Source organism: Mesoplodon bidens (assembly GCF_964165515.1).
Source record: "Mesoplodon bidens genome assembly, chromosome: 6".
NCBI lineage: Eukaryota > Metazoa > Chordata > Mammalia > Artiodactyla > Ziphiidae > Mesoplodon > Mesoplodon bidens.
The window spans coordinates 35600438-35830992 of NC_138162.1; the positions used below are offsets into that span (position 1 = coordinate 35600438).

The 230555-nt window shown below is 38.7% G+C and overlaps 1 protein-coding gene across 1 annotated transcript; it reads right to left on the minus strand.

Moving 5' to 3' along the window:
- Positions 1-1679: 1679 nt before the first annotated feature.
- SVEP1 (sushi, von Willebrand factor type A, EGF and pentraxin domain containing 1) lies at positions 1680-187668 on the minus strand (the record flags this gene model as incomplete). The annotated part of the gene is made up of 48 exons (XM_081236611.1): positions 1680-2057; positions 7270-7363; positions 11883-11978; positions 14106-14201; positions 17559-17729; positions 21412-21588; positions 24744-24917; positions 26289-26352; positions 30830-30985; positions 32697-32922; positions 34977-37768; positions 39432-40104; positions 50545-50712; positions 52666-52857; positions 53696-53780; positions 54005-54181; positions 55767-55886; positions 56351-56524; positions 57870-58040; positions 58814-58937; positions 59893-60017; positions 63018-63193; positions 65038-65239; positions 66547-66704; positions 69756-69957; positions 70771-70884; positions 72708-72821; positions 74632-74728; positions 75779-75870; positions 76566-76727; positions 82028-82189; positions 83506-83667; positions 86377-86610; positions 87134-87298; positions 90800-90908; positions 93316-93437; positions 94687-94881; positions 95510-95641; positions 96408-96515; positions 100632-100761; positions 103663-103781; positions 106609-106806; positions 111980-112159; positions 120777-120956; positions 121786-121944; positions 152954-153130; positions 156559-156814; positions 187132-187668. The coding sequence occupies 48 exons, from the start codon at positions 187666-187668 to the stop codon at positions 2036-2038; spliced, it is 10719 nt and encodes a 3572-aa protein (XP_081092737.1). The 3' UTR covers positions 1680-2035.
- Between the last annotated feature and the right edge of the window lie 42887 nt (positions 187669-230555).

Sequence of the window (230555 nt, forward strand, 5' to 3'; positions counted from 1 at the left end):
GGGAACTATATTCAATATCCTGTAATAACCCATAATGGAAAAGAATATGAAAAAGAATATATACATATATATGTATATATATATATAAAACTGAATCACTTTGTTGTGCAGCAGAAATTTGCACAAGATTTTAAATCAACTATACTTCAATAAAATTTAAAAAAATTCTTCAACTACTTTTAGTATTATTTCCCTGTGAATCACATTTCTAGATATGTAGAACCTCATATCATTTGCAAACCTCACTCGTATGGTGCTTTACTTCCTTATTTTGTCTGCATAATGCAACTAATTTGACTTACTGTGCAGTATAGATCGTTTCATCTATTCAAAGTAACCCAATAATTCTACATAGTAGGTACACTTTCAGAACTGTGTTTTGTTTTCAATTGCAGTAGCTTTTCCTAGCTAAAAATTTCTGGTACCATCTTTCTTTTTATTATTTAGATTTTGAGCTTTATTTTATAGTTTTATGATTATAAATGACAAAAATCAACATAATTTGGAAGTTGGTGGGGTATAAATTAAATAAAAGGAATACTCATAAGCATGGAAGACTGGTCAAAAGAGTGAATGTCAGAAGAAAGAAGGAAGAGGAGTCAATGGCTGAGGGAAGTGAAGGCGGTGAAGAGAACCACTCGGACAATCAAGATCTTTTTCATTGTTCCTGTGTTTCTTCAGAGTGCTACAGTGTGCCCCCATGCCCCATGTGGAAGCAGTTCTCCAAGAGGATGGAGGTGAGTTGATTGGGATTTTCCTACTTGAAACAAAATCTAGTGTTCTGGCTTTTTCTTCCCCCCAGAAGCCTGAGGAAGTCTTTATCCTGGTAGAAGGATCGTGATGGAGTTAGGGGAAGCAGCGGAGTCTGAGAAGCAGCTCAGCTCTGCCTTGGGCAAACTCAATTCTTTCTTTGCAGGTGGGGCCAGGAGTACAGGTCTGGGAATTTTCCTCATTTGCCTTTTTCCTTCCCTTTCCCTGTTCTTTTATTCCAATCTCCTTTCTCCCAAAGCAGTGAGTTGCAGGATTATGACCCAGAAGTGGGCTGTCTGTTAATCTTCCAGTACTTGCATTTCTTTTTTTTTTTTTTTTTTTTTTTTTGCGGTACGCAGGCCTCTCACTGTTGTGGCCTCTCCCGTTGTGGAGCACAGGCTCCGGATGCACAGGCTCAGCGGCTATGGCTCGTGGGCCTAGCCGCTCTGCGGCATGTGGGATCCTCCCAGTCCGGGGCACGAACCCGTGTCCCCTGCATCGGCAGGCAGACTCTCAACCACTGCACCACCAGGGAAGCCCTAGTACTTGCATTTCTTATTCCAGCTGTGAGAAGGAAGGGGAGCACTTTATTTTGTGAACCATGGTCATTATGCTTTTTCCCCCCATCCACTAAGTTGATGCCTATAGCTTTCCAAATGTTGGTGAAGGAATTAGCCAGGCTGCCCTCAGCACCAGGACAGCATTTTGTGTGGAGGGTAGTAGGTCCAATAGTTACTTTCCGATTAAATAAAAGGAAACCTTTACTGTTACACATATGGTAGAGAAGATGGAAATAGCATGAAGGGGTCTCCTTTATTGTAATTTCTCAGTACACTGCGTGGAATCCCATAATATGCTAGTGGCACAGATCATGAATCCTCTTCATTATTCCCGGGCCACCTCACAAAATGGCATTATCCAGCAAAACATTATTTAGTAGCAAAATATATTTTAATTGAAAAATCATTTTAAGTAACTGAATAAAAATGTGTATCAGGAACTTTCTCCATAGACAGGAGAATATATACATTTTGTGAGAGTGGAGCAGCATCTATTTAATATATTTTTATATAGAAAATACAGGCATATTTAAAAAAAGAAAGTATGTCACAAGAAATAACAAAATATAACACAAAATAAAAAGGTAAACCAAAAGTAACAAGTTGACTAAAACAAGACAAGACCCAGCACCGTGTTGAATGTCTTTGTGTAAATTCTGGGATGTCCAGGACTGCCAGGAAGAGATGATCCTGCATTTTAGGAGAGCTGGTTGGTTGTGCAGTGGTTAAAAGCCAGTCCTCCTTTTCCTGGAACAACAACAAAAAAAGAGATTCAACAGAAAAGACTGAATTGAAGGGGGAACAGCTATTTGGGGGCTGATTAAAACACAATTGAAAGTTTCAGATACCTGGGCATCATCTGTGATGTTGTTTGGATGGATGGGGGCCATTCCTTGAGAAAACAAAGGGACATGGAGGAAAAGCACTAACATATGAAAAGATGTGAGAATCAGCACACTGGAGTTTTAGTCCTGGCTCTGTCACTGGTTTCCTGTTTGATAATCCTCTCATCTGTACAACGAGGGGTTTGGACTTGGTGAACCTGAAGGTCTCTTATAGCGTGAAACCGTCTGTGGGTATTTTTTTTAAAATAAATTTTAAAATTTATTTTTGGTTGCATTGGGTCTTCATTGCCGTGTGTGGGCTTTCTCTAGTTGTGGCGAGCGGGGTCTACTCTTTGTTGTGGTGCGCGGGCTTCTCATTGCGGTGGCTTCTCTTGTTGCAGAGCATGGCCTCTAGCTGCGCGGGCTTCAGTAGTTGTGGTGTGCGGGCTTCAGTAATTGTGGCACACGGGCTCAGCAGTTGTGGCTCGTGGGCTCTAAAGCACAGGCTCAGTATTTGCGGCGCACGGGCTTAGTTGCTCCGCGGAATGTGGGATCTTCCCGGACCAGGGCTCGAACCCGTGTCCCCTGAATTGGCAGGTGGATTCTTAACCACTGCACCACCAGGGAAGCCCCCATCTATGGTTTTTATTTATGACATTTGTTTAGGATTCATTTTCTGCACACAGAGATCAGAGGAAACAGTCTCTTCCTTAAGGATTGAGCTATCTGGGAAGAATACTGGGTCAGTCTTATTCATCATCAGAGAGGAATGCAGGTTGAGGGATTTAATGAAGGCCACAGGGTGTTTCTCCACCAGCTGTCACAGATGCCCAGAAACTGCTCTGTCAACCAGCATTGATTGACCATCAATTTTTGTGCCTATACTAAGTATGAGGGAGACAATCTTTAAGGCACTCAAGCTCGTGGGAGAGAAGGAAATAAATATTATTTGTAAACATTTATTATTTTGATTTCTCAGAAAAGCTTTCTCCCCGCCCCATTTCAGGGAATTATACTCCACTTTTCTTTCTTCAGTGAATTGCCAGTCTCTTCTGCCCTTTACCCAAAGGTATGGTAAATGTTTTAGTAAAATGACTTTTCACATTAGTATAACATGACCTAACCTAGGATCACCATTGACTGATCGATCCATGGTGGGCCCTTGAATCAATCTGGACTCGTGAGTTCTTCTCCTGGATTTTTAAACTGGGTCAGCACACTATTTCTGTAGATGCTGGAGTGTGACAGGTAAAATGTGGGCTCTGTAAGCAGTTCTGTCCTTCCATGCGAACTGAACAGCAGAGGAAAGCACTCTGCAGCAAGAGAGCATGGAGAAGATGCTGGAGAGAGGAGGTGAGACGGGAGGTGAGAGACTTCAGATGACTTTCAAGAACTCAGTCTGGTCGTCCTGATGCTGAGCCAACCCACATCTTTGGGTTCCATACACGATCCCATTATTGTGATAACAGATTCCTTTCTTTGCTTAAGCCAGTTAGAGTTGCAGTAAGAGAGTCCTAGCTAATTCAGGTCTCCTAGAAAAATCCATCACAGCATAAGGAGGGGTAGGGGGGCTACTGAGGCCTCTGGGTTGACCTTTCCTTGAATGTGGGAAATGCCTCTACAGTGAATTTGCCATCATTTTTTTTAATATGTATTTATTTATTTATTTGGCTGCACTGGATCTTTAGTTGAGGCACACGGGATCTTCATTGTGGCATGCGGGATCTAGTTCCCTGACCAGGGATCGAACCAGGGCCCCATGCATTGGGAGCATGGGGTCTTAACCGCTGAACCACCAGGGAAGTCCCTGCCATTATTTTTTTGGATTCCTTTATCAACCTTTTGCGTAAAAAAATCTAGAAGATTGTGTTATCATTATTAATAGACAGTATTTTAACATAAGCTGATAACTATCCTTCCCCTGGTCAAGAAAAAGCTCCTTTGACCCTTGAACTATGTCGGGGTTAGGGGCGTTGACCCTCTCAGCAGTCAAAAATTGGTGTACAACTTTACATTTGGTCAGTCCTCTGCTGTTGTGGCTCTGTATCCACCGAGTCAACCACATCGTGTGCACTGTACTGTGGATTTATTGCAAAAAATCTGCATACAGGTAAACAAATCCATGTTGTTCAAGGGTCAACTGTATTTTGATATTAGGGAATCACACAAACTCTGAGTTTCCTTTTCTTATCTGTAAAATGAAGTAGTTGAGACATAAAGTCTAAAATTATAAGAATGTTACAAATACTTCCTGTTCCTTTTTGAGTCACTGTCATTCTTACTCCTTTTATTTTCTCTCTCTCTCTCTTCTATTCTTTGCTCTCTTTTTTCCCAGCAATTCTCTCCAGTTTGACTCTCAAGTTCTTTCGACTCTGTTCTCAGGTAAAATGATCATCTTTATCTTGGAAACTTCTAAATATACTTGTACAATCCAAATTTGTTCTTTGGAGTTCAGTTTTTTTTTTCTCTCTGCAGAGATGGCATAAGTTTGAGGTGATATGAAGAAATTCATGGGCACGAGACAGATTTTTTTGTTAATTAAGTTTGTATTTAGATAGGTTTTTGTCTTTGCAAGTTGACTTTGATATTCCAATCGAAATGAAATAGAAGAAAATGGAAAAATAAAAGCTCTTTTCAGTTAACATTTAAAAATCAATATGGAAATATCCATTTGTTTTTAATGATTCCTATAAGATGGAAGTAAATATACAAAATACAAATCTAAGTGATGTAATACAATGATGTATATTAAAAGTTTTAAAATAGAGCTGGTGATGTTCCAACATTGCAATATTTGTGAGGACAATGTTTTAATATTGAAAATATTTTGTCAATGGTATGATGCAATCTGTAATCAGAATGGTATGTTACTGGCATAAAAACAGATGCATAGATCAATGAAACAGAATAGAGAACCCAGAAATAAATCCACACATATATGGTCAGTTAACTTACAACAAAAGAGGCAAGAATATACAATAGGGAAAGGACAGTCTCTTCGATAAATGGTACTGGGAAAACTGGACAGCCACGTGCAAAAGGATGAAAGTAGACCATTATCTTATACCATACACAAAAATCAACTCAAAATGAATTAAAGATCTGAATGTAAGACTTCAAACCTTAAAACTCCTAGAAGAAAACATAGGTGGTAGGCCCCTTGACGTCAGCCTTGGCATGATTTTTTTTGGATTTGACACCAAAAATAAAGGCAACAGAAGCAAAAATAAATAAGGGACTACATCCAACTAAAAAGGTTTTGCACAGCACAGAAAAGCATCAGCAAAATGAAAAGTCAATCTACTGAATGGGAGAAAATATTTGCCAACCATATATCTTGTAAGGGGTTAACATCCATAAAATATATAGAACTCATACAACTCAAGAGCAAAAAAAACTCCATCTGATTAAAGAATGGGCAGAGGATCCAAAGAGACATTTTTCCATAGAAGACACACAGAAGGCCAACAGGTAGGTACATGAAAAGATGCTCAACATCACTAATCATTGGGAAACACAAATTAAAACTACAATTAGACATCATCTTACACCTATTAGAATGGCTATTATCAAAAAGACAAGAAATAACAAGCATTGCTGAGGATGTAGAGAAAAGGAAACCCTTGTGCACTATTGGTGGGAATGTAAATTGGTACAGCCACTGTAGAAAACAGTATGGAGGTTCCTCAAAAAATTTAAAATAAAACTACCATATGATCCTGCAATTCCACTTCTGGGTATTTAACTGAAGAAAACAAAAACACTAACTCTAAAAGATATCTGCACCCCCATGTTCATTTCAGCATTATTTACAATAGTCAAGACATGGAAACAACCTAAGTGTCTATCAATGGATAAATGGATAAAGAAAATATGTGTGTGTGTACACACACACACACCTACACACCACAATGGAATATTATTAAGCCATAAAAAGAATGAAATCTTGCCAACTCTGACAACATGGATGGACCTTGAGGGCATTATGCTAAGTGAAATGAGTCAAAGAAAGACAAATACCGTATGATCTCGCTTGTATGTAGAATTTAAAACCGAAACCCAAACCAAACTTACAGATACACAGAACAGGTGGGTGGTCGCCAGAGGTAGCGGTGGGGGTAGCGGGTGAGCAAAATGGGTGAAAGGTATCAAAAGGTACAAACTTCCAGTTATAAAATAAATATCATGGGGATGTAATGTATAACATGGCAATTATAATTAATAATGCTGTATAGCACATTTGATGTTGCTAAGACAGTAGATCTTAAAGGTTCTCATCACAAGAAAAAAATTTTATAACTATGTACATGAACTTACATAGTTAACTAGACTTATTATGGTGATCACTGTGCAATATATACATACAAATATTGAATCACTATGTTGTACTAATATAATGTTGTATGTCCATTACACCTCAATAAAATGTTTAAATTGTTATTTTTTAAAAAAATTATTTCAAACTATTTCTCCTTTGATTTATTTTTGTGATAATCTTTTCTCAACTATGATATTTATCTGGTTAGAAATGAGAAACCAATTGCTAGAACATATTTTTACATAAATTTTCTTGTAGTCCATTAAATACTGACTATATATACCATAAAAATATGAAACAAAAATTTTGACTTTAAAAATAAACATTCCTTATCATCAATTTCAATTCTATTTTTATTATAAACAGGAATAGAAATGAACATCAATAAAACATATTGAGTTTGTTATTTATTTGCATCCTTGCATATGAAGGGTGCAATCTGTTCAAGAAGGCAGTTAATTTATTTGTTTAATTAACGCTTTTTTCTTTTTTTGGGGGGGAAAATATGGAACACTTCACAAATTTGCAAGTCCTCCTTATGCAGGGGCTATGCTAATCTTCTCTGTGTTGTTACAATTTTAGTATATGTGCTGTGACACATATGTGTTTTTGAGAAATCATTGTTTTGTCAATCCTTAACTAATACTTCTTCGTTTGGCTTTAGTTCAAATTTAGGGAATATCTCAAAATGGATAGTTTTGGATACAAAATGCTTACATTCAAACTAGAGGTACCTTCTGGCTCTTGAGACAGCTTAACTAACTTGAATTTCAGTCTCCTTATGTTATAGATAAATAGTAGTTTTCGGTCGTCTTACCTGGAACAGTCATGTCCTGTCCAAGCCGAGAGACAATGGCATCGGTTTGGTCTTACACATTTTCCACCATTTAAGCAGGGAGACTGGCAAACAGCTGGGATGAAAAATTCATGTATTTATTTAACGAATACTGAGCAATTCTGAAGATGCCCATGAAGGCAGGCAGAATAAGATTTGACTCTGCTTTCTGCTCTAGCCGCCACCATTCCTCATGGACTGCATCCTGCTACTTTGCTCAACCTCATGTGATTATGTGGTACCACCTCCCTTTTTCCTTCCAACCGAGTCAGTTTTCATATTTAGGCCCCAGGTTAAGTTTTACCTACATACTGAAACCTTTGCTGATAACTCAGAGTCGACTGATTTTTCTTTTTAATCTTTTTATTTGTTCAACCAATTTGACACATACTGTTTTGAACTGTAAATTATTCAAATACTCGATGAGACTGTAAGTCTCTGGAGGGAGCCAGCACTGAACTCTATGACTGATGAAGTCATTACATCAGACATCAACTCTTACGACAACAGATCAGTCACGCAGATTGTCTAACATGACAGATGATTCAAAAGCCCTTTGTGTTTGCTAGGAAACGTATTTCATGGCTTTTACCATTGGAATTACAGAACCTGGGGTAGAGTTAAAAATTAGCCACAGGTGAAGCTCTGAGTGAACACCCAGAGATTTACTACGCAGACATCTTTCTCACAAGTCCTTAGTCTCAGAGTCAAATACTTCATCTGCATGAATCTATCTGTTAAAAAACCTAAGGACACTAAAAACTGATGAAGACCAGTCAGTTTAACGTATCAAAGAAAAAATAAAATGTCTGTTGGGAGAAAGCTGGAAGCGAGAAACATTTAAGTCTCATGATTTCAGCCTCATTATAGCTTGGAAAGGGCAGGCTTCCCCAGAGGAAACACTCATCTTTGGTGAGAGATAAAGAAATGTCACTTCTCTAATCACTCATTCATAAAATATGGGGAAAACGTCAGCAATCCAGGCACTGGATAAGCACTGAGAGAGGACAAGAAGGAAAACACGTCTTTGCCCTTAGCTTTCTTGATGAGCAAGCTAACAGAATGAGCGTATTTGCAATATAACAAAAAGGAAATTATGAAATAAAGCAGGATTAAAAATAGCAAAAATAAACCCCAATAATCCACAACTAATTCTCCATATCTGCTTGCTAATATATATTTTAAAAATTACTCTTTTTCAAGAGCATGATGATTTAGTGGTACCTGACTGTACTAACAATTTTTAAAATTATTTTCACTTCTCTGTCTAAAAGCCTAACACTTTCCTCCTTCCCTATAACATGGGTGCCCCCAACGTTCTATTCTGGGCAACCTTCTCATGCTACGTGTCTTCCGCAAAGACTTATTTTTTCTCCCCCATGAATGTTTTCCAATGATGACTGACATATTTCTATCTTCAGTGTAGATGAGTCTTCTGGGAACCTAAACCATCATCCAATTGCCTGTCAGACCTCCCCCTTTTATGTTCCACTGGCCCCTCAAACTCAGCATGTCCTTACTTACTTAACTCCTTATCTGTACCTTCAAACCTGTTCCTCTTGGGTTCTCTATCTCAAGGGTAGAAGTGGCACCACCTTCCATTCAGGGGCCCAAACTGGAAATATCAGTCTTGACTCTCTTCAGACCTTTACTCCTACAATACATCTATAACCAAGTAGTGTTGATTCATCTCCCTAACTTCTCTCCAATCCATCCTTTTTGGTCGTCCTCATTCTCTAGACTTCATAACCTCTTGCCAATTCTGCTTTGATAGCTCCCTAACAAGTCTTCCTAATTTTAGTCTTGCTTTCTGCCCTTCTCCGTACTGCTGCTAAAATCATTTTTCAAAAAGAAAATCTGATAACATGGTTTTCCTGCTTAAGACCCTTTAGTGGCTTCTGTGGCTCAGAAGACATAATCCAGCATCTTGAACTTGGCATGCAACGCGCTTCCTAATCTGGCTCTGCCCATCTTTACAGCTTCATTCCCAGCCACACCCCTCCACTGCCTCTGTGGCTTCAACTCTGTTTTGCTGACCACATTTGTGCTGCTCTTCTATGCCTTTGGCTAGAACGAGCTCCTCCTGGTGACTCCTCTTCCTTTGATTCTGTGCTTGGAAAGCCTTTTCTGAACGTCTGCACTTGGGTAGTTTACCCATCTTCACTGTTGTCCTTTTAGAGAATTCAGTTAGCCTCTAGTCACCTACTTATAGGCCACTCTGTATCCCTTCTTATTTTCTACATTGGATTCTGGAGGGCAGGAGCTCCTGTTTTATACACTTTTGTATATTTAATATCAATACTTAGTGGGTATAAGTGGGATATGGGCTGAGGTAGCTGCAGCAAGATTGAAAAAAAATAAAGACTATACGGCTCATGTCATGAAGGTGCTTAATGTCAGTTAGGGAGCTAAGGAGCTAAAAGAAATACAAATAAATCAGATCAACTGAGCTTTAAATGGTGTGGCTCTAGCTAATTGTGTAATATCTATAGACATGGAATGTTAGAAGATAGATTATCGTGGTAGAGAGCAAGTTTAGGGACAAGAGGAAACTTAGGCAGGGTTTTGGAGGTTGGGTCAAGTTCCGATAGGTAGAGGAAACCACCACGTCTGCAGGGGACAGGATGTGACTGGCAGAATGGGAAGTAAGGTGTATCAGGGGTGCTGACGCCAGTCTGAGAGTCAGAAGAATTTGGGTTGGATGTGAAGACAATAGGCAACCATCTTAGGTTCTTAAAATGGGCAATTCATGCCCAAGGTAGTGTGTAATGGTGTTGTTTTGGAAAAGGAGAAGGGAAGGTCAAGTAGTAGACTCTGGCGGTGATCCAAAGGAGAGGTCTTTTACTAGCTGGTGATAGTGGGGATAGAGTAAGATGCAAGAGATACTGTGCAGGAAGGAACAGAAGGAGTGCTGATACTGGTAATCTCTGATGAAGGGGAGGGAGAGTGGAGGATGTCTCCATCTGGAAGCATGATGCCACCACCTGCAAAGATAAGATGCCTGGGAAAGGGCAAGGCTGGTTTGCAGGTAGGTTCAATTTTGTATGCATGAGAAATACAGACAAATACCAAGGTTGATTTGTAATAAAGAAATACGAAATAGATTGCTGTAAGAGTTTCAAATAAAAGCTTCAAATTTAGCCTCCAGTATTACATTTTTCCTTTCCTACACTCATGGATGCCTCACTTTTGGCTTTATGTGGGGTGGCTGCACATCTGATTTTGCCTTTTTACCTTTCACTACCATTTCCCTGGCTTACTTATTAATAGTGCCCCTTTCATTCTCAAAAACATCCCAGTCTGGAGGCTAAACTACATAGTCACCCCAGCCTCAGAGCTCATGACAAGCTCTGGTGTCAGCTAGCCTGTTCTACTTTACAATTAACCTCACTAGGAGGTGGTATACATATTATTTACAGGAGGAATAGTGGAGTGTTAAATAAATATAGCAAGTTCTTTGTTTTTAATAGTTGCCTGAAAATTAGGACATTAAAAAGGTAAAAAAATCTATCATTTTAAACTGATTGATTTATTAGACAATTACTGAAAATCCTATCATATGCAGGCACTATGCTAGGTACTGAAGATATAAAGATCACAAAGGAATGTCCCTGCCCTCAGGTGGCATATAATCTAGTGAGGGCAGGGAAAGATCAATAACCAAGCAATTAAACAGATATCAAAGTACAGTGGGATAAATGCCCGTATTTGAGATAGACAAGGGTTATTAAGGGGACATGTTTGTCACCAACAAATCAACAACAGTTTGTTACTGTCTTCCACGATAAGGAACCATCTCTTGTTGAGTTTTTTCACTTTAACTTAAATTGTATTTATTTAGAGCCTTGTTCTTTCTAGATAGGTACTGCGAATTTAGTGATTTAGCTTCATAGAGATTAAAATAAATATTCTTCCAAACTTCTGCATTATGTTTCCTCTAGATTCTGCAAAATAGAGCAAATGACATGAAGAAGGCTGACAACTGAGTCGAATCAGATGCTCTTTTTTTTTTTTTTTTTTTTTTTTGCGTTATGCGGGCCTCTCACTGCTGTGGCCTCTCCCCCTGCGGAGCGCAGGCTCCGGACGCACAGGCTCAGCGGCCATGGCTCACGGGCCCAGCCGCTCCGCGGCATGTGGGATCTTCCCAGACCGGGGCACGAACCCGTGTCCCCTGCATCGGCAGGCGGACTCCCAACCACTGCGCCACCAGGGAAGCCCCAGATGCTCTTTTTTGTCACACGACCTCAAGAGGTGTCTCTGAGGCAGCCATAGGTTCAGCATTGAGACTGCCATTCAAGGAACCACCTTGAGGAATGATTTAAAAAAAAAATTTTTTTTTTGATCTTTTCAACCAAGATCCCATGCGGCATGCAGGATCTTAGTTCCCTGACCAGGGATTGAACCCATGCCCCCTGCATTGGAAGCGTGGAATCTTAACCACTGGATTACCACGGAAGTCCCTTGAGGAATTCTTGAGAAATTCTGATACCCTTTTGTTTCGCTTCCACCTCTGAATCTAAGTCACACTCATCAGTGTCCTCTAGGGCTTCACGGAGTCAAGTCACCAAGAAAACAAACCATGAGAGGAGGCCTACCTGTGTGACAGCGGGACCCTGTCCAGCCAGATGGACAGTCACACTGATAAGGTGCCACACAGCGACCGCCGTTCAGACAGGGAAGAATGCAGATTGCTAGAAAGGAGATCAAAAAGGATTTGATCAAAACACACACACTCAGATATGTTCAAGTGTTCAAAAAACATTTTCCAGGAGAAGTAAAACCTTGGATGACCCACTAGATAATCTTCCATATGTTCTCTGTTTATTAATCAGTATCATTGGGAAAACACAATCCAGAAAGTCAGTCTGGACCCTCAACCTGATGTAATGACTCTAATGCCAAATGCACTCTTTCCGAGAGGACACACCGTAATCGATGCCTGCTAAGTGCTTTGCTTTCTCTTCACAAACTCAGCAGAATGTTCTCCATTTGTCACCATTTCAAATTTCCATTATAAATTACATAAAATGTTCTAAGAGGGTTTGGCTACCTCAAGATTCTCTTCTTGCCTTTAATTAAATGTGAGAATGGGAGTCAGATAAGCTCTTCCATGGGCTGGTGCTGGCAACACATTAGTAGTGATGGGACAGCTCAGCCTTTATTTTCTTGGAGCTGAGGCCCCATGGTGACTGAATGAGGCCTCCCCTACACCCTCCATGGCAATCACTTCTCCTACTAGAAATTACTGAACTCTGTAAAGAGGTGTAGTCTGTTTAAAAGGAGTGAGATTGTCTACTGGCTTGGCAATCAAAGCACGGTTCTCAAACCCAAAACATTGGTATTATGTAGGACTTGGCTAGAAATGCAGAATCTCAGGTCCCAACCCAGATCTACCAAATCAGAATCTGCATTTAACTTCTCCCAGGTGTTTTGTATGCACAGTAAAGCTTGGGAAGGCCTGCTCTAATGCATTACCAGCACATGTTCAGTGAACTAAGCCAAGCCTGTTGTTACCCCAGGGTAAATGTTTCCCGAGTCTTTGGATCCTTAGCATTATAGCAGGCCATGTGTGGGAGCCCTAAGTGGGAAGGCAGGATTGGAGAGAAGAAGAAGGAAAAATGCAATTCTCTTCTTCCTGAATCACTGTGAGAACACTTGTTTTGGCGAGTTGTTAGCAGCCTAAATTGATTTCCATCCTATATTTTCCTTTCTAGATTAGTTGAAATAGTTACACTTTAGAATCTCTTATAAAATATCTGGCCTTAAAAAGAACTGATATAGACCAATGGCCATCATGTTAGTGACTCAATGTGATTTACACATTCCCAGTGAAACATGAAATCATTTTATCCATACATATATATTTTTTAAGATATGGAAACAAAGTATAGTTTAGACATTAAAAAAAATTAAAACCATTCATTTACATTCTTTTGGAAATTCAAATTTAAATGCATTTCCATGAGGATCGAAATTCTATGTTAATTTATCAAGCACTGTATAGATATGAGAGTACCAACTTTCCTTACTTTCTTTATTTTTTTAAAGGAATTTTGCCTTTTTAAAAAATTTATTTATTATTTATTTATTTATTTATGGCTGTGTTGGCTCTTCGTTTCTGTGCGAGGGCTTTCTCTAGTTGTGGCAAGTGGGGGCCACTCCTCATCGCAGTGTGTGGGCCTCTCACTATCGCGGCCTTTCTTGTTGCGGAGCACAGGCTCCAGAAGCGCAGGCTCAGTAATTGTGGCTCACAAGCCCAGCCGCTCTGCGGCATATGGGATCTTCCCAGATGAGGGCTCGAACCCATGTCCCCTGCATTGGCAGGCAGATTCTCAACCACTGCGCCACCAGGGAAGCCCTCCTTACTTTCTTAATTGGGAAGAGCTACCCTTAATTAATGGTGGGCTCCAAATCTTACCTGAAAAGTACAATGTTATGCAATGCCATGAATTTATACCAACTGTAGCAATGAGTGGCACAGGACATAAACAGAAGTGAGATAAAGGAAGACCAAGGTTGTGGAACTCTCTATCATAAGCTCCTTCCCAAGAAGATTCTTGGAAATCTGTGCCAGGAGGCAGATGAAGACAGCTTTGGATGGATCTTGATAACTGTATTTTTCAAGATCACTGATATTCTAGATGTTCTGCAACTAAATGACATATGTAAATCAGCCCCTGGCCCTCTGTCTGGTCTGCTATGGGATTTAAGCAAGTGAATTTCTGCCACTAGTAAAGCCAGCACCTGGTAACTCCCCTGAGTTGGCAACTTCTAGGCTAACCACTGGGACTCAAAGTAAGATTCAAGGACAGACTCACGCTCTTCACAGAGACGCCCCATCCAGCCGTCTGGACAGGAACAAGCATTTGGGCGTTGGCAGATACCTCCATTCTGACATGGGAACCGACATACAGCTGGAAAACAAGCAGGATGAGTCATAAATCTAGGGAATTATGGAAGGGTGGTTGTCAGAAAATAGGACTGATTATTTACATTTCATGGTATTTCCTTGAATCGAGTTTTAAGGAAGAGAAACAAAACCCAGTCTCAAGATTCGGTTGGGGATGAGCATGAGGGGCTCAGGAGGGGCATAAACAAGCCTGGGTAGTTCTGAGACTGTAACTATCAACGTTTTCATAATTTGAGGATCAGGGCAGGAGGGAACAAGGCGGTTTATATAAAAAGATAGTCTATTTTGATCTGGACCAGGGGAAGTGCCCTTCTAGAAGATGCGAAAATTCTCTTCCAAAGGAGGCCTTTGATGGCCGGTAGCTCTTTGGTGATACCACTGTCCCACACTATCTTAAACAAGTGAAGAAACAAACAAACAAGTAAACAAACACACAACTTTCATTTGACTTCTGACTTTAAGTGACACCTGGGCTATTCCTTGAGGATACCACCTCCTCAGCATCCCTCTGAAGAGGAGTTTGCACATACTCTTACAACCCATGTGTTGGTGATCTCACTTCTCATTGCTGCTTCCAGACAATTAATCTCCTTTCTCTTGCAATAACCTTTGCCTCTTTTGAGGCTCATGCCTTTCATTCACTGATTTCCTCAATTCTCCCTGCCCCCAAAGTCACTGAAGACTTTGGCATTTTTGACTTAAGACATGACACCATAAAACTCCTAGAAGAGAACATTAGCAAAACGTTCTCTGACATAAATTGTAGCACTACTTTCTCAGGTCAGTTTCCCAAGGCAAAAGAAATAAAAGCAAAAATAAACAAATGGGACCTAATCAAACCTACAAGCTTTTGCATAGAAAAGGAAACCATAAACAAAATGAAAAGACAACCTACGGGCTGGGAGAAAATATTTGCAAATGATGCTACCGACAAGGGCTTAATTTCCAAAATATACAAACAGCCCATACAACTCAATATCAAAAAAGCCAACAACCTAATTTAAAAATGGGCAGAAGACCTAAATAGACATTTCTCCAAAGAAGACATACAGATGGCCAACAGGCACATGAAAAGATGCTCAACATCACTAGTTATTAGAGAAATGCAAACCAAAACTACAATGAGTTATCACCTCACACTGGTCAGAATGGCCATCATCAAAAAGTCTACAAATAATAAACGCTGGACAGGGTGTGGAGAAAACCCTCCTACACTGTTGGTGGGAACATAAATTGGTGCAGCCACTAAGGAGAACAGCATGGAGGTCCCTTAAAAAATTTTTTTAAATTTACCATATTAGTTACCGTATGATCCAGCAATCCTACTCCTGGGCATATATCCAGAAAAGACAAAAACTGTAATACGAAAAGATACACGCACCCCAGTGTTCTTAGCAGACAATAGCCAATAGCTATTAGCAGACAATAGCTGCTAATAGCCAATAGCTAATAGCAGACAACAGACAATAGCCAAGAAGCAACCTAAGTGTCCATCAACCTAAGTGTCCATATATATATGCACATACATACACACACATACACAATGGAATATTACTCAGCCATAAAGAAGAACGAAATATTGCCATTTGCAGCAACATGGATGGACCTAGAGATTATCATACTAAGTAAAGTATGTCAGAGAAAGACAAATATTATATGATATCACTTATATGTGGAAACTAAAAAATAATACAAATGAACTTATTTACAAAACAGAAACAGACTCACAGATAAAGAAAACAAAATTATGGTTACCAAAGGGGAAAGGAGGAGGAGTATGGGACTAACAGATAAACAATACTATATATAAAATAAATAAAAAGGATTTATTGTATAGCATAGGGAACTATATTCAATATCTTTTTTTTTTTTTTGGCAGGGGCTGCAGCATGCAGGCTTGCAGGATCTTAGTTTGCCAACCAGATATTGAACCTGGGCCCTCGGCAGTGAAAGTGCAGAGTCCTAACCACTGGATCGGCAGGGAATTCCCTCAATATCTTGTAATAACCTATAATGGAAAAGAATCTGGAAAAGAATATATATCCGAATCACTTTGCTGTATACCTGAAACTAACACAGTATTGTAAATCAACTATAAAATTGAAAAATCAACAATAAAATAATAAAAAAAAAGACTTTGGCCTTTTTTCACCCCAAATCCAAATCTGACCACTGTTCATGGCCATGTGGACAACCCATCTAACAACTTGATTATTCTTTTAGTTCCTTGGTGATGTCTGTCTTGTTCAGTAGCAGAATTCCTCACTTTCAGTATTTGTAGAAAGAATGGAATAATTATTATGATTTGTAAAAAAAGTAGCCTATCTTATTAGAGAAATGTAAGTTTTAGAAGGACATACTAGGATGTCTCATTATCTACCTCATTCCATTTTGCAGCATTTTCAACATAGAAACCTCCCCCACCCCGAGAAGATATTATTATTATTATTAGTTTTAGTTTTATTTATTTATTTATTTTTGGCTGCACTGGGTCTTCATTGCTGCGCACAGGCTTTCTCTAGTTGTGGTGAGCGGGGGCTACTATTCGTTGCGGTGTGTGGGCTTCTCATTGCGGTGGCTTCTCTTGTTGTGGAGCCTGGGCTCTAGGCACATGCGGGCTCAGTAGATGTGGCTTGCGGGCTCAGTAGTTGTGGCTCATGGGCTTAGTTGCTCCATGGCATGTCGGATCTTCCTGGACCAGGGCTCGAACCCATGTCCCCTGCATTGGCAGGCAGATTCTTAACCACTGCACCACCAGGGAAGTCCCCAAGAAGATATTATTGAATGCACTGACAAAATTCATCCTTAGGTTTTCAAATTCAATCCAGCAAGTAAAGAGACAGCTTGTGTAAACATGGAATGCTCGCCACCAGCCCCCGGCATGTACACAGAGACCAAGTGGTAGGCTCTGCTTCCTTGGGGCTGCCCAGTACCTCTTGTCTCATACTCTGCCCTCTGGGTGGGCTGCCTCATCCCTTATGGGACTCAGGGGTCTGCTCAGGATGGACGAGTAGAACTGGAATCTGTGTTGAAACACCTGAGTGTCCAGGAGGTGCCCTCATGGCCCAGACATGACACAGCTCCCCTTAGCAGCTGGAGAACACTTCCAAGATTTGGAGAAAAGACTTGTGTAAGAAGCCATGATTGACTCAGAAACGGGCCATGTGCTGGGCCAGAGGTTTGTGTGCAAGCCTTCAAAAATCAAACTCATAAAGTTAAGGAAAATGACACACATGTTAAAAGAAGACTGAAAGCCAAGGAAAGATAAAATAGCGTGCATACTAGTTGTTGGCCATATCAGACTGCCATATACATTTTCCTACAGCTTCAGTAAGAACTAACCATTCAAATATTTCCTTACCTCTGCAGACAGGAGGTGATGTCCAGGTTCCATTCTCTAGGCAAACACTCCTCAGGGAACCCTCCAACATGTATCCACTGTAACACGAGTAGGTGATCATGTCCCCATACTGATAATGTACACCTCGGGCAATTGCATTTTCTACGTGAGTTGGTGGACCACATGAGATTTCTATAGGAAAACCAAAAATATAATTAAGCTTGTGCTACTAACCCAGCCAGTGGTTGGGAGAGGACACAGTTTCACCTCTAAGACTTAAAGAGGAAAGACAAAATACACAAAGGTAACCTTTTCACCTACATGATATCTAAAAGACACCAGAAACTAAAAGCATCACCTGCTGCTCTCTAGAAAAATTCGATGTACAATCAAAGGTTTTGTCTTCTGATTCATATGTTGAAGCTGAGCTATTTTCTACTCAAGGCAGTAAGTCTTGCCTTCTTATACCTCGCCAAAGAGGTGTAAGAACTTCAATGCAGCATGCTTATCAAATAAGAAGAGAAGAAGCATGGGGATTATTTATAGTCTATCACTTTAGAGTAAAGATCATGAATTGTAGTACTACAGATTCCATCATGGCTGTTTTATTAGTGCTTAGAACAGTGCCTGGCATACAATGGGCTCTCGATACATGTTTGAATAATGAGTAAATGAATGAATACTGTCTCTAGCCTAAAGATACTCCATTTACACAGCTTGATGAGGTTTATGAAATTCAAGGTTTCACATCAGTTTCCCTCTTTCCAAGACTGTAAAGCAGTGACTCTCTTCTTTTGGAAAGTGTAAGATTGAAGGAGAATCCTCTCTTTTAAAAGCACATGTGCCGAATATTTAAATAAAAATGTTTATGACTAATTTTGCTTTGAGAATTTTACAAGAGAATAAACTAGATAACTAGAGTTTTTCCGTGGTGTCTCACAAGACAAGGACTGGATTGCAGTCAGGACTTCATTAGTATCCAGGTTGTATAAGGCTAACTTTTAGATGAGTCTTCATGAACTGGCTTCTAAAAGGTCACTTTGTGGTCATAATACTATTAAAATCTTGCCAGAGGGGAGGATCAATTTGTCTGATTCTTCTAAATTTTCTTTTCCTTCTAAGGTAGTTAAAAACATTAATTCAATCAGTCAGATATCCAATATGTATCAATGCATACTGTGTACCAGAAACTGGAAAGAAATAAATGGAGAAAATGCTGTACCTTTGCTCAGACAAATGGGTGAAGATAGACAAAGACATACTGTCGTACAACTTAAAAAGAGCTATATTAGAGGTCCGGATGCCATACTGTAGAAAAATTGAGGTGAATGTAACTAATTATGCTTAGGATTGTCAGGGTATGAATCACAACGACAGTGGCCTTTGGACCAGGCTATAAAGCTTGAGTGGATCAGAGGACTATTGCTTCCAGGTTGGGGGAACAGCATGTAAAAAGATACCAGTGAGCTTGATGGTTCACAGACGTGGTTGTCAAAGCACGGATTTCAGGCCACCTATGTGGGAATCAGCTTGGGTTCTTATTAAAAATGCAAACTTCTGGGCTTTCTAGCTTTTGAGTCTGCAGCTTACATACTCTCCCCAGAGGATTCTCATACACACTAAATTTTATTCACTGATTTGTAGTGATAAATAGCAGGATGAGGTGAAAAGGATGAGGAAGGTGGCTGCTTTGGTCCCTCAGGAAGGATATTTGTTCTAAGCCAAAGACTCCCTGTCTAACAGAAAATGCAAAAGGGGGATTGAGGACAACAACTGTGGAAACTGTCTCCTTTCCTAGGCAACCCTGCATCTTCTCAAGAATACTGAGGAAGAATTAAGCATGCACTGAAGGGACATTTGTAATAAATGCATGTCTCTCCTGGCTCTCGCTTCCAGTCCCCTGAGTGGTAAGTCTCCGGGAGCTAAGGCCAATGTGAGGATATGTGGGCAGAATCAGGCCACTTGGCCTGCTTTCGTTCAGGCTGATGGCTTTAAAGGAGCCTAGACAGTCAAGGCTTATACATACTTAGCTCTTCCCACTTCACTAGGGGTAGATTTCATAAGGAGTTGGGACCCAAATCCCAGGTAAAAGTATGATACCCACTTTTCTGGAGTAAAATCAAAATTCTAATGCTGCAGTAGGCTGCTAGCTGAAAATTCAAGGATTTGGGGCTATTTGACAGCTCTTCCTATCAGGACATATCACAAATATATACCAATTCATTTTTCAAAACAAACCTATAAGATAGGAATTATTGGTGCTATTTACAAATGAGAATTCCAAAGTTCAGAGAAGTTAGGGCACTAGCTTAAGTTTAGAATTAGAAAGTTTTGAGGACAGAACTCAAACCCAGGTTTTCTCTGATTTCAGAATCCCCATGGCCTTCATATGCACATTTTTAATCTCATTAATTAAAGTGCAAGTGTTCCGAAGACGAAGACCACTGTAGGCATAATATAGTTTTATACTATGTAGCCCATTACCTCACATCTGGTTAGACTCAATGAATATTTGTTAGTTGACTGCTGTAGAGGGAGTAGCCTGCACCACAAAGGAGGGCAGGATATTGGGCAGGAAAGATGCTTTATGTGTGTTAAGAAATGTCAAGAGTTCTATAAAAAAGAATGAAATAATGCCATTTGCAGCACTAGAGATTATCACCCTAAGTGAAGTTAAGTCAGACAGAGAAAGACAAATATCGTATGATATCACTTATATGTGGAATCTAAGAAATGATACAAGTGAACTTATTTATAAAACAGAAACAGACCCACAGACATATAAAACAATCTTATGGTTATTAAAGGGAAAGGAGGGGGAGGAATAACTTAGGAATTTGGAATTAACAGATACACACTACTATATATAAAACAGCACAGGGTACTATATTCAATATCTTGTAATAACCTATACTGGAAAAGAATCTGAAAAAGAATACATATATAGATATTTGTAACTGAATCACTTTGCTGTCCACCTGAAACTAACACAACATTGTATATCTACTATACTTCAATAAAAGAAAAAAATAGCAAATGCTTATGTAAATTAAAATATTTTAAAAAGCAGAATAATGTCAAGAGTTATCACAAGGCAGCAAGAGATGCTGCCAGACTGTGTGTTAGGTATCACCATGGTGCTAGCCCAGAGGTTTTCCAGTTGTGGTTCCAGGACCAGCAGTACTGCCATCAGCAACACCTGGGAAACTGTTAAAGAGGCAAATTCTCAGGCCTCACTCCAGACCTATTGAATCAGACACTCTAGGATGGGCCCAGCAATCTGCTTTAAAAATTTTTTTTTAAATATTTATTTATTTACATATGTACGCATGCATGCATGCTGCATCGGGTCTTAGTTGCAGCATGTGGGATCTAGTTCCCTGACCAAGGATTGAACCTGGGCTCCCTGCATTGGGAGTACGGAGTCTTAACCGGGAAGTCTCCCAGCAATCTGTTTTTTAACAAGCCCTCTAGGTGATTCTGATGTCCGCTCAAGCTGGAGAACCATGGTGAAATAATTTTTGTATTGCAAAGCATGCATAGCCCATTAAAGCAGAGTTTAAGGACTCTGACGGCGTGGAGAAAAAAAGGTATTTTAGATTTAATATCCTGCTCATGCTTAGAAGAGCACGTTTTGAAAACCTGTTCAGTAAATTCTGGTCAGGCAGGTTTTAGTCTAGTTCTGGATTGTGTTTTTATGTTTGGATTTTAAATTAAAAAAAAAAGTTTTAAAGTAGCAAGACAGAAGTTGATGACCATGATAAGACAGAGTTCTAAATATCTACATGTAAGTTGCCTGATTGAAAATAATCTCCCAAAGATGAGAAAACACTTCCCACTAATGAAATTCACTGGATCCCATGTGTTGACTTACTTTCACATCTGGCACTTGTCTGTGTCCACGTCTCATCAGGGTTGCAGGTGATGATGCTTTGGCCCTGGAGCAGGAAGCCTTCCCTACACTTGATAGACACATTCTGATCGACATAGAACTCCTTTTCAGAAAGCACAGCATTCTCAGGGATCACAAAAGGGACAGGGCATGGATTTGCTGTTAAAAATAAAAGAAAATATGTACTAGTATTTTCCCTCTTTTCTGAGTTTGCTTCTTTGAAGGCGGAGCATTAGCCCTGCTGGAGCTGGGTTCTCAGTGATGATAATATAAGGCTTAAAAATACAGAACTTCACACCATCACCCTGATACCAAAACCAGACAAAGATGTCACAAAAAAAGAAAACTACAGGCCAATATCACTGATGAACATAGATGCCAAAATCCTCAACAAAATACTAGCAAACAGCATCCAACAGCACGCTGAAAGGATCATACACCATGATCAAGTGGGGTTTATCCCAGGAATGCAAGGATTCTTAAAAATACATAAATCAACCAATGTGATACACCACGTTAACAAATTGAAGGAGGAAAACCATATGATCATCTCAATAGATACAGAAAAAGCTTTTAACAAAATTCAACACCCATTTATGATAAAAACTCTCAAGAAACTAGGCATACAGGGAACCTACCTCAACATAATAAAGGTCATATATGACACACCCACAGCCAACATCATTCTCAATGGTGAAAAATGGAAACCATTTCCTCTAAGATCAGGAACAACACAAGGTTGCCCACTCTCACCACTATTATTCAACATAGTTTTGGAAGTTTTAGCCACAGCAATCAGAGAAGAAAAAGAAATAAAAGGAATCCAAATCAGAAAAGAAGTAAAACTGTCACTGTTTGCAGATGACAAGATAATATACATAGAGAATCCTAAAGATGCTACCAGAAAACTACTAGAGCTATTAATGAATTTGGTAGAGTAGCAGGACACAAAATTAATGCACAGAAATCTCTTGTATTCCTATAAACTAACAATGAAAAATCTGAAAGAGAAATTAAGGAAACACTCCCATTTACCAATGCAACAAAAAGAATAAAATACCTAGGAATAAACCTAGCTAAGGAGACAAAAGAACTGTATGCAGAAAACTACAAGACACTGATGAAAGAAATTAAAGATGATACAAACAGATAGAGAGATATACCATGTTCTTGGATTGGAAGAATCAACATTGTGAAAATGAAAAATGACCCAAAGCAATATACAGATTCAATGCAATCCCTCTCAAACTACCAACGGCCATATTCAGAGAATTAGAACAAAAAATTTCACAATTTGGGGCTTCCCTGGTGGCGCAGTGGTTGAGAGTCCGCTTGCCGATGCAGGGGACACAGTTTTGTGCCCCGGTCCGGGAAGATACCACATGCTGCAGAGCGACTGAGCCCATGAGCCATGGCCGCTGAGCCTGCACGTCCGGAGCCTGTGCTCCGTAACGGGAGAGGCCACAACAGTGAGAGGCCCACATACCAAAAAAAAAAAAAAAAATTTCACAATTTGTATGGAAACACAAAAGACCCCGAATAGTCAAAGCAATCTTGAGAAAGAAAAATGGAGTTGGAGGAATCAGGCTCCTGGACTTCAGACTATACTACAAAACTACAGTATTCAAGACAGTATGGTACTGGCACAAAAACAGAAATATAGATCAATGGAACAGGATAGAAAGACCAGAGATAAACCCACACACATATGGTCACCTTATCTTTGATAAAGGAGGCAAGAGTATATAATGGAGGAAAGACAGGCTCTTCAATAAGTGGTGCTGGGAAAACTGGACAGCTACATGTAAAAGAATGAAATTAGAACATTTTCTAACACCATACACAAAAGTAAACTCAAAATGGATTGAAGACCTAAATGTAAGGCCAGACAGTATAAAAGTCTTAGAGGAAAACATAGGCAGAACATTCTATGACATAAATCACAGCAACAACCTTTTTGACCCACCTCCTAGAGAAATGGAAATAAAAACAAAAATAAACAAATGGGACCTAATGAAACTTAAAAGCTTTTGCACAGCAAAGGAAACTATAAAGAAGATGAAAAGACAACCCTCAGAATGGGAGAAAATATTTGCAAATGAAGCAGCTGACAAAGGATTAATTTCCAAAACATACAAGCAGTTCATGCAGCTCAACATCAAAAATCAAACAACCCCATCCAAAAATGGGCAGAAGACCTAAACAGATACTTCTCCAAAGAAGATACACAGATTGCCAACAAACACATGAAAGAATGCTCAACATCACTAATCATTAGAGAAATGCAAGTCAAAACTATCATGAGGTATCACCTCACACCAGTCAGAATGGCCATCATCAAAAAATCTACAAATGATTAATGCTGGAGCGGGTGTGGAGAAAGGGGAACCCTCTTTCACTCTTGGTGAGAGGTGAGAGTGTAAATTGATAGAGCCACTATGGAGAACAGTATGGAGGTTCCTTAAAAAACTAAAAATAGAACTACCATATGACCAAGCAATCCCATTACTGGGCATATACCCTGAGAAAACCATAATTCAAAAAGAGACATGTACCACAATGTTCATTGCAGCTCTATTTACAATAGCCAGGACATGGAAGCAACCTAAGTGTCCATCGACAGATGAATGGATAAAGAAGATGTGGCACATACATACAATGGAATATTACTCAGCCATAAAAAGAAACGAAATTGAGTTATTTGTACTGAGGTGGATGGACCTAGAGTTGGTCACACAGAATGAAGTAAGTCAGAAAGAGAAAAACAAACACCGTATTCTAACACAAATACATGGAATCTAAAAAAAAAAAAAAAAAGGTTCTGATGAACATAGGGGCAGGACAGAAATAAAGACAGATATAGAGAATGGACTTGAGGACATGGGGAGGGAGAAGGGTAAGCTGGGACAAAGTGAGAGAGTAATATTGACATATATACACTACCAAATGTAAAATAGATAGCTAGTGGGAAGCAGCTGCATAGCACAGGGAGATCAACTCGGTCTCAACCACCTAGAGGGGTGGGACAGGGAGGGTGGGAGGGAGACACAAGAGGGAGGGGATATGGGGATATATGTATGCATATAGCTGATTCACTTTGTTATACAGCAGAAACTAACACAACATTATAAAGCAATTATATTCCAATAAAGATGTTAAAAAAAATACCCCATAGTATTTGGTTTGGATATGCACAGATATCTTTCTCTGGGCCAATCTCACCTATAGGTGAGTTTTCCACCATGGTTTAGACATTTGGGAAACTAATTAGAACACCGAATCTGATTTAATCCCCTCCTAAGGTCAACACACACGTTTGCAGAGAGGAACTGGGTGGCTCCAAGTCCCATTTTCCGTGCAGGAGGCCTCGGGTGCCCCTTCAAGGCTGTAGCCTCTGTTGCAGGAATACACCACGCTGGGTCCAGCAGTACTGTTTTCAACTTCAGCTTTCCCGTTCAGAAACCCAAGTGGAGCTTCACACTTGGTCTCTAAAAAGAAAAAGAAAAGCTTCATCTTAAGTGATTTTCCCAATCCTCTTTCCTTCTGCAAAGAACTTGTAACACTTATTTAATAACTTAGGAAGAAAAAGAAAAGAAAACCACAGAGTAACAGGATCCATACAGAACATTTTCTTACTATCTTGCATTTCAGAGTTAGAAACTATTCAAACCATTATCATTGTAGTTTGAATTAAACCTGCAAAACGGAAACAATCCCCTCACCGACACCATAGCAATTTCCTATTCCAGACATAGGTGTTTCCTTTTCACTCTCCTCTCCTTTCACCCTGCACGTACATTCACACACTTTTTGATAATGAACAACTGAGATTAAAAAATGCTATTACTGGGAATGCCCAATGATGCCTTTCTGTGACTTGAGATGTAACTCAATGTTTATGTATGTGTTTATGTATACACACACACGCACACACGGTTCTTTTTTAGAACTAAAAAGTCATATTCTCCATTGAATTTCAGCCATATAATACTGCTTAAAAGACTTAAGATTCCTATTGCATACAAAATCAACTGATTAATCTGTACTAGACAGTATGGTTGAAACAACAGTGAACAAAGATTTAGGTACCCCAAGTCCTAGTGTTAGCTCTGCCGCTAACGTCATTTCTGATACTGGGCAGGTCACTTTCCCTCTCCCAGCCCGTTTTCACTCATTGGTCAACTCAAGGGTCTGGGCTAGATTATTCAAGAGGCCCCTTCTAGTTTGAAAATTTGATGACTCCTCCAGAATTATTAAGAGAAAAACATTTTTAAGCCTGCCGTTTTGACTGGTTTGTAACTATTGTATTTACATACATTGTGTTTCGGCAGAGTAGTAATATGAGCCATATCCTAGGAACAGAGTCACCTGTATTCACCCACATCCTGCTAAATACACTTGACTGTTCTCATACAATGAGTTAATGAAAGTTCCAGAAACAGCGTGAATATTCAGTTATTGGACAGTGGTACCAACATCATTTTAAGAAGATGTCAGTATTGCCCAGGACTGTTACCAAGGCAACAGCTCTAAGCCTTCTAATTTATCATTATTTTGGGGAAAAACCCATAAAAAGGCAGGTAAACTCAATAATTAACTAGTTTCTAAACAAAATGTTTGCCATTCCAGTGTCAGCAATCTTGTGCTCTATTCCAGTTTAATCATTAATCTCTATCACAGTGTTTCGCCCTTCTATTTGTTTGGTGCCCTTGAGCAAAAGCCCGTAAAAGGTTTGCATGTAGTTCACGGAGTCAATTTTTTTTTTTTTAATTACAAAAATGACTGATAAAGAAAATGTGGCCACATTGTTATTTTGTGTCCTTAGTATCATTTGGGGGACTAAGTGTCATTTGACTTACTTTTGCACGTTGCCACCCCTCCACTCCACTGTCCGTTCTCCTGACAGACCCGTTCCCTGTTCCCCTGTGAAAAAATGAAAACAGGTCATTGACAAGATGGTACCTCTATAATGAAAAACTAAGGGAATGCAAAGTCACCTCAGATGTGAACTTGAAACTCTTGGCACTGGAATGCTAAATAAATTCATTAAATAAATATAGTTTAAGAGGTAGGTTTAAACTTTCAAAAATGTTTTCATCAAATTACCTCAAAATTCATATTCTGGCTGATGAGTGTAATTAAGGTACAGACTTTGTTTCACTTTTTGTTTAAATGATAACTAATTATAACCAATAGCAAAGACTGATGAAGAATGTGTCTGAAATGTCAGAGAGGTATATTTGCTTAGGATACTTAAAAATATTTTGACTTAAATTTATTTTCTAATATCTGAGAGGTACAGCAAAGAAGGTGAATTATTTTATTTATACCCTTGGACATGAAACATGTCAAGATATCTTATTGGTATCAGGATTGACTTTTTGACAATGTAATGTATCCATTAAAGATAAACTTACCCTATTAAGGTCCCGAGCAAGTAAAATTTTATATATTTTGAGTAAAAATCTTTCTAAAGTTTATTTCCCTGCCTTCAGAAATAGAGTAAAAATAATGTAATTTACTTAAAAAATATTTATAGTTGTTATTCTCAATGCACTTTTGGTGTATTTTCCAATATCCCATAGCCCTTGGGGGCTATACAGGCTGTTTGCCCCCCTAGAGTTATTATAGGCTGAGCTAAGCTAAGATTACTGGGTTTTTATTTCTGGATATAATTTTTATGCATCCTTGCTTCCTCTTTTTTTGTTGTTTATCTTTTACTGTAATCATCAGTGTTCCTAATGATAACCTTTTCCCATGTTTTAAATTCCTAATTTACTATGGAATAATAAGATAAATAAAATTCTCTAACATTATATGTTAAAAAAAAAAAAAGATTTGGTTCCAAGTAATGTATTAAGGGGCTTGACTCTAAGTCAAGTATATGAACCTTAGCACATGGATTTTGTCTCATGGCTTTTCAATCCTCAGAGCTCTTTGGATACATATCCTCTTGAAGCTGTGTTCTAAATTACCAGGATGTCTGAAAAGGAGCAATTGCCTCTACTTTGGTTTTTAGCTGATTGCCTGATGTCTTTTATCCTTAATCTTCTATTCAAAGGTATTTACTTTGAGCTATCAGTTTAATTACTGACAAATCTTTACGTATAAAAATTCCATTGACTTTGATAGAAGGATACTCTCCTGATTTTCCAAGAAAATAAGTGAACCAATCAAATTAAAATTTTTAAAAATATATATTCATTATTTTCTTCTTATTGAAAAAATAATATGTTTTGACTACAGAAAGGTTGGAAAACGTGAAAGAAAAGTACAAAGTTTTCTAGGGTTCTTCATTCAGAGATAAACCTTGTTAACATTTGCTGTACTTTTGTTGTGTTTATATACTTATGTATGCACAGGAAAATATACTATTCTAGTTTGCAAATTATTCTTTAATACTTTTGAGGAAGTATATGACAAGCCATCAAAGCCAGCTCCCTATTTGGGTACTTCCAGAGTGGACTACACTCAAGTAGCTAATTTTAGTCAATAGGTTAGCATTTTTCCCCACTAAGATATTTTCCTTTTTCTTCCAATAATTCACATAATATTCTGTTTCAATTATGTCAATTTTTGTTCCAATAAAAACTGAACTCTATTTTCTGTAACTATTGCTTTAAAAAAAAAAAATCAAACACCGTCTGTTGGTTCCCTCCTTAGTAAATTGCAAATTTTATCATGCTTTTCCTTCTTTCTTTTTCTCTCTCTATCCCTTTACTTATCTTGTTTTTGTTTTTGTTTTGTTTTTTACCTGGAGTTTTAGATCCAGATTAGCATCAAGTTACTATTTTTGACATAATGTATCTGTTTAATCAACAATTAAGTTAGTTATAGTAAGTTTTAGAATCATAGATACCACTTTATTGCTCACTACCAGTGATTTTAGAACATGACTATCTCATTTTTGAGTTATTTTGATTTATTCCTCAGTTGCCTGTAGTGATTTTTCTTTTCTAAGTTTTTTTTTTTTTTTTTTGCGGTACGCAGGCCTCTCACTGTTGTGGCCTCTCCCGTTGTGGAGCACAGGTTCCGGATGCGCAGGCTCAGCGGCCATGGCTCACAGGCCCAGCCGCTCCGCGGCATGTGGGATCTTCCCGGACTGGGGCACAAACCCGTGTTCCCTGCCTCGGCAGGCGGACTCTCAACCACTGTGCCACCAGGGAAGCCCACCTGTAGTGATTTTTATTTCGAGAAGACTGCATGTGTAGTAAAAGTTTTGAGAGTTAGATGGCTCAAAGAAGTTGTTTACCTTACATAAAAATGATAATTTATTTACATATTAGAAAAATTTAACATGATTTACATTAGCTGTCTTAATTGCTTTGTCTGATTTTGGTAATAATATACATACGAGGAGTACTGATAATAACTACCCTCTACTGAACTCAGACAATGCATAAAGGGTGGTGCTTGCCACTTTCTTTTATCTCCAGTCCTTACAGTAACTGTGCAAAGGTGGTTATGGCATTTCTACTACAGATGGGATGAAACAGAGGCTCAGAGTGATTCAGTCAGTTCCCCAACATCTTTCATCCAGCAAAAGCAGAGAGCCTGTAACAGAGGTCTGCTGGGACCAAGTCCCTATTCTTAACCACTTTTCCAGCCATTGACCTTTGGTATCTGGGGCACTTGTTAAAAATGCAAAATTTCAAATTCAACAGTTCTTTTTTTGGTAAGACTTTTCCCTAATGGTGTGTTTTTCCATCCAGAGGCATTATAATGTCTGGGTGCCTCTATTTTTTTTTCTGACATCAGTAGCCATGATGATGATAACCTAAATCCATTAATTCATAAGAGTTGCAAATTCTGAGATTAAAATTCTATCATTATTGACTGATTTCATCTACTATTTGGTTACTTAGTCATCCAGTTCGCATTGAAAAGATACTTTTCCCCCTTTCGTTGTGTTTTCAAACTAATGAATTTGCTCATGGGCATCCCCTAAAAGTTACCAACTAATTTTCTTCTAGTATCATTGTGAGTCTACTGTCATTCATGACGTATTTGATGTGTTTCAGTCCATTAAAGTTATTACTCTTATTGATGCTAAAATGGTCTCATCTTGGCCTGTGGAAGCCTCATCCAATTGGCTCCTGAGGTTTTTTTTTAACATGTAACCTTTGATAGGTTCCCTCCTAACTCATATGATAAGCTTTTCTAGGCTAATCTTTTACATCTCATGTTCCAGATCTGGACTTGGTTATTTCTGTAAGTAACTGGACATTAATATTTAGAAAAACTTTCTCAGGTGATTCAGACATTCTTGGAATAAGAACAATTGTTATAGCATCTCTCTCAATTTTGTGGTTAACACTGGGATATTTCCAAAACTTTTAAGGTAAATTATCTACTTCCTCAAATTTAATGACCCCTCAGTTTGCTATATATTTGTTTAGATTTTATACCACTTTTCTTCTCAACAAATTGCAAGATTAGCACTCCCACATGAAGAGCAACTGAGTTTCAAAAACAGAAAAACTCTTCAACTGCAATAACCATTACATTACCATCCTTCTTTCCCCCCACCTTTTTTTAAAAAAAAAAAAATCTTTTGAGGAAATAAAACAAGATCCACCTAAGCCTAGTTCCAGCTTTCATGGACCTATCTTATGAAAGTTCTCTGGTTCTATGGTCAGTAGAAAAAAAATGGAACATGCTATACACAGTTAACAAATCACTGGCAATGCATACTTCTGCAAAACCTACATTTAATACCATTATAACAGCAAAACAGGAAAGAAGTTTCCTGAAAAACCAAAGGACAACATTATGTAATATAAAATAGGCCTCTTAAAGTTCAAGTTTGATGATGTGTGATCATGCTTTTAGCAAAATTGACTGCAGCATTCACACCAAAGTAAATAGGTGCTGCTGATGGGATTTTAATATTACAAACCAGGCAAGCGTAGTCTTGAGACCTATCATAGTATTTGGTTAGAACTGCTCTGGGGATTTTTTCAGGCCATACCTGCCTTGTGGGAACCTGGAATCTCAATCAAAAACCCTCCAAGGTATTTGCGCCCATTGCTTGAGGAAACCCTAGCTTTGTATAACTAAATTCTTATGGTTGCCTCCCCATAGTGACAGATGGACTGTGTAGAATACAATTAACAGGAGGCGAAAACACAGGTTTAAATGACCAACTAAAGTCTTGTGGCTGGTATACAAAGTTTCTCTTTTTTTCATGGCTTTGATTCTTTAATTTGAGACTTACTTTGCTTTTTAAAATTGTAAGTCACTTTAAATATTTCTTAGAGAGTGCTAAGATATAAGGCAACAAAGTATAGAAAAGTCTTTTAGGACCCAAATCAGTGAAACAAAATGGTGTAACACTAAAAATATTCCTAAGTATATTGGAAAAACAAATTAATGCTAGTTAAACAATTTGTTCGCTTACCTCTAATTCATAACCAGTTTCACAGTGATAAATAATCATGCTTTCAAAGCTGTATTCACTGCCAAACACAAACCCATGTTCTGGACTTTCAGGTTTCCCACAAGAAACTGGACTGCAGGATTCATCAGAAAATGGTGGCTCCCAGGTGCCATCAATCTAAATAACAAGTTATAAGTTACATTTAGAAATTAGTACACATGAATGAAGAAGTCTGCAAATATTGGTTGTATAACAGAATAATCCGCAAATGATAGTCAGAGGACCTAGAACTTGGTCCTACTTCTGCCACTTATTTTCTTTGGCCTTAAAAAACGCACATTAATTATCAGATGGCTTTAACAGTAATCACTAAACAATTTTAGACATTTCTGAAACTCACAAAACAAGCATTTTCTTCCTAATAGAATCCTTTAAAAAATCAAGAACACCAAGAAGTATGTTTTCATTATGATGCATGTGGACTGGATGGTAGATACAAATATTCCATGACTTATAGTAATACACCCTTATATTTTACATAATTCTGCATTTTAATCTAAAGTTGATGAGAAACAGCAACTTTCAGGCATATGATCTAAAGTTTAAAAAGACGGCTTCCTTTTCTCCCTTCCCAACATGAATACTTGAAAACATTCCATCATATATTGTGAGCAAGTCACATAGTTAAAGAAAAAAAAAAGACACACATACATTTACTTTATTTCCTCACCACCACAGTTAGAGTTAACATTTTCCAGCCTTCTTTTCAGGTATAGTGAGGCGTACACACCATGTTTCCCTTGAAGACTGTTATTCTCTTGCTAATGTTGTTTTGTTTTCTTTGAGGAAATAGCATGTGAGTTGAATAGCAGTCTAAAACAAGACTTGAGGCTAAGCCCTTTATTCTACAGATGAGCCAGAAATAATTATATATATATATATATATATACACATATATATGCCTGCCTCATAATTAACCATTCCCCTTATGTCAGAAATATACATTGTATCTAATTTTTCAATACTGTAAATAATGCTTCAATAAATATATTTTTTGCACAAATGATTCTGGGTATTACTATTAACTTTTAAAAGCTACATAGTATTGTTTTCTTTTGATATATCTGGAGTTTATTTTGGTATATATTAATTTTTTTCCCTAGTGGTTACTTCATTGTATCAGAATGATTTGTTTATTAATGATTCCTTTCTTCACTGACTTGTGATGATTCCTTTATCAGAATCTACTTTTGACCTATTTCTTCCATTCCATTCATTTCCCCTTCTACCGAATTTTACACTAATACCACACTGATAGGAGCTTGGCAATTCTAAGTAGCTTTATTAAAGTGACACAAGTAGTAAGCAGAGGCAGAATTTGACTCCAATTTTTGTTTCTGCTACCTTTGCTCTTCTACTAAAGCTGGAAACATATTTGGTAACAATTAGGTCTCATTTCTACACAGAGAGTCTATGTGTAGACCATACACATAGTTAATCTGTCATGAATCTCTTGTTATAGATATTTTAGCATTTTATTTACCTTTGGGACTTTTCACCTGCCCTTGGCACTTTCTTATTTTTAAAAATGGGACCATTGGAAAGAAAGATATATTTTATTATATTTCTACCAAAAAACTTCTCAAACTCTTTGACATGGTTGGAAATGAGACATTTTCTCTTTTCAGGACAGCAAGATACTGCCTGTGTGGATATATGTATATGTATATCTATATCCACACACTTACATATACATATATCTATATACACACACACATATAGTATAATATACACTTACATATATATCCACACACACACACACACACATAGTATAATATATATAAATGAGTTATACCCTACATGTTCTAATTAAGACACAGAACCTTACCTGACATGTTGATATATTAACTCCCTCATAGGTATACCCTTTTGCACATGACACAGAAACTTGCTTATTCACACTGAAATCATCCCCATGAACAAGTATGTGTGTTATGCTTGCTGGCAAAGGACATTTCTTAGGACTGCAAGAGATTCTCTCAGGGAACCAACGACCATCTTTCTGACAGGTGAATGTGTCTATCTCTGTATCCATCGTATAACCTTCTAGACACCTGCAATGGAAAAGTAAAAATGAGTGCCTTAAAGGGAATGCAATATAGTTGGTGACTTATTCTTGGATTCAAGAAGCTGTTATAAAGCTTAGTAGACATTTTATGTGATGTATTAAAAATGACTCAAATGTCAGGGGGATGGAGTTGCCTTGCAAAAACACCAAGAAAACAATGACAACCAGATGAATCCTTAGTTATCCACATTAAGGATTAGCAAAGTCTAAAGTTGCTTTAAATGTTGTTGACATGATTTACCTTTGTTCTGGATAATATCATTATTAAATTTATTTTTATTATGAAATATCGAACAGTTCAAGAAACTCTAGATGAAGTCCAAAATAGACTCAGATACTAGTAAGAATATAACACAATTAACATTTTTGGGCAATCTACTTTGTACCAAATGAAGTCCTCTACATAGGGTGTGTCTTCTTTTTTTTTTGCGGTACGCGGGGGCCCCCCACTGCCGTGGCCCCTCCCGTTGTGGAGCACAGGCTCCGGACGCGTGCAGGCCCAGCGGCCATGGCCCACGGGCCCAGCCGCTCCGCGTAGGGTGTGTCTTTTAATCCTGTTTAGTAGGTAGGTATCATGTAACAGTAGTATTGGTGTTCAAACTCAAGTCAAGCTGGCTCTAAAACCCTCTATGATTTTTAAAATTTGTATTTTTTCATTCAGCAAATGCTTACGGAGCATTTGTTAAATTCTAGTCACTGTTCTAATTGCTCTACAAATATGAACCCATTCTCATATCAACCCTATGAATAGGTGTGATTATTTTCTTTATGCCCATTTTTCAGATGATGAAACTGACACCAGAGAGATTAAATAACTTTCCCAGGAAGCGACAGAGCTGAGATTCTTACCTACGGAATCTGGCTCTAGAGTCCATGGTTTTACCAGTATACTATGCTGCTTTTTAAATTAAACCATTTAATTAACTAACATTTATTGGGTGGATATATTTTTTAAATTTCACAAATTACCAGGCTAGGTAGCAGTCACAGGTTTTGCAAACTTGGAACGATCTGTTTACTAATAAGTGAAGATCTGAAGACAATCAACACACAAGGAAAAACAAACAGGACAGTCTTAGGAAGCAGGTCTTATTGTGATTTCTCAAGCTATCTGAGACACCAACATCCAAATAGAAAATTGAAAATGCATGTCAAAAGTGAGGAATAATTTTTGTTTTTCTTCTTGGTGCACAAACCACTATTCTTTAGGTTTCATTACAGTGACAATCCTCCCTTGGGTCTATTTCTTACTGTAATTAAGAGAAAATGAAGGTAGGGCTAAAATGTCTACAACAGACAAACTTAAGAAGAGTTATTAAATTATTAATAAAATCTAAGAAGCCAATATGTGAAGGATAATCCATAAGGATAATCCATAAAGATATTAATAAAATCTAAATTGATTTAGAGGGTTGAGATATATTTACACATTACAGGCATTTATTCCAATAAAAGTCTAATTTATAAATTCATTCCATATTTTCTCATCTTTTTTTAATACATTTTAAATAGAGAACTTTTCAGCAAAAATCACTATCTGTGCATTAAATGCTTAGTTTGCTCAGATAGCATAGGTTGGATGTCCCCTCAAGACTATCTCCCTATTAATGCTGACCAATTAAAGTATGTGATTTTTGACCTGAATTCTTCAGCTTTTGCCTTACTTCCCCAACATTTGCATATATGAATATAATCATTAGGTGATACCAAAGAAATTTATCAGCATAATGCTTAAAAAAGAGCCTGTGATTTAAGGGATATTAAAGCTAGCTAGATGATCTTGCTGTTCCATGAAGCGCAACAGAACATGATAATTATATTAGGAACTACAGTCTGAAAGTGTAGAAATTTATTCTTATAAGTCAATGGATTTCTGCATAATTGTGGATAGAATAAAACCAAGTGTTAAAAGCTTCAGTTTTTGGACAGCAGTCCAGAGAGGGTGTTTTCTTCCCAGTTAGCTAAATTTTTGACCTATCACTTTTCATTTTACAACCTTCCTGCCTGTGCCCCTTGGAGACTCTAGAGCCACGGTCTTACCTAAGTTTCACTTTACTTCCATAGGTGTGTACCTCTCCAGTTGCCACTGCACTGGAGACAGGTGGTGGGGGTCCACAGGACAGGGGCTCGCAGACAGGATAAGGCTGGCTCCACGTCCCTTTCTCTGTACAAATCAGATCTGAACTGCCTCGGATGACATACCCAGATCTGCAGTTGTAAGTTATCACATTTTCCTCCAAAGAGCCACTCTCACTGGTGAATGCATTTGGTATCATTGGGGGAGAACCGCAAGAAGTGTGTTCACAGCGTGGGAAGCCAGAGCTCCATTGGCCATTGGCTTCGCAGGTGATTTCAGAAAGTCCCAGGAGCTGGAAGCCTTTGAAGCACCGAATCCGAGCTGCCTGTCCACAACCAAAATCTGTCCTGTTGACTGCTCCATTTGGAATGACTGGTGGGGAACACGTGCAAGGCAGGCAGGAAGGTGGGCTGCCACTCCAGGAACTATTGGAGAGACACTTTCTTGAAGGACTTCCATGGAGCTTATAACCAGGAAAGCACTGATACTGTATATGCCCCCCATGATAAAAGGAGAAGCCATTAGGGAAGCCATGGGCAAGATCTTCAGGAGGGCCACAGTTGACTGGTTTACAGAGAGGAACCTGGGCATCCCAGTTACCATCTGATTGACAGATGAGTTTGGGGGCACCGTGCAACACGTAGCCATCTTGACAATGGAACACCACTTTCTTCCCGAAGCCATAGTCCAGGCCATCCATCACCCCATTTGCCACCTGTATTGGGGGGGAACACCTGACAGGCACACAGATGGGAGTCGTCCCACTCCAGCTTCCATCAGCAAGACAAACACGACTGCTGGCCCCCTCCAGCAAGAACCCTTCATCGCAAGTGTACTCAACCTCTTTTTGGAATGTATACTCCTCTCCCTTTACCTGGCCATTTGCTGAGACTGGAGGTGAACCACAGTCCACAGGAATACAAATTGGCTCACTCCTATCCCAATTTTTATTTTCTTGACACATTCTCCTGTCAGTGCCATTCAACACATACCCAGGATTACACTCATAGTACAATATGCTCAGGTATGTGTAGTTGCTTCCTTTGATGGAGCCATTCATAACCTGATTTGGTTTGGGGCATGAGATGGCCTCACAGAGTGGGGAAGTACCACTCCATTCTCTATTCTGTAGACAAAGTCTTACGTCGGAGCCCACCAGAGTGTGCCCAGGTTTGCAGCTATACTGTATGGCACTGCCCATGGTAGTCTCTGTAAAATGCAAAAAGCCGTTTTCAGGAGCAACAGGCAGGTCACATTCAACTGAAATGCATGATGGCGCACTGCCATTCCAAGTTCCATCCTCCTGGCAGATCAGCACAGGGTTCCCCAAGAGTTCATATCCTGGATTACAGGTGTAGGAAACCAGGGTGTTGTATCGGAATTTTGCTGAATGTGTAGCAGGAGATCCCTTTGTGTTTCCCCAGGTTTTAGCCACTGTTCCCAGATGATGAGGCGGGTGAGGAGTCCGATATGGAACTTCCATCATGTCTTCTTCTAGGTTAAAATATTCCTGACCGTCTCTGACCTTAGTACAGTCTCCAAAATCAATGTGAGGGGGGAGACCGCAGTCTATGAGTACACATGTTGGGATGGAGCTTGACCATCCCGACTCTTCACAGGTCTGCATGGCGTGACCAGCTACCTGGAACCCAGGGAAGCAGCTGTAGATGATCATGGCACCATAGCTGTAATCTGCACCTTCTACGAAACCATTTTCAATGGGATGTGGGGGATCACAGTGGATGGCACTGCATGATGGGACATCCACATCCCAATCACCTGTCTCTAAACAAGTCAAGGCTTTGGGACCTTTGAGCCTGAAGCCCCGGTCACAAGAGTAGGTAATGGTCTGCCCATAGTGTAGGTTTGTGTAAGAGAATTTGCCATTCGAAATCTCCTTGGGCTTTGGGCACTCAATGGGTTTACAGGTTGGTTTTCTTCCAAGCCAGTGACCATTTTCCCCACAAAGAGTGGTAGAATTGCCCACCAACTCAAAGCCTGGCTTGCAGGTATAGAGAGCTGTGCTCAGATAGGCAAGACCTTGCACGTCAATGATGCCATTGAGGATTTCCTCAGGTTGGGGGCATTCTACTGGCACACATTCTGGCAGTGGAGAGCTCCAGGTACCATCAGCCTGGCAGAAGGTGGTAGGATCTCCTCTTAAGAAAAACCCATCCACACAAGAATACTTGACAGTACTTCCAAAATGAAGAGCAGAAGAAGGAGCAGGGACACCAAAGGAAATCAGCGGAGGTGGGAGGCAAAGAACCATCTTACAAACAGGAAAAGAATCATTCCACTGCTGGGATGGCAAGCATTTCAGGACAGAGGGGCCCTGGAGGGCATTCCCTTCTTTACAGGAAAATGTCACCACTCCCACCTCGGTGGTCAACTCCTTCAAAACCAGTTGGTTCTCCAAGAGGGGTGGCTCTGGGCACTTGGCGGGCACACACTTTTGGTTTGGCTTCTTATTCCATTTGCCAGATTTCAGGCATGTCCAAGAATGATCACCAATAAGCTCGTAACCCTCATTGCAGAAAAACTGAACCTTGGACCCTACTTCAAAATTGTCTCCTTTCCTGTAGCCATTCTGGATTGGGGGAGGTTTTCCACAGTTGAGAGGGATGCACGACAGAGGGGATTCACTGTGCCAGTGGCGATTGGCTTGGCAGACAAATACAGGACTTCCGACGGACTTATAGCCTGGGTTACACCGGTATCTCACTTCACTCTCAAAGGTCCTGCCAGCTGTATGCTGGATAACGGGAAAAAAACAATGAAGTACAATTTGTATAATGTGTAATATAATGGACAAAATACAGCAAATCACAGTAAAGAAGAACTAAACTAAAATGCCTATGTTAAAATGTATCAATTAAGACATAAGCCAATGAGAACTTGTATTTTTCCAATAGGTCCACTCTATTTTTTTTATTTAAATAAACAAAAAGGATGGCAGAAGGTCAAATTAGGTAATACCTACAGCAGAAATGTTGGCCCCAGTGGTAAGCCCATAATAAGTAAAGATCAATAGTCTCTAAATCGATTGATGAGTTGATGGAGCAATACGAAAAATTATAAATTACTTGGTAAATTTAAAAAATCTCACTGACCAAAGCAGTGCTATAGTGTGTTGTTTTACTCACAGAAAAGGAAACATACACAAACATACATTTGTTTATGCTGTTAGATAATAAGAAAAACAATTTTTTTTATGGATATGGACCTACTGTCAGAGTTTTGGGTTCATTCTTAATATAATTTTAAAAAATTGCTGCCATAACGTAAGGGTGGAAAATAAAGAGTAATATTTTACCTTTTAAACAAAAAAGTTAATATTCGTACTCTCAACATTCAAATATATAAGTGAATAACATAGCAAGAGGTCATTTTTAGGCAGTACAAAGATGAATTACTTATGAAAACTTTAAAAAGATTGCAATGGTTATTTTGTTAATGGTACGTCTAGCTTCTGTGGTGCAGTGAACTTCTTGGTATTTGGACATGATTATTTGTTTTGTTTATTTATCTATTTCTTGGGTACCCCACATGCATGTAAACACCATGCCATCACAGACCTAATCCGTGTTATTAAATACTAGATCTCCAGTGCTTACCTGGCACCTAGTAGGAGCTCCAGAAATATTTGTTAAATGAATAAATGAAGAAAGCCTCCTTACATATACTAGACACCTTCTTCCAATGGAAAGCTAATACATCTGAGCAAAAGTCTTAAATAAAAGGCATTCATTGTTGTTTTAGAATATAAAGGAGAAAAGGTACTATGTATGCGTGGGTTTTAAAAAATTGTTTAATTAGAATACTGTCTCTTTAAAATGACCCTTGATTTGGGGGAATAGATTGTTATTCCGGTTTTCTTGATAGATTTAATGACAAGACACATAGTAACGAGAAAGGAGGATATGTGTGGATCTGACAAAACCCTCTGTCCTGATGAAATTACCTTTAGGTTCCCTAAAAGAAAACTGCAAAAACCACCTTATGGTGAATGGATGGTTTACCCCCATCTTTTGTCTAAAAATAAGAAATGATAACAGATTTCCCTAGGTTCCATTTAGACCTTGATTTCTATAAAAATAAATAATACATCCATCTTGGAATAACTTTTTATAAATCAAAATAGTATCTCTTAAAACTATTTTATTCTAACGTCATAGCTGGGCTAAAATATTGCTATAAAGTGTTTCAAGTGCCTATATGCTAGTAGAAGGTAGAAAGCTATAGATTAAAAGGATTCATGACCTCAATCAAATTCTCTCCAATATTTACCACCAATAGATTTAGCGGCTTCTGTTATTCACCTATTAGTCTATTCATGTCCCTGCTTCTGAATAAGCCACAATGGGCTGGCCCTGTAAATGATGAAAGCCATGGACACTTGTGAATCAGTCTCTTACCTCCAGAAAGCCATTCTCAACCTTTGGTGGTTCATTGCAAGATACAGGGTGGCATGTGGGTATGGGGCTACTCCACTGTCCCGTGGCTTCACAGGCACTCTTCTTCTCCCCTTTGATGTAGAAGCCCCTGTTGCAGCTATAAGCCACCACGGCTCCAAAACTGTAGTTTGATCCAATCGCATAGCCGTTCATGATGCGGGGTGGCTCTCCGCAGCGCACGGGGATGCACTGGATGGACATGGGGGAAGGACTCCACTGCCCACCTCTCAGACATTCAATCTTTGCTGAGGTGTTCAGTACGAAACCCTCCGTGCATTTGAAGCTCACAACTGAGCCTGCGGCAAATTTTGCTTTGCTCACAGATTCCAAGATGCTGTAGGAAACAGCAGGGGGTTTTTCACAAAAATGAGCTATACAGCGGGGCACGGCCTGACCTTCTGGGGGAACCCACTTGCCCTGGGCATTGCAGAGGAGCTGGGAGTTGTCTGCCAGGCTGTAACCATCTGAACAATAGTAGAATGCAATGTCTCCAAATAACCGATGGGCAGTCTCTGGAGAGGCATGTTCCACACTGGGGGGCTCATCACAGGAGACAGCCAGACACTGCTGGTCACTTCTGCTCCACTTGCCACTGGCCAGGCACTCAATGGTGTCAGGACCGGCAAGGGTGTAGCTATGAGATTAGGGAGAAAGGAACAGTAACTAAGCACATTATTTGAGAAAAGGTGTTTGCATCTTCTTATTCTGCTTTTATTTTTTTAAATCTTTCCACCAACAACTTTACTTTTATCCTTTATCCTTTAAAACAATATTTACTATTTGAATTTGAGCTTATTGATCAAATGACCTTCATTTAAGATATACATCTTGTTATTATTATTAGGGCTTGTTCAGAAAGGGAAGTGGATTTTGCTATTTATAGTACCAAACGTAAAATAGATAGCTAGTGGGAAGCAGCCGCGTAGCACAGGGAGATCAGCTCGGTGCTTTGTGACCACCTAGAGGGGTGAGACGCAAGAGGGAGGGGATATGGGGATGTATGTATATGTATAGCTGATTCACTTTGTTATACAGCAGAAACTAGCACACCATTGTAAAGCAATTATACTCCAATAAAGATGTTAAAAAAAACAAGGAACTCTAAAAACTGTTACACATTTCTTTAAAAATAAAAATGAGGACTAAGCTATGGTCCTGTCTGACTCAATTCAAAGTTGGAACTTTATCTATCTATAGATGATTTCCGTTGCTTATTTTGATCACTAGTCTTTGAAACAAAAGCTCTGATGAACCACAGGTAGCATGCATATAACTCCTAGGTATCCACTTGCTTATAATCAATGAACTTTAAAGGAGGGATTATAATTTCAGCCTCCACTGTTTCCTAAACCCTTAACCGTGTGGTTAGCATTAAAAGCTGTGTCTGCATATGGCTCTGCTATTCAACCAGCACAAAGAAGTTTTGCTTTGTTTATGCACAGGTATTTCCCCATATATGATGATAGATTGATGACTTAGAAAAATCTTAAATTATGCTCAAGTGCTCTCTCAATGAAGCAGAACAAAATATTAGGATACGCAGTATTAGAATAATTACGTTTGAGTCATTCTGATTTTCATTCTCACTTTCGTACTGAAGAGAAAGAGGACAGGGAGTTTGAAAGGACTGTCTAACATCCTATCAGTCCATCGTCTTGATAATAATGAAGCGTAAGGGGACTAAAATAATTTGGCACCAATTGAACCCTGTTTAGAAATATTAATTTCTTCATTTTGCAGATGAGTGAATGCTTGTTCAGACAGGCTAGGAAATCTACTGAGTCACATGGGTGCAAGCAGCAGAGGTAGGATCTGAATTTGGTTTACTGGATTCCAACCCTTCTATCTTTCCCATGATGTTGCTCTCTCTCTTTTTGTTTTTTTAGGAGATGACTCTCCCTTTGTATGTATGTATGTATGTATGTATTTTTAACATCTTTATTGGAGTATAATTGCTTTACAATGGTGTGTTAGTTTCTGCTGTACAACAAAGTGAATCAGCCATATGCATACACATGTCCCCCTATCCCCTCCCTCTGGAGCCTCCCTCCCACCCTCCCTCTCCCACCCTCTAGGTGGTCGCAAAGCACCGAGTTGATCTCCCTGTGCCATGCAGCTGCTTCCCACTCTCTGTTTTACATTTGCTAGTGTATACATGTCAATGCTACTCTCACTTCATCCCAGCTTACCCTTCCCCCTCCCCATGTCCTCAAGTCCGTTCTCTACGTCTGCCTCTTTATTCCTGTCCTGCCCCTAGGTTCATCAGAACCATTTTTGTTTAGATTCCGTATATATGCGTTAGCATACAGCATTTGTTTTTCTTTTTCTGACTTACTTCACTCTGTATGACAGACTCTAGGTCCATCCACCTCACTACAAATAACTCAATTTCGTTCCTTTTTATGGCTGGGTAATATTCCATTGCATATATGTGCCACATCTTCTTTATCCATTCATCTATTGATGGGCATTTAGGATGCTTCCTATAGAGGCTCTTGGTGTTTTATATTTTCATAGCACAATTTACATCCTTTGCACACTTTGAACCATGCATCATTATTTTCATGGGGTCCTTTGATGTTGCTACCGTATTTCATTGGCTGAAGTTTATAGACATCACCTGAGACATCCCTGATTTATTAGGATCCATTGTGCCATCTATAGAGTGCTTCCTTTAGGTAATGGGACTGACTGCTTTGAGGCAGAAGCCTCTGCCTCCAGAATCTTCCTTATTCCTCAAAGCCTCTTGAGGACACAAGAACAGAGTTTTGTAATCTGGCAGCACTTTGTTAGGCCTCTGGCCCCTGATCTGCTGGAAAATCTCCACCAATGACTCTTCCCTAATGGAATATCACAGCAAAAAGCTCTTCTGTAATATAATGGAAGATTACTACTAAATATATGTATTTTGAATAAATGAATTTAAAGAATGCATTTTCAATACTATCCATACTTTCCTAGAACTGACACCATCCCTTTCTTTGACTTAAGAACTTGACTTTTCTTTATGATTCTCAATCAACATTTAGTTCTTCATTAGGCAATTAGGGCATGCTATGTGCTAGAGTCCCTTCCCTAGTGTACAGGGCAATGTCAGTGCATGTACTTTGTGTCCCAGATGAAATAGCTTTTGAGGGGAGTCGTGAAAGAAGCAGGAAAGGAAGAAAAGTAACAGGAGCAAAGAAATAGGAGTGTGATATAGCTGGGGACTTCTGGGGACTTACAAATAGTTAGGAATGGCCTATAAACATCTGGAAAAGGAAGCAGTGGTCACTAGGATCTTGTGTGTTTTTGACAGTTGTGATGGTTAATGGGTGAAGATGTGGCAGGCACAGATTAACTGGAAATGGTTTTTGACAGTTCCTTTGACAAGGATTCTCATAAGATTTTAGCAGAAGAAATGCTTCTAGAACAGAAAGATATTTAAGTGGTTTATTAACTGGATGACCCAAAGAATACTGGTTAATAGAAGTAAGCTAGTTGGGTGTTTCGTATCTTCTGATGTCACAAAACTCTGTCCTTAGCCCATCAGTTTGTAAGCAACACATAACTGTAGGGTGAAGGATAAGGGTTTTAACAGGGCAGTTCAATGTTTCTAATCTTACTAGGTAATATTTAACAAAGATAAAATGGGAGGTCCTGTATATAGAAGAAAAACTGCACAAAGGGAAACCTGGCAGCCAATGTGAAAGACTTTAGTTTCCTCGAATGAGCTGAATGAGTCAATGGTGACATCCTTAAAAGGGTTACTGCATCTTCAGAAACTCATTTATCCAGAAAGAGAAGAAGAGAAATGAAATAAATTGTTATGTTTTAAGCACCACGTGTCAGTCCCTAGACTTGGTGTCTTTATCTCTCTTGCAGTTACATTCTAATTCGCACCTTCAGCTCTGGGTATCACAATTCAAAAAGGGCTATAGACCTATTGGAATAGGCTCAGAGGAGAGTGACTCTGAGAGTGAACAGACTTGGAATCATGTCCATTGATGAGAAAGAGAAAGGCAGGTTTGAGGTTGAGCTGGCGGAAACGTCTGTCTCCCTACGCCTTCACTTCCAAAGCTGCAAGCTTGGCATCTTAACCAGAGTGTGGGATCATTTTTTAGTCATGGAAATGTTATGAAGGGGCTGGGATCCCTTACTGAAACCTCTCAATTAGCTCTAATGATCCATTTGTAGAACCTTGGGGCCAAGCTGTCAATATGTGAATGGCTGGCATTTCAGAGGAGCAGAGGAGTTTACACTGAGTGGCTTCAAAAATGAATAAATAAAGCCAGTGCTTTAGACTAGACGGCACGTTCAGTGAGGATGGGGACAGAGGCTTATCAAAAAGAACTGTCTGCTGAAACAGATATATCAGTTAGTCTTTTAAGATGCTAAAGAAGGATATATTCTCTGAATGCCAAAAAAAGAGGAAGTAATTTGTAGTTATCGCCTAGATAGAAAACTGTAACTGGTCTCTGATCAAACTGCCACACCATTTCATTATGCTAGAAATCTAAATGAGTGTTAAGATTTCTGGAAGACATTTCACCTGCTTATGAAAAAGAATCACTTAAAAATGATGAAGTTTTGTACAGATAAGATACATCCTATATACGTTGGCTACTAAAACAGGAAAAATTGGAATTGGTACAAATCTAAAACATTGAAATATTTAATTTTACTCTGTGTGACCTTTTGTATTCTCATTCAAGAGACATTGGGGACACCCTTGCAGTCTGTTATTAAAAATCAGGCCATATGTATTATAAAACAAGTTGTTTTCCTCCATAATTCCAAGGAAAGTTGTCCCATCGATATGACAGTGATGTCATAGAATGACACATTTTAGGATACACTGGCTGTAATACATTATCATACTTCTGGAATGATAACAAAAAATCCTTTGAAAACGGGCAGAGTAATCTCCAGATGCAATTTTCAGTGATTTGATTCATGGAGTGAACGCCTACTAAGAGGCATGGGCCTGGGAAGCTTTGTGAGAAGGCTCCGCAGTGGGTTATTAGCTCTTCTCTTCTGCGAAAAAGAACCTTAAAAGAGTCTTAAAAGAGCAGCATACTAGATACTTAAAGGGCTGCAATTTAATAAGTGCAATAGAGAGTATAAATCTGTATCAGTAATTAGTTCTGTTTTCAATTGAAAAGGATTACAAAAATGTTATTGTAGTATATTCAGTAATTGCATTTAAAAGTCTATATTTGAGAAGACTCAAAAGGGAAACATTCTATCAGGATGTTAGGATGTCAATGACCCTTCCTTCCTACTGAGTTCCTCACCAAGAGAGTATACATGAGGATGAAAAGGAAAATGGGAAACAAGTGACCATTTTATTAATTGAGGCAAAAAGCTGAAAACCACCAGTGTAATGTTTTGATAAAAGGTGAATTTGGAAGGCCAATTTCAGGGCAGGAGACAGAAATCAGACTTATCCTTTTCTTCTCTGGCATTCCTCTTACTACTCCAGTCCCCTAAAGTCTCTGCTCTTCTATCCGAATCTTGAGAGAGTGTCTTCTTTTCTTAACCCAAGGCAAGGCCCATGCAAAGCACAACACCAATAAGAGAAGATAAAAATACTGAGACCAAAACAAGAATGTGTCTATGTGCACCCAATAAACAGGAGTGGGTAGCTTAAACGGTGTGTAGGTCAGTGGTCTGTGTTAGGCAGCCCCAAGGGAGAAGAGGGAATTGAGAGGGCTAGAGAGGGAAATAGGCCCTAACGTTCTTATCAGGCCAACAGCATCTTAGGAAGTGGAAGGAGACAGCAGGATGCCAAAGCCATTACACAAAAGCCATGACATGAACACAGTGATTCCATCCTGAAATAGAACAGACATAATGCACATTGTTGACCTATGCTAATCAATCCCTTGGTGGGGAGAGAGAGAAAAGGAGTGAAGAGAGAGAAGACAAGCACTGACTTCTGGTTCTGGCTATAATATTGTCTGAACACCCTCCCTATAAAACACTTGATGAAATACAACAGAAATTATTTTAAATGCATAGCTTAGCTGACCAGAAAGGAAATCTCCATGTGCCAGAAATGAAGAGGAAATTAAAAACAGAAAAGTAAGCCTGTGAATGAATGCTATGGTTGCCCTTGGATTGGACAGGAAAGAGGAAATAGAGTAATAGCTGAGTCTCTGGCAAGAATCTATGTCCTAGAAGGATATACACTGAAAGGATATTCACAGGAAAAATTCCACCTAGAGGCCTAGTGAGATGACAAGTGAGATCTTTGTATTTGCTGGGAATCTGGCTGGAAAAACAAAGTCCCGGCTAAGGTAGCAGAACCCAGGACTGCACGTCATGTGGACTTGAGGGTAGGGTTTATACCACTCATTTTGTATGGAAAGCCTTTGAACTGATAAATAAATGTAAAATTAGGTTTTTGGATGGTGATACTCCTGGGGCACCTAGAAGAAAAAATAATCCTTATACTCAGACCATTAAAGGACTGTCACAGATCACACAAGTCCCAAACACTATAAGGACAGAATCTGAAATTACAAAACCCACATGCATGCTTTCCATCATGAATGGATCAGTAGACAGAACAAACAGCAAGATGAGGGCACCAATAAATTGAGATAATAGAAAAAGTGGTCTAAAATCTAAAAAAAAAAAAAAAGGAATAAATATGTTCAAATAATTAAGGACAAAAACCCTTAAAATCCTATTTAAAAAGAAGAGACTATGTAAAAAGAAATAGTTGAAAAATAAACAAAGAGAAATTCTAAAAATAAAACTATAGAAAATAAAAATTCAAAAAAAGGGGACACATTTCAAAAGCAGATTATAGACAGTAGAAAGGAAAATTAGTGAATTGGAAGATATATGTGAGGAAATTATCCAAATGCAACCCAAGTTTTTAAAGAGATGGAAAATGTGACAGGTTAATAACCATGTAAAGTAGAAATAAAAGCTCCAATATTTATCTAATAAAACTTACAGAAATAGAGAAAAGTGAAAGTTAAGAAGAAAGAATATTTAAAGTGAAAACAGCTTATTCCAAAATTGGTGAAAGATACAAATTCTCAGATGTAAGAAGTACAATGAGCCCTGAACAAGATGAATGGCAACTAGTACAACTTTAGTCATACCACAGAGAAACACCAAAACAACGAAGACAAATTAAAAAAATAAATAAAGGGAAAACACATTACTTATAAAGGAACAACAATTCAACCAGTTTCTCAACCTCAGCACTACTGACATTTTGGACCAGACAATTCTTTGTTGTGGGGGTCTGTCCTATGCATTGTAGGATGTTTTAGCAGCATCCCCAGACTCTATTCACTAGTTCCTATAGCACCTTCCCTCAACGGGGACAACCAAAAACGTCTCCAGACATTGTCAAATGTCCCTGGAGGGCAATATTGCCCCTGGTTGAGGGCTACTAACTTAGACTGATGGAATCCTCAATAGAAACACTAGAAGTCATAGGGCAATGGAAATATCTTTCAAAAATGTTTATGGAAGCAAACTATTAATGTAGACTTGTATACCCAGCTAAACTATAATTCAAGAGCATGGGTAAAATACTATTATTTTCAGACAAAGATTGTGTAACATACTGACTCTTGCCAAAAGAAAGATGTAAAGGATGTACTTTAGGACGTAGAAGCATTAAACCCAAAGGAAGGAGTGGGATGGAAAAAGCAATTCATAAAAATGAATGCTTTTTATGAAAGATTCATAAAAATGTTAGTAAATCTAAATAAGCATTGAGTATATTAAAAAAGTGACTAATTTGGAAAGTTGTAAAATAAGAGGGAAGTAAAATGTAGATAGTGATAAGACATTTAAGATGAGAGGGGTGACAGAAACAAATATTTTCTAAGATCTTTGAGTTGTTCAGCAGAAAGGCAAAGAAATTGAGTATGATATCAGAGTAGGAAAAATTTCTTAAATTTGACACATACAAAAAACAAACTCTAAAGGAAACAATTGATAAATATTAAGGACTATCTAGTATAAAGTTAAAAATATGCATGCCTCATGACCCAACAATTCTCAGTTTCGGTGTCTAGGCCAGAGGTATTCTTCCTTCTATGGACTGGGAGATGTGCAAGGATGTTTACTTCAGCACTGCTGTATCATCAAATAAAGTGGAAATAAATTAACCCTCTACCAGCAGGGAAATGGGTAACTTAGAGATTGCTCATTCTGACAAGGAAGCACTATACAGCAGTTAAAATGAATTCTGTTGATTTACACTTATCAACAAAGGCAAAAAACATGACGTTAAACGAAAATCAAGCTTCAAAAGGACACTCAGTATGAAACAACGTACATGAAAATTAAAACATTTAAATCAACAGAATAGTTGTTTATGAGTACATATGTAACACAGAAAAAAATGCACATTTACTTTGAGAAGAGTGAGAAAGTGATGATAATGGCTTCTAGTTATTTTTGTAATATTGTATTTCTTTTATAAAGAGAGATCTACAATAACTATGGCAAAAATTTAACATGTACTTTTATCTCAGCAGTGGATACACAGGTAATTTTAAATAGAGATTAATTTGGTTTTGTGCTCTTTTGTATACTTAAATGTTTCGTTAGGCATTTGTCCAGAGAAAAGGAATAAGACAGAGCTCTCCAGGCTGGCCACCCTCATAACACTCTAAGACTAAGTGTATGTAAAGGGGCAAAGTGTTCTTCCTCTCACCAAAATTTTTACTTTCAGAAAAATGAAACTATCTCCTAATACCTACTGATATTTTTCTTTTAGGAAAAAAACATGAATGGTAGTGCTTTGTGACCATGTGTACTTTCTATTAATTTGATTAACTACTTAAGATAGTTTCCCCTATATTATAAAAACGTCATCACTTTACATAACGATGACACAGAGAATATTAATAAAGCCATATTTATATAGTACCTTCAGGCACATATAAAGCACTTTTATAAAAATGGCCTCATACCCTTTAACAGCTATATGACTGAGACGACAGATTTGGTTTCCATCTTTTCAATGAGAAGAAAGCTCCCACAGAGTGTCTATTTGCTTAGAGCAGAAGGGATCTGTACGATAACGTGGCCCAACACCTTTATGTTTTAACTATAAGGTGGGAATAATATATCTTCTTCAAAATCCCCCTCTTTGTTGAAGGGAGCACATGAGATAATTCACAGGAATGTCCTTTGAAGAAGTAAAACCCTCTATGAATGCAGGGATTTGTTGTGATTTTCATTATTGTCTTTATTGCTTCTTTTAACAAACCCTTTTTGTATAATATGTAGACTTAACATTAGGCAGATATAGAACTCTTCTTATGATATAAGTGAATGATTTATAGAGAAAAAAAGAAAAATGGGAATTTTTATAAGAGCATGATCTTTAAAAGTATATGCAAAGACAAAATTCTAGTAGGAGATATAGTAAAGTATCATTTATCTTTGGGCAATTTTAAAAAATACATTTTTATTTTCTAGTTTTATATGGTGATAATACATTACTTCTTAATCAGAAAAAAACCCCAGAAGTTGTCAATATCTAGTTATTATTTGGAACATTTATATCGATAAGGTTTCACAAACATTTAAATGACTAATCTTAAATAGTACTATGTAGTTCATTACGAAGCAATTTTTAAATGAGTCAATCCACAGGGGAGAGATGGGGCCATCAAAAGCTAATTCCTACAAACTGATACAACATTGTAAAGCAACTATACTTCAACAAAATAAATTTTAAAAAGCTAATTCTTACACTGACATTTTTTTTTTTTTTCTTTTTGCAGTATGCGGGCCTCTCACTGTTGTGGCCTCTCCCGTTGCGGAGCACAGGCTCCGGACGCGCAGGCCCAGCGGCCATGGCTCACGGGCCCAGCTGCTCCGCCGCATGTGGGATCCTCCCAGACCGGGGCACGAACCCGTATCCCCTGCATCGGCAGGCGGACTCTCAACCACTGCGCCACCAGGGAGGCCCTACACTGACATTTTAATATTCAAGATTTCTTTTCTCACGTAAGAAGGTGTTAAGATCCGGGATTTCTGTCAGTTATTCACGTGAATATTTGACTCTCAAGAGCTTTTTGCAAGAAAATATTGTTGCCACCTGCTGGTGGCCTGTATTAGCGGAACGGTCTTCTATCTAGGTGAAAACAACTTCAACTTTCATGTTACTTTCATGAAACTGTGTCCTCTCTTCTGTCCTAACATCGTAATAGTGGCACAGCTTGTTGAGTTATTATTTTCTGGCTAGTCCATGCAGTATATCATTTTACTCCTCACAATATCCATAAGGAGTATCAACCTTTAATGACTCAGAGAGGCAGAGAGAGGTTATACCATTTTCCCCGGCCTGCACAGTGAGTGAATGATAGAGCTGAGACACAAATCCAGAAAATGGCAGCCCCTCGTTCCAACTGTATGAAAAGCATCTGTGGTAAATCTGGAGTGTGAAAGTTATAAACTATTACTGGTGAAAACATTTATTGAGGAAGCACGGGAAAAAATGAGCAATGAAATGCCAGTCAGATGATCTGGGATTTAATCACCCCTCTATTCTTCACTGCCTGCCTGAGACCCTAAGCAGATCACCATCCCAGAGGGAGCCTCTCCTTTCTCTGTGTCTTACACGGTTTTTGTGAGGATAAAATGACACAGTGAGTATGAAAGCACTTTGTAATCTGTTCCTGTTATTTTACATTTTATCTCTGAATTAAATGAGATCACTAAAAATTTAAAAATCTGAACTTTTTGATATTTTTTTCATGCAGATGTAGCATCTTTACGTTGTGACCTACGTCTTGCGTTTCGTTTGGCAGAGGATAAGTACACAAATGCCTATTTAAATATGCTGTTTTCATCTTTAATTATAGAGATATTTTCCAGTGCATTGCCCAATGTCCATTATGCAAGGCCTAATTTGATAAATTACTCTAATTCCAGGAAAACATTGTTTCCACAGGAGAATATGCTCCCTTTCTGTTTTAAGAAAAGAACATAAAGCTCTCTTTGGCTTTGGCTGCCAGGTAATTTCGTTTAGTATTCAGTGGAGCCCATGTGCGGTTGGGCCCATCCTCTCCCAAAATTTCTTTCCTTCATTGGGTTTACTCACCCTTCTTTGCAAGTGTAAGTGACAGTGTTCCCAAAAGTGAAGTTACTCCCGGTGGTGACAGCATCTTTGATGGCCGGTGGCTCTCCACAGAAGACGAGATGGCAGGTAGGTGGCGCTCTGTCCCAGCTGCCTGAGGCCGAACATTCGATGACCAAAGGGCCCTGCAAGCTACAGGAAAGAATGGTGCCACCTCTTTTGTTGACTATTTACTTATTGCTCTGGAGGTGAACTAGGAAGGACTTAGGAGAGAATAGGGGACACTTGAGGAATTTTAATACATAAAAATAGTTTCTTCCCATTTTATTGCTTTATATAAAAACAAGGGAAATCTGGGACTTCCCTGGCAGTCCAGTGGTTAAGACACTGCGCTTCCACTGCAGGGGGCACAGGTTCAATCCCTGGTTGGGGAACTAAGATCCCACATGGCGTGTGGCAATGAATCAGTCAATCAATCACTTTTTTTTTTTTTAAAAAAGGGAAATCTCAGCTGGCTATAGATTCATTTAAAACTATGAGTAGGCTAGGGCTTCCCTGATGGTGCAGTGGTTGAGAATCTGCCTGCCAGTGCAGGGGACACAGGTTCGAGCCCTGGTCTGGGAAGATCCCACATGCCGCGGAGCAACTAAGCCCGTGAGCCACAACTACTGAGCCTGCGCGTCTGGAGCCTGTGCTCCGCAACAAGAGAGGCCACGACAGTGAGAGGCCTGTGCACCGCGATGAGGAGTGGCCTCTGCTCTCCGCAACTAGAGAAAGCCCTCGCACAGAAACCAAGACCCACCACAGCCAAAAAAAAAAAAAAAAAAAACTATGAGTAGGCTAAAACAACATAACTGGGGTGCAAAATAAAATGGTTCAATGTGCTCATTGGTGGTGCTGTGATTAGCAGATTACTTGGATGAGAAGGGGTAACATGCTGGTTAGGATCCAATGATAAGGAAGACAGACACCCAGGAAGTCAGGGTAACTGAGGTCAGAGGGAACTGCCCTTGCCATTAGCCTGGGCATCTGGACAGTGTTGCTCATCACTCTGACCTCTGGTCTTCCTTTGAATTTAAAAACCTCGCAGGCCTACGGCATGGCTCGTCCACCTTCACTTGCCAACCAGCTTCTGATTGTACAACTCACTCCATTTTCTGTTCACTTGATCTGTTTCATGTCAGATCCTGTTGGCCAAGTTTTTGATCACAGCCCTACTCTTTATTGTCCCTTCTTTTTGTTTTGTTTTGTTTTTATTTATTTTACTTTTGGCTGTGTTGGGTCTTTGTTGCTGTGTGCGGGCTTTCTCTAGTTGCAGCGAGCGGGGGCTACTCTATGTTACAGTGCGTGGGCTTCTCATTGCGGTGGCTTCTCTTGTTGCAGAGCACGGGCTCTAGGTGCGTGGGCATCCATAGTTGTGGCTCACAGGCTCAGTAGTTGTGGTGCACAGGCTTAGTTGCCCTGCGGCATGTGGGATCTTCCCAGACCAGGGCTTGAACCTGTGTCCCCTGCATCGGCAGGCGGATTCTTAATCACTGCGCCACCAGGATAGCCCCCTTTTTTTTTTTAAAGATTTTTTTGATGTGGACCATTTTAAAAATCTTTATTGAATTTGTTACAATATTAACAAATTCCTTAGTTCCTTGACCAGGGATTGAACCCGCACCCGCGGCACTGGAAGGTGAAGTCTTAACTACAGGACCACCAGAGATATTGTCCCTTCTTTTTGAACACACACACACACACCCCATTAATCAAATTAACCTCTTAACAGTATTAAAGACCCTGGTCCTTATCTTGACATGATTTTTACGACATCCTATGCAATATCTCGTTTGCCAAAATATCCATCACTAAAGCATCTTATTAGGTGCTGTGTTATGCTTCATAAACATTTTTTGCTTTCCTGTTTAATGTCTGAATGTTTATAACATTGAATTAGAGGTCCCAGAGTCAAAATTAGATGGAATATTTCCCTGGGCATTTACTATAGGCTGAGCCTCAAGAAGCACACACATTTGAGAATACCTTTTACATTTAAAAACTTGTATTTCAAGCCAGCCAGTCACATGCAAGTGAAACCCACTGAGTAAATAATGAGGGACAGGGTATTGTAGGAAGCTTGGCTGGTGTCTAGGACTGTACCTGTATCCATTCTCACACGAATACGATGCAGTAGAAAGATAGGTAAGCCCACTCAAAATATATTTCCCATTATTTATGTCTTCGGGGCTGGAACACTTGACCAGTTCACACAAGGGAGGAGAATGACTCCAAGAACCGCTAGCAAGACAGGATGATTCTTTCTCACCCTCCAGAGTATATCCTTTATTACACCTAATGAAGATAAAAGAAAATAGACAGAATAGAATGCCTTATTTTGCATAAGCTTATCTGTGCCAAAACTTCCAAAAAGATCAAGAATTTACACATATTGTTGGAGCACTTTTTTTTTCCTACTGAAATAATGCTTTGAAAAAATTTTTTCAAAATTTTGAATACTATGAATCTTGCTCACAGGGATCCTGCTGGGTGATAAATAGAAGGACGGATTTAGGATTTGGCTTGTCTCCAGTTTGTGTCATGGATTAGTAGCTGCAAACAGAAAATTCTTTTTTTAGAATTTATTTTATTGTAGTTGATTTACAATGTTGTGTCAATTTCTGCTGCACAGCACCGTGATTCAGTTATACATATGTATATACATACCCTTTTTCATATTCTTTTCCATCATGGTTTATCATAGGATATTGAATATAGATCTCTGTGCTATACAGTAGGACCTTGTTGTTTATCCATTCTCTATATAATAGTTTGCATCTACTATCCCAAACTCCCAATCCTTCCCTCCCCCACCCGCCTTCCCCTTGGCAACCACAAGTCTGTTTTCTATGTCTGTGAGTCTGTTTCTGGCAAACAGAAAATTCTTGGTTTGAGAGTGGTCCTGTCTAGAATGAGTCCTTAGGATGCCATGGAAGAAGGCCCTGCAAGCTAATGAATATTTTTGGCTATAAGCTGGAGCTCTGGATCCAAACCCAAACATGTGATTCAATTAATTCCGTATTAATTTGAAAACATCCTCTGGGATTACTCTTTGTCTTTTCTTCCAGTATTCTATCACTACCAGCATGTCATCAACAAACTCTACAATGTAGTGTTAATCTTAGAAACTCACCTATATATTACTTTACTGCCATAGGTATATGCTGATCCATCAATGCCACCATTTTCTGGGATAGCTGGTGCACCACAGGAAACGGCTTAAGGGAGGAAAACCAAAAGGCATTGCTTTTCTTAGCCAGTATGTGTAAAAATCTCTAAAAGCTCAAGGGCAGCTCTAGGTTTTTGGTCACATTTAAATAAAAGCCCAATACTGGGCTTTAAATACAAAGAATACTGAGACAACATAACACTTGGCATTTCTCCACCTTGAATTTCTAGAATTGCCAAACACCATAAACATGGGGGAATTTACTCAACATACGTTCACAATATGGTATTAGATGACTCCATTCTCCAGACTCCAAACATGTTATTTTGGCTACTCCCATCAGCTGGTGTCCTTCATCACATGAAAATGTGACTTCAGCACCCACAGTATAAATCTCCCCGGAAGAGTGGCCATTTTCTGGATTTCCTGGAGCCTTGCATTTTATAGGTTCTTGAAAGAGAGAAACAGTTTTTGTGGGTCAATAGGCGGCTTTCACACAACCATGCAATGTCTCATAGTAAAAGAATTCCACTACAGTTAAGGTACCAGTTAAAACCTGAGGAGAAAAAAAAGCTTTTGAAGGGAAAGGCATGAAGTCCAGGGACACACTAGCTGATTAGACCAGAACATACATTTAATAGGCATTTTAAAAACAGTATTTTGAAACAGCAATGTATAAGAAAAAGAAACTAAATTTATCAGCCCCAAAAGGAAGCTGTTTATCGAGGAAGTAGTGGTGGTGCCTGGGCATGGCTCATAAGGGCTTCAGCTCTTCTTCCTTCTCCCAACCTCATACCCACTTTTTAAGAGCAAGGGACCTTCTCTCAAGCTGATGTGAAGGCTGTCCCAAAGCACATTTAGGAGAAGTTCCCAGCCGCCCCTTCCAAACAGCCTACAGATCCTAAGCCTCCTATGTGTAGATCTGGGGTCAGTCACTACTTCTAGGAAAGGAAAAAAGTTAAAGGGAGATTTAAGGCTAGAGCTGAACAACAGGATTGAATAAATACTTAAATTCTCAAAAAGGGAAGATACACTGATTTAATCTTTCTGAAGATCCTTTTGGCTTATAAGCCAAGGACCTTAACTGAAACCCTTGCAAAAAGTAAAAGCAATTATAAGATTGATTTTGAGAATTCCTCTTTAATTTCTGTCTAATTGTTTTCTGGTAGTTGCTTTCTCATAACTAATATAGAAAGATATATATGGGTTATCACAAAACATAGAGATGTGTAAGGCAGGATTGTCTATGTTTTTTCAATGATATAATTCTGTGTGCCTGAGGCAGAGGAAAGATCCTGAAGGTGAAGAGGTGATGAAGCATCCTATTTGCTCTGAGGCAGTAGAGGCCATAGCTTATATGTCTAAATCCACTCTATTATTCTTCTACTATGTAGGTATTGCTTCAACAGTCTGGTGATAAAGTTGGCTCTCAGTTTTGTTTTTCAGAAGTTGGGAAGTTAGCAAAAGCACAATGCTAGTTTAAAGCACCTTTAATTGTTATGTATCATTAAAAAAATTTTTTTATTGAAGTATAGTTGATTTACAATGCTGTGTTAGTTTTAGACATACAGCAAAGTGATTCACTTATATATATATATATATATATATATATATATATTCTTTTTCAGATTCTTTTCCATTATAGGTTATTACAAGATATTGAATATAGTTCCCTGTGCTGTACAGTAGGTCCTTGTTACTTATCTATTTTATATACAGCAGTGTGTATCTGTTAATCCCAAACTCCCAATTTATCCCTCCCCCTGCTTTCCCCTTTGGTAACCATAAGTTTGTTTTCTATGTCTGTGAGTCTATTTCTGTTTTGTAAATAAGCTCATTTGTAACATTTTTTTAGATTCCACATGTAAGTAATATCATATAATATTTGTCTTTCTCTGCTTATGTATCCTTTTAAAGGTGGTTTTACTTTTCCATCTCCCCTTTGAAGTTAAAAATTTGTCTTACTATACATTTACAATATATACTTGAATTAAAAAATTGAAATAGACTTCCCAATTACACATAGCCTAGTTACCTGCACAGTTTTTACCATCTCCTGTGTAGGGTGGGATACATGAGCAGATGTACGATCCATTTGTATTCAGGCAGGAAGCGTGCTCACTACAATCTGACCCAACTGCACATTCATCAACATCTAAAATGAAGACAGTTTACAGATAGTAAAGTTCATGGATTTGTCTTATGTAGCAAACATTTGTTTTCACTTTTAAATAATTACATATCATTTAATGCTTCACACTATACATTGATACATATTGTTATGAAATTTAGATACGATAGTCATAATCACACGGCAGATCTACAATAAAAGCTATTATTTCCCCAGTTTACAGGTGAATAAGTAGAAGAACAGAAATAAATATTCTTAATATTGAGCCTGGTAAAAATTTAAAACATGTTTGGCACGTCTATGGATAGCTGCTTTGTCACTATGGCTTGCCCAGAGCTCACAAGGATGAGATGAAATTAACAAAGGCATGCCATAAAAGCCTCAGGAATTTGGGATAATTGTCTCCCACAGAGTTAGAGTAAATGCACACAGTAATTAAATGCATGCAGTAATTAAATGCACACAGTAATTGCCAAGATTTATCTCACCAAGACACGATGGTGAAATGCCATTCCAGCTCCCATTATCCGTACAGAACATCCTTGAATCACCCAACAAATAGTAGCCATTGTTGCACTGGTAGGTCACTGTGCTGCCAGCATGGAAGTCCTCGGCTGAATAAAAGCCATTCTCCAAAGGGGGTGGCACACCACAGCTAATGCCTGTAATGTGACAACTACATTAGGAGCAACATACTCAGTGAACATTTTACTTATATTTATTTATTTATTTATTATAAAATTATTTATTTATTTTATTTTTGGCTGCACTGGGTCTTCATTGCTGCACGCGGGCTTTCTCTAGTTGAGGCGAGCGGGGGCTACTCTTCGTTGCGGCGAGCAGGCTTCTCGTTGCGGTGGCTTCTCTTGTTGCGGAGCACAGGCTCTAGGCGTGCAGGCTCAGTAGTTGTGGCATGTGGCCTCAGTAGTTGTGGCGCGAGGGCTTAGTTGTGCCGCGGCATGTGGGATCTTCCCGGACCAGGGCTCAAACCCGTGTCCCCTGCCCTGGCAGGCGGATTCTCAACCACTGCGCCACCAGGGAAGTCCCATTTTACTTATATTAAACTTGTAGTTAAGCATGAACTTTTCACTGCACACAAACATTAGACTGAGAACGCTTAGGAGTGGTGACAGGCTACAGCCATACCTGTGCCCAGAGCGTCTGGCTCACAGTAGGCATGCAATTCATTCATTTTAAAAAGTATTTATGGAGAGCCTGCTACCTGCTACACACTGTCCTGATGCTGAGGTTGCAGTAATGAACCAAACAGACAAAACCCCTGCCTTATAAAGTGTACTATCTAGTCAGAGAAGAGACACGAGAAACAGATACATATATGACACATCAGGTGGAAAAAGATGCACTGGAGGAACTTCTCTGATCACCCTATCTACTACAGCAGTGCTGCTTCCACTCAACCCTCTCACTTTATATCTCCCTACCCTGCTTTAGTTTTCTTCAGAGCCTTTACTTCTGGCCCTTGCTGTTCTTATTTACTATAAATAAATAATATTATATTTACTTGTTACTTTCTGCCTCTCCTACTACAATGTAAACTCCGAAAGAAGAGAGACTTTTTTCCCCAACTGCTGCATCTCCAGAACTTAGCTCAGTGTCTAGCACACACTCACACTAGGTACTTTCAAAATTGCTGAATAAATGAATAACTGGGTGTATCCAACTTAAGAGATCTATTCCTGTTTTCCCACCCAGCAGTGACCCATCTCCCTTTGGGCTCCGGCCCTCACACCTGTCTTTCCCTCCATCCAGTTCCTTGGGTCACCTGGGTGCCTTCACAGGTGGTGGGCTCTTTGGATCCTCATCTCCCACCTCCCTCATGGTGCCCAGTGCACTTCATTACACAAGGGACGTATTCAATGAATATCTGCTATATTGGCTACTATGCATATGCAGTGTTTCACTTTTATCTAGCATTCCTGAAAAGTGTCCTTAGGGTTCCAGCATTTTTCAAGAGCTACTGAAACGCCTTCAATGAAGGCAGCTCACGTTCACAGAGAGGCAGTGGCTGTGTCCACTGTCCTTGATTCAGGCAGTACTGCACGGGGTTCCCGACCATCTGGAAGCCTGGATCACAGAACAGACTGATTCTGGAGCCTGGCTTTACGTCTCCTGATGCAGTTCGCAGATGAGGTACTGATCCTTCTAAAGGTGGGCAATCTGAGGGCAGAGAATGCAGGTTCAGAGCTTGTCAGTAACACAGTGGCGGCACCACCAGGTTAGGGGTTTCAAATCATATGTTGTACCAGCGTTTGAGCGCCACTCTATTGATATTAAAACAAGACGACATGTAACCAGATCATGGCAGGCAAAATTTCTGGAAAAAAAACTATTGGAGTCAACAAACAACTTTCCCTCTTCCAGCAGAAGTCTGCTGAATATTTTTTAAGGAAAAAATAGTATTTTAGAATTAATCAAATGTTCTTATGAGTTATCAAAAAACACGAATTCTAGGATACCTTCAGAAACTTGTTTAAATACACTGAATTTTAGGAGGCATTTTTGATCATTCAGAGTTTGACTATTCAGTACGTGGATCATTACGTCCATTTCTTTTCTCTCTGTGCCACCTGCCCCTAGATGACAGCTAGGAAGTACAGAGCCAAGAGAGTACCCCATCTCAAACAGGAGGATGGGACTTCGGGGGGCATTTAAAAAATTAACTATATCCCTCCTCTCATCCTATTTTCCTTATCTTATTTTACCTTTGTTTAAGTTTCCTGCACAATTATTTTGTACCCTGTTACTCAGAATGTATTTAACTATTAAAAAATAATAGATCCTTCGGATGAAGGCAGGGTAAAATGAATTACTAGGTAAACAATAAACTGACAGACATATACTATTTGACCAATAGAGAATCAAATGTCTCCTTTTGCTAGAAAATCCCAGAGTAGTCAAGAGACAGCAGTCTATGGAAGAAGGAGACTAACCAGAACAGAATAAGCTCTTGGAATCGATCTTCACTCTCCCCACAATTCCTGACAGGAAATCAGGCCAGGCTAGCACATTCCCTTTACTGAGTTCCTCTGGGCATGAGGAAGCCAGCGATTTCACCTGAAAGTTTAAAAACACATCTTTAGATAAACCTCACTTTTTTCAGGAAGACAGAGTTATTATATCTCCTACTGAAAACCTTCACAGAAGTGTGGAGAGCAGTGGTGGGAAGCAGACTTTTGGATGTAGAGTGTGAATTCAGGGGCAAAGGAAAATTCTCTTCCTTCCCTCTCTCTGCTCCACCCCCATCATTCCTTTTCCCAAATATTTCATTGTAACTGGAATTCTGAAATTCTACCTATAGAATTCCTTGTCTAAAACTTTGCAGTGTGTTCAGGTGTTATAGGGGCTCTCCCTTTCCAGTCTCCTGTCTTCTGTCTCTCATCTGGAGTTGAGAAAGCTGAGGTTTAGGCAAGTTCTGCCACTATAATGATAAGAGCAAACATGTGCCAGTGTCTCAATCTTACATGCAGGATTTCGTTCCATCCTGCCAAAACTCCACTATGCAGTTCTATTTGCTTATCTTTCATAGATTAGAAAACTGAAGCTTACAGAGATGGGGTAACACGTTCAAAATCATCAGAGTGAGTTCGTGGTAAAACTCGGATTTGAACCCAGGCCATTGGACTGCACACTGGCTTTAACCACTAGCCCAGCTGTTACTCTCTGTGTGTAATCTTGTGCCAGCCCTAAATTTCTGCTTCTTTAGTCAGAGGGATTGGAAGTAGTCTTCTCTATGATTCTTTCTAGCTCTGAAACCACAAGATTTTATGAAACAATCATGTCCAATAAACTTCTAAAACATCACCAAGAGATTGAAAAGGAGATTCACTGAAAGTTACTGTAGATAATCTCTGCCTGGCTTAGTCTACGACCATAACATCAAATGATATCGGTGGTAAGTTCCGGAAACTCAGAGGTGTCAATAAGATATGGCATCGTTAGGCTGTGCACATTTGTACTAGGCTTGCACCTTTGCGTCTCATTACTGTCATACACTGAAAATGGAATTGACCTGCTGTGGAGACAGGACATAGTCCCAGAGGTTGAGCTGGCTTATGGAGCCCACAAAAGACTCAGCTGGGTTGAATCCCTCTCCTTTTTTGTCTTGTTCTTGCCCAAGAACTAATGCACCACCACCTAAAGAGAAAGGAGAGAAAAAAGGAGGAAAACTGGCCTGATTGTTATTTCTAAAATGCTAACTTAATGAAGGCACAGCCTATATAAATGTATCAGGGAAAGTTATTGACAAGCTAAATTATCTACATTTGCTGCATGATTTATCAGTAAGATGAATTCAATATTTTATATACCAACTTAAAAAATGGTCAAAGAGGATTTCGAGTATTATATTGGATTTATATATATTTAACTATAAAACTAGATATATACATATATAAGCATATAATATTTTATGTCAATAAAATAGCTAAGTCCTATTTCGCCTCCTTTGTTCTAGGAAATTACTCTCCATGACAGATTACCAGTAGCTGCTCTTCATCTTTTTATTCTTCAGCTCACAATGATTAAAGTTCTATCATCAATTCCAAGGAACATTCCAGTGGACACCTAATTGCAAAATCCAGTGGAAACTCTTCAATATTCACCTATTAACCATTTCATTCTATTAAACTGCCCTTCCTGGCATACTTGATGGTCTGTGTTTGCCCCTCCAGAACTACCCTCCCCCCTTCTCCACTCTGCTTTGTGTCCCTAAGGTTGACACCTATGGACTACACCACCTGGTTTCCTCAGCCCTCTGGCTTCCGTTTGGCCAATGGAAAGACCAATTAGAGGTAAGAAAGTGGGATGAGAGAGAAGTTTAACTTCCTGGATACCTTTCTCCCAGGCAACAGATGGTAGGGTTTGCTTTCCTCTCTCTCACATCATCACTCCCGCTGGGTGATTTCTCCCCATCACTGCAGGTTTGCCTGCTTTCTGGCGACAACTCCCCATCCTTGTCAATTCATGTCCATCTCTTGTGATTTTCCATTGTTGCTAGTCATGGTGTGTTTTACTACCACATCTTGGTTCTCAAGCATGCCCACACCTTTGAAAACAATCTCTTCATGAAACACTTCAGTTACCCTCCTTGTGTGTTTCCTGCCAGGAGCCCGACTGATTCTACTTGGTTTCCATGACAGCATCCTCTCCTGATTCTCCTTGAACCTTTCTGCTCATTCTCAGTCTCCCTTCTCTGCCTGCCTCTTAGACTCTGATGCACCCAGGATTCCACCCTAGCCTCCTTTCTTCTTCCTTCAGCTATTCCCCCTATCTGACCTCACTCCTGCCAATCCATGTCTATAGAGCCCTCATTCATGATTTCCCAACCTACATCTCTTTCTTACAAAATTAATCATTAAAATTAATACATACACATAGAAGGAAATTTGAAAAAATAAGTATAAAGAATTCCTTCTACCCAGAAACAATCATTTAACAGTGTTGTGTATTTCTTTCTAGGTTCTATATTCTTTCAATTATTTTTTTTAGTATGTGTGTGTGAGAGAGATTTTGAAACACACAACACAGGAGCTTACTACATATGATGCTGGAAGCTTGCTTTTCTTCTTGAACGTGTTCTCATTTCATGAGTTTTAATAGCTATTGTATCACGTGAATGCACAAGAATCCATAATTTTCTTCATTAACTAACTTAACAACCACTCCTTATTGGATATTGGGGTTGTTTCCAGGTTTGGTACTAAGACAACACTGAGATAAATACGTTGATACGTAGATATTTGTTCAGATCACTGATTCTTTCTTTTCGATCAATTCCTGGTATTGAATTGTTGGTTGTGTGCAAAGGGTTTCTCTAAGGCTGTTGATGAAAGTTTCTGAATTGTTTCCCAGAAAGTTTCGATCAATTTTCACACCCTCCAGGACTCTATAAGAACATTCACCATGCTGAATCCTTGCCAAGCATATCTTACCACTAAAAAGCAACTCTCAATTTGATATAAAGTGCTATCAACCTATGTTTGTAGATGCACATATTCCTGGGATTAAATTCAAACTCAATATGCCTAAAACCAAGTACAGAATCTTCCCCCACCTCTGATTCCTGCTCCGATAATTGTCCTTTCCCGAGAGAATTACTATCTCAGCTAACAGACTCTTCAATAAATCTGGTCACCCAAACTGCAGTCAGTCATTCACTAGGGTCTGTCAGTTGGAGCTCTGCAATATTTATGGACTGTAATTCATTCTTATTGCTATGGTCAGACAACCCTCTCCTTGGGTGGCTACTATTATAGTTCCCTTGTTTTATTTTCCTATTCCTTTACCTTACTTTCACTCTTCTATTAGGATGCAATTTTTTTTTGAGATAGAAATATTCCTTTTTTTTTTTTACCATCAGTGAAATAAATGCTCATTATGAAAATATCAGAAAAGAATAAAGAAGAAAAATAAAAGCCACCTGCAATCCCACCCCCCAGAGAAGGGAGAGTTAAAAACAAGAATACTCTAAATTAAACACAAGAAGGAGCCACCACCCCACTTCACAGGATAATGCCACTTCCTGCAGAAACGCTTTTAATGTTTCCTTATTTACTACAGGGAACCTCCAGCCACTCCTCCTCGTATGACATATGTCACAGTAGGACCTAGATGGTGCAGGCTTACCGCCAGGTACAATGCTGAGAACACTGGAACATTGAATACTTTTGCATTCCTTCAAACAAAACTCTCTAAATATTTGTTTGAAAGTATTTTTAGAAGAGAGTTTGAGTTCTATCAGAAAAAGGGCCTAAAAGATGGATAGCTATTAGCAGTGCCCCAGCTTGTATTCTGGATCTACTTGTATACTGTGCCTACTGATCACGAACCAAACCTAAAATAAAAACAACAAACAAAACCGACCAACAAAAAACACCAGCAATGAATCTCCTCCTTGGAAGACAGTTTAGTAACCACCCACTGTTACTTCAGCACGCATCTTGGTAGTCTTAATATACATCCCAAAGGCATTTCTTACAGAGTCACACAGCTCACCTAGGAAAAGCTTCTAATAATTCACAGTCAGGATAATCAGGGGGTGGTAAATGGGAGAGATAACTTAGCAAACTTGATGTTCATCAAAGCACCACTGCCTCTAGCATCAAATGGAATTATATTCCTTTTGCTAAGACATACCAGGGATGGGCGAACCAACAGAGAGGCCCACACCACCGTCAGATAGTTTCCCATCGATATAGACTTTCCAGGCTCCATCAGCGCTCGTCCAAGTGATGGCAATATGATGCCAGCTGCCGTCATTCACCGAGGGACAGTCTGTTATTTTTTCCTTGCCATTCACATAAAGAACCCAGCTGCAGAAAGATTCCAGGGGATACAGTCATCAGTCATAGGTCGTAATCCCATCTGTGGCGCATGTTACGATCTTTCTTTTTTTTCCTTCTTTTCCTTTTTTGTGGGTAAAGCACTTCGGGTAAAACCATTACTTCTTTTTCGCCATTTCAGTCATGTTTCATAGAAGCAGATTTGATTACTAATTACTCTTTATTGTAGCTCACAGAAAACTGGTTTGTGTTTCTGAAACACTGAGGGGTAGGCAAAAGTCTTAGGATGAGCTGAAAGAAGTCAGTCCAACTTGAGATAACTCACCAACTGTCTATTCTGGAGAGACTGAGTCAAGAACGGAAGGAATGCGAGTTATGTAAATGTCAGTCTGGTTTCCTTCCTCTAGGATGTATGTTCCTAAACCTCAGAACAGACTTCAGAGGTCTCATAGGAAGTCAATTCTATCTGTCTGTTGCCAAAACAGTCACATGGCAGACGAAGTATATCAATCCAAAGAAAAGAATAATTGGAACTAAACAGAGGGGGCCAAACACAAGAGGGTTCCAACAACCATGTCACTTAGAGGAATGTCAAAGATAACAAGCAGTTAAAAGTAAAATATCTTCAAAAGCACATGGAGAAAAAGAAAAGACTAGGGAAAATTGATAAAGAAGGTAAGAATTCACTGAATAACTCTCCCAGCATCTTCTGAGCCCCTATTCAAAGATGTTTATGAAAAAATATTTTTATTGATAAAACATGAATTGTTTCCCCTCTGTGTTTTCCCATTTTCCTCCCCCAATTCAAGCAGGCAACAGGTTTTCTCTTTCTACACATTCTGCCTCAGGGGAGGATTTTGCAAATTTCTTGGATTTTGTTTCTGAACGTTCAAGTCCATTAAGAAGAATGGGATTTGAGGACGGAAAGATTTCCACCAGAATAGTGAGAATCTCATGGATTGGTGAGAGGAAAGAGAGCTCAGTGGGTCCCTGAAGCCTGCAACCTGCTCACTAGCAAAAGGCCACAAATTTGGGCGGATCTGGGAGGAAAAGGCCATGTGGTGCACCATAGAATCTCTCTAGACTGAAGGCATAAACTCTCAGCCTTGACAAGGACTCCACATGTGGCGAAGAGCAGTAGTTCTGAAAGGACCACAGAGGCTGAGGCAGTGGATAGCTCAGTAGACAGATGACCAATGACGGGAGTCCTGCCTGAGTCTGTGGCTCTTTAGCAAAACTCTGTGGGTTTTAGATGATTTGTGAGCACCTAAGACAGGAGAAGCAGTCAGTAGAAAGAAATCAGAGAAACAACTGGGGCTGACTTTCCCAGAAGGATGGGGTTCTGCATTTGGAATGAATTGATCCAAAAAGACACAAAGGAACGTCATCTTGCACACCTGAGATTACAGACGGATTCGTATTCAATACAAGTGTCTCCCAGGGGTCAACAGTGCCACTGAAATCTCTTGACTCTTGGCTGCTCTGATAAATAAAGGAGCACTGGTCTGAAAAGTCAGAGTTTGACATTTAACTCTGCCACTCCCAGGGTGTGAGATATGGGGGCAAAGCGTTTAGTTTCTCTGAAACTTCATTTTACCTTTTAAGGGGCATCAGTTCCTCAAGTCATTGTGAAGCTCAAATGAAATAATACATATGAAAACACTTAGCAAATAGCAAAATACAATACATGTATAAGGCATTACCACTGAAACTCTGCCTTCTTATAGGACTTGTCCAGGTGCTCTGTTTGATTACTGTCACCCTGCTGTTCTGCTGGAACACCTGACCCGCCCCCCACCACTGCAACCCCCTTGTCAGTTCTAACTTGGTGCCAGGATAAGTCCTAGCACAGCCTTCCTGACACCTCTGCTTACCCATTATAATCGGTTAGAAGGAAGGTATTGTCACTGCCATTCTCAAGTGCATAGGAGATTGGCGTCCCATAGTTGGTGGTGTCAGAGGATTTCATCCAGAACGTGCAGGTTACAGCATGGAGGGATGGAAGCACACCATCCAGCATGACGTAACCATAGATGCCAGAAACTTCAAAATCCAGGTTAAAACCTGCAGACTGTTCTGCAACAAATAAGAAAGTATGAGCACACATACAGATGGCCAATAGACACGTGAAAAGATATTCAACATCGCTGACTATTAGAGAAATGTAAATCAAAACTACCATGTGGTATCACCTCACACCAGTTAGAAGAGCCATCATTAAAAAGTCTACAAATAATAAATGTTGGAGAGGGTGTGGAGAAAAGGGAACCCTCCTGTACTGTTGGGAATGTAAATTGGTGCAGTTACTATGGAAAACAGTATGGAGGTTCCTCAAAAAAGTAAAAATAGAGTTACCATATGATCCAGCAATCTCACTCCTGGGCATGTATCTGGAGAAAACTCTAATTCTAAAATATAGACGCACCCCGATGTTCACAGCAGCACTGTTTACAATAGCCAAGACATGGAAGCAACCTAAATAGCCATCAACAGATGACTGGATAAAGAAGATGTGGCACGTATACATATATATGGACCATTTAAAAATGTGGACCATTTTTAAAGTCTTTATCGAATCTGTTACAATACTGTTTCTGTTTTCTGTTTTGTTTTGTTTGGCCAGGAGGCATGTGGGATCTTAGCTTCCCAACCAGGGGTCGAACCCACACCCCCTGCGTTGGAGGACGAAGTCTTAACCACTGGACAGCCAGTCCCTAACAAATTCTTTTAAATAAAATCATCTGAGTATCTAAGACAGGAAACGCACTCAGCAGTGAAAGGAAGCTGAGAAACAGGGAACAGTGGGAAGGAGAGGTGGGGTTGGGGAGTCATTAAAGATGAGAGACTCTAAGCACATGTGTGGAGTGACTGAGAGACTCTAAGCCCATGTGTGGAGTGACTGATACTGCAGGAGAGAAGGAGGGGGTCACTGCAAGGGCAACCCTCCATCCCTGCTCAGGGCTCTGGCTCTTCTCCATTTTAAGAGCCCCAATCCTGCATATCCCACTCAACAGAACAAAAGTCCTACAGCTAAAAGACTCCAGTGCTCCGAGAAACCAGTTTAGCATTGACTCTCAATCATATCCGTGGATTCTGACCTTCTAAATCAAGGGACCTTTCAAAGCATCCTTTCTAAACATGCAGAACGTGAACAGTTCTGCTAAATTAGATTTTCTCCATTTCTCCCTTACATCTCTAAGCTTCAGCCTCCTGTGCTACTGAAGATAACATGAACCAGTCTAGTGGGTGGCTGTGAAGAATGAGTACCAAATGCTTCACATAGTTTTTGGTATACAGGTGGTGCTCAGTGCAGGTAAAAATTGACACTGTTATTATATCATTATTGTTAGTATTGTTATTAATAACATTAAGTTCATATATACCTGTTTCACACCTGCTGCCTGAAAATCCTGGCTGACATTTACAACTGTATGAGTTTAATTCATCCACACAGGTGGCCTGATTTCTACAGGGGTTAGACTGACATTCGTTGATGTTCAAATCACAGTGTGGCCCTGTGAAGCCCACTGCACACTGGCACCTGAAAGAAAACAAACTATTGTAACAGAATAGCTGCAGAAAGGGCGTTAGAAGCAGTGTCCAATGACAACATTGTCTCAAAAGACTCTGAAAAGCTGAAGTGCTATTATGATCTCTCTTATATGTGGAATCTAAATATATGTGAACACACACACACACACCAAGCTTACAGAACATAAGCCAGAGACAGGGGGTGCGAGGTGGGAGAAATAGGTGAATCCTTTTTGTTTTTCTTTTTTTTCAGTTTAACTAAATTGAATTTTTTAAAAACCCTGAAATGCTGAAACATATTTTCCCCATTAAAACAGCGCTTTAACTGTTACTTTTTTTAGTTCATTCAAACAAACCTATTTAAGACAACGTATATTTGAGATATTGTAGTAGCAAAAATAGAGTATAAAGCAGTTCTGGTCAAGGTGAAGTATTATTCATACATTGGGAATTTCTCTCCCCACAGAAGTGCTAGAAAAAATAAAAATTCACATATGTTAATCCAATCTTTATAACAATGAGGTACTTTACAGATGAGTAAACCGTGGCTCAGAGAGGTTAATTTGCCTGAGTCCTCTTTTTACTACGTGGTGGAGGAGGACTCTGACCTCAGTCTAGTGGCTTATTCTTAATCAGTATGCCATACAGTCTCTGTGGTATGCAACAAACGATTTAAACCCCTCAGAATGGAGTACACATCTAATGATGTCAAATGTTGACAAAGGTGTCATGAAATGGGAAATCTCAGTGAGTAGAACTATCATTTGGCAATGTCAAGGGAAGTGGAGAGTCTGTATTCCCAGAACCCTGTATGTCCATTTCTAGTATGAACTCTAGGAGATTACTGCCCAGGTGCACAAGGACACTTATAACAAATGTTCACAACAGCATCATTCTACACGTTCATGGAGAAGTGACTGGGAAAATAAACCATGGTATAATCACTCAGTGGAATACTAATCAGCAGCTGAAATGAACAAACTAGAGCCAAATATATCAGTCTTGAAAATACATAGTATTGAGTGAAAAAACAAAACCCCAAATACAAAAGGATATATGTACATATAATATGATACCACTTAATGTAACATGTAAAACTATACTATATGCTGTTTATGAAGTCATATACATAGTAAAACATAAAGTCTGAATGAGAAAGATATAAACCAACTTCAGGACCCTGATTACTATCGGGGAAGAAGAGAAATATGTGTGGGTGTTGTGCATGTGTGTGTGTATGTGTGCATATTTGGAGGGACTCCAAATCTATCTTTAGAATTTGATTTTTTAAAAACAAAAGATATGGGCTTCCCTGGTGGCGCAGTGGTTGAGAGTCCTCCTGCCGATGCAGGGGACATGGGTTTGTGCCCCGGTCCAGGAAGATCCCACATGCCACGGAGCGGCTAGGCCCATGAGCCATGGCCGCTGAGCCTGTGCGTCCGGAGCCTGGGCTCCACAACGGGAGAGGCCACAACAGTGAGAGGCCCGCGTACCACAAAAAAAAAAAAAAAAAAAAAAAAAAGATATAAATCAAATATGGCAAAAGGCTAAAGGTTTGATAATTACTGTGATGAGTGTATGACTTTTATTATTCTTTGTAATTTTCTGTATGTCTGAAATATTTTTAATTAAAAAGGAACTGCCCCAATAAATATTGTTACCAGCATGTTTAGATGGGGATCTCTTTCATATTGGCAATAATATGAATAAATGGTATTTGGGGGTTTAAAAGAAAATCTCAGTTGGAATTGGCATGTATCTTTATGGAGTTCTGTGTAGTTGAGGGTAAATCTATTTTGGCTAGAATTTCACTCATCTTTATATGCACATGTGTGATATCATTATGGCAGTTCAATATCTTTGTCTATGAAACAGATTCACTTTGGTGGCAACTAACATTCCTTTTGAATTAGAAGGGTTTACCTTCACCTTTCCTCTAGTTAGGATTTAGACAAATTTGGTATTCATCAATTGTTTTGGACCCTGGGGAGAGTTTGGAACTCTTGCTGTTCATTTGGAAATTTCTCATTGCCTAGGGTTAGGGGCTGTATGCCAGAAGACATAAAAAAGCCCACGAAAAGATGATGCTACCCTGCTAAGATCTCATTTCCATGTTAAGAGTGAAAGTCTCACTGGCAGAACTGGCTTCCTATTTCTTCCAGATAGTATCCTAGCTCTGTTAGGGGACAGTAATGGAAGGGGGCTGAACCGGAAAAGTACTGGGAAATGTTGCAACTGGGGTGGAATTCTTTTTTTTTTTTTTTTTTTTTTGCTTTTAACTTTTGAAAACTTATAGAACCAGTTGCTTGTTGAGGGCAATAAAGTTTCCTAAAATTCTGCAAGCAAGACCAGTCTGTCTTTTGCACTGCAGAAGCCACAGATCCTGCAAGAGGAAGGGGATGGAATAGGGCAGACTTGATAGTAATAAAAAAAAAAAGTGTTGGTTTTCAAACTTTTCTACTGGCACCCTAAGAGCTGCCTTAGGAAGACAGTCTTTCTCCCCACAAACACCACTATTTTCAACCCCAAAAGCTTAGCTTTTATTGTTTTATTTGTTTACACTCAGATTTCTCCTGAAACAAGGGTTACTAAACTAAAACAAAAAAAGGTTTGAAAACCATGGTTATAGAATGTAGAATGGCATTGTGACAGTAGAATTGCACAATTCCTATTTTAGCTAGTGGGAAAACTGCAGCTAAAATATAAAACGTTTAAGACTGGGTTTTGTACGGTGCCTCTGTATTTGCTTCTGAATAAACGTGCTTTCTTTCATCTTTTATGACTTCCCAAGTATAGAACAGTGGTTTCCAAGTCTGGCTGTGCATCAGAATCGCTGGGGAACTTAAAACATATAGGTTGTCTATTTTAAAATTACAGACTTTACTCAAGACTTAGGAAATCAGAACATCAGGTGGTAGGCTGATTCTACCATAGCTTATCCTTGGGCTAGGATTTGGGAAGGGCTGACTTGGAATTCAAAGTAATACTCTGTAAAGACTGCAGAATGACTGAACAGTTAAGATAATAAAAATAGTGAAAGGAGCCAGACTTAGTCTTTTACCTGAAGCTATTGGCACCATCCTTGCAGGTAGCTCCATTTTTGCACGGTTGGCTGAAGCACTCATCCATGTTTATTTCACACCGGCTGCCCAAAAATCCAGGTGGGCACTTGCACAAGAACCCCCCAAGCTGATCTTCACAGACTGCATTATTTAAGCAGGGGCTTGACTGGCATTCATTGACTTCTGTTTCACAGTGTAGGCCTGGGGATGGATGAGGACGAGAACGAGCCCACATGTTAACCCCCTGGGAAAACTGGGATCAAGGTGCTGACTCCTTAGAGCATGCTGCTTCTAAAGGATGGGAATGGAGGCTGCAGAGCCACTGGCCTACCAAACTGGTTTCAGAGCCATTCTTCAACAAGCTCTGGCTTTTCTAAATCATTTTAGGACTGTGTTTTTGAAAATCTGCTCTTTCAACCTTACCTCTTTCTGAAACTAACATTAGCAATGAATATCTAATTGAGATAATGTTAAAAAATGGAACTAGCAAATTTAGTTCAAAATGTTCCTCTGTTTCTTTGACCTTGCTTCTTTCCTTCACTGATCATTTTCTGTTTTGGACTTCTTCTTTATCAGTTAAGTGTAGACAGATAGATATTTTAACTCTATTACTTAGCATCCATTCACAATATGATTTTATATAATTTAACTCCAGTTCCTTCTTCAGTGTTTGTCTTAGCATATAAACTCATGTCTTCTCTCTCTCTTTCTGTCTCTATATACACACATATATATACACACATGTACAGGAACATATTATTTTTTCTGAACTGTTTTAGAGTAAATTGTAGAAATGATGCCCTTTTACCCCTAAATGCTTCAGTGTGAATTTTCTCAAAAATAAGGACTCTCTCTTATGAAATCACAACACAGCTGTAAAATCAGAAAATTAATATTAACTTATATAATATTACATATATATATATATATATATATATGTAATGTTCGTAAATGTAATGATTTCTGGGGCTTTACAGAACTCTATGACAACTAGGAAGAATGGAAACATCTTACCCATGTATCCTTTCACACACGTGCAGCGATAACCAGCCAAGCCATCAACGCAAGTTCCTTTATTTGAACAAGGACTGGAGCTACACTCATTTATGTTTTCTTCACAGAGTTGACCTGCAAAGAATCATAGAATATTTGAGCTGGAGAAAACTGAAAGGAATTTAAGACTAATCGGTTTTCAAGCAAGTTGTTCAGGTGTAAGAGCAAAACGATTGGAAATCATGGCTAACATGTTTGTGAAAAATTTTGCTCTTTGCCAAATACAATTATTTGCTGAATAATATTCCAATATATGTTATATATATGATACCTATCTATTTATCTATGTATCTATATGTATCTATGTATGTATGTATGTACCTATCTACCTACCTACCTATCTCACATTTTCTTTATCCATTCATCCCTTGATTTATACTTAGCTTGTTTCCATATCTTGGCCATTGGCTATTGTGAATAATGCTGCAATGAACATGAAAATACAGATATCTCTTTGAGATAGTGATTTCATTTCCTTTGGATGCATACCCAGATGAGGGATTGCTGGACTGTATGGTAATTCTATTTTTAATATTTTGAGGAACCTCCATGCTGTTTTCCATAATGGCTGCACCAATTTACATTCCCACCAACAGTTCACAATGGTCCCCTTTTCTCCATGTCCTTGCCAGCACTGTTATCTCTTATCTTTCTTAATTTTTAATTAATTTTTTTTTTTTTTTTTTTTTTTTTTTTTTTTTTTTGCGGTACGCGGGCCTCTCACTGTTGTGGCCTCTCCCGTTGCGGAGCACAGGCTCCGGACGCGCAGGCTCAGTGGCCATGGCTCACGGGCCTAGCTGCTCTGCAGCATGTGGGATCTTCCCGGACCGGGGCATGAACCCGTGTCCCCTGCATCGGCAGGCGGACTCTCAACCACTGCGCCACCAGGGAAGCCCTAATTAATTTTTATTGGAGTATAGTTGATTTACAATGTTGTGTAAGTTTCTACTGTACAGCAAAGTGAATCAGTTATACATATATACACTCTTTTTAGATTCTATTCCCATATAGGTCATTACAGAGTATTGAGTAGAGTTCCTTGTGCTACACAGTAGGTCCTTATTAGTTATCTATTTTAAATATAGTAGTGTTTATATGTCAATCCCAATTTATCCCTCCCCCTCCTTTTCCCTTTGGTAACCGTAAGTTTGTTTTCTACATCTGTGACTCTATTTCTGTTTTGTAAATAGGTTCATTTGTGCCATATTTTTTAGATCCCACATATAAGCAATATCATATGATATCTGTCTTTCTCTTTCTGACTTACTTCACTTAGTACAATAATCTCTAGGTCTATCCATGTCTCTGCAAATAGCATTACTTCATTCTTTTTCATGGCTGAGTAATATTCGTGTGTGTGTGTGTGTGTGTGTGTGTGTGTGTGTGTGTGTGTGTGTGTGTGTGTGTGTGTGTGTGTGTGTGTGTGTGTGTGTGTGTGTGTGTGTGTGTGTGTGTGTGTGTGTGTGTGTGTGTGTGTGTGTGTGTGTGTGTGTGTGTGTGTGTGTGTGTGTGTGTGTGTGTACGTGTACACCCCCCCCCCCGCCCCATCTTCTTTATCCATTCCTCCGTCGATGGACATTTATCTTTTTTTTTTTTTTTGCATTACGTGGGCTTCTCACTGCTGTGGCCTCTCCCGTTGCGGAGCACAGGCTCCGGACGCACAGGCCCAGCAGCCATGGCACACGGGCCCAGCCACTCCGCGGCATGCGGGATCCTCCTGGACTGGGGCACGAACCCGTGTCCCCCGCATCGGCAGGCGGACTCCCAACCACTGCGCCACCAGGGAAGCCCGGACATTTATCTTTTGATAATAGCCATTCTAACAGGTGTGAGGTGGTAACTCATTATTTTAAGGATTCCAGGGTTAATATTCTAAGAACGAGAAACTTTGCCCTTACCTGTGTAACCAGATGGGCATTCACAAATGAACTCCCCAACTCGGTCTTTACAAATTCCATTGTTGTAGCATGGCAGTGAGCTGCATTCATCAATGTCTGTTTCACATTTTAAGCCTAAAATGCAAACCAGACACTGAAGGTCAATCAAAGAGCAGATTAACAGAAACAGAACCATGATCATTTAAAGATAATTATCCCAATAATCTGAATTTATAGGGAGTGGTGGTGGTGAAGGAAAGGGCAATATTTGTTAAGAGCTACCATCTAGTTAAGTATTTAATGAAGGTATTACCTCTCTCTAAACAGCTTTAAGATATCCTTATAAGGATACATAAAAGATAGCAAAAGATCCTAAGTTAGAAGTAGAGGGGTGAAAAGGGAAATCTGGAAGCATAAAATAGAGCCAGGAATTAGTTTAATTCCAAAGTGAAAAATACAGAGTCATGTATACTTGCTACCAAGGCCACTTGGTGGAGGAGGGGTGGCGGGACTAAATCCTGCCAGATCTCAGCTCATATGTCAGGTATCCTAGAATGGGGTGCATCTTCCCATAGGGTGCTCACAGGCTTTCTATGGGCTAGCTCTGCCGAAACCCACGTTCTTCTACACCAGGGGGTCTCAAAGTGTGGTCCCTGGACCAACAGCATCAGTAATCCCCTGGGAATGTGATAGAAATGCAAATTCTCACAACTTCCCTAGACCTACTGAATCAGAAATTCTGGGATTGGGCTCCAGCAATCTGTGTTTTAAGAAGTCCTCCAGATGATTCTGATGCATGTCAAAATTTGAGAATCACTGCCCTATATTATGCTTTTCTCAACCACCTCTCATTTATAAAACTCTAGGACAAGTTTATTATTTCTTGTGGAATGTTGGGACAAAAATTTTTATAAGAGTTGAAACACACACACATGCACATATGCACATGTTGAAATAAGTGGAATTCCAACATTCTGTATTTTGTTTTCCAACTTCTCTTTTGCTTATTTTGTGGTGAATTATTTAAATACCACTTTCTCATTAAAAACACTTCATGTTGGTGGCATAAAACTCGAAAAAAATGTAAAAACTGCATTTCTGGAAGAAAACAGGAAACTATTTTTAAATAAACTGCAATTTTTAAGATATAGTTCAGGGCTTCCCTGGTGGCGCAGTGGTTGAGAGTCCGCCTGCCGATGCAGGGGACATGGGTTCGTGCCCCGGTCCGGCAAGATCCCACATGCCGCGGAGCAGCTGGGCCCGTGAGCCATGGCCGCTGAGCCTGCGCGTCCGGAGCCTGTGCTCCGCAACGGGAGAGGCCACAACAGTGAGAGGCCCGCATACCGCAAAAAAAAAAAAAAGATATAGTTCATTTCTCCTCAAAAATTATATTTCTGGACTGAGCTGGAATTTGAACCAAACTGCAAGAAAACATAATTCTTACATAATTCCTACATAATCAAGTTCAAAGCCACGCTGTTTTTCTAAGCACAGCTTCCAGAAAGAAATAAAGCAACAAATCATGGCCATTCATAAGAACTTCCATTCATGTGAAGCAAATGAGAGAAACTGGAGTTTGTTTAAAAATGTTTATGCTGGACAATCTGTTCTATGTTGAGTGTCATGCATTTAATTTGTGTTAGAATGCAACCTTGGACACGGCCTCTGGAACCGTATTCCCATTTAAATCGTGAGTTATGATGTGACTTTTCATAGAGAAGATGATTCTTTATTCTTCCCCCCAAAACGTGCAAAGAAAACTGTCATTCGTAAGATATGTATGCTTTTTTCACTTATTGGTTTGTCTTGTTCAACCAAACTTTTGTGCAATTATACAGTCTAATGTATCTTATGGCGTTTATTTTTAATGTTTCAAAGTTTGATACTGCAAGTCACAATGATACTGTATGAAAAACACATGAAAATTTGCATTCCTCTGTGTTACCTGTATATCCATGTGGACAGAGACACACATAACCACGCCCAAGTTGTTGGCAGGTTCCACCATTGTGGCAGGGGTTTAAGAAACATTCATGGAAAACCTACCAGTGGCAGAAAAGAAATTTATCAGAGACAAAACACTATTTGTTTCAAAGCAATTCTGAGTAGGGAGTTAGAAGGTTTACATCAGGTTTCGGTTTCCAGGTGAGTCCAGCTGGACGGCTGCCTGCATAACGCTGGTACCTGCCATATATGGGCACAAATGCTATATATTATTCTTGAGTGATGTTCTGATAAACCCAGGCAGTGTTGCTAAATGCTGGCTCCATTTAAGGCATTTAAAAAAGTATACTAAGACAGGCCCCAACCCAAACCAGCTAAATCAGGAATCTGTGGAAGTGGTATCTGTGCATCATTTTTAAAAGTAAGCCAGTGGATTCTAATATGTCTGTGTCCATTACGTGCAGTTTCAAATATGACTTATGAAGCCCTTATAAGTGAGTACGTTTGGATGTAGGAAGTTAAAGTAAGAAATATAACTTCATTATCCTCCTTAAAAATACTTAAAGCCAAGGAATTTATTATGACATTGGGCAAGGTGCATTCAGAGTAATGGCTGAATCACCCAAAATAATTATTCTTAACTAGTCTTCAAAAAAATAAATGGAAAAGTTTTATGAGTTATGTTTCTTATTTTTTTAAAAACCCACAACTTACTCCAATAAATGATTTTTATTTTTGCTGGCAAAAAATTTAAATAACTTTCATGAAAGTTGAGTAACTCTTCCTGCTAATCGGAAAAGGCCTTTGGTTAATCCAAACGCCCTTACTCAAATGATGGGTTATGCTCATGGTACATAGTACATGTTCATTATTAGCAAATCAAAAGACTCCCCACATCCACAATTCTCTGTGCCAGACATTGCTGGGAAAAATTCCCATTTCTGGTACTTAGAACTTCTAATGCTGCATTTTTGGAAAGTTCATTTTATAAGTCATAAGCAAATGTAATTATTCATTGATAATATTCATGAGTCTTGATTACTTGAAGTTTCAACTCTGGTAGTTTTCTCCTGTGGGACATGTATAATGACAAATTGTTCTCCAAGAATTCCATTAGGGAACATTTTATAAATATAAAATGGACTTGCCTGACTGCTGACTTCATACTTCTTTTTGATATGTCCAGGAGAAGCAACGGGCACTACACTTTCCTCTGCTGCTGAGAAAGTTGAACTAAAACCTAATAAAATTAATGGGAAAACAACTGAAAAACACATTTGTGTGTAGTAGATATTACCAATAAATAGACTCTACTTATTTTTTTCTTTTTCTTTTTTTAAAATTGAAGTATGGTTGTTTTACTGGTAATTTCTGCTGTACAGCAAAGTGATTCAGTTATACAAATACATACATTCTTTTAAAAAATTCTTTTCCATTATGGTTTATCATAGGATATTGAATATAGTTCCCTGTGCTATACAGTAGGGCCTTGTTTATCCATTCTATATGTAACAGCTTACATCTGTTAATCCCAGCCTCCCACTCCACCCCTCCTCCAAAAGCCCCTCCCCCTTGGCAACCACAAGTCTGTTCTCTAGGAGCAGACTCTATTTAAATACCATAGTCAAGATTCTGATTCTCAGAGTGGGCAAAGCCACATATATTTTGTTTCAGTAATATAAAGAGAGCGTAGAGATGGATGGAATTATGTCATTAAATTCTAGACTTTTAGAAATTTGGAATTTATCAAGTTCGACATTCCCAAAATAAGAATCTTTGAGTCACTGTCATCAAAAAGACCTTCAAAAGGATAGTTTAACACATCCAGACACCCAAAGGCACCGAAAATAGTAATATTCAGAATTGAAGCTACCGCAGAGATAAACAAAAGTCTCCAACCCAGGATTACATGAGAAATGAAGTATATCATCTTACTGGAACAATCTGTGATGGATCTGGCACCAGTGATGGTTGTAGTTCCATAAAAGGGACAAGATAAGCAGAAGGACTTCCCTGGATTGGGTTGGTAGTAGTCTTGAGGACATGGATAACAGGGCATTAACCCAGAACGAGAGAACTCTCCTACTGGACAAGGCACTGCAAAAGTAAGAACAAATCATTTGTGCTTCATAGTAGTATACCCTACCTCTAAAAGAAGCGCATTAAGCTTTGGTTATAAGAAAGCTAGCACATTGCTAATATTTTCTCTTCCATGTACTTAATACCCAGACCATTTTATCACCTAGATAAATGTTTTGTTGTTTCTTTCCCATCTTTAACAACACATAGCAACTCAGTAAAAATCAGAATTGGCCATATAATATTGTGTTATGATTTTTCCACTTAACTTTATATCATAAGCAAATCATTCCCCAAATCATTAAGTAACATGGTGTTTAACAAATGAAAAATATTACATCTCATTGGCAGACCATAATTGATCTCACATTTCCTCTCCTATTGGACACTTAGGTTGTTTCTACTAGCTTGCTATTATAAATAATGCTGACATGAAATTTTCTATATAAATTTTTTAATATAGCTCTGATTATTTCCTTGGGATAACACTTGACTTTGAGTAGTTGAGTAGTTAGAGCTAAAGATATGACAATTTAAAGCCAGAACTATGTCATGCCCAAATCTTTAAATAATGTAATTTACAGTCCCATTGGCAGTGTATGAAATTGCCCTTCTCACTGCATGCTCAGCATTCAAAATGATTATTTAATTTTTTCCTACCTGAAGGTAAAAATGGAATCACGCTGTCATTTTAATTTGCATTTTGATGATAAATGAAGTTGCATTTTTTACGTTTACCAGAAATGTTTATTTCCCCTGTAGAGTTGTCTATTATTTATTGGGGGTCTTTTATTTTTAAAACTTTTAATGTCATTTTGGGTTAGACATGCTTTTCGTAAACAACATGCAGTTGAATATTATCTTTTAACCAAATTGGAAATTCTCTTGCCAAGATTTGGTGGAATATAAGAAAACAGCCCCAAACATAAATTTTGGTTACATTTGGCAGAGGGATAGTGGGGTAGAGTAGCCATGACTAAATCCTTGGGTTGGGGTTTTAGACTGTGATCCATAGACAAATTCAGGTGGAGTGTGTGAACTCGAGTCATTTGGGTGAGCCCTAAAACCATTATAAACTGAGAAAACTACTAAAACTATTAAGACTTGTCTGCATAAAATTAAGTATAGAAGACAGGACACAGGGAAACAGCTACTCAGGATATCAGCATACTTATCATTTAGGTTTTGGATTCTTGATAATAAAAATTAGTATAGCAGAAATAATTACCAATATGGTGAAAAATTTAGAGATACCCTTGAGGCTCAAGGGAGCATGATACTCCAAGTGATGGCATCTCTTTTTTATTGGTATGACAATAAACATTAAGTAAATGACAACACATCTGTCGTAATCTGAAGACGCCTTGATCAAATTTCTTAAGCAAAAACAGCCAGGCAAATCTTTTGTAAAAGAGCTCTTTTACGTACCCAACTGACAAAAAGTAGAGGGTTGAATCAAGAGATGGCAGAAGATAACATAGATATTAATGCATATTTAGAAAAAAAAAATTCTGGTGGCTACATTTGTTATATTCAAGAAGAGTTTTAAACTACAAGTATCTTTGTTTCACCAAGAATAAAATAATCTACTCTGTTACTAGATGTAGACAGGGCTTTGCACAAACATATTATAAACCTATAGGAGTGTAAAATGGGTTTTCTGATTCCCAAGTTTCCAAAAATGATTGTCTATTTGGAAAAGGCACCTTCCAAATAGCTAATTAGTTAATTGGAAGCATAAATCTTCCACTGATAAAAGTATAAATTTTCTGTTTGAGAGGATATCTATGAGTGTGCATCATATGCTAGAAATATAAATGCTGTCACTTAAACCCAAGATGCTATAATGAATTAAACTGTTTTTTTCCATATAACTTTTTCCAGTACAATCTTACCCTTAAAAAGAAAAAAAGACTGTGCCCCTAAAAACTGACAGAATTATACTGTCAGTTGTAGCACATAATTATACTATAATTGTCAAAAATTATACTAAGATATAATAGTAATAAAATCTTAAGATTAAAAATCAATTAGCATCTCAAAATAGCAAACATGGTGTTGTGATGTCTATACTTTGCTTTTTGACCTAGAAAGTGTAAAATAAACTTTCATGTGGAAATTAGTTTAAATTACATTCCAAGGGCAGACAGTTGTCATCACAAATATACTTTCTAAGAGTGAATAATCAGCATTTAATATATAATTTATATATGCAGTACATATATATATACACACACACACATATACATACACACACATATAATATATGAATGTATAAACATACACATATACATAATAATAGCACTATCTAGTACACAGGACAGTATTAAATACACACACATGCATACACACATGACACAGTTCCTAATGGACTAATGTCATAAGAAAAGATGTGAGAATTTCATTTTGAACCTTGGCCAGAGAAACTGTGGTTTCTAAATCAAGACAAATGGAACAAAATTCTTCTCACCTCTTCTACTGTAGAGAAAGAGAAAAAAAGTATTCAAATATGCCAAAAGTGATATCAAAATAGAATTAAAAATAAAGCATTGAAATGACCAGGGAAAAATGTAACCTCACATGTCTGTCCCCCAATAGTGTAAAGGAATAAATACAGCCTTGGAGTCATTGGTTTCCTATGACAAAGCCAGAAGTCAAAGACTCTTATTCTGAGCCTCCTTTTAACTTCATCCTACAGGGTTGGGCTAAGAAGTGTTATCATCCTGTTCCACAAATAATCTTTCCTTCTATTGGGACCATATGTAAACAACACCACCACCAAAAACTCATTTGTGGGATTAATTATTTTGATAAAAATCATTTTCAAAAAATGGAAAGTTTCAGACTCTTTTGTAACCAAGGACTCAAGACTATTTAATATCCTAATAAGTGACAATAGGTGAAATGTATAAAGAATGTTACATTATGCTAACATAGTAATAGACTTAAAGATAACTGCTATATTTATTAATGATATTTTAAGTTCAACAGGCCAAAGCAGGCAAAAAGTGGTATGTCAGCAAAAAATAAGATAAACTGTACAACATGCCCATAAAACATAAATCAGTACAGAAAGAGAAAAGAGGAGAAGGAGAGAAAGAAAGAAGGGGAGGGGGAGAGAGGGACAGAAAAGGGGTTGGCTGAAAACTAAGGAAAATATATAAGGGACTGTTTTAGAACTCACACACATTTAAATTTAAAGTAAAAGTAACATGGTGTTTATCCAGCACCACAGGGGAAGGTGTCATGACCAAATATTACCAACTCCTACTCAGGACAAGTAGACTGTGGTTAAACATATGCTAGAAATATTAGCAGAAATGGAACAGTTACCAGAAGCTTAGAGATTTTCTGGGAATTATAATTACTTAATTGCAGTAATTTGCTATTAGAAAACCTCAAGGTTTATTTAGAAGGTTAAAGGATAAAAATTTGTCAACTATGAACTTGTTTCACTGTAAAAATCCTAGTTGCTTTTGTGGTTGGAAGGAAGGAAGGAAGGAAGGAAGGAAGGAAGGAGAGAGGGAGGGAGGGAAAGAGGGAGATGGGAGGGAGAGGAAGGGTGGCGGGGAGAGGGGGAGAGGGAGAGGGAGAGGGAGAGAGGGAGGGAGGGAGGGAGGGAGGGAGAGAGAGAGAGAGGATTTTTCCCTGCAGACTTTCTTCCATAGTTAGCTTGTATACTGACAAAATAATAGAGTCTTTGGCAGATCTCTTTCAACCATAATGTGAAGTTCTGTTTGACTTTTAATTAAAAAAAAAAAATCCACAGCTGGTATTACACAACACACATGGTTTATGAGTTTCAAATAGGTCCTAGTTAAATTCTCTTCAAATCAGTGAAACATCAGGTTGATGAACTCTGCTCTCCCAATTCCTCAGGTCTAAGAGGCTTTCATCTACTGTGAAATTCTGAGAGTCAAACCGATGGAGCATATAAAACCTATAACTCACAGTATGTATTTCCTGTAGCACTTATGAGGACTACGACTCCCAGGATGCAATGCTGGACACGCCCCATCCCCTCCCTACCACTACACTCAAACATCCTAAGCATTTGTTTTCTAGGACTCTCAGCCTCTAACTGGATGCAGATGTATATATGATTGGGGTACAGTGAGGATGGGATGTGTGTGTGTGTAGCTTGAGGGAATGGGGAACCAGCAGACTGGCTTCTTAAAAACATCACTCACTCAGTAAGGGAAGAGTTTAAACTTTCAGATTGCCATAGACCTTAGGTTTTTCAGTAAGGGTATAAAGAATGGGGAGGACTCACCATTTTTTAAAAAGTCATCTTTTAGCCAGGCATGCTTGTTCTGTTTCCAGTGAGGTAGCAGAGGGAGGCCAACAACTTTTTATTTTTTGCAAAGTTCCACTGAACTTGCAAAGTCATCACAGTTTACGGGAGTTTCTGGCAATAGGCTGACCTTGCCTGCCAGACCTAGTTTCACTGTCATTCTAAGTTTTCATCTTTTACTTTTGTTTATGGCTTCCAGTTTTTTCACTGCTGGAAAACTGGACTTGGTAGGGATGTTAGAACTATTTGAAAAATAGAACTCTAATCTTTATATTTCTATTTAAACCAGTGGTTCTCAATATGTGGTCTCTGGACCAAACAGAATCAGCATCACTTGAGAACTAGTTAGAAATGCAAATTCTCAGGCCCCACACCTGACCTGCTGAATTAAAACCTCTGGGGCTGGGGCCCACCAATCTATGTTTTAACAAACCCTCCATGGTGACATTTGAGAATCAAAATTAGTCATACTTTAGAATCACCTGGGGGAACTTCAGAAGAAAACCAGAAAACTTAAATCAGAATAGCTGGGGGGGTGGCGCAGAGACTGGGTTTCAGTATTTTTAAAATACTGATGTAAATGTGCAATGATTCTAGTATGCAGCCAGAGTGGATAATCACTCATGAAGATCTTCAAACTGTAGGGAATGAACATTACAATTCAGAGGTTGTCTTTTTAGAGTTTCAAGGAACATTAGATAAGACCTCATTTTATACCCGAGGAATCTAAGTTCCTAGTTGAGATGTATTTCTATCATATCATGTGGCCACATGGTTACAAATGTTGAGGGCTGGGACCAAGTCCTGTGCTTCTTGTGTGCTCCTAACGGTACCAGCACGGTGTTTATATTATGGGTGTTTACACTTAAGTATTGACTGGCTGACTAGAAGGAAACTCTCTATGAAGAGACAGTTATTTACATTCTTTGCATGCAGCAGACATATGGTTTTGCTAAAAAGATTCCACTCCTCCATGGGTAGAACCTAGGAGGCTTGAAAAATAAAGCGATGTCTAAGACTTAACCTCCACAAGCAGAAATGTCCACGGCTCCTCTCTTCACAGTTGAAGTATTTTCTGGACATACGAGGCATCCCCGGGAACCAAATGCTGGCTGATAGCTGCCCAGTGGACAAGATTCACAGGTCTCAAGCCCATTTGACGAGTAGGTGCCTTGTTTACACTGAGCTAAAACGAAAAATGTAACATGGTTAATAACGATGACATCAGCTGTACAAAATTAGCACTGTGTACAATAGGATTTTCCACATTTTAATTTATTTAGGATAGAATGAGGGTCACGAAGAACTCCAAGCATACATGTCATATTTTAGACTCCCCATACTTCTGTATACTAAGTCTTAGGCTCATTTCCAGTTACTTGTATTATGACCTAGCACGGTGTTTGGTGTTTGACACATAGAAAATGTCGACAAACAGTTTTTGGGTGAAGTTAGAAATCTGCACCTCAGAAAGGCACTCTCGTAAGATCAAGCTGTCACGGGGAAGCTTGTTTTTGTACAAGTTCTCAGCTTGTACACTGTTCTCTTGAGTGACTGAAACAAAACCCCCGACTGAGCCAGAGTCTCATGACTATGCTGGCACCTTTTTTCACTCTAAGTAAGAACTGGCCCTCTTACCTCCTCCTGCCTACAGACACCATTTCATTTGAGGGTTGGCAGAGAGGAAGTAAAAGTAGTCTTAGCAGCAGGCCCAGAGAGGTTAATTAAGGAACTTTCCCAAGCTCATAGCAATGGTTTTGTAGTAGAGCGGGCGTAGGGCCAGATTCCCCAATTCCCAGTGCACTGTCCTTTCCTTCTGCCCTCCTCCTCCGATGACTCTCATTTTCAGCGCCACTAACATTTTTAGTGCATTTGCAATCACCTAGCACTGCTCTCAAGTTTACATGTGTCATGAAGTACCCACACCTGCATTGGCAACAACAGGCAAGGAGGAACAATTTTGCAATTCCTTCTTTTAGGTGTGTCTTACTGTAACTTTAAATGTGAAAGGAAATGTTTCCATCAGGAATGTTCATTGAGAATAACAGTAACGATATTTTGAAAGGACTGGATATTTTAGTAGCAAGCATAGATGCATATGGGCCTGTAGTTACTTATTTCCAAGTAAATGGAGAGTGAATCTCATGCTATCAAATATTATTCTAACAAAAAGCAGCCTAATGCTTGCTAAGAGCCATGAAAGTCCTTTCCACCAATTAAAGTGAGATTCACGAAAACACCCAGGTTCATTGATGAATGTGCATTAGAGTTCCTGACAGTGGAGTCTGACTTAGAGCAATGGACGGTTGCAAAAGGAAAGATAAATGGACTTCTCTAAAGTGAGGGAAACATTCAGGTAACAGTTTGCAATTGAAAGAAAGAAAAAAATCAATTAATGAAATTGCTTTTGGTAATGCTTGTATTTCATCCTATTTGCCATTGAGATTTTATAACTGGAAACAAAATTTAGGCTTCTGGCCAAAATGAGCACTAAGCCCCTACCTTTACATTCCGAGCTACTTCTTGAATGGAGATATTCAGTGTGAGTTCCAGTTGGACAGGGTTTGCACTCAAGTTGCCCTTCTTCATCTTGATAGGAGCCCATCAAGCAGCTTTCACAGCCAGAATTCTCCAGAGAATAGTAGGTTCCCAAAGGGCAATTGACTGAAGAGAAAACAAGCAGGAAACACTGAATATAGTATGGAATGTGCTTTTTCCCTAAGGCATGAGAGTAATAAAGCCTGCTTCCAGATACTATTGTTTATGGGTTAAATTTTACTGCCAGAGGCTTACTCACATGATAAACCTTCCAGAAATGTATTCCTCTAAACCAAGAGTAGATTCTTTTTTTTTTTTTTTTGAGAAAATGCAAATTCTTGTTGACCAAGCTTAGTGTTTATATGATGGGGGCTTTGAAGTGTGGGTTAAAGTTCTAATAAACCAGATTATTCTGGAAACACACAGTTCATGGAAGAAGAGGATAAAGCAATAAATATTTAGGTTAATTTGGGGCTTTGGGATATTAAAAATGATTTCATAGCTGTTCTTCTGAATGGTTTCCCTTATGAAATTGAGTGTCCATTATAGCATTATTTCTAGAAATAAAAACAGGCAAAGGTGATGAGCCTAAAACAAGTGAGTTAAGTCGACCCTTGTCTCTGATTGCAGGAATTACTGCCCACTGAAGGCAAGTCTGAGGCATCCTCAGACCCAGAGGCTCCAAGGAAACAGGCCAATTTTAGAACCTTCCTTCCTTGAAGATTTGGCTTACTATTTGGAGGCCTGGAGTGCAGAATTTCAGAGACCAAAGTGGGATGTTAAATTCACTGAAAGGCTGCTATCAAAGTTAGTATTTTTATAGAGAGGACACTTGAAAGAATCACTTGGGTGATTCTGAGGTGTTATGGTATGTAAGAATTACCTGGCAACTTATTAAATTTCAGATTCCAATGCCCTAACCCCAAGGGGTCAGATGCATCCGTTTGGGGATGGGGCCTTAATCAAGCTGCATTTTGAAAGCACTTCAGGGTATAGCTGACACAGGTAGTCTGAAGACCACACTGAGAAATGCAAAATGCTGGCCAAGGCAATTCCTGATTTTCACTCACAGGTTGAGAAAGAAACAAGAGGAGGCTCAGAAAGACAACGTTACTGTGCTTTTGACGGGCTGGTTTATCACACTGTGAAAAACTCCACTGAGCTCTGGGAATAGCAATAAGAACTGTTGAGGAAGGTTTTCCGACCAGGACACAAGAGCCCCAACCTACAGAGAGGTTAACAGAAGACTCATGTCAGTTGGTTCCATGGAGTGTACAGAGTTTGGTCAGAGGAGATCCTGCCCTCTATAAATGATGACTATGGGGCTTCCCTGGTGGCGCAGTGGTTGAGAGTCCGCCTGCCGATGCAGGGGACACGGGTTCGTGCCCCGGTCCAGGAGGGTCCCACATGCTGCAGAGCGGCTGGGCCCGTGAGCCATGGTCACTGAGCCTGCACGTCCGGAGCCTGTGCTCCGCAACGGGAGAGGCCACAGCAGTGAGAGGCCCGTGTACCGCAAAAAAAAAAAATGATGACTCATTAGGGAAAGAGCCTGGAACTGATCCAGATTGTGACAGTCTAAAATAGGGGTAAAAGCTAAGGGACTCGGGGGAGGGAGAATGGGGAATGGAAGTTTAATGGGTCTGGGGTCTCCTTTCGGGGTGATGAAAATGTTCTGGAATTGTGATAGAGGTGACGGTTGAATGACATTGCGATTGTACTAAATACCACTGAATTGTATACTTTAAAAAATAAATTTATTTATTTATTTTTGGCTTTGTGGGGTCTTCGTTGCTGTGCACGGGCTTCCTCTAGTTGTGGTGAGTGGGGGCTACTCTTCTCTGCAGTGCACGGGTTTCTCAATGCGGTGGCTTCTCTTGTTGCGGAGCACGGGCTCTAGGTGCGCAGGCTTCAGTAGTTGTGGCACGTGGGTTCAGTAGTGGTGGCTTGCGGGCTCTAGAGCACAGGCTCAGTAGTTGTGGCGCATGGGCTTAGTTGATCTGTGGCATGTGGGATCTTCCCAGACCAGGGATCGAACCCATGTCCCCTGCATTGGCAGGCGGATTCTTAACCACTGTGCCACCAGGGAAGTCCCTAAATTGTACACTTTAAAATGGTTCACTTTATGCTATGTGAATTTCATGTTGGCTGCCTGGGTGGGAATCTCGGCTACACCACTTACTGTCTTAAATGGTAAGACTTACTGGGTAAGTTCTTAGCCTCCCTGGCTTCAGTTTTCTCATGTATAAAATGTACTTAATAAGAATGGTGCCTCGGGGCTTCCCTGGTGGCGCAGTGGTTGAGAGTCCGCTTGCTGATGCAAGGGACACGGGTTTGTGCCCCGGTCCGGGAAGATCCCACATGCCGCGGAGTGGCTGGGCCCGTGAGCCATGGCTGCTGAGCCTGCGGGTCCAGAGCCTGTGCTCCGCAACGGGAGAGGCCACAGCAGTGAGAGGCCCGCGTATCGCAAAAAAAAAAAAAAAAAAAAAAAAAAAAGAATGGTACCTCATACAGTAGCTAAACAGGATTAAACACATGAGACGTGCTCAGCCAGCACACATGAGTGGTCAGAAAGTATGAGTTTCTGTTATTGGAGTTGCTGCTGAAAGCTGTGAGGTCTAAAGATCTAAAAATAAAACTTAGATTTGAGTCGCTCACCTAAAATAATTTTCTTGTCGTGACCAATAGTGGTTATCTAGACTTTTGAGACACTAAGCACGTAACAATAAGAAAATGTAGCTTTCATCACAATATCCCTTTAGAGTTGTAAAACGACTCTATCCATGTCATTTGACCCAGTAGGCACCAAATATTTTTGATTACAGGGAGAAGTCTTACCACACATACGCCCTCTCAGCATGGAGCCTGGTCTGCAGAAGAGGAAAGCCTTTTCGGTTTCTAAGGAATTGCTGTCAGCTACAAGCATTTCAGATGCAAGATGAAAGGAATACATGGGCTCCTTAGTAAGGGTCCTTTTCAGTCGATTTGTGATAGTTTCCAACGTCTTAATGAGTCGTTGCTGATTTTCCAATTCAAGGGTATCATTTCTTTCATTGGGTAAGGGCACACTAGCTGAGATAAAAACGAAACAAGAGGAAACATAACACACACACATGGTGTTGCAGGAAGCCATTTGTACTGAGTTTTTACCAAAGAGAAATAGCATATTAAAAATCTTCCAGGAAAAATAAACTGAAACTTAAACACCACTTACTGAGCAACTAGTACCTGGAGAATATTAAGAACACCATGATTTGTTTTAATCTTTCTCTCCTATGCTGGATCTACATCACCCTTTTGTGGAGTTCTTCATGATTACATATTAAATTCCTGCAAACTCTCACTTTTTAAAAACACACCATAGTTCATCATGTCAAGATGAGCACAAAGCAGGGGGCTTGTTGCTATGGGAACTATAAAATACATCTGTGATATTAAGAAAAAAATGACAAAACTTGGTTGATTGTGCTTGCCCTAATTTTCAGTTCCAGGGTCATTTCCTAATAATGATAACAAATAGAAAATTTGAAAAACAGGTCTCCAACCAAGAATTTCCCACTATATTAACCTTTTCAAATAGATAGTCTATCCTTACCTGTGATGTTAAAAATTAACTTAATTTTGTGGTCGGATAATGGGGCACTTCTTTTAATCCGTGAAGATCTGGCTTTGCCAGTGCCCGTGGGTGTTTCTCGCACAGTGTCCAGGAAGTCATCATAAGAGTAATCCAGCCTGTTAGCTGCACCCCAGCCGACAGGTCCTGGACAGTTGGGGCAGAGAGACAAAAGATGTTACAGTTGCACCTTTATCAGCGTTTAGGTTCTAATGTTAGGCCACAAATCAAACTGTCCTTGATCATTGCTTAAATTGCCCATAATATACCATATACAAGGTCTCATCTGTAATATCATATTGTAGCTTTAGGCGCTTCATATTAAGTTTAGATTACCAATGAATTCCATTAAAAGTATAAAGTAAAGTCTCTGTAGAGCTATACAGGCATTTAAAGCATTCTATCCTTGACCTAATAATAAACTACCTTAACTTTAGAGGAAATGGGAGGAGGTACAGATTTTAATCAATTCCTATTTCCCTTCAGGGTTTGCTCCATTCTTGCTTTTTTATATCAGTGCTATAAACTTAATGCATGTAAACAGATTTCCTTTTGTGAAGATTGTTCAAATATCTGCATATCTGCATTATATTTCAAAGGTGGGGGTAGTTTCTGAGGGCAGCATGTAAGTTAAATGATTACACAGTTAGGAAACTATGCTGGAGGCAGCATGGCTACACGTGATTCTTTAGATGCCCTCCATATCACTGTGATCAACCACATGGATTCAGACTGTGGCTTCTCATATACGTTGTACGGCTGCACAATCTTAGTCAAGCTCCTTTCATCTCTCTGAATCTCAGTTTCTTTGTGTCTAAACTGAGACAATTGTGCTTACCTCATAGGTTTGCCTGTGGAATAATTGAGCTAATTTATGCAAACTATCTAGCTTATATTTGACTCATTCTAAAACCTCAGTGATAGTAAATGATATTAATATTGGTCTAGGCATACTGTTGTTGCTTAGTTAGGTGCTTTAAACATCAAATTCTATTTATACAGGCTTGTCCACTTGAGTAAGTTGGGTTTTGAGGGTTTTTTTTTTTTTTTAGCTTAATTCACGTTTTGGGCCATTAAAAAGAACTGGGCTCAATATTTTTGTTTTTCACTTAAACATTTGTCCCACAAGTGTCATGTAGCCATTATGTTGATAGAAAAAAAAACAGGTTAGCAAAGAGAAAAATATAAAAGATTACTTATAATTCCATCGCATGGAAATAATGACCATAACATTTTAGGCAAGAATTTTTTCTATGAATATATAAACACACACAAACACATTTATGCATACATACATATACATATATAGCTAGAATAAAAATAAACATACCGCACTTTTAACAAAACGAGATCATACTATATGTATATTATTTGGTAATCGTTTTTCAAATTTTTTCAAAAATGTAATATTTCTGTGTCAAATGGTTTCATAATATTCTCTTCTATAGCTATACTACAAACTAAGCAGGTTTCTATCTTCAGACTTTTAGGTTATTTCAAAATTTTAGAACATCCTTATACATACACATTTCATAAAGTTTAAGACACCATTAATGAGAAGACACATCCCAACTTCAGAGATGCCCAAATGAAAAGTGTACATCTTAGAATTTATAAAATGTGGTACATGTTTGTACATTAGCATGACTTTTATCTTGAGAAATATCCTTAGAAGTGGAATTTCTGGGTCTGAGCATTTTTAATCCTTTAGATACATATCGTCAAATGCCCTTCAATGTCTCCGCTACACACAATATATGAATATGATTTTTTTCCCCTGACACCCTTGCCAATTCTGGGTGTTATGACTCTTATTCAAATTTGTTAATCTGACAGGTCAAAAATGGCATCTCATTTTAGTTTTCATTTGAACTACATGATTATTATAAGATCAAAGAATTTTAATATATTTATTGGCCCTTTATTTTCCATACATTATGACTTGCCAAGGTGTTATAACTATTACGCTGATCTTGTGACTCTGTTGTGAGGACACTCAAGGAGGAAGGGTTGTCTCTTAGGATCACTTGTACCACATGCCATCTGGATCCTTCTAGAATGACAAACATCACCCATCTCAAAGCCTCATGATGACAACTGACTCCCTCTGTGTGTATCCCTGCACCCCTGCAACCTACCTCAACAATCTGGGGGTTGAGGGAAACCTGGGTCATGTGTGACAGAAGAGGCATTGTTATTCTAGATGTGCCACTGCCAGCTCCCCTGCCAATGCCACCTTGTGTTTTTCTATCTAAAACTTTAATGTCCAATATGTTCACTGAGAAGCTGTACATAATAGTTAAAATTGGAAAACAACCTAAGGCCTACCAATAGGAAATTGTTTATATAAATTATGGCAAACTGACTCATAAAATAATATGTAGATATTAAAATTGTATTGAAGTATAATATTTATGACATAAAAATGTCCTGAATAAAATCTTACCCAAAAATTCACGTTTACAAAATAGTATGGGTCAGCATACATATGCACGTACAGTTACATATTCATTAATATATTAACAGAGTTATTTCTGGAATTGCAAGTTATCTCAATATCATTCTTTGTTCTTTAGCATTTTTCAAATTTTTGCAATAAACATATATGCACAAATAATATTTTTAGATTTAAAAATCTAAAGCAACTTTCAACGTCACTCAGTGCTGAATCACGAAAAACATGACTAGTGTCAGAAACAAAAAGGATGTCTGCTGTCATGTGAATTAATACTGTCTCAAATAACCTTCTAAGCACTTTATTTATACTTGTACTTCCTCATTTAATCCTTACAATGGCTCTATGAGTTCAGTACTCTTATATACCCAATTTATAGGTGAGAAAATGGAGGCACAGAGAGGTTTGAGAACTTGGGCTCAAGACCACACACCTAGTTGGTGGGGAAGCCAGGATTTGGACCTTACTAGTTGCTTGTAGAGTTCATGTGCTTTAAACACAACACTATTTTGTTATCACTATTATATTTTAAAACATTACTCTGCAAGTTCTGGACAGTTTTATAAGAATGAAATAAAAATAATTACTGGAAAGGACAATTTTGCTAATTGAGAGACACAACTGAAATCTAGAAATCTGAAGACAGTAAGCTAAATGGCCAGATGGACCAGCCAAAAAAAAATCACACAGCAGACTTTGGAGTAGCTATAATAAAAGTTATATGTCAATTATATCTCAAAAAAAAAAAAAACAAGAAAAAAGTGTTCAGACTCTGCATGAAGAAAACATCAGAATTCCACTTGAAGGTATATTAGACTTGAATAAATGGCTTTCTTGCAATTTAAGTTAAATGCCATATAAAATTTGCTGTTAGTACTTTATAGTTATTACTATTCTCTTCTAAGATCTCATATGAATATTTGAATTTTACAATCATAATGTGACTTAGTTTTCTTAGCGCTTACCATCCTGAGGCATTTTGGCTAATATTTTGAAAGAATTTATTTGATACCCCAAATGTAATATATTTATAAAGATCATTAAGCACAGTATCAAGTTATCCAGTCATCCTAAAATACTTGATGAATAAATGAATAAAAGATCATTTTTCCAGTTTGCCCCACTCTTCTGGAATGATTTTCTTAGTCTGCAGATCAGTTTTGCCAACTACCCACACTAAATAATTTCATTACCAATTGCAAAGCCATTTTCATACTCATAATTATATTCGAGGCAGTATTTTTTGGTCAGGTCCTCCAGTCTGCAGTCAATGTCATCAGCATCACTACAAAATGATGGGACCTGCAAATAAAAAATGAAGAGGACAAAATGTACTTCACATCTGGGTGTGCCTTGGATAAGCCCTTTGCTCCTCTGGCCTTCACATCTCCATCAGCAGGGGGAGGGGAGGGCCCTAGAGCTCTGTCTGCCCTTAAAAAGGCTCCTGACCCTCCTCCATGCCCTCCCCTACCTCCTCTAAGTGCCTGTGGACCACCAAGATTAGCCTCATGCCTCTTCTTTCAGTTTATATCACTTACCACAAGAAACCCAGGACTCTTGGGATATCTCTTGTCTCTTAACTTTCACCCCATTTGGTTTTAAAATTGAAGTGCAGTTGATTTACAACATTTTATTAATGGCTCTTTAGATCCCTTTTCTCTGACCCTATCTCCCACCCTTCTCCAAGTCCTCAAAACCTTTCTTGATGCCCTCTGAAACGCACAGTCAGTAATCAACCAATCTCCTATTATTATTTTTTTTTCACCTCCTCTCTTTATGTTCTCTTCATTTTTGCTCTCAATGAAACCTGACTTCCTAGTTTTCTTAGGTGGTGGGCATGGAGGAAGTGCCTTCCTCACTCTTCATTGCTGTTTCCAGATCATGCTCCCATGAACCTCCTTGAAGCCTCAGAGTTTTGAAGCTCCTGCAATCAACTATACCACACACTGACCCTCCTTGTGGCCATCACCTACAGCCCTCCCCCACTCTGAGTCACCCTCTCATTCCAAGAGCGCTTGGTAACCACCCCTGTTACAGCCCTCGGTGATTTCTGCATCCACCCAGCTGATCCTTCTATCACCTTGGAGTCTCACTTCCTCTTCCAGCTCTACTTTTTTTTTTTTTTTCTTAAAGAAGATGTTGGGGGTAGGAGTTTATTAATTAATTTATTTATTTTTGCTGTGTTGGGTCTTCGTTTCTGTGTGAGGGCTATCTCTAGTTGTGGCAAGCGGGGGCCACTCTTCATCGCGGTGCACGGGCCTCTCACTGTCGTGGCCTCTCTTGTTACGGAGCACAGGCTCCGGACGCTCAGGCTCAGTAGTTGTGGCTCACAGGCCTAGTTGCTCCGCGGCATGTGGGATCCTCCCAGACCAGGGCTCGAACCCGTGTCCCCTGCATTAGCAGGCAGATTCTCAACCACTGTGCCACCAGGGAAGCCCCCAGCTCTACTTTGTCACTTGACATACGTGAGACATACACTTGAGGGTATGTCTCATGATCATACCCTCAGACCTCATCGTTACCAGTAACTGTACCTTCTCCTACTCCCAAGAATCCAATAATTCTTTGACTTCATCAGAATCTATAATCCACTGATGCTACCCACCTCCTCACTGTCTCTCAGCTCCTGATGTCTTCACTTCCTTATTTACCCATCTTGGATCCCATGGTCTACCACCATGAATTACTCCCGTGCATGCACCCTCCTCAATTTGTTTGCCTGGAGAACCTTTAACCCTGGTTAAATTCATTGTTCTGCTTTCTCCACATTTGTGCCCACATGCTCAACTATAGCTTAGGAGAAAACACAATGCTGCTTACTGCCAAGCCTACTACATTTCCCTAGAATATTCATTTATGCTCTCCTAGAAAATTATTTTATACCATGTTCTGTTTTCTCAAACCTCCAGCAACTCCTCCCCATCCACACTCCAGGCTGATCATTCCGCATCTTTTTTCACAGATCAAATAGTCACAAAAGATCTTTCCTTCACACACTTACATCACCATGTGGAATCACTCTTGTATCTATGCTCCTGTACACTCCATCTCCTTGATGCCTCTCTTTCTCTCACGCTCTGTATCAAATCTACTACTACTACTACTACTACTACTACTACATCTACTTTCAGAATCTATCCAAAATCTAAGCCACTCAACTCTGTTATGGGTACAAATATATATATATATATATATATATACACACACATATATACATATATATATATATATATATATATATGTGTCATCATTTCCTGCCTTCAAGACATTCAATACAGTTAAATATATCATTTTGCTTTCCTGGAATCACTGAAAGAGTCCTAAACGAAAACACATGAAAAAGAAAATCCTTTAAATGTTCAATGATCTCCTCATCATAAAAGAAATACAGTCTACAATGGCATTTTTGTCATACTTTAAATAACAAAGCAGACACTCTCAAACCACATGGACCCTAAGCTTCCCTTTCTGACTTGGAGTGTTTTAAAAAATTCAAAGTGCTTTAACACAGATTTACATATAATTCACTCCAGAAGTCCAAAAACGTATGAATAATTCTAAATATGAGGAGCAAGTTTGGGTCACAAAGAAGAAGGGAATCATCAGGACAAAGAATTTTTGTTGCAGGTGACCCAGAGAGGTTACAAAAAACTCAACAGCGAGCGTCCTTTCAAATATGGCAAACAACAAAGGAATGCTACTGACATACCATTTTCCCCAGGGTGGTCTCAAATGCTTCAGAAAACTTCTTCAACAGATCCGTGTCATCACAACGAGTTGCTTTGTACAGCATCTCAAAGGACTTGAACCCATGATTTGCAAAACGTTTTACTGGAAAATGTTGGAAAAAACAGCTCCAGTTGCTTAGTGTTTTCAAAACAACGATTTAATTTTCTGTGGAATAACTGTAACTTGGTATTTTAATCCTGACATGATTTTTGGGATTGTTATAAAAACAAAAGAGGACAGTTAAGGAACGTTTCCAGGCATTAACTGATCATGATAAACCATGAGCCAAGCAGCTCTGTACCCAGTTACCCGGTGATAAGTTTGCTTTGATATATTATTCTTTACCTTCCAATCATATAAAAAAAGGAGCATTTAAGAGAAAAAGAGATATAAAAATTCTCCTCATTATATTCCTGGGAATCTTTGAAAAATCCTAGCTGCATCAAAGATATTATAATTTATATTTATGTAAACTTATAACTTATACATTTATATTATATTTTCAACCACTAGACATTGAAAAATTTCTGAATACTATGTGAAATTCTATTTCTTGAAAGTGTAAGTTCATAAAGATAAATTTTTCCTTGGATCAGAAGCTTAGAATTTAGACTCAGCAAGATGTCTCGGAATATTCAGAGATGATGTCTCCTAATAGCATCACCATTAAAATCCTACTGTCTAAATCTGTGATAGAGGTGAGTGATATCACTTTTATTTGCTTCCCAAATTTGGGGGAAAAATAGCTCAACTAAGTGGGCTTTACTCTTTTTCTAAGACATTGGCATTTAAACTTCATCTACAGTACTAGATCAAAGATTCACTCCAGAAAATATTATTTACACTAGACAAAGATATTGGGTTATTCTTATAATAATATATAAGATTACAGAATAGCTCTAAATCTAAATCACTTCTAAAGAGAATGTGACTGATCTCTCACTGCATCACGTATATTGGCTCTTACTTTAAACATAAGCTCTTCTAAAGACTATAAGACTATACTTTATAAGTTGAAGTTTACAAGTCAAGAATGACATGCTGACAAGTCTCTTCGGATAATTCTGGTAAATAAAAATGAGAGCACCAAGATGGTTTTGCCATAAACTGAATCTTATCCTATAGCAATCCGATGAATAGCAAGACTCTGGGTGGCTAATAACTTAAGTCAAGGGACAAGCATTTCTCTTATCTGCAAACACTTCAAATTCACAGCATCATTTTCCACTCACCAAACCTAATCCCTATATTAAAGCAATTTTTCCCTTTAATGTTTAGAAATTTATACACACAGGCAGACAAATACATATTCACACATATGAAAGGAGTCCAGAAAATAATTAGAACTTACTAGCACAGTCTGGCCATTCAGTGGAATATGGTGGTTTCCAGATACCATCTTCATAAGCACAATAATACTTGTCAGTAGACCCTTCTGTGAAATCATAGCCCTCTAAGCAACTTAATGTGCAGTTAACTCCAGCACTATCTTGAGAACATATAAAATCCCCATTTACAGGTGTAAATGGAACTTCACAGGGGGAACCTGTGTAAAAAAAATCGTATTACTCATATACAGTGGTATAAGAAATACAAATTAAAATCCAGGAGTCTAAGCTGAATTTTGAAAAGGATTCCTCCTGTCCACCACTACTCCTAGAAAAACTCTCACAGTAAATCCTTAGTGTGGGATTGTTGCAAAGTCTGCTTTTTGATTCCTAGGTGGGTATAGTTAAAAAACTGTACCTATGTGTATTTATGGGTAATTAATTACCTATGTGTAACTGTGCATATTTTATGAAAAGATAAAGTACTTCTGATTTGCGAGTTATTTTTGGCATTCTTTTAAGAAAAATGAAAACCAGATAACATTACATAGGAAATACATTTTCTGAATCTGTCTCCTCAAGCATTCAAAATAGGATCATGACAACAATACTTTACAACTTTGGAGAAAATGTTAATAAGTCATTAATTAAAGACTACCCCGGAAGAAAATATTTCTATTTACCATGAAGTGAAGGAATAATAATCAGAAATCCCAGTAAAATCTGTCAGTATTCTAACTTTAAACATCTACTGCTCACAGACTATTTTCTTTCACAAAATAGAGTGCAACAGCGATTACATATATCAAGTTCAACTAGATTTTTGGAGGCTTATGTAGAGTATACCTTTTATGATAATGTGGATGTCACATGTTCTGTTATTGCCTGAGGGGTCAGTAGCTGTGTACCGCACTACCGTCTCCCCATGAGGGAAAAGGTCTCCTGGTGTATGACTTCTGGTGATGGCCAACACAGCCCCTAGAAAGGAAAGAAGGGGAAAGAAGGAATCCAATTTGAGGGTTATTGTGTGCAGTCACTTTATTTTATTTGAATTTTCATTTTCTATTTATACAAACCAGCTGGGCATTCTATTTGTACTGATTTGGCCGCTAGTAGAAAATAAAAGATATAATTTTATGCTATAACACAGAAATTGTTGCCTCAAAAACCTATTAAATTAAGGCATTCTTACTAAATAAATTATTTTCCTTGAATAGGTCAGTCTCTGTGAATACTGGAAATTTAATTAAGAAATCTATTTAACTTGCATTCTTATAGTTTTTGGGGTTTTGGTCAAAGCTTTAAAGTGAACTTCAGCTATATTAGCTCATTTTTTTCTGTTTTCCCATGAATTTTTATAACTTTTTGGACAAATGTTTAAGAACTGAGTATGAAAACATAGAACTGCATTAGAGTTACCAATAGGATGCATAGTTTATGTCTTTAGGACAATGGAAGCTTAGAGACTCAATGAATTTATTAGAACACTTTCAAAGAAAACACCTTGTACACATTTAATAATGTCCACTGAATACTGAATGAAAGGAAAAGCCATGAATAGGTAAGATTAATAATGTTAAATTATATATAATTATCCTAACATTAAAACATATTACCTTATATAATTATTCATTCTATTTAGATGTAATTTGCTTTTCATTTCTCTTTTACCTTTTTAAAAGCTTTTTAAAATAAAGTATAATTCGGCAGTAACATACTGACAACACGATCTCTGCATTCTCACCTGAGTTGTCCGAGAACTGAGGCTCATCCCAGGTGGCAGCATGCTCCTTCTCGGAGACCTGGACTGGAGGAGGGGATCTGCACCAGTCTATGCTAGGTGGTTCTACATCTAAAGAACATGAAATCAGAGAATGAAGTCACAATTGATGTTCAAAACTGATGAGGAAGGTTGCAAGAGAGAACTGAAGTCTACTTGTGCTGGCAGAGAACCTTGACCTTGTTAGACACAAGGCTGGCCCTGGGGTCCCTTTGATGATGAGGTATGTTTCATCCCTGACCTCAACATCAAAAGAAAAAGCTGATTCTTGCTATACTTCCCTCTGCCTGTTGAAGAAGGAATACCAGATTGCTAAAATCACCATGAGCACAGCAGTATGAAAGGCAAATTCAGGATACGATGAGCATTTAATTTGTGAGTTTCGCCACTGGTAGTTGAGCTGATCCACCTAGAAGTGTAGAAAACCTTCCCAGTTAATTGGAAGGCGTGAAATGACCAAAGCAGTCACTTCACTGGGATCATTCCCACGATCCTCTTCTTAACGGAAGGGCTGATAGATGCTAAATGGAAGGACCAATGGGCAGAGATCTGAGTCATGCTGTAGAATACCTAAGATTAAGTGAGGCTGTTGTATTGTTGTAAGGCCAGGAGGTTATGTCCATAGATGGGACACTGGAGTCTAAGATTCCTAAGGTTGATAAATTCCAGGTAAAGACAAAGAACAGGGTGTGGACATGGGAATGGGGGGCTACAGTGGAGAGGGGGTGAAAGCCATGGTAGAAATGAAAGAACTGTGAGTCTGTTGCTGGGCACTGTAATCTACACTGAAGGAGGGGTTTGAGGTGGTGGCGCGAATGAGCCAGGTTTCAAAGCTCTGACGGAATGTGGTGGAATTTTTAGGATGTCAGTAAAGGACAATAAGGAAGGTGTAAAGGAGGAAATTTTAACATAACTATTAATGTTTACACTTTTGAAATGTCCATCTATCTGTAATAACATGCCTTTGAGGGAGACTGGATGGATACTACTTTTCTAATTATATAGCTAAGGAATCTTAAACCAGGCAAATTTAAGAGACTTGCCTTAGGTCATTAAGCTGGTAAATTATAGTCATAGGCCTCAAGACTAGGATGATATACTATCAGTGACATATGGAAACATATAATTCTGAAATTAAACGAGCTCTACCTCTGGAGAATATATAGATTTTTGTTTTAAGCTAAGTCTTAGGCATAAATGTTCAGTTTTTCTCTTTTCCTCATGTTTGTCATTTCCTTAGTACAGGATCTTTGGTTTACTACTTTCCCAGGCTGTAAACTCTGTCAACCAGCAGTGGAGCCTCCTTTGCTCACATTTAGGTCTCCATGGCCTAGCAGGGCACCTGGCCCACAACAGATGCTCAGAAAAAGTTGCTGAATAAAGAAAAGAATGAAGGAATGCTCGTAGGAGGCCAGTGCACTTTGAGAATGCTGAATCAAGCCAATTCATAGTTAAATTGACAAATCTGACAGTATTTACTATTTTCCCAAAAGAAATTGCAAATGAAATAGTTCCAAGATTTTCTAAATTTATCTGATTTTAGCCAAACAGTTTAAAGTTGAAGTTCAGGGACAGGAGAGCAGTAAGACGAGGCCAATGTCTTTCAAAGAATTGGAGGTACCAGCCAGATGCATTGTCTCCACGAGGGAGAGGAAGTCCATTAAAAGCAAGTGAGGCAGCACTCTGTGGAATGTTAAGCAAAAGCGTTCCTATTTCCTCTCATTTATCATTAAGACACCAACACCCCCATCATCTGAGGAAAACAAGAAAATGTAGGCTTTGGAATATTTTTGGTGTCTCTCTCTCTCCCCCTCCCTTTCTCTCCCACTCTCTCTTTCCCCCTCCTTCTCCTGTCCCCTCCTCCCCCCCATTTCCTCTCTCTTTCATAATTTGAAAATTCAGCTAGTGTCTAGCTAGACACTCGAGTACACTTTTTACATTTCATCATGCTGACTCTTCATTGTGAAAAACGAAAACTTGGCAAACTCTTGAATCACATTTTCTTGTTTAAAATCACAGCACCGGGCTTCCCTGGTGGCGCAGTGGTTGAGAGTCCGCCTGCCGATGCAGGGGACAGGGGTTCGTGCCCCGGTCCGGGAAGATCCCACATGCCGCGGAGCGGCTAGGCCCGTGAGCCATGGCCGCGGAGCCTGTGCTCCGCAAGGGGAGAGGCCACAACAGTGAGAGGCCCACGTAACAAAAAAAATAAAAATAAAAATAAAAATAAAATCACAGCACCATGAAAACAAACCCAACGTATTTTTCACATGACTGATAAAGTTCATGCTTAAAACAACCTTGAAAAAGCAATTAAAAACAACTAAGCACTATGACATGAACTAGACTGACTTTTATATGAGTCTTTTTATCTACCTTCACCAAAACCTATCATTTCTAGGGTAAGAAGCCAGTTTGATACACTTTAGTTATTACAAGAGGTTATGTAAAAGTCTTAAAATGAATTTAATGTACTGAATTTTAAAATAAACATTAAAAATATATCTGAGGGCTTCCCTGGTGGCGCAGTGGTTGAGAATCTGCCTGCTAATGCAGGGGACACGGGTTCGAGCCCTGGTCTGGGAGGATCCCACATGCCGCGGAGCAACTAGGCCTGTGAGCCACAACTACTGAGCCTGAGCGTCCGGAGCCTGTGCTCCGCAACAAGAGAGGCCACGACAGTGAGAGGCCCGTGCACCGCGATGAAGAGTGGCCCCCACTTGCCACAACTAGAGATAGCCCTCACACAGAAACGAAGACCCAACACAGCAAAAATAAATTAATTAATTAATAAACTCCTACCCTCAACATCTCCTTTAAAAAAAATTATATATATATATATATATATATATATATATATATATATATATATATATCTGAGACCAAAATACAAAAATGTTAGTGTATTTACACAGAGCTTAATGTGTCAGGCACCACCTTGAGCAGTTTGTATATCTTAACTAATCAAAAATCTCACAATAACCCTAGAAGGTAATATATTTATTAATTCTATTTCTGGATGAAGAAACGGAGGCAGAGAGAGGTGACTGGTTACACTGCCACTTTTAAGTGGGAGAGCTGGCTATGGAGTCAAGCAGTTTGGGTTCAGAGTCTGTGCTCGTGAGTGCTACAGACCACTTCATATATTCTTCATGTATTAAGTCTTGCTGGTGGGTATCTGGTATCTACTGAATTGACTGAAAGCACAAACAGCAATTGGGAGATGATGGAGTAAACCAAACCAAAACAATAAAGTAAAATAAAAAAGAAGGAGTGATGTATAGCAGTGGGATGTGAGGATGGAGAGACTGGGACAGATTTCAGAGATATTAAGGAGATGAAACCAGTAGAACCTGATGAGGTATTAGATGTTGGTGATGGAGGGAGGGGAATCAAGAATGACTTCCAGATTTCTGCATGGTAGCTAGGTCTTCACTCCATTTTCTGAGCTAAGAAATACTTTAGGTTTGGGTGAGTTTGAAGTGCCTGTGGGGCACCCACGTGGGAAAGTCGGTAGGCAGTATTATATACTGCTCTGGATTTCAGAAGAGAAATCTGAGCTGGAGATAGAAATCTGGGAGCTGTCAGTTAACAAAATTACCAGGAAAACTAGAGAGAAAGAAAGAGAAGAGAGCCAAGGCTGGAATCCTGGGGATGATCCACATTTGAGAGTTGGTCTGAGGAAGAGAAGCCTAAAAAAGCAATCAAGGAGGAAAAATGAGAATAATGGGGGGAAAAAACCAGAAAGACTGATATCAGAGAAGCTATGGGAGGCAGTTTTGATAAAGAGAGCATTGTTAATAATGTAAAATCTATGGAAACATGTCAAATAAGGACTAAAAAGTGTGCAGTAGGATTAGCTCTAGAGATCACGGTAACCTTGATGCAAGTAGTTTCTATGAGTGAAGGAGACAGAAGCCAGACTTGAGTGACTTTGAGAATAAATGGCAGTTAAGCCAAAAGAGATGGCAACCATTGGGAACTTTTCAAAAGGCTCATATAGGAAGGGGTCAAAGAGACAGAGTGATAATTAAAGAGTACGTAGGTTTCAAAGAGGAAGTGGCTTCAGTAGGCTTCAATGACAGAAGGAAGAATCAGTGAGAAAGGAGTTGTTGAAGATAAAGGAGAAGGAAAGTCTTTGGGGGTACTGGATTATTTTCACAATCCTACCCAAGTACTTTGAAGACTTACCAATAACCTTGATATGGAAAGTGCAGCTGGCTTGGTTGCTGGATAGGTCAGTTGCTGTGTACGTGACAGCAACATCTCCAATTGGGAAAAGATAAGGTGGGGTAAAAGGTGGATGAACGTGGATTGACACCTATTGGAGAGAAATATTTGGAAAGTTAAAGTTAATATTAATAGTACTTTTATTATTTTTTGGTTTATATATTATTAGCAAAGTGAAGTCAAAAAGACACAATATTTTATGTATAGCAAAAAGGAAAAAAAAATCAGACATAGCCTTTGGTATACTTCTTTCTAGACTATTTATCTATATAGTTTATAGAGTTGGGATACATATGAAATGTTGTTCCTTTTTTTTTGCGGTACACGGGCCTCTCACCGCCGTGGCCTCTCCCGCTGCGGAGCACAGGCTCCGGACGCGCAGGTTCAGTGGCCACGGCTCACGGGCCCAGCTGCTCCCCGGCATGTGGGATCCTCCCGGACCAGGGCACGAACCCGTGTCCCCTGCATAGGCGGGCGGACTCTCAACCACTGCGCCACCAGGGAAGCCCCCGAAATGTTGTTCCTTTTTTATTAAACGTAATACCTTAATACATTTTTTATGCTCTTACATAGTTTTTAGAACTTATGACTCTTAAATATCTTTATAACCTATATAATAAATACATGCCAATTTTTAAAAAGAAAAATCTATTCAAGGACATTTAAATTGGTCCCAAATTTTAATGTTGTAAGCAGCACTATGATAACAGTTTTGTACAGATAATTTTAAAATATTTTTATTATGTCCTTATAATAAATTTCCAGAAACAGAATTATTAACCTCAAAGTCATTAGCATTTTATTGATAGATAATACAAAATTTATTTCCCAGATCATGGTAAAAATTTGCATTCCCATTGTTAGTATTTGATAGTATCATTGTCAAAGTTCCCATTCAAAGTTCTTTGATCTATATTAAATATCATTACCTTTTGGTAAATCAAAAATATGGCATGTGGGCTTCCCTGGTGGCGCAGTGGTTGAGAGTCCGCCTGCCGATGCAGGGGACACGGGTTCGTGCCCCTATCCCGGAAGATCCCACATGCCGCGCAGCGGCTGGGCCCGCGAGCCATGGCCGCGGAGCCTGTGTGTCCGGAGCCTGTGCTCCGCAACGGGAGAGGCCACAGCAGTGAGAGGCCCGCGTACAGCAAAAAAAAAAAAATATGGCATGAGGTCATTGTTTTAATTTGCAGTTTCTTAATGTATTATGGTAAGATTAAATTCTCATATGATTGCATGATATAGATATATTTTTCCCTTTTTGAACCATATGTTTGCCTTCTTAGTCCGTTTGAAAACTATAATGTGATAAAGATAAATTTATATTAATATGTGATATAATAAACATTCTAACATTTGACATATTTGAAGCATTTTTCTCTAGTTTGCTAGAGAACTATTAAAAATACAAATTGAGGCACTTCCCTGGTGGCGTAGTAGTTAAGAATCCACCTGCCAATGCAGGGGACATGGGTTTGATCCCTGGTGTGGGAAGATTCCACATGCTGTGGAGCAACTAATCCCGTGTGTCACAACTACTGAGCCTGTGCTCTAGAGCCCACGAGCCACAACGACTGAGCCCAGGCACCACAACTATTGAAGCCCGTGCACCTAGAGCCCATGATCCGCAACAAGAGAAGCCACCATAAGGAGAAGCCCGCCCGCAACGGAGAGTAGCCCCCGCTCGCCACAACTAGAGAAAGCCCACGCACAGCAACGAAGACCCAACGCAGCCAAAAATAAGTAATTAAAAAAATAAATTTATTTTTAAAAACTGAGAAATACTTTTGAGGTCAAATCCATTGGTTTTTTCCACTGTATTTTTAAAAAATATTTCAACACACAGATGCTACATTTAATCTAAATTCTCATGGATCCTGAAGTATGTCCCTGCACTCTTCTTAGTATTTGATGACAATGACCAGGATGATGATGATAATGATGACAATGCATGTTTTCATGGGCCTCTTAATAGAATGTGGAAACTACACATGAGGGAGCACTCAATGCACACATCACCTATAGTACAGTAAGTACTCTAATTTACATTGACACTTTTAAAATCAGATTTAAAAGTTACCTTGTCTTTGGTTACCTAAAGATAAATACCATATGATCTCGCTAGTAAGTGGCAGGAAAAAAAAATCACAGATACAGAGAACAGTTTGGTGGTTGCCAGAAGAGGGGTATGTGGGTGCTCAAAATGGGTGAAGGTGGACAAAAGGTACAAACTTCCACTTATAAAATAAATAAGTCCTGGAGATGTAATATACAGAGCGATGACTATATTTAATAATACACTTTTAAAAAGTTATCTTGATTTTTTAAAGTATATCGTGTTTATTCAACACAATTATCAGAACATATTGTGTGTGTGTCCTTGAATGGCACATGTCCTTGAATGACACAACTTACATACATATTTACATGCAGGTGTAAAAACTATTTAAGGGCATCTTCATGTATGTGAACAGTAAAAGTATAAATTTAAGAGGGTGTTAAATTCCTAATTCCTTTCCTAGCATCTGATGGATAATTATCTCAAGCTACTGTATATACAATACTAAAATACTGTGTTCTGAATAATGCTGGTTTTTAAAAAGCTGAGTAAGAAACACTGATGTTATCTTCTTCAGACTGGCCAATATGCAATCATTTCAGGATCATATTTTAAAACATATGCTTAAAAACAGAAACTAAGATTGATTCCCCATCTTTCTTTTTCTTAAAAGATCTTCAGAGCCTAGGAAGGGGCAAAGAATTCTCAGCCAACGAATCCGCACAATGAAGGGTTTCCGTTTCTAGATTTTCATCTGAAATTTCTAATGAAAAATTCAAGGCTGATCATTCTTCTATCAGATGGGACATTAACATTTATGAGCACAGCTAGAGAGAGCACTATCATTAATTAGTAAGTTTTCAATAGCACACATATTTGCAGTGTATTTAGAATCCATCTGACAAAGGATGCAAATATTTGCTCAAACCTTACCTTTTCCCCAGAGTTGTCTTTAGCCGTTGGGATTTGCCAAGTGATATTAGCAGAGTCTTGCTGTTCCTGAGTCTCAGCCTCTATGTCCGCGGGACAGTTGATTTGAGGAGCTTCCACATCTGATTCAGAAAATACACAAATCAGTTAACATATCAATGTGTAATTCTAAGTCATTTAAGAGAGAGGTAAAAAGATACTAATACTCTGTGACTCGCTTTTTACATCCCAATTCCTGACTGATTTAGAATTTACAACTGCCTTCAGGATAATGTATCTCAGGATGACTTATGAAGCCCTTCCTGAACTGGTACCCGCTCCCCTAAGAGGGGACAAATCCCCTCCTCTCTGACAAATCCCCTACCAGGACTCAGTCTCCACATCGAATACTCTCAGTCCCACGAGAGCACCATGGTTCTTCTTATACCTGGGTCTTTGTCCATGTTCTTTTATTTGCCTGAATCAATGCTCTCTTCCCCCTTTACCCAGGTAACCCCTACTTGTCCTTTAATTCTCAGCTTAGACACAAGCTCCTCAGGAAGCTTCTCTGACCCCACTGGTCCATTTTAGGTGCTCACTCCACAGGTTCCCATGGCCCTCTGTCCTTCCTAACCATAACTCGTTTTGCCATTTTGAAATTAAATTTTCTCCTCCCAAAGAATGTAAGTTCTTTGAATGCCAGGATACCTCTTGTCCCATTGTATTATATAGTTCCTGGCATATAACAGGAGTTTAATAAATATTTTTGGAATGAAATAAAGAGACAGAAAAACTGAATGTTGACTGTGGCAGGAAGGAACTGCACTGGAAAACAATGCTGTCAAGTGGAATTAATTAGTGTGCTAAAATGTACTGGCAAAACAAACAACAAATTAAAGCCAATGATATTTTTTGCAGTGTGAAACTTTGCAGTACAGATACTGAATTAGATGTGGTTAACATTCCACATAGCCACATCAGTCACTGTAGAGCTAAGTTCTTATTACATGGTATAATAAAATCCTCTTAAGTTACGTTAAATTAGGTCTTCTGTAACTTGCAGCTGAATATATCTGAATTGATCTAATTTGTGTCTCACCTTCTTGCTCCTTTAAAATTTTATTCAATTTATATTTTCCTTTTCTCAGAGGGGCTAATACTTAAGACAATTTTCCCCCACAAAGATGCATTAGCATATTAACTCTTAAAATCTAAAGCAGTATTTTATTTTTCCTTTACACTTGAATATTAGCTTGAATGGATTCGGAATTTAAAGTTTATATCTATTTTCCCTCTGTATTCTTAGAACACTGCTACATTTCCTTCTGGCATTTAGAGTTATAAATGAGAAGTGTAGTGTGAGTCTGATCCTTATTTCCTTTGTGAAATTTCTCTTTACTCTCTGGAAACTTCAGATTTTCTCCTTAACTTTGGACCTTGGAAATTTCACCGGGAGTAGTGAAAGTATGCCTGCCCAACATTCAGAGGCTATTTTATTTTAATTAATTATTTTAGACTGAGTTGGGTCTTTGTTGTTGCGCGTGGGCTTTCTCTAGTTGTGGCAAGCGGGGGCTACTCTTCGTTGCGGTGCACGGACCTTTCATTGCGGTGGCCTCTCCTGTTGCGGAGCACAAGCTCTAGGCACGCAGGCTTCAGTATTGCAGTACGCGGGCTCAGTAGTTGTGGAGCGTGGGCTCCAGAGCACAGGCTCAGTAGTTGTGGCACACTGGCCTAGCTGCTCAGCGGCATGTGGGATCCTCCTGGGCCAGGGCTTGAACCCGTGTCCCCTGCATTGGCAGGCGGACTCCCAACACCTGAGCCACCAGGGAAGCCCCTATTTTTTTTTGGAGTCACATTACTCACTGTTTTCTTGAACATGGATCAATAAACTCTATTTCTCTGGTAATGGTACTTTATTTTTTATTGAAGTATAGTTGATTTACAATGTTGTGTTAGTTTCAGGTGTACAGCAAAGTGATTCAGTTATACATACATACATATATATATACACACATATATATACACATATATATGTATATATATTTTTTCAGATTCTTTTCCATTATAGGTTATTACAAGATATTGAATATAGTTCCCTGAGCTACTCAGTAGGACCTTGTTGTTGGGGAGAAGGGACTAATTAAGAGCTTGGGGTTAACAGATATATACTACTTTATATAAAAATAGATAAACAAGGTCTGAGGCTATTTTGATTAAAAAATTCAAGGCTTTCTGAAGCTCAGGGAATCTTTCTTCTACTGGTAGGAAATTCTTCTCCTCCATCCCTTATCCTCTCTCTGCTTCTGGAACTCTTTATTGGGGTTTCTCAATTTATCACAGGTATCTCTTAACTTCCATCTTTTGGGCTTAATCCATTGGGATATTCAAGTTCCTTGTTTATCAGTTCTCCATACTGAAGGAATTCTCAGTTTGCTTTGTCAAATCACTAATATTGTTTTCAACAACATCCACTCCACTTTTTGACCCTTCTCTTAGAGATATTTATATTTTTACTTCTAAGAACTCTTTCTTGCTCTCAATAGCTCTTTTTCATAGCAGTCGGCTCTTGTTGCTAGGAAGATGGCAATGTTCTCTTGTGAATGTACTGAGATGCAGGTTTCAAAGGGATGATGACTTGCTTTTTTAAAAAAAAATGAACTTAATCTCACCTGCTTTATAGAAGCCAGAAATTCCCCAAAGATCTTCAACTCCCAATGGAAAACTTAACCTGATTTCCAGCTCTAATATCATCCTTAGTTTTCTATTTCTTCTATTATTGCCTGGTACATTGTAATTGGATTTTGTGAGCCCACGATTTTGTAACAGACATCTTCATAGCATTTCCTGGGGTTACATCTATCCTTTTACCATAGATTTGCAGCAAAAGTTGCAGAGAGGGACAGTCCCACACTGCACCAATGTGTCATTATATAGAATTTGGTTTTTAACCTGACCATTGTATGGACCTACCTTCACAAACAGCTGTCTGAACTTTGGCACTCCATTTTCCAGAGGTGGTACACCTCACTTCTTCTCTGCCTCCTGATAAAATGAATCCTTGGTGGCAACTCAGCTGACAAATCGTCCCAGGTTTGGCTGGATGCTTGCCACAGTTCGGGGGTGACACGATGACACCTTTGGGCTTCTGAAAGGTGGAGCAGTGGCGCTCTATTGTAGAAGAACAAGAAAATGTTATTTGCGTTCCCACAAATTGCCAATGTCACAGATTCGCTTTACTCGAGAAAAATACAATTGGTCTGCTGTGGGACTGACATAAGTCACTAAATGAGGTCTGTATGTGACACTAAACAAATGCTGTATTGTAAATAATGCTCAACCATATCTCTTTAGTTACCTCATGTTATTTTGCCGGTGCATCAAAATCTTGAAAGATTTCTAACTAGTACTTAAATCATTGCTGACTGTGAGTTTTATCATTTGCTTCGAGCACCTTCATTCAGTTTGCAGAATATTACATTATGGCTACAAAGTATAAAATAGTGAATTAGATTCTATCTTTCATGGAATAAGTGATAATTCGGCAATCAGTTTCCATTTTATGAATTTTTTTGTGCCATCTTTAAGCAAGCACATAATGAGAATAGTTTTTATACTCTCCTTAGAATCACTATGTCATAATTAGGGCCTTGACTCTTAATGATGTTATTTTCAGCACAGATGAAGAACAGCAAATGAATTAGGTAGAATTAGGTAGACTGGAGATAGAATGGAAAATCAGACTAGGACTTAATGCAGGGTGTGTGTCTGTGTGTGTGTCCCATTGATCTGATGGCAATTCTTGCATACTCTTCATTTTTGCAGTTTTAGTATATATTTTAAAACCCAGTAGAGCTACTTTCTTTTTACTACTCTTTATTACTCTTCCCTTTCAATCTTATTTCAGTGAGTTTTGCCTACACATTCTTCCAGATGAATCCTGGAGGCAATCCCCAATTCCAAAAAGGGGGCAAAAAAGAAAAACCCTTTTGGGCTATTGGATGATATGTCATTTTACGTATACATATATTTGGAGAGAACTTACATTTTGATAAAATTTTATAAAAACATTAAGGTGTTCTTTTTGTCTTTCAGTAATATTTTGTAGTTTGTGTAACACAGGTTCCACACATTTCTGTTTAAGGTTATTCTTAAATATTTTATATTTTCTATAGATCTTTTGAAAGTGATTTTTCTCTATATATTCTGTTTATCATTTATATAGAAGGGTTGTTTATTTGATATTCTTATGACTTTAATGAACTCTCAGTCTTTTAGTAGGTTCATTCTTTTTTGGAGGTAGACACGTAGTTTACAAATGATGATTCTGAATCCTCTAAGCTCTAACTTTATGATTTATTACAAGAGCTAAAGCTTAGAAGAACAATGCTAAATAATACGGATGATTCTGGAATCCTTTTCTTTTTCCAGATTTAATAAGACTGTCTACACTGTTTCCATAAGTGGATGCAGATTTAAGATGGACTTTTTTTTATTATGTCAGTAATCAATATGAGTTTCTTAGTTCTATTAAAAATGTGTTTTAAATGATAATAATACATTTTTATCTTATACTGAGCAACCATATGAATTTTTCCTATTTTTTATAATGAAGTAATTTATTATGTTGATAGAGTACTTAATTTTAAACCCTCCCTACATTCCTAGGATAAACCTCTACTCGTTTTGGCAGACCATTCTTTTGAATGTGGATTGCTAGTATATTTGCTGTCGTAGTTTTCTATCTTTTTTTTTTTTTCTTGGTAAAAGTTGTCAGGTTGGCAATAGAATAATAATAGTCTGATAGTATGAACTGATTAACTTTCCACTAATTGGGCCAAATTACATGGTATGAGAATTACTGCTTTTAAAAAGTTTGAAAGAGTTTCACTGATCCCTCATTTGGGGAGGAGTAATTAAACTCTGATAACATTTCCATTTTTTTGTAAATTACCCATAGGTAACTATATACTTGCTTTTCTACTTTTCTTCTGGATTCATTTAATAATTTTCATTTTCTTAGAAAATCATGCATAATAAATGTATTGTATGGTATTTTATTATTCTTTTAAAACCTCAGACCTCTGGGACTTCCCTGGTGGCGCAGTGGTTAAGAATCCGCCTGCCAATGCAGGGGACATGGGTTTGATCCCTGGTCCAGGAAGACCCCACATGCTGTGGAGCAGCTAAGCCCATGCACCACAATTATTGAGCCTGCGCTCTAGAGCCTGTGAGCCACAACTACTGAGCCCACGTTCCACAGCTACTGAAACCCGCGCGCCTACAGCCCGTGCTCTGCAACAAGAGAAGCCACAGCAATGAGAAGCCCACGCACCGCAATGAAGAGTAGCCCCCTAAGCTGTGACAAAGTGAGAGAGTGGCATGGACATATATACACTACCAAATGTAAAACAGATAGCTAGTGAGAAGCAGCCGCATAGCACAGGGAGATCAGCTCAGGGCTTTGTGACCACCTAGAGGGGTGGGATACAGAGGGTGGGAGGGAGGGAGACGCAAGAGGGAAGAGATATGGGAACATATGTATAACTGATTCACTTTGTTATAAAGCAGAAACTAACACACCATTGTAAAGCAATTATACTCCAATAAAGATGTTAAAAAAAAAAAAAAGAGTAGCCCCCGCTCGCCACAACTAGAGAAAGCCCATGCGCACCAACGAAGACCCAACACAGCCAAAGATAATAAATATATTTAAAAAAAATAAAATAAAAACCTCAGACCTCATATATTCCTTTGTGATAGCTTCCTGGAAAAATTCTAGTTTTGCATTTTTCTTTCTTCTTTTTAAAATTTATTTTATTACTTTATTCAAAGATTTTCCTCTTATCCACTCTACTGCATTCCATCTCCTTTTATAATTCATCCTTTATTATTATTATGTACTTCTTTCAACTTCTCTTGCAATCATTATTTTCCTAGCTTTTGAATTTAATGTTATTTTCATTCTTCCTGTTTAATAATGAAAATATTTATATCTATGAAATTTTATCAGTGTATAATTTAACCCATATCTCATAACTTTGGTTCTAGAATTTTCTCAATTTCATTGTTTATTTTTTAATGGTATTTTTAAAACGTCTCCTTTGTTCATTTAATTCATTTCCTTTATCTCTCTTTGTATTGGAGTCTTCATATTTTTGTGTTTTGGTCTAGTTTCATATGTCAGAAAATGTTAAGACATTGACTTTTTTTTTATGTGTTTCAAATAACTTTTTCTTGTTTGCATTTTAATAATGCAGAGAATTCATTTGAAGTACAGAAATTTACATCTTTATGTATTCAAATCTATTGTCCTTTTTATTTTTATGAAGTTCTTCTCCTTAAAATCCCTATTTTCTCCATATTATTTCTTACATTTCACTCCTTAATTTGCCTCATTTAATTAATTAGTTAAATTAACTTAGTGATTTTTAAAAATGAGGTGAGTCAAAACTGACTAATTTTTAGATAAGCTTCTTTCCCCCATTGATATCTAAAATTTCCCTTATTGAATATTATATTCTTCTACAAAAAATAATGTTTGTTTCTGAGCCATGTTTGCTTCCATTGTTCTGTGCATCCTTGTACCATTATTGTACCGTTTTAATCACTGTGGGTTCATAATCTGTCTTATGATGGTGAGAATAAGTTCTCCCTCATTGTACCTCATGTTCAAAATTTTCCTGTTTTGCAACTATCTATTCGTCAATACGCTTTCTATTCATGTCTATCAATTTTTTAAGTGGAAAATTTCATAGTAATTATCGTTATTGTCAGAATTTGGGGGCTACGGTGAGTTGTTCCCCAATAAACTGTGAATAAGGATATAATTTCCTTTTGATGGTTACACTTCAAATCTACCAAGATTGACATACACTTTAAATCATTACAGAGATGTACACAATAATTTTAAAGAGAATTCTTAAAGTTTAAAGAATTTTAAAATTTTAAGTTAAACTTAATAAATTTAAATTCTTTAAAGAATAACTCCAGAGTAACCTTATTAAATGTATTACATTTTTAATAAAAGACTGGGTCCCTCAGAAGAAAAGCTGCTCATCTGTGGAGCCAGTGAAATAGATGATTCTCAGGAGTAAACATTAATATCTAGATACAAATTCTAATCTTGGGAGACAACGTTCCAACTAAATGGATTTACTGAGGTTTAATGTTCCATTGCCAAAGCAGCCTTTTTATGGTGGATAGATCCATCATCTTCATTTAATTCTGTGAACTATCTGGAGAAGCTAACTCCCTTTGTTTTGGTTTTATGCCAACTAAGTCTGTTTGTGGTTTGGGAATCCTTGTAGCTTCTGCCTCCAGGGAAATATAATTCCTGTCAGGCCTATGTCTTTCAGTAGTCATGACAAGTATCTCATTGTTAATAAACTCTACTTGTTATTTTTATTATTAAATTATTATTTAAATATATAATACTCCCCTATAAGTTTTCTGAGCCTGCACCATGAGGGTCAACTCTTGGACTGTTATTGAACCCCTCAGTAAAGGCCAATATCCTTTCTGGTGACACCCTCCCTTATTATCAGCCCTGAACCCAATACTAGATTATTCTAGAATAAACCTGTAAATCAATTTATAAAAAATAGAGATAGTTATAGTACCTAGTTTTCCCATCTAGGATCCTGGAATACCTCAATTTATTCCCTATATACAGTTCTTCTTCCTATTTTGGAAGTTGGTTATTTAATGACATACCTGTTAGCACTCCCAGGTATACTGTATCTGACACATAGTAAGGGTTCACTAATGGTAGCTATTATCATTTCATCATCATCATTATTACCATCGTTAATGTTTCAACAGTGTATAAGATGCAGCAAACTGGAAGAGCTACTGAGTTTATTCATTCTGGATCCGATTTCAGGTTTGAGATGTCGCAACTCTTTGTGAAGGACAAGGCAGAAAATCTTCTGATGAAAGAGAACTTTACGGCCCATCTTAACATTCACTGGTTCATAATTTTGTCCTTTCATCAACAAGGTAAAGGTAAATTGTGTTTTAAAAATTGAGGGAATTACACAGCATTTGCTATTAAGAAATCCATCCAAATTTGCCCCAATTAAAACAAAAATCATTACCATTTGAAGCTGTAAACTTTAGGGATTCGGAAAACTGGATTGTGGTGAGAAGTCTTTTTACCAGTGAAGGGGAATAAAACTACATATTTGTTCATGTATCTACAGCGCCATATACCTGTACATATGGATGTGTATTTATACCCATAATGAGTCGGTTTTTAGTTCTAGGTCTTCACAGAAAACAGAAGAAACCAGAGAGCAAGAGAAATGACCCATCCAAGGCACCATGCCTTCTAAGAACTTACCCACACACCGGGGTTCTAGACCATCCCACTGGGCGTTTACTTGGCAGGTAAGCCTAGCACTTCCTTCTAGTCTGTACCCTTCATCACAGGTGACCAAACACACTGTCCTATAGGACAGTTCCCCGGTCGAACAGCTGAGGCGGCCATGTTTGGGTTGGCGGAGACGAGGGCATGTTCTCACTATGTGAAATGAAAACAATGATCATATTCTACTCAATGAGGACAAAGATAATAATTATAAATTTAATAAGGCCTACAAATTACAAACAGTAAATAACACACCATTATATTTTGAGTTAGTCTGGGATAACTAAAAGCCTATGTTTTATCAAATGCATGGCCTAAACGACATCATTGTGTTCCACCTCTGTCTATAGGTGGGAAACTTAAGCTGTTTAAGGAGTCTGGCCCTAAATGGACAATGATGGCTGGAGATTGGGGATGGTTTACAAAGGGAGGTCCCTGCAGCCCTCAGCTGGGCCTTTGCTGTGATTCTCCAGGCTACGTTCTAACACAAGGAAGCGGTCTTTTCCAGGACAGAGATCAGGTTCTATTCAGTTTTCAGACCTCATGGGCATATCCTGGGATTTTTAATGATCCCAGACTCTTGACAGCTGCTCAGCCTCTGCAATCTTGAACTCCAGCATTCTACTCTAGCCACAATTCTGGTCCTTTTGGCTTTTTCACCCCTTTCTTCCCCGACGCTTCCTGCAAATCCTAGCTCATGATGATAATATTGACTTATGCATTATCATTGTTTTGTTTGTTTTTGCTGCTGTGGCAGAGACTGCTAGCTGCCCACCCAATAACCACTCCTCCCGGTTTTATTCAGCATAGTAACAGGCACAGCTAGAAGATAACAATTCTCCACCTCCATCACAACAAATGAGAGCCAGTGACATATATGCTAAGGTTGTATGGGACTTCTGGAAAAGCTTTTGAGTGGGGACTGTCTCAGTTGAGAGAGTACTTTTTTGCCTTCCCCTCTTCCTCCTTCTTTGTCCTGAAATACAGACATGAAGGATAGGGCCCCAGCATATTACAGGGTAAGTCTCATGCACTAAGATGGTAGAGCAAAAAAATAAAAGAAGCCTGGGTCTCTGATGACAATGAGCTATCATACCAGTTTTGGATTACCTACTTCTGTCCTTTCAGGTGAGAGAAAAACAAACCCTTAATTGTCTTATGACCTAGTTATTTGGGTCATTGATACCAGTAGGTATATGCAAACCCTAATTCCCTCTGCCCAGCATCCATTCATTTTTCCTTTGTTAATTTTCCAAGGGAAGCTCTTTTGCCTCTTCAGCTCATGGGATTTGTGTGTGTTCCAACCTTGCTCAGGGGCAGAGCATGTGAGCCCGGATCATGTTCCCCTGGTCTGAGAAGTGACCAGGTTACAACTGGTGATATACTTCCTTTCTCTACTGACTTTGAAACCACCATGAAAAAGGAGCTAGAAGAGTATTTACTAAGCTCTGGAGGCTGGAAAGGGCCCTGTGCCTCAGCCAGCCTCAGCACCTCCAGCAGCAGAAGTGCCATGGGTTGTCCAGAGAACTGTGCGTTTCCCCAGTGCTGCCACTCCTGACTCTCTTGCCTCAACGCTACATCAGAGAAGCTACAAGAAGGTACTCAGACTGCTCCTGCAGGTTCCCAAATGACATCTGTGCTCTGAGCTCCGGCAAGAGTCTACCACCGCCTAGCCCACCCAAATCCCATAAAGTGCCTTAGAGTACATCTCAGTCAATTCCAGCAGGCCCTATATTCTTGTTCAGGACAATCGCTTCGTCTACCAGGGTCATCCCCACACAGTTCTGATCCAACTCTAACTCACAAACTCATGCACCTGCCCTCTGGAATACATGATCAGTCCTCAATAAATCCCGTCCTATCCTAAACTTCTCTTATGAACTTTTCCTTACTTTCTCATTCTAGTAAAAAATCTCATTGTCTCTTATAGACAGGACCTGCTCTTTATTGCCTTCCCAGATCATTCTCTTTCTTCTTCCTAAACACCTCCAGCTCCCTGGAGGGAGGAAAAACGTCCCGTCCTCCCCCACCCCCTCTCCCCAGTTGCCTGTTGACCTTTTGGCCACTTCTCATTCTTTAATGATTTTATATTTCTCTCTCTCTCTCTCTCTCTCTCTCTCTCTGGCATGCGCGCGCGCACACACACACACACACCCACACAAGCTGGTGATTTCATGATCTATGTAGATGATCATTCCAATACCCTAGAGTCATATTCCTCACCTCTTCTTCACCAATAACCACATCGTTCACCTTATTTCAGCCTCCCCTCCACTGCTTTATCCTCTAGACCTTGCCAGCATCAATCCACGCACCCTCCTCTGACAACGACCTCCTATCTTCCTAGATTATTCCCTCAAGAGCTTCAACTCCATCAAATTCTATACCCTACTGGAGCCTCCAATCTATTATGTGTTCTTCTTTAGGTAAAATTATCTCTAAAGAGTTTATACTCTTTCTACACTTCTTTTTCTCCAGTTCTAGCTTAGACCCACTCCAATCAGGATTTCAAATCAGGAGGAGGAAGGCCAGTAAAGGAGGAAAGAAAGGGGGAGAATAAGGAGAGGGGAGAAGAAAGGGAAGAGGAGGAGAAAGGCAGGTGATAGAGAGGAAGAGGAGGGGAGGGGGAGACATGGAAGAGGATGGGGAAAGGAGAGTGCAGGGAAGGGAGAGGGAGAGGTGGGGGGCTGCAGAGACCCACGGCCGTGCACCCTTTCAGTCAGATGGCATGTACATCCTGGTCATAAACAGAGATACGGAGAGCACAAGAGAGTGGATTCTTGTTGAATATGCCAACAGATGGGCGCGGATACTCATTTTAATAGCTTACAGATATAATGCAATAAGCATCAGGCATTGTACAAAAAGCAAAACCCCCTGCAAAGAACAAATCTCACTTTTCTCTCAGATAACACTCCTGCAACACTAAAGGCCACAAGACAACAGAGAAATCTCTAAATATTTTTGAACAAAATCACTTGGGACTCAAGAACTTTGTTGAGACTCTGGGTAAGATGTCTTTTTCCTTCTTTTATGCATTTGCCAATTTTTCATATGAAGCATGCAGTTACTTATGATGAAAGCTTAACTTTAAAATAATAGGAAAGGAAGTTGGGGTAAAATATTCAGTGCATATTCAACTGAAGTCCAGTTTCACAGAATCTACTCTGAAGGAACCCATTCAAATTATATTAGTTGGCAGAACATAAACACTGGGTGCATGAAATATTCATTTAGGATTGATTACTCCTTAGAGAAAACTCAAGAATTAGATTAGAAGTTAAACCATAAGCCCTCGCCTTTTGATCACTGGGATGGTTTGGACCAAAGTCAAATATTAATGACAAATGAGTAGAATTATTTTGCCTTCCACATTTTGATTTTTATTGAGTGTGTCCACCATGTAAGTAGAATCTTTATTGAGTGTATCCATGAAGAGTGTAGAAATATTTTGCCTCCCATATTTTGACTTTTCTTGAGGGCACTCATCAGGCGTAGCATAATACCAAGAGCCAGGTAGGATTAAAAGTGAATGAGACAAATTACTATGATCAAGATATAGAAAATATAGAAAATCATATTAAACAACTGCTTTTGATCCAATAAGCTGCTGAAATGACTTCAGCTTTCCAACTTGAGACGAAATGAACTTGCAACATCTCTCAAGAGAGCTGATAGTAAATTAGAGCTGGTGTTTCATACATATGCAAATTACACTGCTTCTCAAGTGTTGGTTTTAATAAACTTTCATTGCTCCTCAGGGAAAACAAAGCATATGTAATCATTCCTATTCAGTTCTTAAACAGTTTATACTCCTCTTCAACCAAGAATGACCATTTTTATCATTTTTGATAGGAACATGCTTATTTATGAGTTTCAACTTCAAAAATATTTTTATTTCAATAAGCTGAAAAATTCTGCAATAAACGTTTGACTGACATTCATGTTAAAGCAATCCTTAAATATTTATTTAGTCTTTTTAGAAAACAGCAATTTAGTCTTTCAAGAGAATGGTCTACTAGGTAGCAGACAATGTGAGAACTTGATCTGGTTCTCAGTGGAAAGACTCGGATTTTTTTTCTCAGATTTACACTTCCTGTCACTCTCCCAATTTTGACAGCTTCTATACTGAAAATTAAAAAAATCTGATGTTAAATGTAGGGTTCTCACTGTTGCCTGAACGTTTTTCTCAGGAAAAATACTATCACAAAATTTACTTTACTTTCATGTTGTGGTTTAGCTAGTTATCATTGAGAAACCACAAAGGAATCCTTACTAGTTTAGAAAGGAATGTGTAATTCAGATAAAATTCAGAGTGTAAGCGTTTTAATGAAGAATGTATAGGAGGAATAAGAATCAAGCCTATTCGTTATTATTTAACACTACAAAACATTTAGGATGTAACATGAAATTTGTAAAAGATTTTATATTTTACACTGGTCTTTCATTTCTGCCTCACTTTTAGAAAGATTTTCAAGAAAAAAATAAACTTATCCTCTGTCTTTATAAATAGATTTAAATTAGATCTGTAAAATGCTACTTTCTCCATACTACCCCTCCTGAAACAGAAGTGAATTCCCACATAACTGCCATATTTCAACGAATCCCAGGGTGGGAGGGAGGGAGATGCATGAGGGAAGGGATGTGGGAACAGATGTATATGTATGACTGATTCACTTTGTTATAAAGCAGAAACTAATTAAAAAATTAAAAAAATAAAAATAAAAATAAATAAAAAAAAAAAAGTGCTCAGGGACAAGAATACTCATTCCACACATTTTTAAAAAAAAAAAAAAAAAAAAAAAAAAAACGAATCCCAGACGCCCCAATTGTAAGGCACAACATTATTTTATAAGCTGCTAATAAAGAAACAATAATGTCTGTGAAAGGATTTAACGCCACGGTTGTTGAGGTACATCTCAGTTTTAGGAAGTTAAGATGTGGGGAAAAAGTGTTTTTGAATTAATGAATTATGGTATATGTTTCATACCTCAAGTACAGGCAGACCTCAGAGATATTGCAGGCTCAGTTCTAGACCACCAAATACAGTGACTATTGAAGTAAAGCAAGTCCCACGATCTTTTTGGTTTCCCAGTGCATATAAAAGTTATGTTTACACTATACTATAGTCTATTAAGTGTGCAAATTAGCATTATTCTAAAAACCAATATACATCCATTACTTAAAAATAGTTTATTGCTAAAAAATGCTAACCATCTTCTGACAACATGGGGTTGCTATCAGTACAAACCTTCAATTTGTAAAAACTGCAACATCAGCAAAGTAAAATAAAGCAAAGCTCAGTAAAACGAAGTATGCCTATAACTAAATCCATTAATGAGGAGCCAGAGGAAGAGCCTGACTTAGTACCTTCGTTCAGGACAACTTTGTTCACTGGTAAGTTAGGGAGTAGTTTTTTGGAGGTGAAATTAAAGGGAGCTTAGAAAAGTTCACATCCTGGAGCATCACTCTAATTTTGATTAAAGTTATTTTACTTACACGGGGACATCAATGCAAATTGCATAAAAGACAACAAGGCTGCTTTTTAAAAATGGGACTGCATAATGGCAAGTGACACAAGCAGACTGTCAGTGTATCTATTTGTCAATGTACTTATCCATATCATTTACCAGAAGTATAAGCAAGGATTAGCGGGGGTGGGGGAAGATACATTCTGTGCTCATAATGAGCTCACAGACTAGCAGAGGTGATCGATCAGTTAATTAATTAAAGTAAGTACAGTGGTTTGTATTGTAACAAGTTGGTTAAGCTGGGAAACACTGTCAGAATCCCCTTATTGTGGGCCAGTTTAGGGTTAATCAAAAGAAGAACCTGCACTTGATCTTGGAAGGTGGAAGAGAGGCAGTGATCACTGCAGGCAGAATCAGTGATGGACAAATGCAGACATGCACAGCAGGTTCCAGCTTGTCTTTGGTCACCTCCACTCCACATCCCAATTGCTGACCCTGTTGACCCAAGGTGGCCCCAAGCTCACTGCTGGGTTCTTGGCTGTAGAGCATCAGGGCATGGTTACACAGAGATAAAGCTTCTCTTAGACTTCCCAACACACTTCTCCCTTGTGGTTCCACTTCAGCAGCTGGGTGGGCTTGGATTCTCAGACTGAACTGGTAGTAACTCCTCTGATGCTCCAATTTCTCTTCGGGACCTTCCACTTCCCAGCTCCTTCCAAAATCGTGTAAGGTCTGATTCTTAAAATAAGTTCCTTATCCCATAGCACAGATGGTGTATTTCCTGGGCTTCCCCAACTGACCCTGACACACAAAGCACAAGGGCTAGAATGTGGGCAGGACAGGTTTGTGGATGCACATACAAAGGTTAGGGGTCATCCCATCCCAGCTGAGAAGGTCAGCGACAGGGAGGGCTTATATACAGGGACCAAAGGAATGACTGGACAATCAAGGCTGTTGAAACAACTTGCAAACGGATGGCTTCCTGAGAGGGCATGGCCATTTCTTAAGGCTTTAGTGTAGGATTCGAGGCTCAGGATGGAGATTGTAGAGGGTTAAAGAGGCAGGGGCTAGACCTTATCCTAAAGGGATTGTCTGCCTGATTTTCTCACTCTTCTTTGCAAGGTCAGTAAGTGGAAAGTTAAAATGTCGTGTTTTCTACCTTCTGCCATGAGGTATATGGAAGAGGGGGGTAGAGGTTTTACAAAGAACTTAATAACTATGTAACTTTACAGGAATATTTCTAAGGTTCCTATGATCAACCTTTTCAGTAATAGGCTTTTTGCCATTTGAGACTGTATGACTAAGAATGTCTTTGCTTTGCTTTCCCACATAAATAATAGCTTGTCGGAGTTTAGAAATCTAGGGTCTAATTCTTTTCTTTCAGAATTCAGGAAACATACTCTTATCTTCTAACATTTAGAATGGCTAATAATGGGCTCAAGGAAAGTCTGATTCCCTTTCCTTTATGGGTAATACTATTTCCAACTGTGAAACAGGCCCAATTTTCTAATTTTTCCAGGGCTTTCAGAAGTTTCAATAAGATTATTTCCAGACATGGATCTGTTTTCAATAATTTGTTTTCTGGCACTCAGTAAGTGATTTTAAGTTGACTATCAAAGATTTCAGTCATGTGTATTTTCAAGATTTCAGCTTGTGGTTATATTCTTTGATCTTCTATTAGTGCTTCTCCTCCACTCCATTCTCTCTCTGGATTCCTAATCTGTGAAGAGTCTATTTCCTGTGACTATTCTCATGTCATTTTATTCTTTCGACTTTTTTCTAATCTTTCAAATGTTGCTCTACTTTCAGAAGGATTTCTTGTGTTGATTTTCTAACTTATTAATTTAGTTTTTGACTATGTCTGTTCATTGTGCCAGCCACCTTTTTCTTCTCCCTAAGATTCCTTTCTCCTCTCAGATTTCTCCCATTTCTTGGAATCCTAATCTTATTTTACCGATGTAATTGCCTTTGAATCTCAGTGATTCCATTTTTCTCCCCTCTTCTTTCAGGTCTCCTTTGTTCAATTTGCTGATTCCTTCTCTTTTTGTAAGTAGAGATAAGGGTCTGGACTGGGACCTGATTTAAGCAAATTCATATTCATAGATGAGTTCAGTATTGGTAGCCGATGAATACAAACCATGAATGTTTCCTGGGGTTCACAAATGACCTTGAAGTTGTGAGTAGTTTGGCTTCCCTTATGGGTGTGGGAGCCAAGAGAAGACTAGAAGACAGAACTTCTTACCCTACTCCAGTGAGCTGAGTGATACAGGGTCTTGGAGCAGTCAAAGCCTCAGCAAACTGTATTGCCAAAGGATGCCTAGGGGATGTGTTGGGGGTAACGTTGCCAGATTTAGCATAAAAACAAACGAATGAGGATATCCAGTTAAATTTGAATTTCAGAAAAGCAACAAATAATTTTTTGTATAAGAAGGTCTCCAATCTTGTATGGGACTTACTTATATTGTACTAAAAAGTTATTTGTTGTTTATCTAAAATTTGAATCTAAATGGGTGTCCTGTATTTCATCTGACAACCCGAGGTGAGGGGGGGAATACTGAATTCAGAAGCTTCATGGGCAGGGATTCTCAAGTCCTTTGGCTTGTTCCCCTCTCTTCTTAGAGAGCCTTCTCTTTCAACCCAATTTGTGAAACCCTAGGAAGTTGGCCATGCAGTGGTCCTAAGAAGTAGGAAAGTAGGTCTTGGAGACAGCAAAAGTGGAAGTGAATTAAGGTACTCTCAGTTTTGCTTGTTTTTCCTCTGCATCTGATGTGGGAGCCTCAGGTTCTACCTGTGGTACTGCCCCCTTTTCTGTTGGCCTGAGAAGGCTCTTTGGGATATCGCTTTAGCAATCTCCCACTTTCTATGGCATGCTGTCTATTCAAAGTGAAGGCTGGGGATGTATACATTGGCTAACTACTCTTGTCACAGGATACTGGTGTGGTCCTTGGAGTCCTACAATCAAAGTAGACATCAAAGCCGCACACTGACCGTCCCCAAACTCTCCCTGGACCCTGTCTTGGCTGCTTGAAATCTGAGGTTTAAGGTAACCTGTCCATTTCTTTCCCAGGCAGGCCTTTCCTTTGCTTGTTCATAAAAGAAACACAAAGGGCATAGTTTATGATGATGTGGTCAACTGAACTTAGTAGTTCTGACTTCAAACCTCCTATAATTTTTTATCTTTCTGTGGTCTACGGTCTATGAAATCAAAAGAAACAAAGAATCTAGTAGTCCATTAGAGTTTAAGTTGAGGAGGTCGAGCAAGACAATCAATAAACAATGTGAATTGGCAGTCTGCATACCTCTGCAGGAGCTCTCAGAACCGGACCACAAACCATCGGGCAGACACAAGAAGATGCTGCTTCCCACGAGGTCGAACCCGGGGTGACATCGGACCCCACAGGCTGCATTGAAATGGCTGTTGCAAGTGTTCTGGATAAAGTAACCATTTTCAGGAGGCTTCAGGGCAGGGCAGCGGACAACTAACATTTACAAGGATAAGAGTAAAAAGCAAAGTAAGTCTCTGTCTGTAAAGCATCCTCCCCCCACTTTTTCTTTTCTGGTCAAGAGGACATTGTATACACAGAGCTAAATTATCAACAGCATTCCCATTTACTGCATATGAATTCCTAAGTGCACATTTGGAAGAAGAACACTTACGGCTCATGCTTATTAGGTATTTGCTTCCAGTTAAGTTTATAAACAGACTAAATATTATGGTTTAAGCTTAGAAATTTAAAAATCTTGATATCTATGTGGATATGAAATTTTCTAGTTCTTGACCTTCATATGTCATTAGCTATTTTCCTTCTCAGTTAGAGTGGCATAAAATAAAGAACAAATAAGTCCAGCAAAGCATGTCTGACACAAATCCCAAGAGCCACAGCTTTGGCTAATTAAATATTTTAAATTTTTGATATGAATAATATCAAAGTACTTTACTTATAAAAATATTTTCTTTAAAAGGATTTAACCATCACCAGAGCCCAAACTAGCTCATTTGTTATTCATATTTGCTGTTAAATTTGTGACTTCTCTCTCTTAGATTCATTTTAGATCTTCTCCGATACTAAATCTGCTTTCATAGTCACATTACTTGTGGAGTCTCAGATCTCCTTTCTCTGGAGCAAGATATGGATATGTTCAGTGATAAGGAATGCTAGATAATAAAAACAAAGAATTCCCCCCAAATAAGATTAGAGGAAGGAATATTAAAGACCATGCCCAATTAATTGGATGAAAACACCGGCATTACTTCCCTAAAAGAGATCAGCTTTTATATTTCCTGTCTGCCAGTGGTGGGATCCTTACCTTTGCAGGTCTGGCCAGATGCCCGGTACCCCTCCCTGCAGACACAGTCTTCAGGGGAAGTACTTCCAGGTGGAGAAGTGTGATTTTCATCAGGACATGGAAGGCAAGTGCTGATTCCTCCTGGTGAACCTTCTGGTTTGTATGTCCCGGATGGGCAAGCTGTGGGTAAGCCAGGGAAGCCCATTTTATGTGGGGTACATCAACGGACAGTTAACAACATTTTGGAAACTGATTAGGGGGGAAAAGTCCCAAACAATAGCTTTTCATAGAAATAATCGTATAATTCAAGCAAGGAGAGAAACCAAGATTTTTTTAAAAGAGTGATATAGTTGGCTATTTGCAGGTAATGAAGTGGCCTCTTTGATGTCCCACAATTAGTTACAATCACAACACATCACAGCATGATATGGCTGGGCTTATTTGTGGGAAAATTCAAAACAGCAATGTACGTAAAGGGACTAAAAGGAATCAATGATACTCAATGTGTAAAAACATCGTGCTAAAGACAGTATACCCCATATTCCATCAACGCCCCCAACCTGTGCAGCTGCACCTCCCCCATTGTGTCCCCCAACACTCACTCCCAGCAGAATAGAATAGCTGTAGATATGCAAAAAGCACTGGGCCCCTTGTTTCGGCTCAAAGCACTGGACAAAGGGTGAGGAGAAAGTAAAGGGCTTGAGGGAAATGATCCTACTGATGGGAAATAAGCCTTTTGAAGAAAAAAGAATCACAGACCCTGCTTTTCCCAGGCTCAAGAAAAAAAAAAAAAAGATGAAAAAAGGTCAATCAGGACCTGATTGACCTTGCTTCATATCTTCCCTCTGCACTGACAATGCGGCTTTGAATCTGTAATTACTCTCCCTGGAGTTACACATCTGTAAAGTAACTCACAATTAAGAATTCAACAACAGAGAAATTGTGGAATAAAGAGACTTGCAATACTTAATAAAGCCCAATAAATGTAGTGTAGTCAAGTATGCATTCAATTATTTAAAAAAATAGTAGCAACCAAGGAATGTGCACTTATGTGGTGATATTTAATCCTCACAGTAGTAAGTAGTATTAATAATTACTAATATTTTTATTAATAAGTACATTACTTTTATTAGTATTGTGTCTATTTTAAAGAGAGAATGGAGGCTTACAGTAATTTGATGATTTGACTAAAGTTACTCAGTTAACAGGTGATAGTGCTAAGAGATTTTTTAGCATTTAACATTGGTTTATTACATTTTTATGCTGAAATTCAAAATTCAAAATCACATTTATCTTGTTTGTAATTAGTAATTAGTAAGTCAAATATTTTTAAATGGTAGTACACTCCTTTCTTCTTCCTATTGTCATTTGTATAAGGCCTGTTTCCAGGTAGACAAGCTCTGGCTTGTTTATCTTTTTTAAAGACTTTTTTTTAGGTTTACAACAAAATTGAGATGAAGATTAGAGCTAGAATTTTAAAGCAGATATTTACATAGCATTCACTATGTCTCAGGGACTGTTCTACATATTTTATAAATATTATCTGTTTATCCATTTAAGAACCTATGAAGTAACAAATATTATTAATCTCATTTTACAGATGAGAAAACTAAGGCACTAAGAGGTTAACTAACTTGCCAAAGTTACACAGTAAGTGACAAAGCTGGGGTTTGAACCAAGAGAATTGGGATCCAGAGGCCATGTTCTTTACCACTACATGTTCTGTGTCTCAAACCCAGGTCTCCTGGATGCAAAAGTCCTTGTTTTAACAACTAAAATATGCTAAAAACAGAAGAAATCAATATTGAGAGAGAAGACTCATAATATAATGTAATTTTAAGAAAAAAATCATGCTTCTAACATTCTTGATTATATTTAAAAACAGAAGAGAACATTTTCCCATGTATATAGTAGAAAATTCCAGAATTGATAAAGCTGTAGCTATTTAAGAATGAGAGAAACATTTGTAGGAAAGTTATAATGATGTGTGACTCACGAAAAATACTTCAGCAGGGAAAAAGGGAACATTACTTCAAAGCATCATAGCATTAAATACTGAATTATTATTGAATTATTCATATTTCTGAATATTCCTTTTTATAAAAAGTTCAGTAAATATTGGCACAGATCTTCAAGAAGATGCAAGACAACACTGTATCCTTTGAACAGAAGGCAGCAGCTATAGGAGGAAATGATTAAGGTAAACATACAAATGGAAAAGAAAACATAAACTGTAACAGCAAGATTAAAGCTGTTGTTGGAGGCAGTAAAAAGAAGCCAGAAAATTCTAGAACAACATAAGTAAAAGCTGTGATATTAATGCAAGAAAATATTCCTTACTTGAAGTTTCAGGGCAATAAAAACTCATCAAGTTCCCGGCAAAATTAATAAAAAGTGATTAACACCCAAAACAAAGGAAATGTATGACAAGTGTCTAGGAAAGAAAAACAAAATAAATGGGAAAATCAAATTGACATTTCATTTCTCCTGTGCAAAAACAAATGCCATGAAAAAAGAATGAAATAAGATATACAGCTATGTGGAAAAAATATTATGAACCCAAAACTCTATATCTGGGCGAGCTACTGGTAAATATGAGGGAAGAGAAAGACATTTGAGAATGTGCATGACTTCTGGAAATCAAGATGTATTTCACTGATTGAAAAGAAATCAACATAAAGAACTCAAGTATGAGGAAAAAAATGGTATTCAATAAATCGCTTGAGATTAAGAAAGTAGTGGGACATACCATATATTGCTAAATATCTTGCTAAAATAATTGTAAAAATTATGAAATAGCAAACAAAGCCCCTTCTTAAAAAGAAAGACATATGATCTAAGGGAAAAAAATAATAATCTTTACATATTATAAAGAAAAAACGTTTAAAGTCTGAGGGAAACAGGGAATGGTTGAGAAGAGGAAAAGATAAAGTTCTCATTTCCTTTTATATATATCAATATGAAAAAACTGAAAGAAAAACATAGGTTCAATTTGTACACAAAAAATTCACATAACTATGAATAGAAAAAGAATGCATAACCTCCAAATCAGTGGAAGAGAAAAAACCCAAATAACAAAGGTAGAAAAACATAGCTACTAAACAACCAATGGATCACTGAAGAAATCCAAGAGGAAATCAAAATATACCTAGAGACAAATGAAAACAAAATCACAATGATCCAAAACCTACGGGATGCAGCAAAAGCAGTTCAAAGAGGCAAGTCCATAGCAATACAATCTTACCTCAGAAAACAAGAAAAATCACAAACAAACAACCTAACCTTATTCTTAAAGCAACTAAAGAAGAGCAAACAAAACCCAAAGTTAGCAGAGGGAAAGAAATTATATAAAGATCAGAGCAGAAATAAATGGATTAGAGAACAAGAAAACAGTAGAAATGATCAATGAAACTAAAAGCTGGTTCTTTGAAAAGATAAGCAAAATGGATAAACCTTTAGCAAGACTCATCAAGAAAAAAAAAAGGAGAGGGCTCAAATCAATAAAATTAGGAATGAAAAAGGAGAAGTTACAATGGACAACACAGAAATACAAAGGATCATAAGAGACTACTACAAGCAACGGTATGCCAATAAAATGGACAACTTAGAAGAAATTCTTAGAAACGTACAATCTCCCAAGACTGAACCAGGAAGCAACAGAAAATATGAACAGACCAACCACAAGTACTGAAATTGAAACAGTGATTAAAAAACTCCCAACAAGCAAAAGTCTAGGACCAGATGGCTTCACAGGCGAATTCTATTAAACATTTAGAGAAGAGTTAACACCTCTCCTTCTGAAACTATTCCAAAAAATTGCAGAGAAAGGAACACTCCTGAACTCATTCTATGAGGCCACCATCACCCTGATACCAAAACTAGACAAAGATACCACAAAAAAAGAAAATTATAGGCCAATATCACTGAGGAAAATAGATGCCAAAATCCTCAATGAAATACCAGCAATCCAAATCCAACAATACATTAAAAGGATCATACACCATGAGCAAGTGGGATTTATCCCAGGGATGCAAGGATTTTTCGATATCCGCAAGTCAAACAATGTGCTATACCATATCAACAAATTGAAGAAAACCATATGATCATCTCAACAGATGCAGAAAAAGCTTTTGACAAAATTCAACAGCAATTTATGATAAAAACTCTCCAGAAAATGGGCACAGAGGGAACATACCTCAACATAATAAAGGCCATATATGACAAACCTACAGCTAACATCATACTCAGTGGTAAAAAGCTGAAAGCATTTCCTCTAAGATCAGGAACAAGACAAGGATGTCCACTCTCACCACTTTTATTCAACATAGTTTTGGAAGTCCTAGCCACAGCAATCAGAGAAGAAAAAGAAATAAAAGGAATCCAAATTGGAAAATAAGACATAAAACTGTCACTGTTTGCAGATGACATGATACTATACATAGAAAATCCTAAAAATGCTACCACAAAAATTACTAAAGCTCATCAATGAATTTGGTAAAGTTGCAGGATACAAAATTAATATAGAGAAATCTGTTGCATTTCTATACACTAACAACAAAAGATCAGAAAGAGAAATTTAAAAAAAAATCCTATTTACCATTGCATCAAAAAGAATAAAATACCTAGGATAAACCTACCTAAGGAGACAAAAGACCTGTACTCTAAAAACTATACGATGCTGATGAAAGAAACTGAAGACGACACAAACAGATGGAAATGTATACCATGTTCTTGGATTGGAAGAATCAATATTGTTAAAATGACTATACTACCCAAGGCAATCTACAGATTCAATGCAATCCCTATCAAATTACCAATGGCATTTTTCACAGAACTAGATCAAAAAATCTTAAAATTTGTACAGAGACACAAAAGACCCCAAATAGCCAAAGCAATCTTGACAAAGAAAAACAGAGCTGGAGGAATCAGGCTCCCTGACTTCAGATTATACTACAAAGCCACAGTCATCAAAACAGCATGGTACTAGCACAAAAACAGAAATATAGACCAATGGAACAGGACAGAAAGCCAGAAATAAACCCACACATCCATGGTCATTTAATCTACGACAAAGGAGGCAAGACTACAATGGGGAAAATACAGTCTCTTCAATAAACGGTGCTGGGAAAATTGAACAGCTACATGTAAAAAAAACAAAACTAGAACATTCTTTAACACTATACATAAAAATAAACTGAAAAGCCCTAAATGTAAGACCAGATAGTATAAAACTCTTAGAGAAAAACATAGGCAGAACACTATTTGACATAAATCACAGCAATATCTTTTTCAATCTGTCTCCCAGAGTAATGGAAGTAAAAACAAAAATAAACAAATGGGACCAAATTAAACTTGAAAGCTTTTGCACAGCAAAGGAAACCACAGCAAAATAAAAAGACAACCCACAGAACGGGAGAAAATATTCGCAAATGATGTGACTGACAAGGGATTAGTCTCCAAAATTTACAAACAGCTCAAGTGGCTCAATATCCAAAAAACAAACAACCCAATCAAAAAATGGGCAGAAGACCTAAATAGACATTTCTCCTAAGAAGACATATAGAAGGCCAAGAGAGACAAGAAAAGATGCTCAACATCACTAATTATTAGAGAAATGCAAATCAAAACTACAATGAGATTACCTCACACCAGTCAGAATGGCCATCATCAAATGGACAGTAAATGCTGGAGAGAGTGTGGAGAAAAGGGAACTCTCCTTTACTGTTGGTGGGAATATAAATTGGTACAGCCACTATGGAGAACAGTATGGCGGTTTCTAAAAAAAACTAGTTACCATATGATCCAGCAATCCCACTCCTGGGCATTTATCTGGAGAAAAACATGGTTCAAAAGGATACATGCACCCCAATGTTCATTGCAGCACTGTTTACAATAGCCAAGACATGGATGCAACCTAAATGTCCATCGACAGATGAATGGATAAAGAAGATGTGGTACATATGTACAATGGAATATTACTCAGCCATTAAAAAGAATGAAATAATGCCATTTATAGCAACATGGATGGACCTGGAGATTATCATACTAAGTGAAATAAGTCAGACAGAGAAAGACAAATATCATATGATATTGCTTATATGCGGAATCTAAAAAAACGATACAAATGAACTTATTTACATAACAGACTCACAGACTTAGAGAACGAACTTATGGTTACCGGGGGAAAAGGTAGGGGGAAGGGATAGACTGGGAGTTTGGGACTGACATGTACACACTGCTATATTTAAAATAGATAACCAACAAGGACCTACCATAAAAAAAAAGTTTAAAATGTTTTAAAAATTAAAAAAAGAAAAACAGAACAAGAAGATAAATAGCAGAAAGAATTTATAACAAAATGTCATTAACTAAGGTAATGGAAGTAAAACCAAATATCCAGTTATCATCAATAATAGTAATGGGTTAATTTAACCCTGCTGATAAGATATAAACTTAAAAACAAGCCAGAGATACAGGTTAAAAATAGTTGGATGTAAAAATATATGTTAAATATTTCAAAAAATTTTCAGGAAGCAAACAAATTAGTACCTTAAGGAGAAATAAAAGCTTAACACAAAGAGAGCTTTTTCTAATATATGAAAAAGATAGGAGTACTTCAATAGAAAAGTTGACAAAGAACAAAAGCTGGAAATTTACTAAAGAAGAAATGAAAATGACCTATAACAGTAGGATACACTGTCTAACCTCACTTATAATGAAAAATGCAAATTGATGACTACTTTTTAATTTGGAAAAATTTTTAATGGATGTTAGTACCCATTGCTGGCAGGCATGTGGGCAAACAGGCTCTCTCCAACTCTGTAGGGCAACCTGAGGGTAGACACCAAAAGCCTCAAGTGGAGCTTTCCCTTTGATATAGCATTTCATTTCTAATAATTTGTCCAAGCGAAAGTAAACATTTTTTACCATTTTATATAAGTATGTATAATTATTGTCTGTCATTACCCAGCACTGGAAACCAAGACAAATGTCGAGAGATGGGGGGTTTGTTAAATTCTTATGACAAATCCATCAAATGGTATATTATCCATAAAAATAGAATTTTTGACATGGAAGGTAAATCAAATTGTGTAGTTGAGTGTAAAAAAAAAGCATGTTTCAAACACCGTATGTACTGTATGATCTTCTGGCTAATGAATGCATACAATTCTATAATGTTATGAATACATGGCATATATTCATGGCAGAATTATGAGGCTTCCAAGTTTGTTTATTTTTGCTGATTTAAATTTTCTTGTTTTGTTATACTGAATAGGTATTGTGCAAAAACATTAAAAGTAAATAAAAATTATACATAAAAGAAAGTCATTGTCTCAAATGCTGTATTTCATTTCACAGTTATGTTGCTGCCTGAACATCTTCCTAAAATACAAATGTGATCAAAGCACTTTCTACCAAAAACTGCACCAACAGGATGAGGCCCTCTCTCTTTACTTTGATCTATTGGGTTGGCCAAAAAGTTCTTTTGGGTTTTTCTGTAATTCTTTGATTCATCTATAACTTTCCCCTGTCTGCTACAATGAACCAGTGAACTCCATATCCTGATCAGAAGCTGCTTCAGAATCAAGCAGAGACTAGTTTTGCACCACACCTCCCCCACCTCAGTTTACTGGACTTGGGAGTTTGACCAATTTACTTAATTTTTCTGAGACTTTGTTTCTTCACGTGTAATATTAGTAGGACTTGCCTTATAAATTTGTTGTTAGGATTAATTGAAATAATGTGAGTAAAGCAACAATGCTGGGCATGTAGTTGGCATTCAGTAAATGTCAGAATAATGTCCCAACTCTTAATTTTCTCAACTATAAAAGAGACAGTTATACTTTTTTTATGGCTTGTTGTGCCCTGTAGATGCTCTGGTTCTTGGTAAATATTATCTCCCTCTCTTTCCCTTTCCTATCTTCCACTTAACTTCTGCCTTGGCATATGCTTTCCTTTCTCTAAATGAACCTCCAGTATCCTTCAAGACTAACTTGTTCTTCAAAGCTTCTCTAACTTTTTCAGACAGATATTGTTACCTTCATTTCTGTGCCCCAGAGCACATTACCCCCACCTCTGCTCTGGCACATATCACACTGTGTGTAACATATGCACTTGTCTCTTTCTCTCCATGGGGAACACACTCTTGTAAGTTCAGGGAGTCTTCCAGTCATCTGACCCAGCCATTGCCCATCCCATTGCCCCAACCAGCAGTCACTCAGTCAAAGGAGGGCAGGAGAAAACAAGCTCTATTGGAAGTGGAGGATGGGTTAGTGTGGAGGAAGGACCAAAGTCAGAGGGACTAACAACAGGGCGGAGTGAAAGGATGTTAGACTAGGAGTCAAGACAACTGAGTTGCTATCTTGGCTGCTCCACTAGCAAGCTACAGGGTCACTGGCAAGTGATTTTTTAAAAAATTTTCCTACAAAATACAGAGGTTAAATTTTTTTTTTTTTTTTTTTTTTTTTGCGGTACGCGGGCCTCTCACTGCTGTGGCCTCTCCCGTTGCGGAGCACAGGCTCCGGATGCGCAGGCTCAGCGGCCATGGCTCACAGGCCCAGCCACTCCACGGCATGTGGGATCTTCCCGGACCGGGGCACGAACCAGTGTCCCCTGCATCGGCAGGCAGACTCTCAACCACTGCGCCACCAGGGAAGCCCCCAGAGGTTACATTTAATGATGGCTATGACCTTTCCAATGCTAACATTTGATGATTCTATAAATAGAATACTACTAAAAAGTTAAATAAACTTTTCATATGAACAGTCAGGTTTTATCTACAGATTTTATAATTTATTAAAAAAATAATATTACATAAAAAGGAGCTAATCTTACACCATTACTCTCCAAAACCTTTTGAGTAATCAAGAATTTACAACACTGGAGAACAGTGTTTTGGATAAAAATATCCAAAAATACATTTGGAAATGTATTGTGAAATTCATAATGGTAATGGAAAACAGACTTTAGGAGAACTATTTAAAGGCATTGCACAACTCTAGTGGGAGAGGTGTAATCAACCTCTTTGATTCCCAAGGGGGAAAATTCCTCATCTAAAACCAAACAAAAGTTGAAAAGATGAAATTAACTGTGGTTTGAAAAAGTTCCACAAATGATGGTAAAGGGCTAGGGTACAATTTTTTCTTTATCATATGAAATGATTCCCTTCCTGGAAATGTACCAAATAATGTTTCTGAATTGCTCTTCTTGTTGTTGGTAAAATAAGCACTTTCTCTTTTCAGAAACATCTTAGCAGTTTTCAGCTACTATTATTGGAACTGTGATTCTTGAAATTATCATGTGCTAACATTAGATTTTTCTTCAACTGCCAACACAATTTTTTGACTCAAGTAAATAAAAATATCAACCAGTTTGGAATTTGTAGAATATAAAGAACTCTCTGTTCTCTAAATATCAATCCTTTAGGTGACTATTTTAGTTAATAATATTTATTATATAGTAACTTATACTTTACAAAATTCCTTCTTATACATAATCTAAGATTAATGTTTTAAAAATCTCTATAAATACTAAGAGATTCTTAGTATTTAGATTCTGTTCTTTGCACAATTCACCTTTAAAGGTTAATGAAACTCTTTAAAGGATATAGTTTTAGAGAAGTTGCATCAGCTGCATTCAGGCTGTGAAGTACACAACTCCAAGTGCGCCCATTATTGTAGATGATAATGGGACCCAGGAGTTGTGCAAATCAAAAGCCCTTGTTTCTGCTGTATCTAGGTAGGACATCAAGCAAGTTATCTGGGCCCTCCAAAAAAGGCTCTTTATTATTACAATATCATGCTTCTTCTCAACTTTATGGATTCATTCTGAATAAGGAATCTGTTCCTACAAATAGTTGTGTTAGGATTTTGAGCACAGGGGTCCACTGCACTAGAAAAGAATCAGCTTTCCCCGAGGCTAAGTCAATCCTTGTCACAAGTACAAGACAAGGACCTAGGTATATATATGAGGGACTTTCTTTTTAGTAGACAGCCAAGATCCTTTCTATTTTCATCAAGGAATTAGAAGAGGAGACTTTTTAAACTGACCTAGATTCTGCACATCTGAATCTGTGTAAAATGAATTAGCATCCTGCCAACCTCCCTGTGATTGGTTAGCTCAGCTGGCTGGAATACAGACTATTTGGGCAAAATTGTGAATGTAGGCAACTGTGTGGTGCCAGAGCATCAAATGGCACCCAAGCTGCAGGACACCATGTTGCAAATGTAAACATCTGCTCCAACTAGAAAGGAAATTACTGATGGATTAGGACGAGTCTATCAAAAAAGAAAAGACAAAACTCTCAAAAGACTGTGTTCAAAAGAAGATGCATCAGTGGAGTAAGCGTCATATGTTAAGAATATATGTGTACACACATACATACACATATAGACATAAATACATATATCACACATAAACACATTACACACAAATATAACCTGTCTGAGTATAGAACACTTAGGCAAAGTCTTTTTCGTTGAAAACTCTGTGTTCTCTCTGTTGTTTTTTTTTTGGCTGTGCCACGTGGCTTGTGGGATCTTAGTTCCCCGGCCAGGGATCAAACCCAGGCCCCTGGACCACCAGGGAATTCCCTGAAAACTCTTAATTGTCTTAAGGTGTTTACTGTCTGGGTGAGAAATGTGAGATCATCGTGAGTTTTACAATTAAAACTTCATGGGCAAGCACTTTTAGGAAAGGCCTCTGGAGATTTTAGAATTATCTTCAACTTATTTATTCCTTCTAAAATAGCTAATAACTCAGAATTGTATAAAAAAGAAAATAAAATTTACCATAAGCTTGACTACTCTGGTTTAACTATTCTTTTACTATTTAATATTTAGGTTGATTCCAATGTTTTACAATTAAAAACAACAACAAACGTTCTTATAATCATCTTTTTCCCTTATATCTTTCACCCATTAACATTTTTTTTCCTTAGGCAAAATAATATTAACTCTTCATCAGTCTACTGTCAAGTTATTGTATATTCCCATTATCAGGAATAAAAGTACATATCTTACTGTACTCTCATGAGTTTTTAAAATTACCAATTAATCATTATTTAAATGTGAAGTCCCATGAATTCCAATGCAACAGGTTTTCAACTTGAATCTAGGGTGGATGTATCTCTGAGATTCAGACGTGTAGGCCCAACAGAAGTCTATTTTCTTACGGAACTTGAGAACCTTCTGGGAGAAAACTCTATCCCTGGTAGGGGTAATATTTAAAATGTTACCAGAGGGACTTCCCTGGTGGTCCAGTGGTAAAGAATCAGCCTTATAATGCAGGGGTCGCGGGTTTGATCCCTGGTCAGGGAACTAAGATCCCACATGCCGCGGGGCAACTAAGCCTGTGTGCCGCAACTACTGAGCTCGCGTGCCTCAACTAGAGAGCCTGCATGCCGCAAACTACAGAGCCCACGTGCCCTGGAGCCTGCGCGCCACGACTAGAGAAAAGCCACATGCCACGACTAGAGAGAAGCCCGCGTGCTGCAACCAAGAGCCTGCACGCTGCAACAAAAGATCCTGCATGCCTCAATGAAGATCCCGCATGCCGCAACTAAGACCCGACACAGCCAAAGATAAATAAAGAGTACTAAAAATAAATAAATAAATAAAATGTTACCATAGTGGCATGATCACTGATCAATAAGAGGAGACATGAGCTGTAGCATCAAGCAGAGCTCTGCATGCTCACTAATCTGCCAGATGTTACCTCTGTAGGTGCTGGACTGTGGGATAGACCAGTGAGGCTGGAGAGAGGGTGAGATCAGTAAGGGGACATTTAGGGACTTGGGGGCAGCAGCTATTTACCAACCAATACATTTGTATTTCAAAATTTTAACAACTTTTACAACTGTACTGATGCATATCTGATGAATTAGCCTGGCCTAAGGAACAAGAGAAATGGCACACGCTGGATCTGGTAACACTTGACTTTAGCAGTCAGAAAGGAGAAAGATTCCGAGTATAGTTTGGTGTTTGTTGTCCAATTTGTTTCCCTTTGCGTCATATAAAGAGTGGTAAGTTTTGAGTAAGGTCGCAGGCCATAGTTGCCTTTGATATTTTTCTCTCCTCATCTCTTCTACCTCAGTTCAATAAGACTTTAAGGTCTTTGAGGGCTTGGAAATATGGATAACATCAGTTTCTATGCCCACTGGTTGCTGTGCTAATTTAGGGCCTTATTATTTTATGACTTGATTGATCTGTAACCTCTAAACATACATTTCTTGTTCTAGGTTACTTCAGATTCCGTGATTTCTGCCACAGATGCTGAATTAGTATTCCTGTAACATGCCTTTCATCATGTCACTTTCCTGCTCAGAAATCTTCAATGGCTTATAGTTGCCAATTGACCAAAGGCCATCTCCATAGCCTGGAATTCAAGTTCCAGTACAATCTAGTGCACTGCTCCTTACCATTCTTTCCATGAATTCCACTTTTTCCCAAAAATTTAGGCTACTTACTCACCCATACAAGCTAGCTTCAGTCCCCATCACAAGCCTGTACTTTTTTTTTTTTTTTTTTTTTTTGCAGTACGCGGGCCTCTCACTGTTGTGGCCTCTCCCGTTGTGGATCACAGGCTCCGGACGCGCAGGCTCAGCGGCCATGGCTCATGGGCCCAGCCGCTCCGCGGCATGTGGGATCTTCCCGGACCGGGGCACGAACCCATGTCCCCTGCATCGGCAGGCAGACTCTCAACCACTGCACCACCAGGGAAGCCCAAGCCTGTACTTTTCATTGTCCACAACAGTACCCCTATTTCTAACTGTCCTCATTCTATCTTTCAAACCCAGTTCAAATCCCATCATCTCCATAACTAATAGTAAATATTTTTTGAACAGCCATAGCATTTTGCATATCACATATGTCACATCATTTTTATTTTTATTCAATCTCAGTTGCTTAGAACTGGATTAACCGTTAATTCTTGGTTCATGGCACACATTCTGACTTGTTTGCAGTAATTATGGCTCTACTTCATATTAAGCTACTTTAAGGCAAGTACTGTGCAAGAATCATATCTTCTGAAGTACCTAAAAGATAATTCGATAAATATTTAAAGGAGTCAGTGGACAGATTTAAATGATTTCCTTCTGCAGTTTCCATAAAACCCGATTCAGAGTGACCTGTCCTGCCTGGCATTCATTCATGCTGATGATCTGTGTGGTCTCCTCTACTGCACCTTGAAATACTCCACTCATCTAGTCAATTTTTCCCTTCCATATTCCCATATTCAAATGTTTGGATTATTTTCTGAATAATCTGTGTATAAATAAAATTGCAAGTATTTTACTTTGGCAACTACAATGCTTTCAACACATTAAATTTCACCACCTCACCATCCTTCTCCCAGCTCATCCCTTAAAGGAGGGTGTGGTGCAAAGCATCAAGGGAGAATCCTCGGATGAGAATTCTACTAATTACTACGGGCTCTGACACTGTCTGACCTTCTCTACTTGATGTTACCAATTGGAGAACTGTTTTTTCCATCACAATGCATGGGTGATCAAGTTTATAGCCAAGTAGTTGTAAAACTAAAATGTCATCACCCTCTGTAGGGATGAAAAGGATATGACAAGTAATAGGATACTTGTGATAGACAGGAGGATAAGACAGAACTTTGCCTGTGGTCTTCAACAGAGGATTAAAAAGGGGCAAAGTACCATGTTACATGACAACACATGAGAGAGATGTTATCCAGACTTGAGGCAGGGGTGGGGTGGTCAGGAAAGCTCTGTTTGGTCAAAGTGATTTCAGAGGTGAGACCAAGACCAAGCATAGAAGTGAGGAGAGGGGTGTAGAAACAGGGTGATAGCATTCCGGACAGAGGGAACAACATGTGCAGACCCAGAGGCAAGAGAGGGCAATTCGGAAAATATAAGAGTTCACACTGGCTGGAGGACAGACGGGTGAGGCTTAGAAAGGTGAGTGCCAGAACCACTGGGGCTGGATAGGTCACTTTCAAAAGCTAGGAGTTTATTCTTAAGACAATGAGAACAATGACAACATGTTAAGTTAGGGTGTGTGGAAAGATCACTTTGGATGCCTTTTGGAGAATGATTTTGAATGTGAATAACATTTCATACCCAAACACATGGAAAGATTCACTCACCCCCATCTACCTCTATACATAAGGATGATTTAAGAACTTTGAGCTATAGTTAATCAATGCATTTTTTTGTTTTCTTTGTTTTTTTTTTTTCCCCGGTACGCGGGCCTCTCACTGTCGTGGCCTCTCCCGTTGCAGAGCACAGGCTCTGGACGCGCAGGCTCAGCAGCCATGGCTCACGGGCCCAGCCGCTCCGCGGCATGTGGGATGTTCCCGGACCGGGGCACGAACCCGCATCCCCTGCATCGGCAGGCGGACTCTCAACCACTGCACCACCAGGGAAGCCCTAATGCTTTTTTTTTTTTTTTTTTGCTTAATTGCATTAATGTTTCTTCCTCCATAATTCTTGCTAAAATAGTTATCCTTTATTAATTGGCCGTTAACCATTTTTCCCCATTGTCTTTTTGGTTACTTTTGGTTTTCCAGAAATAAAAGTCAACATCAGGCATAAGGTATGAGAAAAACTGACATCACCACTTCTACAAAGAGTGACCCTAAAGACACAACACATAAAGAACAATATCACTGTTGGATTGATACAACCATCATGGAAAAACCTGTCAACAGAGAAGAAATGATGCACACAAAAAGCAGAGGAACATTCTTCTGGGAAGATGAAGTAGATGTATTTTTCCTTAGTCCTTCTGCTAAAGTACAACTAAAACCCCCAGACGTTATATATAAAATAAATAAGAAATGACACTGATAAGAAGGCAGACCAACTAGGGACCTTGAGATTCAAAGAACAACATGGTAGTCAGTTCCTTGGGCTTTCTTTTTCCTCACGTATCCTAAACATAGAGCTGAAGAAGCTGGCATCTCCAAAACACCAATGGGGATGGACAAAAACCCCCAAAACAACAAAATACAGTTCTCTCAGCCGAAGGATGAAGAAAAGGGCAGCCTAGCAAGATGGAGCACTTGTGGACAGTAAACAATTGACTCCTCTATTCTAGCCAAACTCCACAGAAAAAGACCTGTGATCCAAGCCCAGCCATACCAGGCAGAGGCCAAGTGGAGAGCCTAGACTTCCACTCCTGCAAAGCTCTAGAAAAGCACTCCCACACCTCTGCCAGAGTTGGTATGGGAGAAGGCCAAGCAGAGAGATGGGTCTTTCATGCCAATGAAGAACACAGAGGTGAGGATGGTGTCTCTCTTCCATACTCACCCAGAAGTACCAAGGGGTCCCTCCCTGCCCCACTGGAGTGGTGTCTCAGAGTAGGTTCAGTGGAGAGTGAGGACTTGCACCACCACCAAGCAGTTAAGAGGTTCCTTCCTTGCAGTGTCAGTGGAGGCCACATGGGGAGCAATCATGAGGCATCCCTACCCCTTCCATCCAGGGTGGTATCAGTGAAGGCTTAACAAAGGGCATGGACTTCCATCCATATCCAGCAGTAATGAGGATCCCCTCACCACACACATACTTATCAGTGTCAGTCAACAGAGCAAAATGAGGAAGCTGGATTTCTATGTTCACCTGGCAGTGCTCCTCATCCCTCTTCCTCTGCTGGAGGAATGTTTATCTAACACTTGTGAAATGACAAAATTGTAGAAATGGAGGACAGATTAGAGGTTTCAAGAGGTTAAAGTAGGGGCAGCCAAGGGTAGGAGGGAAGTGTTTGTTGTTCTAAAAAAGCATGTTATAGATTCTGGTGGTGGGAGAGCTGTTCTGTATCTTGTCTGTATCAACGTCAATATCCTGATGGTGATATTATACTGTGGTGTTGCAAAATGATATCATTGAGAAAAACTAGGAAAATGATATAGGGGATCTCTCTGTATTAGTTCTTAAAACTGCACGTGACAATATTATCTCAAAAGAAAACATGTAATAAAAATTAAAAAAGCAAAAGGCAGAGAAGCAAAATTTCAAGGTGTATCCAGAAACATGCAATATAGAGAAACTGTATCTTGGAGCCTGGGGTACCTGCGTCACCACAGAGGTGCAGTTGGTTGGAGGTCAGGGATATTTCTTCATACCTAACCATTGCTTTATACATGGAACAGAATATGAAGAGTATGCGTGAGTATTAGCAAGACCAGAGAGGGTATTCCTCCTGCAGAAATTCACAAATTGACCCTCTTATTCATGTATCAGTTTCTTTGAAATTTTATGGCTCCTAATGAGGGTCACACATTTCTCTTTCAAATTAATCTTGGGAAACACATTTTTTCCTTATTATTGTAAATGGGATTTCATCACATTTTTAAAACTTAATGTTTCATTGATTTGAAGTCTTTATCTTGCAACCTTACAAGTCTATTAATTCTACTCATTTTCCATGGATTTCTTTGGATTTTCTAGGTTAACAATAACATCATATGAAAATAGTAAAACGGCTCTTTTTTTTTTAACATATTAAATATTGATGGTGAAAAAGAGTAACCTTGCCCTATTAATCTTTATGGTTATGTCTTTACATATTTCACATTTCACATATAATGTATATTTGATTATTTTTTCTCATAACTTATTCTATAGTTCATGACTTATTTTAATACAACTGCTTCCATATTTTGACAAAATCTATACATTTCAAGGTTTTATGGAAAATTTCCCAACCACTCACACTATGCTACATATAGTGATAATGGTTTGTTTTATATTTGTTAAATGATTGTTTAAATGGTAAAACCCCACAATATCCTGGAATGCTGTCTTGAGTGGGATATGAATTAAAACACTACCCCCCGGGCTTCCCTGGTGGCGCAGTGGTTGAGAGTCCGCCTGCCAATGCAGGGGACACGGGTTCGTGCCCCGGTCCGGGAAGATCCCACATGCCATGGAGCGGCTGGGCCCGTGAGCCATGGCCGCTGAGCCTGCACATCTGGAGCCTGTGCTCCGCAACGGGAGAGGCCACAACAGTGAGAGGCCCACGTACTGTAAAAAAACCAACCAAACAAACAAACAAACAAAACAAAACAACAACAAAAAAACACTACCCCAAACCATCAATCATCAATACATGTAAATAGCTTTATACATACATACAAACACATTCATACACACACACACACACAAAATACCATGGTTTTAGAACAAAATTTGGAAAGTAATCTCAGTAACTAGATAACATGAAAGAGATAAATGTGTGATTAGCCACTTCCTACTGTTGAACTCGGCCTTCCAGATGGCTGACTTTGATTCTAAGCCAGTGCTTCTAAGGGTCAGTAGACTTGTTCACCTTCATTTCTCTAAAAAAGGAATGGAAAATTCTCAGGAAGTTGGGAACCAAGCAGAGTTTCCATATGCTGTATTCTAACATCTAAACATGGAATTTGCTTTATTTATTTACTCGTTCATTCACTCAAAGTTTATTAATGCTTACTCCAAGTTCATGGCCATGTAGCAGAGGCGATGAAAAAAGAGAAAGGGAGAGAGAGAGACACACAGACATAATCCTGCCCTAAAGGGATTCATAGGATACCAGAGGAGGAAAAAACCTAACAAAAATGATGATGCTGTGTGGTAAATGTTAACAGGAAAAAAAGATATTTATGAGAACCAAAAGATCTAGGTCTATCTGTGCCAGGGCAAGAAGGAATGAAAGGGAAAGTTTCATAAGAGAAGTGAGTTTGTTATGAATCCTGATGGATAGGTAAGAACTGAACAGACAGACAAAATGTGGAATATTCTAAGCAAAGGAGGACAAAAATGCACAAGTGTGGAGCCGTGGAAGAGCTTGCGGTGTCTGAGCGGCCACCAGCGCCCTGGGGTAGCCGGAGCATACGATGCTGCAATATTCATACCCAAGAGATCATTTAAGCCTAGTAGAATCTCATGGCTTTGATATTTATTCTCAAACTTTAAAAAGAGACACAGTAATGTTTTCTGAATCTTATGTTAAAGCATTAATTCAGTTTGTCAATATAGAGCAGGTGTCTCAACCTCAGTAGAGGGTGACATTTGGAACTTGTCACAGCTGTTTGGTGTATCGTAGGCTATTTAGCAGCATCCTTGGCCTCTAGCCACTAGATGACAATAGCTCCTTCCACTGTGACAACCAATAACATCTTCAGACATTGCCAAATGTCCCCAAGGGGGCAAAATCTCTCCTTGTTGAGAACCACCACTGGTAGAGTGTAACAATTTAAATTAATCAAGGACTTACTATATGCCAAGCACCATAGCAAGCTTTTCACACATATTATCTCACTGCCTTTTTATAACAATCCTACTGGTATTAACCCCATTTCATAGACTAAGAAACTAAGGCCCACAGAGGTCAAAGAACTTGCCCAGAAAAACACAGTGAGGAAGTGACAGAACTAGGATTCATCACTAGCACTCATGCCACTAACTAATAGTTAATCCACAACTATTTATTTTTAGATTTATTTATGGATTTATACGGTTGTATAAGGATTGAATCATGTATCTCGCATTACCAGCATTTAGCACACTCACAGCGCCCATCATTTTACTGAGCCTGATTTTTTTCTAGCTTGGGCTATCATTTTCAAATTGCTAACCTTGGCTACTATCCAAACTTGGCTAAGCATCTCATTTTTAGTAAGCACCAACTCGATGCAGAGCCCATGGAACCGAACACTTGAGATGCTAAGCTACAGCTGAGAAGCAACTGTTTATTTTAAATGTAGCCTGGAAAGAGCAGCAAAATATTTCTGGATCATTTCCTTGATGGATAAGGACGGTGCAATGAGTGCTATGGAATCACTGTAGGCAATAAAATGGCGCAGAGACAGCGTGGATTCTGGGCTCCGAGAGAGCTGGGTCTGCTCACTAACTTCTTTAGAGATGAATGCCACTAGGAAAACTTAAAATTCTTTCGCACTGTTTCCTCTTCTGGCAAAGAGGCACATAAGCGGGCAAAGACTTTGCAAGAGGCATGTGGATGTGGCATGAATCATTTTAGAGAGCCAATTTCCAGGACCTCAACATTCCTTTGTCCTCTTAGCTAAACTGATGTGCCAGAGAAAGCATCTACGGCACCTTTACACAAGTGCTCTTTGTTCATTTTTCAGAAGAAATGTGTACTTTTCACTCCTTCTAAATCTTGATGCATTGCCCTGAGGCAATAAATCTCCAGCACAAGTCAAAATCTTGGTATCTGGAGACCCTTCAGATTAAGGCACAATAAGCAGGTCCTCTGAGAAACTCTTCTAGTCTTTCACATATTTCAGTTAAGTATCTTTCAATATTTCTTGACATTGGAAATGGAGTATTTTGGCTCATTTCTGGGATCTTTTGAATTCAGATACATTGTAGGGTGGGGACGGGGGAGGGAAGGCATCGTTCATTTACCGCCTTTCCTTTTCAACCCTCTGACTACCGTCAAAGCACATGCCACTTCTTTATAAGAGTCGCATGAGGGCAAAGCAAGGAAGAAAATGTCCGTAAGAAATACTGAAGGTGGCAGCAGCTTATTTCACCCAGATGACAACTTCAAGGCAGGCTCTCTGCCTCGTTTATCAACTGTCGAATTCTAAAGTAATATGATTGCTACTGGAATGTGCATTGGCTTATTTAGGCCTTTTTCTCTCCGAAAATAAATCTGATTTGGAGGATAGGTTTGACTGTGAGAAACATTTTCACAAATAGGTGATATGGTAGATATTTGTCCAGAAATTAAATAAGCTAAATCTATGGCTCCAAGATTTTGATAAGAAGATATTAATGCACATTTTAGGGTAAAATAATTTTATCAAAGACTACTGAATTTTTAAAAGTTTATTAAAATTCAGGGACTTCCCTGGTGGTGCAGTGGTTAAGAATCTGCCTGCCAATGCAGGGGACACAGGTTTGAGCCCTGGTCTGGGAAGATCCCACATACCGCAGAGCAACTAAGCCTGTGCGCCACAACTACTGAGCCTGCGCTCTACAGCCTGCGTGACACAACTACTGAAGATTGTATGCCTAGAGCCTGTTCTCCACAAGAGAAGGCACTGTAATGAGAAGCCCGCGCACTGCAAAGCAGAGTAGCCCCCACAAACCACAACTAGAGAAAGCCCGTGCGCAGCAACCAAGGCCCAACACAGCCAAAAATATATAAATTAAAAAAATAAATTTATTTTTTAAAAAAGTTTATTAAAATTCATATTATTTTGTTTTTCCCAAGATCAACTTTAAACAAAATGCTTCCAAATGAAATAGTAACAGGTAGTCTTTTAATAAGTCCTGGTAAAGTTCTAGTCTTTGGGGGGGCTTCCAGAAATTTGAGAAAGTGAATGATTGGAATGATGGGTTAAAAACTCCTTCTGCTGGTGAAAAGTTTTCCAATTCCTTAGTTTCAATAAAATTGAAAGCGGACCTAAGGGAATTGTCAGCTGAGAGATCATTTACAATCCTTTTTTGACAATAGATAACTCATGTTATTTTTGGCAGGTAACTCAGGAGGAACTCCAAGAACTGAGTGACATCAATTTAACACAACTCTTTCAAATGCCATCTACATATTTGTATGAAGAAGGTTTCCAGCACTAAAACCTATAAAAATGAAAAACAGCACTGAAATGAATGCTGTATGCTCTTATTCTAATAGTGAACAATAGAAATCCATGGGTCCATGAATTAATGAACAACCCATCTGATTGAGATGAATCTCCAATAGTATCTTATTTTTTATATCAAAATTTGTAATAATGTTTGACAAATTATATACAAGTAACAACTGCAATAATAACTCAATCTGTTAGCAATTTTGGTCACAGAAAATGTAAAAATTTCTATTGATATCAACAATTTTTGTAGCAGAGGAGTAGAATTCTGCAATCAATAAAAGGCTTTAGGACATAAAAATATGTTGCATTAGAAGGGAATTATGTGGGGACTTCCCCCTGGTGGCACAGTGGTTAAGACTCCACTCTCCCAATGCAGGGGGCCTGGGTTCGATCCCTGGTCAGGGAACTAGATCCCACATGCATGCTGCAACTAAAAGTTTGCATGCCACAACTAAGGAGCCAGCGAGTCACAACTAAGGAGCCCGTGAGCCACAACTAAGGAGCCTGCCTGCTGCAACTAAGACCCAGTGCAACCAAATAAATAAATAAAATATTTTTTTAAAAAGAACTATAAAAAAAAGAATAGAATTATGTGGTAGAAGTGGAGTAAAGAGATCTAAGAAAACATGCAAAGTTTCGGCATTAAAAAAAGGTGCTTGCAGACATAGAAAACAAACTTATGTTTACCAAAGGGGCAAGGTGGGGGAGGAGGGATAAATTAGGAGTTTGGGATTAACATATACACACTACTGTATATAAACTAGATAACCAACAAGGACCTACTGTATAGCACAGGGAACTACACGCAATATTTTGTTATAACCTATACGGGAAACAGAATCTGAAAAAGAAAAAAAAATATATATATATATATATAAACCGAATCACTTTGCTGTACACCTGAAACTAACATAACATTGTATCAACTATACTTCAATAAAACTTTTTAAAAAGGTGCTTGTTCATCAATGGATACTACTAGAAGGAATCAAATTTGCTGTAGTACTTAGATTTCAGTGGCTACATTTAATAGTGCTGCAACAGTTTTATTTTAAAACATCAATACAGTACTATAGAAATGCCATCTTTACAAACCCTGTTGAAAAGTTTAGGGGGCTTCTTAAAAATCAATGAGGGGCACGTGGGTTTTCAGTCTTTCTTTAGGGGTTACGTGAGCAAACACATTTGAAGATTACTGATTTCGCAGATGTTAATTGTTTTCCCTTTGTCTCCTTTTCATTGTTATTGGAAAGAGTTACTTATAATCGGGCTGGGGAAAAGAGGAAGGGAGAGAGGAAGATTTTACAGTGAGAAGCAGAAATTGGTCATAATCCTTCTTTTGACAATTTTTAAATATTGGGTATATTTATGAGTATCTCTAAAGGAAACAACATTCTGACTTTGAGAGCTTCTGTTGAAGATGGTGATGGAGGAGGATCCTGGGCTCACCACCTCCACCGACACACTGAATCTGCAGCTACATATGGGACAACTTCCTCTGAAAAAAACTAAAAGCTGTCTGAGCGACCCCTACACATTGGGCAAATGACAGAAGGCCCACATCGAAACAGGCAGGAGGGGATGGGACACAACCTAGCCACAAACCCCATCACAGCGTGGCCACCCACAATCCAGAGAAAACTCAAAGCCTGAAGCTGCTCCCTGAGGCGGGAGGAGTTTGAACCCCACGTGAGCACCCAACTTGTAAGACCTGCATCTGAGAGAAGAGACCCCAAAACATCTAGCTTTGAAAATCAACAGGGCTCGAGTCCACGAGACCCACAGACCATAAGGAACTGAGAAACGCCTCTTAATGGGCTCTTTCATGGCTCACCTGCCCCAGGGCTCAGCGCAGAGGCAGTGGGTCCAGGGGCATCTCGACTTGATGTGATTGAAGCTCATTTGCTCATGTTAAAGCACCTGAGTCTAGCACACACCTAGGGGCCTGCTGACTGGCAGACACCATCTTCACCCCCTTCCTCTTCTTCACTCTAGCCAGTGGGTAGCATCTTTTTTTCTTCTTCTTCTTTTTCCAGCAGATGCCATCTATACTCTCTCCCTCTGCTGTGCTCTAGAGCCACAGTATCTCCCGAAGGAGAGCTTTCACACATGGCTGGTGCCCTGGCTTTTGCAGCTGCTGAGTAGGGGATACCCCTTGATTGCCTGGCTCTGGAGGCCGGCAGGGCTTATGCTTGTGGGTCCCACAGGACGGTAACCAATGGAGAAAGAGTTCTTAAACAGCTTCCGCCCCCAAGAGACAGGAAGAGGCAACCGACACAGGAGCTCAGACTTTCTGTGAAAGTGGCCTATTAGCAAATCATCACAGCTGCAGCCCGAGGGGGCAGGTTCCTAATTAAACACACGTGTAAGTGCTAACTACGATCCTTTCCAGAGATCTCCAAGAGGAGGTGCTATCTTCATGCTCTCCCTGGCCATGCTCCAAAACGCCAATATCTCCCAGAGGGGGGCTTTCACACATGTCTGGTGCCCTGGTTTTTGTGACTGCCTCCCAGGAGATGTCCCTGGATTTCCTGTCTCTGGAGGCCGGTGCTGGGGGGCGGCCAGTGTTCTTGGGTCCCCTGGAACGATCGGAGAGACAGTTCCAGGCAGGCTACTCCCCACCAGGGCACTGCACAGACAATAGACTGAAACCAACCACCGCCCCCCTGCTTCTGTGAAAGAGGCCTATTTTCTTCTTCTGGAGCCTGAGGGGTGGCTTCAGCTTTGCCAAGCAAATAGAGGCCTACAGAGGTGCTCTCAGGGAACCCAGGCAGTTGGGTGCCATCTATGCATGCTCTCTCTGCCACACCACACCTTCCTGATACCTCCTGGAAAGGAGTTTATACACTCATCTGGAGCCCCAGTTTTTGCGACTGCCACCCAGGGGACACCTCCAGATCACCCGGCTCTGGCGGCCAACAGGTCTTTTACACTTGGGGTCCCAGAGGACTGTATATATCGCATACTTTAAATATCTGCATACTTTAGAAGCTGCTACTGGAAGGTGTGAATTCCAAACAGCCTGAATCTAGGTGCTGACTGAGATCCTCCCCTTTGGGACACTGACAGGTCCTGGCACAGCCTCAACTAAAATAAATTAACTGATTCACTTTGTTATAAAGCAGGAACTAACACACCATTGTAAAGCAATTATACTCCAATAAAGATTTTTAAAAAATAAAAATAAAAAATTAATTAATTAATTAAAAGTAAAATAGGCTGCGTGGACAATCACAAAGGTTCAAGAGACAACCAAGAGCTAGGGGAGGGGTGAATGATAAGGGTCATCGCCTACACGGGGCCGCTCGTTCAAGACAGAGAGGTGTCTGTTTTATCTAATGCACAGAAAGCAACGCAGAGAGTCAAGGAAAACGAAGAAATGGCTGTCCCAAATAAAAAAAAAACAAGACAAAACCTCAGGAAAAAACCTTAATTAAAGAGAGATAAGTAATTCACCTGATAAAGAGTTCAAAGTCATAGTCATAAAGACGCTCACCAAACTTGGGAGAAGACTGAATACAGTGAGAACTTCAACAAAGAAACAGAAAATATAGTCAAGTACCAAATAGAAGGCACAGAGCTGAAGAATACAATAACTGAACTGAAATACAATATTCTGACTTTGGAGTTTGGTGGTGTTTCACACCTACGGTCTAATGATATGCATTTTCCTGTTATAAAAATTATGATAGACTGGAAAATGCACCATCAGGACTGAATACCTACCACATTCTGTGGCAAACTGAACAAACTAGCCCAGTGCAGGCAGCAGTGACCCATCCTCCTCAAGCTGATGGGAACCACTGTCAACATGCCAGCAATATTCCCTCATAAAAAAGCGAATAGGGATACATTGTACAAATTCCTTACACCTTACAAATCCATTATTAGGCACCACTGGGGATGTCTTTTGGGGAAAAAACCCAGCTACGCTCTGCTCAGAGAACAAGATTTCCAAATGTTCTGGTTTCTATTCAAGAATTTCTAGAGCTCTCTGTCCTCTTTCCAAAGAAATCTTAGGCAGGAAAATGTGTGTGTGTGTGTACGCAGGTGTGTGCCAGGTGGGGGTGGGGAATTGTGTGTATATATTTACATGTGTAATAAGATATTCCCACATAAATATTCCATTGTTACCATTTCTATTGTGTATCCTCCTTTTATGAAAAATAATATAACCGGGGCTTTGGCTCATTATCTGGTCCTCAGCCTTGACGCTCATCCAGCTATAATTTTAAATCTGCTAATCATTCCAAACTCACTGAAATGGAGTCGATGCCTGCAAAGCAGTGTCTCAAGATGTCTATTGTCTCTGTGTCTCTCAAATCCCTTCGGCGAAATTCAGAACAGCTGCAACTGCTTGGATTTACAACAGGAGTTCACTAGTTATTCACAACTGATTATGATGATCTAGCCATGTAAAAATGACTCATCTAGTGAATTAACCATACTCTGTATTTGACTTATTGCTGAAAAAATTTAACCAAATGTAAATATTTTGCATTCAAACAAATTGAATTCTTAAAAATGTCTTACCACATGCCTTTGTGCTAAGGACCCTGTGGTGCCCAAGGCACAGGTGGAAACCAGGCAATTGCCTAAGATTTCAATAATGAGTTCTTGTCCATTTAAGATTCTGGTATTAAACCTGGCCTCTTACCTACATCCATTTTCTTTTCCTTTTTTTAAAAAAATAAATTTATTTATTTGTTTGTTTATGGCTGCGTTGGGTCTTCATTGCTGCTTTCTCAAGTTGTGGCGAGGGGGTCTACTCTTCATTGTGGTGGGTGGGCTTCTCACTGTGGTGGCTTCTCTTGTTGCGGAGCACAGGCTCTAGGTGTGCGGGCTTCGCTAGTTGTGGCTTGCAGGCTCCAGAGTGCAGGCTCAGTAGTTGTGGCGCACGGGCTTAGTTACTCCGCGTCATGTGGGATCTTCCCGGACCAAGGTTCGAACCCGTGTCCCCTGCATTGGCAGGCAGATTCTCAACCACTGTGCCACCAGGCAAGCCCACATCCTTTTCCTTGATGGGCTCTGAAGGCAGGCAGTGAGGATACAGAATGAACTAGAAAATCACTGCCCATTAAATCACTAGTCTGATGAAGCAGGAACAAAGCAAATGGTTGGACCAAATGTAAAATCGATAGCTAGTGGGAAGCAGCCGCATAGCACAGGGAGATCAGCTCTGTGCTTTGTGTCCACCTAGAGGGGTGGGATAGGGAGGGTGGGACGGAGACGCAAGAGGGAGGAGATATGGGGATATACGTATATGTATAGCTGATTCACTTTGTTACACAGCAGAAATTAACACATCATTGTAAAGCAATTATACTTCAATAAAAATGTTTAAAAAAAAGCGAATAGTTGGATGTGGTGGGAAAGGGAACCTGCAGAAGCATGAAGAAATGTCTGAGGAATGAAATAGAGTGGTGTTTGGGGGAAACTATAACTAGCTCCAGCTTTTAGGTCAAAGGGTAAAGAGAGGTCAAATCATACAACCTTAATGCTCTGCTAAAGAGCTTGAAGTTTATTGAACAAGTGAGTCATAATTAAAAAACAGTAAGCAGGGGTGTGGCATATTGGGTTTGTCTTTATGTAACTCATTCTCTTCTTTTCCTGCCTAATATCATGTTGAGTTGCATGAAGCTGCTACCTTGTGGGTTGGAAGTGATCAAATATTGATGATCTCATAAGGATCAAGCTGATACGTAACAGAATTTGAAATTATATTTTCAATTGTGTTTATTTGTTGAATGTCTATCTCTATGGCTAGATGGTAGACTCCAGAGCCAGACAACTTGGGTTCATAAATCTATTAGCTGTGTGACCCTGGACCAGTTACTTTACCTCTCAGACTTTGTTTCCTTGTCTCACAATACTCCAGAGAGTTACTGTGACCATTACATGAGTTAATATATATCGATGATTGAAATGGTGTCTGGGATATAGTCAGTGCTACTCAAATATCAGCTATCATTATTATTATCACCATCATCAGTCATTTACTGCTGTCATCAGCATCACCACCACTTCCAAATGTCTATGGTGAACGTGAAGAACGAGGAAAGTAATCCTAGAGCTAGAAATTGGAAGCGACTCCCTTTCATTAGATTCCAGTTTTTTAGTCCTCTTCCCTTGAGTTCAATAACTAATCCCAGAAGGATGTTTTCTCAGCCCTTGAAACCTGCTCACGTAGTATTAAAGTCCCATACCTGAATTTCTGAATTATACAAAATACCTGCAGCAAATGAAAGCGAGTTATGTAGGGTTTTTTTAAAAAACAAAAACAAAAACAAAATATCAACAGCCTTTCATAAAGCATTGATTTACAACCAAAAACAAACAAACAAAAAAACTTCCTATATGGGATGCAGTTTCATCATCTCCCAAGTGAATTGTGAGAAAAACCCTTACAGCTAGCTCTAGTATTCTACTTTTCTATGAAATTAACAAATGCAATTTGCCTCAGCATTTAAGTCTTCCCTAATCAAGCAAACAACCTCTACTTCAAAATCCAATGGCACGAGGGCCTCCCTGGTGGCGCAGTGGTTGAGAGTCTGCCTGCCAATGCAGGGGATACGGGTTCGTGCCCCGGTCTGGGAGGATCCCATATGCCGCGGAGCAGCTGGGCCCGTGAGCCATGGCCGCTGAGCCTGCGCATCTGGAGCCTGTGCTCCGCAACGGGAGAGGCCACAACAGTGAGAGGCCCGCGTACCGCAAAAAAAAAAAAAAATCCAATGGCACATTATCCCACTGCCTTTTCTCACACAGGATTCTTGATTTTCACTGGGTACTCATCATGTCAATATGGTATCCACCTTTAGTAGCAGCAAAGCTTCTTGATGGTACTCACCTGCATGCAGGAATCTTCCTTATCCTCCCCATAGCACAATTCCTCAGGTTAGGGCCACTAGTCTAGCCCAGAAGAGTGGAATTTACAAAATAGATGGGATCCCTTGTCTTCAAGTATCTCATTCTTGAGATAATTATTTTAATGTTCATTCATTAGCTTTCTCATAACATTTATATTATCTCACAATGATTAATAATAAAAGCTACCATTGATCAAGAATTGACGTGCCAGATACTGTCCTAAGCATTCTAAGTATATTCTCTCAATTACCCAACCATCTATCTACACATATATACATGACTGTATACACACACACATATCTATAGGTTTACTTCTATGTACATATATGTATGTGTATATATATACATAAAACTATACCAAAAATATATATATACATAAAACTATACATATATATATATACACATAAAACTATACCATTATTAAGCCCATTTTACAGAAGAAACTGAGAATCAGAAAGAATTAATCATCCAAAGCCGCATAGTTTATGTCAGAGGCTGAATTTGAGCTAGATCCTTCTGCATTTTTAACCACTTTCAGTTCAGTGTTTATGGTCTCCAAAAAGCAATGAACCCAAGAAGCTTTTTTCAAAAGTGCAAAATAAGCAGTTTGATATCTTGAAAACAGGACTTAGAGAAGTGTCCTGGGTCCCTTCCCGGTCCTGCTGATTGATGGTGGGATATGCCATCTTAAGCAAAATACTCGTCTTTCCCTGAGACCTCAATTTCCTCTTGTAGAATGAAGGGTTTAGAGCAGATAATCCCTAAGGTTTCTTTTGGCTCTAAAGAGAAGTGATTTGCTTCGGAAAGGCATTGTATCTGCAATGAGGATAAATACCCAGAATGCCAACTCTTCTTAATGAAAGGTAACATCCTCTCCTGAAGCAATAAAAGAACTATCTTCTAGTCATCCTGCAGATCTTGGTTTAGAGAGTACAATATTAGTCTAACCTTCTCTGGAGTCCCTTCTTCATACTGCACTTCACAGTTTGTGATTACAAATTGATTTGTGTAGCTAGATTGTAAGTTCTAAGAAGGTAGGCACCATGTCTGTCTGTTCACCACTGAACACCTACCTGCACATTGAACTACTGAACCACTGGCACAGAGAAAGTGCTCAGGAACGTTTGTCAGCTAAATGGATTTTAAAAGGGGCTCAGAGCTGCTAGGTTTTCAGTATTGGATGATTTAGAGCAAATATTTCTTTCTGCCTTTCCAAAAGATAAGAGTCTAGTAATGATTCTTTCATGTCATCAGAAGGCTATAATTTATTTATTTTCTCTTAGCTGGTACCGTGAAGGAGAAGCCAATGATGAACACTGCCTCCCGAAAGTGTGAAAATCACAGCTCAGAGCTCCAATACCACTTTCTCTAACCACTGAGAAACAAATATTGAAGATGATGATATCAACATTTATATCAGGGACTTTCTGGCGGTCCAGTGGTTAAGACTCTGTGCTTCCACTGCAGGGAGTGCGGGTTGGATCCCTGCTCGGGGAACTAAGATCCCACAAGCTGCGTGGCACAGCCAAAGAAAAAAAAACAAACCAAAAAACATTTATATAAATGAACTGGATCTAACTGCAATCCTGCACGTAAGGAAGGCTCATTAATTTAAGAGAAGGGATGGAAAAACGAATCCTTTTGTGCTTGGTGTTCTTGGCTGGAACCAGCAGCCAAAGTGCCGTTGTCCCCTCTACTGCAGCTCCACTGACAGGCCCACCCAACTGTGTACATTTTACAGACAGACGGCTGTGCCTCTCTGCCTGGAATGCACGACTGGTAGCAGCCACAGCGACTTGGGTAACTGGGGGCAGTGGGTTTGTGAACTGCCCCCCTCTCTTCCTGCAGCTTATCCCCTGGGATGCAAGATTACAGTGCCCGGGAGCGGTGGAGGCCGGGTACAGCATGGCTGAGGCTGCTGGGCAGCCACACGGGCAGTGGCTTGTTGGCAGCGAGCTCAGTCTAGGACCACACGGAAAGCAGACATGCTGACTACAGCATGCAGCAAAGAAAACGAGAGCTTCTGCCTGTGTTCGGTGGGCTTGGACGGGAGAGGGAAGGAGGGGGTTGTCGGGGAGAGTGCCAAGCTGGGCTGTTCATGAAAGTGTGGGAAGATTCAAGGGGAGGCATTTTGCCAACTCAGAGGCAGTTGGGCAGATCCCACCCTCCCTTTTTTCTGCTCAAATGAGAAATCCTGCTTGATGGAGTGGGAGCAGGGCCAAGAAAGGAATGATTCTGCTGGGCGAGCACGGATGCTCGGACCCGGGAAGGATGTCCGCCAGCTGGGATCAGGGCCAGTGGTGGGGGGAGGAGAAATCGAGGGAAGGGAGATGAGGGACAACAAGAATGAAAGCAAGTGTCAGAGGCTGGGACTAGCAGACGCCAACGATTATATACAGCACGGACCAACAAGGTCCCACCGTAGAGCACAGGAAACTATATTCAGTATCCTGGGATAAACCACAGTGGAAAAGAACATAAAAAAAAGAATGTATATATATGTATAACTGAATCACTCTGCTGTACAGCAGAAACTAACGCAACACCGTAAATCAACTATACCTCAATTTAAAAAACAAAGTAAAAGTGAGTAAAAGAAGAACATGAGGAGAAATGTCCCGCTAGGAGAAGAAAAGAGAGAAAGCAGGTCAGGTCAGAGACCTGTAAGGTTCACCCCTGGGAGAACCACGTTTCTGTGTTATAGAGCAGACCCACCTACCTTCCAAATAGCAGAATGAAATAATGTTCATGTGAAACGAGCAGTGAAAGACCACACCAGACAGTATAAAGTAAACCTACTGCCCCAAAATTCTCCTGGTGGGTATTAATTTCCATGGGAATACATTTTTCCCAAACAGCAAACCATGGAAGAGTTTTAAGTTCTAAAAATCATGTTACCTTTTAAGTAAAACAGAGCAAACAAAATGCTATCACAGAAAAACCATATAGTACTTCTATATATTTGATATTTCCTAAAACATAATTTATTTTTTTATCACAGCTAAAATATAATTTAGAACCCAAGAATCCTAAGTTGTTCTTCTTGTCTTTCTAATGTAGTATTAAAAACATGAAGATCCTGTGGTAAGAAAACCTAGAGGAGATAAAATTAGAAATGTCGAAGAAGTGAATTCCATTTTGAAGTGATGTCACTTTTAGAGCTTTCTAATGTCCCTTCGTGGAGACTTATGAAGAGCTAAAAGACCATCAGTTACATTTTTTGGTGACAATCCTACAAGTTATATGTGGCCTGAGGACCAGAATCCCACTGGCTGCAATCTCTTACAGAGGCTGAGGCATATTTTGGCGATTTGGCTATTGACTGATTACAAATTAAAAGGCCCCAAATCGTCCTCCTTCCCGGATCTGAACCTAGGCTTCAAGAGGCCATTCTTCCTCTTGGAGCTCTGCCCCTATCATGTAAACAAGCCTGGGTTGACTTCATGGGGTCTGAGAGGCCATATAAAGGACAGCCTAGTAGTCCTAGACAAGCCATTTTAGACCAGCCTCCAGCTAGCTGATCCCCAAACAGGTGAGAGAACTCAGGTAAGATCAGCGGGGCAGCCAACCCTACTCACAGCCAACGACAAATGCTTGAGCCAACACAGCTGAGACCAAAAGTGCTGCCCAACCGATCCACAGACTCATGAGCAGTACCAAATACTTAGTGTTTACCCGTTGAGTATGTGGACTGATTCCTACACAGGAAAAGACAACTGATACAGTTACACACAGCCTGGGCACTCACCTGTGCATTCGTACTGTAGACCTTTCCCGTAATACCCCTTCTCACAGATGCACTCAAATTGACCCGTGTGTGTCCCACATTTGCAGCTTGCCATCTGGTCACAGCAGTCTTTGCCGGCTTCACACAGATATGAGCAATGGGACATATCCTCTTGAATAAAACTCCCAGAAGGCAGATCTAGCAAGCACATATGACAGGGGGTCATAAAAAAAAATGAACGAGCAGTTGAATGTTACATTCTCTCGTTACCACAACTGAAGCTCAAGACAGAGAAAATATCTTTTCATTTCCATCAAATTCCCAACTGCTCCCCACTCCCATCCAAATATGAAGGTGTGTGATTTGCAGGACCACAGACTGGGAATTTGATGCAGCTGGTTAAGCTATTTCAGTCTGGGACCTCATCATAAGTTCTCAAGGCCAGGCAGGGTCAGGCAGAAATTAAGTAGTTTCAGCAAGGAATCTCCAGATGCAGCAGGAAGTAATGTAGTCGGTTCTCCAGGTCAGTCCCCTGGCTTCCACACCAGCATGAGGTCAGGCAGCAGTAACCAGATTTCTAGAATCCTTGTTCAGATAAATAAATAAAGCTGCAATCCTGACTGCTGTCAAAGGGTGCTGATGGTGAGTTACTGATTTAAGAATAAATACCATTACTTCTATAATTATTTGATTAAAAACTGAAACAATGGCACCACACAAGTTGAATAATAGAACCAGGATCTGCTTTCTCTCTCAATTTTAAATAAATTTTCACTTGTTGTGTAAAAGGAGACCATACAGATTATGTGAGCCATGCTCTGAAGTGAGCCATGCTGGGAATTCAACAACACAGGCAGAGCTGTCCTGTTCTGAAAGTGACTTAACGGGACAGGGTAAGGTTGACTATGACTTATCAGGAATGGATGGCCTAGAATCAGGCACACAGTAAGTTCCATTTACCCTGCTGAGAAAGTTCAAAAGTCTTAGCCTAAATTCCAGCACTAGGTCCACAGTGCTAGGCCCAGATACAGTGATAGGACCACAGTAGAAACTCAAATGAGTGAGTTTCAGCAAGACACATGAACTGCCATTGAATACCCAGAAAGGAGATTGGTGATGGCCTCAGTTATGGAACATCTGTCTCTATGCCTTAAGACCCTGAACAATAGACAGGGACAACGTAAAGGGAAGACCCTGGCCCTGAGAGAAAGAGACTTGTACAACCAAGTACCCTATTAAAGCCCCATCTAATAGACTATGGTGTGGGTACAAGGTCTGCAACATGGGCATCTTGGACTTAGCTCTGAGACACAGGTTTATTTGGCAGTTGAGGGAGCAAGAAAAAGGTAGCTATAAGACTGGTGCACTGGCATTTAGGCCGGGGAGAGAGATAAGTAACAAGCTGCATATGTGGAAAGCTATTAATCTGGAACCTACATCTGTCGAGAATGGCCACAAACATGGACAGCCTTGCGACCAAAAGTGGATCCATCCAACTTGAAAGTAGTTTCAGCAGACCACAGATAGAGAGAACAAACTAGTGGTTACCAGTGAGGGGAGGGGCAGTGTGGGGGTGGGGGAGTGGAAGGTACAAACTCTTGGGTATAAGATGGGCTCAAGGGTGTATTGTATGTACAACACAGGGAACATAGGCAATATTTTGTAATAACTGTAAATTGGAAGTAACCTTTAAAAATTGTATAAAAATAAAAAACTATATATAAAAAAAGAAAGTTGCTTCAGAGAACATGGAGGCAGGAGAAATGAGGTTCACTTCCTTTGCCCCCATCGTCTCTTTTCAGTAAAAACAGGATTTTTTCTTATGGAACCTGGAAACTTGATTAGAGTATTACACATTTTAGATTTTAGTATTTTGTAATAAAAGTGATGCCTTCCAAAACTCTGCTGTGATAGAATAACCAAAATCCTTTCCTTGAAGACTCTGTCCCATCCAGTTTCTGACTCAACTTGCATTGGGCAGAAGGCCCCCGTCCTACAAAACAGAAGGTTGGTAGGACTGGAAATGAGTCCTCTATGACACAGCTAATAACACCCACAATTTCATAATCCCATCTAGTGCAACAGACACTGTCTTCCTACTCAGCATATCACTTTTCCCAGAGAAGAGGAGAAACAAAAAAAGCCCCAGTTACTGAACTTCTGTCATATGCCAAACACTGTGCTGGTGAAATTTAAATATTTTATTTAATCCTCCTGACAAAGCTATTTGGTACATGTTATAATATCTCTATTTTAAAAGTAGAGGAGGGCTTCCCTGGTGGCGCAGTGGTTGAGAGTCTGCCTGCCGATGCAGGTGACACGGGTTCGTGCCCCGGTCCGGGAAGATCCCACATGCCGCGGAGCGGCTGGGCCCGTGAGCCATGGCCGCTGAGCCTGTGCATCCGGAGCCTGTGCTCCACAATGAGAGAGGCCACAACAGTGAGAGGCCCGCGTACCGCAAAAAAAAAAAAAAAAAAAAAAAGTAGAGGAAACTGAAGCTCATAGATGTTAGATAAATTGGCTAAGGTAATAGCCAATGGACAGTTATTGAGAGCTTAGTATAATAAGCCCTCAGTGACTTTTCTAATCACTTTATATGTATTAATCCATTTAATCCTTGGAATAAGCCTATGAAGTAGGGACTATTCTTGTACACTATTCTATTAACAAGAAATCTAGGGAGTGCAAAAGTTAAATAATTTGCCCAAAGCCACCCAGTTAGTAGGTGACTAACTGGGGATTTTTGCTCTATCCATAGGTAGCCTGAGATGCTGCTCTAAACTCTTCTGTTGGAACTACAGTAAGGCTGACCCACTTAGTTTGAACATCACTAATTGTGAGGAAACCTCATGTTGCCATGATTTGCCCATCAAACTGAATCTTTCATGTGGATACCTACAAAGATCAAGCCTAATTTGCTCCATGGCTTTGGTCTGAGGCTAGATCCCCATCTCCTCCTCCCAGTCTGCACTTTCTCTCCTGGATCACTGCAAGATACATGCCCATACTACACCTGGAAGTTCATCTGACTTAAGTCACCCAACTAAACATCCTTATAAATGGTGTACAAAGAACTCTAATGAATGGATTTACTGATGCTATTCCCTGTCGCTGTCACTGCTCTTCAGTTTATCCATAAGCATATTTATATTCAAACTGTCAGGTCAAGAAGTATGTGTTAAGTATTTATTGTCCCTATAATCTTCATGTGTATTTCTGGAAACATTCTGGTTAGATTCACTAAGCACGTCTCTGAATGTTTACTTCATCCTTCCAGATAACTGAAGATGAGATGTAAGTCAAGGCTTCTGACTCCGTGTGTGGCCTCAAAACACACCTCAGTTCATTCCACTGATTCTAATGGTTCCAGGTGGGAGCATATGGATATTTTAGTGAAAATATATCAGAGCTATTAAAAAACAAAACAAATACTCCTGTTGCAAGGCCAGAATGTCATCTCTACTTATGAAGTTCAACGCAGCTCATAATACACGAAGAACACATGGGCATCACGCTCAGCGAAAACCTCATAGGGCTTGGTATTATCCCCACAGTGGGTTTCAAGAAATAAGCAAGAAGGAAGCCCTGTTTAAAGGCACTGCGTTATGCCAGTATGTTTCCATTACCTTCATGCAACGCTCGGCGGGCTAAAGCCTCAAATTCTTCAAAACTGTGGAGCAGGTAGCAGTGCTCCTCCTTTGGGGTGGAAGCCATGTCATTCAGCTCTCGAATGTTTCCTTGCCATATGCCAAAAGTGAAGATTTCCACTCCAAAATCTCGCAGTGATGCTGCAATGGGTCTTGGATCTCCCCCATTGGAATATCCATCCGTAATGAGAAATATAACTTTTGTTGAGTTTTCTCTAGAATGACGAAGAATTTGCTGTAATGAAATAGCGCAAGTTAGTATGAATATATATTGTGTTGGCCTACTCTGTGTCTACCTTATTAGGTAAGGGAGTGCTTGTGAAGATCATTAACATCTCACAAGAGTGAGGAATGGAACACTGATCAGTGAAGGTAAAACACAAACAGGCACAGATGAGAGCCTACAATGGTCTTCTCAAAGAACCACAATAAACCTCAAAAGCATTTAAAATGTATCATCATCATCACCATCATCATCAACGCCATAGAGCTTGCTAATCAAGAGCAACAAATGTTTATGGGGACTTCCCTGGCGGTCCAGTGTAAAGAATCCACCTTCCAATGCAGAGGATGCAGGTTCAATCCCTGGTCAGGGAACAAAGATCCCACATGCCGCAAGGCAACTAAGCCCGCACACCACAACTAGAGAAGCCTGCGCACTGCAATGAAGAGCCCGTGCGCTGCAACGAAGACCCAGCACAGCCAAAAAAAAAAAGTTTATGGAATGAATCTGTATTATCAATTATTGTTAAACTATTTCTATTGATTTTCAGGCTCAAAATATGGACCAAATCTGAGTCTTATGTATCTACTTCCTAGCATATTTAGCTAGCTACCCACTTACCTACCTAGCTGAACCACTTCATGAACATACACTAAAAGCTGGACGAGAAGAAAATTTAACAGAACATGTCTTTTCCAGAGTTAATAATGACTCACTTGCCTCCTCTATTTGTTTTTCCACTGCTCCTCCAAAATTGGAGAATTGATTCAATACTTCAACTTTTTTGGACCACCCAGTACTAGCACAAAATCAGCTGTTTTTTTGGTGGTGTCCTATCTTCATGAGAAAATACTGATTCACTCAATTTGACAACTGGGCTTTACTGGTTTAGGACAAGTGAGTTATCCTTTATAATGTTATATGCTGTTCCTTCTCTACAGATAAAAGGAAAAAGATGTGGGCTTCCCTGGTGGCGCAGTGGTTGGGGGTCCGCCTGCCAATGCAGGGGACACGGGTTCATGCCCCGGTCCGGGAGGATCCCACGTGCTGTGGAGCGGCTGGGCCTGTGGGCCATGGCCGCTGGGCCTGTGCGTCCGGAGCCTGTGCTCCGCAACGGGAGAGGCCACAACAGTGAGAGGCCCGCATACTTCAAAAAAAAAAAAAAAAGGAAAAAGATGAAAACTTTTTTTTTTTTAAGTGTATATTCATTGCCACTGATGCTTTGTAATATCATTCTGTAAAGGCACAAGAGATCCAATGGTGAGTCTGGCTTATAATTAAATTTGCTGTTGTTGCTTTTCATTAGAAATGGATAGGAAAGGTAAAGAAGCACCAGGGTATATTTTCGGGCAAGTTCTTAGAAGGAATCCAATGTTTCTTAAGCAATGATTCAAGAAATACTATATTCAGAAGAAGAGCAACACTGTAACCTAAATTCTGTTAAAGTTAAAAGGAGATATTATGATTTTAAAAATAACTTTGCCTCAATTCATTTCAGGGGACAGGCTCAGCTATAAGACCCAGATTCTCTCATAAGATTCATATCTGTAGAAAGCATATTTCATTAGTATATAATTAATAGTTATTTATTCTAATTCAATAATTTCTGCCAATTAGTTTCAGAGTTTGTGAGCTAAAGATAAAGCTGTTAAATCCGAATTTAAAGACAATTAAATTAAACTAAAAGTTACTCTGGAAAACATCTGGAAAGCCAGCAATTTGAGAAAAGGTATTCAAACACTTCATTCCACTTCTTCTCAAAAAGCAAGTGAAATAAAGGCAAACAAACAGTGTGGAAGTACCGTACTGAAGACAGGAACAGAGGGCAGGTGTATGTGGCAGAATAACATGAGATACTAATGGCTCTTAAAACTTAAAAAGCCGCCCTCTTGATGAATGACAAGAAGATCTGGGATGAATACTTGGTACGTGTAAGATATTTCCTCACTCCAGACAAGAAAAGAACCTCTGAATGGCTATCATCAAAAAGAACAGAAGTAACTAATGCTGGTGATGATGTGGAGAAAAGGGAACCCTCGTACACTGTTGGTGGGAATATAAATTGGTGCAGCCACTGTGGAGAACAGTATGGAGGTTGCTCAAAAATCTAAAAATAGAATTACCATATGACCCAGGAATCCCACTCCTGGGTATATATCTAAAGAAAACAAGAACACTAATTTGGAAAGATACCTGAACCCCAACGTTCACAGCAGCATTATTTACAAATGCCAAGATATGGAAGCAACCTAAGTGTCCATCAAAAGATGAATGGATAAAGAGGATGTGGTATATATACACAATGGAATACTACTCGTCCATAAAAAAGAATGAAATTTTGCCATCTGCAGTAACATGGATGGATTTGGAGGGCATTACACTAAGTGAAATAAGTCAGACAGAGAAAGACAAATACTGTAGGGTATCACTTATTATGTGGAATCTAAAATGTACAACAAACTAGTGAATATAACAAAAAAGAAGCAGACTCATAAATATAGAGAACCAGTGGTTACCAGTGGGGAGAGAGAGGGGAGGGACGATATACGGGTGAGAGAGTGGAAGTACAAACTATTGGGTATAAGATAGGCTACAAGGATGTATTGTACAACATGGGGAATATAGCCAGTATTTTGTAATAACTGTAAATGGAGTGTCACCTTTAAAAATTGTATAAAAAATAAAAAAATAATTAAAAAAAGAACCTCTGAGGAGAGGGAGAGAAAGAGGAGTTAGGGGAGGAGATTTAGATGTTGCTGTGAGGCACTGTGCTCTACACCAATCCCTCCACACACCCCAATTCAGTCACTGTAGGAGCGATGACTGACATTCCTTTATAGGGATGGGTATAGGGATCCATGAGTCCTCTTTCCATGTGGATATTTGGGGTAATGGTAAGTCCCACAGAAGTGCTGCTGGTCACAGTGACATGGGGCAATAGAATATAACTATGTGGGATGTTGAAGGGGAGAAGACCTGATGAGTCTTGTGTATTCCTGGAGAGGCTTAGGAGAGAGAGTTGGTGCAATATGAAGACTCCTAGGGAGTTTTGCAATATTAAGGATGTGGGAGTGGCTGACAGCATGGACCATGAGAGCTATGTCTCTCTCAGGCAATATCAACATGAAGAAATCCTGGAAGCCCCAGGAGATTACTGCACCAAGGGTGGCAAAGCTGACAAACCCATATGCAGATGACCAAGGATGATCATCATGACCACTGAGGAGACAACTGAGACAATTCCAGATGATGGACATGCAGGGAGTGTCAGAGCTGAGAGGTGGACATCCACTCCCTTGCTGCAGCTTTGCAGAAGCTCCAAAGTTTAGACTAAACTAGAGGGAGAAACGGAAGAGGGAAACATTCCTGAATGCGGCTCAGTTTTCAAAAGTGAAGCACTTGAGAAATTTCTGATTTTGAATTTGCTTGGGAGTACCTGGATGGAGTTTTCTCTCATCGGGTGGATTGGAGTCTCAAAATAGAAATAACAATTAGTATTAGAAAAATAGAGAATTTAAAAAAAATCTTAATTGGCAGAGAGTGACATGCATGTTCTTTTTTACAAACACAGCTTCTCTTACTGATGGAACCTTGTGATATCTTGGAAAACAGGTAGAAAAAAGTCTTTTGGAACTCCGACAACCCCACCTTATCTAGAGGGAGAGGCAAAAGTTAGAGATGAAGGGCAGGGGAGAGAGAAGGAGGTCACTGGATTCAACCTCTTTGCAACACAGCTCAAAGATATTCCGAGGTGACAAAGGCAAGGACAACTTCAGACAAAAACCTAGTCTTCTCCCCACATGTAACTTCCTTGAAGGCAGGTATTTTTGTCTAGTTCTTCAATTCTTAATTCTCAAAGTTTAGCACAGCACTTGGGAAATAGTACACACTCAATAAATATTAGTCAATAAATAGCAGCCCATAATGCAGCCAGTGCTCAGGCCAAAAACCTTGGAGTCACCCTCATCTCTCTCTCTTCTTGTATACTGCTTTAGAAAGCTTCCCCTCCCCAAGTCTGTTAAAATATTCTCATATTCTTTTCTCTAATACTTCTGTTTTTTTAAAATTATTAAATCCATACATTTTCCTTTGATGTGAAACAGATACTCCCTTTACTTTTATCCAACTTCATAAGCAATTTTCTTCCCTGGTTAAAGTCTCTTCATTCTGTTTTACTGACTTACTTGCTGATTCATGGTCAATGCCACATAGTTTGGTTACTATACTGTCAAAGTATTTTTTTTCATATCTGGTAGGGAAACTCTTAACATCCTTTTATTTTCTCTTTTAAAATGTTTGTAGTTAACCTTGAGCATTCTCCTTTCCAATTGAGCTTGAGAGTCAGCTTATCAAATTCTTCATTACTTTTTTTTCTATCCAACCATTTGATCCAGCAATTCCACATCTAGAAATCTAGAGCGGATAAACTCTAGGATACACTGGAGAGAGTTGCTTGAGTACGTTGGTCTTAAGTGAGCAGTGGGAATACACAGAATGTGTGTGTGTGTGCTGTATGTTGTATAGTTTTGCACAAAAAAAGATAAAGTTTTCTTTTTGTGCCTTTATTGTCCTTCAGACACAAACAAATATCATCTTGGAATATTAATCTTCACTCCTGTCAATAACATTCCTTGACATCCAGGTTAGGATTTGCAGAGATTTCTGGTTGTACTACTCATTAGGTACAAAACACTTTAAGCTGTGATTCTATTTTTCTTCTCTTCTTGCAGAGAACTACTGAGTATTTACAGGAACCATTATATCTGTTGGCAAGACAATATATTAAGCTTAAAATAGAAAGAAGAATAGCAGGACTAGTAGTCCAAGCAAAGAATTACACAAGATCTGGGTTTGGAATGCACTTTAAGGATAGAGCGGGGAATGGATGATTTACTGAAAATAATCTACCCCCCTCCCCCAATCTCTGTGCTTCATCATACTTGAATAAGAACATAATTCAATAAAAACATTTTTTTCATCCCACAGATCTAAGAAGTAAATAGAGCTGTGGTAATGTTGGTGGAATGTGGTAGAGGACCAACTCTTGATTCTCCTCTTACTGTTCCTGAAATAGTTTACATCATCTGCAATCCTTTGAAAGGTATTTAAGAAATAGAATTTTTTGGTCCGGAATACTGAATGAGGCAAACCCTTTGTGGCCAACAAAAAACTTGACATGAACTTTGTATAGCAAAAGGTTATCACCATCTGTATTGCATCAAGCCTCTGATTAGCTTGTATAAATATCTGGCAGAGAAGTAAGCTCCCCTTGTCCAGTAAGAGTCATTAGAATGATAAAAATGCAGGGTTGTGTAACATTGTTCTAACACCCGAGATCCATCACCATTACACAAGACTGCAATCCCTCTCCCCACACCCTCCAAGTCAGGCCACAAGGGAACTGTTTTGAAAAATGATCTTGAAAGAAAAACAGAGGTTACAAGAAAGCTGACATGGGGACAATATTTGCCCTTGGGCTCCATTAATTAAACTACATGGAGATATAATACCAACCTCAGCACAACCTTAGCTGCAATTACCCACTGTGGCCAACTCTGACTGAAGATAGTAACTAGAGAAACTCATAAGTCACCTTTTAAAAAATATGATTTTGTGAACTGATACCTATGTGTGACTCTATCAGAGCCACTTTCCTCCAGGAGGCAGAAAACTACTGAATTATGCCAGGGTTTCAACTTGTTTTCCACATATGTTTTTTTCCATGTTAGGGAACATTAAGTACAAACAATACACCACAGGGAATGTAAGTTGGTACAGCCACTATGGAAAACAGTATGGGTATTCCTCAAAAAACTAAAAATAGAGTTGCCATATGATTAAGCAATCCCACTCCTGGGCATATTTCCAGACAAAACTATAATTCAAAAAGATACATGCATCCGTATCTTCATAGCAGCACTATCTACAATAGCCAAGACATGGAAACAATCTAAATGTCCATCGATAGATGAATGGACAAAGAAGATGTGGTGTGTATATATACACATACAATGGAATACTACTCAGCCATAAAAAAGAATGAAATAATGCCATTTGTAGCAACATGGATGGACCTAGAGATTATCATACTAAGCAAAGTAAGTCAGAAAGACAAATACCACAGGATATCATTTATATGTGGAATCTAAAATACAACACAAGTGAACCTATCTATGAAACAGAAACAGACTCACAGACATAGAGAAGAGACTTGTGGTCACCAAGGGGGATGAGGGGTGGGGGACAGATGGATTGGAAGTTTGGGGTTAGCAGATGCAAGCCTTTATATATAGAATGGATAAACAACAAGGTCCTACTGAATAGCACAGGGAAGTATATTCAATATCCTGTGATAAACCATAATGGAAAAGAATTTTTAAAAGAATATGTATATATAAATGTATAACTGAATAACTTTGCTGCACAGCAGAAATTAATACAACATTGTAAATCAACTATACTTCAATTTTAAAAAAGACACCATAAGCTACTTGTAATACTTTCCTCATTCTTCAAATTCCAAAATTTCATCAAGCTTCATCTGCTATTTAGTTAATATTTTTAATTTGAATACTCAAATATTCTGCAGTTCAAGGAATGTTTATTGCTTTATATTTGTGAATAGTATATCTGGGGAAAGGATATATTCATATTCTTATATATTCAGATGAATATATATATATATTCATCTGTTGGTTCATCATTTTCTGGACATATTCTATTCTTTTTTCATTTTTATCTCATTCTACTTCCTTCTGAATTGGGTGGAAATGTCTCAAGCTTTTCTTCCATATCACTGGTTTCACACAGTGTTTCTCTTCCCTTCTACTTCCAATTAAGAATTAATCCTGGACCTAGTGATTATGACACTAAGTGAAGTAAGGAGACAGAGAAAGACAAATACCATATGATATCACTTATATGTGGAATCTAAAAACATGATACAAATGTATTTATTTACAAAACAGAAACAGACTCACAGACATAGAAAACAAACTTATGGTTACCAAAGGGGAGGGGGGAAGGGGTAAATTAGGAGTTTGGGATTAACATATACACGCTGCTATATATAAAACAGATAAACAACAAGGACCTACTGTATAGCACTGGGAACTATATACAACAACTTGTAATAACCTATAATGGAAGAGAATCTGAAAAAGAATAGATATATATATAACAGAATCACTTTGTTGTATACCAGAAACTAACACAACATTGTAAATCGACTATACTTCCTATTTTAAAAAAGCACCTTAAAAATCACCGAAAAATTGTCACCTTAAAAAAAAAGAATTAATCCTGGCATTGCATTTATTTTTCTTTTCATAATACTTCTTTGTTTCACACAGTTTTCTCTTCATTCCCTTTAGCTTCTCAGCCAGTTTTGTTTTCCTTTCAGTCCTTTGTTTATTTCATTTCTCATCACCATTTCAACATTTTATTTACCTATGGTAAGTGCACATAATAAATGCTTTCTAGGATTTAGTTCTGTTTTTCACAGTGAATTCCTAAACTTTATCTGTACTTTACATTCTATCTTTACTTTATTTAGCAAAAAAATTTCAAAGAAGCCAGATACAAGTTTTGTGTCCTTTTTCCTCAACCATGAATGAAATGGTATATCCAGTGAAAGTGTTTGCAGCAAACAATCAACAAGTGCGTAAAATCAGTGTTGGAATACATGGCTATAACATTTGCTATTATTATTATTATTGATAAAACAAATCGAAAACCTACCCAAGTGATCAGTGAAGAGGGTTAAAAATAAGCCACACACTGCATCTGGAAACAGAGGGTCTAAGTAAGCACTGTCCAATAGAACTTTCTGTGATAATTGACATGTTATATGCTCTGTTCAATAGAGTAGCCTCTAGGCACATATGGCTACTGACCACCTGAAAGGAAGCTATTGCAACTAAGGAAGTGAATTCATAACTGTGTAATTTTAATTAATTTAAATTTAAATAGCCACATCTAGCTAGTGTCTACCATACTGGACCATGCAGGTCAAACTAGATATAGCCTTGTCCCTGGAGGGAAAAACACAGAAAGTCTAAGCAGGCCCATAAAAATATTCTGTCAACTCAAGAACTGCAAAATCAACTTAAAGATTTGGAAGAATACAGAATTTAATACTGAAATAAGAAGAAAGTAATGCAATAGAATGGTACTTGCATCACTAGGATTTAGAAAGCCATAGCGTCTATGAAAACAGGAACTGAAAGCCACAGAAAGAGAGCAGGCTAAGAAGAAAATAGAGATGTATGAGCAGGAGGCGAGGGACTGGATAAGAAAAAAAAAAATGCCAGGAAACCAAAAAGGCAATGAAAGACAGAAATACACCTTGGTGGTAGTGAGATAAAATGTCAGAAATCCAAACTAAAAAAGTTTAGTAGTACAAATTTAGAATAAAAAGCTGCTGACTAACCTCATTTATAAACATAAATGCACAATTCCAAATAAATACTCCCAAACTGAATTCAAATGATATTCAAAACAGAGAAAGACAAATATCATATGATATCACTTATATATGAAATCTAAAAAAATGATACAAATGAACTTATTTACAGAACAGAAATAGACTCACAGACATAGAAAACAAACTTATGGTTACCAAAGTGGAAAGGGGGGAAGAATAAATTACGAGTTTGGGACTAGCAGATACAAATGACTATATACAAAATCGGTAAACAACAACTACTGTATAGCACAGGGAACTATATTCAATATCGTGTAATAAACTATAATGGAAAAGAATCTGAAAAAGAATAAATATATATATATATATATATATATATATATATATATAAAACTGAATCACTTTGCTGTATACCTGAAACATTGTAAATCAACCATATTTCAATAAAAATAAAAATAAAGTGAATCTAAATAAAAAAATAATATTCAAAACATCTTTCTCCTTTATTCAATAAGGTTCATTCCTCAAATGTACAAGCAGATTAAAATTGTCTTTTGCTATAACACAACATAATTGTTGTGCCAATTAAAAGAAAATAATAATCCAAGATACTAAAAAGGCATTCAATAAAATTAAGTTTTGCTTTTTTATGAATGAAAATCAGAAATAAAAAGATACTCAGTAATATGATAGAGTATATATCTCAAAGCAACACTGTAAAATTATGCTTAACTGTGAACACTCAGCATATTTCCCAATTAGATAAGGAGCAAATCAGCAATTCTAAGTATTTTCACTCTTACTTAAAATCCTTTTGCAATTTCTAGCCAAGGCAGTAAGACAAAACCATAATTAGTACTGCATTCCTTAAAGTTTCTGCTCTGTCTCAAAAAATCAAAATTAGAAAGCAAGGGACAAACTGGAAAATATATTCATCATGCTTGTCAAATAGAAAATTAAGGTCCTTAACATGTAAAGAACTTTTATATAGCTCTAAAGGAAAAGAACGAGAAAAATAACAGAAACATAGATGTTTGAACAAAACAAAGACAAAAAAAAAAGGAATTCTATTTGTCAGAAAATATGAAAAACATTTAATTTCACTAACAACCAAAATAATGTAAGTTCAATAACAGAAATACTATTTTTTCACTTCTCAAATGGTCAAAGTTATTTTTTTAAGGTAAAAGTTGTAAAATATGTGGGGAAACAGTTACTTCTACTGGAAATGCCACCTAGACTGTTAATATTTGGGAGTACAGTGAGACAAAGTGACCATAGCCCCAAAAATTTCATGTGAGTTGAACTACAATTCTACACCTAAGAATATCTTAAGGAAATAACCATGGATACACATAAAAAGTGATCAAAAGGATGAATATCCTAGAATAATTTGCAAAATAGAAAATGGAAACAATATAAAATTGCAACAATAGGTTACTGGTTATATAAATTACAGGGCAATCATGAAATATCCTTATTATAATAATACTGAATAATATTAAATGTAAAAAGTAGGTAACCAAAAACAATGATTTTTTTACATTAGTGTGCATGTGTGTGTAAATGTATTCAATACTACATGTATGTGCACATATGTATGAGTATGACTAACAGCATGTACCTCAAAATGTTGACTATCTCTTGGTAGTATATTCACAGGGTTTTATATCATTTCCAAATTTTCTCTTTCTCCTTCCTCTATTCTTCCCCTACTTCCCCTACGAAACGTCACGTGAACTCAGAACTCTGAGTCTCACCTATAGACTAATGACTGCTAAATCTATGCCAAATAAACTCAAACTCCCAATGTGAAGTTCCAGCAGTCCAGTGGACACCTCTGCCTGAATGTGCCATATGCCCCTCAAACTCAATTTATCCTCACCATGCACAAATAAGGTTTCCTTCCTCCTGTTTTTAAAATAGGTCAACTATGGCACCATAATCTATCCCACTTTATAAATCTGCAATCTTGGAGTAATCTATGATGCCTCCTTTCTTATCTATCACCTTCAGTTACCGATCCAGACCTATACATTTCACCTCTGAACTATCTACGAGTCTCACAATTGTATTGCCCCAGCCTTGGTTTAGGTACAGGATATTGGTTCTGTCTGGATTATTGAAAAACACCAGTTGTTTTAAGCATCCCTAGTTGAAGCTGCTCTTCTTTCAAATCCATTGTCTGACCTGCCATCCAACTTATCTTTCTGAAATACTGATCTAATCATGTTTAAAATTTCCACGATTTTCCCTCCATCTACAAAATGAAGCATAAATTTCTTTACAAGCCCTTTTATCACCTAGTCCTAAGTAACATTTCCAGTCACATCCCTTATCCCATCCCTATCTCCTACTTCCCCAACCTACTTCTTACACCATATGCTCCCTACACCATTCTATTCAGAGGTTTTGAAACACACCATGATTTCCTTCTGTTTGCTCTACCTGGAAATTAACAACTCTTTCTTATCTCCCACTATGTCTACCTCCACTTTTACCAGTTCTTCAAAATCCAGATCAAAGTTCATCTCCTCATTGAAACTTTCCCAAGTATTAAATCCACCTCAATGCCCCCCACTACACACCAACCCCATCATACTTATAGTTGACACTTATGTACCTGGCCATATCCCAAGCTAGCAAGATACTCAATGGCAAGGTTGACTCATATTTTTATTCTAGTGAAGATCAAAAAATAAGCATGAAATAAGTTGATGAAAGACTAAACAAGTAAATGCCTTAATTTTCATTAGATATGTGTCCAACATGCAGAATAAACGAATAAATTCTAGGCCAAAACTTTTGTTGCAGTAATCTCGTTATGCAATTGTGAAATGAAAAAAATCTTATAAATGTTATATTTAAACTTATTTCACCAAACCTGTATCGAGCTTCTATTATATACCAAGCATTGTGCTAGGGATTTTTAATCGTACTACTTGATGATACAACAGAAACATTCACTAAAAACAAATAAGCAAAAAGTAAAACAATGACAAAATTACAACTGGAAAGAGTATTCTGCAGTAACTGAGCTTTCCTATTTATATTGTAATATCAAATCAATTACATTTAGTATGTCTTATTTATTTTAAGCATTTACTCAGGCTTTCTAGACTGAAATTCTAGAATGAAAAAAGAATGTTGGCTTGAGTAACACTTGGGCTATTTTTTACAGTCTAGCCAAATCAGAAAAGAACCAGAGGGTCAAAAAAGAACTTAATCTCAGATTTATGGTCACAGTGTTTCTCCACCCACGTACATGCTTTAGTTATTAAACACAGACACAAAACATTCTGAAGTGGACCCACTGGAACAGTACATCAAATTGGGAAATGGTGTGCACGGGAGTTGATGAGTAGCAGACTTAATCCAGACTGTAAAAAAACAACAGAATAAACATGCAAAAGACCAAACAGTCTTCCAATAATGCCAAATTCCACCATCCATTCTAGAAACATGCCAGGAATAAAGTAAATCTGGAGAGCAAAAAGTGAAGTCATCGGAATCCAAATGACAATGAAAGAGGGCTAAATGACAGTCACTCAAACTGCTAATTTACAACAAAATAAAAATTCAAATTTATGATTAAAATTGTTATCAATCAATTTATAAAATGATTTCAGCTAACATGTTAAATGTCTATACAGTATGACCGAGTAGCAGCCCATAAAGTCAAAGGTATTAGGGGACCTGTTCATGTGCTTCACATCAAGTGGTCAAAGGACAAAGTCACCTCAAATGATACTTGGGTATCAGTTTATGGTTTTACAAATGACTTAGGCAAAGAATACAGGGGCACTTACTTAATATGACAGGAAGAGCTATTGTAAACCAATGGGCAAAAACATGCTTGAAACAGTCTCATTAAATTTAATAACAAAGCTAGACTGTCCCATCACTTCTATGTGGAAAGTCTAGCTAATATGATGAGGCGAGGAATGGAAATGAATAATTCAAAAATTTCAGATGAAACAGAATTAAATAAAAAGGAAATATTGAGAGATGTTGAGAAAGAGGTATGCACAAGGGTAAATGTTTTAATTGCAAAGTTCTGTAGCGACAACTGACTGGTAATATTTAAAAATTCAATTGTGATAAACTTGAAGGGTAATTTCAGGAGAATTTTATTGTATGGGGAAATTTTCAATATGAAGCTTTAAAAATAAAACTTAAAAAACATACTTTTACTACATAGTTATACATAAGTACATATGAACTCACACAGAAAAAAAGAGTACAAAACAAAAACTAAAAGAGTTATATTTTTCTGTTTCACCTAAAACTATTAATTAATTTCCTTATTACATAATAAGGAAAAGAAGCAAAAATGATTTTTAGAGAAACACATGCAAATCCCTCCTCACACTGATGGGATTCCTCTGGTTCCCTGTGTATAATCCTACCTCTATTCCCTACACACTGGGAAAAAAATTCTGCTCTCTCAGAGCTCTTTGTGCCTGAGTCCAAATTTCCAGGAGACAGAATAAAAATGATCCATCTCAACTACTGGATCGCCACCCTCAGTCCATCCAGAATGGGACAACCTCTATAGGTGGGCAAAGGATTGAGGAGGAGGATGGGTATGGTTCTTGGGGAAAATGGTTTTTGATTGACATGGACCCCAGAAGAAATGAGCTACAACAAAAAGGAAGAATTTAATGCTATGCCTAGACTTATCCAGCAGAAAAACTGCTTTGGAAACTTATCAGGTCAAACTGTCCTTCCAAAAAGCACCAAATGTTAGGAAACATGGTGTATAGACTGGAAGAATTCAAGTGTAAAAATGTAACTGAGAAAGTAGAAACACATTATTTTTTTTCCTTTGTATTTATTTATTTTTTATTATTATTTTTTTAACATCTTTATTGGAGTATAATTGCTTTACAATGGTGTGTTAGTTTCTGCTTTATAATGAAATGAATCAGTTATACATATACATATGTCCCCATACCTCTTCCCTCTTGCATCTCCCTCCCTCCCACCCTCCCTATCCCACCCCTCTAGGTGGTCACAAAGCACCGAGCTGATCGCCCTGTGCTATGCAGCTGCTTCCCACTAGCTATCTATTTGACGTTTGGTAGAGAAACACATTATTGATTATTCAAAGCTGTCAGGAAAGAAACTATGTCTTCTTACCAGGTATTTCAATAATAACTATGAAGGAAAAGTTTAGCTGGAGTTTAGAATATACAAGACACAGAGAATCTAACCATTATATTGTAAATATTTGGGATTCAGGAACAACACAACTTTTCAAAAAGCCAGATGTATTTCAAATCAAGTGTACTGTCACATGGGAGATTCAAAGAGAGTGGAGGTTGAGTGGAGGTTCTCAGTTCATGAACTTATTGCGTATGTTATAATTATCATAAATTTATCAAAAACCACATTTAATTGTGACATTTATTGGCATTCCAAATAAATGACATTTGGAAGTTTATTTTGTTTTCCTTTTGTTTCCTTTGTTTTGTTCTGTATTTTAGTTTCTATGAATGACTATATTAATTGCCATTATAGGGCAACAGATTCTGTGTATCATGTTTTTTAAAAAAACTGAAATTAGACCCCAAACAATTTAGGGTTGAGTTTGCATAGATTAGAAGACTTATTATATATATATACTTAAATTATCAATCAATGACTGTAGTAATATTTACATCCACCATCATTCAAACATGCTGACTTTTAAAATTACTATAATACTGTCTCTAGTGAATTAAACAATTCTTATCATTTAAATACATGCTTATACCTAGAACAGTGACAGTGTTCCTTAAATATGCACTGGAAATATAAATGAATCTAGTTCATTACCTAAGGCACTTGAAGAAAGATTTTTCTAAGCATTGGGGATCACGGAGCCGATTGCTAAAGTGAGATTTTCTTATCTGAAGAAAATACTAAAATAGTCATAATGGAGATATTTTTCTTTTGTGAAATGGAATGGCATATAAAAAACCAGGAATGTTATGATGCAGGGGAACACTGAGTATCCCAGATCAGGATAAACTGAATTTAGGTTGAAGACCAAGTTTTATACTGAGGTTTGGCATGCAAATTTATAAACTTAAGTTTACACTGTATGACATTTTGAGACATGGACTAGAAGTACCTAGGACTAAAGAATAGTAACTTTGCTTGAGTCACATTTTCATTTCAACAAAAGATGTGAGGCCGAGTGCTGAACTTGGATTAGAGGAACTGAAGAACTCAGAAAAGTAGATAAATAAAGAGGACAGAGGCAGATGTGTTGCAAACAGGAGATACAATCTCCCACTGCTTCAGTGGCTTGGTCTCTGCAAGGATTGGTGGAGACATCTGTTAAGATACACGAGGTGGGAGACACTGGCCAGTGTAATTATACTGTATAAAAATGGCATAAACAACAAGGTCCTACTGTATAGCACAGGGAACTGTATTCCATGTCCTGTAATAAACCATAATGGAAAAGAATATGAAAAGAAGGTATATATATCTATAACTGAATCACTTCGCTGTACAGCAGAAATACAACATTGTAAATCAACTACACTTCAATAAAATAAATTTTTTAAAAATGGCATGTGAGAGGCAATTCCCTGTACTGAGTGGGGGTGAAGGGGATGGGGGCTAAAGATCATCACTTGGGATTATCAGATGCTTTAGAGAGTGTCCACTCAAATGACATTCCCCAAATGTTCACTCCTCTTAGCCCTGTGTCTGTTGTACTTGGTCTTCTGCGTGGGCATCCACATACTCAAGTCCTCCTCACGGCTGCCCTCTCTGCCTCAAGTCTTTGCAATGAACTTCATTGCTGAGTATGTATCAGTGGGTCTTGCACTTACTGGATCTTCTAATAGAGCACAGAGGCAGTATTACATGGTGGTTAAAAGTTTAGACTTTGGCCCAGACTGCCTGGATTTGAAATCCAGTACACCTTGACTTATCAGCAGTGTCACTTTGGTCAAGTTACTTACGTTCTCTGTGCCTCAGTTTCCTCATCTGTACTTGGGAAATAATAATAACAACCTAACTGAGGACACTTTTCTGTTGCAAGGGTTTAATGAATTCATATAGGGGGAGTGCTTAGTGTGGGACCTGACAAGTAGCAATTACTCACTACCATTATTCGTAAAAGAAACTTTTAACGTGTTGCTAGGATATATCCATCAAGTAGTAAACCAATGACAATGAAACCAATATTTCATTTGAAGCGGAGAATGAAAATAAGTCATCATATTTGTGAAGCCTGACAAGATACATCAGGGGATTAGGGAAAATTATGACTCTATAACCAAAACCCATACAACTCCACCTGAGCCGAGAAGGGGGTGATGATGCCCCAGGTACAGGAACAGAAAAAGAACCACTTGAACCTGTCCTGTTATGAGGATGCCATTACAGAAGTGGTTCAAGGGCAGTGCTGACAATGATATGGAGAGAAGACATGAATTTAAAACCTCAGATGCCTGCACGTTCTCTATTGAACTCATTGGATGTTCTCTCTAGAGGTGCTGTGGGGTTTGCCTCCTGGACCAGATTTAGAGAAAAAAGGTAAGAATTCATGCCTAAGATTCTACTCAGCACTTTGTATTTCTCCCCTGGGAAAGTGGTCTAAAGGGTGAATTTGCTAAAATTATTATAACCTATCATTTAAGAAGCCAAGCATCCACTGGATATTCCTTTAAGAAGATGTCATAGCCATCCTTGTTTTAGTTAGAAATCACAGAAGCTCAATACTATCTTTGATATACTAAAGTTAAAAATACTGAATACTGGGGCTTCCCCGGTGGCGCAGTGGTTGAGAGTCCGCCTGCCGATGCAGGGAACGCGGGTTCGTGCCCCGATCCCACATGCCACGGAGCGGCTGGGCATGTGAGCCATGGCCACTGGGCCTGCACGTCTGGAGCCTGTGCTCCGCGGCGGGAGAGGCCGCAGCAGTGAGAGGCCTGCGTACCGCCAAAAAAAAAAAAAAAAAAAAAATACTGAATACTAAGGTTATAATAAATATCATTTTCTAGGTCCTACAGGAGATATAAGTCAAATAAGATGTGATCTCTGTCCTCAACAAGCAGAGGGTAGACAGACATCACCCAGACAACAAGTGCTACAAAAGAGTATGTACCACGTTTCCCTGTAATTTCCCAATCTAATTAGATAACTCCCTCCAGTATTTCCCCACATTTGGGAAAATATCAAATAGGTGGACGCAGATTACTCTGCAAAATTTCTGAAAAGAACTGTACTGCTGGGACTTCAGCTACCTCTGCCTCCTAGATTCCGATATTGGGCCTCATACCTTGAAACCACAGGAGAAACAGGAAATTTCAAAAGAGGAAAAAGTGGAAGGTGATAGAGAAAAAGTCATTGGTGCTTCCTGTGTCTGTGGACTAACAATCTCTGGTCCATGTTCAGACCCCACTTCCGGTAGTACACCCAGTAACTTCTCCCAATGCCAGGTGTCTGCTTAGCAGGCAATAAAGTGACACAAGCCCAGTTATTTTCCTTGTTCTCCTTCTCCTATGGAAAAGTCACACACCCTTGCTTTGCCAAACGTTGGCAGGGCAGGCTGTTCCTCTGAGGCCCCTTTCTGCCTGCAACACCGACCCTGTCAATAATGCCCCCACCCCATCCCATATCCCAGCATCTGTATCTCTTTGTCTGAGGGCTTCCTTTGGAGACCACTCTATTCACTTGCAGGGGAGGTGAGAGTGGCAGAGAATTAATGCTCTCCAGAGAGAGGCCCTCAGCAGTGACTGATGAGAGTAGGTCTATAAATGCCCCCAGGTCCCTCTCTGCTGTGCTCATTCAAAGGCTTGAATTCCACCCTGGCTCCTACTGGGATTAAGCACAAATTACCTTTCCTGTAATTGTTGGTTCCCTTCCTGTCTCACATCCTGACTCTCCTAGCAATGTTTACTAGGTTTGTTTACCTCCCAAACAAGCTACTTGCACTCGAATCCTCATCTCAGTCCAGCTTCAGGCAGAACCCAAACGGAGACACTGGCTCTGTCTCTGGCTTGCTTGTCTCCATTCAATCGGCACAGGAGCAAATCAAGGCTTCTGCCCAAGTAAATTTCCAACCAGTACAGAGAATGCTGGTCTCCCCTTCACTTAGCTGCTGGAAGGGGAAAGTCCTCTATGAGGGCCAGGAGAGATCAGCCTTCCAGTAGGAAGGAACTCTGCTCTCCCCAAAGGCAAAGATCTCAATGCCTGCTCTGTTTCTGGGTCTCAGTTTTTCCCTTGCTTCTCAGCCCTCTGACGGTATAAACTAGAGTAGGGTGTTAGGCGGGGGCTGAGGGAAATGGCTGATTGTATAGGGCCTGCTCTGCACAGCATCCATCCATTTCCTCTGAGGGAACGTATCAAAGTTGTTGGTGGCGCTCTTTAAGATGTGGAATATTCTTGATTAAATTTGTTATAAAGCAAAAAATAAAAAATAAAAAGAAAATAAATAAATAAATAAATATTGAATGAAAAAAAAAAAAAAGATGTGGAATATTCAGCGCTCATTAGTTTAAGCCACAGGTCCCAGTGCCAAATCTGAGACCACAGTGAAAGTCCTACATCACGCCCTGCTGCCGATGAGTACTTAAAATGCAGCTTTTTACTACTGATTAGCTACAAATAGCCTAAACTTTGGTATCTTTAATTGCTAGAAACTCCCAACAATAACTGTCTGAAATCACCACTTTGGGAGCAACATTTAAAAGCCAAGCATGCATATTTTGAAGGAAATTGTGACTAAAAAGAGAGAAATCTTGGCTAGAAACAGCACTGTGAAAAACACAAACAAGCAAATAAAAATTGCTTAACTTCTTTCTAAGTCAACTGCAGATTCATCTGGAAAGGTAAAGCCTATAAAACAGGATTAAGACAATGAGGCCTTACTTGCAGATATGACTTGATTGGTGTAGGTCAAAATGGGTTGATAGAGGTACCATTATGAAAATACACTATCAAACAACACAGCTGAATGTGCCCGAACCCTCTCCACCAACAACAGCAGGCAAATAGGCTGCCTGTTTCCGCACAGGACAAAAATCACACACACAAAACAAAATGAACCTTGAGAGCTAGAGAAGAATGGGTTGTGGAAAATGGGTCCTTTGAGGCAATTGCTTCATTTACATGTGATGATATTAATGGGTTAGAGAATACCTTTCTGCTATGAGAATGTCTTTGATCAGTGAGGGTAAGAGGGATTGACAGGGCAGTGGGTCAGCATCCCTCTCCACGTGCGACAAGCCAAAGGAAGGCCACGTTCCCTAGCCTCTCAGCAAGGTGATGGAGTCAGTTGTTTCCACCATCTGCAGCCTCAACGCTCTACTCTGCGTCACACTGTGGCCAGCCACCAGGGCTCCTCTCCTGAGTGAATACCCACAGGGAGCTTGCCAAGTGGTGAAACAACCACTGTCATCTGCGTGCAGATTTTGATGTGAGTTTGGATCCTCAAGACGCAAGGTGACACTAGGAGGGAAGAAAGGGACAGCTGGAGGGCATAACAGGATCTGTAGGGTCGGTGCTTTCAACCCAGGACAATTCTCCAGTCCTGATGGACTCTGTACAAGGGCATGTGGCATTCGGTGGGGGGGGGGGGAAGATTGGAATTGTTTCACTTCAATTTCCTGATAATCAGCTAAAGCATTAGTTTATTTCTTAAAGCAGAGCTGTTTTGTGGGATAGTATACAACGTTCGCATGACAATTTAGATAAAAGCTGAGATTCAAAAGGATTTTATACTTGAGACCAACCGCTTCAGGCTATGCCTCCAGATGCCCCAAAGGCATGTCTTCAATCATCTGTACCCAGGTGAGCAATGATATTTCACTTCCTAGTAAGTAATGCATGTTCGTTATAACTAGTTTTTCAAAAGCAGAAGAAATGGATTTATTTAAACAGGTAAATATACTGCCTATAGATAACTACTGTTAATATTTTGAAATTTTTCTTCTCAGTTGTTTTCTTGAGTGCATATATTTTATGAAATTGGACTTTTATATATACAGTTTTATACAGTGATGGTAAACACACAGAGTTTTGGCTCATTTAATATGATATTTGGCCAATTTACAATGTCATTAAATAGTCTTTAAAGATATGATTTTACTGAATATATTTCACTGTGGATGTGTTTTTATTTTGTTAACCTTGGAACTTGGTTGTTGCTGACTCTAGTTTCTGGGTGGAGTGTCAGCCATCAGAGTTACCCTCTGGTCCCCCGACACCCCCATTCTCACCCTGCCCCTGGGGAGGAAGGCTTCCTCATCTCCTCCCTCTCCCCTTTTCTTTGGCTTTGGGCTGCCCGTCTGTAGTTTATAAAGACAGGCTTCATGTGCCCAGCACTGCCTGTTCCGGGGGATGCAAGTCAATCTAATTTAGAGATTCAGTATTAGGTTGCTGCGCACGTAAGCCTGCATTAAGCAGGAGATGCGGGCATGCTTGATTCTCCACCTGACTTCTCTGTTGTGTTATAATTCAACTGATTTAGAACTCAGGAGAGGTGAAGAAAGGTGTCATTTATTAAGCCCTCCCAAACCATAGCCAAATTGTTTCTAAATTCCTATTCCAAGGAATGCTGGGATGAACATCCTTTTACAGGAATCTTTGTGTGTTTCTTGAATTATTTCTTATGAGAAGCTCCTTGATGGGTAATTTAGTTTTACGATTTATACTTTTAAGACTGCAAACATACTGACAATTTACCATATTGCTCTGGAAACATGCTACCAATTTTAAATACACAGATGTATTGTGAATGCTCTACATTAAGAGAAAGGAGGCTATTAAGAGGAAGACCTTGAAGATAGAAGAAAGAAGGAGAAATATTCAGTAGAAGGTCTTCCTTGGCTGAGGCAAGAGACCCTTACTCTAATAAAGGTGAGGAAGTATGGTTAAATACAGATGCATATAAGTTTAAAGGTGGAACTAGTGGAAATTTGAGAGAGTTCATATCTGAGAAAATTAGAAGTGTATATATGTATTTTAACCATATACACATATATACATTTTAAATATCACCTTTGAAATTTTATAAAACTATACTTTACATTAGCAGCCAGTATATCCTATAACTAGGTGCAGTAGGATGGGCATTAAACAATGAAGGCCATCAGGAGCGTTTCAGAGGGAATTAAGAAAATAGTGCATCGAACTCACGTACCTCAAAATATATTTTATACACTTTAGCGATAACTTCCAACTTGGACTCTACTTAGTAAATGACTAAGCAAATTTACTAAGTAAACTAATTTTACTCTGTAAATGATTCAATCTTGTAATAAGCCCTGCTAAGAACTTTCTTTAAAATTTTTTTCTCTATTACTCTTGTAGGAAGTTTTGTCCTTAATTTTGAATGACGTCTATTCACACAAAACAAGGTAGCCATCACTATTTCAACATATGTAGCAACTAGACTCGCTCCTCAAGTTTATAGTTTTCTGGTTCACTGCAACTAGGAAAGAAAGAATGCTCTGAATTTGAAACACTGTTATTGCTCGACACTTTACACAAATAAAACGCAACCGGTTGAATGACCTAATGACAAAGGCAGATAGCAAAGAAGATGAATATTTAAAAAATCTTTTCATCAAGATTGATAAGAAAATGCACCTACTAATATGCACTGCATATTTCAGTTCCTTCTCACTATCATTCATTTCAAATGAAGTGCTGTAACAACATTCATGGGCTACAACATCTCACAGAATGTTTCCTGTCCACAATTGGCCTCCAAACCAAAGCAGGGTACTGTATGTAAGCAGATTCTATGCCAGAAATACATTCTTCATATGGGGAGATTTAGAGAATACTGTTAAAAATCTACGGGAAAGGCAGAGATAATACAGAACAGGAAATTCCTTTTAATGTAGAAGTCTCTTAACCTGACAGCTTCCTCTGAAAAGCCAAAGAAGAACCATGTTTTCCTGAGAAAGGTTCATTTGGATTTACTAACTGACAATAAAATATTGATTATATTTTGTGGGATGCATTTTTCCCCCCATCACTCTCAGTATAATATTTTATTTGGGAGTGAATGCCATATTATTTACAAGCTCCTGGGAAACTAACATAGGAAGTTTCTGTTGCCAAAATTTAAATAGATTGCTCAGGAACTTTGATAGTTTTTCTAAAACAAAAGCATGATCTAGCACAAGGACAAAGGTATTTTTTAGTTAGGCAAGGCCTTGAGCTGGGCCACTTGAGGAAGAAACGAAATGGGATTTCCAGATATTTCTCTGGTTAGACATACACTCTTCCTGACACACTGGTTTGGTAAAGACCACTCATCACTTCCTCAGTATCCACACTCTCCTTCCTCTTCAGTAACAAAACTCTGTAAAGCTAAGGATGGGATTGAGACCAAGTCCCGCTCAGTGAGATCTACGTGGAAGTATTGTGTGAATTGCTACAGAGTCTTCTTAAACAGCAATATGACTGTCTCTACCCTTTCTTGCCTCCTGGAATGAGCCCCTGATGGTAGGAGCTACAACAGCTATCTTGGACCATGAGGTGACCCGAAGGTGGTAGAACAGAGGTCTGAAAGAGAGGACTCTGGGTCCCTGAAGACATCAGACAGCTGCCATATTAGCTCTGACTTTTCTACTCAAGACTTAATTTGAGAGAGACACAACTGTTTATCATGTTTAAGCTAGTGGTACTTTAGATTTTTCTACTACATCCAGCTAAATTTAATCTTAGCTAACATATTGGGTTAAAAAGGAAGCTCAGAGGACAAACTAGAAGGGATTATTCCATCTCAGGCTCTGCCAGTGATTGGTCCCTGTTAGAGCGTGGAACACAATCAAGGATCACAAAATGAAATTCTAAGTGCCAGGTGGGGATGCTGAGGAGAGAAATCACACCCAGAATTGTTACACACCCCAATCTGTCAAGAGTAAGCCCCATATGGACATATACACACTACCAAATGTAAAACAGATAGCTAGTGGGAAGCAGCCACAAAGCACAGGGAGATCAGCTCGGTCTCTCTAGACCACCTAGAGGGGTGGGATAGGGAGGGTGGGAGGGAGATGCAAGAGGGAGGAGATATGGGGATATATGTATATGTATAGCTGATTCACTTTGTTGTAGGGCGGGAACTGGCACACCACTGTAAAGCAATTATACTCCAATAAAGATGTTAAAAAAAAAAAAAGAGTAAGCCCCAAACTCAGATTTTTAAAAAATGCTACCTCCTTATTTTAAAATGCCTGTCAAAATTAAAACACACATTAAACATACATATGTATTTTAAAGTACACAAATACATACACACACACAGATATATATGAACCTGCACACATACACACATAGGCCATATTTATATATCACACACATTAAGGGCCAATTGAAAAGCACCCATGGAATGACTATGGCCTTAAAGCCATGGTTTTTGTCTTCTGGGTTAAATTGGCATATCTTTTTTTGTTTTGTTTTGTTTTTTTGCGGTATGAGGGCCTCTCACCGTTGTGGCCCCTCCCGCTGCAGAGCACAGGCTCCGGACGTGCAGGCTCAGCGGCCATGGCTCACAGGCCCAGCCACTCTGCGGCATGTGGAATCTTCCCGGACCGGGGCACGAACCCGTGTCCCCTGCATCGGCAGGCGGACTCTCAACCACTGCGCCACCAGGGAAGCCCGGCATTATATCTTATGTAACGCTTTAGAAACTCTGGAGATGGGATTCCCTACTTCTCCCTGGCTTTTGATACAACTCAACAAATGGAGGTAATACGTAAGATGTGGGTGGGGTGAGGGGTGGTGGGGAGGAGAAAGACCAGATGACAAATCGGACGCTGGATTGACTCTACCTTCGGCATTTATTCAGCCCTGTGAGTACCATTTAGTTACCTAGCCTCTCCTAGTATCCAGGCCTTTTCTGTAAAACTGATTCTGTAAAATCATAACATGAAAGCACTTCATAAATTACAGATCACTTTACAAATTAAAGGTGTATCTGGTCAAGAATAAATACATTTAATAATTCTACTTCATGGTCGCTGTTAAGAGAAATCCTCTCTAGCACACTGTACCAAGAGGACACTGGGGAAGGCTTTCCTATCCTCTGACCACAGAAGTGAAGTAGGACAGAGCAGTCTGCCCTTTCTCTGTGTTTAAGCATTCAGTCTTTGACCAAGTACCCTCATAATGCATTTCAACCAAACATTATATAATACTGGCAGCCAATAGAGATAAGTGTCTTTAACAGTAGCATACATGCAGCCTCTTAATACATATCACAGTGTCCTGTATGCTGGGCATAACAAAACTAATAAATAAAATACACAGATACCAGACTAAGAAGAAATTAGAATTCAATATTTGACAATTATTTGCTCTCTCTCCAAATAAATTTCAGTACCATCTCTGCCTGGGAAATATATGAGAGGTCTGGATCTATTTTATGCACTGAGGATTCATGCATTCATTCATTCCTTCATTCACACTTCTAAAGTACAGATGGGATTACAACAGAAGTTCCTACAGAAGACCAAGGCAACATGAGAACTGTTTTAAAGTTTAAGAAGCACAAAAGAGAGAACGCTTCCAGAGGTGTATTTAGAAAGATCATCTTTCCAGCATCAAAAAAGAACTTAGCTCCTTCAACGGTGAGTAATTCTTGACATCTAAATCATGCTCTGAGTTTGGAACAGCTGAATCCACTGCAGATTGTATGACTCCCCTCTACCTCTTCCAATAGGGAAGGAGAACCCAAACTTTGCTTATTCCTTCAGCATCTGGGCCATCAGAAAGACTGCTTCATGGGCTATTATTGGTTCATTGTATAGAAATAAAATAGCCTTAATTTTATTCATCAGGGTTTTAATCTGGTGGCATCTCACACAACTCCAGGTTTTATCAGAACACTTAAAAGGTAAAGGTGTGAACGTGTAGCAGCGTGGACACATAATGACGATGCCCCTCCCCTGAAGCTAGGAAGAGTCTCTGCCTGTCTATTCCCAGTCTTTGGGCCACACCTAAAGCTCAGATTTTTGGCAAGGCAGCACGTTCCCCACCATCGGATCATATTTCTGGAACTCTGGAAGAATAAAGAAAGCAGCAGTTTTTTCCAAAGGAAGCTCCATGCTATGTTTGTGTATGAGATATTTAGCAAAAGTGAAGTGGGATGAGGGGCTCTGATTTTATTATGATGTGAAATGCTTAGGAGTTGAAGAGTTTTGCATTCATAGAGGGGCCAGTCCAAAATATGCACTTTAGGAAAGGCAATTTATAAATACATGTCAGGGAGAAAAACCAAAAGAAAGGTCACTGTGAAACAGTCATCTCTTGGAAAGGAAAAGCTGAAGAGCTTTTCGTTCGTTTTGTCAAAGGCTTTCATGTAATTAAGTTCAAGGTGCTAAATCTTTCCCCCATTCTATTGATTGTGTCTCTGGAGGGAACTATACTAACTACAGATTTCACTGCTTTTGCCCTATACTCTTGATGACGGTCGGGGATGGTGCCCAAAAAGAAAACATCTACACTGAAGTTCATCCATTCAAATAAAGTGTGTCTGTGCATATACTCCCCCCCATCAAGTGGTACAATTCTGACACCCTATAAAAAATGAAGCAACACTGTTACCCTTTTTGTTTAGTCAATCATACGTGCTGAGAGATAACAGCAAATTTCACGTTGGTAAAGGAAATTCTCTGTCTTGAAATTTTACATAAGAGGAGATGATGTCTGAATTGGGAGGGGTAGCCATGTACTTGCAAGTGTGTATCTATGTGTTTGCATATTTGTCTGCCTGTGTTTGTGGCTATGGACAGCTGTGCAGTCATTCAGTGTCAAATGGAAAAGGTTTGAAAAACTCATTTTTCTGGGGAAAATAATGAATAACCTCAAAAATGTCCCCATGATTTTCAATTTCACATAAAGGCCAGATCACAATCAGTTCCAATATTAGCATTCTACGCACACATGGGAATCTGATGAACTGTTTCATCTCCATGAAGAAATGTGTAAATTCCAAACAGAACCACACAGTTTATCATTTTCAAAGTCATCCTGTGATAAAACAGGCTTCCTTGATCTCTTTGCCAAAATTCACATTCAAACTTCTACTAATGCCATTTCTAAACAGCGGTCATCTTCTATCAATTTTCTCCATAAATATCGTATTTTAATTATACCTAAGCATACTCATCAGAGGCTTGGCAAAGTTACAATAAAGACATGTAGGTTTCCAGGTTAGACAGGAACTGAGTCCAGCTGACCCTCTGCTGTACCTTCTCATAACCCAACCAAAATGCGGAAAGGAAAATAAAGTCAAGGGAAAGTTCAGTTAAAACAAACTTTTGAGAAACTTCTGCTTGTTAGATTACAAACGGATCCAGACTGAAGAAAGGCACTGGGACCCCTATTGGCAATTCCACTTTCCAAGACAGGATGTAGTATTTGGAAGGAGAAAGCTGAAGACAGAGTAGGTCTTGAGGAAAGCAGTTCATACTCAACTTATTACCCATTGAACTGATTTGGATCAACAGTACTGAGAGGCCCTGGGCAAACCTGGCCAAGCCAAACAGAGGAGCTGGTCTATGGCAAGTTTTTCCCTGATGCAGAGGGGTTCTTCCCTGATGGAGTGGGCAGTGACATGAGGAATAAGGCCAGCCTTTGGGACCTCATGAGAACTCGGAGTGGAGGCCAACAGAGGACTGAGTCTACAAAACTGAACCCTGCCTGGTGTAACTACTTCAATTAAGAGAGGACACCTTTAGAGAGTTCTTTTGTCTCTTAAAGGCAAAAGCCTTTCAAACTTCATAGGAAAGGGAAAAAAGCACAAATTAAAAGTAGATTCAACAGATTGATAAAATGGTAGATGCTAGCATCATGAACAAAATTCAAAGGCAAGTGAAACACAGAGAAAAAAATATTTGCTGCAGACTTGCCAGCAGGAGGGTTAATATCGTTAAGATTTAAAATGCATTTACAAATCACTAAGAAAAAGAAGCACCCTCAAATGAAAAATGGATAATATTCCCAAAATATTTTAAGAGGTATTCAAAAAAAGAGCTATATATGGCCAACAGTACATGAAAAAAGTGTTCAGCCTCACTAATGAGGAAATGAAATATAAAATGGGAGTCTAGGGACTTCTCTGGTGGCACAGTGGTTAAGAATTCTCCTGCCAATGCAGGGGACACAGGTTCAATCCTGGTCTAGGAAGATCCCACATGCTGCAGAGCAACTAAGCCCCTGCGCCACAACTACTGAGCCTGCGCTCTAGAGCCCACGAGCCACAACTACTGAGCCCATGTGCCACAACTACTGAAGCCCACGCACCTAGAGCCCATGCTCTGCAACAAGAGAAGCCACTGCAATGAGAAGCCCGCACACAGCAATGAAGAGTAGCCCCTGCTCACCGCAACTATAGAAAAGCCCACACGCAGCAACGAAGACCCAACACAGCCAAAAAAAAAAAAAAAAAAAATGGGATTCTACTTTTCACACATAAATTAGGGGTGTCATGTTCAAATGATACTAACCTGTGTTGGCTGTGTCCTATATACGGACCCAGGCACTACATGTAGGAGTGCAATTTGGTATCCATTTTCTACAGAGCCACTTGGCACACGTATCAAAGGCCTTAAAAAATAGGCATCCTCTTTGAAGGAATAATACCTACCACTTCAGAAATTTGTATTAAGGAAATTATTAGAAATATGAGCAAAGATTTGCTCACACAGTATTGTGTTTAACAGCCTAAATATACAATAATAGGTAATTACATGATAAAAATAAAAGCCCATCCTGTAATGGAATACTGTGTGACCATGAAAAATGACAAAGTAGAAGTGTATTTCTTATTATGAAAAGAAGACTGCAAAATATGATGGAAAAGTCAAGTTAAAAAAGAACATACAATACAATCCTTTTCTGAGTAGACATTATTTATGCATGATATATGTACACATATGAAAACATACCTACTACCTTGACAACTGCAAAAAGAAGGATATGTACCAAAATATTACAGTGTTTTTACAGAAAAATTTTCTGTTTATTTTATCTTCTACAATAAACACTATCAGTAAAATAAAACGTATTTTTAGAAAACAAATCAAAGAGACTTTGACAAGAATTCAGATACAGAAGTCATGTTTAAAAAATCAATGTTTCTTTACATCAAGAATAATTGTCTAACAGCTCATACTACTCAATAACAAAAAAACAAACAACCCAATTGAAAAATGGGAATAAGACCTAAATAGATGGACTATTACTCAGCCATAAAAAAGAATGAAATAATGTCATTTGCAGCAACATGGATGGACCTAGAGATTGTCATACTAAGTGAAGTCAGAAAGAGAAAGACAAATACCATGTGACATCACTTATATGTGGAATCTAAAATACAACCCAAATGAACATATCTATGAAACAGAAACAGACTCACAGACATAGAGAACAGACTGCGGTTGCCAAGGGGGAGGGGGAGTGGGGAAGGGAAGGATTGGGAGTTTGCAATTAGCAAATGCAAACTAGTATATATAGGATGGATAAAAAACAAGGTCCTACTGTATAGCACCGGGAACTATATTCAATATCTTGTGATAAACCATAATGCAAAAAATATGGAAAAGGATATATATGTATAACTAAGTCACTTTGCTGTATAGCAGAAATTAACACAACACTATAAATTGACTCTACTTCAATAAAATTTTTAATAAGTAAAAAAAGAATAATTGTTTAAAATTTAATTTGAAAAGATGCTATTCATGATAGCAGTATTGAATAGAATACATTTAGGTCTAAATTTGAAAAATATATGCAGGACTTAATTACTAGAAATCTACGATTTTACTGAAGGATACAAAAAGAACTGGTTATAAATGGACATATCATATTTTTGACTTGGAAGGACTATTATTATAAAATGTAAATAATCCCCAACTTAATTCTATATTTTCTATATTGAAATCAAAATCCTGGATGGTTTCATTTGGAATATGTGAAAGTGAATTAAAAATTCATATTAAGTTATAAATATATAAGACCTGATTTAAAGAGAAAAGATAAGAAAAAGGAGAATTTGCACTACCAGATATTTAAATATATTGTAAGGTTATAATAATTAAATCACTTTTTGAAAGCTTAAAAGTAATAGATAATAGGATGGACTATCCTATCATCCAGGATAATAAAAAATTCATAGAAAGCCAGGAGGAGATCAAATACCCATAAGCTTTTAGTGTATGATAAAAGTGGCATTCAATTAAATTGGAAAAGGATGAATGGCTAGTAAACAAATGATGCTGGGACAATTGGTTACCTATTTATTAAAAAATAAAGTTAGACATCTTTGTCATACCATACACTAAAACAAGCTTCTGATAGATTAAACTGTTAGATGGGAAAATATTTCTCTGATTTGGGAAATGAGAAAGCCATTCTAAGAACGTAAGCAAATGTAGGATCTTAAAGACAAAGTTTGATGGATTTGGCTATATACAAATTTAAATCATCCATCTAACAACACTGTGATAAAGAAAAGTAAAAGGCAGTGAACTGGAGAAACATTTGCAGCATGTATAAAAAGGAGTTACCAAAAGGAGTTACCAGTCTTACTATGTAAAGAGTTTTTACAAATCATTAACATAAACCAACAAACACGCACCATAATTGCAAAATGGGCAAAAATTATGACCAGGTAATTATCAAAGGAAAAATACAAATGCCCGGTAAATGTATCAGAAAATGTTCATTCCCCAGTAAAACTAAAACAATTGAATTTGCTAAAATGATACCTCTATTCACCTACCAAATTGGCAAAGACATTAAAAATATGAGCGCATGTTATTGGTGACCATGTGGCAAACTTACTGCTGTGATAGCTCTGCTGGTGGGAATGTAAATCTATACAAGCCTCCAAGGGAGAACTGGAAATATGTATCAAGTAGTTGACAAATGTCCGTATCTTTAATTCAGCAACTTTACAGAAATTCTTCCTACAGAAGTAATCAAAGGGGGTCCATAAATATTTGTGTTTACCATGACAATAAAAACCTAAGTGTCCAATAACTGGTGACAGGTAAAATAGATCATAGTATATGCACCCATTAGACTAGTATGCGAGTTAGGTAGGTATATAATAACTATATTATGTTACATATATAATGATGTAGATCATTCATGATATAACAAATGAAAAATGTAGGCTACAAAAGAGCAAGACACCAGTTTGGTTTAAAGTATGTGCAGATGTGCATACTGGGCAAATGTTCAACAACATGTCAACAGTGGCTTTATAAGGGTGATGGGATTAGAGGCTTCTTTTCCCCCCCTTTTCCTCCTCTGATTTCATTCATTTCACAAAAATTGGCTTGCTATCATGTGTCTGACATTTCTATATGCTCCAAATTTTCTTCAACTGAATATGTGTCACATTGTAATCAGAAAAAGTTAAATTTTGGAAAAGTAGAAGTCCAACATCTTAAACTGACTTCGTCTTCCAGGTGCTAAAAATCTTGTAAAGGACTCAGAGCAACGAAATTCATATTGAAAGCATAAAATCACGTACCAGAGAATTGGGGAAATGTTCAGGTCACTTCACCTCTTACCTTTAGAGACACTTCATAAAACATACTCACCTGTCCCAGTTTGGCCACGGTTTGTCCCTATGAGCGTGAATTGTGAAGAGCATCTCAAGGACCTCTTCCTAAGAGGGTCCTCAAAGACCACTTAATAAGGAGCCTGACATCTTCCTAAGCCTTTAAAATCCATCATCCCAAGGGACCCCACCCACCAACAATAGAACGGTGAGTATGATGCTGACTTTGGGGATGGGGACGCTTGACTCAGGGTGCTGTGCCTTGCCCTAGGCTGAGCCCGGCTTCGAGCCGGACAGGCAGCGGTGTGTGGGCAGGGCCGGGGCGCGGGCTGGGGCCGGGGCCGGGAGGGGCGGGCACCTTACCGCGGCTTGCTGGAAGGCGCCCTTGGTGTAGGTGCCGCCACCGCGGTACGTGATGGCCGGGATCTCGCGGCTGAGCAGCGCGCACTTGTGCTGGTGCGCGCGGCGGGACGAGATGTAATCGACGCGCGGCACCACGTTGTTCTTGGACGAGAAGGTCACGATGGCCACGCGCGTGGCCGTGGGCACCACGGGGAAGTCGGACAGCAGCTTACGGACGAACTTGAGCTCGCTGAGGAAGTTGGCTTGGCCCACGCTGGACGACTCGTCCACCAGGAAGACGAGCTCCAGGCGCTCGCTGAGCTCCCGCAGCCGCCGCACGCGTCGCCGGAAAGCCTGGCCCAGCCGCTCCACTTTGCTCTCCGCCGCCGCCGCGTCCTCGCCGGGCGCGGGCGGCACGGGCAGCCGCCCCGGGGTCTCGGGCGCGGCCTCGGGGAAGAAGCGGAAGCTGAAATTGCGCGACGGGGACAGCTGCTGAAAGGTCGCCCAGCCCGAAACGAGCGCCAGACCCCAGCAACAAAAGGCCAGGCGCGCCCACATTGCGCTGGAGACGGAGCGACCGCCCGGGGCGCAGGCGTCGGCCCGGCGCGGAGAGATGCTCAGCCGCCCGGCTCGCCGAGGGGCGTGCGCGGCGCGGGGCACGGGGCACGGGACGGCGGCCGCGAGCCTCAGCTACCTCTCATCTGACACTGGGGACACAGTCCAACCTTCTCCGGCCGCCCGGGGGCAAGGGATGGAACGGCGCGCGCTCGCTACCCCTCTCGCTCTCGTCTTTTCTCTCCCCTCTCTCCTCCTCCTCGCTCTCCCTGAAGCCTATAAAATGTTTGAAGGAAAGGGGGCAGTCAAGAAGAATCTCCCGCTTCCCTCCTTCTCTCCCTCCTATCTCTGTCTCTCCCTCTCCCCTCTCCTTCCTCTATCTCTGCCTCTATCTCTCTCCTCCCCCTTCTCATTCTCCTCCCGAGTTCAAGCCAAAGACTCTCGGAGATTCCATGACACCAGAACCCCGCGTCTGTCAGGCTGTCAACATTCCCGCAGCAAGCGCACCAGCGCCGAAGCCCTGATTGATCCCATATGTCTGGCAGGAGCTGCAGAGGAATTCACTGGAGATGGATCCAGATACCGAGAGTGCCACAGTAATTGGAAACACTTCGGAGAGGAAACACACACGGACTGGCCAGGGAGTTGAAAGCATCCTCTGAAAATTGCTTGCTCACCTTTTGTGTCTCTTTTTCCCTCTCCGGTTCCTCAAAGCCCTCACCAAGTGGATGTTTATTTGACTTTCCTGGTGGGGCTTTCTGGTCAGTGGTGTGTGTGTGTCCTCTTGAGGGTCGCCTCAGATCACACTATATAGGGGTTGCATCTACCCCTGTGCAGCCCATAGGGATGATTTGTCATGGTGCTGTGTTCATGCATTTATTGATTCATCCATTTGGTCACTCCTTCATTCATTCAACAAATATTTCTGAGCACCTATTGTGTGCCAGACACCTGGAATATAAGGAGGAACACAAATTGACACAGATCTTGTCCCCAAGGAACTTATAGGGTAACAAGTGACGTGACCATTAACCAGATATTTCAAATAATGTATATAATTACAGCTGACCATGCTAAGGCTATGAAGGAGATCTCAGGCAGATAGATTTGACCTTAGAAGACCAGGGAAGCCTTTGCGGAGGACATAAAGTTTCAGCTGAAATCTGATGATGAGCAAGGGTCCCTTTTCCCCAGTCCTCTTTCATGTGCCCCATGGTCTGTTTCAACAGGTGAGACCCATAGAGGGCTATTTCCTTGGCTTTGAATGGTACCTGGCACATAGCTACTTTGAAACACAAGTTGCCACCTGGGGGTAGTTTCTCCAAAACAAAACCCCGAAAGGGACGGTGCAAGTGCAAAGAAGGAGTAAACTTTGCATAAGAGGTGGAGTAAACTTTGCAAAAATGATTCTAGCTAGGAGTCCGGAGCCCTGTGTAGATATGCCTCTGCAATTATAAAAATCCTCTGAACCAAGACACTTCCAACTCTTGGCTTCAATTTCCACATCTGTTTCATGATGGAATTCAATGATCTCAGAGTTTCCTTTGTCTCTAATATCAGATGATTTAATTCCATCTATATTTAATGAAATACCTTCACAGTATATTGGTTGAAATGTTAGGGCTCTTGGAGTCTGTTTGCCCAGAATGAAGTCTTGGCTCTGCCATTCAGTAGTTGTATGACCTTGACATTAGTTTGCTCATCTGTAAAATGGAGTAATAATAATAATAGCATATTAAAGGTTATTGTGAGGATATAATCATAAAAACAAAGTTCTTAGGCTAGTGCTTAGACTATAGCATGTACTCTACAAATGCAGATTGCTATTATTGCCACATTTAACCATAAATACTCTTCAAATCCTCATTTTTCTAGGATTTTTCTATTTGACCATCTACCGTGCCAGAGTATTAGATACTGAAGATTTAAAGCTGAATAAGACTCAGTTCCAGTCTTCCAGAAGTTCAAAGGATATCAGAAGAGAACACAGACCTGCAAACAATTACAGTGCAGTAGGATGATTGCAAGGATGGAGAGAGCAAGAAGAGAAAGTTCTCAATCTTCCCCGGGAATAAGCAAGACCTCATTTGAGCTGAGACTTTAAAAAAAGAGAAAGTCTGTCCAAATTTCATCTACTCGGTGTTATTTCGAATACATAATTAAGAGCTAACATTTTAGGAGCTTTATGTGCCAGGCACCGTGGCAACTACTATGTTTATTTGCTCATATGCTCCCAAAGAAACCCAGGGATGTAGACGATTGCTTTAGGACTTTCTGGTTGCAAGCAATAGGCACCCAACTTCTCCTTGCTGTAAACAAGAAGGGATTGCTTCGCTCAGTAACTAAACTGGACAAAAGGCAGTGGTGGACTGGTCTCAAAAAGCCTTGGAAAAGGAAATCAAGAACTACATAAGTCTTCCATTTTTCTCCCTCTTCTGCTTCTCTTTGCATGTTGGATCAAGTTTCTGTCTTTGGATTTATGACCTGAGAAGGAAAGACTCTTCCCGCTAAGCTCAAGTTAAAAAAAAAATCAAGAAAAACCACCACCCCCATGACCCTAAAGAAAGACTCCACTGAAGCAAGCATGGGTTATATGCCCATTTCTTAGCCCAGCACTGTGATGAAGGGGATGGGCCATTATAATTGTCCTAACTTAGGTCATATGCTCACTGTGGCAGAGACTCCTAGTCACCCACCTACCGTATCTGGTCTCCCCTTCTTGAATAGCAATAGAGCTCTTGAGTTTTAGCTGGGCACAAAGGTACCCAAAATAAAGATTACATATCCCAGCCTCCCTTACAAATGAATGCGGCCATGAAGCTAGGATTTGGGTAATGATGTATAAATCCTGGTTCTGTGTGGCAGCTTCCAGAAAACCTCTTTAAAAGACAGCTGCTTCTTTTGTTGGTTGTCTCCTTTCTTCCCTTATTCCATTTTCTGCCTGGAACATGAATATGGTGGTAGACCTCTAGCAGCCATCTTGGATCATGAGAATAATGGTCACATTATAGCAACAGCTGAGTTAGTAATCTAGAACGAGCCCGGGTTCCTGCAGACTTCACAGAGCAAAACCACCACAGTCCTCTCAGATTGCCTATCTACCCCTTTTAATTGAGTTTTCCTGTTACATTCAGCTGAACTTGATCCTGTATAATAAACTCAAACCTGTAGCCATTGAAGCTATCCTCTCAATATATGCTTTCATAAATGCTATGGCAGAGAAAAGAGGACATACATAGTGAGTTACTCACTACCCCCCAAAAGTGACACACATCACTTCTGCTTCATTTCATTGGCCAAAAAAAGATGCATGGCCATGTCCAATTCCAAAGGTTGGGAAGTACAATCCTACCATAGTCCTAGAAAGCAGAAAGTAGCAATATTTAGTGAACAGAGCAAATAATTACCATATTGAGTCACCTGAATTGGGAAGACAGTTGAGTTCAAAAAGCAAAGTAGAGACAAAACCCTGGGAAGCTTAGTCTGCCCTAAAATTGAGGAGGTTCCTATAGGAAAGTTATAAATCAGTTTCTTCAAGGACTTTCTGATCTTTAGTTTGGGGTAGTAAATTCACCTGATGCCTGCTATATTACATATAACCGTGATGAATTACGTAGCAGTGGTTGACTCTAGCAGGAGTTTGTAATTAAGAAGCTATGGGCATTTGATTAAATTCTTCTTTTCTACATTTTTCATCCCATGAAAAATGTTCCAGAAGCAACCTAAAGGTACTGAAATGACAACATGGAGCCAGAATGAGAAAAAACTACCTGGGATTCATCTCATGACATAAAGACTTACGTGGAGAAAAAAAAAAAAACACGTGTGTTGGTGTTGTAAGGGATGGGGGATGCCTTATATTTTTCTCACCACCTGCACCCTGATCAACAAGAAATTGAACCTCAATCCCTGTCTATCCAATGGGACTTGTGTAAAGGACACCCACCTTCACCCCACCCTTCACTGCAACCACCTTCCTACATTAAAGGAGGTGCTGTAAAAATACAGGACCGATTTGTAGGGGGGAGAGATAGAAGGGGAAGTGAGGAAGAAAGCAGAGAGTGGTGCCGGCAAAGGTCCTTCTGAGATGTCAAGAATCAAGTCCAGTAAATGGAAGCAGAGACAGGAAAAGTTTCAGTTTCCATGCATGTTGGGCATAGTATCTTGCCTTGTTTTAAAATCTATCACACAGTGTTAGTGAATCACAGTGACAGGCAGTAGGGACAGTAGGAAGATGCCACCTTGTGACTGTATTTTATAAGACTATCAGTTGTGAATTTAACAAAGACATTCTCTCCTGCACAGATTGTTTCTTTAAGTAGAATTATCTGAAGATGGAGTTCATGATGGAAAAGCCTTAGCAGTGGACACTGTAAACAATTAAAAAGCTGTCAACATAAATAAATGTTATAACACTAGATCAGATAAAAAATTTTAAATACATATCATTTCATGTGTCTTATTTCATTTAATCCTGCCATAAATCCTGAAATATAGTGGGTACTCCATTTTATGGGTGAAGAAATAGAGCTATATGAGGTAGCCATAAAGTCTGGAAATAAAAATGGTTTATTGCTATTACATTTCAACGCATGGTGTGTTTAACGTATTGTCCCTTGCTAGCAGCGCAAGCTTGCAGTGAAGGTGGTAACTAACACATCATGTGTGTCCACCCCTGCATTTGTATGTACAGTGCACTGCCTCAGATAATTTTGGTCTCTGATTTCTGTGGACAAAACCTGAGCCTTTAACAAACCCCAGAGGAAGGAATCAAGGGAGTTCAGATCTGGCAGCTTCCTTCACACAACCATGTCAGCCAAACCAGTTTTGGAAATTATCCAATCAGTCCCTCACCTTCTGGCTTAATGGGTGGTGAGTGTGCCAGCTTGTTGGAACCACTCCTGGCACCCTTCCCCTAGCCTGTCATATGCCGGCATTAACTGGTTACTTTACATGATAAAATACATCTTTTCAGACACTTTACTTCAAAGAAAAATGGTCCCGAGACACGTGCTTTCCACAGGTTACACCACACCATCACCTTTGCCTTGTGTTTGGGTGGCTGAAGTTCAGTGTGGGTTGTCTTGATTGTCTCCTGACCCAGCACTGCATCTACTGTTTGCCTCCCCTTTTACATAAAAAGTAGCTTGGTCTCAGTCTTTGGCATTCTTATTCAGGAGATCTGAGCGCCTTGAGCACATTTCCAAACAACAATTGGGATTATCCTCAGCTAAACTTTGTAGGACTTACATCTTGAACTGGTGAAAGGCACATGGATTGAGAATTTTTCATGTGGTACTAAAAAGTACCCCCAGTTTCTAGAATGCACTTTGAGCTGGCTATTATGTCTGCAGTGACCATTTCCTTTACCTCTTCAGAAACAGTCATCCACAAAACAGTGTGCCCAAAACATTGCCTGTGTTCTTGAATTCGTGAACCAGCCTTCCAAAGGTGCTCTCTTCCAGAAGGACACTCATTGAAGGACTCTTTAGATTCACTGACAGGACCAGCCCTCATGTTGCAGCATAGTGTGTTCATCTTTCATCATCTTCAACCAGTAAAAAATAAAATAGCATCATTTATGTTTCTAGATATTATATCCAAGGTCAAGGCTTGAACCAAACTCCATCTGTGATTTTCACCATAATTCTTGAGGTTGCTCTGCTAAAAACAAATAATAATAATGATAAAAGTTTTTAAAAGGCATATTCTTTTTATCTTTCTCTTTTCTTTCTCCCACCAGTGTGTGGAATACAAAGAGATCAGTAAAGATAATTAATTTCCTGTTGACAAATTATGATACCACCACTCCCATCTGGAGGCAGCTATAACTATAGTTACTTTATAAAATTTATTTTTAAATTATCATGCAGTAAAATTAACTTTTTGTGAGTGTACAGTTCCATGAATTCAAACACATATACAGATTCATGTAACCACACCCCCAATCAGGCGACAGAACAGTTCCATCACTCCAAAAAACTCCCTTTGCGGTTACACCCTCGTCTCACTCCTAATCCCCGGCAACCCACTGATCTGTTCTCCATCACTACAGTTTTGTCTTTTCAAGAATCATATAAACGGAATCATACAGTATGTAATTTTCGGAGACTAGCTTTTTTCACTCAGAAAAATGACTTTGAAATTCATCTATGTTTGTGTACAGGTGTTTATATGAAGTTAAATTTTTATTGACTTAGAATAAATACCCAGAGATAGGATTACTAAATCATATGGTAAAGTATGTTTAATGTTTTAAGAAACTGCCAAAATGTTTTTCAGAGTGGTGCATGTACCATTGCTCATTCACAATAGAAATGTATCAGTTCTAGTGGTTCTGCATCCCATCCAGTACCCGGTACTGCGTGTCTGTGTGTGTGTACACATATATTTGTGTGGGTACATATATATATAATATATATAATTCTAGATTGATAGTCCTCCTCTTTCTCTGTCATCTTGAGTCCACTATTGAGCCCATTCAGCAAATTTTAAATTTCAGTTATTATATTTTTCAGTTCTACAATTTTAATCTGATTCTTCTTTGTATCTTCTATTTGTTGGAAGAACATTTCTATTTTTCCATTTGTTCAAGAGAGCTTATAATTGCTTGTTGAAGCATTTGTATGCTATCTGCTTTGTGATATAATTCCAATATCTGTCAGCTGGCATTGTCTTTTCCCATACAAGTTGTGTTTTTTTTTTTTTTTTGGATGGCAAATTGAATTGTTTCCCGAGTATTTTGAATATTATGTTATGAAATTCTGGGTCTTATTTAAGGCCTATAGAAAGAATTTATTTATTTATTTATTTATTTATATTTTTTGAGCTGGCACTTAATCAAGGGAGGTTCTGGTCACAAGATCCAACCATCCTTCTGTGGGAGCTGGCTCCAGTGTTAGTTCAGATTTCAAAGTTTGTGCAACGCTATGAAGATTTTTCCTGTGTGTGAGCCCCCAACAGTCAATCTGGGATCTGGGGGGAGTTCTTTTTTATAGTTCAGCTGCTAACTGAGATCAGATACCTGCATGGGCAGCTCAGAAGCTCCAAAGCCATCTGTTCCTCCTGATCTCCCCCATTACACTCTACTTTTCTGGGGGCTCCCCTTTTCAGTCCTTTGCCCCGAAAAACTGAGACTTCAGTTGCCTCACTCTCCTGCTTACTTCTGTGACTATGTTTTGCATTTGGGCCAAATGACAGGAAGACAGTGAGGTTCTGCCCCATCTTCCTGAGTTTACAAATCCACTGATAAGAGAGGAAGGTTTTTCCTCCAAATTTTGGGTCCTGCTGTTGCTTTGCAGCCTCTGCCATCACTGCTGCTGCCAAGACATTGCCTGAGGTTTGGGAAATATTGTACAAAAACAGGGAGAGGAAAAACAAGCACACACACTCTCTCTTTCCCACTCTTCTGCACCTATGCCTACCTACGGGCTTCAGACTACTGCATGGAGCCCCAGAGGATCCTAGACGGGGAAGAAAATGGTAAACTCACTGCTGGTTCAGTGGTATTTTAAATTCTGGTCTTCTTCCCCAAGCTACCTGCTACTGTTAACTTTCTGAGTCCTCAAATAGTGGCTCCACGCACCCTATAGATTTTATAGTTGTCATTAGACAGGGTGGAATGTATTTACCCCTTCTTACTTAGAACTAGTACCATCACTTTATATTTGAATAACAATTTTATTTTCCTTCATTACTCTTCCAAGGTTATCTGTTCATTTAAATTTTTATACTTCTTCTTAAGAAAGTCTTAGTAATTTACATTCTGTTAGGAAATTGTCCTTAATTTAAATGTAGACTTAAAATTTATCAACGTAAAGATTTAAGTAGCATACATTTTCAATTATTATATTCTCCTCCATATGTATGGTATTAGTTTCTTTCCAATGTTATATATTGGTAATTTGACTTCTTTTTCTCTTGATTACTCTCACAAACATTTAATCTATTTTGTGGTGCCTTTTAGAGAACAAACACCTGGACTCTTTGCTTTGTGATACATTATTTTATGCTTTTATCCTGAATGATTGTTTTTTGTAGTTCCTTGAGTCCTTTCTTTATTTATTTTCATTTATTCTGGGGTTTTTTTGTTTTTGCTTTGTTTTTTTGCGGTATGCGGGCCTCTCACTGCTGTGGCCTCTCCCGTTGCGGAGCACAGGCTCCGGACGCGCAGGCTCAGTGGCCATGGCTCACGGGCCCAGCCGCTCCACAGCACACGGGATCCTCCCGGACCCGGGGCATGAACCCGTGTCCCCTACATCAGCAGGTGGACTCTCAACCACTGCACCACCAGGGAAGCCCTATTCTGTTTTTTAAATAGAGCTCTTGCAGATATCATTTCCTCTGAGTATAACTTTAGCTCAATCTCATGTGTAGTGTCATTATTTTTCTCTAAACAACATATAATTAGACTTTTATTGCCTCTTTGGCCCATAAATTATTGAAGTGGGAAATTTATTTTATTTTTATGTTATTATTTTAACTCAGTGTTTTTATGTTTTGTTAAACTATTTTTAAGTTAATTTTCAGGTTTATTTCATTGAGGTCTGAGAACAGGACTGCACACTTTTTGTTCTTATTGAAATTTCTTAGGATACAATAAAACATACCATTAGATTTTGGGAAAAAAATAAGCATTTTTGGTTGCAAGATATAAATTCATCTATCTTATAAATCAACTTTATTGTATACATTATTCAAATACTCCATATCCGCATTCACTTTAATCTGTTCCATCTGTTCAAGACTGTAAGTATGTTAAAATATGGTACTGTCATTTTTTGACACTTTTTACTTATGTTTTGGGGGTTTGCTTTATATATATATATATATATTTTTTTTTTTTTTTTTTTTTTTTTTTTTTTTGCGGTACGTGGGCGTCTCACTGTTGTGGCCTCTCCCGTTGTGGAGCACAGGCTCTGGACGCGCAGGCTCAGCAGCCATGGCTCACGGGCCCAGCCGCTCCACGGCATGTGGGATCTTCCCGGACCGGGGCACGAACCCGTGTCCCCTGCATCGGCAGGCGGACTCTCAACCACTGCGCCACCAGGGAAGCCCTGTGATGTATTAAATTTTATGCATAAATGTTTGTAATAGTTATATTCTCTGTGAATAAATACTCATTAACAAGCTAACTTCATAACTTCAACAGCATAAAATCAGCTTTATTCATTTAATATATTTACCTAGAATTTTACTATGTCTGGATGGCACCTCAGCTTTACTACAACTATATTATCATGATCATTATCAATATCACTGTTTTTAATTTGCTTGATATTTCCTTACTCAGTCTTTTTTATCTCCTTCTTTAGTCTGTCTCTCTTTGAAATGTCTTAGGAGGAGGATATTATATTTCTGATGGATTAAAGAGACAAATATGAATTAAATCATAAAGAAACCAGAAGAATATACAGATGAACATTTATAAGATTGTAGCATGTAAGGTTTTAATCATGTAAACGAAGGAAGAAATCACAAAGAGAAACATTAATTTGACCACATAGCAATGAACACTCTTATAAGCATAAAATATCATAAACAAATTAAAAGGACAATGACAAACTGGAAAATGGTAGAAAAAATTTTATCATCCTTATTTATAAAAAGCATTTTTGTTAAGTCTACATTAGCAAGACAACTGAAAATATAGACAAAGGGTAATGGAAAAGCACTTCTGAGAAGAATAAATTCAGATGGACACCAAGCATATGAGTAACTACTGAACCACATTTATAATTATGGAAATATGCATTATAACAGAAACAAGAAACTTTTTTTGCTGCATTTCATGTTGGCAAAAATTAATGAATATATATTCAACCCCGGAAGTGGCTAAGCCTGGGTTGGCAGAAACAAAGCACATGTGCTTCCATTCTTCAATCCCTCATTGAGGTTAAACACCACTAATTTATCTTAGCATTCTCTGCTGCTGGACCCAGACGTGGTCTTGCAGTCCTTCCCATCAAGGAGTACCAAGTCACCACTACTAACTAATTGATGCTGGTGCTCCAATGGAATGTATTTGCCATTCTTAAAGTTTAATGAAAGTGGAGCTATTCTACATGGCTAGCCCTTGGCAGCCTAATTCAATAATATGATTTTTTTCAAGGTATGATAATGATCATATCCTTTAGCTAGGAATCCTTTCTAAGGAGAAAATAAGAGACAAGTACACACACACATTTATGTACAAGGCTGGAATTTATGGTACTAATTATAAAAGTAAAATGTTGGGAACATTGGAAATAATCTTAACGTATAATAATAAGAGAATGGGGACTTCCCTGGTGGCGCAATGGTTAAGAATCTGCCTGCCAATGCAGGGGACAAGGGTTCGAGCCATGGTCCGGAAAGATCCCACATGCTGCAGAGCAACTAAGCCCCTGTGCCACAGCTACCGAGCCTGTGCTCTAGAGCCCACGAGCCACAACTACTGAGCCTGCATGCCACAACTACTGAAGCCCACGCACCTAGAGCCCATGCTTTGCAACAAGAGAAGCCACCACAATGAGAAGCCCGCAACGAAGAGTAGCCCCCGCTCACTGCAACTAGAGAAAGCCCGCCTGCAGCAATAAAGACCCAACGCGGCCAAAAATAAATAAATAAATAAATAAATTTTAAAAAATAAGAGAATGGTTAGATGAAGCATATTAAATACATAAAAAGAAAATTTAGTCATTATGCTTATAGTTTCAAAAACATTTAATGCTATAAAAATACTCAGTACATCCTGTTAAATTGGGATGGGGGAGGCAAAAAACCCACTGGTGTCATGTGAATTGTTTTAAAAAATATGCACATAGAAAACCATGATAAAAGGAAACATACAAATATGTAATAATGTTTATCTTAGGCAGAACAATAACTATCAATTCTTATTTCATTCATTATATGTTGAGAGGGTAGAGAAATAGACTCTACCTCTTGATAGGGGAGTAGAGAGATCACATGGCAGAAGATCATGTGGAAGAAAAATATTATTGTGGACCTCTTTGGAAAATACTGTCTGACACTCAATATTAGAAGCAAATCTGTCACTTCTGGGAATCTCCTACCTGCTCTTCAACTTGCCAGTCTCATACTTGAGAACTCTTAACTCTTCAGAGAGCTTTAATATATTCAGTGGGTCTTCAGCTGATATAAAGTCTAAAAAATAGGAACTTCTCTCTTATTTCACTACTTTATAAAGAAACAATTTGCAGTGGCATAATTTATCCCTTGTGGAATGTGATTTGATCTCAGACTTACAATGTTTGCAAACTTGTACAGTTTAAAATGAAGCAACATACTCCACTAATTTCTGTTTATCCTGTTAATTTGTGCATTGTTTTCCTCCAGCCAGATGTTTCTTATACTTAATTTGCCTAACAATATTCAGACTAGAAAACCATTCTAGCATTAAAATGATGCACCAAACATACCCACATTAATTTTCCATATCCGTGGCTCTTTCTAGATCTGCCTTGCATTTTTCAACATCCTTAATTTCTATTGAACTCAGATGGAATCTATGTTTGCCAGGAAAGAAAGAAAACAAAACATGTGACAGCATTTTATATTTTTCCATGTCATATGGAAAAAGCTTAAAGACATAACATAGTCTTAAAAATCATGCGGGTGTGCATGATTTTTAAGAGTATATTGTATCTTCAGACTTGAAACCATAATATTCCTAGAAGAAAACATAGGAAGTACACACAGTGACGTAGGTCTTAGAAACATATTTTTGGGTATGTCTCCTTAGGGAAGAGAAACAAAAGCAAAAATAAGCAAATGGGACCTCCGCAAACTTAAAAACTTTTGCACAGTGAAGGAAACCATCAACAAAACAAAAAGGCAGCCTACTGAATAAGACATTTGCAAACGACATATCTGATAAGGGGTTAATATCCAAAATGTATAAAGAACTCATACAACTCCATATCAAAAAAACTAACAACCCGATTAAAAAATGGGCAGAAGAGCTGAATAGGCATTTTCCCAAAGACATATACAGATGGCCAACAGGCATATGAAAAGATGCTCAATATCACTAATCATCAGGGAGATGCAAATTAAAACTACAATGAGATATCATCTCACACCTGTCAGAATGGCTATCATCAAAAAGATCAGAAATAACAAGTAGTGGTTATGATGTGGGGAAAGGGAAGGAACCCTCATACACTGTTGGTGGGAATGTATACTGTTACAGCAACTATGGAAAACAGTATGGAGGCTCCTCAATATGTTAAAGATAGAACTACCGTATGATCCAGAAATTCCACACCTAGGTATATATGTGAAGAAAATGAAAACACTAATACAGAAAGATATATGTGCCCCAATGTTCACAGCAACATCATTTATAATAGACAAGATATGGAAGCAACCTAAGTATCTATCAACAGATGAATGGATGTAATACATACACACACACACACACACACACACACACAATGGAATACTACTCAGCCATACAAAAGAATGAATTTCTGCCATTTGCAATAACATGGATGGACCTGGATGGTATTATGCTTAGTGAAATAAGTCAGACAGAAAAAGACAAATACTGTATGTTTTCACTTATATGCATAATCTAAAAAATAAAATGAATGAATATAACAAAACAGAAACAGATTCACAGATATAGAAAACAAACTAGAGGGGAGAGGGGTCGGGGAGAAGCAAGATAGGTGAAGGGGATTAAGAGACATAGACAAATAGATATAAAATAAATAAGTTATAAGGATATAATATACACATGGGAATATAGCCAATATTTTATAATAACTTTACATGGAGTATAATCTATAAAAATATTGAGTCACTATGCTATACACCTGAAACTAATGGTGTAAGTCAATTATACTGCAATTTAAAAAAATCATGCACAGCGGGCATTTAAGAAAGTGTGGTAGACAGCCTTTGAAACGGCCTCTAATGACACCTGCCTCCTGATATTCATGTCTTTGTAATTCTTTCCCCTTGAATGTGGGTTGTCCTTAATGACTGACTTCCAACAATAAAATATGGCAAAAGTGTTGGGATGTCACCTTCAAGATTAAGTTACAAAAGACTGTTTTCCATTTTGCTCACTCCCCCTCTCTTGCTCTGAGGAAAGCCAGTTGCCATGTCGTGAGATGCCTGATGGAGAGGCCCACAGGGTAGGGAACTGATGTCTCTGGCCAAGAGCCAACAAGAGCCTGCAGTCTGTCAACAGCCAGGTAGTAAGCTTCGAAGTGGGGCTTCTGAAGCCTTTCAACAGCCGTATGAGTGAGCGTGGAAGCAGAGCCGCCACTGTCAAGCCCTAAGATGACCGTAGCCCTGGGCAACATCGTGGCTGTAGTTTTTTGCAAGACACTTTGAGCCAGATAACCCAGCTTAGCAACACCTGGAAATGTCAGATACGAAATGTCAGATATGAAGAAAAATGTCAGATATGAAATGTTTGTTGTGTTAAGCCACTGCATATTAGGGTAATTTACCATGGCAGCAGCAATGTGGGCACCCAAAGCCCATAAAGAAAACTCATGTCTCTGACTAGAGGAACAAATAAAAGGGCCCCTGTGGTTCAAAGAGTTTGGAGGGAATCACCATTATTTTCCTTCTATGTTTTCTCTTGCTAATTCATCCTGATGGCCATCTCAGTAACATGGACTGTACAACTTGAAAGAAACTCTGGCTTTCTGGTCCAAAAACCAGGGAAAGGAACCATAAGGGACAGAGTGTGTAGGGGAAATTCTAGGGAGAAGAGATCTGGAGAAAGAGATCCTCCAATTCTGTGTATGAACTGAGACAAGTTCTCAGTCATGAGCTGCAAATTCAGGGACAGACACAAAGAACCACAGCTTTGAGAACTAGACTACAATATAAACCTGTATCCATTATTCTAGACTAACCCATATGAGTTGTGTGTGTGGAGCAGACCTAAACAGCACAGAAAGGGCTTTGAAAATTGACCTTACATTAGACTTGCCACAGAAGGAGAGACAGAATGTGTGGTCTAAACCTAACTGGGTTTATTCACTGTTAAAACAAAACAGAAGACAAGAAATTGGTGTCCTATTAAAATCCTCTGGATTTTAGAGGACCTAGAATCTCACAATATAATATTCAAAATGTCCAGGATACATCTCAAAATTACTTCAAAAAAAAAAAAAGGAAAAAAGAAGAATCTGATCACTTTTTATCAGGAAGAGACAATCAACAAATGCAAACCCCCAGACTGTCTAGATATTTGAATTATCAGACAAAGATATTAAAAGAGCTATTATAAACATGTCCCATAAGGTAAAGGTGAACACTCTAAAAATGTGTAAAAAAAGAAGTTTTGAGCAGAGAAACTGTAAAAATGAACCAAATAGAAATTTAAAAACTGAAAAATGCAGTATCTGAAGTTTAAAAAAAAATTACTGGATGGGCTCAATGGCAGAAGGAGATGACGATGACAAAGGAAATATTCAGTGAACTTGAAAATAGATAAATAGAAATTAGCCAATCTGAAGAACAAAGAGTCAAAGAAAGATTGGGGGGGAAAAAAGAACAAAATCTCTGGTACACGTGTGACAGTATCAAAGTTCTAACTTTGTGTCATTAGAGTCCCAGAAGAGAGAGAAATAGATTGGTGCAAAAAAAAAAAAAAAAAAAAAAAATATATATATATATATATATATATATATATATATAAGAAATAACAGGTGAACACTCCTCAAATATAGTGAAAGACATAAATGTACAGATTCAAGAAGTTCTGAGACCCATCAAAGGACAAACTAAAAAAAAAAATTCCCAGACACATCATAATCAAACTATCAAAAGCCAAAGATTAAATTATATGTATTTTAAAATCTATATCTATCGATCTATATATATACACACACATATATAAATTATACATATAGCAGTCAGAGACAAATGACATATTACATACAGGGAAACAACAGTTCGAGTAACTGAGGATTTCTCATCAAAAATCATGGAGGTCAAAGTAGTTAAATAACATTCAAGCGCTGAAAGAAAGGAATTGTCAACCTCAAATTCAATACCCAATGAAATGTCCTTCGGGAATAAAAGCAAAATAAAGACATTTTCAGCTGATGGAAAATTAGAAGAATTAGAAACCACCAGACCTGCTCTAAAAAAATGCTGAAGGAAGCTCTTAAAGATGGAGAAAAATGATATAAGGGGTAAAATGTAACTCCAGAAATAAAAGAAGTGCAACAGAAATTGTAAATATCAAGGTAAATAGACTATTTTTTCCTTTTACACATTCTCTTCAAATAAGTATACCTATCAAGTGCAAAAATTACAACATTGTCTGATGGTATTTTTAATGTGAGTATATGAATATGTATTACAACTATAACATAAAGAAAGTGATATAAGGAACCTATGTGGATTTAAGGCTTCTAAATTTCCATATGTTTCAATAAGAAGACAGAGACTTTTAGGTTAGATTTTCAAAAGGACTCAATTATATGTTAACCCATTTTAAATGCAAATATAGTAGACTGATAAAAGTAAAAGGAAGGTAAGAGATACACTGTGAAATCACCAATTAAAAGGATACCTCAGTGGCTATATTATCACAGTCAGAGTAGAATTTAGAACAGGGAAATATTATCAGGGATAGCAAAGGACATTAAATACTGATAAAGGGGTGAATTCTAGAAGAAGATATAATAATCCTAAATGTGTATGCTCCTAACAATAGACATCAAACTACATGAAGCAAAAACTGACAGAACTGAAAGAAGAAATAGACAAATTAACAAATATAGTGGGAGATATCTCTAGTCAGTAATTAATAGAAGAACTTGATAGAAAATCAGCAAGGATACAGAAGACTTAAGCAACACTAATTGCCACTTATAGAACACTTTGTACAATTATAGCAGAATACATATTCTTTTCAAGTGTTCATAGAACACTCACCAAGATAGATGAGATCCTGAGCCATAAAATCAGCCTTAATCAATTTACAAGAATTGAAACCATATGAAGTATGTGCTCACTATAATGGAATTAAACTAGAAATAAGAAATTAAACAGAGAAACATCTGGAAAAACCCCAAACATTTGGAAATGAAACAACCCATGGACCAAAGAAAAAATCTCAAGGGAAATTAGAAAATATTCTTAACTGAATGAAAATGAAAATACACCATAATTTATGGAATGTGGTTAAAGCAGTATTTAGAGAGAAATTTATAGTATTAAATGCTTGTATTTTAAAAGAAGGATGGTTTCAAGTTGATTTTCTAACCTCATATTAAGAAACTAGTAAAGAACAAATTAAACCCAAAACAAGTAGAAGGAAGGAAATAATGAATGTGTTATTAGGGGAGTATACTCCCTAAATAAAGGAACAGAAATAATTGAAGTGGAAAACAGAAAAACAGTAGGGAAAATCAATGAAACCAAGGAATAGTTCTCTGATTAAAACTAGCCAGACAGACCATGGGGGAAAAAAGATGCAAATTACCAATACCAGGACTAAAAGGGGAGGTATCACTACAGACCGCACACACATTACAAGGACAACAAAGGAATACTACAAACAACTCTATCACACAAATTCAACAACTTTTATGAGACGGACCAATTCCTTGAAAACTACAAACTACCAAAAGTCACCCAAACTAAATTTGGGGGGAATAGAAGGTATCTATCTCAGGAGACTCTCCAGGCTTTATTCAGGACCACTGCCTGCTCCCAGTATGCTGTTTCTCCAGCCTCAGGCTGAGTTCTCATCTCCATAACTCCAGCTACCATCAAAGCTTAGTCCTGAATCTTGGTCATTGTTTCATTAGGCCACCCTTTTTGCTATAAACCTCTAATTCCATCCTTCTCCCCTTCCCAGAATATCTATATTGAGAGGAGAATTAATACAATCTTTAGGAACCTTGGACAGCTTAGGTTTTGCAGAAAAATTTGAAGAATCTGATTAGCCTCTCTTAGGAGCCCCTGTCCCCACTGCCCTCTGCCAAAACTTTCTCAGCAGCATGTATGTACTCTGTATTAGTGCACATTCAGGAAGGTTCAAAGCACTTGCCTGCTACACTCTACATGGCCAAGCCCTCTGTCAAGGGGCTGTCTTCATCCAGCAACACTCCTCAAATCAACTAGTTTTCAGTAGTATGTGGCTTTTCCCATGAGCTTTATTTCTTTTAAGGACCAACAGAGTCCTCAGAGGAACTAACTGTTATTTGCTCCAATAACTGTTGCAAGGTTAGGACCCTAAAAGTACATCTGCTCCAGCTCTTCATTGTAATTTAAGGGAGAACTCAATGTGTTTTTGTACAGCTTATGTCTGTAGATTTATGGTTTATGAATTAACATCTAGGGTCCTTCCTCTCTTGTCAGCTTTCCAGTTAGTTTTTGTTCGTTTATAAAATGGAAAACACACACATCAAAAGCATAGTTCTCAACTCTGTCTGAAAGTGATGAAGTAGTTTTTACCCATTTCTTACAGTTTTGGAGTGGTGTTCCCAAACTCACATTGCCTGTGAGGGACAAATATATACTTCCAGGCAGCATTTGCCAGCATCTTGACAGGTGTGACAAGGTGCATTCCTGGCAACATTTTGAGAGAATACAAAAGCAATGGAGTGTGCAATAGATTCAATAGTTAAGCCAAAAAGTTATAATGTTTGAACTTCCCAAGAGCCACCCCCCATAATTAACATGGATTTCTTTAAACCACCAGAGCTGGGCTTCGCTCCTCTCACACACTCCCTGGGAATGTTAACTCTCATCCAAGACCTTCCCTTAAGACCAGCAGGACATGGTGTTTATGGTCTCAACCAAACTGGACTTTTCCTCCTAGTTACATGTTGACCAACTTCTCATTGAAGTGATTCCCCGCCTTTGCAGAAACACCTGAATGCTGCCACCAACGCCTCTCTGAGCTGAGCCCTTGCCCCATCTTTGTTTCTGTTTGTTTTTCACAACCAGAATCGGCAAGGACTCACCTTGCTTTCTAAGCAAATATATAACTCCTACTCACCTCTTCCCTTTTGGCAGCAGCAGGCCCTGCTTACCATCCCCTCTTTCTTCATGCTCTGCCCCTTCTCTAAACAGGTATGTTTCTTTTGGTTCTCTTGTGTCCCTTAAGTAGCTAGGAGTATAAAAGCTAGGGCTTGGTTTTCACTTTGAAATGTTTCCCACACTTGCAGCGTGACTGTCACTAGAGGATTTATATTAGACTAAGTGAAGAAAAAAAATGGAGTGTGAGAGGAATGAAGAATGAAAAAGACTCTCCTGTGACAGATCAATTATTTTCAGATAAAATGTAATGTCATCCCATAGCTTAAAGTAACTCTGAGAACTGTAGCCAGTTGGAGTAACCAATAACATGAATGTGCTTAGTTCTTCTCCTTTAGAACACTGATTTTCAAATTTGAGTACCCATTGGAATCACCCGAGAAATTTTTAAAAATACTGATACATAGATCCCATCCACAAAGACTCTGATTTAACTTGTATGAGTTGCAGCCTGGGCACCAAGATTTAAAAAATTTCCCCAGGTGACTGTACCGTGCACCAAAGGGACTCTATCGTGTAGGAAATTTCAGCAGGATCAGAATCACCAGGAGAGTTTGATAAAATATCGATGGCTAGAGTTTCTGATTCCGTTGGTTTGGATGGAGGCCTGAGAATGTCCATGTCTAATGAATTCCCAGCTGAAGCTGATGCTGTTGTCCTGGAGGCCTTGCTTTGAGAACCGCTGCTTCAGAGCACTTTCCTTTGCATCAGAATCACTTTTCTGTGCCTAGGATTCTGTGAAAAGGCAGGCCTGCTTTAGTAGGTGTGGGATTGGACCTAAGAGTCTGCATTTCTAATATGCTCTCAGATGATACCAATGTTGCTGATCCCTGGACCATACTTTTACAGCAAAAGATTAGATTAGATAGAGTACAGGAAGTCAACTATTAAGAGTATTCATTAAATAAATATGATTCTGTGAAAGGAGAAAAAAATTTAGTACCAAAGCACCGATTTGAAGGAAGTTTTCAATAGTAATTTCAATATCATTATACAGATACATGATAAAAATTTCATGATCTTTGAGAAATTACCCCCAAAATGGATAATGTCATATAATGAGAAATTCAAAATTACCCTGAGTATTTTTAAGGCAAAAGTGTCTAATGTTCAAGAATGCCCCCTCCAGAAAAAACAGTATTGAATGAATATTTGTTTTTAACAGCTTTATTGAGATATAATTTACTCACCATAAAGCTCATCTATTTAAAGTGTACAATTCAATGGTTTTTAGTATATTTACAGAGTTGTGGAGCCATCATCCTAATCTTAGAACATTTTCATCATTCCAAATACAAACCTCATACCCATAGGTAGTCTCTCCCCATCTCCCTTACTCTCCCAGCTCTAGGCAATCACTCATTGACTTTCTATCTCTATAACTTGCCTACTCTGAACATTTCAGACAAATGGGATCACACAATATGTGGTCTTTTGTGCTTGGCTTCTTTCATTTAGCATCATGTCTGTCCTCTATTATAGAATCCTATCAGCATTATATCAATACATATATAGTTTTTTTTCTGGTGATATTTAAAAATTAATGTTCAGCTTTTACATCTTTTTTTTTCAAGTGCAAACGATCAGTCCTAACCAAGAATGTAAAAGTAAACTACTAACTCACATTTCTGCTTTTAAGTATATAATAAACAGTCTCAGATTTGACTCTGTTCTGAAAAGTAAGAAGAACACATAAAGATTCTGTTTGTGATGTAACTGGTTTGCTAACATACTGGTGGAGCTTCCCAATTTTCTTACCTGGGGTGACAAGGTTATTGGACTGTAAGTGCCTTTTGTTGAACTCGAAAATGTACAACTAGCCCCTCTAAAATATAACGCGATCTCTATTAAGGCCTGACAGTTTTCTGATGATCCACTATCAATTCAAGTAAGTTCATTTGTAAGGGAAAACCAAATGCCAAGAATCTTGAAATAATAATATAACTTTTATGGCAGTTTGTAAAAAAAAAAAAAAATCAGTGCCTGAATATTGCCTGTTAGAGTAAGAATTGGAAACACCAGGGTCATGAATAATTGTTTGGGGGGTAATTTCCACAAAAGAGTTCTAATATAACAATTTTGTTTCTGCTGACCACCTTATACTTTTTAATTTCTAGGCTTAAACTTAGGGTTAATAAGTTTTATACTCCTTTTACTCTGCAAGTGCTTATCCATTTTTACACAAATGACAAATCAGTTTCTGAAGTTTGTTTAGTACTTTCTTTCTATGCCTTGGGTGATGAGGGTCTTACGATAAGGTGGAGAGAGAACATTTGGTTCCCATCAAGTACTCATACACACGTTAAAGCAATGGCTTCAGTTTCAGGAACTCCTGAATTTTTTGAAACATCAGAATGTGACATTTCCAAATTCTAAGACAATATGCAAATACCCAAACAAAATAGCACTTTAGTGTGAGAGCTAAACCCTAGATTTAAGATGCTAGGTTTTAAAGGAAGTGACAGATATGAAAAATGACAAGAGAGAGAAAATATCGGAAAATTTTAAAGAATTTGATAAGGTCATCTTTCAAAATTAGGAATAAGCTATTTAGAAGATTTTAGGAAAAATAATAAAATCAGTAATATGTACATTTGTTTCTTCCAAATTAGAATTATTCTCACCAATCTGAGAGCTCATATCTGAAGGCATAAGAAGCTATGGGTGGTGACTAACACAAGTAAACATGGCATGATGTGGTGACCGCCCATTTTGGCTCTGTAAAATGAGAAGTTTTTACTAGACTGTTTCTTAGTCTGTTTGGGTTGAGGGGGGAGCACAAAATGCTTTGAGAAGCTTATGAAAGCCATGGATCCTCTCTCCAGAAAAGTTCAGAATTTTGCATACAATTTCCATAGATTCCAGATCCTTGAGGATGACTAATGGGTAAGGATCCCTAGAGCCCACACAGTACTTGGCATGTCATAAGTTATAAATGTTGGTTATGATGATAATAAATAGCTTTGTGTCATGAGTTGAAGAAGGAGGAAGAAAAGACACTTTAAAAATGGAGTTTTGGGCTTCCCTGGTGGCGCAGTGGTTGAGAGTCCGCCTGCCGATGCAGGGGACACGGGTTCGTGCCCCAGTCCGGGAAGATCCCACATGCCGCAGAGCGGCTGGGCCCGTGAGCCATGGCCACTGAGCCTGCGCGTCCGGAGCCTGTGCTCCGCAGCGGGAGAGGCCACAGCAGTGAGAGGCCCGCGTACCGCAAAAAAAAAAAAAAAAAGGAGTTTCAGGGCTTCCCTGGTGGCACAGTGGTTAAGAATCCGCCTGCCAATGCACGGGACACAGGTTCGAGTCCTGGACCGGGAATATCCCACATGCAGCGGAACAACTAAGCCCGTGCACCACAACTACTGAGCCTGCGCTCTAGAGCTCGCAAGCCTCAACTACTGAGCCCACGTGCCGCATCTACTGAAGCCCATGCACTCTAGAGCCCGTGCTCTGAAACAAGAGAAGCCACAGCTAAGAGAAGCCAGCACACCGCAAACGAAGAGTAGCCCCCGCTCGCCACAACTAGAGAAAGCCCGCGTGCAGCAACGAAGACCCAACACAGCCAAAAATCATAAACAAAAATAAATAAATGTTTTAAAAAATGGACTTTCATTCAGGTTAATGACTAGTGAAAATTCGCCCCAGGTTCTAGCAACAGGCTGTCTGTCAATATTCATTATCAGTGTTTGTTATTTGGAATGTTCATTCTTTTTTGTTTTAATCAGTATTTTTTGCCAACTTGGGAGAGGATCCATTTTGGAACTACTATTTATTCATTGTTCTGTACCAAGCACTCTGATAAGTAATTAGTCTGCATTAGCTCATTTCATCCAAACAAATCCCAATAAAAAGATTTTACTAATGGAGAAGCTGAGACTTCAGGTAGCTCCCAAGAGCCCAAAGACTGTTCCCAGAAAGGAACAGATTTGTTTCATGCAGTGAAGAACATGTAGAACACAAACCATTTTTTAAAAACAAATTTACCTTCATTGGTCCAATCATTACTAAAACTTTCTTCCAGATTCTAGCAACATTCTGATAATATTAATTTTTACTGTTTGTTATTTTGGATTGTCACTACTGTCTGGATTTTGTCAATATTTTAATGGGAACTCTGGACGGGGTGAACTAGGGGCGGCCAGCCAGAGACCACGTTAGCCTTCTACCGGCCACTCTGGCCAGAGCTGTCATCTCCCTGACATAGCTCCAACATTGCCATTTGGCTTCTTTCTTATCTTTGGGTTTTGCCAAGAACCTGCTACATGGGTTATAAACTGAACCTTATTTTATGTTCTAGACCTGCGTACTTTGTTTTCTTTTCCATTCATCCTGGTTTCACTCTGAATATGAAACTAGCTAGAAAATTACCACTTTAAAATGTTCATTGCAAGGTTGTGATGAAAAGAACGCAAGTTTGGTAAAGACCGACATGTCCAAACTTATTTGGTAAATGTTTGTCATGAATGTCAGTGGGTAATGAAAAATTAATGTCAATAGGTCGTGGAAACTGCTCACACTGTGATCATCTGCTTTCTCTTTCTACTTTTCTAGGCTTCTGCCTTCTCCTTCCATCATTTTTTAAAAGCTTCTTTTATGCATATTCCTGGTTTTGGCCACATACTTTCATCTCTACACATTCTCCTTGGTGACCTCATCCACTCTCAAGTATTCAGGCCATGTGAATCTCCATTTCCAGTCCAGACCTCCCTCCAAACTCAACTTGTTCAATCACGTACAACCTGGATCCATCCATCCAGGTTTCCATGGGCATTTCAAACTCAACATGTCCAAATGAAGTTATCATCCTCGACAATCCTTCAACCTCTCATCCTATCCATTTCTCTCCCATCATTCACCTCCCCAAAACATTACCTTCCGATGTTTCTCACCACTCCATAATAATCACTGGTATTAATTTATCCATGTGAAATTCAGAAGCGCCTACATTCTTTGATCCATGTGGTCTTTTCACTCATTAATCACCATCTTCTGCATATATGAGTAGGAAGAATAACATCTACTTATCTCAGCAGTGGTTTTGTAATTATTTTAAGGCCTTTTCAAATATATTTTTGTGAATTTAAAATGATGGACTATCTTTTAATTTATTTACATATACAATGCAAAATGTTTCACCTTTGTAAGTTTGTAACTTTTGGCTTAGAAAGCCTTAATATTTTTACTCAAGCCATCTGGGTCTTGGAGATGTCGTGTGTTTTTGATAATTATATGTGGAAACTGATTTTGATCTTTAAAAATTACTTTAGGAATGCTATTTGCTAAATTTCTTTTCCTTTCTGTTTTTCTGAGTATATTACAACTAACTTGCAATTCAAAAGAAAAATCTGGAAAGGCTTATATTTAAGCAATTTCAAGTGAACATCACAGATATCAAAGGATCAAACTAAAACATTAATAGCTGTAGATGACTCAAATGTTTCCTTGACTTAACTGTCTTGTTTTTATGTAATTTTTCCTCCACATTAAAAAAAAATTCTTTAGCACTGTCTGCTTCTATAATACTTTGTCATGCTTTAAAAATTTCATTCCCAGACTCTGCAGTGTTGAAATACCTCCATGAAAGTTTCATAAAGGAAATAAATTGGAAAAAGAATTTCCATTCCTCATAGCTTGTTTCTTAACAAACAGCAGACAAATTGCTCAAGAAACATAGAGCTGCATAATTTTTGTCACAATCAGACACTTCCCTTCTGATTTTCCCTCTGACCTTATGACCATGTTGTGCCTGAGGAAACAGTATTTTATGTGCTATGTACACAACTTGTGCAATAATTTTTCTTTAAAATATGCAGATCTGGTTTTATAATCTGTACCATTAAATATGATGAATTTCCATATAGTCTCATTCATTTTATAGATAAACATTTAACAGATGACTAGATTAGCAAAATAAATTCTCCAAGGGACATTGATGGACTGAAGCAATAATACCAGTAAAAGAAATCCGATAAAGTAAATAGACTCTTCCTCGATGAACTTAAAGCACACGTTTAGATAAAACTCAGACTTTTCCAGTTTGGGACAGCAGTAATGGAAGATTAAGTGGCTCACTTTTGCATTGTGTACAACTCAAGCCTGATATTGATTTAGAAATAGAAATAAGTGGTATTAAAATAGTGATGCTGAAATTGTGGTAGAAGAAATAGCAATAGGCCAACAGTGTCCTCGGGGAAGTCTAAATATGGATGTTCAATTGTTTACAAATATATTCAACCTTTCAATCATTATTCAATATACATCAAACACCTGCTGTGTCTAGATTCTATACAAGTTTCTGTAATGAATCAATAATTTTCTAAATAATTTTAAATGAAATTGATTCATCATCTTATAGATAGAACTGGACTCCCTTCCTCCTGTATTTTCTTCTCTGGTCCATTTTCCACATACTTACCAGAATTAACTTTGTAAAGTTAAAATTATATTATATAATAAAGTTCAAACTCCTTAATGGGGTTTACAGAAACTTGATGGTTTCACGCTTGCTACCTCTCTGGCCTTGCGCTCGCCCCTGCCCTCCGGCCACACTGAACGACAAAGCATTCACAGAAGTCAGGCCTTTGCATGCATTTCCACTGCCCAGATAATTTTCTTCCTCTCCTTTTCTGACTCTTTTTCCTTGCTTTTTAGTTTCTGGTCTAAATATCTCCTTGGCTAAAACTTCTCTAAGGAATAAAGCCTGGTCGGGTGAGCCTCTTACGCAGTCAAATACTCTACACCCGAGCTCTCTCCATCAGGTGTGTCTCTTATGAACCACGTTTAACATGCCATGCCTTCCATCTTTTAGCACCTAACACAGCAAGTTATTCACTTGTCTGCCTCTTCTACTGGACTGACTACCCCTCAAGGACAATTGTTTGCTCTGGAAATCTCGTTACGTGAAATAGGGCCTTGGTGATAATTGGCTGAATGAGTAAATGGAAAATTGAAATACACTTTTCCCATTTATTTTGGTGAGGCCATTTTAGTGGTATGTGTGTGAAGTAAGGGAAATTATCCTTGGTCTCACTACTTGACTACGTGGATTGAAATATTTGATGGTCAATGCACACATTTAAGCACAGTCTCCTTTTTCACACGTTTTAATTTTAATTTATTATTAAATGTTTTGTACCGAAATCAGTAATGCTCCCATCTTTCCTACTGAGAAGATTAAGTGGCTTAGTCTTGCTTTGATGTATTATGATGAGTCAAAATACAAGGCAACTCCAAAATCAACTTAAATTTGTTTTCTTTTTTTTTTTTTAAAGCAGGGTAAGAAGGAATTGCACTAACAATAGTTATTTCTGGTTGACTTTTACTTTCATTTTTTACTCTCCCATGTTGTCCTAAACACTGACAATGAGCAGGTCAAAAAAGGAAACCAATAAATATTTTACACACAGGAAAGAACAGGAAAGATAATTACATTGTACAAAAGACAGATTAGTAATATGGGTGATCTGTGACTTTCTTGCTACCTTTAAAATTCTATAATTTTATGGCTTCTCAATTGTACTATGCAAAAATATGTAGATTTTAATCCAGACTAGATACAGTAGGGATTCAACTAGAAATGTCTGTGAAATGTTCTATCACGATAGAAATAATTAATGAAAAAGTTTACATATGACTTTAGTCATAATAAAAGGTAAATGCCTTGCACATAGTGAGCACTCATTAACTGTTAAACGAATAAATCTATGAATTGGTCAATGAATGTTAAATGAAGTTTGTGTATTAAAATCCTGTCTCTGCTGCCCTCCAGTGGCTCAAAGGCTAAACTCTGAAAGACTTCATTTTCTGCATTTCATTTTCAGATCCTTATTTCAGAGGACTATGAACGTTCATGTTTGGGGGCTTGGTATTTTTCGTAGACAGTTTTGTATTTGTTTTCTGAAATATTACCTTGGTGGATCAAGACTAAATCCCCAAGATCAAATGCATTATCCATCTCTTCCCATTTGCAGGTTAAACTTCAGCAGTAGTAATAGGTGGTTGTCAATAAACACTAACATTTGTATGTTCACAGTTTACAGAGATTTTTCATTTGTGTCATCACATAAAACTCCGTGTAAGAAATAGTGGTGTCAATGATGACAACAACTGCAACTGTTTTATTAGAAATAGCTCTGGCCTCTTGTTACTATAAAAAGTAGGTGATAGTCTTGCCATGTGCTATTAGGCATGAGGGTTCACATAAATGACATACCCTATGAGCAGCCTGGGACTCTAAATTTACATGTAATCTAAAAGTAGTACTATAGAAAAATGTTAACTTAGCAGCAAATACCATTACAAATATCAGTTCTGCAATTGGGTGAACTACAGAACTGTATTTTTGTATTGCCCTGGTCTGTGAGAATTATATCCTGAATTCAACCGGTTACTAGAGTAGGTGCAGGAGAAAACTTTTGTCTCCAAAAAAATGGAGTTTTTGACATTGGCTAGGAGCTAACTGCCAGATCTCCTGTGCTTCAGGCCTCGTCCTGGGGTTTTAGATAATGATCTCCAACTGATTTATCTTCTAGATGACTTCTCTAAATGTTTACCTTCCCTTGTTATTATAGTTCTTCTGGAATTTCCTTTCAGTTTTAGTCAAGGAAGTCTCTAAATTCCTTCCTAATCTGCCACCATACCTCTAGGTGGTGTGATTGTTTCCATTTTTTGCTCACCTACAATCTATCATCTTGAATCATAGTCTCTTACTTTATGTCTCTTACTTAAACGTTATTTCTTCCTTTTCTGTAATATGTATGTTCCATTTATCCGTCATAATACTACTTGTGTTTTTCTTATTATCAATTAGATTATTAGAATTTTGTGTATTTTATTGATGTTTTCATAAGCTCTTGGGTTTATTTAACAATTGTGTAATTTTTCTACTTTTTACTTCACTGTAATTTTGCAACTTGCTTTCAGTTAATAAAATATTGGGAATATTATAAAAGAAAAATTACTTTTAGAACTAATCCTAAGAATATTTTCTCACCAAAGCATTTTTATAACAGGGAAGCATTTAAAAAGAATAAGTAAACTGAAATAAATGTCCATTAAGAGGAGATGTGTTATATAAATTCAGTGACATCATAAAATGCAATAATATTCACTATTAAAATTATGTTTTCTTTAAATATTTATTTGCTTGTTACAAGTCCATAAAATAACAAGTTAAAATTACAGGACATTTTGTGAGTTAAAATATTAAAAAGTATTTTTTTCCATTTTTAGAAATGGATGTGCATGGATAGATATGTTTTGCTATCTATATCTAACATATCTATAGATATGTTTTGCTCTTCTACCTTTTAAACTTTGCTATTCACAAAGTGATTAACTTTATCCTTATGTATATTTTAACGCCCTTAGTCCCGTTTCCTTATTTAAACTTCTACTCAATACTCTGTTGTTTTATTCTGGTATCCACTAATTCTCACCTGTTCACTATATGTATTAAAAAATTAGTAAAATTATTCTACTTTCCTTTTGTTCTCCATTCTCCTCTGATATGTTGGTTGTGTTATTTATACTTGTAAAAGATACAACACATAACTGATATTGTGTATAACATTATTTTATCACCATTGTCCTCATTTTTATAGTACTATAGTCTTACTTAGATCTATATACAACTGAATGTATGAAATGTATACCAATAGTCTTTTTTTTCTGGTTTCAGCAGTCAGATCTTGGTTAGAAAATGCTCATTCTCCAGTGAATTCCTCAAGAAAGGCTACCTACTGATTACAGAATGTCCTGATCTCTTGCATATTTAAAGCATTGCTATCAAAGACAACTTGGCTTTATACAATTCTTGGTTTGCGCATCCTTTCCTGAAAGGATTTGAAAATTCTGTTTCATTGATGCCTTGCTTTATGTATGTTTTTCTAAGAAATTTGATGCTAGTCTAATTTTGTCCTTGTAACTTTTTTTTTTTAACCTGATGGCCCTGAGAATTTTTTTCTTCATCTTTAAAGTCTAATAGTTTTACTAGAAGATGTCACAGCATTGATCATTGTAGGTCAATTTTCCCTGGTACCTGGTAGATCATTTCAATATGTAAATATGGGTTTTGTTTATTTCTAGAAACTTTACTTAGATTATACATTTTAGTATTAGTTCTGTTTAACTTTTCTCCTTCTGAAACTCCAATAATACATAAATTAGTTCTTTTTTGCTTGAATACCATCTAAATCACTTTTCTTTGGCCTTTTCAAAACTTTATTTTTTCATTCCCATGGTTGTTTTCTTACTTTTATTCATTGTGCTTTATTAATTTTTCACTCGTATCTTTTCTTCCATGATTTCCTCCTCCCCCACTGAATTCAATCAACTCCTATTTCATTTCTTCTTATTCTTGACTTTTGAATTTTTGATGCAAAGTGCTGTTTTAAAAATTCCCAAGGGACTTCCCTGGTGGTCCAGTGGTAAAGAATCTGCCCTACAATGCAGGGGATGTGGGGTTCGGCTCCTGGTTGGGGAACTAGGATCCCACATGCTGTAGGGCAACTAAGCCCACGTGCCATAACTACTGAGCTTGCATGCCTCAACTAGAGAGCCTGCATGCTGCAAACTACAGAGCTCACGCACCGTGGAGCCTTCATGCCACACCAGAGAGAAGCCTGTGCACCACAAGGAAGATCCTGCATGCCTCAATGAAGATCCCACGTGCTGCAACTAAGACCTGACGCAGCCAAAAATAAATAAATAAATATTAAGTAAATCTTTAAAAAAAAATTCCCAAATACTTGTTTGACAATACTTAATTCAGTTTGGAACATTGTGTGATAGTTTCCTTTTCCTTTGCTTTTCTTCTGTTTAAGGGAAAGTTCATTAGAAAACTGTTTTGATTTTCATTTGTTTTATTTTAATAGTAATCTATACAAAGACTGTATCCCTGCTTGGGGTAGATTACCAGATTCTTAATTCAAAAGTATCTTCTTCAGTCTGTATAGCAAAATATAACTTCTCTCTAGATGGCTTTCGTTTTTCTGTAGGGGGTAAGGAGAATGATTATGTGCTCTTTGATATTTTAATTTCCTTTTGTTTTCTAGGATCTCAAATTTCCCTCTCTTGCTTCTTTTTCTCATTCACTCTGAATTTTCCATGTTGTGTTTCTCCCATCTGTTTAACCCCTACATCCCAGCAAACTTACTCTTTGCTAATTGCCTCCTTGCATCCTCTGTACATTTCTCAGTCCCTTCCATGAGATCAGTACTCTTTTTCAATATTTTTACACTTATGTTTCGTTTTCTTTCTCTGGAAGTAATTTCTAGATTAACCTAAGGCCCACTGCCAGTTTCCCTCTTCTTTCATGCAGTTTTTAATAGACTGCTTTTGCTCTCCATGGACACTTCTGTCAGGAATGTGAGTAGTTCACTGGTATTTTGTTTTTATTTTTCCAGTTTTACAAGTAATTGGAAGTCTGGATGTTCTCTACTACTAGAATTTTGCATAGTTTTATTTGTTCTTGTTGTTCTGTTTTTAAGAGGATATGTTGGGAGATTTAAATTTACTGAATGCCTCAACGAAAATCCCGCATGCCGCAACTAAGACCTGACGCAGACAAAAATAAATAAATAAATCTTTTTTAAAAATTCCCAAATACTTGGGTTTTGTTTGTTTGTTTTGCGGTACACGGGTCTCTCACTGTTGTGGCCTCTCCCGTTGCAGAGCACAGGCTCCGGACGCGCAGGCTCAGCGGCCATGGCTCACAGGCCCAGCCGCTCCGCGACATGTGGGATCTTCCCGGACCGGGGCACGAACCCGTGTCCCCTGAATCGGCAGGAAGACTCTCAACCACTGAGCCACCAGGGAAGCCCCCCAAATACTTGTTTGAGAAAACTTCATTCAGTTTGGAACACTGTGTGATAATTTCTTTTGCTTTAGCTTCCCTGCCATTGCTTTAGCTTCCCTAAGTTCCCCCAATTTTATTTTAAGTGGTAGATTTTAATATTTTATTGTCAATTAAAAGTAACTTCGAAAATGAGTATTTTTTAAAGCAAAAAAAAAAAAAAATCCTACAAAGTTGCACGAGATGCTTCACAGGAAAGACATATCGAAGTCTTCAAGCCTGTGCTCCAAAAAGAATTGCTATTGAGATACTGGAATCACTACTAATGATCTTTGAGATACCAAAGAGACATAGAACAGTTGCGAGGATATTGCAAATGGGTAAATCTTGTTGAAATTTTCACAATGTGAAAGATGGATTATGTAAGATAACTATAGAAATTTTGACTTTGAGCCCAAATAGTGTTCTAGGATGGTTATTTAAGAGGTCGTTTGGAGTCACTCAGATGAAGCTCAGGTTGAACATGGGTTCCTTGTGAAGAAGTACTATCAGGTTAGCTAGACTCCTTTTTTTTTTGAAAGTATGGGTAGATTTGGGAATTATGTGAATATAATGTTTCTGGAATTGAGAAGACATTTGACAAATCTTTTATTATATCCTTTTGGACAAAATGGAAAAATATAAGCTGTATTATAATGTCATCTTTTTCTTGCTTCCTCTAAGCTATTAGACCTATCTTTGTGTCAGGTGCTCACTCCACCATAAAAAAGAGGTCCAAGAACACATTCGTTTTACTACCATATTGTAAACAATTTTCCCTTGCTTGTTTCATGTTTATTTTACCCCAACTTCTGACCTGATTCATCTTCCCATTTATGACTTTAACTTGAGCCTTGGAACTATTGCTCATTACAAGTTGCTGGCTAGCAGCTACGCTTGGCTGGAATTCATATTCTCTCTTTGATTACTTCTATGAAAAGGGATGACTATAAATTAAAGATGATAAAACTATAAATAAAATGAAGGGATAAAAGAATGATAAAGTTCATAATTCAGATTCTGAAAACTGTTTTAACAGTACCATATATACTACACTAAGGAAATTCCACAAGAGTTTTCCTTATATATCCCTCTTTTTCTTAAAATTTTATAATGTTTAATTTTGATAACTACCGCCTTCCCTAAGTTCTAAACATTTTGCTGGTGGTGTTCTGAGGAAACACTCCCAAGACGATCAGCAGATGGCACTGCTAACTTGAGGAACCAATTCCAGATGAACTAAAATTTGGAGATGTGACTTTTTAAAACTATTAACAGTCACTATGTTTTCATTACACAAGTGTATTGAAGAATAATGAGAAAATAAAGTTAAGCAGATGGAAGAAATTTTAAAATCAGATAAATAACAGGTAAATTCACTATGAATATTTTAGTGCCTCACCAGGTTTTATGGTCACATGGAAACAAAAATGGAGTATATCCCACAAGAGCTTAGTGACTAGGTTTTTTAAATGAATAATGTATTATAAACAAATTGCTATGTCATCTTTCTCAGCAACATGATTTTTTATGCCTATAAAACTATATCGTAATTTGGTTAACTAATAACATGTTGTCTGAAATTTAGGCTATTTCCAATTTCTTATTCTCATAAATAACACTGTCGTGAACATCCTTGTGCCTAATTCCTTAGTTATAAGCATCACATACTTAATTGTCTCCCAACAGGATAAATTTTTAGAAGTACAACTTCTGATCCAAAATATATCTATATTTTCAAAGTACTGTTTTCAAATTGGTCACAAGAAAGGCTATACTAATTTACACACTCCTTTTTGCTTTGATTTACATACACTGAATATTATATTAAAAAGCATTTACTTCAAAATAGGAACAAAAGTTAACTTTAAAGCAAATGTCTGTCTTTTATTAAATATTTTTAACTTTTAATAGGTTTATGATCTGCTTGATTTTTGTGAAATTCGTATTCAGGTCTTTTACCCCTTTTTAAAAATAGAGTAAGTCATGATTTCTCTGCTTATTCTGTAAGCACTCTGTATACATTAAGGTTATCATTGCCACTAAATATCCCAATACCATTATCCAAGAGTTATTTAAGAGAGCATTACTTTATTTTAGAAAGCATATTTCTTCTTTGTAAAGTTTATTAACTTTTTTTGAGTATTATTTTATAATTAATTTAAATAAATGTCCCCAGGGGTTATGAAATGGGTTAGTCTATATTTGTATGCTCTAGAATTCAAATTTTACAATCCCGTTATATTTCTCTAATTCTCTATATGCTATTTATTTTTGACCACTTGATTTCTCATGGAGAAGAGATGCTAAAATGTTCAAAAATTATGTTTCTCTTTACTCACATTTTTCTTGTTATGTTTTATCATTATATTATTTGATGTATTAAAGCTTATAACTCATATTTTTAGTGTGGAGTTTGCAGTTTAGCTTAAAGAAAGCCCTCTACCCTATTTCAGTTGTCTCTTTTAAAAAAATCAAATTATACTTGGAATACTCCCTAATTAATATCAATTGTATATTATTAATGTATCAATTAAGAGATGCTTCTAAAGTGGTTGAAAAGTTTGATCTTTTCAGTAGCTTTAAACATTTTACTCATAATGTTTCCTGTTTTTTCAATGGCTTCCTTCAAACTGTCCCACAGGTCTATGTCATTCCATATTTTAAATTAATAGAGTTTGAATTCCATAATATAATTGCTATAAAAGAGGATGTGACTGTCTCTTATGCACTTAATGTTTAGGGAGCTGCCTAACTGGAATAGAGTATTTCTCATGTAAATCAATGGATTTTTTAAAATAATGGCATTCACTCTGACTGGGTTTTCAAGATAGGTGTATTTATTCATCAAAACATCTACATGAAGTAGATATTATTATTATCGTTATTGTATTATTACTGTAACATTTTAGAAACGAGGAACAGAGAAATTAAGGTATTGCCCAAGGTAAGATAACCAGGATCCAAACCCACACAACAAAAACATCTGAGTTTGTGGTTTTATTTCCACAACCAAGCCAGAGAGAGAGAGGCCTGTGAGCAAAACCTGAAAGTGATGATTTTATTTACGACTTTGTAGGATGATGGTGTACGGCACAATACTGCTGGTGCCTGGTGGCAGCACCTCGGCAACCACAGTGGAGGTTGTTTTGACAGCTTAGGGAGTATTAGAAGACAATCTCTTTGGCAGGCCTGGCGACAGTATTATGGTAAGCAATAGAAGGACAGTGATGAAGCGCACTTACAACAGGCTTGGCAAGAAGCCAATGGAAGGGGCTGGTGCAAAAGAGCAAGACAAGCAGAGATGGAGCAGGTCAAGACTCAGTTGTGAATTCAAGTGCACCCCCCCTCCCCACCCCCTGGGGACTTGCAATGAATATGACAGAGTCCAGAAAAGACCTGATTCCACAGGAGGGGATGAAGTTGAAAGCAGAAAATTTTGCTTATTTCTTGACAAATTGCCGTACTTCTTTACCTGTCTGCTAGTATGGCCTAGGAAATACAGGATCCTTCTATGGGCTGGGGGTGGGAGAGGCAGCTATATTGACAGCGCAAAGGCAATGTAACCCCCTTGGCAGGAATTACATTTGCAAAATCAAAAGATTGGTTTGCACAGCCATGGTTCACACCTGGCCCGCAATGCTTTGTGATTCCTTAGATCCTATTATCCTGATCCTGAGTCTAGAAGTCTTTTCACTAAAGCATCTGCATATGATTAAGAGCAGCTAACATAGGATTTAAAAAGAAGCACCCATGGGTAGTTTTTTATGAATGATTACTAAACAAGTCAGAGTGAACAGCTACCATTTCACCTGCAGAGTTGAAGCCCTAGCTCTGTCAACTGCCCTGAGATTTGTGTGATCTTAGGGAAAGCATACATCTGAGAGCCTTGGTACATCCACCAAGGATGTACCAAACTTCCCATATTCCAAGAGACACTGACCCTCAAATTAAAACAAGCCTCTCTCTTAGGGGTAAAATTAGTGACCAATGGACCCAAAGGTTTTTGAATTTTGATGATAATGAAATGAAATTCTGTTAGAGTAACTAGGCAAAAACAAAATAAAACAAAACAGGTAACTTTGAATGACACAAAAATTAGATTTACCTCAAACTTCTATGTAATATTGGATGTCAGACAACACTGAAGAAAAGTCTACAGTCAAATCCATTGCCTTTTACCAGGAGAGCCTTCAGCAGATAGTCTTTGATTATACAAGGCCTCAGCAAACACACCTCCTATGTACCCTCCTCGAAAAGAAGAAAAATATTTTACTCAATCGAAAAATGAATCAAAATTCACAAGATGATTCTGAGACACATAGAACTGATAAGCTCATGAATAATATATAGAATTATCTAAAGAGTGTTGTAAGTATAGCTACAAAAATGGGTACAAATATGAAAACTGTGTTTATTTATGAATTTGTAATGCATATGTATATTTAAAAGTAATACAGCAGAAATTAATACAACATTGTAAATAAACTATACTTCAATAAAATAAAATTTTAAAAAAGGTAATACAAAATTATGGTGGATAATTTAAGGAGTCAAAAAAGTATGGAAAAACAGTCATTTGTAATTCTGCCTATGAAAAAGAAAATCTTAACATTTCAGTGTATTTCCTCCTGCTACATATATGCATGTTGCAAGCCAACTATAAATGGCAAATTTCATTCTTACATTTTAAAACTTAATAACAGATAAAATCTAATAGCCTGAATTTCTGAAAACATGATTTTTAATATTTTTGAATAATATTACATTCTACAAAAATCCTATAATTTCAAAAGATATCCTTTTGGGGGCCATTAGATCTTTCTACTTTTTTGGGCTATTGTGTATAACATAGATGTAAATGTCTTTTAATCTGTACATTGGATAGAGTCCTGAACATGAAATTAGTGAGTCAAAATGTATTATCTTGGGCCTCCCTGGTGGCGCAGTGGTTGAGAGTCCGCCTGCCGATGCAGGGGATACGGGTTCGTGCCCCGGTCTGGGAGGATCCCATGTACCGCGGAGCGGCTGGGCCCGTGAGCCATGGCCGCTGGGCCTGCGCGTCCGGAGCCTGTGCTCCGCAGCGGGAGAGGCCACAGGAGTGAGAGGCCCGCATACCGCAAAAAGAAAAAAAAAAAAAAAAAAATGTATTATCTTTATAAAGCTCTTGATAAAAATTTCCCATTAATTTATACAACCACCATGTGTGTAGGAGAATATTGGTCTATGTCATCAATAGCAAAGATCATCCTTAGAAAGTATAACTTCCCAATTTGAAAGGCAAACAATGACATATTTTATTCTATTTAGGTCCTAATGTTTTTCGCAGAAATTCTAATCAGGGTATTTTCCCTGGGTCAATGTGACTGGCCAAGGAGTCAAGGAATCATGTTCTGTCTGATACATTATCTTAACAAACTGTGTCTATATCCTGACTGCACACACCCCTCAGCCACACCAGCCACACTTTCTACCATCCTATCCACTCCTCTCCCACTACACTGTCTGTCCTTCTAGCCCTGAGCTAATGTCCTATCATTGCACCATCCATCATACAGATGAAAGCAAAGCAAGTTAGGGCTGGAGGTAGGAGCATGGTGTATTACATACTGCCCATTGACTAACATTCTCCTACAACTTGCTATTTAGAAATGGGAAACCAATTCTTACTGGTGCATTTGATTTAACTCTTTGATAAGATAGACCTTAATAACATCAGGAATTAAATCATTCTTGCACCAGTGGCTGATTGGTACAAGGCCGTTGTTTGTACTTCATTATCACGATACCAGCTGCACAGAAGCTAATGGACCCTGCTTTTCTCTCCAAGGTGGAATGATAACTCTAAGAAATCTCATATACACATTAATGTTTACTATTTGTTATTTCGCTGAATACTGATTAGTTTGAGAATTTTTATGCTGTTAGGTTTTTGTAATTCTCTGACTTGTTCATGTCCTTTGTTGAATTTTAGGTTGGAATTTTTTTCTTATTAGTTTATATGAGCTCTTTGCTCACTATAGTTAGTAATCAATCAATTTCTGTAACAAATATTTACCCCTAATTTGTCTTACGTAGAGAATGGTCCTACCTCATTCCTGATGTCTATGTGTGAATTCTACGTGCATGAGATTCCTGGACATATTCTGACCTTGTTATCACTTCTTTTCGAGGGAGAAGCAGCATCATGATCCAATTGATGAGTTTGGGAGCAAAATCTGTGCATACACAGCTCAGTACCCTTTTCAAGTGTTTTCTAATTTGAGAGCAAACTTCCCCCTAGTGAGACAAGAGGGACAAGTTCTATTCTGTTTTCTCATGTCATAAGTTCAACAGGCGCAGACCCCTAACGTGAACGCTTGGGTTGCTCCAAGGCTGCCTGTGAGTTAACGGGTACATAAGCCTAACTCAGGGGCTCTATAGTAGCAAACTCACCCGTTTGTCACTGTTCAGCAACGTTCTCCAACATGAGCTTGATAATAATAAAGGTGATATTTTGGCCTCTGTCTATTGACTTATCTCTTTTATATTTCAATTGGTTCAGAAGTTGGATTGGGGAGACAGACATTATTTATTGAATCTTTGAATTCCAGTAATTTGTTTCTTAATGATGTGGTTTTTTAAATAATATAAAATAGTTTAATTTTTGTTAAGTCAAATTTATTGCTGCTTTCCTTTATTCCTTACATTGCTTTTATTCTTAGAAAATCTATCCCCATGCTAAGATCATTTAGATTTATCTATATTTTCATCCAGCTCTTATGTACTTTGGCTTTTTGTTATTTAAATCTATTTGAAATTACCTTATGAACATGATGTAAAGTGAAGATTTCTTTTCCAAATAATTAAGAAAACACCTCGGCACACGTTTTCTAAATAATCCTTATTATGCACAAAATTGTAATAACCTTCTCATTTACTACCGAATATATACATGTGGCTTCACCGACAGCACCATCAGGATCCAGGGCCTGCAGGACCAGGGCATGGTCAGGGCCCTGCCGGGTCACCCTAACGGAACCAAGACCATCGTTGTCAAAGACCAGAACATCCAGACCTGACAGTCTGGATTCCTGCCAACGGTGCTGAGACCCAAGGACAGCCGGGGAGCCCCAGGAATACCAATTTATGTCTCAGATAATGAGCCTGTGCCCCCACCTCCAAGAGGACTGGGTACTGGTGGGCACAGCCAATAGCCAGCAGTAGCTGCAGCACATCTGTGGGAGCCCGAAGTACACAGTGGGGTGTAAGGATAGCACCATCCTCTGTCTCAACTTCTCTTCCCTCCGCCAGGGGTGGGTGAGTGTTGGGATGGACCACCTCGTTAGCATCTACTGCATGCCCATGGTGACCAAGGTGTCCCAGGCACCCGAGACCTCCTCCATCATGTGCTGACAGCTGCCTGATGGTTACTGGGGTCCAGGGGCTGTTTCTGATGTACGAGATCACGTACTGAGGGGCTTGCCCCTGTTGTCCTGACTCCGGGTCCTTTTCTTTGGTCTTTTTTTTCCCCCAGGGATGGGGGGCAGGTGGTAGTGGTGATGTGTGGTGTGGGGATGCTGAGTTTCTTTGGCATTACAAGACTGGACCAGTGATCTTTGCCACATGCAGTAAAGCAACTGAGGGAAACAATAACCCCCCCCACCACCACATATAGATGTTACATATATATGCATATATACATGTATCTGTGTGTTTACATACATATTACATATACACACAATTATGTCTCTGGACTGTCAATTATATACCACTGATTCTTTTGCCAAAGTTCTATTTTTCAATTACGATAGCTTCATTTTTTTTTTTTAATCAGGTAAGGGAGGTTCTACCTTGCACAATCCATCATATGAATACATGTTATAATAAAATACCATTTTTGGCTATCAAGTTTTGCAAGCAAACGTTAATTAATTTTCTGCAATAAACTTTTATTATTTTGTAAGTGTGATCTCTACACATTGTTCATGCCTCTGAGTCAGGCACGGACTGGACTGTGGCTTGGGCTCCCAGCTGGCCTGCCGCACGACCGAGAATGGTCTCCACCAGTCACAAATTACATCTGTTTGTGCCTCTATTTGTTAGACAATCTGGCACCAGGAACAGCTGAGAGGAAAGATTTGAAAACAGCTTGCTTGACTGATGTGTCTAGAGTTATCTCTAAATCCAAATAAAATGTTAAGTGCCATCAAGAAATCATAAATCAGGCATGTCTCTCTTTGAGCCATGAGAAGATCTTGCTAAAGCTTTTATGACACCCATTTGTGAGAGACTGGCTTGCATTCAAAGACAGAATTTAGATCTGCTTGTTCTACACAATTAATTAGGTCACATTTTTAACCTGATTGAGCTGTGAGGTGTAGCACAGGGCCTAGCATTTAAGTCACAGTGATGAAAACTATTGGAACTAGGATTGTCAGCCAGGTAAGAGGAATATAGCACCTACTAAGAATGCAGAAGGTGGTTGGTACCAAAGAATATGTTGGGAGAGCAGCTATGATCCAGGAGATGTGTCTGTGGGTAGTGAGACATCGATCAGGATGGGCATGAACAATACAGGGTAGCTGAGCAAAAAACCAGTAGGACATCACCTTGGGGGAGATCCCAGTACTGCACTTCGTGGGTTATAACAAGAAGTTTTCAAGGGAACCCTCCTACACTGTTGTCCGGAATATAAATTGGTGCAGCCACTATGGAAAACAGTAAGGAGGTTCCTCAAAAAACTAAAAATAGAGTCATCATATGATCCAGCAATCCTACTCCTGGGCAAATATCCAGACAAAACTATAATTCGAAAAGATACATGTGCCCCTATGTTCATAGCAGCACTACTTACAATAGTTGAGACGTGGAAACAACCTGGATGTCCATCAACGGATGAATGGATAAAGAAGATGGAATATTCCTCAGCCATAGTATACAATGGAATACTACTCAGCCACAAAAAAGAACTGACATAATGCCATTTGCAGTTACATGGATGGACCTAGAGATTATCATACTAAGTGAAGTAAGTCAGAAAGAGAAAGACAAATACCATATGATATCACTTATATGTGGAATCTAAAATATGACACAAATGAACTTATCTACGAAACAAACAGAATCACAGATGTAAAGAACAGACTTGCAGTTGCCAAGGCGGGGGCAGGGAGGGGAGGGATAGACTGGGAGTTTGGGACTAGCAGAGGCAAAGTATTATATATAGAATGGATAAACAACAAGGTCCTACTGTATAGCACAGGGAATTATATTCAGTATGCTGTAATAAACCATAATACAAAAGAATATGAAAAAGAATATAAATATATAACTGAATCACCTCACTGTACACGAGAAACTAACACAACATCATAAATCAACTATACTTCAATAAAAAAAAGAAAGTTCTCACATTTTTATATTTGTGAAAACCCTGAAGGCCACGTGAGGGTGCAAATGGACCTCTTCTTCAGGCAAAGCTTTTTAAAAAAAAAAAAATTTCCTAACTGTTGTATTAGATGCCATCAGTTAACACCAGCTCGGCCTAATTTAGGCAGAAAAGTCATTACTGGAAGAATATTGTGAAGCTCACAGAATCAATGGAAAGCCTAGTGAATCAAACTTGAAAAATGGGTAAAAACCAAGGAAAGTTAGGCAGGAGGCACTACATCAAGGCCATGCCCCAGGAACAGTTGGGCTCTGGCGATGTCTTGGCACCAGCACCTCTACCCTCTACCATGGCTGCCCTGCGCCATGTCAGGGAATGAATTCTCACGTGACTTTGGCTTTTGCTAACTCACTTAAGACTGGAAGTAGTGGTCAGGAACATCTGATTGGCTGATCCTGGTCATGTGCCCACCCAGGTTTGGAGGCAAGTGGGGGAGAATCTGGAAACTTGGGCTTCTTTATGTAAGCCTGGGCCTTGACTCCTTAGCAAGACTGTTGAGAGTGGGGCGGGGAGGGAGTCTGGGTGTTGGGTAGCGAAACAAAACAAAACAAAAAAAACCCACAAACACACATATATCAGCAATGGATTTCTATACCTGAAATTTCAACATTTTGAATATTTGTTACTTATAAAAATCTGTTTCTGTTTTCTGCAATAATTTGTTTTTAAAAGTCTAATGCTTAAGGTCTGTTTTCTTCCCACTTTTTGTGAAAGGAATATTTTTTCTTTACTCTTTCTTTTGATAGGGTCCTGGTATATCTCCCCAGTAATAGGGTGCTTACAGCGCCCCCTGGATTTCCCTAAACGTCACTTGGGACTTCATAAGGAAGGCTGGTCTCCAGCTCCTTGATCCAGTAGCCCAAACTGAGTGCAGAGGGACCTAGGGCAGTGGGCAGCCTTGGCAGGTACGTCTCATTTCTGAAGTAAATCTCATCTGTCTCTCTCAAAACTTACATGCCAGATACCACATCTTTTCTGGCACAGCGTAAGCCATGGAAACCTGATGTAAATACGCCACCTACAGAAGACTGTTCCCCACCTCCACCTACCCCCATTTTAGCACTCTGAACAGTTGGCGGCCTGGGCTTAGGCAAAAGTTTTCCAATATCACCTTTGCCAGCAGCTGGCTTGACAAAGCCATCCAGGGCTCAGACCTCTCAGGTTAACTACTCTCAAATCTGCCTGGATTCCCCCAAAGCACTTATACCAGTGAATCTGGCGAGAGGCAGCTGCCTAAGACCCTCGAGGAGGAGGGTCTTCTTATGATCTGATGGTTCATTTCCAACTCAAGCCCTAGACCATATAAACGAATGTATATTTATGGCATTCAGAATTTCTTCTTAATTTTTGAAAGCCTCTAATTTCTAAGGCAAGAGTTTGCAAGTCAATCCTGATTAACCTCCTTTAAGCAGATCCCATGTGCCCTGTAATTAAAAGAAATTCTAGCATTTGGATGGTACCCTTCCCTGGTTTCCTATATGAATGTAGCCGTTTCTCCATTTCTTGGCTGATTTCACTAGCCACTGGGAAGAGAAATATTAAACACCTGTTGTCAAGTAGCTACCTTCCCACAGATGGCAACGAGATCTGTGTTTGTTCTTTTTATATTTTATTTCACCTCTTCCTTTGAGTTCCTGTCTCATTGCTTTCTCTTGGCATTCATAAAAAGGTATGAGGCAAAAATGAATTAGGCGAGAAAAGAAGTAGCACATTTCTCTCATACCCCACACATCGTGGACAGGTGGTTTCCCTTGAGCTCTATGTCTCTCCCTGCTCTCACGTTTACCGAGTTAACAACTGCTCAGCTCAAATGCTCTCCTCTCTGTGGCAGTCATCTCAGACCGGCCTCACCATTGTGGGACCCACATCAGCACCCACAGCCCCCCCACCACAGGGCTCTAAACATGCCTCTCTCACACCTATTGTATTCTCCCATCATTGTCCATGCACTCACAGCATCTCCCTAGCCAGACTGTGAACTCCCTGATAGTTACCTGTCACTGGATCCCCAAGGTCAAGTGGAGTTTGTGAAATGAATCAACAGTTTTGGGAAAGAGGTAGAAAAGACAAGACGAAAAGTTTTCTTAGAACCTCTAGATTGTTCCTAAATTGGTAGCATCTAAGATCTCTCACACTTTGTTCAACCAATTTGGGAGGACAAATGTGAAGAGCTAGATTATGGGGCTGATAACCATTTCTGTTTATTCTGCTAAAAGCATAGTGCGTGTGTTAGAGGCTAACATTGTAAATAATTACTAACAGCAAATAAAGTATATAAACATAGCTTTGGATAATAGTTTCTATATAATTCCCACTTCTTTACAATAAATGCCCTATTCTGCATTTATTATTAGAAAAACGAATTGTCCACTGTGGAAGAGCTACCCAGCAGCCTCAAAGCTCCTAAACAATATACAATCTCGTCATTTATGGCTCTCAGCTGCACACTGCCTGGAAGATGCTTTAGACGTGAGCCAACTTTTGACGTCTAACAAATGCCCAGTAAAAGACACTTCGAATTCCAGTTGGACTGAACTTGCCCTTGCTCCAGAGGGCACATAAATGAATAAATACATCGTGCACACACATATGCGCGCACGCAATCCTCGGAGCAGCTGTGTTATATTATAAGTTGGAGGCCTTTTGTTAGTTCAGATGTTTCAGGTCTGTAAAAGCACTCTGGAGAAGAAATAAATATTATGAGTAAGTCTCGTTTCCAGGCTTATAGTGGAGAAACACTTACTAGCACGGTTTACTACAGCTTTATACTCAAACAATCTCGTAAAAGAATACCAGCATTACTCACTCAGCACATGACTGCTAAGACAAGATGGTGTTTGTTTTATTCCCTAAATATTCAAAACATGATTTCATTCAGACCATTTCCCAGATGGATTTTCTTTTCAGTAAAACTAATCAGGATAATCATGGATCATGGACCCGCTTTCTTCTTTTTTTTCTTAAAGCATTCATCTTTCTTTTACTTTACCAAATACTGAATATTAATAAAACGTCACATTGAGAGAGACAAGATATATACATTTGAATTGTCAAAGGAGAGGCAGGAAGCTGGGCAGGAACTCAATGTGGACTCTAGATCATTCCATTTGAGGTTTTGGGCTTTTGCTGTGAAGGCTCAGGGTCTGAGGCTGACAAATTAGGCAACAAGGGGAGAATGGACTGAAGACTGATATAAATGTGAATTTATTAATTTACAAGGAGAAAGGACTCTCATAATAACCAAAATACTATAAGTCTGCCTATCAGTGCACTCTCTTCTTATCATTAAACTCTATGTGAAGCCAAATTATAACATGATTGTTTAGTGAACATAAAGTCAGAACAAAGGGACAGGGAGAAGTTGATTTTTAATGGCACTGAGAGCCTGATATGTCCATAGCCCTATGAGGTCTTGTTAAGGGGATTAGAAACACTTGGCCACGCTCTTCCCAAAGCCCGGTACATGCTTCCCCCATCCTTCACTAACTTTTACTAATCCATCTAATCTTAGCTTAATTATCACTTTCTTAGAGAGACCTTTTCTGGTCTTCTTATCTATGAAAGGGTCCCCACTGTACACTCCAGAGCACTCTGTAATTTTTC